Source organism: Varanus komodoensis, unplaced genomic scaffold, assembly GCF_004798865.1.
Source record: "Varanus komodoensis strain SLA01 unplaced genomic scaffold, ASM479886v1 scaffold11, whole genome shotgun sequence".
NCBI classification, from domain to species: Eukaryota; Metazoa; Chordata; class Lepidosauria; order Squamata; family Varanidae; genus Varanus; species Varanus komodoensis.
The window spans coordinates 33,140,849-33,369,091 of NW_025335317.1; the positions used below are offsets into that span (position 1 = coordinate 33,140,849).

The 228,243-nt window shown below is 44.1% G+C and overlaps 5 protein-coding genes and 1 long non-coding RNA gene across 19 annotated transcripts in view; 3 read left to right on the forward strand and 3 right to left on the reverse strand.

The window, feature by feature from the left end:
* The first annotated feature begins 30,535 nt into the window (after positions 1-30,535).
* On the forward strand, positions 30,536-35,751 carry LOC123018145 (ankyrin repeat domain-containing protein 40-like). Its single transcript, XM_044419978.1, has 3 exons — positions 30,536-30,596; positions 32,397-32,572; positions 35,511-35,751. Exons 1-3 carry the CDS (start codon positions 30,590-30,592, stop codon positions 35,655-35,657), a joined length of 330 nt encoding a protein of 109 aa, XP_044275913.1. The 5' UTR covers positions 30,536-30,589; the 3' UTR covers positions 35,658-35,751.
* A 1,822-nt stretch (positions 35,752-37,573) lies between these two features.
* Positions 37,574-60,922, reverse strand: LUC7L3 (LUC7 like 3 pre-mRNA splicing factor). Of its 4 annotated transcripts, none has more exons than XM_044419974.1 (11): positions 60,713-60,922; positions 51,776-51,842; positions 50,624-50,663; positions 50,284-50,428; positions 49,476-49,553; positions 49,287-49,391; positions 47,488-47,649; positions 45,944-46,221; positions 45,369-45,529; positions 39,769-39,909; positions 37,574-39,663 (listed from the first exon to the last, which is right to left on the reverse strand). In XM_044419974.1, the coding sequence occupies exons 1-11, from the start codon at positions 60,809-60,811 to the stop codon at positions 39,482-39,484; spliced, it is 1,458 nt and encodes a 485-aa protein (XP_044275909.1). In that variant the 5' UTR covers positions 60,812-60,922; the 3' UTR covers positions 37,574-39,481. The 4 variants fall into 4 exon arrangements, 3 of the variants coding, with proteins under 3 accessions (XP_044275909.1, XP_044275910.1, XP_044275911.1); XM_044419975.1 differs by having other exon boundaries at positions 37,574-38,058; positions 39,716-39,909; positions 60,713-60,920; XR_006413724.1 differs by lacking the exon at positions 37,574-39,663 and adding an exon at positions 42,257-42,382 and having other exon boundaries at positions 39,897-42,104; positions 60,713-60,920.
* A 4,377-nt stretch (positions 60,923-65,299) lies between these two features.
* On the forward strand, positions 65,300-81,771 carry ANKRD40 (ankyrin repeat domain 40). Its single transcript, XM_044419977.1, has 5 exons — positions 65,300-65,832; positions 68,985-69,133; positions 69,643-70,119; positions 72,692-72,873; positions 80,128-81,771. Exons 1-5 carry the CDS (start codon positions 65,699-65,701, stop codon positions 80,272-80,274), a joined length of 1,089 nt encoding a protein of 362 aa, XP_044275912.1. The 5' UTR covers positions 65,300-65,698; the 3' UTR covers positions 80,275-81,771.
* A 5,619-nt stretch (positions 81,772-87,390) lies between these two features.
* On the reverse strand, positions 87,391-161,219 carry ABCC3 (ATP binding cassette subfamily C member 3). Of its 10 annotated transcripts, none has more exons than XM_044419980.1 (31): positions 161,130-161,219; positions 145,637-145,813; positions 143,462-143,587; positions 141,829-141,966; positions 140,171-140,296; positions 137,742-137,803; positions 133,344-133,475; positions 128,462-128,680; positions 127,588-127,765; positions 124,140-124,301; positions 123,316-123,408; positions 119,540-119,743; positions 116,989-117,135; positions 111,727-111,814; positions 109,520-109,586; positions 106,505-106,631; positions 106,219-106,395; positions 104,445-104,612; positions 103,105-103,288; positions 102,200-102,302; positions 101,925-102,075; positions 100,623-100,830; positions 99,484-99,794; positions 98,245-98,444; positions 97,811-97,937; positions 96,233-96,334; positions 94,614-94,760; positions 92,763-92,921; positions 90,899-91,065; positions 89,739-89,933; positions 87,391-87,822 (listed from the first exon to the last, which is right to left on the reverse strand). In XM_044419980.1, exons 1-31 carry the CDS (start codon positions 161,157-161,159, stop codon positions 87,714-87,716), a joined length of 4,584 nt encoding a protein of 1,527 aa, XP_044275915.1. In that variant the 5' UTR covers positions 161,160-161,219; the 3' UTR covers positions 87,391-87,713. The 10 variants fall into 10 exon arrangements, 8 of the variants coding, with proteins under 8 accessions (XP_044275915.1, XP_044275914.1, XP_044275917.1 ...); XM_044419979.1 differs by having other exon boundaries at positions 102,200-102,305; XM_044419982.1 differs by lacking the exons at positions 106,505-106,631; positions 109,520-109,586; positions 111,727-111,814 and having other exon boundaries at positions 102,200-102,305.
* Positions 110,224-118,324, forward strand: LOC123018147. Of its 2 annotated transcripts, none has more exons than XR_006413727.1 (4): positions 110,224-111,614; positions 111,756-111,873; positions 115,535-115,673; positions 117,595-118,324. It is a non-coding gene; the product is annotated as an uncharacterized LOC123018147 (long non-coding RNA). The 2 variants fall into 2 exon arrangements; XR_006413728.1 differs by lacking the exon at positions 117,595-118,324 and adding an exon at positions 116,980-117,064.
* Positions 161,220-207,941: 46,722 nt separating the features above from the next.
* The window catches only part of CACNA1G (calcium voltage-gated channel subunit alpha1 G), a 385,442-nt gene continuing 365,140 nt past the window's right edge, over positions 207,942-228,243 (reverse strand). The window contains exons 33-35 of the mRNA XM_044420034.1: positions 220,970-221,159; positions 215,411-215,580; positions 207,942-208,839 (exon numbers count right to left, since the gene is read on the reverse strand). Coding sequence (XP_044275969.1) covers positions 207,979-208,839; positions 215,411-215,580; positions 220,970-221,159 — 1,221 coding nt within the window. The 3' untranslated portion in view covers positions 207,942-207,978. The remainder of the gene's footprint in view (positions 208,840-215,410; positions 215,581-220,969; positions 221,160-228,243) is intronic.

Sequence of the window (228,243 nt, forward strand, 5' to 3'; positions counted from 1 at the left end):
TCCTCTTCACTTTCTGCCATGAGAGTGAAGAGGAACTAAAGAGTCTCTTGATGCGGGTGAAGGAGGAGAGTGCAAAAGTTGGCTTGAAACTCAACATTAAGAAAACTAAGATCATGGCATCTGGTCCTCTCACTTCTTGGCAAATAGATGGGGAAGAAATGGAGGTAGTGACAGATTTTATTTTCCTGGGCTCCAAGATCACCACAGACGATGACTGCAGCCAAGAAATTAAAAGACGCTTGCTCCTGGGGAGGAAAGCTATAGCAAATCTAGACAGCATACTAAAAAGCAGAGACATCACCCTGCCAACAAAAGTGTGTACAGTCAAGGCTATGGTTTTCCCAATTGCAATGTATGGCTGTGAAAGTTGGACCATAAGGAAGGCTGAGTGCCGAAGAATTGAGGCCTTTGAATTGTGGTGCTGGAGGAGACTCCTGTGAGTCCCTTGGAGTGCAAGGCGATCAAACCAGTCAGTCTTAGAGGAGATCAACCCTGACTGCTCTTTAGAAGGCCAGATGCTGAAGATGAAACTCAAATACTTTGGCCACCTAATGAGAAAGAAGGACACCATGGAGAAGAGCCTAATGCTGGGAACAATAGATGACAAAAGAAGAAGGGACAGCAGAGAATGAGGTGGCTGGATGGAGTCACTGAAGCAGTTGGTGTGAGCTTGGGTGGACTCCGGGGGATGGTGGACAGGAAGGTCTGGAGGAATGTTGTCCATGGGGTTGCGATGGGTTGGACACGACTTCGTGACTAAGAACAGTATATGCCTTGGTGTGCAGATATCTTTGTTTTCCTCACACAATAGTCACCTCAGTGGCAGTGGGTGCCCATTGGGGCTGGTGGGGCAGGGAACAAGTTAGTTCAGATTTTATCACTCTCTCTTAGAAGCCAGCACACTCCCCCTGCCTCAGCATTACAGTGAGAAGAGACATCAGTCCAGCACAGCCCAGAAAGTGCCCTTTGTAAGCATCTGTGTCCCACCAATGAGAACCTAAGAAGAGCCATGAGGGATCGGAGCAAAGTCCTACCTAGTCTAGCACTGTGTTCAAACAGCTGCCAACCAGAAGCCTGCAGAAAGCATCGCTCCTTCTCATGTTCTCCAGGCTACCAATATTGAGAGACATATTGCCTGAGATACTAGTGGCAATACAGAGAGCCATCATGACTTGTGGAACAGCAGCTTAGCAGGAGAACCACAAAACAGCCACTTGCCTTTTCAACAAAACCTCTTTGGCCTTGAGAAATACAGAACAGCCCTATGCAACTCAAAAGCTTGCATGCCAATGAGAGCTATCCAAAAGATAGAATCTGTACACTTGCCTTTGTCTCTGTAGAACCCAGAACAGGGGTCCTCACACTTTTGCAACAGGGGGCCACTTGAAAGGTGCTGGCGATGGGTGCATGATGCAAAGGCGGTGCGGGCAGGGGGTGCTGGCCGGGCTGGGGCGGGGGGTGCACGGGCATGCACGCAGGGCAAGGCAGGGGTGGGTGCGTGCGGAGATTGTTTTCTCCAAGCGAGTCTAAAACGATCTCCTCGTGAGCACACTGCCGCTAGGCGTGTGCGCGGGTGTGACAAGTCCAAAACCTCTATGGCGGGCTGGATAAATGGGTATGGTGGGCCAGATCTGGCCCATGGGCTGTAGTTTGAGGACTCATGACCTAGACACTATAAAGCATAATCTTGGTTTAATTTCTTGCAAACCAGCTTGAGCCTATGGGAATGGAGCAGTGTATAAATATTAAGATAAATAAATAAGGTATTTTGATCATGGTAAATTGCTTGACTAGGATGAGCAAGCATTTTTTATTTGGAGATTGCACTGCAAGGTGAACTTGGTCAATGCAGTGTGCAGACAGAGGGCTTTTGGGCACAGGCAGTGTGCTTCTGTATGAGGCTTTCAAGATGCTATTGCCTTGCCTCATTCACATATGTTTATGAAAGCCCCAGACATTAATGTCCTCTATTCATGAACCTTTGCATTGGTTATGGTTTTTTAAAATCTTTTTTCTTGAATGCAGATAATTGGTTAACCGTGAAAAGATGGAAGAGAATCTTCTGGTTGAGAATGTGACAAGCCCTCCATCTAGAGGCACCCTCAGAGTTTTAAGGTTGAAACTCCTGCTAAGGCAAAAATGCTGGGTGAGTTTCAACATACACGCATAAGTGAAAAGTGCTTCGATGTCCATGGGAGAGGATATTTCTATCTGGCAGAAGCCCTCCTTGTGGGTAGCTGTACTGGAGGGCCTGACAACTGGCCTTCTGGGGAGCCTTTGAGGAACTCTGGGGATGCTCTTGGAGGGTGAGGCTGCATGTATCCTTTTGCCTGCATGGAGCACCATACACAGTGGTTGGGATGATCAGGGCAGGTAACTCATTTCAACCTCTGATTTTTCCCTTTGAATGTATACAGGTAATAGGTTGATGAGATAAGGGATTATTGTCTCTGGGTAGGTTAGGATATGAACAGACCCCAACATTTGTACCCTTATGTTTAAATAAAAGGTGAGGAAATTATTTCCCTTAATAAGATTAAAATCTCTGGGCATTGGTATCAGAATGTATTTAGAAATGTGCATTTGTGCATACCATGCACAAACACACATGCATGCATTCACACATATATATAATATATTAGCAAAAAGTGGACTAGACAGAAAAACTATGAGGTGGCTACTAAATTGGCTGCTAAATCAGACACAAGGAGTGCTCGTGAAAGGCACCTGCTCAAACTGGATGGAGGTAACTAGGGGGGTGCCACAGGGTTCAGTCCTGGGCCAAATCTTCTTTAACATCTTTATGAATGATTTAGATGAGCAAGTACAAAGAAAGATAATCAAATGTGTATATGATACAAAATGGGTGGAATAGTGAAGACCCTAGAAGAAAGACTGAAGATCCAAGGCAAACTTGGTAAACTTGAAAACTGGGCTGCAAGCCACAGAATGAGATTCAATAGGGTCAAGTCCTCCAGCTAGGAAAAAGAAACCAAATGCATCAATACAAGAGGAGGAATATGTGGCTCAACAGAACTGAAAAGAAAAAGACCTCAGAGTAATTTGGGCAACTAAATATGAGACAACAATGCAATTCAGATCCAAAAGGGCAAATGCTATTTTGGGATGCATCGATAGAAATATTACTTCTAAATCACAAGAAATAATAGTTCCTCTATACTTCTCACTAGTGAGACCTCATCTGGAATAATGTGTCCAGTTCTGAGTACCAAGTTTTAAGAAAGATGCAGAAAAATTAGAAAGGGTCCAGAGGAGGGCAACAAAAATGATCCAGGCTGTCCTATGTGGAGAGACTGAGAGTACTGGGCATGTTCAACCTTGAGAAGAGAGGACTGAGGGGAGACATGATATCCCTTTACCTCAAAGGTTGTCACAAAGAGGAAGGTCAGGATCTTGCTGATCTCTTCTTGCTGTAGGACATGGAATAATCAATTCAAGTTGCAACAACCTAGATTCAGGCTGGATATCAGGAAAAGTGCCCTCACTGTCAGAGCAATACAAAAGTGGAACCAGTTGCATAGAGAGGTGGTGGGCTCTCCTACACTAGAGACATTCAAAAAGAAACTGGACAGACATCTGAGTGGAATGGTGTAAATTGGTGTCCTGCAACAGCAGGGGGTTGGATCCCATGGCTTTCATGCCTCCTTCCAACTCCACTATTCTATGATTCTATGAATATATACAATGTCCATAATATTGGATGAATTTTCATTACACAACCAATACTGTTTTGAATTATCTTTAAAATAAATATCTTTGAATGTCACAGTCTGGAATCAAAGTCTGTGCAAGTGGAAAGTTTCCAACATGTCATGTGGAATGCTGGGCCATGTCACAGCTTCTTGTGATGTTTTGACCAAGGCACAATCCTTTATCCTAACTCTCAAGATAACTGTGAGAACAAAATGGTTAACACCGTGTAAGCTCTGCTGATTTCCTTGGAGGGATTCTGGAGAAAGAAATTTAATAAATACATGTTCTTGGAAAAAACGTATGAGCCTACGTGTGTGTTTTCACTCTGATGTTCATGCTCTAGAGACATCTTTTGCCAAAACTCTTCAGTGTTCAGAGTAGGGAGGTGAAATGTCAAAGAGTTTATTACACTGTTATGAACCTCCTCCACAAGCTCACTTTTTGCTTTGCTTTGTTGTTGCTGAGGTTTTTCATCTTTTTTTGATAAGAAGTTGTAATATTCTAGTAGGACTAAACAATTCTCAGCTGTATAATTTATGCCTTGGCAGATTGGTTTTGCTTGCACAGTTTTATCTTTTGCGAACAGGTCCTATAAGTAATTAGCATTTGTTTTCTCATTGTCTGCTAAAATAATGTGGCAGGGAAGTTGCTGCAGCCTGGATGGTGGTTTATTAATATTAGGGTTGTTCTTTATTAACTGTAAGAGACTACAGAATGGAACTTTGAGGTATGGGGAAGCTGAGGAGTGAGTTACTGCTTTGGCTAGCTGTATGGGATGGTCTCCTGTATTTACAGGTGAAGGAAGATGTTGTATTAAATGAACCTTGTGGGTGATTATCACAAGAGCATCTAAATTAATGCAACCCAGCTAAGGAGCAGTAAGGTAGCTGGGGCTAGCTTGGGGCTTTCTGGCTAAAAACATAGCTCTCCTCTCCCTCGGGTCTTCCGGTGCTGCTAAGTTGCAGAGTTACCACAGCAGAGGCCTGCAGCAGACATACATTTCAGAAGGGGCGGGGAGGGTATTAGGGCTTGCGGGTATTACCATACCCCTCAAGCAACATTCTTGTGTAAGGAACTAGGCACTTCCAAAGTTCTGTTTTCCTTTAATTAATTTTGTAACTTCTGTGATTGCAGAGGTAAGCTGGCCAGTATGTACTCTAAGCCCAGAAACTAAATCCTTCATTTTTCAATCTCATTATTTTAAGACTATTTTAAGGGGCTGACTCATATTTCATACTGGAAACTTTTGCAAGTGCAATATGATTATCAGCTATGCACACCATATGCAAAGCTGTATTCACTGACTGACTGATTTGATTTGTACCCTGCCTCTGCACCAAGAAAATGGTGCTCAAGTTGGCTAATGCTTGCAGGAGCCACATTTTTAAAATAAATGTTTGGTTCATAAAACAAATAAATTAAAAACGCAGTCTTAAAATCAGTAATAAACCTAAGGATAAAACAACACAACACACAATATGTCAGCTTTCATACCAAAGACCAGCTTGAATACCACCTTCTTTGCCTGCTAGTGGAAGGACAGCAGAGAAGGAGCCAACCCAACCGCTCAAAGCCTTGCGGCAGCCACCCGAACCTAAGCATAGAGCTGATATAATGGAAAGAAGTTTACAAGACCCAGGGAATCTGACAGAGTGAAAAATGTTGAGATTAGGACAAGAAGTTTCAAGAGTTGGCTGCAATGCTTTGATCTGACAAGCAGAGTTACAAGCTGAGCAAAAGCTACGCTTTGATATAAAAATCCTAGGAGTGGCCACTACCTTTCAGAAAGGGAGAACCTGCCACTCACCAAGAATTCAACTATAGGCTTAATCGAATTCATTGCAGAATTCAGGAGGATTTCTTGGCATGTTCCCTCTAGATTCGAAATGACTGTCCATCGCAGCACTTGGGTGGTCATTTAGGCAAAAGAGCACACACATTTGCATAATATGTACTATCATAATTAATTCACATAATTAATTTGTTATTTTGACAAACAAATAAATAAAATAGTTGCATATCTATCTATTGTGTCCACACAGAGCACAAAAGATGCAAATTATGAAACAATGAGTATGATTTAAATAGCAATACAATGCATCACACCATAGTGGGGAAGATTTGGATCAAGTGTGACCTGCACTCTGCTCACTCAGCTGTTGTCCACACGCTAACAGTGAATGGGCACCTTCCAGCCCCTGCACTCCTTCCCATTTGGTGGTTTTTTATCTTTCAACCAGTCTTGGACAGAACAAGTCGTCAAATGGAGGACTGTCCTCCATAAAGTAGAACACATACCCACTGCGTACACCAGAATTCACTGAGCCTTTGCAGGGCTATCCAGGACCTGATGCATGGTACTTACATCATGGGAGACAGAGCACAGGGACATCAATGCTTCTTGAAGCCTGGATTTGGCTGTCTCTGCCTCTCCATAGTCATTGGTGTGGTGCATGGAGAGTGTCTGTCTGTACTGTGTGAGCTGCAGCAGACTTAAAGACTCTCTGGGTCCTCTGTTCATGGGAACAGATAAGAATGTTTGAATTTCCTGGTGTTAAGTACTAGAGAGCCAGTGTGGTGTAGCGGTTAAGAGCATAGGACTGGGACTCAGGCGATCTGGGTTCTAGTCCCCACTCAGCCATGGAGCCAACTGGGGGACTTTGGGCCAGTCACAGACTCTCATCCCAACCTACCTCACAGGGTTGTTGTTGTGGGGATAAGATGGAGGAGAAGAATGATGTAAGCTGCCTTGAGCCCTTTGTAGGAAAAAGGCAGGATATAAATTGAAAAATAAATGATTACTGAAAAGCATGGTTTTTACCATTTCATAATTCTAGAAAGGTCAGCTGTGACGTAACTCAAAAGCACAATTCATGTATTTTCACTGTTTTTACCTTGGTTTCAGCTGTATCTCTTCAAAACATTATGTGCCACTCAGCTTAAGTCTCACTAGAAGAATTCAATACATATTGACCTTGAAAAAATGGAACATTAGCATTTAACTCCTGCTGAGTCACACCCATCATCATTATTATCATCATCTACTGAGACAGACATATTAAAAAGAAACATCTCCTTATTAGAAGCTTAATCTAATTTCAGGTTTGTTTGTTTGTTTGTTTATTTAAAACATTTCTATGCCGCCCCCATTGCAACAAAGCCTCGGGGCGGCTCACAAAGAAAGTACATAAATGAAGTACTCCTTTGAAAAACTGAATTCTAAATTCTTCAGGCCCAAAGAGGAAAGTTTTGTTAGATTCAACTCCTTTTTTCTTCTTCTGCATGAGTATAACCTGAATTCAAATTATTAGAATGCCTACCAATCACAGTAACAACATCATGAAAGTGATTTACCTCCATATCCAAATGGAGTGGTATGGATATCAAACACCATTGACTGGTGTTTGATTTCTTTGGAGTATCTTGGGTGCACCAAGTGCTGGATAAAAATACACCATCAACCTGGTCAACAAACAGTAGACGCTTTCATAGTATCTAATCCTGATGACAAAATTAGTCTAACAAACATGTCTTGTGCCCCCAGTATATATTATGTAAAACCTTGTGACTTTGATTATGTGTCTAAAATACAGATTAGTCTGTTTGGGTGTTTGGTGCTGACCTCCTGTAAGCTTCTAAGAAGTAATAAGGATTTGCAAGTGACAGGCGGGCAGAGGTGCTATTCTTTCTAATCCCAGCCTATGAACGCCAATCATGTATATTCGTAAACAGTTTATTTTCCTTTGCCCCTGGCACTAGCTTATTTATTTCTTCTTTTGCTTTTACTCACAACTGCTTTGATCTTATTAGTAAAAAGGTTTGCTGTTGTTACATGCCATCAAGTCATCTCTGACTTACGGCGACCCCGTGAATGAAAGCCCTCCGAAATGTCCTGCACACAACAGCTCCATCCAGCTCTACCCAGCTCAAGGCTGTGGCTTCCTTTGTGGAGTCAGTCCAACTCAGTTTTGGCCTTCCCTTTTGTCTTCTGCCTTTGAATTTCCTTAGCATGATTGTCTTCTCCAATGAGTCTTGCCTTCTCATGATGTGTCTGAAGTATGACAGCCTCCGTTTTGTCATTTTTGCTTCTAGGGAAGCTCTGGCTTGATGTGATCTAGGACCCCTTTGTTTGTTTTTCTGTCAGTCCACGTATTCACAAAGCTCTCAACCAGCACCATGTTTTGAACACATCCATTTTCTTCCTGTCAGCTTTCTTCACTGTCCAGCTTTCACACCCATATATTGTGACTGGGATTACAATCATTTGAATGGTCTTAGCCTTGGTCCTCAGTGAAACATCCTTACCCTAGATTATCTTTTCCAGTTCCTTCACTGCTGTCCTTCCAAGTCTCAGCCTTCTTTGACTTTCTTGGCTGCAGTCTCCCTTTGAACTGATGACTTAGCCGAGGTATGCAAAATCTTTCACAATTTCGATTTCTGCATTGTTAGCAGTAAAGTTCTGTAATTTTTCTGTGGTTATCTTTTTGTTTTCTTAATAAGCAGCTGCAGTCCTGCTTTTGCTCTTTCTTCTTTCTCTTTCATCAGGAGTCATTTCACGTCATTGCTTTCTCCCAGTAATATGGTGTCATTTGCATACCTTAAAGTAGTGATATGTCTTCTGCGAATTTTCACTCTTTCCTCTGATTCTAATCCAGCTTCCCTTATGATATGTTCTGTGTACAGATTAAATAGATAGGGAGATAAAATTCATCCTTGTCTGATACCTTTGCCTATAGGAAACCATTCTGTTTATCTTATATCCTAACAGTAGCTTCTTGTTCAGCATAACAGGTTATGCATGAGGACAATGAATTACTGAGGCACACTCATTTCTTTCAGGACCGTCCATAGCTTCTCATGATCCACAGTCAAAGGTTTTACTGCAGTCTATAAAGCACAGATTAATCTTTTTCTGAAACTCTTTGGTATGCTATGATAACCAATGTGTATTTGCAATATGATCTCTAGTGCCTCTTCCTTTCTTGATTCTGAAAAATCAGGGAGGGAAATCAGGAGTCTAAACAGAAAGAAGGCCCTCACACCACACCACTCATAAAATAAATGATTCACCAACCCTAGAAAACTCACTGGAGAACACTGTGGCCCTGCTGCAATCCATCCCCCACAAAGTAACTTCCTTAAAATCAGCCATGGCTATCCTAAAAAATGCTGCAGAACAGTTACAAAAGAGGGCTGATTCAGATGAACAGAGACTCTCCTCATTTGAACAGAGAATCTCTGCCCTGGATACCGAGAGCAAGACATGCAAAATGCTGTTTCTAATGAGCATCCTACCACTGGCCCAACATGACTCATCTTTCCTTTCTTTCAGGATCAGAGCCAAGATATATGGTGTAAAATGAATAGTTAAACCAGTTTCAGTGTAACTCCACACACTGGATACTTACTGGACCAATTCACATAACATAACTGGCTTATGATGTGTTATATGATGAGTGTAACCATTATTTTGAATATGAAATTGTGAATTATTCAAGGGTTAAACAACCTTCACATAACCCTACTATTACTCAAGGGCTGTTTAATATTTAAATAACCCATGACAGCCAAGTTTTTGTGACACAGTATACTTCTGATTACCCTGATCAGGAGTTGTGTATTTAAAACAATGACTAGACATTCTTGGCATGTTACAGCTCATTTGGGATTAAATAAGACACGATGAGTCCTGTCTGTTCTGTGAGTCAGGTCTTTGCCCCACTAGAAAACATAAACTTATCAAATAAGTTCTGGCTCCTGACTCCTAGCTGAGCAGATCAGAGGAAGGTGCCCCAGCTGGTCTAGAGCCTCTGGGATACAAGCAGCCAAGTTCCCAGGGAACAAGAGACCAGGCAGAGTAAACAGTTCTAAGAGCTAGTATAATCGATTGGTATAGAAATACCACAAACAAACAAACAAACAGGAGTTTGGTAGTGGAGTTCGGTGGGAGAGCTCAAGGGGAAGGTTCCTAATTTCATTTTTCAACCTTTTCAACTTTTTTTTCTTTTTACTCCCTTTCCCCCCTTAGTTCCTCCCCCTTGTTTCCTTCCTTGTAACACACTCCCATTTACTGGTAGGCCTCTGCTGTTAACCTTTGTGGAAGACAGGACAAAGCACTAGTTGTTACAACAGACCCAGCAAGCTAGAATCAAAAGGTAGTAGAAAGAATGGACTGAAAAGCCTCTGTAGTGGTGGTGATCTGCAACATCTGTGCAATGTTTGTTTTCCTACCTAAGGTCATGGCCTACAAGTGTAACAAGTGCAAGTAAGTAGCCCTGCTAGAGGAAAAGGTGAGAGCGCTAGAACAGCGAGTGTCTACCCTCAAGGAAATAAGAGAAGATTAAGTGTTTTTAGACAGAGCAGAGGAACTGCAACTGCTAAGAGCCATATAGGAGCAAGAAGTGCAACAGCAAGCTGAGGCAGGAGAAGAGAATCCTGAGAGAAGGGAAAATGAGGAGGAAATTCCCTGGAAAAGGGTGACAGGTGCAGAAGAGCTAGAAGACACTCTGCACCAGTGGAAGCAGGGAAACTCTTGAACTGCTTTCAGTTACTCAAGGATGAGACGGGAGAGCAGCCTTCTGTGGAAGAACTGCAAGCCATCCCATACAACAATGCTAAATGATACTGAGGCCTTCAAGAACAAGAAAAGAGTGTTAGTTGTGGGATGGAAACACATGTATATCAGGAGGACCCATGGACTCATCAGGTATGCTGTCTCCCTGGAACACAGATTAGAAACATCTGAAAGATTGCCAAGGCTCATACATCCCCCTGACATGTATCCCTTCCTTCTTGTACATGTGGAAATAAATAAAACTGCTAAGCAGAAGTTTGAAAAAAATAATGTCCAACTTTGAAGCTTTAGGAAGCAAAGTCAAGAACTCTGGGGCCCAGATAGTTTCCTCTTCAATCCTTCCAGTTCAAAGAAAAGGAATGGACAAGGAAAGAAAAATATTCTAAGTGAATGCCTGTCTATGAAAATTTGGGTTCTGGGACCATGGACTATACTTCCTGAAAGATGGACTGCTGGCAAGGCATGGGATGCACCTTACAAGGACCGGAAACAAGGTTTTTGGCCACAGCATGAAGAAATTTATCTGGATGACTTTAAACTGAATACTACAGGAAGGGAGAAGTACACCTGGGCATAACAACAGACAAAGGCTTATGCACCACAACAGAGAGAACGCTTTAACCGTGCCCAATAATGGTCTTACCAAAAAATGCAGAACTAAAGCTAGAGTATAAAGCATGTGGTCTTCAATGTCTATACACTAATACCATGAGTATGGGAAACAAACAGCATGAACTTGAACTCTTAATAAAGGAGGATGAATATGACCTGATAGGTATAACCAAAAGATTGGAATTCAACGACAGAAGGCTATAACCTGTTCAAGAAGAACAGAAGGAACAAAAAAGGAGTTAGAGTTGCACTATATGTTAAAGATACAGATCTCTGCACAGAAGTACAGGAGGATGTGCTAAGTAGCCCCATTGAGAGCATCTGGATTAATATAAATAAAAAGAGACAGTAATAAAAGAAACACAATGGTTGTCTATTACTGATCACCCAGTCAAGGAGAAGATGATTATGAGACTTTTTGAAAAAATTGCCATTGTTTCAAGGAGGCATGATGGTTGCTATGGGGGGGGGGGACTTCAATTTCCCCAGTATCTGTTGGGAGACAAATTCTGCCAGAAATGCACCCTCCAAGAGATTCCTAACATATGTTGCTGTTAACTTCCTACAATAGAAAGTAGAGGAAGGAACAAGAGGAACAGCTATCCTTGACTTAATATTAACCAACAGGGAAGACCAAGTGAACAAAGTGGCAGCTACAGGAACTCTGGGGGAAAGTGGTCATTCTTGATTCTAAAGGAAGCAAAAGCCAAATGCAACCAAACATGTACCTGGACTTCAAGAAAGCCAATTTTAAGATGCTCAGAACAATAATAAGTAAAGTCCTGTGCCTTTAATGAGAAAAGGAGTAGTAGAAGAGTGTTTTTTAAAAGGAAATTCTAAAGGCACAACTACAAACAATTCACAAAAGGCTTAAAGATGATCTGGAAACAAAAAGGGACATGTAAAGGAAATAGAAGGCCAGGCTACAAATGAAGAATACAAACTGGTGCCGTGGAATTGCAAGGAAGGCACCAGGAAGGCTAAACCTAGGAATGAACTGAGGCTACTTGGGGATGCTAAAAGCAACAAGAAGCCTTCTTCAGATATGTCCAAAGTGAAAGATAGAGGAAAGAAATGAGGATTCAGCTGCTCAGTGTGGATGACAAAATGATAACAGATGTCAGAGAAAAGGTAGAAGTACTCATTTCTGACTTCTTTTCCCAAAAGAAGATTCATGACCTTCCTGAAGAAGGGGAAGTACCAGCTGATGGAGCAGGCAAATGGTCAAGGATCATCTAATTGGGTTGAATGAATTGAAATCTCGGTGGCCTGAACTCCATCCAAGAAGAACTCCCAGAACCACTGTCTATCTTTGACAAATCATGGAGGATAGGGGAAGTGTAAGATGACTGGAGAAGGGCAAATGTTGTCCCTACCTTCAAGAAAGGGCGGGGGGGGGGGGGGAAGAACCTAGGAACTACAGACCAGTCATTCTGACATCAATCTCTGGGAAAATTCTGAAGCAGGTTGTGAAGCAGCCAGTCTGCAAACACCTTGAAAACAATGCAGTGATTACCTGAAGCCAACATTGGTTTTTCAAGAACAAATCCTTCCTGACTAATCTAATTTCATTTTTTTATTGGGTAACCTCTCTAATGGACTGTGGGAATGTTGAGGACATAATCTGTCTTGGGTTTAGCAAAGCTTTTGACAAAGTGCCCCATGATTATTAGCAAACTAACTAAAAGTGGGCTAGATGGAGCATTGATCAGGTGGATCCACAGTTGGCTACAGAAACAGACTCAGACAGTGCTCATCAATGGCACCTTCTCAAACTGGGGAGAAGTAACAAGTGGGGTCCCACAGGGTTCAGTCCTGGGCCCAGTGGTCTTCCACATTTTCCTTAATGACTTGGATGAGTAAGTGCAGGGAATGTCATCCGATTTGCAGATGACACAGAACTGGGTGGGACAGAGCACTGGCCTGAAAACAACAGAATGAAATTCAATGGAGACAAATGCCAAGTTCTGTACCTAGGAAAAAGAAACCAAATGCATTGTTAGAAGAGGGGGGAAACTTGACTCAGCAACACTGCAAGTGAGAAGGATCTTGAAATTTATTTATTTATTTATTTTTCGATTTATATCCTGCCTTTTTCCTACAAAGGGCTCAAGGCAGCTTACATCTCTTCCTCTATCTTATCCCCACAACAACCCTGTGAGGTAGGTTGGGCTGAGAGTCTGTGACTGGCCCAAAGTCCCCCAGTTGGCTGCATGGCTGAGCAGGAGGACTAGAACCCAGATTGCCTGAGTCCCAGTCCCATGCTCTTAACCACTACACCACACTGACTCTAATTGTTGTAGATGACAAGCTGAATATGAGTCAACAATGTGACGTGGTTGCAAAAAGGGCAAATGCTATTTTAGGCTGCATTGTTATCACTTTCAAATCCTACTGCTAGTACTAGTTCCCCTTTACCCAGCACTGGATAGGCCTCATCTGGAGTACCCTGTCCAGTTATGGGCATCACAGTTTAAGAAAGATGCAGACAAGCTGGAAAGCGTTCAGAGGAGGGCAACGAGGATGATCCAAGGACTGGAAACCAACCTCTATAAGGCAAGATTGAAAGAACTGGGCATGTTTAGCCTCAAGAGGAGAAGACTAAGGGGAGATATGATAGCACTCTACAAGTGCCTGAAAGAGTGCAAGACACGGAATTATGGGCTCAAGTTACAGGAAGGCAGAGTCCAGCTAGATTTCAGGGGGAAAAATTCTGACAGTTAGAGCAGTATGACAATGAAACCAATTACCTAGGCAGGTGGTGAGTTCTCCCACACTAGAGACATTCAAGATGCAACTGGACAGCCATTGGAGAGGAATGGTTTAGCAGGGTGGAGCTGATGGTTCTCTGGCCCTTTCCAACTCTACTATGATTCTATGATTTAGCCACTATCCAGTATTTGTTACAATAATAATACATAGCTCTCCACAGGCAACCAGGCAACCATTCAACACTCAGGAATATGACCTTTTCCTAGAATAGCACTATTTCACTATGTTTAAAAACGAAAGAAGAGAGAGAGAGAGAGAGAGAGAGATTGAAAATACATAATTAATAATATTGGAGCAATTCAGTGAGGCTATTTAAATAGCCTTGTTTGTTTTACATGCTCATGCCTCTCATACTGATGCATTTAATTTTGTTTTATTCATTAAGCTTATATATTGCCCAAAGCCAAAGTTCTTTGGGTAGTTTACAACCATCACAACAACCCATAGGCTTGTCCACAGGGTAGTCTTTGCCCTGGTGCTTTTCAGCTGTCTAGGGACAGCCTTCTTTTACAGAAACAGACACAAGTAACATCTCTTTTCCAATGAGCTTTTTTAAAAAAGTAAGATCTTTGCTTAATCACATTTTTATAGTTATTTTCTTTTCTTAGTTTGCTCTATTGTCAGCTCTTCCTCCTCTTTCTTTAGACTTGGGGTCAAACTGCATGGATTCTCAGTCACGTCAATGTTTTCCCTGAGGTTCTTGTTTTTGTTTTACCCAAAGCAGCTGCAATCTGGACAAGAAGATTGCATAGAGGGTGGGTGGGAGGAAAGAGTATGTGCTTAACTCTTTCTTAAGGCTTTTTTGTTCTTGCCTCAATTCCTGCTTTTTGCCCTACAGGACAAGCAGTATGGGTACCCAGCTTTTCGCTACTCAGGATAAAAAACCATGGGGCTAGGATTTTGATAGGCAAACAGCATAAAGGGGATGGTTAAAGCATCCCCCCACCCAGCACAATTAATCTGCCTGATTTTTATCCCACTCAGAGCAATGTATACGTCCTTCTTATCTTCACAGAATTCTTGAGAGGTATGTTAAGCTGAGAGATAGGGACTAGCTTCAGACAACATAATAACCCATATTCAACAGCCGAGTATATGTTGAATGTGGGTTTTTTTTGAACCATGGGTTATTGTTGAAATGTGTTCAGAAATGTTTGAATACAGCCAAAGTAAGAAACCATGATGAACAACCCATGGGTCACAATACATGGGTTCTTTTTATATGTTGTTCATGATTAACAAAATATGCCTTGTTAGTGCAACTGGGTCCACTTCAAATAACACAATAATGTGTGTTTAAACAACAGGCCACACTCAACCTTATTCAGCCCTGGAGTTCTCCTGCATTATCATGGTATCTGAGCCCAGTCAGTGACTGGCTGAAAGTCACCCACTGAGCTTTATGGATGCATAGGTAATTGAATCTGGGTCTCCTGATCTAAGTTAACTATGCAAATAATTTTTTCACCCTGACTATTTATAATCTGCTCAGATTGCAGCTGCTTTGGACAGAAAACCTTGGACAACAACAACACACATGGTGAAAAAACATTCACATGAATGGGTAGCATATTTTGATTAAGAAGGGATTTGTACAGCTTTTGTGATGACTAGTACTAGCGATAAAAATGTATTATTACCATTATAATCCATGTCTGAGGTCCAGGAATTTTTCTTTCAAATCAGTTCCAGTGAACCTTTAAAGTATACCTTTAAACAGTGGATGACTTCGACTTAAATTGAAAGATATTGGCAGATCAGATTCTGCAGCCAGGCCAATGCATCTTTGTTTACAATGCATTCAAGTAATCATGTCTAGAAAAAAGGGCTTTTTGCAAGATAAATACTTCAGAGAAGAGCATTCAGAGTTTAACTGAAAACTGACCAGGAAAAAAAGAGAGGTCGGAGGAGAACAGCACAAAAGGAGAAATAAACATGGTGTGATATGGCATGTTTATTTTTGAAATGAACTGAGAGTTCTGGTTTATAAGAATATTGGGTCATTCAGAGGATCACAGCACAGGAAAGTTGAGCAGCAGTGGCAGGCAGCAGCCTGAGGTCAAGTAAACACTCCACTCATCTTCCTCCATAGATCCATGTGAGTGGGAAAGTGTTGCTGCTGAAGAAAAGAATGCTGAATAATTAACCACTGTTGAAAGAAAGTGAGGCTCAGAAGGTTTCCTCTCCTTCCGTGTGCAGTGCGTATCTGTGCCCTGGACACCTGAGCAGTTCACGTGATGGTAAGGTGCAATGGTTAGGTCACCCAATAAGATGGGTTTTTATGAAGAGTATTTTCCATGCACAAAGGTCATTTGCCAAGGAAAGTAGGGTGGGGAGAATTTCAAAGAGGAGTGATTTGGCAAAGCAAAAATGCCACTCAATATTTATTTTTTTTACGAATATTTATATATTGCCTTTCTATAACCATCATCTAATAGATGTACAACAAATGAAATAAAATAACGCATAAGAAATAAAATAAGATTAAATAAAATCAACAGTGAAACACTAAAGATACCAGTCACAACTGAAAAGGCCAAATTACAGAAATGTGCCTTAACTTTTTCCAAAATACTGAGAGGGAGGCCCAATATTAGGTGTAAGGCAGGACTGCACAGCCTTTCAGCTCCATGATGCAGTCTGGGAACTGTACACACACACATCAGATATCAGTAGGATGATGAAGTTTCACCTATTATTTTTCAGTGCATCAGGCTGCTGTTAGAATTACAGCAGCATGTCTGGTAAAAAGATGGCAACCCTATTTCACATCATCTTGATGTAAGTTTTTTAAGTCTGGTTTATTTATACATGCAAACAGCCACGGAAAGAAGGAAGAGAGAAAGATGGCAGCGTTTTAAGGAGCTGTCCTAATAATTCATCATTAACCATGGAAGTTACCTAAGAGTACTATTTTCCTCAAATATTAAAATAGTATGAGGTTTGATCTCTTCACATAATTTAAATGGGTTTGAAATAATAAGATATTTTTATAATAAGTAATGCAATCTTTATTACATCCATAAACTCTTTGGAGATGTACCTCTGAAAAAATATTTTTGTAAAAACTGGAGGAAAACATTTCAGCCCTTTTCTGTGAAATAGCAAAATGGCTATTTGGTCTATCTGTAAAATACCAAATTATCTTAGGGTCTTCTGAAGCTCCTTTCATTGTTCTATTGTGACCTCTAGTGGCCTCAGAAGGTGACTTGCAATACCTGCTGGCATAGCCTGCTCCAAACATTTTTTCATACACGCCTCGCTCTAGGTTATTTTAATGGTATCTATAATAACAGAATTGCACATGACAAATCACACTGTGTAACATAAGCAACATAGACAGATATCTGTCTCAGAATATACTTTGCCCAGATATTATTAATGTGCTTTGGACTGGCCAAGTCTCAATCCGGAGGTGAATCAGACTTATTCAGCAGATGTCCAAAGCAAAATGGAGTTCCTTTAAACAGACAAAATACAAAGTTGATCCCCTCAAAGCTTTGCTAGCCATTCTGATTTAGAGAGAGACAGTATACAGACAGTGTATGTGCATAGACTGAGACATTTCTCCAGATTAGGGAAATGCCAGGTTGGCAGAGGAGGAGAGTGTTTATGATTGGAAGACCGAGCTTCTAGTCACAAAAGATGACAGTCTGCTCTCAATGCTTCAGCTCATGGGTGGCGAAGCAATGCATGACTGGACTGTTCCTGAGTTCAGGGCTCTTTGCTAGTGAAGACAGGCTGCTTGCTGGATGTTCGAGTTGTTCTGCCTTGCTGCACAATCATGATCCACTCTTATCCTGCTGCATTTTTGGCAACACATATGTCAGTTTGTTGTTATGATGTGCCATCAAGTCATCACCAACTTATGGTAACCCTGTGAATAAAAGCCCTCCAAAATGTCCTCTTCAAAACAGTCCTGCTCAGCTGTTCCAAATTAAAGTCTATAGCTTCTTTTGCATGAATCCATATCATGTTTGGCCTTCCTTTTCTTCTTTGATCTTCAGCTTTCCCTACCATGATTGTCCTGTTCAGGGAGTTTTGCCTTCTCATGATGTGGATGCTAATTTATCAGGGGAGAAAGCTTTAAACTCTTTTACATTTTAATCTTACACCTCTTCTGTAACTTCAGTTTTCCTTTCCAAGGACTCTTCTATGATGTGTGCTATTTTCATACAAATTATCAAAAAACAAAAAAACATAAACACGGTGGAGTGGGGAGAGAAACACATCATTCTCCCTCCCCTCAGTTATTTCAAGGCTTCCCTTCCAAGAAAACCACTGTGCCTCTCTTTCTGAAAATGTGCAGGGAAAACTCTTGCCATTTTCATGAAAATTTCCCGCAAAGAACCTAGGACAGTGCTGGCAAACTTTTTACAGACCAAGTGCCCAAACTGCAAGCCAAAACCCACTTATTTATTGCAAAGTGCCAACACTATAATAAAACCTGAAAACTGAGGTTTTAGTTTAGAAAAGACACCTCATAGCCAGTCCAAGCAAATATATATGTATATCCTAGGAAGCGCATGGACTGGCCATACGAAAGCTCAGACGAGTCACAGCAAAAGAGTCACAGCTTGTGATGTCATCGTTTGGCACCGCTACTCCTTTCTCTGCATGCGCATGGCCCCTATGTGCGCTGTTGTCCGATGCAAGGCTGCGGGGATGATGCTGGGACGACTTGGCTCGTGTGCTGACAGAAAGGGCTCTGCATGCCCGCTGCAGCACGTGTGCCATAGGTTCACCACCACTGCCCCAACCTTACCCTGGTGCACACCCCTAACCCTAAGATAGGGGTAACATACCATTGAAAGGGGGGGGGGGTTAAAAAACCTTCCTTGAGTAGTCTTTTCTGCATAGCTCAATATTTCTGCCCATTCTAGACCCATTTCAACCATCAAAATCATGCCAGGACGCCTCATTTTTCTAACCCTAATCCTACCCTGGTGCACAGCCCTAAACCTAATATATGTGTAAAGTTCCATTGAAAAGAGGGCGATTTTGAAAAGGCCTTCCTTGAGCAGCTTTTTCTGCACAGCTCAATATTTCTGCCAATTCTAAGCTCATTCCAACCAACACAATCATGGCAGGGCACCTTCTTTATCTAACCCTAACCCTACCCTGGTGCACACTGCTAACCCTTATATGTGGGTAAAGTTCCACTGAAAAGGGGGTGATTTGGAAAAGGCCTTCCTGGAGTAGCTTTTTCTGCAAGGTTCATCATTTCTGCCTATTCTGAACTCATTCAACCAACAAAATCATGCCAGGACACCTCATTTTTTTAACTCTAACCCGACCATGCTGCATGCCTGTAACCCTATATATGGGTGAAGTTCCATTAAAAAGAGGGCGATATTGAGAAAGCCTGCCCTGAGTAGCTTTTTCTACACAGCTCATCATTTCTGCCCATTCTAAACACATCCCAACCATAAAAATCATGTTATTTATTTATTTATTATTTATTTATTAAAACATTTTTATGCCACCCCATTCGCCGAAGCCTCGGGGCGGCTCACATCATCAAGTTAAAATAATTATAATATAAATTAAAAATATAAATATTAAATTAAAATACAACAATACAGTATAAAATAAGCCGCCCTGGCCAAATAAAACCAATAATGTTAACCGTTAAAATGCCGCTTGAATAAAAAGGTCTTCGCCTGGTGCCGAAAAACAAATAACGACGGCGCCAGGCGGACCTCTCTGGGGAGCGCGTTCCATAACTTAGGTGCCACCGCAGAGAAAGCCCTCCTCCGAGTACCCACCCTCCTAATTTCTTTCATGGAGGGTTCCTGGAGAAGGGCCTCCCCCGCCGATCTCAAGGGGCGGCTGGGCATATATGGATGCAAGCGCTCCTTCAGGTAACCAGGACCCAAGCCGTTTAGGGCTTTATAGGTCATCACCAACACCTTGAATTGGGCCCGGACTTCAATGGGAAGCCAGTGAAGCTGACGGAGAACTGGAGTCATGTGAATACAACGCCCAGTCCCCGTCAGCAGCCTGGCAGCTCTGTTTTGAACCAGTTGAAGTATCCGGACCGTCTTCAAGGGTAGCCCCACGTAGAGCGCGTTACAGAAGTCGAGACGGGAAGTCACCAATGCATGTGTCACTGTCGCGAGGCAGTCATACTCCAAATAGGGGCGCAGCTGGTGGATCAGCCGAAGCTGGAGGAAAGCGCTCCTCGCCACTGCTGTCACCTGAGCTTCTAGTGAAAGCTCCGGGTTGAGGAGCACTCCCAAGCTGCGAACCTTGTCCCTAAGAGGGAGTGCAACCCCATTCAGGACAAGGTTCAGTTCACCCTCTCCAAAGCCAGAACCACCAACCAACAGGACCTCCGTCTTGTCTGGATTGAGCTTCAGTTTATTGGCCCTCATCCAGCCCATTACCTCGGCCAGGCACTGTTTCAGTACAGCCACTGCCTCACCTGGATTGGTGGAAAACGAGAGGTAGAGCTGGGTATCATCAGCGTACTGATGGTTCTGCAGCCCACACCTCCTGATGACCTCTCCCAGCGGTTTCATGTAGATGTTAAACAGCAAGGGGGACAAAATGGACCCCTGCGGTACTCCATGGCATAGCTGCCATGGTGCAGAGCCATAGTCCCCCAGCACCACCTTCTGGAATCGGCCATTGAGATAGGAGCGGAACCACTGCAAAGCAGTGCCTCCGACCTCCAATCCCGCAAGCCTATCCAGAAGGATACCATGGTCGATGGTATCGAAAGCCGCTGAGAGGTCCAGCAGAACCAACAGGGACGCACTCCCCCTGTCCTTCTCCCTGCACAGGTCATTGTACAGGGCGACCAAGGCAGATTCAGTACCGTACCCGGGTCTGAAGCCGGACTGAAATGGGTCCAGATAATCAGTTTCATCCAAGAGTGCTTGGAGTTGTCCCGCCACCACTCGCTCTAACACCTTGCCCAGAAACGGGATGTTGGCCACTGGTCTATAATTAGTGGCCATCTCTGGATCCAGTGACGCCTTCTTCAGGACTGGTCGGACTACCGCCTCCTTTAAAGGGGCAGGCACCCGACCCTCCCTCAGAGAAGCGTTAACCACTTCCAAAATCCAGGTCCCAATCCCGTGCTTGGAATTATTTATTAACCAAGACAGGCAAGGGTCCAATAGGCAAGTGGTGGGACGTACTCGTCCAAGCACCTTGTCCAGATCATCGGGCCGCAATAACTGAAATTCATCCAATAATTCTGGACCAGACGGCGGCATTGGCGTCTCCCTTAAAACCTCTGTATCAATAGTGGAATCCAGCTCGTGACGAATCTGAGCGATTTTCTCCCTGAAATGCCTGGCAAAGTCATCACAGCGGGCCTTTGAGGGTGGAACCAGGTCTTCTTTCAGGCCTGGACAAACCAGGCCCTGCACCACTTGAAAAAGCTCCGCCGGACGGCATTGTGAGGAGTCAATGGAAGCGGAAAAAAATCTCTTTTTCGCCGCCCTCACCGCCACAGCATAGGCCCGATAGTGGGCTCTCAAGTGTGTTCGGTCAGATTCACCCCGTGATCTCCTCCACCTACGCTCTAGCCGTCTCCCAACATGCTTCATCGCCCTCAATTCAGGGGTATACCAAGGGGAAGAGCGGGCTCTGCCCGGTGGGAGAGGGCACTTAGGAGCGATCGTGTCTACAGCCCTGGTCATCTCCCCATTCCACAGTTCGACCAAAGCCTCGACAGGAGCACCCGTCTTGTCAGCCGGAAACTCCCCCAGAGCCTTCAGGAATCCTTCCGGATCCATCCGGCTCCGGGGGCGGACCCACACAATCGGGTCCGCACCCTTACAGAGGGAGAAGTTGCTCTCGAGCACAAACCTCACCAGGAAGTGATCTGACCATGACAGGGGAGTCAAACATAAATTCCTCACCCTCAGACCACCCTCTTCCTGTCCCATCGAGAAAACCAGGTCCAGAGTGTGTCCACGTTCATGGGTCGGGCCGATGACATGTTGAGACAGCCCCATGGCCGCCATGGAGACCATGAAGTCCTGAGCCGCCCCGGTCAGATCAGTCTCGGCATGGAGATTGAAGTCCCCCAGGACCACCATCCTGGGGGTCCTCAACACCAGGTCCGAGACGATCTCCGTCAGCTCAGGCAGGGAGACTGTTGGGCAGAAGGGTGCACGGTACACCAACAGAATCCCCAATCTGTCTCGGTCGCCCAACACCAAGTAGAGGCACTCCAGCCCTGGCCTCGAGGGGACCGGAAGTCCTGTGAGGGAGATGGAGGCTCGGTAAACCAAAGCGACCCCCCCTCCCCTCCCCTCTGGGCACGAACAGTGCTGAACCAGATACCCGGGCGGGCATAGTTGGGAGAGGGCCACATCCCCCCCCTCTCCCGCCCAGGTCTCCGTTATGCAAGCCAGGTCGGCCCCCTCATCCACAATCAAATCATGGATGAGGGAAGATTTGTTATTGACCGACCTGGCATTAAGCAACAGCACCGTCAGGCCCGAGGGGCGGCTGACAAAACTCCCTGGCACCCTCTGGCTGGGAGCAAAACCAGAAGTAGGGACAGGTGTCAACCATCTGTCCCTCCTTCTTCTATGCGGACATGTTAAGCTCCCACCACTATAATGTCCATTGCCCAAGACTACCCCAATGGCAGCGCCCGTGCGCTCCCCAGGAAGCGCAAGCGGCAACAAGGCCAGGGACAACTCCATAAAACAACTTAAAATTATAAAAACAATTAAAAACTTACAGTGACAAGCAGTGTAGCAGGAAGGCTAAAAATCACGCAGCCAAACAAAGCCCCCTGGCCAGCCCAGCCCCCCCCCACTCAGCGCCCAAACGGCGGCAACCCCGCCCTTTGGCCGATGTCCTTCGGCCACCGGCTCTGGCCGCCGCCGGCGCTTTTCAGGGCACAGGGCTTCCTCCGATGTTCACCGCGCCCGGCCACGCCTCTCACACGTGCCGGGCATGGCGGCAGTCAGGTCAGGTGGTGGAGTCCGGGGCGCGGGCGTTCGCTGCCTCTGCCGCTGCCGTGCGCGCAGGTGTCGTGCGCGCGGTCCTCTATGTTAGGACACCTCATTTTTCTAACCCTAACCCAATGATGAAACTTTCAGAGACCGGGTGCCCAAACTGCAACCCAAAACCCACTCGTTTCTCCCAAAGTGCCAACATTGCAATAAAACCTGAATGATGAGGTTTTAGTTTAGAAAAAACAACTCACAGTCAGTCCAAGCAAATATATATATATTTGCCATATATATCCTTGGCAGTTCACTGGCCGGCCATGTGAAAGCTGGGACGAGTTGCAGCTAGTGTGTTCTGGCTTGTGACGTCATTGCCTGGCAGCACTACTTCTTTCCATGCATGGGCAGTGCCCCTATGTGCGCTGTTATCTGATGCTCGGCTGCTGGGGTGACTTGGCTCACGTGTCAACAGAGACGGCTTTGCGTTCCCCTGCGGCACACGTGCCATAGGTTTGCCACCAATGACCTAGCAGAATTTTAGGACCAGGACAATGTATGAATTTCCTCACTGGTAGATCCTTTAGGGTTCCTCAAAAATGAATGCTGATGCGCTGCCCTCAATCAGGATTAACCTCTTGATACACCAGAGATTGTGCAGATGCTTGGGAAACTATCTGAGCCCTCTTTTTGAGGAACTTCCCTTTAGGCCAGCGCTGAGGGTAGGGTGGGAATAAAAGGAAATATGCTTTGGACTTTCTTGCCCAAAGCCCAGAATTTAGCAAAAGCTTGGAAATATCTGAAGAAAACAAGCTTTTCATAACTATGTGGTCCTTCATATGGAAAAGAGTTGTGAGAAATATATAAAATAAGATACCCAAATATTTTTAAAAAGAGCTTATTTGAGGGGAAAGGGGGGAATTGTTTGAAACAAGTTAAGGCATAATATACACAGAATTTAAAATTTATGGTCATGATAATGATGGCTTTTCCTGAAAGTAACACTCCCTCCAGAAAGCCTACTAACATCACAGTGTTCTTAATTGATCAGTTATATGACATCTATTACATATATCGCAGTATATTCCTACCTCCTAAGCTAGCCCAGAAAGAGCCTTAAAGTAAGTGGGTAGGTTCACATGATATGGAAAGTCACTGTGGCTTTCTACTATTGTCTGTTGTACTGTCTGAACCCTTTTGTGACATTTCAGTGTGGTATGTTTGTTCTTTAGAAACCACAAACAAAAACAACAATCTGTTCTATTGTTTATCCATACTTCAGTGGATGACTTTGCCATCAGAACCCAGAAAATACAGCCCAACATGGTACAAAGGCCAGAACTGGAGAGCTGCTTAGTATGAAAAGCCATTGCCACTCTTGCCAAGCAGCTGGCTGTTTTGCACAACTGTCTGAGGCATCCCTGTTGTTCCAGTCTCCTGCCCTAAATAACTTCTTTGGGTCAGGAATGGGCAATCAGCTGGGCACCAGAGTGGAAAGGTGCAGTGCTGCTCAGCTGATTCCCACTGGCTCCCTGCACATGTCCCTGGAAGAAGCCCATCATACATGTGAGCAGAAGGGTAGAATCAGCCAGACAGCAGTGCCCAGTTAGAGACAGCACCAATTGGTTGATTCCCCCACTTACTCCCATTCTCAGAAGTGAGAAGGAGAAAGCAGTGGGGGCAAGTGCTGCCTGCAGGTGAGGGTCTTTCTCAGGCACACATGCAGGGAGCAGTGGAGGAAACCAGCTGAGCAGCACTGCTCCTTTCCACTCTGCTGCCCAGCTGATTTTCTTCCCTTTTGCCTCAGCAAAATGCATTAAGATTTTGATCTCCATAAATGACCCAGAGAGCATTGGGTACTGGATGGTGTTACTGATAACAGTGCCCCCAAACATCCCCAAAGCAGTTAGCCTACGGAAGGCCACATAGTAGAAACACCACCGCAGCCTTGCAGTTCCTGTCCAGGAGGGAGCTGGGAATTGAGTGATAAACCCTGTGTGAACCTGTTGTCAGATCAGGGGAATCTCATAGGAGAGCAAATGGGGAGAATTGCTGGCGCCTGGAACTGGTTTAAATCTCAATAAAAGTACCAAAATGCGTTATGAATTACAGTAGGTGTAGAAACACAAGGCTGGTGTGAATGGTAGGAAGATTATCAGCAGGCATATGGGGAAGAGGTCCTTGGGAAAATAGAGGATTCCTTCAAGGAAATAACAAAATGTGGCAATTAACATATGTGAATGTATCTTGCATGTATCCAGAAATCATGCTTGTGACATAGAGTATATAACGCATATTTTCTGTACCTCTTACAAGACTCCGATTTGGGAAGTGTTTCCCCTTCATCTCCGTTTAGTCTAAAATACACTAGAATAAAGCTGTTTTTGCTCTAAGTCTAGTCTCAGACTCTTTCTGACCTGCGGGTCTGAGTCCACCTGGGCTCACCTATACTGTTTGCCTGGCCAAGTCCAGTAACAATGGTATAGAATTGAAATAAACAAATTAATATGAATCCAACCTGTAGCTCAAGGTTTTTCTCTCAAGTCTCAGCAACATGTGAATAAAGAGGCAGATCACTGTGGTAACATGTTTTCTGTGTGATAGGATCTCGGTGGTCTGCTGCTGCTGCTGCTGTTTTTCCCACCTTCACCAGAGGAGAGACTTCTGCATCCAAGCACTTGCCATCTAGGCCAGAATTTCTTTCATTCTCTTCTCATCATCAACCACACTTCACTGCTAACTATAGCAAGTACAGAGGGAGCTTCACTCTGGGATATTGGGGTGGGGGGTGGTGTTAAGCGAATTGTTGTTATAATATTGATATTATATACTTGCTATGAAATGGTTTTGACTCATTTAATATGGATAGTGTGGCCTTTTATCATGTTTTGTTGCAAACTTTAGAACATATTGTATGCAGAAATACATACTGCATATGCAGTGCAGAAATAAATCGTCGACACTGATGGACAATTTATTCCCTTGCTTTGGTAAGTGATAAACACGAATTTTCCTTTCCTATTGACTCCTGTGCTTTCCCATTCACGGGAAATGGGGAAGGGATCAGTTGAACACGACAAGCTTTTAAATTGGACTATCCTGTTGGTAGCATAGAATAATTATGTTAGCGCCCAAGCGTATGTCATATGGCCGTGCAAACTATCGGCAGTAATTCAGAAGACCACTTCAGGAGTGCGGAGAGGACGTCCCTCACGCCATGCTCGCACTCGCGGCCGCCAGGGCCTCTGGCTCGGGCCTTGGAGGGGCCTGCACTCTCCCTGAATCGCCCAGGCGGCTTCTTGGTTGCCAGGGAAACGGGGCTTAGCATCACTAATCCCCGTGCGTGCAGCCGGCGAGCGGCCTCTCGCTACTACGTCTCTTGTGGATGCGACGCGTGACCAGGCCTCCCGCGCTCCGCAGAGTCGGGCCGCCTCGGGGAAAGAGCGTCCCCGCAGGTCGCCTTTGGCAGCACCCATAGGAACGAGAGGGCTTCTGCGGCGTGTGTGCTGCGGCCGAGGAAGCCGAGGCAGGAGCCGCCACCGCCGCGCCGCATTCCCTCGCTCCCGCGCGGGGCCCTGGCGGGGCGGTCCGTGGGGAGGAGGGGCGCGTCTGGGCCCGGCCGCCGCGGCAGGGGGCGCTGCGAAGAGGGGGAGGATGGGCAGCCACCTGGAGGAGAGGCTGAGAGAGGCGGCTGCGCTCGGCGACCTCGCGGAGGTGCAGACGCTGCTCCGCCGGGGGGTGGAGGTGAATGCCCAGAATGAAATCAATGGCTGGTAAGAAGAGTCCCCCTCCTCTCCTCTCCTCTCCTCTCCTGTCCTCCGCAGTTGCTTCCTTGCCGCGTCCCTTCCCGCTGCAGCAACCATTCCACTCCTCAGGCCCTTGCACAAGATATTTATGGCGGAACAACAAAACACGTTCCACCTCAATGCAGCTCCAGTGTGTCTCCGCATAAGTTCATCTCCCCAGTGCTCCTCTTTCTGCCCCCTCCGCCGCCTAGATGCGCTTCATAAAAGGAGTTACGTTCCCACCAGTATCTGATGGGCCTAATACCGACCAGCTTCTGGTGATGGATTGCCTGGTTATAAAATTCCAAAGCTTTAGTTCTCGAAATACCTGGAAAATAACTCTCAGGCTGAGCAAACACACCTGTAACCCATCACAATCATTCCTAATGACAAGTAACATTTATCAAGTGTTTTCTGTTTTGGGGAAGAGTGCTTAAGCCACCCAAGGAGGATCAACCACATTATTTTTGCTAATAATTAAGGTATTTTATAACAGGTCACCTACAACTGAGTACTGTGCAGAAGGAGATAAATGTTGGTGTAGCTGAGCAGCAGTAGTGCTAGAAGATCCAGGGCTCAGACCCACAGGACAAAATAATGAATTAAATTAAAAATGCACGTATTTGCCTATTCTAATTTACATATGCTCTGAAGTCTGTTCTCCATGTCTCTTTAAAAAAAAAACCTAGTTCATAACAGTACCCCGGTTTGTATGGACAGGGGAAAGGAGGGGATTTGATTTTAGGAAAAATCACTTGGGCAGAAAGATTCAAAGGAGGGCGTGCAGCAGAAAGTGAAGCACATGTGAGCAACAAGCCCGCTAAACTGAGGGGATCAGATGCAACAGAGATCATCCTCATCAGAGATCAACATCATTATGAGCAGTCCGTTGCATATTCCAACTGGTGTCTGTAGGTACTGTGGCCCAATGTGAGCTTAGGAATCAACAACAAGCGGTAGTGTGTTGTCCAAACACAGTTTCTAGTTTAAGAAGTGAATCATCTTGTGGTTATGACTGGAGTACATGTACATAACCAGGAGATCAAAGGTTACTTGAAGAAAGGTGTGATAAACAAGAGGTGTGAAGGGCTGATCTGGATTCATCTAAGGACCTTTGAGCAAAAGAATTCAGTAACCAATCCCATCCTGTATCATGTTTGAATGTAAATCTAAGAAGTAGAAGATAATGCCCAAGGTCACCTCTGCTAGCAGAACACAGTAACAGCTGTTAATGTGCATTATTGTAAGCTTGTGTCTTCATTTTCCTGTTCTAAAAGTTCGTGAACTAGTACCATGATCCCTTAGTTTATCTAATATTGTCTAAATATATTTCAGTTTTGCTAACAAATGTTTTAAAATAGAATATAATCATATGAAACCTAATTATATAACTTCACTGTTTCTGTGAAATTCAACGTGAACCAATTGGGCAGGGTTTGAGGAAACACTGTAGCGGGGATACTATTACTTAACTCTAAAGAACCCAAGTACATCTGGGCCCACAGTGTGTCCATCCAGCACACCCTTTCCTCACACCCAGGCTCTTTAGCCTCTATCCCTCTCAACTATCAGCCAAGCAAACTCTGGGAATTACTGAAGAATGTACCTATGTGTACTCCTCAGCTTGTCTTAGTGAAAATTGACTTCGTACTTGTGGGTACAATTTAAACTGGAGGAATGGTGTGTGTGGATGACTCTCCCAGCTGCCTCCTTGTACACCATGCTTCTGCAGCCTGCTAAGCTGCTATTTCACAGTTTGGGGGAGTGCAGTTGTGATGGGGAAAGTGCTGTGCAGTGAGTCACTCCAGTGAATGGCCTTCCTTATCACAACAGCCCTTCCAGGTGTTTAGTGGGCTGGAGGGGCACAGTTACTGTGGAGAGAAGGGTATGTGGGGATGACCCTCCCTATGTGTTCTTTTCCTTATGTAAATTGTACTCTCATAGCCTGCCAAGCACTAATCAGCCAGCCTGGGGAGGGGTGAATACAATTTTATCAGTGGAAAAAGTATTTTGGCAACAGGAAGGTACCTGTAGAGCATGGTAGTGGTATTTGCAGGCTACCCACATGTGCTCCAGAGCTGCTAAATAACCTATATGTTTCTTTTACCTAGGACATGTTTGCATTGGGCTTGCAAACGAAACCATACTCAGGTGGTTGCTTACTTGCTGGATTCTGGAGTTGATAAAGAGATTTTAACCGTTAATGGAGAGCTAGCAGCAGATTTAACTTCAAAGAAAGAAATCAAAAGTATTTTGGGAGGTATACTTGACATTTTGTATTTTTTTTATATACTATGGATTTTACTATAATGCATTAGATGGGCAAAATCTTCCTTACATAGTAGAATCTATACTATCAGCACATCAGAAATTTCAAATGAAGAGTATAATAGAAGTGTAAGATACAGGTTAGGAATCTAAGCTTACTTGGGCTTTATGCTTTATATTAGTGGTGCTTATTACTTTTAACAACTTACGACTATGTCACTTGGATTCATTTGTTTTATAACGGTTTTTATACATTCTGTGCTCATTTCATTGCTTCAATGCAAGAAAATATCTCTCATGGCTCTTTTTGCCTAATACCATATGATTTAGGCAGAGTTTATATAGATCATAAGGGATTCCTTTTCTCCAAGGCAGGAGGTTATTTCTATTTCTGACTCCCTCTGAAAGGTTATTGCAGCTCTGTGTTTCCAGATTGCTTAACTTCTGGGAACCTGTTCCCAAAGGTGGATGTACTATTAGGCACGCAGAATAAGGCAGCTACATCAGACTGATTTTGGAAGCTGTAAACGGACAGCAAATTGTTTGTTTTGTGTATGTTTTCTGTCAGGGGGTGGGAGACATGCTTGCTTGCTTTTCTGCTTGAGTTGCTGCCTACTTTGGGTACTATGCACCTTGACTTGTTGGGGGGCATACCATTTACTGCTTTGCCCCAGTCTTGAACTAGCCCTTTCTTTTCCATTTCCATTAGTCTGCTGAAGCTTCTCATTAGATTTAGAAACCCAATATGATACAGATATATATTCTAGAGAGGACTCCAATTCTCCTGGGGGCCAGCAACAGTTACAGGGCTTGGTTATCACCATATCTAAAATGAGAATGACCTGGTTCACATATGACAGTGACAAATTGTGTGCTAATAAAAACATGATTTGCTACTGTGTGTGCCAATGCAACTTCAGATCAACCTGATAAGAGGTGGTCCCATGAGGTGTGAACCCTACCACAATAGTTTGTTGTTATTTATTTCATTTCTGTGCCACCCAATATCTGCCTCTTTCTGGGTAGTTTAATTGCTTTCAGTTTACTTCATAAAGAAAAGTGGCTCCCACCATGTCCCCAAACTGGCCAATAAGCTATACCAGTCCTGGCATAGAGTAATTCAAAGAGAAGGAGTCAGTTAATAGAAAGAAAAATCCAGCTAGGGAAAGGTGAAAAAAAGAATGAACTCATACTTCTCCCTCACTTCTGCCCTGCCAGTAGGAGTCCAGGAAAGCTTTAGGTTATTTGGGGGCTCTAAGTGCTATCTATGATTGTCCTGTACATTTTTCATTGGTTCTTTTTAAAGTGTTCTGCTTTTCTTTTTTAAACGATGTTCGTATATAATAGTTCGACAAATATGTTTGTCAGATATTAGTATTAGCTTATGGGTTCCAGAAGGCTATGAGAATTCTATGTGTTGTTATTTTAAGAAGGCAAAATGGTTACACTATTTTCCCCCTTCATCCTGTCCTGAAGTGCAATGTGACAACCAAGAACTGAATGATTCAAAGCTGCCATCTTCCAACTGTCTAACCAACCCACGATTCCCCTGCATCTACAATCAAGAAGGGGGCAGCATCTTTGATACCTCAGCCCCACCTAAGGACACTAACACGGTCATTTCATCCTTATGTGAGGGTGAGCCTAATCCTTGTCTAACAGCTGCTCGAGATGACAATGTCTGCACACCCACCTCCTTGCACAAAGAAACTGAATTTCATCATGAAGGGGAGCTCATTTCTCCCATCAGCACAGGAAGAGCAGAATGTGCAAGGCCTGGAGTCCAGAGCTGTCCTGTTCATCCCTCGCCTGCATATCCCAACAGAGCTCTCTTTACCTCAGCTGTCCCCGGGCAACAAGTACCTCAGCCAACAAATGGCTCCTGCATGGGCACTGGTCTGCCACTACAGCCGCTACTTCTCACAGGAGCTTTTCCATATAATATGCAAGGTATTGAAAAATGACATTTGCTATTAGAATGCTTTTATATTGCCTAGCTGGAAATTAAAGTGTGCATCACTACCTGCTGTTTCTAGTTGCTGCTTTATTTTTTTCCTCAAAGATTGTTGTTTTCAACTCGGGCCTATTTCTTTAATTGATTCTCAGTGCAGAGTCATTTTGTAAATACTTGAGGGTGAGCAGAAAGTTCTCCAAATGTTTTGGACTTAAGTTCGCAGCATTCCTGACCATTAATCATGCTGGCAGGAGTTTCTTGGAGTCCAAGTTCAAAGCATCTGGAGATCTGGTTTTTGTACACCCCAAAGTTGAGTACCACTCACTGGGGTCCAGTGTTTCTGGGGTCCACCCATCCATTTCTGCCCCCTCCAGAAGCTGGAATTCTGCACTATATAGCCCCTGTGAGACAAAGGGGAAATGGTGGTTTGTCATAGAGTAGTCAAGGAGGGAAAAAGCTTTTAAGATGGATGTTAAGCAAAAATAGTACCAGGCAAATAGCAAAAAGGCTGGCAGGTGCTCAGAGTAAACAAAGTTGGCATTCTCCTAGAGGAAATAGAATTTTCTAGTTGTGGTCCAGCCCTCACATCTACAGTGCAAACACACAGGTGTTGAAAATAGGGTATAACATTCTACCAATTGTGGCAGTGCAACATTTAAAAACATATTACTCTGCTTATGTGTTCTGTATGTGTCAAGATGTTCCACTTCTGGAAAGCTCAGAGTAGCTTCTGTATGACTCCTAAAGATGTCTTCCAGCTACTTAGCTTCAGTAGTAGAATGGCATTATGTGCTTACTGACTGTATGATATGCCACTGCAAATGGTTATCCATCTTGGAAAGCAGCCACCACAAAGTAAAGAGGTTTAGATGGGTGCTAGGACTAGCTGCTGCCCAACGAACTGAAAGCTCAGTTCGTTGGGCAGGCAGGATCTGTTGGGGTGCAAGGGGGAGATCACCTCACCAACAAGCAATGTAAGTTTTTTACAGCTGCTATGTGGATTGCCTACTGGGGAGGCACTGACTCCTCACCTCTACCACCCAAAGATCAGGGCCTGTTTCCATGGGCAGTAGCCATCTGTTTAATGCTCTGCTCTGCTTGCTTCTTCAGTCCACCCCATCCTAGATGCTTATTAATATTCTCAGGTAATTCTAATGAACTCAGGTAATTCTAATGAACTGAAGCCATTCCTCTGCTGTTTAATGTTGCTACTTTTCCTATAGTTGCATCTAGTCCAGTGCTTGTAAAATTAACTAGTGATACTTTTTTTTTTAAATGGTAGGATGTCTTGTGTTTTATTTGCTTTTAAACACATTTCTGCAAGTTATACAATTCACTTCGGTTTTATTTCATGCAGATTTGTAATTTAATAATGACTTTGCTATTGGTTCTTCAATTTTTTGTTCTTTTCCTATTTTAAAGGATTTTCCCCAACTAGTAGTATTTCATTCTTTGAGCTCTGCTAATACCACCTATACATTTGTCAGAGAATGTGTGATCATACAGGCCAACAAAGTTTATAACTACAATAGAAGAAACCAAATTGCATACTTTACTGCAGGGATCTCTGGGCAATTATCATTAAGAACTTACAATTGCAAGAAAATGACCCTAACAGTCCTAAAGTATATTTCTGAAATTATACTATCTTAGGGTAGCAAGGAATAGAGTTGTGCATGGAAGGACTGTGAACTATGTTCACGTTTGGGTTTGGGACTGCAGTGAAGAGATTGCCATTTCAGTTTCCCTAGGTTAACAATGATTTAAAACATATTTTCCTCCATATGATTTTATAGAATTGGTGCTTAAAGTAAGAGTTCAGAATCCCAGAGAGAATGACTTCATTGAAATTGAACTCGACAGACAGGAGCTGACTTATCAGGATCTGATCAGAGTGAGTTGCTGCGAACTGGGGGTTAATCCTGAACAAGTGGAGAAGGTTAGAAAGTTACCCAATACACTAGTAAGAAAGGTAAGAAGTAATTTTTTTCTATTGGTATTTGCTTATATTTTGACATTTCTGCCTTGGACTTGTTGGTGGAAGTAGATTTTCCATCCGTTTTAGAACACCAAAAAATAAATAAACCCCTGCCCCAGGCTGTTGCTTTGTATAGGCAATATGTTATCATATGTATTCAGTGTCTAGTCCATGCATACTGGAGTACACTATATTCAACTGATTTAGTCTCTAGAAAATGCCAAATTGGTTCATCTTAATTTGTTGGCCCAGCTCTAGCTCAAATTCAGAAAGCTGCACATATGTTCGTGTGTGCAAGGATAATCAATTTCATACAGACATTACTGATCAACTCCCTATTCCTGAACAGCAGCTGCTGTCACCCCTTTACTTCCGAGCAGGTAAACATTCCAAAGTTTAGACCATGTTTGTAGTTTTATTCTGATGCATGAGTGAAGTTTCACTTAAGCAACAGGGCTTCTGGCCCCCTCCTTCCCACTCCAGTACCTCACATCCACCAGAAACCATTTGGAGAGGAAAAACAGCTGGGGGTGAAACCTTGGTTGGAAATGGCAACACCCCTCTCTTAGGCAAGCAGAAGTGCCTGTCCTTGTGGTGGGGACTGTCCAGACCTTGCCTGTTCTGTACTTCATGCCGTTAACATTCTTGCCGTTTAATATTAAAAGAATTCATATTTCTAACCATACCAAACAGCTATCTCCTGAACCACTTTTTGTGAGCAAAATGAGAGAGCAAATTACCATCAGATTGAAATGCCATTTAATGCATAATTTAATTATGTATTTTAAACTCCATTGACCTTTGGGGTCATCTGAACTTGTTCTCCAATTTAAGCAAATACCTCTTTGCTCCTGCAGGAAGGGAAGCTTAAGCTGAAGAATGTATTTACTAGTTTCCTTCCAAAACTTTCAGATACCAGTTGGTGGCCAGTCTTGAACTGCATGCTGCTGGTCATGAATTAGTTAATCCATGATGAGCTGTGGTACCTGCAGGAAATAGGTTATATATTTATCTCCCTCTTGGGGTTTGTTGTATTGTGTGAACCTAGGAAATATGGTGTATGTGAGGGTTAAACAATCCTCACAGAACCCTAAAACAAACCATGGTTTATGTGAGGGCTCTTTAACCTTCAAAACCCCATGCTTATTGGATTCCCATATTCCTGGTTAGGTGGCATTGGCTAATCTAAAAGTGATCAATATGCTATGCCAAGCTTTCTTCTCTGACATGTTATTTATGTGAGTGTGTGCGCGCGCATGTGCACACATGTGCAGAAAGTTTCTGGATGGTGAAGCATTCAATAGTGGTAGGCCATGCGTTCTAGCACTGTCTACACCATAAGTAGCCCTTCAGTGTCTATGGCAAAATGTTTTTCTACTAGTCACACACAGTGATTTTAAGAGGAGATGCCAGATGTTGAATCTGGAACTTTTCAACTGTGGCATATGAAATAACAGGAAAAATTGAAAGTGCTGGCCCATGTAGTCCTATGTAAGAATATATTGGTCTCAAAATTCTACTCTGGAGAACTTGCTCATCAGTTCACAAATCAGTTTACAGAATACTGAGACATTTTCAGTAGGACATCTTTTTTAGAATGAAAAAGTGTTGACCGTAATGATTTAGCTGCCTCATAAGTTACACAATTTGAGATAAGCTTGTCTTGAGAATTCTTGTGTGCCATCCCACAGCAATGATGGCTATTAGTTAAACTTCAAATTAGCTGAATGGTAAATATGACTACTTTGTGAAAAGTAATTTAAACTAGGTAAACCATTTTTGGTGGTAGTTTGACAGGATAAATGTCCAGTAAGAGAATCCAGTAAGAGAATCACCATGCACTAGAAAAGATACATCCTAGTGCAATTTCCAGAAGAGGGGGTAACAACCCACCTCTCCATTCCTGTAGCTTGTTAGGTTGCTAATAGCAGCAACAGTATTTCTCAGGTGGCTGCCTGCATTCAGAGTAGCACTTTTGTACAGCCTGGCCCATAAAGAAAGCTGTTCTCAACAGTCAAGCCACCACTTTCTGCAGTAGCTGCAGCTTCAGTGCTGAACTCAAGGGCTGCCTGATGTAAATTCACTCAGCAGAAAGTGACGGCTGCATGCACTATGCTTACCCAAGAATGTTCATAGCTGGTAGGCCAGCTGAAGCTGGCTAAAAGCACACAAAAGGCTACTTAGGTTTCTAGTGACAATGAATTTAGGTGCACCCCAAGCTCCACCCCCACCCCCACCATCAGAACTGCATTACCATCTAGAACAGGCTGTTTACTCAGTTCCCAGAAATGGTAACTACCAATCCAGACAGCTTCCATCACAGTGGGATAGTTTTTATTTGCCCTTATTATGGCATCCTTTTTTGCCGTTAGCTCTATCCTATTTGCCTTTGGCCTCACCCACCATGTGGCAAAAATACCATCTCTCCAAAATTCTGAATTCTTCCCTAAGGCTGAAATCACTACCCAGCCTGCTCTAATAGTTAGCACATATTTGGTTGCATTAACTGAATTAGGTCATGATTTTAACTTTCTATGGCTGGCAGTGACTAAAGCTGTCTTTGAACAAATTTGTGTAGAATCTTTTGGTTCTGATCTTATGCTGTGCAAGAGAGCCTCCAGTGGGGATGCTGTGGAGGTACAGCTTACACATATGGTTGCTTTTTACGCACATTTACTGTGAGTGCCTGAAGAGGTGTAATGAGTGGCCATGAGGTATCTTACTGCCACTAAGTAGCCCACTATCTACTGTGATGATAAACCTATTCCTTGCTTAGGGACTGGCATTTCTAAACTGAGACACTTAAGGTAGTACTTTATTGTATTCCATCTAGTAATCTCAGTGCAATGTGTCACCAGATTTGTTTTCCTTCACAGATAAAACTGCTGTAAGCTACACTGATTGAATAAATAACTTTTCTTATTTGTTCAAGGATAAAGATGTTGCAAGGCTTCAGGATTTTCAAGAATTGGAACTAGTTTTAGTGAAAAGCATCAATTCTTCTTTCAGAAATGCTGCTGCAGCAATATTGATGGAAAGACCCTGCTACAACACTAAAGCAGCTAAACTGACATATTGAAGTTTAATATTTTACAGCAGTAGATTAAGTCATATAAATCCTTACATTCTTGTTAAGGTTAATAGCATATCTTTACTAGTGAATATTTTTATATATTGGTATGTTCAATTTAGATACAGCGTTTTTCTTTACATGTACACTGCAGGTAGTATTTGTTGAGGGGAGCTAGGAGACAGCTGCTGCACAGCTCAAGCACTCCCATAGTATATCAAATGAACAAGCAGGTAATAGTTCTGTGGGGGGAAATCACATCTATTTTCTCAATACATACTTGTTTCCTCAGTCATAGTCTGGCATCTAATGAATTGTTAAGCAGTGTGATCTTACTGAGACAGTGGTCCAGTTCACACACAAGAGTGGCATATTGTGGATTAATTTGCTGGGTCTGTTCTGCCATCATTTTGAATAAACAACTTCCGATCAGAGATTCCTCCATGATATGTCAATCCAGAGAGAAAGAATTGTAAGTTATCCTAACAATTAAATGCATGTTCCACAGTTATCTTTGAGCTATTTTAACTTACGGTGTCCTGCTTCAAATGTCATGGAACAATCTCCAGTTGGAGGCTTTATATTCAAAATGGGGAAATCATGGGTAATTAACCCACAGTTTGATGCCATTGCTAACAGTCTATATTCAGGATAATGTTAGTGTAGAAGTACTCGTGTTATGGTTGCTGCTTGCCTTTGTTTTTAATAGTTCTTCCAAAATAGAAGTTTGAAACATTCCCACTGTTGATTTGTTCCTCAGTAGCACTGTTTAAATGCAAATGAAAGATTATATAGCAGTGCTGTTAACTGAGTAAATCTATGCATTTAGAATACTATTTTTGCATTTTTGTACAAAAATTGTTTAAGATATATAATGCATACTTAAGAAATCGCTGTGCTTGTGTGATGCATTATTCTGTAAACTTAAGGTAACTTGTTTCCCAGAGGTTGCTTTATTTATGCATGACTAACTCATAACAGGATAGCTGCTAGTTGCTCCCTATATCCCTTTGAAGTTTTCTTTTAGGCCTGATTATTTCTTCCATATGAGTTGGAAAGGCACACTGTAATTCATGTATAGTGGAACTGTTGCTCTTTTGCTAAAGTGATTTGTCTCTAATAGCTACAGTGAGAGACTTCATACAATCTAATCTATTCCCAAACTAGATCGCATATGTAGTTTGGTTACTTTGGGCTGACTGGATTATCTGTAAAAATACTTTGACAAGGTTGTTGGTTTTCTTAATTCCTTTAGGTTCCCAGTTGGCAACAGTGCATCCTCTACAATCCATGCATCTTTCCACATAACATCTCTGGAATCTAGTATGTACATATAGCCCTGTTTCCATTGTTCTTTCACCAACACTTAGGGTGCGCTGCTTGCTTACTGCAACTGAATGTCTTTTACCACTAGCACAGAGATGCCACTGTTGCCCAAGCCTTGTGTAGTAACTTGAACATTCTAAATTTACAACACTGAAAATGCTCAAGTAACTGGAAGGGTTTTCAGAATTCAGCAGCAGATGAACTCAAAATCAGAGTCGGTACATTGCAAATCAACAGAATCCAAAACATTTAGAATGCTTTATTAGCTTTTCGGTTAAGTGTGATTTTTGAAAGGTACATTCCCACATTTTCCTTTAGCCTTTGGTACTATTCTCCCTCAGATTATCCAGTTCTGGACTGACTTTGCCAATAGATGTGGATTATATGCAACCCAGTATGAAGCTCATGGGAATGATTCTTTCTCTTAGAAACACCATCACAGAGGAATAGCTCTAATAGAACTGCTAAATTATCATTTACTACCAGGTCAAAATTTGTTATATGCATTAGTTATATATTTTACTCAAGAAAAAGTCTGAAATACCTCCTTTTGATGATGGTGGTGAGCAAAAGACAAGAATGAGCTTGAACACGTTAACTTGAAAAGAAATCTATTTAATATTAAACACTCAACGACAATCAAATGTATAACAGAAATTGATAGATACTTTATTTCCATTAGGGTATATCAAGAAGCTAGGTATAGCCTGGTTGTAAAAATGGGTTTTAGTCTTGAGTCACACAAATACTAAACATTTATTCTTTGTATTTTGAAGTTCAAGAATGAAAACTTGCAATTAAACACTGAGCAAGCCATGTGTTCAGGTTATGTTGTTTTATAATCTTAAAAGTCTTATAAGAAAAAATGGTAAAAGGACTTAAATTCTCAGTAGCTTGTTTGCTTATTAACTTCTCTGCATTCTGAGAGGTCACAACAGTCCTGAATTAAATTTTATTTTTTAAAAAAAATCTAACTGAACTTTAATTTTTTCTATGCCACTACAGCTTTCTTTCACCTCATTTTAAAGCAGATCTTCATATGAGCAGTCTTCAGGATTCTTCGCAGACTTGTCACATGGTTGTCCTATAACGTAAAATGTTGGGAAAAGAGAGTCAGATAGTAGGAACAGAGATGACTTTCATTTTCCACTCCTAAATACTGTTTGCTGCCCGCGTAACTCTTCAAAATTCTCTCAAATATTGCACCTAAAACCCCTATGTATTTGATAGTTAAGGACAAACATGATGTTACAATTCACCAACCACTGCTATTGGGAAGCTTTCACATATTCCAGCAGAACTTGCACAAGGGTCAAATGCGAGCACCACTGAAATGGAGGTTGTGCAACATCAGTACTCAAGAGGCTTGCACTCTAGGGTTGCAATCCTATGCATATTCACCACTGAAAAAGCCTCACTGAGCACAATGGAGCTTATTTCCAAATAAACATGCATAGGCCTGCACTATAACTGGTGAGCTGCTCAGGAAATATAAAATATATAAACTATTTCAAGGATATAAATGTATCAGTTGTTTTTATTAGGGTGTGTATTCCTTAAAGGAATGACCCCCCAAAATCATAGGTCAAGAATAAGTGATTTATATTTAAGATTTGGCTCCAGTTAACTAAGCAATGTGGTTCTTTCCATTTTTACATTCTTACACAAAAATGACATTTTTGCCATTTTTATAGAGATCTATTGGGTGTTTCTGACATTGGCCTTTATTTTCATTTGCCTCCCAAGTCTGGTAGCCAGTACATGTTGCTGAGTGCCATGGCTGCCTGGCAATTCTCCTACGCAGTAGGAAATTATAAACACATACCTCTTAAAGACTTGAAATGCATTGAATGTAACAAGGCGGTTATTATGTAGTATTTATTGCATTTAATACTCTTTAAAGATATCTAATTCTGGGCAGCACTGCATCCCTACACACAGTTGAAAGAAAATTCCAATCAAGTTAAAATCAGGTTAACAATTTTCACAATATGCACAAAGATTCCTTTTCACTTTTTGTAAAGAAAACACACAACAGTAAGCTTAAAGATTACAGGCAACAGCATTCAAACATGGATGTGGGTAGAGAAAGGAGTACCTGGCATGAGTACCTGCTTAGTTTGACTGAATCCTTGATTTTTAATTTGGCTTTTCATGGGCCGCTCACAACACCAACGCTGTGTGAGGTATGGTAGTCAGCTGCAATTATTCATAAACCCTACACTTCCATCAATCCAATGCTACTGGCTCTCGAGTTACAGAACAAACTGCATTAGAATGCAAGGCAAAGCAAAAAAACTAGAAACATCCTTGACAAAGAAATACTAGCAGTTTATATAAAAACAAAATAGTCCAACATGTGCCTCAAATATTAAGTATTAAAGCAAATGTTTCTGATGCACCAACACAATATGGACTTAATTACAAAATCAGTTCAAGTGTTAAAAAAGATAACAAATCCCCTAAAAATTAAAAAATAGGATAATTAACTGCTACGGTGACTATAATTACAAATATGTTCCCAAGAGGCACACTAATGGGGGTATGAATCTGCTACAAAATAGCCGATACAAAACAATGTACCTCAAAAGTTTTTGCAGGACTACACTGTGTTTTCCTTCAGAAGTTGCTTTAGTATCTCTTCTTAGTTGACTTAGCTCCATCTTCATCTGTACATACTTACGCTGCACTGTTAAACAGTAACAAAAAGCCCTAATCAAAGTTTGAAATAATGCACTTACCTCTGTCTGATCTGAGGTCATATCAGATCAGTTTTAATTGGACTGAGTGTCACCTTCAGATTTAATGTCTTCACTGGTCCCATTGACCTCATTCTTAGCATCGCCTTCCTTGCAGTCCATGCTTGTGTCTTCACTCTGTTTTTCTCGACTACTGGACTTCACACTACTTTTTTTATCATCAGATCCCCTCTTTTCTGCCATGAAAGAAGACATGGACCATGGACTTCACAGTAAACACAAATTATGGATCACATTTTTCAGGTTTGGGATACATGCCGAAACAAGCTACAGATCAAAATTGTAGCATTAATTTTCGAGTAAACTATTCCATCAGAAAGAACAAGAGCTGTAGAGCAGAACTTAGAGGGAAAGTAGATAGCATAGCACAGAGGAGAGACAGTACTGCTAAAATTACAATGGAAAAAATAGTCACTTGTTTGATAGCTTTGATCAAACCACAAGCTGCATAGATGCTAACTTCAAGCTATCTACTATAAAAAGATAAGCATAAAATATTTATAAAACCACAGATTTATCCTAGAGCATAATTTTCATAAAATTAGTTTAGCTCAAACACATATGAGAAAAGCTGGTATCCGTATCTAATTTGCTAAACAAAGCTCCTCCCACCCAATAATTTGAACAGTTAGATTGCTGGCTGAGTGGCTAACAGCTTGCATTTACTTACTTTCTACAGGTGAAGAAAAATTACTCAGTCCTTATAGTACATATCAATGTAATGTCACATACAGAACTGTCCTTCAATTTAGCTGTTCAATTCCTTACGTATTTACTGTTTGAAGTTTAAAGAAACATCAATTTTATACTGCAATCATCTGTAGTTTATATAGATTTGCATGCTTATCTTTTTGACAGTCAATAGCTCTGGTCAAAAGCTCTCCCATACTTAACTAGCTGTACAGAATCCCCCCAGTTGGTAGTAACTGCTTCTTCCTTGCTGTTTTTCCAAAGCCCAGCCCACCTGTTTTACCTTCAACTTTCCTGCTATGCCCCATCAACTCAACAGCAGTTGGGGTTGTCTCCCTATTTGCCACCACTGCCAGGAAGGGAGAAAGTCTGTGTAGGTGCACCATCAGGTTGATATTTAACAATCCATGACTGTGGGGAGCAAAGAAAGTAACCTTCAAAGCAGTAACAGGTTTGCTAATTTTTACTTACTTGCAAAACTACACCTGATTTTTTAAACAGAAAAGAAACACAAGATAATGACCTGGCTCACACATGACGACACCCCATACTTTATAGACAACCCATGGCTTGTCATACATAAGAAAGTGCAGCTGCACTGCTTCCCACATGCCTGCCACCTCCCTTTTAACCAACAATCTATGCCTGCCCTGCTTGTAGGCTGTTGACTGAAACATGCAATCCCAGAGTGCTGGGCTGTTTAGGGGTAAAACAACCCGGCAGTAAGCCCATGGTTTGTTCCTTGGTCAACTATTATGTTTAGCTACTAAACAACCAGCCCTCCAGCCTCACATGGCACACTTAACAACCTACAAATGGGCTGAACAGAAATAGAAGCAGATGTCCACTCTCCCAGCAATCCATCATTTGCTTAACCCATGAGTTACAAGTATCATTATATGTGAACTGGCCCAGATGTAAGAGACTTGTTTGCCCCAAGTTTGTAGCTTAATATAGAGTCTGGCAACTTGTGACTCTGAGTGCTTTGGCCTAGAAAACCACCATCCCTAACAAGCATAGCTAATGATGATGGATCATGGGAGCTGTCGCCCAAAACATCTGGAGGGCCACATTTCTGGCTTAATGGGACTCATTGCTATTAAACCTAAGAAAGCAGCTAGGTGTCCCACTAGCAGTGGTTGACAGAGTCTGACAACAAATAGTATTTAGGAACTGCCATCAGTAAAATGAATAAAGCCAGAAGCATGTGTTTACCCAGAGGAATTAGGGAAGAAATATCAGATTGCCTTGTGTCTTACTGTCAGTGTATTCCTCTTATACTCAGGGCATGGACCACAGTTGTGAGCAGTTTTCATATGAGAAATTGTTACCAGGTATTCATCACATTAAAGCAGCTATTTATATATTAAATGTGTATGGTATAAGTGGGGTACACTGTATTTAATCACCTAGGTGTTTCTCTAAGCAGTATGATGAACAAACAATATCGTCTTTAAACATCCAGACAGAGTATACCAGCTTTTATGGATGGATTCATTTAATGTAAAAACAAAGAAAAAAATAGGAAAAAACCTCTCGAAGCTTGGGTGAAGCTTTGGGGGAAGTCATAGGAATATTAGGCTTCTGGCCTCCCACTGGAGCAAAACATTTGAAGAAAGCTTCCATTCCTGCTGTCAAGAAAACTTAGACCATCTCTCTTAAACTGGTAACAGTCAAAACTCTGGAAAAAAAATGTAACAGAACCATTCTCTAAAGGAAAGTACCCAATACTTGAAACCAGGAGAAAAACAGCCACAGAACTCAAGTGGACATTGGAATTCTTAAGTTTTCTGTTCTGTGTGATAATTGCCTGGGTAGGTGGCACTAACTGACCTTTTTGAAAGTCTTCCATTTTTGCTTTATTAGGCATCGCCGATTCACATGTAGATCCACTGAGGAACAGCAGTCTTGTTGCCCCGCAGAGGACTAGCAGTCAATCCAATAAGTTTATCTTCTGTCCTATGTAGATATGATAGAACTCAACAGCCCTATAAATGGGCATAGTATGTAGATTCTCCTGGAGTTGTTTTAGGATTGCTTTGAGTTTGATCAAATGGAAGAGGGTTTTTTTTTGGCGGGGGGGGGGGGCTATAAAATTGTTATTGACCTGTGGGTTGAAACATGAACCTATACTATAACAACTGACTGCGTCTTCAAGTATTACCTATCAAATAAAAAATGCAGCTATTACAAAGTTCAGGAATAATTGCAATTATGTGATGGGTTTTTTTCCTCATAGAATACCTGCAAAGAATATTTTTCTTGCATGTTTTTTGAAAATTAGTTTTCCAATCATGGGCACGCATGTACTGCAATTACAGAGAGACCATCTGCTCAACTAAACATGTATTAGCTGTGATTAAATAAGATAAACCCCATTGTTTCACTGGATGTGGTGAAGCTTGAGGGGGGCAGGAAGAGAAGTTTTACTACCCAATCCACTGGAATTAAAAGGTTATTTTACTTGTAATCTTAACTAATTCCCACAAGTATTTATTCATTTTTCTTGATACTGTTTGTTCTGCTTATATTACTAGCCTCTCAGTTTCTCATGAAACTCCAATTTAATTAAGGCAATGAGCAGAATTTGCTTACAATACTTTTTCTTCCTTATTAAACTAGGGAAAGTTTCTGCATCCTTTTATCTTCACTGATGTTTTCATCAGAAAGGACTGTGCATAATAAACTGAATTTATTCAGTGCATGGTGTGATAGAGAAGAATAGAATAAGGGACCAGCATTAAGAACAGACATTCAAACAGCTATTTAGCAATGATTAACATGTGCCTGAGTAATGGTAAAGCAATACAGAAGGAAGTCAACTTGGAAGCGCAATCACAGTAACAAAGTTATAGGAGGTAAAGGGAAAAAATAACCAGACCAGTGAAAAGTCACCTGTGAGTGCAAAGTTGCTGAGCCATACTAACTGTATTACAGGAGGACCTTGCAGGGGGGAAATCTAAGAGTTAGCATGCCTGTTTCCTTACATGTAATTACAGCTGGAATGGTCTATATGTTATAGTAAACTGAAAGTGCACTTAAGCCTTCTTGAACCTTCCCCGTGCTGTGTTTCAATAAATATTTAACACTGCATGCCATTTAAGTTATGAAGTACTTTGTACTATGCTACAAATCTTTAGTAAACTCAGATATCTTACAGTGCCTGGAAAATCCAGATGAAAGCAGACACATGAAGGCATGAAGCAGAAAACAGAAACAATGCTCCCATTTTTGTAACAATAACTAGGTCTTCTATTGTTATTGCTCTTCTCTAGAGGTGATTATGCTGCAATAAACTTTGCAACCCTACATTAATAAAACTATTTATAACAGTACCCACACAGCTAGCTCCAACTGCTGGCTACTCTAGATGCAGCCAAATGAATGGAATTGCCTCACTGAATCACAACCGCATTTTTGAATCATTCTCATTAATTTATTCACAAATTTAGGAACCTGAGCACTAATTCCATCATCAAGAAGGCATATAATTTTTCATGAATGCACAAGACAGACAGAAAAAGAATGCAACACTCATACTAAAGCAAAAACAGTGACATATTAATTGTATCCATTTATGACAATGTTTCCAGGGACCAGTGACAGATTAACTGTATCAAATTATGGCAATGATTATAAAACTAGTGTGTGGATCACACCACCTTAAGGCAATACAAAACCCTCAAAGTCACTAACTAAAGAAACCATATAGGATTCTGTGAAATACTACCCCCAAACTGAAAAAGCTTCTAGTGATGGAAAAAGTGCCACAATACAAAAATGTGTTTTGTTTTGTGAAAGTGACAACACCCTTTGTAGAGCACTAAGCAATCCTACAGTTCACCAACAAGGCAGAAATTCTAAATCCCACTGCACTTCTAAGTTGATAAACATAGGATTGCACTAACAGTGACCCCATATTGAGAAGGAAGACCCCACAAGTCCAAACAGAATAGTTTAAGGTAGGAAAATATATGAGCAAGTGGAGTGAAACAGAGGCTGCTTCCTAGATTACTTAGAGAAAGAGCTTCAAAATAAGACAACAGGCACACTTACTCTCATGGAAAGACACACTAAATGTAGTTCTAGAGACAGGCATTACCCAAAACATCTTTTATAAGGTGAAACTATTCCTTCAAACCTTTCCAGACACAGGACATGAATATATGCATGTGTGTTATCTAAAAACAAGCACTGTACTGCATTTGAGAAAAAGCTTCTATGAACCCTTTAGTTTTGAAATCAGAATTTAATTTTTGGTTGGAAGAAATCTCAAATAATACTCCTCTATGAAATGAGTACATACCAGTGCAATTTAACCCATAAAGAAGACCACCACACTCACTAACACTGATTTTTATTAGAAGACATTTCAAGGAACATCTAAATGATATTATCATATCAAGAACCTACTTTAATTAGGCTACTTCAAATCTTCAAGTGCTTAGAGATATAAGCAAGAATGAAAAATAAGGACTGACGGAAAGTGTGCTCTGAGAGGAAGCAACTGAATATGTATGAGGATGTAAAAGAGTAACCCCAATCCTGCATGCTGACACAAAACCCCCTCTTTGTAAAAACACTGCCTATGTCACAGCAATTAATGTTGCCAAGTTGTGTAACCAATACCTAAAGAAAGCAACAAAAGATTCAAGTGGATATACACACAAATTTATTTACAGTTTATGGATGTGGTCAAATATATTTGGCAACCATCCAAGAGGCTAACTTATTTGACACTGCCCTTCCACTCATTTACCTGGAATCCAAAGACTGTGTATCTAATATGCTACAATACTGGGAAGAAGACTAAGTGCCTCAAAGGGCTTAAGAGTTTATGTATAGAATACATGAGGAGTCTGGGGAAACAGAATGTTTTTTCACATGTAATATGGACTATGTAACAGCTCTGTAGAGAAATGTTATATCAGTCACACAAACTAACCTTTTTCCTTAGATTTCCTGTCTTGTTCTCGCTCTCTGCTTTTGCTTCTGTGCTTGTAAGATTTCCGATCCCGGCTCTTTGACCGTCTTCTGTCCCTGCTGCGTGATCTGTGTTTTCTGTCTGATCTATCATGGCTTCTGCTCCTGCGTCGATCTCTACTCCTGAACATTTTTTTTTAAAAAGTAGTAATTAAAGCACTTCTGTATTTTGCATTTGTCATAATTACCATATTGTTTGCTCTATAAGACACACTTTTTCCCCCTCAAAAGTAAGGGGAAATGTCTGTGCGTCTTATAGAGCAAATATGTGTGTGCAGTAAGTCTGTCAGATGTGCAGCCCATGGGGAAGTAATGGGGAATGTGCCTGTGATGATGTGCCCATTTGATTCAGAATATTTTTTTCTTGTTTTCCTTCTCTAAAAACTAGGTGCATCTTATGGTCAGGTGCGTCTTATAGAGCGAAAAATATGGTATCTAAACTGTTGTGAGAAAATGCTGACTTCTATTTCTGAAGGTAGTTTTAGACAACAAACCTCTTATCAGTGTACTATCTTTAATCAATTTTCAGAAAGGTACCTGCTTCTTCTTCTGTCCTTGCTTCTTGATCTTTTATGGTCCCTTGACCGACTCCCTCTTCGATCAGATGTTCTGCTTGAATGTCTGCTTCGTGAGCGACTCCTCTTTCGTCTCTCTCTATCACGAGCTCTCTCTTTTTCCTTTTCTTCTTCCTCACGCCGCCTCTTTCTTTCCTTTTCTTCTTTTTCACGCTCCCTCTCTCGCTCTTCTCGTTCTAGTTTCTCTTTTTTTAACCGATCATCACGTTCAGGCTCTTCAGTCCTTTTTCTTAATTTTTCCTTTAAAAGGAAAGCATTCAATAAAGGTTACTGGGAGAAAAATTGTTGGTAAAACTTGATCTTTTCTCTTAAAGAGAGAAGGGCATAACTTAAGTTTAGTTAAAATATAGGCAAGATAGTAACTTGATACAGTATGGTTTAGAGAAACAATTTTATGATTCTAAATTTAAAACTGAAACCTCTCTAGCTTCCTAGGAGAACACTACTATCAGTTAAGGACAGTTTAAGATTGTTTTAGAATTATTTCAGCTTAGCTCTCAGGTAAATCTGTTACCAGATTTTAAATATTAATGACAATACAAACATGCAGTGCAGGAATAGGACCTTTTCTTGCTCACAGTATTTGTCTTTATTGTCTACTGCAAGAAAAATAAGTTTTCAACTTACATCTCATCTTCAAACATACCCTAATCTTACAAATGTCGATGTGCTTATCTACAGCAAGTATGGAAGCCTCAGGCCCAAAATAGGCCTCCCATAATCCCCAAATGGCCCCATTTCGTTTTCCTAGCTTCACTCGCTTTCCCACAAACACTTCTTTTGCTGTTTGACAGCTTTTGTGCAGTTTTTTCCCCATCCTAAAAGGCTGAAATGAAATTGCATTTGGCCCACAGGTTACAATAGGTCTCTCATCCTTTCTCTAGCAAGAAGGCTGTCAACCACATATGACCATTTCTGGACTGAGTTAAACAACCCACTGTATTTATGTTTTCCCCACAATAAAGGACACATTTCATGCATCAAAAGTTGTACCTAATCATGTACATTAGTGCCATGTTCACAGAACATTCTTTCCTACCACACAAGTCTAAAATGGAATTAATGCTTTTACTCAAATCTGTGGAATAATACTACCATTTGTTTTTCAGAGCTCCTGAACAGACAAAATATGAACAGCTTGGTCACTTATTTTAATCCAGCTTTTTCACCCTAAGAAAAGGTTTTGTATATTGGCTTACTTTTGGTTTTCAATTCCCTATATATAATCATGGATATTATACATTCTAGCCTTTGTGTAATGTGGATGAAAGTGGAAAGAAACCAACACTTTCACATGCAGGTACCAAACAATAATAGCTGTGAAATTTTCCGGTCATAATGACACATTCTACAACAATTTTTCTAGTGGCATCTTCATGTATATAAGAAGAACTATATGTTGACAATGCACATACACAATATTCTAGAATATACACAGGCACAGGTTGAATCACCCAGAACTATGGGGGTGGTTTATTAAATTTTAATAAATAAATCAATAAATACCTTTAATTCTTCTACTGTAGCTTTAATTTTAGCATAACCCATATGTTGCTTTCCCATCAAGTGATCATCTACCCTGGACTGTGCATCTCCCACAATTAAAAAGGCTCCACAGACTTCACAAACTTCCATTTGCTTTTCTTGCGCTGCAAAACTCTCAATTGTCTGGAAAGAAAAGATATTTCTTTAATCTAACTTTTAAACAGATTTTTATCCCACTTTTGAATCAGCAGGCGCCCCCAAGATGGCTAGGTGCTTGCTAACAAAATTCACATAATTAAGATCCAACAAAATAAATTGTAAGAACAGTCCAACTATATTAACATTTATGAATAAAATGACATCATTAAAACAGACCTTTTAAAAATTCCATTTGCAAAAAATGTGACCTGTGCATTATGTCAAGACCACAGAAGATGGCACCAGAGTACTGCCCTAAAAACAAAGGCAGCTACCTAAACAGATATTTTCTGTTAGGACAAATGAATGTCCATTTATAAATTGTGAGAAAAAGTTACTCTCTTTTATCATGCTAAATTCTATTAAAGCAGGCTGTGTACTAATTACAAAACCTTTTTAGAGTACAGTCCTTGAATATTTAGATATGAAAAAGTCCTGTAACTTCCAGCATGCACCCATCAGCCATGAAGGGTGGGGGATGGTACAAATTAGGACTTTTTTCCTGTCTAAACCTGTGTAAGGTTGCACCCTTGAAGATATTTTATCACTATAATCTTATGGAGGTGTGAAATAAAAGAATAAGGTTGGAAGCGGGTGCATGACAGGCCTCCTTTTCAAATATTTACTAACTCAGTGCACATTAATTGGCTACATGTTAATGTAGCAGGTACTACCCAGGCATTAATCTGGAAAGACACCTATTTCCCAAGTGGGGCCCTGGAAAAGCTTCTTTAGCAACCCATGCCACATGGGAAGACTACTTCTAAAATTCCTTTAAAATTCAAAAGTAGTTTATGAGAGAGTATAGGGTCTGCTATTCAAAAACAGTCAGCAGTCCCACTCTGCACATACAAACTCTTTTACCGTAACTAAAGTAATTACGTAGGTCTTGGATCAAAACACTTTTGTTGTCTGAACCCATGAAAAAGAAATTAAATATCCTATTCTGAAGCATGAGAACAAAACTTCTGCAAAGAGTCATGCTTGAACAGATCAACAATTGTATTACGAAAAGCTGGGCAAAGGAATACAGTGAAACCTTAAGAAGAATCTTTGCAAATTGACTGAAGCTGATTTTCCTTAAACCCAAATCAAAAACTGACCCAAGTTGGGAAAGAAGAAACTACCTTTCTGTAAAACATTCTGTCCTAAATAAATAAGATGCATGATTCAAGTTACAGTGTACAGGTACACTGAAACATACAAGCAATTTTGGGGAGGTGGAGGGTGTCTTGTGTTATTTCAGAGATGTAACCAGTGCAAAACATTTTTAATAGCTAAGATTTATGCAGTGCCCTACTACAAAACTTGCTCTGTAAGGGCAAACTGTTTGTGTCCCGGTCATTAGTGTGCTTTGTTGACTTGTAAGAGATTTAGTATACAATCCTATGTATATTTTAATGGGAAAAGTCCTACAACTCCCAGTATTTCCCAACCAGTCAAAACATGCATAGGATAGCACCCTTCAACTATTAACAACTGCTTATACTAATGGAAGAATATCACTGAATTTCAGTTCACTTTTCTCATGCAATATTCTTTTGTTAAGCTGGAAACAGTTGTTTCAAGAATTGTTTCATTTGCCATTTTCAATTTTTCAGCTTTAAGTAAAGCTTACGTACTGAAGTTGTAGACCTGAGCAACTCTCTCTCCTCTTTTAACTGTTCAACAAGTTTCATCATGCCTTGAGCCTCTTCTACCTTTCCTTCAGAACCTAGTTCTTCAATCTGTGGAACAGAAAAAAAAGCCATTACAATGTCTTGATTCAAGTTTCTAAACAACATTTCTGTAATATTCAAGACAAATATTACCTGTTGTAGAAGTACATCAATTTTGTCAGTTAAGACTTGAATCTTCTCTTCATTTTTACCAGTAGGTCCAGCTGCTTGCTAAATATTAAAACAGAAGTGTTAGTAATCTCCTTTTAAAAAAATAGAGAAATGAACAATGCTCTACTGTGTCAGTCTATGTCAGCATTTCTCAACCTGTTGTCCTCCAGCTATTTTGTACTTCAGTTCCCATCAGCCAAAACCAGGGATATAGCAGTTGTAGTCCATATGGAGGGCCATAGGCTGGAGGAGAGTAGACTGTATTATGTCTACTGCCATACTCTTATCAAAGACAAATCTGCCATAGTTAGAAGAGTAAACTCTGTAATAATGTTTACCATACAAGAATGTTACATTCCTAATCCATACAAAGGAGTTTGCAAATTAACACAACAGTCCTTTGAATGCCTACTCAGAGGAAAGTCCTACTGAATTCCATGGGCCTTACTCCCAGGTAGGTAAGCATTGGATTACAGCCCAAGGTATTTTAACTTGACACTCTGTTTAGTTTCTAATGAGTTCAGAACAGTTAGGCAAAATTCATGCGCTTGGCATATTAGCTTATGTGCCATTCTGATATTTTCTAGAATTTGTAAAGCTACAAGGAGCTAGGAAAGCAACAAAGAAAGTGGCATGAAAACGGAAAACAGTTAAATGGCTTTTTATTAAATGATTCAAGCACACTATAACCCTTGGGCAGGTCTGTTTGAGTTTTCTCTTTTAAAGAATGCTTAAGAGAAAAACTCAAAGGTTTATATATGTTTAATTTGCCATCTGCTTTTATACTTACACCTGAAGCCTGCTGAGTCTGAGATAATGCTAAACGAGCATGGCCCCTTCGAATTCGGCGTTCAACCTCTGCAAGCAAGCTCTGTAAATAGCGAAGGAACTCTCTTTCATAGCCTACTTTCATGAACCGAGAACTCTTTTCGTACCTGACAAAGGAGGGGGGGAATGTTAATTAAAATTTCATAAAATACCATTTCTTTACTGCCAAACCACAAGGCAAATACAAACTGTTTTAGTAAAGATTTTAATAAATAAGGATTTCTTACACTACCAAAATGCTTATGTTATTGTTCAGTTATGTTTACTGGCTACATATTAAACATAACTACAAATGTACTTACTGTTTTCTGAGGTTTTCATCATGAATTTTTTCACATGGACCTGGAAATAAAAGTGAGAATACATTCAAATGCTTTCCTGATAATATGGGAACACTTTTCAGAGGGAATATATTTCTAAACACTTCAGGCTGGCATAATGCCAGAACAAGTGCAACCTGATCAATGTATCTTCGCACAATAGAGTAGGGATGGGCAACTTGTGGCAATCAAGGTTTTTGGCCTACACCTCGCATTACTCCTCACCGTTGGCTTTGTCTGCTAGGGTTGATGGGAGGAATAGGCCAAAAGGGGGACAGAACTGGTCCAGCGAGATGAGGGTTTAAATAGACAACCTGAGCATACGCTTGTACAAATGGGAGGCGGGGGTCTCTCTCAGCTGAAGTTCATTTCTATGAACCCCTGTATATGTATGATTTCATGTTTATTTTCTGCAAATTTTTATGGAATGTGTTGACAGTTCAAGATCATGCATATCCCACTGTTGCAATATTTATTATGCTGGTAAGAGTAGCAATTAACTTTTAAAACTCACAATTCTCAGCTGAAGAGAAGAATTCCAGAAAAATAATTTACTGAAGAAATCTTACCTATCAGTCTAGATATCCAAAATCATAAGTCTGAATCTTTCTAATAGCAAAGTGTGGTATCCATGTCAGTCCTTAAACATACAACCATGAAAATGAATGGGACAAGTTAGTGACTCAGCTCTCATTCATTTCAATGGTTCTACTCTACTTAGATACTATCCACAGCCTTACAATACACCCAGCCTTAACAAAATGATTGCAACCAGTCTTCCAAGTGGGCTATAAGTAGGAGAGCATTTAATCTAGGAGAACACATATTACCTGCAGAAGGATATGAATAATGGAAAATTAGAAATTATTGTTAGATGGTATTTACAAGAACGATAAGAAATAAGCAAATAATTTCTGAATTGCAATTTTAGGTTTCCAATATATAGTTATGAACATGCATTTTAAGTGGTTTGACCATCTTATTTAGATAACTTGAGATAGTTTATTCTAAATGAATGTATGCATAAAGCAAAACAGAGAAATCTGGAAGTTCAAAGAAACAAATTAATTCTCTAAACCATCTAGAGCAGTGATATCTAACCCTGAACTTGACATTTGCAAAATATACACTTACCCAAGTCAGAGCGGGTATTTGTGAATAACTCAGCTGGACAAAAACCACAAAGGTAGTATTTACAAACCTGGTAGAAAAGAAAAAGACACTTAGCATGCTTTCCTTTTTATTTTAGAAAAATGAATAAAAGAATAAAATAAATTTCTTTGGTCTTGATTGCTAAGCTTTATAGTAATTTTAGCAGTGCTGATTTCTGCTGTATTTAAAATATTATTAATTACTCTGGCCACTAAATATCTAGTTAAGTCTTAAATTTTCTACTTCAGTGTCCTTCCATATTACTGATTTACACACTGTGTTTTTGCTCTCCAAATTCGGTGTATATCACCTCTAGAACTGAAAGAATATGGAACCCAGAGGAACCCATGGCCAAGTCTTGTGGCTTAAAGTAGTGAACCCATGAACAGAATTGCAGAACTGTATGTGTCACAAAGTAGTGAATTAAGCTCACCACTAAGCCAATGACACTTTATTTGGTGCAAAATAGAGCTGCCAGGTTGCTGAAAGGGACTGGGCGTTGTTCTCATATAACCTCAGTTCTCTGTCAGCTCCCCAATGAAGTCCGGGCCCAATTCAAGGTGTTGATTATCACTTATAAAGCCCTTAACGGCTTGGGACCTGGTCATCTAAAGGAGTGCTTGAGTCCATATATGCCCCCGCCCGCCCACCGAGATCGACGGAGGAGGCCCTTCTCCAGGAGCCCTCTGTGAGGGATATTAGGAGGGCGAGTACCCGGAGGAGGGCCTTCTCTGCGGTGGCGCCCCACTTATGGAATGCGCTCCCCAGAGAGGTCTGCCTGGCGCCGTCGTTGTTTTTTGGCACCAGGCCAAGTCCTTTTTATTTAAACGATATTTTAATTGTTAATCTGTGTTTTATTTAATGGTTTTATATTATCACCGAGAACTCCAAATTTTTAATATTGTTCTATGCTTTGTTTTCCTTGTGAGCCGCCCCGAGGCTTCGGCAATGGGTGCGGCATAGAAGTGTTATAAATAAATAAATAAATAAATAAACAAAACAAAACCTTCACAAGCTGTGATTCTAACTAATGGCACTCTGTAGTGCACCTTGTAAAAATAAGGCAGTATGGTAAGAGCTGAGTTTGCCTCTATTTCACAGGTCATCAGAATATGAAAGAAAAAGCTGAGTGTTTACTAAACTTCCTGAGTGTTCCTATCACCCATAAACAGTGACCCCTAAGATATTATGAATTCTCAGCACCAAGGACAGTGCTTTAACCTCAGAGCTGGGGAACTGCACTTAGATCCCCTGCTGGCTGTTCCTCTAGAAGGAGCAGAGGATATTCTGGGGAGTGGGAAGAGGAAAACACTAGGTCCATCAAGATATGGTGCATCCTGATGACAGTCCAGCCCCTTCCCCTTTCTGTCCAAAATGTCGCAGCTAGACAACCACTGATTTGCAGGACAAGCACAGAGATGAAGATGCCCCTGCACTCCTCTCATCCTGCATGGGATGCTCATAATCCTCCAAGTTATGCAATCCTCACTGGATTGCACTTGCAAGGGTTTGTGTGTGTACTTCAGGGAAAGAGGAGGAAGGGTGGCTTGAGTACGAGCAAAAGGGTCAGCAGAAATGAATCACTATGACTGATGAGGAAGAGACACAACAGACTATGTAAGTCTCATTTTGGGATTACCGTATTTTTTGCTCTATAAGACGCACTCCCCCCCCCCTCAAAAGTAAGGGGAAATGTCTGTGCGTCTTATAGAGTGAATGTGTGTGTGCCCGACGCCCGGGACGCTGCCGGCCCACCTGCACCACGTGGCACCGCCTGGCCAGCATGTGCTCGGTGCGCTGCTCCGCCCCTCCCCCGGCACAGGTGAGAGCTGTGCCGCTCAGGGGGAGCAGTGCGGAGGAGCTGCGGGCTTTAACCCGCTGGCCACACGGAGAGACGGACTGCTCACCCCCACCGCCCGGGAAGACCTGCCATGGAGGAGGAGCCGTGGGCTTTAACCCGCCGGCTGCACAGAGAAACGGACTGCTCACCCCCACCACCCGGGAAGACCTGCCGCGCTGCCCGGAAGACCACCGCCGGCATGCTGCTGGCCCGGCTGAACCACACCTGGCCGGCACACACTCAGCACACCCTGCTCCGCTCCCCTCCTCCGGTGATGGTGAGAGCTGTTAATCACAGGTCGGTGTGTGTTTTCAAATGGCAGCCCATCTTTTAATGAAGCCCATGGGGAAGTGATGGGGAATGTGCCTGTGAATATCAGGAAGTTTTCCATGGATCCCTCCTCTAAAAACTAGGTGCGTCTTATGGTCAGATGCAACTTATAGAGCGAAAAATACAGTATGTTAACTGCAGATATAATTGGTAACACACTGTAGTGGCTCTTTAAGTGTGCTACACTATTGCGCAATTTCACATAGGGTTTAGTCAACTCTATGCAAAGAGCACATAAGGAAATCAAAATCCTTTTTGGCCCAGTCCTAATAAATCTGATACATACCTGTTGCATGGCTTACAGAATAGCACTGAAGAGTTTTATTCTGTTCAAGCCCTTCTTTTGAAAGGCAAGATATGGTATACACTTTAGAGAACTGTTATTTATTTTAAAATAATTCTTCCAAAGTTCATGTTTTCCTGCAATACATTGTTCAGTATTTCAGCCCGTTTTTAATACATCATACCCACAGTAAAATGACCATTTCTAAAATAATTTGTGACTATGCCCCTAGACACCTTTCCTGGTGCCCACCAAGTGCTCTACCCATCCTAAAACAAACAAACAAACCAACCCCCAGACACTTTATGTGAAATCGGTTTCTGTTGGTGCTATAAACTCCGAGTTCAAAGATACTGTTCAGTGTGTTGGGACCCAGAATTCATGGGGAGGAGCAGATAAGTTCTCCTTTGCCATGCCTCACATGACAGCCTTTTGTAGTGGTGCCCAGGACAGCTTCTCAAATTTTCATATAAGCCCACAACATTCATAGAACAAATTCCATCTGCTGAAAGGGCCATTGTAGCTAATCTAGAGGTTCTGAGACAGGCCTCTGGGAAGGTACTTGTGGCAGCCCACTCTCAGGGCGTCACAGATTCTCTGCTGTCATGGACAATCTATGGTCCTGAAAAAGGAGGACAACAATCAGAAGAGAAAGATCCCTTAGAAAATATTCATTCCAAGGGAACAAAATATAACTTCTCACACCTAGGACACACCTTTGCAAAGGGAAGACTCTTTATGTGCAGTGCTATGTTTAGAAAAGTTGTAGACCATATGGTAATTTCCCAGACTGGTGCAAAGGTTTCTGATGTCATGCATTATCAAGAACATCAGACGGCAACCCAGTACCCTCCAGATGTTATGGACCAAGGTTCTCATATTCCTGATCACTGGTCAAACTGACTGGGTATACAGGAGTTCAAAATACCTGGTAATACCAAGTTGCTCCCCTCTAGTCTAGGCTGGCTGACAGTTAGTACTTCTAGAGGAAAGCTGACAGAAACTGGGAAATATCATTTCGAATGAGGGTGAAAATACTTGTTTACGCAAATGTAAATGAGCAGAATATGGTCATCAAAGGGCCACACAGGGAAAAATGCACAATACAATTGGAGCACAACACTGTGTATACAGAAGTTTCTAAGCTAATACTAAAAGCCTTTGATCTAAGATGAGGATGTTAGAGTAGTGTATTTTAAAGATCACAGATATAATAGGCATAACAGTAACTTGAGTGTGAGTAAAAAGAACCAGTGGGATACAATTATCCTGGAATGCAAACTCTAGAGGAAGCACAGGGAAAAGCATTCTGGAGGCAGTATTGCTTTATAGATCAAAGGAGGAGTATCAAATCCATTAGAAATCTCGACTGACTCCCCCAAAGAGGACAATAGAAGGTCCCAAAGTAATTTAGTGCAAATCACCCAAGTCAAGGTAGCATCTATCTGAGAGTGATCTAAGAACTCAAATATCAAATTGTTGGTCTATTAAAATTTGTAACTTCTAATCTTAGAGACAAAACAACCCTGGCCACTGTAATACCACTTTTTAAAAAAGAGATTCAGGAAAATACAGACCATGTAGTAAAATTAATAGAAAACATGATTAAATATACCATTTTCAAGCCAAGAGAATGAAAAGTCTTGGTGAGGAAGTATCAGCATAGGCTCTGTAAAGGTGTGTCTTGTCTCACTAACCCTTTAGGGTTCTCGATAGTGTCAGCATGCATAAGAACAGGGATGATCTGATAACTGTTTGTTGCCTGGAGTTTCAAATTACTCTGGACATTGCCCCTGACTAAAGACTCCTAAGCAATTTAACAGCCATGGTTTTAAAGGAGAGGTCTTCTTAAGGATCAATAACTGATTGAATTTTAAAAAAGCAAAGAGTAGTAACAAATGGACAATTTTTGCAAGAGAGCTAGAGATTAGAAGTTAGGTGGCCAAGTTTGCAGACATACACAAATTGTTCAGGGTGGTAAAAATAAAGAAGGTTTTATGAAGGATTCCAAAATAATCTCCCCCAAACTTCCAGAATGGGCACTGAAATAGCAAAAACAGTTCAATATAAGCATACTATATTGAAGTGATGCATACTAGAACAAAACAACAACCTAAGTATATTTATTTTATTGAGGACTGAATGTTGTAAGTCATCCAGAGACGACAGTGATGGACGGCCTACAAATTTTCCAAATAAATAAATGTATATACTGAGGACGTCTGAGCAGGTTAGGTGTGACCAGAAGAGAGAACTTGTGCCTGGGATGAGCAGTTGAACAAAGGCATTGACCCAGCATGAACTGTGTGAAAGAGGCAAATTCTATCTTGGGGATCATGAGGAAAGAAGCTGGAAATGAAACCATTAATATAACACCTTTATACCAATTTATGCTGCAATCACACTTCTGGTTACTTGAGATCAAAAAGGATACTGAAGAACTAGAAAGTGGTAACCAAAATAATTGAAGAGCTGCAGTAACACCCTCCCTCCAGTTATGGAAAAGGTTGAAGTTGAGACATTTTTCCTCCTATTTACAGTAACAGAAACGAGGGTCACCCAATTTAAGGTAAACTGGAGTTAAATATACAAGATTTAGTGATAGCTGTCAAATTATATAGCATTAAAGGGGGATCAGACAAATTAATAGAGAATATCACAATCAGGTGCTACTAGACATGATAGTTTTTCATACCTTCCATTATTGGAGGCAGTATGCCTCTGAGTTGTTGGGGAACACAGGCAGGAGGATGCTACTCCTGTCTTGTTTATGGGCTTCTCACAGACATCTGGTTGGCCACTGTGGTAACAGAACACTGGACTAGACAGGGCTTTGGTTTAATCTAAGAAGGCTCTTATATTCTAACCTGCTACTACTAAAAAGTAGTAGCTTGCTGAAAATTAACAACATTGATACTGAAAACTCTAAGACACTATTCCACTTTAAAATGCTGGCGGTAAATCTTGAATACTTGGCTTTGTAGTTTTGATTATTAGGTCTTTTATGAAGAAGAGGTATCTCCTCTCTTCCTTGCATCAGTATTTAATGGGCCTCCTACAATGATGTCTTTAAATGTTAAGAATAGATCTAATTTGAGAACATATTTGGAAGTGCAGCTGAAAGGAAAGCAGCTAGAGTGGTGAGCATTCAATCAATTCTGCAGCCATGCACACCCAGATATTTAACAGCTGAGATCAGGGTGGATGAATTAACATGCAGCCAAGAGCTTGCTAGTGAATACATGCAGCTTCTAAGTTTGCTTTGAGTTGCAAATAAAAGAATGGCAATTCTTTGCCAGGGAATGCCATGTTGAATGAAAGATGCTTTTGTCAGGTTATTTTATTTAATGAATGTTATAAAATGCAGGTACAGATGCAATACCAAACTATAGTCTGGTATAAACAAATTAGCTTGTAATTACTGCTGGAGTTGCATCTCCCTCCTGTTGCATGCCATAATTCCATTCCTAGTTTGAAGAACAGGGAAAAAATGTGCAAGGTCAAGGGTCTTTCACTTTCATTAAACTTTTTACTGTCTGCCTGTCTGAATACACAGAAACTCTTGCAAGATTAACATGAAAGCATTAAAATATAAGTAACAATCATAAGAAAAAACCCAGGGTTTAAGATAGCAGCAAATAAAACCTGACAAATCCAAAACAGATTTTAAAAATCCAAAAGAGCATACCTCAAGAAACCTGCAGAAACCAAAGCTTGTTGAGCAAAACAAATCTGTATTAACACCCAAGCATCAAATGAGCCAAGCCATGGTTTCGTATTATGTCTGAACCAATTACTCTTTTCCTATCAGAATGAAGCTACATTTGGAATGTTTTCACCCAGTTTTTGAACTGCTGATATACTGATGAGCCCATTTCTAGGATGAAAAATAGGCTTATATATAAAATAAAACATTTAATAAATATTTGGGGTTTTGAGAGCCAGTGTGGTATGAAGGTTAGGGTGCTAGACCTGGGACATCTGGGTTCTAGTCCCCACTTGACCATGAAGCTCATTGAGAGTGCATGACTGGCCTAGTCACCCAATCTAACATACTTCCCAGTGTTGATGTAAGAATAAAATGCAGCTCTGTAAGCCTCCTTGGATTCCTTGGGAGAGGAGAAAAGGTGGGATATAAATGCAATGCAATGATAATAAGGTTCAAACCAAGCAGCCAGCACAGCATACCACCTCACCTGATAGAACTGAATCTATTGCTCAGGTATTAAAGATGCTGTGACCTTCTTTCACACAAGAAGCATACTAAAACAATAAAAAGCAATTCAGTGACTTTTTCATCCAACTTCTTGGTTTAAAAAAAGTGCAAAGTATGCATTCTGAAAAAGAATGTCCTGCCTTCCTGATTACTAAGAGAGTTTTATCAAGGGGAAACAGTTTGAAATCTGGAATGGAAAGTTAACACCACATATATTTATTTAAAAATATTAGGATAAAGCGGTTAGCTTGGTCCAAATTAATCAACACCCTAAACCAGATTCATGCCATTATGTAGATGGTTAACCCAACTATATTTTCCATGACCAAATTTAAGATCCAATGTTTTGGGGCTCTACCACCATCATAAAAGGGCAATAAATTTCATCTACTGTGAGTGATTAGGCATCAATACTTGTAATACAAAACATCTGAGTCACTCAAAACTGTGATCCTACCTATGTACCTGGAAATAAGCCCCACTGATTTCAACAGGACTTTCACATTAATGGATTGTGCTGTAAATCCACATGCAAGCAGGAAACATTAATTGTTCAATATTTTAAAGAAACGTGCACACTAACTGCAGCATGCTGGAGCAAACAAGGAGAAAACTTTTATACTACTTTAAAAAGCTTCCAATGAACAAATGTAGGGGCCCATTCTGGAACACTTGCATGAACCTAGTTATTGAGGTGATACTAGGAAAAGATATGGGTATGGTTTCTCTGGCATATTCCTAAAACATAGATCCTGCAGAAGCCATCCAGCAGTCTTTACAAATGTTGGCTTTACGATTTGGGGGTGTTCCTGGATCTACATTTGCTCTTGGGCTCTCATCCATGGCTATGGTGTCTATTGCCCAGTTTTGGTTGATATGCTAACTGTACCATTTGTGGATAGGACAAAGTTGACCTCAGTCACACATGCCCTAGGACATCACGTCTGAACCACTATAAATGGGCAGCCCCTGAAAACAATCTGAACATTTCAATCTAAACAAAATGCAACAATCAGGGTTCTGAATGTATGCAACTCTTCTCTATCTTCAATGTTGTGCTTGTCAACTTTATTTTAATCGTTTTTATTACTGTTTAAACTAAGTTTTATTTTAATCTTCGCCCTTCTGTTAGCTGCCTTAAGTGACAATTTTGTTGTTGGAAAAGCAGGGTATAAACCAAATAAATAAATACTACTTGCTTCAAGTCCTTTTCAGATGCAAATAAGAATACTAATCACTTTTTAGAACCCTGAAGCAGCATGCAGCCAGGACACTTAAGAGATCTGTTTCCTCCCATGCAATCTTGCCCATCCGAGATTAGCTAATAATGTTGTCTTGTGTGTCTGGTCCCCAACTAAATCACAACTGATAGAAACACAAGAGAGGGCATTCCCAAATGCTGCACTTATCCATTGGAATTCTGAGCCTAAGGGATTCATGTTTTCTTCTTGATGGCATTATTCTAGAAATAACTGAGCTTTAGCAGACTTTTTCCTTGGATAACTGATTTCTTTTTATCTAGCCCCGTCTTGCTTAAACGTTCATCTGTAATACGTGCTCTGCATTTTAAATGTTTCTTTGCCCGATTTTTCTATGTTTCACGACAGATTTCCCTCCCACTGTAATCTACCTTGCCCAGTTATGCTGTAAACTAGAAGGATGGGGTCATATAATCTGATAAATAAATACAGCGTTATAAAATGAAGTACAGAAGTGGCGCTAATACTGCACGCATTTGAACAACGGACACAATTAGATCACTACATTTATGTTTTCAGTTCCTGCTCCACTCCTCCAAAGCCTCAGCCTCCCCGCATGTACACACCTCTGCCTCACGTTCCCAGAAGCAGGCGCCTCATCTCCAGACGTTATGCTATTCATTGTTCTCTTCGCTCACAGGTCCTACCAAACCACCATCATATACGCAGAAAGTTGTGCGCGCACGTACGAATATTTTCCATGTTTGCCCCTCATCCCGAAAACTAACCCCATCTTCCTACCGCACGCCTTGCTTTCCATCGCATCTTCTCTCCAGAGGCCTAAAATGTCTGTATCTCGAAGCCACTCTTAATAATTAAAAAGGAATTACTCCCTGTCCCTCCTCTTTTCTGCTCCTTGCCAGGTAGACCTAGTTCCTGTACTAGCCCACGGATTGCTCTCCGCCCGCCCGCTTCCTCACCCCACCCGAGGCGCGCGAAAAAGACCGCGTCCAAGACGGCAGCGCCAAGGCCTGGGCTTAGCGATACTCACGCTTTCGTGGTCCCACCGCACGTTACTGCGCTTTTCATCCGGGGCCAGATTCCTGTCCCGGCCCATAAGCTCGTCCAAAAGCTGGGCAGCCGAAATCATTATGCCTGCCCGTGCACCGGCCTCGCCGCCGCCGCCGCCGCCTCCACCACTTTCTTCCCCTAGTACTCCCGCTACCGCGCCGCTACGAAAGTGACAGAGACAAAATGGCGGCACCCTCGAGCCAAGGCGTTTCCCACAATGCACTCCGCAGATCTCGCGTAACCGCCCTTGGGTCTTGTTGTCAAGGCCTAGCGACGCCTACGTAGGCCTAGTCTCTACGCCTTTATGAAGATTTAGTGAGGGCTGCCATGTAACTTTGATTTTAGCGGTAAGGAATAAATCGGCGGCCACTTAACCTCCTGGACCGCTGACAAAGCAAATTAACTGTGGCGCGCTGAGTTTAAATTTTGCAGCGCATCAATGCAAGCCTCGTCTGCACAGAACTTCACTGCCCATCTTCAGAGAATATCAAATCAAGACAAGCCATGCTTCTCCAAACTTTCAAGAATCTCGGAAAGCACACAAAAAATAGACCTGTCCAGACAGCTTTAAATATTCATCGAAGCTCTCACAAAACCCCAAAACTGCCCCAGTTGTTAATATTCAAACTCAACAGCTTCAATAACCCAGAAGAAGTCTTTAAAAATTTATTGAAATTCACTATACTGAAATTCAAAGGCATTATGCAGTTAATCCATCTGATGCTGGTAGTGACCTAAGTACTGTGAAGCATGATAGCTCTTAGCTATTTAAAATTAGAAATCAGGTTGTATAACAGCACTTTAAAACTATTCTTTCGTACCATCTAGTTTTTAGTTCAATCCCTTCCCTGTAGTTACATATTTTTTAAATTCTCATAGTAACTATAAGTAATGGCAATAATGTTATTTTAAAAATTCCTTACCATCTTTGATTCATTATGGTCATGTGGCAGGGCAGTTAAATTATGATGGATATAATTTCCCCTGTTTATTTATTTAAAGTTTTTATACGTCGTCCCCTTGCTACATAGCCTCGGGACGGCTCACAGAAATAATCCTATTCTAGGATTGTCACCCTTGATCGCAAAAATGAAAAAGACCCCCCACCCCCCCGGCTCCCACTGTTAGAGAAGTAATCTAGAATATCCACTTTAATAAACTTGGATGATAGCAATATGCCCATACATAAAACTATGACAACTGGCCATGCTGGAGGAATAATAAGACTTATCAAGAACCAAGAGACTTGGTTCAACATTTTAAAAGGGTTACTTTGGCTCCGAATTATTTCATCTAGTTTAAAGTTACATTTCAACACTGCCTGCCCAACATCAATTTGGGACTAGTAAATTTAGCAATCTTAAGTTGAATTTTTGGTCTTAATTTGCTAGATATCAGCCTGATTGTCAACATTTCTGTGGTTCTTTAAAAACAACAACTGAGAATCCTGGTTTAGCATATGAATTAGAGGGCTCCTCAAATGGAGGGTGTTCTGATGAGTCTCTGAATGGTGCCAGATCCCATTGTGTATGTCTGACTGTGGTTGCTGGTATTAGCATTGCCTGTAGCTGTAACCATTTTGCTCATGCTGTCCTGATAAAAGGACAAAACCCCCAGTAGAATGTAATGCATGTTTCTCTTAAACTTTTAGATGTCAAGCTAGTGGGATTCTGACATAAGAGTTGGCAGCAATACCTACGTTGATGTGGGCCCTCCTCACTTTCATAGCTGGGGCCTGTGGCAATTTCCCCTCCTCTTGCCTCCTTTAAAAAGTACATATTTATTATGCCACTTTATTTATTGTAAAGTTATTGTAGGGTCTGCCCTCTTAAATACAGTTATATCAACTGCAAGTTGACATATATGTACAGAGTATTTTATTACATAACATGTTATGAAGTGCAGCTAGTTTCACACAATAACCCACATTCAGATTTGATTATGAATGGAAAGTACATTGTTGCTGCATTGAACTTTTGGTTAACCACAAACCACAGAATTATTTATTTATTTATTTTGAACATTTATATGCCGCCCCATTTGCAAAAAGCCTCAGGGCGGCTTCCAAAACAAATAAACAATCATACAATTACCTTAAAAATCTGGAAACATCTTGGCACAGATATAAAATCAATACATACAATCAACAATTAAAATAACATTTAAATAAAAAGGTCTTGGCCTGGCATCGAAAAACAAATAACAGTGGCGCCAGGCAGACTTCTCTGGGGAGCACATTCCATAGGTGGGGCGCCACAGCAGAGAAGGCCCTCCTCTGGGTACTCACTCTCCTAATATCTTTCACGGAGGGTTTCCAGAGAAGGGCCTCTGCCGCAGATCTCAAGGGGCAGGAGGGCATATATGGATGCAAGCACTTCTTTAGATGACCAGGTCCCAAGCCGTTAAGGGCTTTATAGGTGAGAACCAACACCTTGAATTGGGCCTGGACTTCAATGGGGAGCCAGTGAAGCTGACTGAGGACTGGGGTTATATGAAAACAATGCCCAGTCCCCATCAGCAACCTGGCAGCTCTGTTTTGCACCAATTGAAGTATCCAGACCATCTTCAAGGGCAGCCCCCGTAGAGCGCATTACAGAAGTCTAATCGGGAAGTTACCAATGCATGTGTCACTGTCGCCAGGCAGTTGTTCTCCAGGTACGGACGCAGCTGATGGATCAGCCAAAGGAAAGCACTCCTCGCCACCGCTGTCACCTGAGCTTCTAGCGACAGCTCAGGGTCGAGGAGCACTCCCAAGCTGTGAACCCTGTCCCTAAGAGGGAGTGCAACCCCATTCAGGACAAGGTCTAGGTCCCCTACCCCGAAGCCCAAACCACCTACCAACAGGGCCTCCGTCTTGTCTGGATTGAGTTTCAGTTTATTGGCCCTCATCCAGCCCATTACCTCAGCCAGGCACTGGTTCACTACAGCCACTGCCTCACCTGGATTGGTTGAAAACGAGAGGTAGAGCTGGGTATCATCAGTGTACTTATGACCTCTCCCAGCGGTTTCATGTAGATGTTGAATAGCAAGGGGGACAAAATGGACCCCTGCGGAACCCCGTGGCATAACTGCCATGGCGCAGAGCCATAGTCCCCCAGCACCACCTTCTGGAATTGGCCATTGAGATAGGAGCGGAACCACTGCAAAGCAGTGCCTCCGACCCCCAATCCTGCTAGCCTATCCAGAAGGATACCATGGTCGATGGTATCGAAAGCCACTGAGAGGTCCAGGAGGACCAACAGGGATGCACTCCCCATCTCTCTCCCTGCACAGGTCATCATACAGGGCAACCAAGGCAGATTCAGTACCATACCCGGGTCTGAAGCCGGACTGAAATGGGTCCAGATAATCAGTCTCACCCAAGAGTGCTTGGAGTTGTCCTGCCATCACCTGCTCTAACACCTTGCCCAAGGATAAAGAAAACCCATGAACAATCCAACAAAGTGTTGGTTGTTCAACATTAACAAGTTATGGTTTAACATAAACTGGGTACCTTTTATCATATGTGGTGGACTTGTGATAAGGCAACAAAAAATATTGGGCTAAAATACATAAATGGCTTGAGGAAATGTTACAAAAATCTTTAATATTTAAACCTGAAGTCTGCTTACTAGGCATTGTGCCTGATGATGTTGATAAACAAGCAATGTATTTGATTCTACATGTAATTACTGCAGCAAGGATTGTATTTGCCCAACATTGGAGGAGTGAAGGACCACCCACTGATGAACTGATTTTAAAAAAAATTCTGGACTGTGCTGAAATGGACAGGCTGACTGTCTCTGAAGGAGAAAGAGGATACATACTTCTATCAAACTTGGAACTCTGTTTATTATTAGCTAGAGAAACGGGACTATGCATAGAATTGAATATGTCTATGGATTGCTATAAAAAAAATAGGGGGCTGAGTCTGATGTCTCCGATTTTTTTTTTAGTTTCTTTTTTAGTTTGTAGAAAATAATAAAATTTACTTTTAAAAAAGCTATGGTTTAACAAGGCTTAGTTCACAGAACAACCTAAGGTTCAATTACAAGCCATCTTGTGTGGGTTGCTGAATTGTGTGAATAAGGTCATACTTTTTTCATTTACATATACGTTCTGCTGACCTTATTGTTTACACCTGCACCTCTGCACATGTATATAAGTCTGCCTGCTAGAGGTATTTAGGACGCCAACCGATGGCTTGCTACAACACAATAACATGACTACACCTGTGAAAAATTCTAACATTTCTCTCTTTTTAAGTCAAACTTCCACTTGGGAAGGGATCTTGATTTCTGCTCTTGGGGGTGCAATAACCAAATTTCAGATTTTCCAGCGACTTGCAGAGCAATCCGAGACATGTCTACTCAAAAGCAAGTCCCATTGAGTTCAACGTGGCGTGCTCCCAAGCGAACACATGATTGTAGCCACCGAAATCTACCTCTAGGGCGCGGCGGTGGGTCGCAGGAAGCTGCTGGTCGTCCGCCGCGGAACTGCGAGCAACAAACAGCACTCTTTGGCAGTATGAAGTATCGATCACACAAAGGTTGTTTATATGTTAAACAGTAACACATTTTATCAATTAGAAAAAGAAGCACTGGAAATATTCTTCGACTAACCGAAAGATGCTGCGCACTGAACGTTTGCGTGCCGGACTGCGGGTAGGAACTAAATATCTAGGTCATCGTTGTCTCACTTAATAGAGTCCCCCTGAGGAGAAGGAAGCGGAGCCCGTCTAGACATACCGTAACTATGGAATTGGGAAAAATGGCCTTCACAAATGTCAACTCTTTAATTTATGAGCAATAGATAGAAAACGGATATATGTGATTAGATTAAAAGGAATCAGGCGTGGGACGTTTCTTTCAGGACGAACTGGATTTTTTCCCCGTGGCTAATTGACTAACGTATTAAAATGATCCATCATCCCCATTAGGCAGCTGTTTGATAATAGCAAAGTTTACTGGAAATAAAATTTTGTAACATGACTTCTACAATCGAGGAAAAAGAGCTTCAGGAGAGACTGAGAGAAGCTGCTGCTCTGGGGGATATTGAAGAAGTTCAGCGATTAGTGGAATTTGGAGTGAGTGTGAACTCTCAAAATGAAATTAATGGCTGGTAAGCATTTAACAAGTGAATTACACTGACAATTTCTAGCAATACCGGACACACCTTTTAAAAAGAGTAACTTGTTTATTAAGTTTGGAGTGCGATTTTAAAAGTTTTTTAATTGCTAGGGTTTCCTTTTAATTACTAGCACTGAATTAATTAGTGATGCTAATAGTGTTCACTCTTAACAAATAAAGTAATTTACAGTTAATTTGACAACAGGTGATTATATAGCTTTCTGTTGGATTAGTCTAACAGCTTCTATTTATGCCTTCTTTTTAGCCTTGGTGTATACAGGATTGAAGTATATTCATGATTTGTAGCTGCAATCCAATGAATATTTATTTCTAAGTGTAAGCTCTACTATATATATACACTTTTGTGAAAATACATAGAAGATATAATTTCACACTGTTTATAAGTTTTCACAATTGTCAGAAATCAGTAGGGCTAACAATATATAAAAGAAAAACACTTTCCAGCTTTAAAAAGTTAATTTCAGTCCCATCACATCATCCACATCACACTTCAGAGGTAATAAAATTTGTTGATTTCATTATATAAGTTTAACCGTAACATTTAGCTATGTTGCCTACTTGTATGATCACAACTGGGATTTCTGTCAGGTTGGCTTTTATGAGGTATATCTAATATTTTAGTGATTTCCAAGTTTTATTATATTATTTTACTAATAAAATAAATAATTACCATTATTAATTATTAATTATTATTTCAATGTTAGTGTAATTAATAATTACTGTTATTAATTATGTAATTATAATATTTTATTATATGTAAACTTTTTCCCCTACTAAAAGCTTGCATAAAGTAATGGCATCGATCCTAACTTCTTGCAATACCTATTGCATATATGGTTACTGTGTTTTTTTAAAAGAAGTTATATAATTCAGATGTCAGTTTCTTTGGTCTTGTGACAAGTTTATAAAGTAACACAAAGATCTATGTGGGGACATGTAAGCAGTTATGATAAGGGACTAAATGAAATAAAGGAAGATTTCCATGTGCTACATTAATTATTTTGAGAAATTTTTGTTCAAGTTACATAGTTATTGTAGAACTTTGCACTTGAACAGTGGTAGATGAATTAACTATTGACAAATGCATGCTGGGGGTGAAAAAAATTGAGACCTCAACATTATAGTTCAGGAAACCTAACAACAATGTCAAAATCAGTATAGTCTAGTAAATTTAGTAAAAAATTAAGGGAAAACCTGGCATTGGTTAATTCTTCATAGGTTTGTTGGGATCTTTTAAGTAATGCTCTTAAATGTTCTTACTTAAAAAAAATGGACTTTTAAGTAAGTTAGACTAAGACTTCAGTTCTGATACAAATAGTTAAGAAACAGATTTGTTTTATAACTATTTTCCCCTAATATAATGGGGAGTGACTGATTTTTTTAGCAATTTTTAAAAGATACAAATATTGAGAACACTGTAGTGATATACTAGAAAGAATGTGCAATTAGACTAAGAAAACTTGTGTTCAGATTCCTGCTCATCCAGCAAACTCATTGTATGGTCTGATGTTCAGATTATGCAGACAATACTCAACATAATCTGCCATGCTGGATTGCTCCAAAGCAGGGGCAGGCGAAATGGGCCACTAGTGTGTTTCCAGGCACCTTTCTCTCTTGGCTTACAAGGTGCTCTACACCTTCCAGTAAAAAAAACCAAAACTTTTTAATTAATGCATTCATCCCAGGAAAGATGATCATGGCAGGGAAAGTCAAAGAAAAAGAAGAAAAGGAAGACCAAGCATGAGATAGACTTGATAAAGGAAGCCACAGAGTTTAATTTTCGAGAGCTGAGCAGGACTGTCATGGATAGGATATTTTGGAGGGCACTCCTTTATAGTGTTGCCATAAGTTGCAGATGACTTGACAGCACTTAACAACAGCAGCAACATTCATGGGATTTTGCTATGCCCCAGACTGAACCTCTGCCTTGTATTTAGCCTTTTGGGCATTTTAGTTGTCCTTTGCCATGTCTCCCATAGCAGCCATTTTGTGGTGGTACTCAGGACATTTTTTCAACTAGCCAGATACACTCATGGCTCCAAAAAAAGCAGCCTATCCTAAATGTGTGCTGCCCTAAGGAAAGGAGGGGGTACAAATGTGTTAAATGGCACTCCTATAGGATAAGAATGGGAGCATGCTGCAGAAGGACATTCTGCTATATCGTCAAGAACCGGAAGAGATGCACCCAAATTGCTTACCCACACTGGAGACTAATTGAAAGAAGGCAAGGCAGAGTGAATTGTATAAAGTTGTAGCAGGGGTTCTCCTCTCTCCTCCTTGGAGGACATCTACGGGGTTTGGTTTCATTAAAAAAAAAAAACTTGGCTTATGGCACCCTTCAGGGTAATGGTTTGAAGAAAGAGTATATTTCTAGGCAAGCTAACTTCAAACAATATGTTCAAAAGCTGGTTTGTTTAATCACAGTTTTAAATGAGATCTGGCTCAAAGGTAACATTAAGTCAGGAACCTTTGCAGGTGAAACTAAGTTCTGCAGAAGTCTTCCCACTGACTGGACGGTGGGTGGGGAGGTGGAATCATGTAACCATATTGCAGTTTTGATGCATAAAGGCTCATCTACATAGCAGTAAACCATGTGTTAGCATCACATGTGAATGCAGCCACTGTCTTCACCAATGAATTACCCTCTGTTTTGTCTGCTGTGTTCCCAACATCAAATGTGCCATTTGTGGTATGATGCTGGTTGGAAAAAGAGAGTTAAGTGATCTTCACATTCTTGACATTTATTACTCTTTATTATTCCTTACATTTACTTTTATAAATTTTAAACTAAAGCTGTTTGGGTTAAGTGTGCCTCTGAATCTTAATTCAGCAAAAAAAGTGTGCCTCTTTGAACAAGTTTAAAATATGAGTTTATACCCTAACTTTTTAAGAATTTCTGAGAATGTAGAAGCAAATAATCATCCTGATTTCTGTGTTCCCTGAAAGCACGGAAAGATTCTGCCAGTAGGTGTCACTATTGGAATATGCATAGGAAAAAGTATGTTAGACATTCAATTATTTTTAAAGTAGACCGTCCTCATTTGTCACTCAAGCAATTCAGAAGAACTTTTTCTTTTGTGCAGTGTGGATTTTTCAAGTAGCTCTTATGTTTGCCTTGTGCAGGACTTGCTTGCATTGGGCCTGCAAACGGAACCATGCTCAGGTGGTATCATACCTGCTAGATGCTGGCGCTGATAAGGAAATTCTCACAGTTAAAGAAGAAAGACCAGGCCAGTTAACATCAAAGAGGGAAATTAGGAAGATGCTGGGAGGTAAAATGATCAGATTATACTATTAAAATGAAAAATATTGGAATGGTAGTGCAACTGTTGGTATCCATAGTGAATCAAGATGAGGCAGAGTGATCTCATTGTCTTGTGGCTTCAGGCCTTTTTGATCTAGAATTCACATTAATGTGAAAATGTATTGTGCTGTGATATGCACACCATGAACAATCTATATGGATTTCTGAGATTTGGCCTATAAAAATTAGCCTATGGTGGAGGGCATACAGTTATGATTTTGTACTGCATAATTGAATATCTTTCTCAACGGTAGTATCAGGTAACTATTTTATTGCAGCTTTAGTAGTAAGACAATAAACTACTCGATGTATTTTTATATATCTATATTAATTTTAATATGTGCAGCTTAGCAGGGCCTTCAGCTTTTACTGCCTGCATGTTAGTTCAAATGAAAATGCTAGGTTGTAATCACCGTGCTGTTTGTCTATTTGGAAGTAGTATTTATTTGATTAGCTCTTTCTGTCTTTCTTCTGCAGTGGAAGATGCTGATGAGCTTCTGGATGTGAAGAAAGAGTCATCCTTACCCATTATCCCCAACTACTTGGCTAACCCACCTTTCCCTTACGTTTATACCTCCATGAGTAGCACTGCTAACAGCACCTCAGCTTCCTCTTTGAATGGAAGACTTTCCCCTTCTTTAGAACAGCACAATGAGGACTGTTCTACTTCTTTACCTCAAGTTCAGGCACCTGGCACTGCCATGTCACAACACGAAAAGGCTTCCTCTATAGGGTCCCATGGGGAGATGCGCAGAGAAAAGGCTGTTGAATGCCTCGAGCCTGTCCAGAATGGGCATGTTTGCCAGGTGCCTGTCTCTCCAGGTAGGACACTGTCTTCCCCAGCTGGAAATAAACCACCTGAAATTCAGCAAGCCAATGGCTCTTGTGCCGGACCTGTTCCAACGTTCCAGCCCTTTTTCTTCACTGGAGCATTTCCTTTTAGTAGTATGCAAGGTAATCTCAAACAATTTCAGCAATACGCTTTTGGCGTAATGTAGTGCCACCTTCCGGTGGGAATTATATGAACAAAATACAACAAGTTGTGCTTGAGCTTGTCAGAAAAGTGTTCATTAGGATACAACATTACTTAATATAGACTTTTTAATTGTATCTTCCTTTGTTTGGAATCATTCCTGTTTCTTTCAGTTGCTTTATATAATTCAAGCTTCAGGTAAGACCTGTCAAATGCATTGATCCATAACTGAAAATCACCAGAGTTTCTTTTTAAATGACTGGTTGTGGAAACATGCGCATAAGCATTGCCTAGACATTTGCCAGGACGTTTCTAGAAGCAGCAGCAGCAGCAGGATTGTGTCTGTTCATGGCCATTAACCATTTGCCAGAATGTCTGAAAGAGTCTCGGCACACAGGAACCCATTGGGTGTGGACTGTATCTGCCACAATCGTGGACCTCTTGAATAGGCAGGGCCCTTGAATACATGGGCAGAGCTTACATAGGTTGATACTTTCAGACTGGAGAGTGGAGTGCGTGGGTTCAGTGGCCTGCCTTACCCTCTACCCACATTCCTGTGATCATCTGGATAGTGCTACCTAGTAATTTTATATCTACAAAGGATGATAATCATCCTTGATTTATGGTGCATTGGCTATATAAGCAGTGGTGTAGGGCCATCTTTTGATATTCAACATTTGCGCCCCAGATCCTTATCTGGAATGATTCTGTACCCTCCAAATCAGGGAATTTTGCTACTAAGTGCTGTGTTTGGATATAGTTATTTTAGTATCCCTGTTTATAGTGTTGAATTGCATTTCATCTTTTATTATATACTACTCTTAAGCTTTGGCCTTTCGGTGTTAATCAGTTATTACCATTCGGTTGTTTGCTATGTTGGTGCTGCTCAGAGTAGACCCATTGAAATGAATATGACTTCAGCTAACTCTGACTGAATTAAGTTCAGTTCTCTTCAGTGGTCTACTCTAGGTAGGGCTAACATTGGATACAGCCCATTGCTATTACCTGCAGTGCTGCTTTTTAGTTGAAGGATTCTTCAAATGTTTGTATTATGTTTGCAATAGTAATTAAATGTATCTATTATTTAGACTGGCTTGAATTCCATTCCATGAACAGAATGGTGCTCTGTTCATTGAGCTGCTTTTCTCAACCCCTGTCCCATCCTAAAATCTGTGCCTGTAAATTGCAGTATGCTCTGAAAAAAAATTGCATTTCCCATGGAATTTCACAAATGAAAAAGGCAGTTGCTGAAAAAATGGGGATATCCTCTGTTCACACACAGTCTTTGGATCCAGCTCTACAGAATGTTATATCCTTTTTCTGCGTGATGCCAACTCAAGGCAGGTTAAAAAAATTAAAATAATAAATGCACAATATAATACTGACATCATTTAAAATTTAACAAAACTAGAGATAGCAAAACAGGAAAATGGAAGCCGAAAAAACAACAAATGTTAAAATCCAAAATTAAAAATGCTAGGTGAAATAAAACTGAAATAAAGCTACCCGATTAAACGGGAAAATGAGGCAGCTAGATTCACTGCTCAGGGAGGTCTGTCTATGAATTGGACATTGATTGGAAGACTTGCCTATATGGCATGTAGAGGGATTTCTCTTACCAAAGAAGCCCATGTACTACTGTTTCTATGACCAATTTGCATTAACTGCTGCAAATTCAATATTGTGATCATCCTCTGCAGAAATAAACAGTGTAGATCATTAAAAAGTTTGTATCTGTCTTCTTAAATCAAAAATCCCCAGTGGCAATAATTTATTAGCACTGCTGTGGCTTTCCACCACCCCAGCCCTCACTTTAATAATGCTGATGGGTCTTCATTGCTGTTGCTTAAATTGTTGCCCAGCGGGAGAGCAGAAAAAAACCCAAGGTGCCTGAAAAAAAGTTTATTTTGGTCAATGCATTTCAGAAAAATGTATTTTCCTTCCTCAGGGGTTTTACAGCCTTAACACACTCTGAGAAATCGGGAGGGTCTTAACTCATTACTTTTCTGCTGCTGCTAAACCATCCTTGCAAATGTCAGCTAGGAGTTGGGTTGTCTTATGTTTCCTTATGCAAGCCTTCATGCTTTTGCAGGCCCCATGTTAAGCCACACAAAGCTGAACTGTGAAATGGGCCTCCAGCCAAAGATACAGATGTGTGGTTACACCATTGGCCATGATTTCTGAAAGGTATTTTATGACTGCACTTTCAAGTATGACTTCACTTAGGAATTTGTTTTTCTTTCCTGTACCTAGGGTTTGTATGCTGGTAAGATTGGTCCGGATGCTTTGCTGCTGTACCATTGCAGTCACCACACTGAAGCTAGAAGGGGGATGTAGCAAGAACAAATAGGACACACTTTGGGCGTTTAATTTATGTTTATAAAACTCCCCAGTGCCAAATCCTATGCATGTTTATACAAGAAAAGATGCTACAACACAAGGATTTTCCAGCCAGCATATTTTTTTCCCATCTAAACATGTGTAGGATTGGGCTCTTAATGACTGTCTTAATAGTCCTCTTGATCCTATGTCTGTGTATGTGTTTTGAATTAGAACTGGTGCTGAAGGTCAGAGTTCAAAACCGTACTCTTAAAGAGAATGATTTCATTGAAATTGAATTGGACCGCCAAGAGCTGACTTACAAGGAACTGCTCCGAGTGAGCTGCTGTGAATTGGGGGTTAACCCAGAACATGTGGAGAAGATAAGGAAGCTTCCCAATACTGTATTAAGGAAGGTAAGATCCTCAATTTCTTTTAATTTTGTTCTAGTTCCTTAGTTTATTTGCTTATACTGGACCTGTAAAATTTGTGACACACAACACTGAATGTGGTTCATGCATTTTGGCCTGCTTCATGTTTAATATTTCTCATCTTTTTGGAAGTCCAAAGAAGTCAGCAAACTGGAATTTTTTAACCTGACCTGCCAAAATGCATAGCCACTGGTTTTGTTTAGCCTGGTGGATGGCAGGTTCTGCTGGTCTATATTGCTTAAGCTTAAAATTGCTTAAAAATGTTTTAATAAATAAATAAAATAAATAAATAAGCATGAGCGTAGCTTACAGAACTTCTTGCAGCCTGAAACTAAATTCTATTCAGATATGCTCTTTCTGAATATACTGTATATTTAATGTACCAAACCAAGTAATAGGTAACATATTCTAGATTCCTGTGTTACGTTTGACCAGAGGGAACTTCAACTAGTTGTTCCTGAAACATCTGTGGCATCCTAGAAACCAGAAGAAACTGCCCAGAGAGCTTTGGTTATTGGGCAGTTTAAAAATAGAATAAAGAAATATAAATAAAAGATGCAAAAAAGAACTAGAGGCAATGGAAAACTGGTGCACCGCATCTGTTCCTGTTTGTGAGGACGCTTAGGAAACCTCCTAAACCTGTTTCTCTTCAGTCTAGTGGCAGCAGGTAATGGGATTTTTGGCTGGCACAGCATTTCCTAGCAGTGAGGTATAATTGAGAACTTTATTAAAAACTGGCAGTGAGTTCCACAGAAAGCTATTTTTAAAAAAGAAAGATAGGTGGCTTAAGCCCAGTACTGTCTCATCACATCTGGTAACAGAGGAAGGATAACTACAGTGTTTCTTTCACATGTAGGTTTTAGATTAAATTGATATTCATTGACTGCTATATCAGAAACTGTCCAGAAAAGCAGGACTCTTTAAGAACATGTCAAACTGTCAGAAATGTGGTGTTTTCTTCCATATTATGATATCAATAATTTTAATACACAATGAAAGAGATGGCTATGCTTGGAATTTCTGGGAATAGCTTCCATATAGAATATATGGAATTTATGGAAGCTGGGAATAGCTTCCATATAGTCTGAAGTGTATGATGCTGCTTGAATCTAGGAAGCTAAGCAGGGTCAGCCCATCCAGTTTGAAATTTGGATGGGTGACTTACAATGGTGTGAACTGCCCAGACAGCTTTGGCTACAGGCGGTATAGAAATGTTATTAATAATAATAATGTTAAGAGGGTATTAAGGAAACATTTTCTTCCATGGCTTCATTATTTCCAGATATTTTATGACTCTACCTTTTCTATAAAAAACTTATTACGTGGTTTTTAGAAATCATTTGAGCAGAGGTAGTAAAGGTTGGGTATAAACATTTTAAATGCGAAAAAAAGCTATTTTATAATCTCAAATGCTTCAGTTTATTGAAGAGAAACAAGAGTAGTCTGGCAGGGGGGAATCTTTTCCTCATAATTTTCACTTTTTTCTGGGCCTTCACATCTCTGATTGTTAGTTATCAGCATTATTATCTGACATTTTTAGAGAAGAAATATTGTATTCCGCAATCGAAAGTATGGCTAGTGTTATATTTTATTAACTCTTTTAGAAAGCAAATTGATATATCTAAGTTCCCATAGTTACTGAGCTTTTTCCACACAGGAACTGTAGATAAGTAGATAAATAAGACAATAGGTTACTCAGTGGCCTTTTTTCTTTTCTAGTGATCCATTAATTTTTGGCATTCATATTTGACAATGACATTTTGATGCTAATGTCAAATATCAAATCTGAGTCACAATAAGACTTCGTTACATGCTAAATAGCAGTTTAAGTTACTGCCAATGTGTATGTGGTAATACAAATTGGAGTCTCTGTTAAAAATGGCTACAAGCCAAAAGCATTGGACCCAAAGAGTCAATGGAGATTGATTGATTTTACTCTACTGGATTTTTCTGATGCCATTGATATCCCTTTCATTAACAACAAAATCTGACAGCTATGTTGCCACATTCCCACTCTTTCTCACTGTGAGTCCACACAGTAGGGGATGCGCATATGCCAAACTGCAGCATGTCCTGTCCTGTGCTGACTTGTACTGGATGCTGCACACTGGGGGGAAAACAGATGTAAAGAACGGGTTGCTGTGCCTGTTATTTTGGGCAGAAACTTCTGCTTCAGAGTCACTGTTCAACATGTGCAGATAAAATAACTGGTTGGAATTGCTTTAAAAATGTGGTTATAATATTTCATATTTTAATTTAATGCTTTAAAGGTGATTTTAATCATTATGTGTTACCTGCTTAGGACTTTTAATACTTAGAGGCATAGTAATATTAGAACTATTATGATGATTATTAACATTTCTATACCACCCATAGCCAAAACTTGCTGAGCAGTTTGCAATAGTAATCATAGAATCATACACTCAAGTCACCCATCCAGTTTCTAACCAGGCCTGACCCAGCTTAGCTTCCAAGATTAGGAAGGATCTGGCACTTCAAGCTATATGGAACCTAAATAAACCAAAATAGATAGGCAGTAATGGTAGTCAGATGCTTCTATATATGTATAATCTATTTTTCCCTCTTGCCTATGTGCTGTGCAGTGGAAAATAGGTATATCCCAACCACTTTTAGTGTAATAAGGATGCTATGCTATGTTATCCAGGGTTACTTTCCATGACTTTTTTCTCCATTGCTCTTAGTAGATATATCCATGACTTTCAAGGATGATATTTGGCCCAGAGGCATTCCACATAACTATCACAACCTGGGAGAGATGATGTGTCCTACCTTTTAAAGCCCAAATCCTTTTTCAGAAGCTTCTTTGTGACTCTCATTGCATTTGCAACCTAATATAACCCACAGATTAGGAGAGAATGACATCTAGTCTGTAAACCATACAGATTTCATGAGATGCTTGTTGTAGCATCTGTGTTAACATCTTATTCAAATTATAACTTTTAACAAAGTCTTCTAGATAAACTGACATATTAGCTAGCACAAAATAAGTGTTGTCTTCTATTATTCTCCATGGAACAATTGAAAGTACAACATTTAGAACCTGCATCTCTAAATAGTTTAGGCATTCTTCATTCTGTTGCAGATGTTTGGGTGGATTTGCAGAACTGAAAACCAGTGTGGTGTAGTAGTTAATCCCATGGGACTGGGATTGAGGTGATCTGGGTTCTAGTTCCCATGGGAACATAAATAAGCCATGCTGGATCAAACCAAGCTCTTCATACACATGGTAGCAAACCAGCTGCTCACAAGAAGCCTCAGGGAGAATGCGTGCAAGACCTCCTCCTGCCCAGCTCCTCAGCAACTGGTATATGCAGACATGCCACCCATGGTAAAGGAGGTAGCACATAGCCAGCAAGGCTAGTAGCCACTGAGAGCCTCCTTCCTCATGAATCTGTCCAATCCTTTTTTTTAAACTATCCAGATTGGTGGCTATCACAACTTCCCATGGCAGCAAATTCCATAGTTTAGCTACACTGTGTGAAGAAGTACTTCCTTTTATCTGTTCTAAACCTCCCAGCAGTCATCTTCATGGGATAATGTCTCTGTCTCTCTGCACCATGCATTATTTTAAACACCTTTATCTTGTCTCCACTTACCTTTTTTTAAGCTGAACAGTCCCCATTGTCATAGTTTCTCCTCATGGGTAAGTTGCTCCAGCCCCCTGATCATTTGTATTTGCCCCCTTTATTTTTCCAGTACAAAGCCCCCTTCTTTGTACTTTTTCAAACTCAATAATGTCCTTTTTCAGGTAAGACAACCAGCACTGAATACAATATTCCAAGTGCAGTCACGCCACAGATTTGTATAAGGGAAGTAAGATTTTATCAGTTCTGTTTTTTGTTCTATTCCTAATCATGCCTAGCATGGACTTTACCTTCTTCCAAGTGGTTGAGCACTGCCGACAGTCACAGACTCTCATCCCAACCTACCTCTCAGGGTTGTGGTTATGGGGATAAGATTGAGAGCAGGAGGAGGAGCATGATGTAAGCCATTTTGAGCTCTTATAAAAAGGGAGGATATAAATCAAATAACTGAGACATTTAACACTGGCTAGCCACAGCGGCTCCATCTTTCTAGCTAGCAAATTTTGAGCAGCTGCAGTGATATATAGGGCTAACCTACATGACCAGCACAGGGTATTTGGTGCGTCGGTCTCATCTTCTTGCAGTCCTAAAGCCCTATCTGGCCACATTTTTCCAGATGTACATTTTGGGTCTCCTCATAAATATTTGAATAACTGTGTTACTTCTTTCCTCTGTTGTGTTTGTAGTTCTTCCCAATTTTGCCTAAGCACACCCATCATTCTTACATCCAGCTTTTTAAACAGTAATAGCGAATTGCAATGGCCCAGGACAGATCTCTGTGGAACATCATTTTGTTCCCTAATCCAAATGATAGCAATCCACTAATTGCTACTCTGGCTGAAATCCACAGCAACTGGCATATCCTGAAAATAGCTTTCCAGGCAACAGTATTCCTGCTTTACAGTAGCCTGTTCCAGTTCACCCCTCTTCAGTGTACTTGTCAGACAGCCACATGGAACATTATCAAAAGCCATGCTGGAGTTGAGATAGCCTAGCTTCACAGTTATTCTAGCTAATTGAAGCGACTTACCCTGCCAAAATAATAACTTTGTCTGGCTTTCATTGTTGTTCCTAATAATCCTCATCTCATTCTTTCGGAGAGGGGTGGTTCAACTTGGGTGTCCTGCACTTAGTAGGGGGTTGGACCGAATGGCCCTCTGGCCCCTTCCAACTCTACTAATCTGTGATTCCATGATGATTATTTATAGTAATTTGTGACTATGCAAGCCTTCTAGCTATGTTCAGAAAAGCATAAATTCTACCATCTTCTTTCAGCCCATATTTACAAATACTGTAGTTCTCATGCCACTATTGTCTTCCTGAAGACAATGTGGCTGCTCTGTAGTAAGCAGAGTTTATAAGCATCTAATATCTGGCTGGATGTTCCACATCTAAGCAGTATTTTATAAATAAGCCACATTGTCTGAGGAATCAATACTTCACATAAATGGCTTCAAATAATTGAAATCTCTGTCCATTCTGCATCCTATTGGAACAAATAGACGTTTACCATGCCACTAGAACAAGAGCAAGACATCCCTACACTATTCACCAGTCACACCTATCTCATCCTCACAAACCTATTTAACTTCAACTGGCAGAGCTAATCCAATTTACTGAGGATTTGCTTTGTTGTTTTTGAACCCTTTGTGAGAGAGAAAAATAAAGCCTTGTTTTCTTTGTTTTAACCACTTCGTAACATCTCATTTTATAACCCTCTCTTTGTGAACCTGTTTGAAATGCGTATCCATAAAATTAACTGCATTTGCAATTATTCTATTCATGCTGAACTAAATTATATCACAAAGTAATTCTTCTTCTTGAAGTTTCTGGCTCCACACATGCAGCTATGATTAGATAAACTGATCAGCTCTTTAGGTGAACAAGAACAAGGGCGACCAAATCTCTTTCTCCACTTCCTGAACCAGTAGTTTGCATTATTTTATTTTTATTATATCCTTCCTTTTCTTCTGTCAAGGAACTCAGTCCTCCTCTCAATCTGATCTGCACATCAACAACCCCGTGAGGTAGATTGGACCGAGAGTCTCTGTTGGTCTAAAGTCACCCCATTAGCAACATGGCTGATTGGGGACTGGAATTCAAATCTCCCGAGTCCCAGTCCTGCACTTTAAACCACTACACCACATTGGCATTATCACTGATTTTTTGGCTGGACAGTGTGTACAGAGTAACAGACATTCACTGTGCCCTTCTGCCACATGGACGTTTGTCCAGATGGATTGAGGTTCAGAACCCATGAATGTAAGTAATTTGCCAGCAAGTATCATTGTCGTATGAGACATATAAGCGTGGATGTTGTTGGAATCAAAATTAATCTGAAATCACTAGTGTGAGCTACTTGCTAGTCCTGGTGTGGTAATGAGACATGCAAGAATATATATTCGTTCACATATGCCAGGGATTCCATAATTGGATGGGGAGGCATACTGTTCTCTCTTCAATGTAAATTCAGGTCAAGGATGAAAAGATACAGGCAGTTCTTGTTCCCCTTTGGACCGTGTCTCTTTTCTTGTGCCATACTAAGGTGGTAATTCTGTGTACACGTACCTGTGAGTAAGCCTTATACATAGCAGAAATTTCTTTTGAACAAATATGCGTAAGGTTAGTCTCTTTGAGCATCTGTTTTTGTAGAGTTCAAAGCAGTATGGGGTATGCTTTGTCATGAATAAGAACCATCCATAGTTAGTTAAATAAGAAACTCAACTAATCTCCTAGCTGCAAAGATTATTATTTTCTGTGTAATAGCTTTAAGGCCCGGCCCAACAGGACCAAAAAACTGGGTCATGAACCCAATAACCACAGATCTTATTAGATCCAGACTAAGTTTAATTGCCACTGAAATCAATAGGATTTCACTTAGTCATGACTGTCATTTCACATTGATTTCAGTAAGTGCTAAGTGCAACTAAATTACTCTTTCATCAATGTCTTCTTACGCTGCCTTGGAGCTAAAGTGCTGAGGGCCAGTGGAATCTCCCATTATTCACCAGCCACGGGGCCAATACAGTGTTGTAACTCCTGCCTCCCAGGAAGACTCATCACGAAAAGGAAAAAACAAACCTGGCTTCATCCCTGAGCTAGTGAAGACACTGCTGCTTCAGTATGTGCTTTCCTTTCCTTTTTCCTTTTGTGTAATGTCTGTTAGGTCGTGAGCCTTCAGGCTGACACTATTTTATATTTCAGTATGTGTACAAAGCTTAGCAAAGTTTAATAATAACAGCTACACCTTCACCTAATGTTTACTAAGCATTGCACACAGACTGAAACAAAATAGTCACTATCCACAGGATAACAATTTAGAAGACATGGCACAAATGGAAAAAGACAGGAAAAGGAAAACAAACAAGCTCCTGCTCCTGCTGTAGTTTCATGGTTCTTATCAGGGCCAATTTGAATGAAAACAGTTGAGGAAGGGGAGGGCCCAAATGGCAACGGGTCTCTGCGCCCAGCTGCTGCTCTGTGTTTCCCTCTGCTGCAGTCAGGTGGAACCCCAGAACTAAATCTGCAAGGTGTAGTACAGAAAGGTCAGCAGAATTGCCACATTGTGGGAGCATGCATGCCTTGTATGGGCCTGTAAGAATTGTCTCTAATTTATTGTATTTACTTCTTTAAGGACAAAGATGTCTCAAGGCTTCAGGATTTCCAAGAATTGGAGCTGGTTCTATCAATGAGTGACAATGACTTTCTCTTTAGAAATGCTGCACCAACTTTGACTGAAAGGCCTTGTTATAATAAGAAAGCATCAAAGCTGACTTACTAATTGCTCAAATGAAATACCTATCACTAACATTTAAATGTTGAACCTAGGATTTTGCAAGGGCTATAACCTCAAATTCTTCTTTACCTTAGCAGACAAAGTTAAACTAATTTAGCATTCTTACTTGAGAGCAAGTTCAACCAAAAGCAGTTGGACTTTTTTCTAGTCAGGTGTGCTGAGGATAAGGTTGTCACACAGTAGTACCTGTAGCTAATCATTAAGTAAACTGGCAGTGAAATGATATACTAGGATTGGATCCTAAGCAGTGACAAAATACTGTCTCTCCATGCAGCAGTGTTTCTTGCAAGGGAATGATTTCTTCTCAGAATACTGCAGAGTTAGAAGCTCTCAGGGAAAGACCGAAATTAAATTGTTGTAGTAATTGCTACTTATTAAAAGGAGCAGGCACACTAAGGTTGAAGGACAGAACCTGGAACACATTTAATGCTTGTAATGGGATGCTTAACAGTCAAAGATTTCTGGTATGTCTAACTAGAGCCAAATGTGCTTTTTGAAAGGAGCATAAGCTGTTTTTACAGGGAGAACAAAAAGAGGAAGGACAAACCTGCACTTTCAAAAAATAACTATGCCAGTGTAGTGTATCTGGCCAATTTCCGTGTTATGCTAATACAACATCCTTTGGAAACAGTATATTGCAAATGTGTCAGATATTACCCATTGCGGTGCAGCTGATGTTAGAGGAAAGCCTCTCCCCACTAGCCTCACTGCTACTACTGGGACAAAGTGGCAATAAAGTCCCAGAAGGGTGGAGGACTATACAATCCTTTGCCTTCCCTTTTGATGGTGCATTGGATGCTGCTCAGACCAGTTCCAGATGCTTGGTCTTTTTAGGAACAAGGTTGGATTTTTGGCAGAAGCACAAGAGTTTTTTGGCTGGTGTAAAATTCTCTCCAGGCAATTAAACGGGCTGTGATTTTTTCAGCTTGGTGCTCAGATCAAATATTTGAACGTAGTTCCCCATACCACAAATATGGAGCAGATCAAAACTGCTAGGCTGCATGTGACTAACTTATGAATGATTATCAGTAAACAATGCAGATTGGTTGGTGATCTCTAATCCTGTTTCAGGTTTTTAACTTTGTTTTTGGTTAAGCTTTAAGGGGTTTTCTGAAGGATGATTAAGATGGCAGCTTTGCTCTACAGTCACATGTGAAATGAGCACAATACCCCTTAGCCGCTAGCCTTTATTTTCTTTTTTCCTTTAGTCTTGGAAGTTTTACTTGTTTAAAGGAAAGTCATCTTGTAGCATTTTAAGTGGCAGATTATTTTTTAATACCAAGATAGGTAAGATAAAATCTTGGGATTGCTAAGCCTTGTTTACTAGAGTTACTTGCATTTCATATAGGCATGTCCAGCTTTTCATCATCGTGCAGGTTCCTGTTCTGTATAACTACTCTGTAACAAACTAGAATAAACAAATCCAGAAAAGCATGGAATATAATAATGCTCTTGAATAATAAATAATCTACCTAGTTTTAAGATGTTGTGTACTAGTGCAGGGATAACAATCTAACTACAGCCTGATGAATGTAGGCTGCAAGTTAAATGGACTAGAGCTAGAGACTTAGGAATTCACAGAAGAAGTATTCACTTGCTGATTTCAACACCCTGAAGTCAGTGCTCCTAACATGTAGTTTGGGGTAAGTGTATAGGAGTACTGTGAGTGTGATCCTAGCTTTGAGCCATGGCTTTCTGAATAACCCTGCCCAGTATTACAAAATTAAAGGCAGCCAGAAGGGACATTTGTGTCCCCAGGCATGCTAGTGGAATGACATGCACAGAGCTGGTCATCCAACTTTTTCAGGAAAGATCTATGATGAGAATGCTAGTTTTTGGCCTGTTTCTTCTCATGGATCTGCAAAATCCACAAGGTGTAATCTGTTTATTTCATTCATTCACACACACATGGCTATCAGGTCCAATCCAAAAAGTGAGGGCTGCCATCTGCTTCTGCCCAGCTGCCGGAATAATTTTTCCAGTCACTGCCACCTATTGCTCAGATACTGACCTTAATCTGCAAGGAATAAAAGGAAGAAGTGCTTCTCTGTAAGAGGGGAGTTCCCCCCCTCTTGGCAACACCTCTCTTCTTACCTATGTGCACACTCCCCCTCCTCTCTGGCAGAGAGAAGGAAGTATCTAGCTCTGGATTTCTAGCCTTGATCAAGGGGTTTGTTGAGATGGCTTACAAGCCCCTCCAACTCTCGTGGTCCTGGCTACTTACCACTGCTGTCCCAGAGTGACCAACTGGCAAAGCGAGTTATTCACCAGGACTCTGTAGCATTAATTCCCGAAAATGTGTAGAGGCACACTTCATTGGGCCCTGCCCTTCTCTTCTGAGACTACATATGGGGCAGGCTGGCAAAGAGTGCCCTTCTGTGCAATTACAAATTTCAGAAACCAGGATCTTTTCTGGCTTTCTCCAGCAGCCCATTTATCCCAAAAGGGAATGGAATGAATGATGCTACTAAGAGGGTCTTTATTGTTTAGCATTAAGCTAGCTGCAGCATTCAAGAGGCTTACTGTACTGTACCTAGTAGTATATATCAGGGGCACAGATTAGAGTCACCCCTCTAGAAGTTGAGGCTCTCCTCAGGGCACTGGATGTTACAAAGGTGCCGGGCCCTGACAGGTTACACCCAAGAGTACTTCAAGAGTTGGCAGGGGTTCTCTCATGCCTGCTGGCCTCCATTTTTGAGACCTCATGGAGAATAGGTGAAGTTCCAGAGGCCTGAAGGGTGGCATCAGTGGTCCCAATTTTCAGAAAGGGTAGTAGAAGGGACATGGGGAATTACAGACCAGTTAGCCTTACTTCCATTGTAGGAAAAACAATGGAAAGGCTCATAAGAGAGAGAGATCTAGTGATGCTAGATAGGGAAGGGAGGTTGGTGGCCACAACATGGCTTCTGCAATAACAGGTCCTGTCAGACAAACCTTGTGGTTTCAAGGTGGCTAGATGGAGGGGATGCAGTGGATGTGGTTTACCTGGATTTCAGCAAGGCCTTTGACAAAAGTGCCCCATGATATCCTGGTTGATAAAGTGAGTTTTGGGATAGACCAATGCACTGTCTGATGGATTAGGGCATGGTTGACTGACCCGAAAGCAGAGGATAACCATTAGTGGGGAATCATCAGGATGGCAGCCAGTGACAAGCGGGATCCCCCAGGGGTCTGTCCTGGGGCCGACCCTGTTTGATCTTTTCATCAATGACATGGAAGTAGGGGTTGAACAGTCTGCTAATAAAATTTGCAGATGATACTAAAACTGGAGCAGTGGCCACAACTGAGCAGCAGCTATTCCAGAACTGAAAGGATTTGGACAGACTATGGAAGTGGGCAGGGGGCAACAGGATGGCATTCATTGTGGATAAGTGCAAGGTCTTGCACTTGGGGCATAGGAATGGGTGTCATAAGTACAGGTTAGGGGACAAGTGGCTGGAGAGCAGCACTTGTGAAAGGGACCTCGGGATGCTGGTTGACTGCAGGCTAAACATGAGTCAGCAGTGTGATGCGGTGGTCAAGAGGGCGAATGCCACCCTTGGTTGCATAGCCAGAAGTGTGGTTTCTAGATTGAGAGAGGTATTACTGCCACTCTATATGACTAGGGTGTGCCCGCAACTGGAGAATTGTGTTCAGTTTTGGGTCTCTCGTTACGGGAAGGATATAGCCAGGTTAGAGTCAGTGAAGCGTAGGGCCACAAGGTTGGTGGCCGGTTTTCAGGGGAAGCTGTATGAGGCAAGGCTGAGCGAACTGGGTCTTTTCAGCCTGGAGGAGACTCAGAGGGGATCTGTTGGCAACATACAGGTATGTGAGGGGGTGTCACATGGAGGTGGGTAGAGACCTGTTCTCCCCTGCAGAGAAGGGCAGAACGCGCTCCAAAGGAGCCAAGCTCAGGGAACCAAGGTTCAATTTGGATGCCAGGAGGTACTTCCTGACAGTTAGGACCCCGAGGGCATGGAATGGACTTCCATGGGAGGTGGTTGAAGCCCCATCGGTGAGGGTGTTCAAGGATAGGCTAGACATGCACATGGTGGGCATGTCGGGAGTGGAGCCGGGGATCAGACTAGATGTCTCTTCTGACTCGCTCTGTTTCTTTGTTTCTATATTAAGCCTCTTCCCTGTCCTGTACAGCAGGAGTGGATAGCATGACCCTTCCTGTCCCTTTTGTGCCAAACCCAATTGATTAATTGAGCAGTATGTTTCCATGTTCTCTCAGCTCTTCTGGCAGAGGGATTTAAACCATTCTGAGAGCTCTATGCTAATAAACGGAATATAAATGCCTAAATACGTAAATAAATATTGTCAGATGATATTTAGCTTTAATGATCCTTGTTGGTCACATGCCCAGGCTAGGGCTTAAACTATAATCACTGTGATTAATATAATTAATTAACCACAACATTGTAAAATGTGGCTTTAAAATCTGAGCTGCCCTTTCTGAAAGGGAGCTCGGAGTCAATGGTGTTATTGTAAACAATCAATCTATATGCATAGCTCTTGATTCAGGCAAGATTAGGATCTATACAATAGATGGTTTGCCTGGATTATGTCAAGAGAAACTATTGCCATCATTAAAATACCTTTGTTGATACCGTAGCAATTAGATGGATTTATAACTTACATGTAAATCAGATGACTAAAATTAACTATGTTAATAGATAAGCCATTTAAATTTCTGGGATGACAATATTGTGAACTCACTTGTATACATTCAAGATTAAAAAGAGTCAAATACAATGAAAGTGTTAGCAGACTGTGACATGAGCACATCCCGGACCTAATGTATTGGTATGTATAATACTACCTGGGTTTAAACTTTGAACCTCCATAGGCTTTACAAGCACAGGTCTTAGGAAAATGCTGAATGTCTGTGAACAGTCTGTGACATAGCCTAAGCTTTTGGAGACGTAAGCTCCCAATATAATAGCATGACTCCCTGTTAGGATGGATTCACTTCACCTTTCCCAGCTTTCCCACAACCTGGTGCACTCCAGATATGTTGGTCTACAACTGTTAACAGAGGAAGATGGGAGTTGTAGTTCAGCACATGTGGAGAGTAGCAGGTAAGGGACAGTTGCTCTATACCATAGATGTTTGGTTTGTGTGTATAGAAATAAATGGAAATATTGCAAGAGTCCACATCATCCATCTTCCCCAACAGGTGCCAGATTTGGATAACATATTTTAACTGGCATTTTTTTTCAAGGTTTAAAAGGCCCAGGACCTGTTTGAGGAAGGGGCACCTTAACTCTGATTTTGCAAAGCATTTCAGTGTGTGCCTAAAATCAGTGTATGTATATGCTCGGCTGCTCTGTATGTACTTGAAGGAAAATGTGCTTTTCTGCTATAAGATTTACCTTAGAAAGTTCAGCATCTTTCAGGAACAAACTCTTAAAAGAGGAAGACCCCAACTGAGCACAGATTTAGTGAGCTTAAGTGTACCCCACACAGTGCTGGATTGTAACTGCAAAGGTTTAGGCTTCTCATGCAGAAGCAGATATTTCCAGGAATCCAAATAAGTGGGTAAACAAACTGACATGCTCTATTGACTAGCCATAGTATTACTTAACATATTACAAGTCTTGATTATACAGCACAGTTGCTGGCATCTTTCTATGCACTCAGAGAACTATTTTTGTACTGTATAACTTATGCAATTTATAACAGAGGATTTTATTAGCTTTGCTAACCAAATTATTAACCTAATAACAACTATATACTTCTTTCTAACATCAGTGGATATAAATGATTCAGGACTTCCTGCATTGCTACATAAACAACATGGTTAAAATTAAGAATTAACCAAATGGTTTAGGTGTAAGATTGTTTCCTATGTGTTGTATCCTTTTTACACTTAATAAAATTTTGTTGCCTTTCACATGTGGGGTGTTTTTTTTTTTTTGCCTGATTTCATTTAAATAATGTTAATTGTGTGCTTTCCCTAGTTGTCCCTGCTGAGAGTAAAATTATGAATTTGTTCTTTTGCCCTGAAGATTTTCTCAGGAACTCTGCCACTGTTTCGCACACAGTCATTACGGGAGACAATTCAATAACTTGTATGCTTTATATGGAACAGCCCTTAAAGACTGAGAAACTTTAGCTGTCCAGAATATGGAAACACAAATATGGCAACATCATTGAGACATCTACAGTGAAGTGAGAAATAGCTCTAGTTTTTGCAGGCGAGGTTACCAAGCTAAAGTTAAGGTACTCGTGTTAACCTTTGAACTGCTTTACAGCTTGGGGTTAGAGTTAATGACCCCAGCAATGATGTGAGTCAAGGAATGAGGCTGTTTTTCTGGTACCAGCACCACTGAAGGTAAAATTGCTTCCCATTAGGAACAGGCACTTTGGCCTACTGTAGCATGTGCAAAACCTTTCTTTAAGTTAAAACCCCACCAGTAAGTCTCTCTCTAGAAAGAGTTGGTCATCACAATTTAGTTTTTAAAAAGGGATCTACAGGCACACAGCCTCAGTTGCTGGGTCAAAGGGGGGAACCACACAGACAGAGTTTTTCATTGGTTCAAATATATAAATGCAGGCGCTTCCTTCTATGGGTGTGTGGTTGCAGAACCTCTGGAGACCCCCACATCCAGCCCACTGAGGCTTCTGTGGGCCCCACCTCCAAGGCCCTGCAAGCCAAGCCCTGCCAATACTGGGTGTTGGCAGGGAGAGAATACCTACGATTATCTCCAAAAACAGATTAGAGTTGTATCGGGAATTACCCAGGGCCACAGGGAGATGAATTCTTGCTGTTATCTCAAAGCACAGAAGGATTCCACTTCAAGGCACACTGTCTTTCCAGGTCTGGTTGCATCTAGCTGGGTTGGGAAATTCAGATTAATTTTGGATAGTGTCCCCTTTTTGTGGAGTGTGCTCCTATTAGAAATATATTGGACTCGCTCTACCAGGGACTGCAAATGCCTCTTCTTTTTGCCAGGCCTTTAAAGTGTATGTGCTAAAGATATATTTTTGGAAAACAGCAAATTTTCTTTAAAAAATTAAATATTTCACTGCTTGTTCTTGGAAACATCCCCCAGCTACCCTTTTCTTTGTTGCTTTCCACATAACTGAAAACTGATCCAATGAAATACGACTGCATTTTTTGTATCACCAGGTGTAATTTACTAGAAATAAAACAGAATACAGTTAAGTGCTATGCATATGTATGTGCACATAGTACACATATATTCACATCCATTGTGTCACCAGGATGTTTGTCAATTAAAAAAATACTTCAGTATGTAGAAAATAAAAATACAAAATTAAATTTTCTGGTCCTCACAAGTTTGCTCCTGTATCATAATCTGGTAGAAATGCTGTTTTGAAAAGTACAGTACATTCGCATATTGCTTTGGAGTTTAAAAAAAACCAAACCCACACCCCAATAACAAGTCCTTTGATGATATGTAGGAACTATCCTGTTATGCCAATCCTGCATCTTTGGCCATACCATAGAAAATTCCTCTGGATGCTATAAGTCTGGAGGGTGTGTCAAATTCAGCAATTGTTCCTTTGTCAAGAACAAGGACTCTGCAAAACAAGAGGGAAAATGTTTATTATATTTCAGAAAAATACCTTTCTGAAGAGAGGTAACCCTGATCGAAACCTCCATTGTCACACTATCTGGCATTAATTGCAGAATCCAACAGCTTTTATAATTTTACAAGGACCTCTTTCTCACCTTAAAAAAGTTTATTTCTAATTGGTTTGGTGGGAAGTAAGTTTACAGTGCACAAGAACTGAATCTGGGATCACATTGCATCTCTCCCATAAAATTTGCTGCACTATCTTGGGCAAGTCAGACCCAACTTCACTTCTTACCTCCAGTACCAGTGCTTGTCTCATAAAACTGTTAAGAAGGTTAACAGAAAAAAATTGCAAAGCATTCTGCAAAGATTTGTACATGAATGGTAAATTTCTGTTGTTTACATTTAAGTTTCCTCTGTAGTATTTTGAAAGGACTGCTGTCCCTGGTCCCATTAGCTGAATAATGGCTTGGCTGCAGATGAAGAACACCATTCCTATTATTTTGAGTGTGTTTCCAATAGGAGCTCTACCATTCCTCCCAACTGGGTCTCCCCATGCGCCTCCCCTATTTCTTCCCTCCAGGCTGCTGAAGTCTACTTGATGACTTTGGTACTGCAGGGTGGGTGACCAAATGAACAGGCTCATCCTTGAGACAGATACAATGAAATGCATGATTAAATGCCTTCCAGGAAAAAGGGCAAGGGCAAGCTGCCTGCTTCTCCTCCCTGAACATTCTGCTGTTCTTTATTAGTGCATATTGCCCACTTGCAAAGAACCAGAAGGAAAAGGAGTTAAGAGCAGTCACCCCAGCCTGTCACATGAAGCAGCAGATGGAGCTGTTTACTCATAAGTAGATCCGCCGTCAGAATTCCAGCCTGCTGCTTGACAAAGAGTGGCTGCATCCCCGCCAGGCAGCAGACATGCTCCTAAGGCTTTCCTGAGGTTATCTATACAGTTGCTGCCAGGAACAGCAGAAGGATCATTTCCTCTACAATGAGGGGCATCTTGCAACAAAGCCAGGAAGTGCTGCACTAACCAGTGACCATCCAGGATATGGTACAAAGGCATCACGTATATTCTAGGAATAGAAGCTGGTGCAAATATATGCTGTTTTGTTTGCAGTAGCCTGCTTATTCCTGACTGGGTGATCATCTAGATCAGGGGTCCTCAAACTTTTTCACCAGGGGACCAGTGGAAAGGTGCTGGTGCTGGGCGCGGTCAGAAAGGTGGTGCCGGTGGTGTGTGCGGGCCGGCGAGGGGGCGGGGACAGCACGGGCGCGTGTGCGGCAAGGCGGGGGCAGGCACACACTGTGGGGCGGGCACACAAGGCTGCGGCTCGCTCGCTTGGAGAGCGTTTCCTCCGAGCGAGCAAACCGCTGCCTCCTGCATGCGCGGCGAGGGGAGGCGAGGTGCAGGTGGGCGGGCGCACACGGCAAAGGGAGGCGAGGTGACGTGAGGGCCGGCACGCGCTGCCAGGCGGGCACATGAGGCAGCAATGTTTTCTCTGAGTGAGCAGACCGCTGCCTCCCACATGTGGGGTGAGGTGGGCAGCAGCAGGTGTGCACATGGGCCCACGTGTGACGGGTCCAAATGGCATGGCGGGCCGGGTAAGTGGGCATGGCGGGCCGGATCTGGCCCCCGGCCCACAGTTTGAGGACCATGATCTAGATTATCTCTGCCAGTAAGTTGGCCAAGTATATTGCTCCAACAGACTTGAGTCAAATGGTCTTTAAAGATGTTTTCCCAAAACAGGACACAAGACTTAAGCCTTGCGACCACTCTGATTGTGGAATGAATTCCAGCCCTGCATGAGGGCTTCCTGAAGAAATAAGACAGGGAAGAAGTAAGCTAGCCAATAGGCCCTTAATACAATATTGTTTATGGAGAAATGTGAAGATCATTCTGCTGCATGTCCTTACCTGGTATAATCCATGATTGTGTTCAGTCTGTGAGCGATTGTTAGCACAGTGCAGTCCTCAAACTGTGTTCTTATGGTCATCTGAATGAGGTCATCCGTTTCAAGGTCGATTGCAGCCGTCGCTTCATCCAGAATAAGGATTCTTGTTTTGCGCAGGAGAGCACGTGCCAAGCAAACAAGTTGCCTTTGGCCAACACTGGGAAAGCAGGTGGAAATATTTTGTTTGTTTAGTGGCCAGGTCAGGCTGTGGCATGGAAAAACAAACTCCGACTGAGGTTCTGTGGGGACACATGGCTCTTGCAGAGCCATATCTCTCTTATGCATTCACCAGTAAAGTTCAGAAAAGCAGAATGAATACGTTGACTCGCTTTGCGCAATCACAAGGGAGAAATAAGCCAGGGCTTATTGCTGCCACTGCCGCCCTACACCCACCCTGGTCATGTGCCGGGGGTTTTGGATAACTACCCTAGACAGAACTGCTTGTTGTGGCAGTGAGCCCAGCCAAAGTGGCTTGTTGAACATGATGGGGACTACTTTTTCTGTAGCTGTGGGTCGGCGGCTGCTACATGTTCCCTGTAACATTTATAATTAAGTGCACAATACTACACGTGCTGAGAAATTAAAAAAAGCATGAAACATGGCAAGGACTTACAGGATTTTTTTGTCTAAACATGGATAGGATTCCACTGTAAATAAAATATTTTGATTCTGTCTTTCCTCAGAAGGCCAAGAATAATAATTTATGACAATGCCACTGAAAGATTAACTATCATATAAAACATTATGTATAAAAGTTCCAACATTTAAAATATTCAACCAAAAGCCCTCCTAAAAAAAGGGCAGACTTTGCAATAAAGTACCCTCAAGAGAGCTCCAAAGCTGGGGTGCAGCTATTCAAAAGCATATTTATTCCTGGTGCTGACCAAATGTGATCAAGTGGTTTGGGGGCGGGCATAAGAAAATGGGAGGAGAAATGGAATAAAATGGCTGGAGAAGGAAGGAAAGATAGATGGGTAAAAGGCGTAGGCAGAACCATCCCATAGCCTGGATAGGTCATTTCTAAGTTCAAATTAGTGCACTAGGGAAGCACCGGACAGGACAGGAGCTTGTGCTGCAGGGTTCCATTTATTATATGTATTCCTTGAATGGTATGTGAGTTACCTAAGGTTTTCTCCTCCTTCTGCGCATTCATAATCCAGCATAGTTGGCTGACTGCTAACAAACCTCTTCAAATGGGACAGTTCAAGAGCATTCCATATTTCTTCATCAGAATATTTATTAAATGGATCCAAATTCATTCGAAGTGTTCCAGAAAAAAGAACAGGATCCTTAACAAAACAATCACAATTCTGTTAGAACACAACTCTAAAGTCAAGTCATCCAGGACTATAAAGAATGCCTTTCAGTATTTCTTAGGCAAATTTTAATTCACTAATGTGATGAAGGCAAGTCTTTTCCCGTGGCCTGGAAGATCCTAGGATGTGATGTTATACCCAACACATGTCTGATTTCTTTTCATTTCCACAATCCAGTGAGCCACACCCTTTACTGCTTCAGGGACACAAGACAGTCATCTGAGCAACACTTGAGTCCCATGACCTTCAGGAATGGAAGCCAAAGGTCCTACCATTGTGCCATCAATTCAGCACAGTTTCAGCCTCACTAACCACATTCTTATCTACATTGAGGTGATAATTACCATCCACTATCAGGAACCATGTTTTGTACTAAGGCTTGTTCCAACCTATGGCAAAAAGCCCATCTCAATTGCAAAAGTACCACAATGACAGGATAACAAGAGGAAAGGGGTTTCCCCTGTGTAAGAATCTGTTGCTAGCTTGTCATCTCCTGAGTCCTTTGTAAAACAGTTGCACTGTCCAGGTTGGTTGTTCTTCTATAGGGGTGTCCTAAACTACAGGCTACAGGCGTCTCCAGACAAAAGATTTGTGTGGGAGTATATAATCATTACCAATTGAATGAACACAGACAAGACAATATTCACTGAGTTACACGTAGTACATTCATTCCTGCTAAAGCACATTTCCTGCTCCCAAATGCCTTTCCTGGCAAAGTAACTTCTTTCCCGCTGCAACCTCAACTATTGTAGTCATCCTTACCAGGTAACAAGAAACGAGCACTTCAGCAGCCCTGCACTGAGTTTCTACCTCTCTCTCTAACAGGTCATACAACACGAGTTGTGTCTTGACATTGGCTTAGACCCAATCCTTTCCATTACATGGTGATGAGAATATTACACCGTTTGTGCTGGATTTATTGATTCATTTAAAATATTTACATGCCATCTTTAAGGGTGAAAATCCCCCAAGGCAGCAAGTGATACTATCATTATAATTCTGCATTTATACCCTGCCTTTTTCCCCTCTTGTGACAAGTCTGACATGGCCTACACAGTTCCATTTTATCCTCACAACTACAGCTCTAGGAGGTAGGTGAGGCTGAGAGTGATTGACTGGCCCAAAGTCATCCACTGAGTTTTATCACCAAACGGGGACTAGAACCTGGGTCTCCCCAGTCCTATACTCTTAACCCTTTTGTAACACTGGCACTGTAACTTAACAACAAGAAATGCCTTCTGGGGTGGAGTGTGCAGAAGTAGATAACTATGTTATCCACTAAAAGCTCTCAGCACAAGGAATGGACAATTCAGAAGATAAATCTGGAGGGTTAAAGTGCACAGTGGAATGACAAAGTTGCTACCTCCTCCTCCTCTGAGTGTGCTTTTGAGACAAAAGGTGTAAGAACAATTTGCACCTGCTGGATTTAAAGTGCAGCTTAACAGGACTTGCCGAGAACAGTGCTGGTCTGTTCTCGGCACAACTCAATTGACTTATTTTCTTTGCTCCCCAGCTCATGGCTACCCCATTTCAAAGCAACGGTTCTAAAGCAAGGCCATGGAATTACTAGGCTTGAACTGATAGTCTGACCTAGCCTGTATGCGACTTGCTTTACAAAAAGAAGCAGTTTGCTGTGTGAACTGAAAGATAGCATCTCTCTCATGCCCCACCTGAGGAATGATAGTCAGCTTAGACCTTAAGTCATGAAGGCCAATATCTGCAATTCTCAGCCCATCGATCTTGATTTCACCCTCCACGGCCTCTAGGATCCTGAAGAGGCAGAGTGTCATTGAAGACTTGCCAGCTCCGGTTCTTCCAACAATCCCAACCTAATACATAGACATTTAAAGAATTGAGGACAATATTCAGTTAAAACTCAAGTAATGGGTCCACTAGAAGAGGAGGAAAATATTTTGTAAGCTCAGGTGCAGGGTTGCAATGTATCCCTAAAGCTTGATCAGTTTATGGACAATGTTCTTTCTCTTCATCTTATCCCTGAAAATGCAGATTTACAAAGACTATCACTTACCTTTTGATTTATTTATATTTCCATTCATTTCATTTATTATATTTCTTTATCACCCAACAGCCAAAATTCTCTGGACAGTTTACAAACATCAAACACCTTAAAATACAATACTGGAACATTATATAAACACCATTTCCATATGAACACATAACCACACACACATGTGCATACACATACATACTGTATATACCTATAAATGATTTTTACCATTAGCAATAAGAAATCTCAGGACCCTGCTGAATTTTACTAAAATGAAAAAGAATGGTTTTACCCAATGGTGTTCTTCTGTTCCTGGCAGGTTCCTGAGCCAGAGGAAGCTTCCAGAAAAAGCAGGAGGTCATTTTCAGAATCTCTCTTTCCCTTTTGCATTAGCATAATCACCTGGTTGCCGTTACCCAGAGCAACAAGGCGTTCTGGCTGGGTTCACCTGACCTGGCCAGCCACAGGTAATTATGCCAATTCCCACCCTGATAACCAACCAACACACAAGAAAGGGAAATAAGCTGTTGTGGCTTTTCCTCTCCATGGTTATGCAAACCTGGTCAGTTTGTGTGCTGTGTTATGATATACTGTCCCTCAATTTTGAAAATCACCACCACCCAGGTCTAGGTGGAACTTTTAAGTCCACGCCAACAGAAACACAAGAACATGCCCTGCTCTACTGCTAAATACGGCCTCAGATACACTGAGAGAATGCCAGTCGCCAGTCAGAAGCTTTGCAAAAATACAGGACGTTGTATGAAAGGTGCAGTGACCTTTCCATTGTGACAGTACGATACATAAAGATCACCACTTCTCTCACATATGAAATGTTTGCGCCTAAGTACCAAATTGCCTATAATAAAGCAGAAGATACGTTTAGCATTCTGAAGCGCTCTTCAGGAAAAAAAGTGTGGTAGGGAATGTTTTCCACCTGTAAAGGTATATTCTGTGCCTCACTGGCATTCTCAATAAAGTGTGTTCTAGTACTCCTTTCTACGCTTTATTGCATCTTATTTTGATTAGTGAATATATATTTGCTCCGCTTTTTGCTCATTTTTCTCCCACATCTTCATTACGGTATCGTTGACAACACCATTTCTTCTGCTTCTCTAAATTGTACAGCCCTTCTCCATTGTTCTTGCTATTTCTCCCTGTTTAACCATAACCAACTTTCCAAACGACTCTAAGCAAACCTAAGGATTTGTGGCTGCAGAACCTGTAGGCTCAACAAGAGCAGGAGGAGGGCTGCAGCTCGGGGCTGGGACGCCTGCTCCAGCCGCAGGAGGCCCAAGGTCCAAGTCCCCAGCACCATCAGGTAGGGCTGGGGGAGACCCCCACTGGGAACCCTGATGAACCGCAGGCAGGAGGGAACTAAAGGGACCGATAGGGCACCTCCTGCTGCTGCTGCGTGTGCACTGGGCGAAGCAGAAGAGCTGGCGTGCGTGCTCCGGTTACGGGCAGAAAATGTAATTCCATGGAGGGCAGCGAAGCAGCTTTATGGAAATCATACCTTCTCTCCGCCTTTCACATTCAGGCTGAGGTCTTTCAACACCAAGTCCAAGCCTTTTCTATACCTTACAGAATAGTTTGCAAATTGCACTTCCCCTTGGGTGGGCCAGTCATCCGGTGGCCTTTTGCCTTCAATTATCCAGGGAGCCTGGAGGGTGGGTAGAAGAGAGTTATATCATCCTGCGTTAGCCCTATGGTAATAATTCTCATATCAAAGGTAGTATAGTATAGAATAGTAATAGCTCATCAGCAGCAGGGACTGACATAGACCTCAAAGGCACATTGCTTGCTTGGGGAATCATGTAAAGGGTGACAAAGTGCTGCTCCATCGTATGCCGGCCACTGTGTGTGCACCACCACCAAGGATGAGTTGCACAGATGATGCGAGCATTTACTGGTCTGTACAGTAGGTACATCACAACTTGTGTGACTAGATGGTCACACGGTGGACACCACTATCTCTTCTTTCCACCAGTATTATTCCACTCTATGCAAAGTACATAATCTTTGAAAGGCTTAATCTTTGAGAGATGTGTGTGTGTTTGTATTAAATGATATCAGAGATAAAAATATAAGTAGCATTATGTCTTTAATCAGATCTGTTTCCTATTGATAAGCAATCATGAAAGCTTTCAAGTTTCATATCTCTCTTCACTGGGGCAGAATGGAATGTATCAACTATTCAAACACTCAGGGAGTGCATTGCTTGAAAGCATAGATATTTTTGAAATAACAGGCAGATGATAGTCTAATTAGTAGGGGTGCAACTCAGCCAAAGACACACACTTTTAAATTCCATTTGTATCAGGGTAGAGCTGAAAATACTTAACTGAAAATCAGGTGTCAAAGTACTCAGCTTTGACTGGGACAGATCACATCCCACATTCTCAACGCTCAATAGTGCAGTGTCCAGCAAAGCACACCTATTACCTGTGTGACGTGGTTAATGTTGATTGCATTTGTGGTGAAGTCTGCTGTTTCTGCAGCATTTGGATTCTACACGAGCAGTCATATAGTTTGAAAACTTGCATGGTATTTTACCAAGAAAGTATATTAGGACAATTTGCACAATCTACATTTAAAACAGAGCACGTGCCCAGGGCAGCTTGCCATGTTGTCTGAACCCAGGCAGCATGGCTGGTAGGAGAGGGAAACCCTCAATAACCCTACAAGAATCCATGGGTTACTGCAAGGTTATTTCCCCCACCAACAAGCTGCCTGGGTTTGAGCAGTACAACTAGCTGCACCTGGGTGGGTAATTAGGGAAATTGTGCCCTGCACATGTGTGGCACATGCTGTGATTTACACAAGTGAAGGTGACTTACTCTGATCATGAGAACCAGCATATCTGTCTCAGGAGTGCCAAAACACCTTGCTTACAGAACACAATCAAATTACACAAGTGGTCTATAAGCCAAATACCCTTCATTAACAAAGGTGGTAGTTCATGCTTATGTATTAGAATGGATTTAGAGTCAGCTACAGCACTAGGAATTATACATTGGTGTTACAACCCACGTAAAGGAAAAATGCATTTAAGCCTAGCTAGTGAGAATGAAACAACTTGTTTCTTAACAACTTGTGTTTCCAGAAGGAAAATCCAGACTCTTAGGAGCTCACCTCAGTTTCAGTTTCTGAGTATTCCTTCACTCTTTCTACAGCCACGATGTTGCTTTCCAGATCAGAGGTCATTCGTACCATCCAATTCAGAGACAGTGTTACCTGTGCAATGATAAAAATGGATCACCTGCTTGAGAAGAAGATTGTGGCTACAAAAAGTGATGGAGGAGAAGTTAAAGAGAAGGCAATGATGATGTCATAAAAGGGCAGAAACATGGGTGTCTTTCACCGCTGTCCTCTACCTCCATCAGCTCCTGCCTCCCCTCCTTCAGGAAGGCCAAGCCGGAGGGGAGAACTCGGCCTCTAAACCAGCAGTGCTCAACTTTTTTTGGCTTCAAGGGCTGCACACAATGCTAGCATCACACATGCACAAGTGTGGGCACACACAAATAATATCTCGGGGACAGAAAGTGGTGAATACGGATATGCGGCTACAGGTTGGGGGGGTTCAGTGCTGGCCTCAGGTAACTATGGTGACCACAATAAAGCTGTGTATCCCTGCTCTAGACCCTGTAGCGATCCATGCTTACAGCTGCAGCATTTGGATAGGCCTGATATTCCAGTATCCAAACTTATTGCAAATTTCTATACGAAATGAGGATGCAAACATTCAGTAAATTACACCACCTTCAGTACTATACTTTCAGTGTTCCTGAAACTTTCTAAGGGAATATTATACACTATGAAGAAAATCACTATTTCTTACATTCCATTTAATGTAATTGCATCATGTCTGACCTTATAGCTTTGCCAATTTAAATGTGTGATCCCATTCTAACTTGGGATACAGATTCAATCAGTGTGCCTCTCCTTTCCACCAAATCAACATTCATAGTTTTTGAAGCTGGGAGGTACAGCTCAAATCCTTTGATCTGATGAGATGCCTCAGAACAGGGCTGAGAATTTCACAAAGCAATTTCCTTATCCAAGATTGCAATGCACTTTTTAGCACCAAACCCAGTCTTTCTCTTCGAGATTTCTAAGCCACAATAATCCATCACGATCTTACTAAAGTTGATGGCCTTGCTCCTTATTGAAAGGGTGCTTAAGTCCTTGGCAGATTGCCCATGCTGGTGGCTACCCTAATATGCCATCCTTAACTAAATGCCCTTCAGGGGATAGGATACTGGAGACAGTGTTAAAACTTTAGTTAGCTTCTCGTCAAATACCAAGAGGCCTTGGCAGGCCTACCTGGAGATGTACGACAGTGAAGAGGAAATTAATGGTTTGATTATCTTCGCTGCCTTAACCAAAGCAAACATTCAAAGGCACTGCTTGTGCTGTTTGTCACGTTGCACAGAGTAGAACGAATTACACATGAGGACTTTAATATGAAAAGAATTGATCAGACAAGTGATGCTTCAGTGCCTTCACAAAAAGTTCCCTTTTGTTCCTCGTGTTGTCCTTCCCATTTTCTTGCATTTCTTACCCCATCTGATCCATCTTTCCCCGGTTCTAATTTTCCCTCACAACAACAGAAGTTGCAAAATGGAAGTTGCATAAATGGAAAAAAATCCCATTATAATAGGACTCTGTTCCTCTGCTTATGAGTTGTCTTTCAAAACATGTTCTACGCACCTGTAAGGCATAAGATACAGAAAGTCCAACCAGGCCAGGACTCAGGTTGTTTTTACTCAATACAGCAAAAAGGGCTGCAAAAAATACGACACAGTTTCCTACAAATTCAACTCTAACACCCAGCCACCTATTAAATGAGAAAATACAGATGTGTTAGTGTGGAGTGCAAAAGAAGAAAATACTTGTTAGCCAACTCAAAAATTAGAAATAAGATTTATTTACTTATTACATTTCTGATCTATCCAAAAGCCAAAGCTCTCTGGGTGGTTTACGACAATTAAAACCATGCAATACAATATGTTTGTTTAAAGGCAAAATTCTATGTACATTTAAACAGGAAACAGTATGACCATTCCCATAGCTAGTTGGGGTGTGCTGGGCATAAGACCTTAAGCTACAGTAGAACATTAAAATAAATCTAAGCTTGTTTTTACCTGTTGGATACAATCCCAGGATAGTAACTTCTCTGATTGTCATTCACCTTTGTGTCACTGATGTAAACGAAAGACTTCTCTCTTTTGTAAGCTCGGATGACGCTCGCTCCCGTGACAGTTTCCGAAAAATGTGAGTATATAGGGGATCTGCTAATGGATTCCAGCCGCTTTAACTGGCGAGAGGTAGCTACATAGAACCGCTGGTATTATTCAGTTCAAAGGCATAAAGATTAAACAAAGCAAAACCTTACTTGACTTGAAGCATTAGTACATCATGCCACAGATGTACAGCACACCCTTGGTGTGAGAAAGTGGAGCTGTACATAATCCCAGGATCTTTTCTCTGAACTCTCCCTCTCTCTTTCTCCCTCCCATTCTCCTTTTGAAACCTCTCGACAATTTGGGATGGATCAAACTTCAATGGCAGAGCTTTTCCAGGGCTGTACAATTTTAGATCTCAACAGACCTTTGCATGTTTAAATGCTCCAGCATACAAGCATCCTGCCCATGGTGAACCAGCATGTCAGGAAGAAGACTAGCCTTCTGTGAAATGGCAGGAGCGTCTTTATGGGGATGCGATCGATTTTATGGAGGAACATTCAAATGCATGACCCCCACCAGCAGCCTGAGGTGGTGTCATTTAGAAATTATGAACTCCCTCCTTAGGAAGGTAAGATTAGCCCCTTCCTTGTTTTGTCACTGGTGGGCAATAAGATTCTGTTCAGACTGTCTTGGTTTTTAAGGAATGGCAGTTGCTTTTATTCTGGTGGAGGTTTTGGGGCTCAGTTTGCTTTATTTTAAATTGCCTTGATGTTTGTTTTGTATACTACTTTGAGGATCTTATGGTCAAAACGCCATATATCTATGGCCTATATCATCTGTCTGTCTGTCTGTCTGTCTGTCTGTCTGTCTGTCTGTCTGTCTGTCTATGAAGTGATCTGGACAGACAGACAGACATAAAACTATGGGTTATATGTGGGAAGCTCCAGATATCCTCTCAATAAGCAAATGAGCATGGATAGGAATACACTGAACATGGGTTGCTTTTGCTGCAGAAAAGAATGTCAACTTCTACATTCAGAAGCAATTACAGCCAATGTCTAGGTACTTATTGTGGCTGCCATTTTGGAAACTGGGCAATATCAATAGAAAGTTTATCTATCCACCTTTCAGTAAAAAAATAAAATCAGTCAATCAGTGGAGTGGCCCAAACCAGAAACGGACTTATTCTCCTCTTACCTGGGCAAAAAAGTACAGGATTGCCAGCGGCACGATCACCACAGCAAAGAGCGGGGTGCTAACTATGATCACAAGCATCGTTGACACCGAGGTAAAGAAGGTTCCCAGGAACATCAGAATAGTTGGCGGGATGACTTCGTCGATCACATAGATGTCCTTAGAGAAGCGGTTGATAATGCGGCCAGTTGGCGTCGTGTCATAGAAAGACTGTGGGGTGTGGAGCTTGTTCTCCAGCAGGGCTGCATGGAGAGTGCGAGCCGCTCTGATGCCACCCAGGGCCAAGGTGAAAGAGGAGATCAGCACCAGGAGCCCTAAGGAAAATGGGCAAAAGAGACAGGAGGCGCTGGCTTCAGTCCACTGTTGTGCCAGCAGACTTTGGCTCATGCGGCTGGACCTTCCCTGGATCTCCTCACCCCTGCATGTCCCAAATCTACTGCAAAGGGCCTCAGACCTTCGAGAGGCGGCACAGTGGCTGAAGGGCTGAGGGGAAATGGTCCTACCAGTGGTTTCCATTCCCCAGGGTTGGCTACAACCCTCCGAATTGCACGTGCTTCTGCTCCCAAAGCAACCTGACAATTTCTCTTTCATAAGAAACAATTCAGACTTCACCATTTATTATGCAGGTTTCTAATAATTAATTGCAGGGGAAACCTCATCTTTACAACTTCACAGTTAGTTACGCAAAAGTTTGTATGCAACTGATGTTGCAGGATTGAGGACGACTGTTCTAACTTGTTTATCTTTTGCGGACCACAACATTTTCTTAACTTTGTGATTATCATCACCAGAGTTGAGGGACTCTTAAAAGGCCTCCAGTTAAACCTCAATCTTGTGTTTGGTCACAGTCCAATAAACATTGTGTTCATGGTTCTCTCCCATGCATGCAGATTGAATCTATTGAACCAAGCTTCAATGCATGCATGGGAGAGAACCATGAACACAGCCCAGGGCTTTGGATGCATCCGTCGGGACTGCCCTGAAACTCCTGCGGCATCAGTGTTTTCTCCTTAAGGAGAAAGCATCAGATACTGACGAGTCACCATTTCTGTACCACTAGGAAACCCTCCACCAACACCCTCATCAAGGCCACATGAACCCACCATCTTCCATGGAGAAGCGGTAAAAAAGGACAAGCTTACCTTGCAAGAGACCCAGGGCAGCATAGACGCCGACTCGCATGCTCACATTGTGCTGAGTGTGATTTATCACGGGGTCATTGGTCCAGTCGCTGAGCCATACATTGGCCCCAATGGAGGCACCGTTTTGACAGGCATACAGGAAACATATAAATAAGGAAATGAAGGGGCCAACTGCCTTCATATATTGCCAGAAAACTGTCAGCTTGACCTGCAGTTTGGAATAAAGCGGGTTCCTTTAGATTACAAAGCTGATGCCTGATTCTCACAGAAATCCTAGCAGCTTGCCAGAAGCAGATTTTTTCCAGACAACCAACTACGAACTGAGAAACCATATAATCATATAATCACCATATGCAAGCATTTCCAAAAAATACCCCAAGGAGGCTATGGCAGCAATAGAAAGGGGTACAAAACAGATGCCTCATATTAAATAAATTCTGAACTATTACAGAAACTATGTCCACACAGGATTCCTTTTTCATGAGGCTACACAAAGCAGATTCCACCATGTCCCACCATGATGCTTCTTGTGTTCATTTGTGTTCCTTGTCAAGAGCAGTGATAAAACACCAGGGAACACTTCTGTATATCTACTTATGACCGATCTTTCTTTACCCCAATGAGACTACAACAGTAGCTTGTTAGGAATTATTCTTCCACCTGGGCACACGTTCTATCGCAAGGTTCCATAATGCAATACCGTGATGCTGTGACCCCAAGTGTCTACTTTTCAGCTGGTGCCTACCCTAAACCTAAATAAGTATTGTGAGCATAGGTAAATGCCAGCTGATTGGTGCTAGTCCACCAGGTATACAAAGCCCCGCATCCCAGGAGGACGGACCATCAGCTGATGCCGGCGTGACACACACTCATATACTCCAACACACTGCGCTTTTGTTTGTAAGGGTTCCTTATCTGCCTATGGTCTTAGAAAGGTCCACATGGTCTAGCTCCTTGTTCCCATGCAGTTCTTCTGGTTTGTTTATTTGGAGGTGTGGAATGAGAAGAAGCAGAATAACCTGAGTTGCCAGCAGTCCTAATTAACATAGAGGGGCATCTATTTTAGGAGGCAGAGTGATTGTTCAAGACAATTCAGTTTAAACCTTGCTTCCTTTCACCCCACTGAGAACTTTGGGAAGGATTACACTGTTTCTCTTCCTTTCCTGGAAGAGCACTGAGAAAACGCCTTTCTGAACTATCCAATGTCTCGCACTGTTGTGCTGCTGTTTCAGGCAGCCGCTGTTCCGCTATTCCACATGCCTCATAACAAACCATCATGTAGGAGACGCGAGGCTTCCTCACCGTGCCTGTTTCAATGATTTCTGCTTGGATTAGTTTCTCAGAAGGACCTTTCTTCGGGACAGGAGGCTCGGGTGGCTTTTTCTCACACACCTTCCTTTTTGTTGACATTTTGTTAGGGCACTCCCCATCGGAAGAGATGACGCTGAGTTGCCTAATTTTCAAAAAAGGAGGAGAAGGAGACCCACCGTGAGCTAAGCGACTGTTCCGAAGGATGAGTAGGTGTGTTATCATTTGCGCGGTCAGGGTAGTGCCTTTAAAACAGGCTCTGGGTTTACCTGAGGAACTGTTTGCGGACTTCATTTGCCACTGGTTCACTATCTGCCAGATCTGTGTGGTTGCTGAGTGTATCTTCAGCAAGCAGGACTTCCTCATCCTCCACTACTGCAAAGCAACAGCAAATCTTTAGCTGCTTTGGGCTTTCTGCTGACTAGTCTTCTAGCAAGTCTGTGTAGAGCACAACGTCTCCTAAGCTGCAAAGAGGAAGAATCGCAAAGGAAGTGCAACTCTGTGGGGAGAATCAGAGGCTTCGGCATACTTGGGCCTCTAAGCAACCCTGAGAGTTGCATCTGACGAGCAGGTGCAAGGTTGCCAGCTCCCCTCCACTGAATGGGTGTAACTAGGGTCCCATTGTGTCCCCTCATGTGACAGCAAGGAGCCAAAGGGACATGGTGAAGCGTGGTTGCCGTACAGATCATCCTTTCAGGCAAGCAATGGGAGAGACGGATGTTGCTGTGGCACTTGTCCTAACCCAGTACCTGAGCATGATAGTTGGATAAACACAGCGCGTAGCGGGAGGCAGGAGAGCCTAGTTATAGGGAACAGACAAACAGGGCGCCTCACTTCGCTTCCTGGCTGCGGCCCTTTTCCCTGGATGTCAACCGAGCAGAAAACCTGACAAGGCCAGACTGCAAACAGTCTCTGGCCCATTTAATTTCCTTTCTGTGGCAAACTTGAGAAAGAAAACAGTGTCTTCAGTGCTAGGTAGCCTTGCTCCCTCCTCTATCTGTTTTTTAAAGAGCTTCATTTGTACATATATGGATTGCCCTTTGATGTTCTTTAAACAAAAACACAAGCATATTTTAAATACAGTTGCAAACTGCCTCTGGCCATTTAATCTGGCAAGATGCGATTAGCAGAATGATGGTTTTGGAAGACCAATGAGGAAGATGGGACTCCTCACTTGTTGGCTCATCTTCTTCTATGTCTTCATCGGGGGCATAATTGTGGAGAAACTCTGCAAAAGACTGATTTTGCTTCAAAAGCTCCTGGTAGGACCCCATTTCGGAGATTTTACCATCCACAAGAACCAGAATGTGGTCCACCTGAGGCAAAAACTGGATGCTGTGGGTGACCAGAATTCGAGTCTGAAAATGGAAACAACACAGCAATCAGGAGATACCTTGCTAAATAAGGCAGGCTAGCACTAAGACGGGTTAGGCTGCTTGTCATCAACTGGATAGCTACCGTGAACTGTCCCTGGCAACATCTGGGCATTTGTGACTTGGAGTAAAATTAAAACGCATCACAGGGTATGTGAAAAGGCAGCCAAGTGGAAACAGCAAGCACAGACACAGTGGTAATGGGAATGAAAGGTGATACAGCAGGTGCAGTGGAGGACAGCAGAGGAGAGGATGCTGGAACCAAGGCGGGATTGAGGGAAACATCCCCCCACACCCAAGGACCCGTCCCAGAAGGAGGTACTGGTGCAAAGAAGATGGAATGAACAGCAGCAGGAAATAAATGCTCCCTCCAGAGACCTGGAAAGCAGACCTCAGACACCAATGGGGGAAGGAGAAACGGACATTCAGTTCAAGAGCAAGAGGATGTGGGGGTGTTCCAGGATGGTGGGGGTGAGAGGAACAGCCTACATATCCCACCCTTAGTGCATAGCCTATAGCAGCCTTCCCCGACCTGGTGCTTTTGAGACAGGGGACCACAACCCCCAACATCCCCAGCCAGCAGGGGGCCATGGAGCTCATTTCTAACCCTCTGAGAGCATCAGTTTGGGAAGGCTGATGTACAGGGCTAGGTAATGCAGCTCTCTCCACCCGCTGCAGATGCTGTTTGTCCTCTGAAGAAGGAAATACTTGGTGCGTGTTTAGCGAACGCAGGATGCGCTCCTTTGCACCAGTGAGAAGGAAACTGGAGCTCAAGGGACAGGAGTGCCACCTTTTCCCTTCTCATGATGGATACATTCACTACCATTTTAAAGGGCTACAAGGGGGCTTGACTGGGTCCCCAACTCCCATGCTCCTTGGGGGGGTTGCGTGCCTCCAGCTCTCCAGTGCCTTCTATACGCAGGTGGTCCGCCCACATTCACTGGGGGTGGGTGGAAGGATCTTGGCACCCTTCACTTTTGTGACAAGACACTTAGCTCTCATTTTACAAACAGCTCTGGGGCCTGTAGATTTCATGAAGAAGTCCCCTATCCCCCCTCCCCGCCACCTGAATTGGAGCACTGAAGCACTGAATTGGAGCACAGCTGCAAGAATGCACAATTTGAGATCTTTCTGGGCTCACTTTTCCTTTAAGTGTTCCTTCTGGTCCAATAACGTTGTCAAAGATGTGTTTGGCTACATGTGAATCCACAGCTGAAAGAGGGTCATCTAGCAAATAAATATCGGCATCACTGAACACGGCACGGGCCAGGCTCACTCGCTGCCGCTGGCCACCTGAAAGATTGATGCCCTGTGGAAAAGGAAAGCACGTCACCACCCCACGTTTCTCAGCTCCAGCAAGAGCAAACTCAGCAACGGCCGCGTGGCCCATTTGGGTAACCCCCCAACCATTCTGCCACGGCAGAGGGAGACACCATGGTGCCCTTTGGGTGTTTGGACTACACCTCTCATCATCCCTGCCCACTGACTGTGCCCCCTGGGGATTATGGGAGTCGACATCCAAATATACAGAGGGAACCAGGCTGCTTACCCTTCTAGTATAGATTTTGGAGGAAAACTGCCTCTTTAGATCAAAGAGGGGCGGCTGTGGAGGGTCTTGGGGACATTATCACTCCCTGGACCCATCCATGGGTATGTTCCTGCTGCTGTGCTGCTGACTTTGGTGGCTGCACTAGAAAAACCTGGAGATTTGCTACCAGTTTTGAAAGCTATGTGTCATGCCACTATTCGGTGTGGTTGCAGTGACAGCCAACAAAGGAGATTCCTACATAGAGACTAACACCCCGGGCGTCTGGTTGCATCAGTCCAAAGCAGCCATGTCAAACCTCCACTGGACTGAGCACAGAATCACAGAACAGTAGAAATGGAAGGGGCCAGAAGGCCATCAGGTCCAACCCCCTGCTGTTGCAGGACTCCCAGGTACACCGCCCCTCTCAGGTGGCTGTCCAGCTGCATCCTGAATGCCTCCAGCGTGGGAGAGCCTACAACCTCTCTAGGGCACTGGTTCCACTGTTGTAATGCTCTAACAGTGGCCGGAATCTGGCATGCAGTAACTTGAGCCCGTTATTCTGTGCCCTGTACCATGGGATAGCCTAGAACAGATCCTATCCGATCATTAGTCACACTATAAAAAGAACTCTCTAAGCATAATACACCAGTCCAGCCCCCTAAGATCTTCATCGGAGGTCCTTCTTTGGGAGCACTCTTTGAAGGAGACCAGAAGCGTGGCTACCCTGAGAAGGGCCTTTTATGTGGCAGCACCCCGGCTTTAGCGCCTGTTCCTCAGAAAGGTGTGCCTGGTCCCAGTGCTTTATTCATTTCGGTGCCAGGCCAAAACCATTTAAGGTTTAATGCTGTTTTAATGATTGTTTTTACTGTATATTTATATTCTATTTATGTGTGCTGTGTATTGTTTCACCCTCCTGAGACCCTTGGTATTGGACAGGCTATAACTACTTTAAATAAAGAAACAAACAAACGAGCATCTGCAGCAAGACACGTTTGACTCATTTTTCAAAAGTGAGAGACTGGTAAATGGGGAGGCTGAAAGCAGTCAAAGGAGTCAAATCTTTCCAGGTAATTTGGAACCATAAACCATAAGAACAGAAGCCTGGCTAGAACCATGGACCAAGACAGGTACAATCAAGAGAATGCCGACTTGTTTAATAACAAGCTTCAAGAAACAAGAGGCTCTCTTGTTGTGCAAGTCCAATCCCTTCAAATTGGCTCGCAGAAAACCTCCCAGGAACCCAAGCTTTGTACCCCCAGTATAGCACACATTTTGCTCCTTCCTTCCTTTATGATCTAGACCACCCTTTTATTTCTTTGGAGATAAGAAAGGCAACCATCAGGCAACCATCAAAGTCTACATGCAAAGGTAAGCATAAAGGCCGTACCTTCTCACCTATCTCCGTCTGGTCCCCTCCAGGAAGCATCTCAAGATCTTGCTTCAAGGCACATGCCTCTATGACAGTTTGGTACTTCTTTTCAGTATAAGGCTGGCCAAACAAGATGTTATCCTTCAGTGTGGCGTTCTGGATCCAGGCTATCTGGGGCACATAAGCAACTGAACCCTACAGGGAGTTACCCAAACACACATAGGAGGGGATCAGTTTATATGCCACACAGAACACAAAATTCTCTAAATGGATGCAATGTTCTCTCGTGCTACTGTAAACCAACCTTCACAGCTACCTCCCCATGGAGTTTTTCCATTTCACCAAGAAGAGCAGACACCAAGGAGGACTTTCCACAGCCGACATGGCCAACAACGGCCACCAAAGAACCACTGGGGACCAACCAATTTATGCTGTAGGGACGGAAAAGGGTAAAACCAGGACGGGCACATTTGCCAACAAGCAGAACTTGTTAATGCAAAGTTAATAAAGCAAAACTAACTTTAAGGGTTCTGTGGCATCTTAGCTATTATACTTTTGGGTATCTTCTGTGCCACAGCCTGCTTTTTCAGACTTTTCAGATGCAACTGAATCATTGTTGCTTTTGTTGCAACAGATGATAGCTAAGTGTCTGCAATTACTCATAATAAAAGTTCCAAACATGCCTTTCTTCCTTTATGTGCTGTGTTTTTGCTTAGCAAGAGTTCAGTGCAACTTCCCCCCAAAGACCCCGTTTAATCAGCTTTTCCCAGTAATGCATATATGGGCTAAGAGACAGCAAACAGTGACTGGGGAGTGAACAGCTTCAAGAAAGGTAAATGGAGAAGAGGTCACAATGTCCGTGAGTCTAACAGGCTACTGAGGGTGCAATCCCCATAGCAGACACTGGCAAGCCCCTACATTTGCCCTACACTTGCCAGCATCCACCCTGCTTTTTATCCATCGAGATTTAGTGCCAGGGAGTGGGAGGGAAGGAGGCTGGGGCTCTGATTTGAACAGGTGCATTTCTGTGGCACCTCTCCTCTTTGTCCCCGGACAAGCCCCTTTTCTCTCTTCACAGCCGAGATTTGACCCTGAGGCACACACAGGGCAGCCAGCGCGGTTCTTTCCACTCAGGATGCAAAGGGTCAAGGCAGGTGCTCAGCCTTCAGACCCTGAAGAGTTCTGTGGTCTCCCCGATGTCTTCTGGAGGCCTTGTGATGGCACTCTTACAAAGTAAGTTGAGAGTGCTAGGAGATTCCATGGGACTGGCTATCTTGTAGCAGTCCCTTGAGATATATGCCTAAAAGTTTAGGATTGTGTTCCTGCTGCAACTCATCACCTTCTATATTATGATAAACCTTGGCTTGGACAACTACCAAAGCTTCTTACAGAACAATTTCAACACCCACAGAAGTTTAGCTATGCTGACTTGGACCTCTGCAAGATGACCACGTGCCTCCTCCACCCTTATGTTCCCAGGAGGATTAAGCACACAGGTTGCCAGCAAGGTTTGTTCAGGTTTACAACTGCACAACAGCAGAGAAGGTGTGCTAGAAGCCCTTCCCCACAAACATAGCAAATCTTGCAGTTAGTGGGATGAAGCCTTAATGGCTGCTTATTACATTTTGTGAATTTGGTTTTAATGTCTGTCCCTTTTGGTGCTTTTAAAATAATAAACAAATAAAATTTATTACTTAATTAATTATTAGATTTATATTCCACTTTTCCCTATGAACTCAGAGTGGCTTACAACATTTTCCTCCTCCCACTCTCAATCTTCTCCCCACAACAACCCTGTGAGGCAGGTTTGGCTGAGAGTCTGTGACTGGCCCAAAGCCACCCAGCTGGCTCCACGGCTGAGCAGGGACTCAAACCCAGACTGAGTCCCAGTCCTGTGCTCTCAGCTACTACACTATACTGGCTCTCTAAATGTAGCTGTGACAGCATCTGAACAAGCCATAATATGTGGGGTGGCAAATCTTCCTGGTGCGTTGCTGTCTGAACTGGAATGGGAAGAAAGAACAAGATGCGAAGGACTTGTGTAATTGGACCCAAGTTGAATGCAGTAACATGAACGACTGCGTTCAGTAAGCAATGGGGTAAAACCCACCAAAATGGCTCCTTCACCACTGTAATGCCATACAAAGCAGCCCTCAGAAGCTCCAGAATTTGGATCAGGCTATGGCAGTCAACTAATGGTTTGCATAATTTCTATGTTGAGCACATAGGATGCAATCGCTTACTAAAAGTGCTGCCCATCTGTTTGCCACCTGCATGACTCTAACCCAATGCCTTAGGGAAAGTTTTGAACAACTGCCCCCGTTGCTACTTCTATAGTGCATAAAAGGATCGTGACATGAATGGATAGCTCCCCACCTTCATTCTTAAAAACATCTAGCCAGTCTCAAGCATTGACCAACAATTAAGGCTTTAAAAGCCGGTCAAAGTGATGCTTAAGTTAAGCAAGAAGAATATTCTGGCTGAGGCTCACCTTCCTCTTGCCAGCCCAGCCTCTCCGACACCACTGTCTCTTGCCACTACCTTTAAAAAGCAGGGCATCCTTCTTTGTGCTTGTGTCAAGCCGGGCTCACCCAGGCAGCTCTCTTTGGTCACCTGCACCAGCACAGCGCCAGCTCCAAGCCTAGAGAGGCTGCAACTCTCAAAGGTGGTCGCTGGCTGGGGGGGTTTCGCTCTTCAAGGTTCCAGCTGCGTGCAGTGCATGCTGTGCATCCTGGATAACCACTGCTCTTCCTAAATCATGGTCCTTTGTGACTGATGGATAAGCAAAATCACTATTGTTTCAGGAGGGGATGGAAACTACAGGGAAGTCTGAAATTGCCCCTTGGCCTGGGGTAAGCAACTCAAATGGCAGAGCCAGTCTTGGACAGAATGGAAACAATTACATCTTTGATACAAAACAAGTGGGGGAACACCACACAACCACAGTTTAATGGTCCAGGAATGGCACACCTTTTAAAATATTGTTTGTTTCCCCCGTCTATGACAGCAGGGGCAAACCTAACTCTTTTCAAGGGAAAAATGAAGCCTGACACACCAAAGGGGGAGAAACACTTGAACATGCTGGCTGGAGGCTTGTGTTTCGTTCAGTGCCATTTAAGGATCAGAAATGGAAGGCATCAGAAGCAGAGGTAACCTGCCACTTATGCAAGTTGCTAGGCAGCAGTGAGTTTCAAACAGGTCAATAAATAACACGCACTCCCTCCTCTCAGGGCCCTGACAATTTGCTGAAACTTTTTACAAGTTTTAAAGATCAAAGCAGCAGGAAAACATTGCTTTAACTGGAGTAAAGACTGCTTACTCTTTCAAAGCTGGCTCAAGGTGCTTTGCCCAGCTGAATGTTCCATTGCTTACAGTGACGGCATACCCTGTTCAAAAAGGAACGAGAGAATCTAAGCCAACAGTCTTATACATGCATTCCTGGGAAGTCCCACTGAATTCAGTGGGGCTTATTTTTTTTAGCATCCATTCATTCGATTGTTTTTTTTTTCGCCTGCTCCATTAGCCATAAGGCTCCTTGGGTGGGGGTAGGCATGCCTTAGACTGCACCACAAAAAGCAGGAACTGGAGAAAGATGCAAAGAGCTCACATCAGCCCTCCTTAATGCCAAACATGTCGTGGGGTGAAGTGAGGGTAGATAAGCGAGGAAGAACCACTGTGAAAGCTTCCCTCCTTCTTGCCTTTTAAGCAACATCCTGTCACATGCTGGGCACAAGTCATGCTGCTGAGGTCAGCTTCAGATCAACATTTTAAACCTAAAAAAAGCACTTGGGCGAGCTGGTGGGTGCTTTTTAGAGTGCAAGAGAATTGTGAGCTTCTGCGGTTTTTCTGCAGCAGTTGTGTTTATGGAGTAAGGGGAAATACTTTAAAATAAGGGACATCTAGCAATGCTAGCTTAAATATTTATCCAATAGCAATTACTGAGAAGCATGCTTGTTTATCTCCCCTGGCCAGGCAGAGCTGTTCTCTAGAGATTATACTTCAGGGCTTCATGCGGTCTAATTTGCAGCTTCTTGGGGGCAGTTCAGTGCTTCTTTCCCCCTTTCCCTGCAAATGGAAAGGCTGTCAAAGACCAAGGAGATGCTGCTACAGAGAGGGAAGCGCAAAAACAGGCATGAAGTTAGATGGTTGCAAACACGGGGGCTCTGCTTCTGGAATTGTATTCATCATCCCAGGGGTTCCTTTCCTTTCCCTTCCTTTCTGAGACCGATGCAAAGAAAGCGTCATTTGAGAAAAGGGGAACCGCTCATGGTAAGGCTTGAATGAGCAACTCATCCTCAGCCTGCTACACCTAATGTGCTCGAGGGCTTTCCCAGATGAACATCTGAAACAACTGCGATCTTCCCTGTGCCACTGCACCATTTCTCCAGTTCCCGCTTTTAAAAATACATCCGTCTGTGGAATTTGGCATATTCGAAGCAAAGAAGGCGCACGGTGACGTTCATCACATCTCAGTCGTGTTGGCCATGTCTGGACATTACCATAAGCTGCATTCTGGAGGGGGAAACCAGGCATGCCTTCCCTGCGTTCCCCCACCCCCTCACCTCCTTTCCGCAAGACCGCAAAGAAGAGACTGGGCACCTTTGCTTCATCCTTTGATTAACTGTGGCTTGCTGTGCGAAGCTTGAGTCCGGCAAGCTTCAGTTAACCTTAACTATGCTGTGCTTGAATCAAGCAGATCGCAAGCCACCGGTTGTGTTTTCTAACAAGCTTCAGACAGTTGCATTAGGGTTTCAATCAACTCATTGCTTCATCTCCTTCTCACGCCAGCCGCAGGCTGGGCTGATTCCCATCGTGAGCAATTACTGTTGCCATGATGACCCTGCACGGCCATGAGCGACACTCCTAAGGAGTATTGTGACTTGCTCTTACGTAAACGCTGGAGGTAGCTATGAATACACAAAGGGTGCGCTTAGGTATTGCACCCTTCCATGAATTATACTATAAAGGGCTACGCACTGGATTATCAGCAAGTCTATGAGGAATAAGTTGTGGCAATTTACTCACCCTTTACTAATGGTATGTGTGAATAGCTGAAAACTGCCAGGTGTGGGCTGACTGTATGGAAGTGCTTGGCAAAGTAAGTAAAATTTGGGAGACCAGCAAAAATGTCTCCTCAGAGTTTTTTTTAAGAACATTCACCATGCTCCTTAGGACAACATGTGAACAAGAGCTTCAGTGGCAATACATTTTAACGGGGAGCAACCAGAAACATCTGTAGCAACAGTCACAAGTGCTGGTTCACCTCCAGATGTGCAATCGGACTCCACAGCAAAGCACCGTGCAAGAGGAGACATGCAGGGTTCCTATCAGATGCCTGATCTGTGAGGGCTTAAGCTCATTTGAGCTATGACTGCAATCTTTCCATACACGGCCTGAAGAGCACCTGTGCTCAGGTAAGCATTCCACTGTGAAATTTTTAGATGTTGCAATCTCCCTCCACCACACAAATGACGGCTCTCCCACCTCACCTTCCATGCTACTACGCCTGTTCAAGCAGGGCTTTACCTGGAGTAATTAGCTTGGTTTCCACACAGTTTGGATCAAGCTCATCATGGGACAAGAAGTGCTGGATCCTCTTCAGAGAAACACTTGCCTGGGGAACACAATGCCAGTTGGTGTGTGAATGAGAAAGGACCTTTTGTGAACGGTGTGGTGAGTGGGGCAGCATCCTCTGCGTTCACTGCGTGTGGCCTGGGGAAGTTATTAGCCCGACCCTCAAGCAGCTAATTTGTGTCAGTTAAAGTGGAAGTTCAGCCAGAGCGTAACAAGCTTTGAGCCAAACTGAAAGCCAAACGATGCACACAAAGGGCAGGCTCATTTGGGGGCAGTCCCAGGTTAAAGCCATCCTGAATAAAGCAGGTTCTAGTATGTGTGATTAATTTTATTTATTTATTTATTTATTTATTTAAAACATTTTTATGCCGCCCCCATCGCAACAAAGCCTAGGGGCGGCTCACAACAAAAACAAAGTTATACAATAAAAATATTAAAACCCGGTGCATCTTGGCTTAAAATTTTTTTAAATCCTACAAATAGCCAATAAATTAACACTTAAAAGAAGTTTTAAATAAAAAGGTGTTCGCCTGGCGCCAAAAAACAAATAACGACGGCGCCAGGCGGACCTCTCTGGGGAGCGCATTCCATAGGTGGGGCACCACCGCAGAGAAAGCCCTCCTCTGGGTACTCACCCTCCTAATATCATTCACAGAGGGTTCCCAGAGAAGGGCATCCGTTGCTGATCTCAAGGGGTGGGAGGGCATATATGGGCGCAAGCGTTCCTTTAGATATCCAGGTCCCAAGCCGTTTAGGGCTTTATAGGTCATAACCAACACCTTGAATTGGGCCCGGACTTCAATCAGGAGCCAGTGGAGCTGAAGGAGAACTGGGGTTATATGAGAAAAACGCCCAGTCCCCGTCAGCAGCCTGGCAGCTCTATTCTGCACCAATTGAAGTATCCGGACTGTCTTCAAGGGTAGCCCCACGTAGAGCGCGTTGCAGAAATCTAATCGGGACGTTACCAACGCGTGTGTCACTGTCGCCAGGCAGTCATTCTCCAGGAAGGGACGCAGCTGATGGATCAGCTGAAGCTGAAGGAAAGCACTCCTTGCCACCGCCGTCACCTGAGCTTCTAAAGACAGCTCAGGGTCGAAGAGCACTCCTAAGCTGCGAACCCTGTCCCTCAGAGGGAGTGCAACCCCATTTAGGACAAGGCCCAAGTCCCCCATCCCGAGACCTGAACCTCCCACCAACAGGACCTCCGTCTTGTCTGGATTGAGCTTCAGTTTATTGGCCCTCATCCAGCCCATTAGCTTGGCCAGGCACCGGTTCAGCACAGCCACTGCCTCACCTGGATTAGTTGAAAACGAGAGGTAGAGCTGGGTATCATCAGCGTACTGATGATTCCGCAGCCCACACCTCCTGATGACCTCTTCCAGTGGTTTCATGTAGATGTTGAATAGCAAGGGGGACAAAATGGACCCCTGCGGAACTCCATGGCATAGCTGCCATGGCACAGAGCCATAGTCCCCCAGCACCACCTTCTGAAATCGGCCGTTGAGATAGGAGTGGAACCACCACCACGCGGTGCCTCCGACCCCCAATCCCACTAGCCTATCCAGAAGGATACCATGGTCGATGGTATTGAAAGCCGCTGAGAGGTCCAGGAGAACCAACAGGGATGCACTCCCCCTGTCCTTCTCCCTGCACAGGTCATCGTACAGGGCGACCAAGGCAGATTCAGTGCCGTACCCGGGTCTGAAGTCAGACTGAAATGGGTCCAGATAATCAGTTTCATCCAAGAATGCTTGGAGTTGTCCCGCCACCACCCGCTCTAGCACCTTGCCCAGGAACGGGATGTTGGCCACCGGTCTATAATTGGCGGCCACCTCTGGATCCAGGAATGCCTTCTTTAGGACAGGTCAGACTACCGCCTCTTTTAAAGAGGAAGGTACACGACCGTCTCTTAAAGAGGCGTTGACCACCTCCAGGATCCAGGTGCCAATCCCATCCTTGGCTTTCTTAAGTAGCCAGGATGGGCATGGGTCTAGTAAGCAGGTGGTAGGGCATACTTGTCCAAGCACCTTGTCCACATCATCAGGCTGCAACAACTGAAATTCATCCATTAATTGTGGACTCGACAGTGTCATTGGCATCTCCTCAGTAGAATCTGGTTCAATAGTAGAGTCAAGTTTGTGACAAATCTGAGCGATTTTCTCCCTGAAATGCCTGGCAAAGTCGTCACAGCGGGCCTTTGAGGGTGGTATGAGATCTTTCTTTGGGCCTGGATGTATCAGCCCTTGCACCACCCGAAAGAGCTCTGCCGGACGACATTGTGAGGAGGCAATGGAAGCGGACAAGAATTTCTTCTTTGCCGTCCTCACCACCACAGCATAGGCCCGATAATGGGCTCTTAAGTGTGTTCGCTCAGATTCACCCCGTGATCTCCTCCACCTATGCTCTAGATGTCTCCCAACCTGCTTCATTGCCCGTAATTCAGGTGTATACCAAGGAGATGAATGGACTCTGCCAGGTGGGAGAGGACGCTTGGGAGCGATCATGTCAATAGCCCTGGTCATCTCCCCATTCCACAATTCAACCAGGGCATCGACAGGATCACCAGCCTTGTCAACCAGAAAATCCCCCAGAGCTTCCAGGAATCCATCAGGATCCATCCGGCTCCGGGGGCGGACCAATACAATCTGGTCCGCACCCTTACAGAAGGAAAGACCGCTCTTGAGCTCAAACCTTATGAGGAAGTGATCTGACCCTGACAAGGGCATCAAACTTAAATTCCTCACCCTCAGATCACCCTCTTCCTGCCCCGTCGAGAAAACCAGGTCCAGTGTGTCCACGTTCATGGGTTGGGCCACTGAAGTGTTGAGACAGCCCCATGGCCGCCATGGAGGCCATGAAGTCCTGAGCCGCCCTGGTTAGAACCGTCTCGGCATGGAGACTGAAGTCCCCCAGGACCAACATCTTGGGAGTCTTCAACACCAGGTCCAAGACAATCTCCGTCAGCTCAGGCAGGGAGTCTGTTGGGCAGAAGGGTGCATGGTACACCAACAGAATCCCCAATCTGTCTCAGTCACCCAACACCAAGTGGAGGCACTCCAGCCCCGGCCTCGAGAGGACAGGAAGCCCCACAAGGGAAATAGAAGCTCGATAAACCAGAGCGACCCCCCCTCCCCTCCCCTCCAGGCGTGGTCGGTGCTGGACCAAGTACCCGGGCAGGCACAGTTGTGAGAGGGCGACATCTCCCCCCCTCACCCGCCCAGATCTCTGTGATACAAGCCAGGTCGGCCCTCTCATCCATGATCAAATCATGGATGCTTGTTACTTTATTTTGGACCGACCTGGCATTAAGCAACAGCACCGACAGGCCTGGGGGGCAGCTGACAAGTCTACCCGGAACCCGCTGGCTGGGGGAATAACCAGAAAGAGGAACAGGTGTTAACCATCTGTCCTTCCTTCTTCTATGCAGACCCGTTACACCCCCAACGCCATAACGTCCATTGCTCATCACCACCCCGATGGCGGCGCCCACGCACTCCCCAGGCAACATCATAGTAAAGCACAAGATGCACCAATTAAAAGCAACCTAAAACCGACAATTAAAATTACTAAAAACATCCTACTTAAACCACTGCTAGCCCACAAACGAAACCAAGGCCAACCACCAAAGCCCGCGACTTATTTTAGAGCATAAGTCACATACAAGTGGCAGTGCTGCACGCTCTCTCTCTCTCTCTCTCTCTGCATGCTGCCTGCTCCTCCAGGTATTATCTGCACTCCTTCTTGGTCCTTTTCTCATCAGACCAGTTCTTGCTCCCAAGACTACAAGCAAGCCTGGCTGAGCAAAAAACTCAAAGAGGGACAGGAAAGCAGGTGGTGGCTGTGAAAGCAGTTTGGTTCCCCTCCCTGTGGGCCTCTGCTCCTGTAGAAATTGGATTCCTGTATCCTTGATTTAGCTACTAACATTAATATTCCATCTTCACATGTAAAACCTGCTAAGTGGTTAGCAAATAATTTGGATCTAATCCAAAATATACAGACCGCAGCAGAATTACTTGGGGTTCTTGCTTTGATTAACAGCACCAAATAATGCACACTACATTTCCAAAAGCCCTTCTGAATTTCATTAACTAGCCATGCAGAGCAGAACTGGGAGGAGTGAGGCACACGTCCTCAGGAGAGAGTTCTACAGTGTTGGGACGACAGCTGAAAAGGCCCCACTCCTGTACTTCAGAGGGAGCAGGTGTACAAGTGTTTCCATGTTGCAAAAGGTTGTAAAAGTTGGTGTAATGGATGAAGGCCCTAATTCGCCTAGGAGAGTATCCCCAATCAGATGCCCTCGAGATATTTTCGACTTCAACTCCTATCAAGCCCAGCCGACGTGGCCAATGGCCAGGAAACTTGGGGGCTGTAGTAAAACCTCTGGAGGGTGCAAGGTTGGTGAAGGCTGCCTTAGGGCTTTGAGGCTGAAGATGACACATTGTGGGTCGTTACCAAGGATGGGGTGCTGGGCCATCTGAACCCAGTCTGATTCCTGCAAGGTGGCTTATTTTAGGGCAACAGGCCACCCTGACAACCCATGGCTTGCAGTTGGGTTGCTGAGCCCATGATAGCTTGTTGCATCATCTGAACGTGGGTGACTGAACCCATCTCAGGTGCCAGGAGCCAGTCAGCAACTTGCTTGCCAACAGCCGCGAGACCCCTTGCCACTTCTACCAAGCTTGCTTAGGCATTTGCCAAGGCCAGCCAGCCCAGAAGCATTCAAGGGGCCCTTAGAGGAGACTGGCGCTGGCTGGAAGTTCTCCAGAATGATCACAGGCTATTTCAGCTGACCGCAGCCTTTTCGTCAGTTCTGTTTCTTTCCCTGGGAGGCTGCTGCCTTGACAGCTGGCCTCTATGATCTCAGTTTTGACAGCTGCTGACAGTCCCATCAAAGTGCCTAAGCAGCACCTGGACAGGTTGTCACTGGCTGGGAAAGCTTTTAAGTTTCCCCTTTAAAAATGGCTATTACAATGACCACACTTGAACAAATGTGGAACTGTGCAGTTCCATAAATGTGTAAATTGGAGGTATCGGCTGGGTCGGTATCCTGGGTGTGTATCTGCTGTCTTAGCATGCAAGTTGGCCCTGCTCTGTGCAAGGAGCTTAGGGAGCAATTAATCCATTGTGGTTTATTACCAGGTGGATTGTGCAAACAGGCCCAGCTTAGGCTCTTGTTGCATTTTTCTTTCCTTTATGTACTGGCAGCATTCTTACCTGTGCCACGTTGCTGATAACCTGAGGAAGCATGTTGAGTGGGAATCTCAGGAGATTAAACAAGGAGAGAGACACAAAGGCTTTCTCTGCATCTAGGATATTGTTTTCATCCACACTGACAAAAACAGCAAAAGTGGTCAGGGCAACCTGGAAGCAAGGAACATACGTCGAATAACCAATGGTTCTTGGCTTGATCATGGAGTGCAGGCGCAGTGGAGGCTGGAGGCTTCGTTGTCCAGGGGAGACGATTCCACTTTGGGGCACAGCCCAGACTTTACAAGGAGCTATCCATGGTGCTGAACACCAAAGCCACCCCCTCCCCCCCCAGGTTTGGCTCCAGGGATGCGAACTTCAGGCTGAAACACTGCTTAGATATCCCACCCCACAGACATCGGAGGCACCAGCTGCTGCTGTAGCTTAACTGGAAATATAAGAACTAAACATAACAGCGTTTAATGGATAACTAAACAATTGCTTCAACTCTTTGTTATTCCAATGTGGTATAAAAGAAGGAAGCATGGCACCATTCCAGAGGAATGGAACTGTAATACCTAAGAATACAAGTAATTTGATTTTCAAATAGTATAGTTCTTAACTGTGACGCAGTATTCTAGAATAATAGGAAGCGAGACCTGGACTGGCACTTTGTCCAGGATGGAGAGCAGCAGGGACCAGATTCTGCCCCTGTTTATTTTCCCAGGAGGAAAAAGATGGGCAATGAATTCGCACAGCACTGAACCTCAAGGAGGACAGCAAGCAAGGATCAGCCCTTCCTCACATTTTCTCCTGTACAGCCTGACTCAGCACTGCAGGCCGCTCCCCGAGAGAAATCTGGCTGATAGTGCAAACAAGGTGAAGCAAGGGAGCTGCGGTCTGCCTGGGGCTGCTGTGCCATCATGCAGAGCAGGCACAGTCCGGGTGGCTTGTTTCAAAAACGGTATCAGTGAGATTGGAAAAAATACAGAGAAAACGATTAACATTGTCAGATGATTTTCCCTTAAGAAAAGATAAAGGTCTTGGAGACTTGTGATGCAGAAGACATAATAAGCTGGAGGACGGACCTGAGCCTTACCCAAGGAGAAGTAAGGCTGGCAAGCAAGTGCTGCAGTTCAGGGTTCCAACCAGCCTGGCAGGATCTTTTCCCCAGCACTCCGTTCCATTTCAACCCTCCTCAATTTTCTATTTTTTCTTCCACCACAGTCAGACAGTGTTCCATGCTCAGTTATTTATTATTTTTATATCCTGCCTTTTTCCTTCCCAGGAACTCAAGGCCCCTTTCCTAATTCTTGTCCTCCTCTCAGTCTTATTCTCACAGAAGAACCCAGTGAGGCTGGCTGGGCTGAGAGGCTGTGCCTGGCCCAAAGTCCCCCAGTTGGCTCCACGGCTGAGTGGGACTAGAGGCCAGATTGCCTGAGTCCCAGTCCCGCACTCTTAACCACTGCACCACACTGGCTCTCACTGAGCCTGTTCCATTCCCATTTGGCTGGTGTGTGTGTGTGTGAGTGTGAGTGTGAGAGGGAGACGGAGAGGGATTTCACTACAGGTTTTTCTGTACTTGTGCAAACCTTTTTGCATGTATGCTGCCATTTTGGCAACAAAAGAATCAGCCCTCTGAGAATGAATTCACTGTTGCTATGTATTATGAATAATGTGGGGACAGTGGACAGAGAGAAACCTGTTGGCCACCTCTAATAAACCCCAGAATGCAGGGTCATGCCTCCAATCCAACAGGCAGGATTCCAGGACAGACATGCATGTTGTCACATTATGGAATTTACTGCCATCAGATGCTGAACGGGCTGTTAGCTTAGATGACTTCTAAAAATTAAGGGCTTGTCCACAGGGCTTTGTGAAGGGCCCAACTGCAGGGCTTGGCCATTACAGCAACACCTCAAGCTTTCATGTTCAGAGGCCACAGACCTCTGTTCAGAGGTTCAGATCACCAGGTGCTGGAGATAATCAGCAGGGGATCACCTTCTCTTGACTGTGAACTTCCAAAGGGTATCAGGCTAGTCACAGCTGAGGACAGACTACTAGGACAGATGGATCTCTGGCCTTTCAGTAGTACTCTTCTGTTTGTTTGTTTTATCATAAAGTAATTCCAGAATTTGGTAATGTGGATAGTCAGTTCCTGTTGTTCTTCCCTCATGGAAAACTCTGTTTGTCTACTTAGGAGTAGCAGCATGCACTACCTGCTTGCAGAAAGCTCGAGCTTAGCCATCCACCTGCTCCTGCTGACATGCTGCCCCAAAGAACCTGCCCACAGGGGCCACTTTCTGAGAGGAAGTTCATGCATGCCCACTTCCTGCTTTGCTTGCAAAAGTCGTTGTATGGGTAGTTTTGCTTTTCCGTGGCAAGTTACAAGGACAGTCCTGCTAGGTTACAGCTACTCTGACATAAGCAGCCTTCACTGCCATGGTGACCTCCAGATCTTGTGAACTACAGCTCCCATTCGTTCTAACCATTGGCTATGTTGGCTGGGGCTGATGGGAGCTGCAGTCCAAAACATGTGGCTGAGAAAGCTGATAGAAGGTATACCTATAAAGCTTACCAGAAATGGTGCACTGATCCATGCAAAGGTTGACAAAGAATTGAGGTACGCAGATTTCCTCAAAACACGGAGTTCGTTCTTTCGTATCTCCAGCACCTTTTCTGCAAAGGACGGTTCCCATGCATACAGCTTGAGTACTTTTATGCCGCTTAGAATTTCATTCATTAGCTTAATGCGTGCATCTTTGTAGCGCATCTGTTCCACCTACATCATTTAAAAGAACATCCTTAGTCAATGGTTATTTTCCCTAAACTGACTGTGGTTTCATGTTTCCCATATCTAGATAGATCTCCTAATACATCAGAAACAGAGACCAAGAATACATGAAGAGATTATAAAACTACTACATCCAGTTTTGTGTATGGATGTAAATAAAGTTGTGGTTGGAGACAGGGAATAGTAAACAGAGATGCTACAAGGAGGGACCACAGGTCAGATAAGACTGAGAGAAAGAAGCGAATTATGTAAGCCATTTTGAGTTCTTTGAAAGGGAAAAAGATAGGAAATAAATATGAGGGGGGGGGATATTAATTCTTTTTGGGACCAGTGCTCCTTGCTGTACCTGGCTAGAAGAGATCCTGCAATTGCTTTTCACTGACACTGTAAATGGAACAGCTCAGAGCACCAGCTCTGCATGCAGAAGGGACCGGGTTCACTTCCAGGCAGGACAGAGTAATTTAAATCAAGGAGATTTAAATCATGATTTAAATCAGCAAGCAAAAGAAGCTGAATTAAATTAAGCTTCTCACTGATACTACTTCATGTATCACCTAAATAACAGTGCAAATTTTAAATCTGCACGTCAGGCACAGTGTCAAATACGCATATTTGAGAATTGCTCAAACGAACTGCATTTATACAGAAAGCCCTGGGTTCGCACAATGTGACACGCCATCATGGCTTGCAGGGTGGCTACAAGCTTGTGCTGCCTGAGCCCTGCAGCATGGTTTGTTAACCACTCTGGCTGGATTCAAGCAACACAAAAAGTTCCCCTTCACCTGTATGCCACCATGGCTTTCATTTTGTGTGAACCCAGTCATTTATTCTCTTTTGGTATTCACTGTAGCAGTAACATGCTCATATCCAGAATGCATATATGAACTACATCCTTATTTAAGAGAAACTTGTTAAAAATCAGATCTATTTGTTTAAAGGCCATGAAAATGTTTGAAACAGAGGCTGCAGCCAACTGGGTCCACCAGACCTAGCGCTGGGGCAGGCAGCGGCTGAAGGCACAGTGGCTCCAAGAGCCCGTCCGGGCCTCTGTCCCTGCCCCATAAAGCACAGCAGATACTCGCTTGGCTTTGCAGCGTGACATTCAAAGCTGCAAGGAAAACTGGCCTTGTACAGAGCAGTTTTCAAACAGGCTCAGCACAACTCAGACACAGGAATACATAGTGTGTTTGGCTCTTGCAGCATGAGAACAAAGCTGAGATCAGCCTGACCCTTGGCATTGCTCTGCCCTTGCGGGCAGTCCTATCATCGCAGGGGAACTGGAAAAGCCGTGCATCACTCACGGGGCCTTTCCTCCAGGCTCCTTCATCATGCCTTGGTCCTCATGTGTCTCGCACGGAGCACAGTCAAGCAGAGGAATGTGGCTTGTATTTATTGTTTAGCTTTGCATTTAAAAATGGGGCACAACAGTCTATAGCATCAATCCTTTTCTTAAAAAAATACCTTCCACTGAATTTTTTTCAGTATGTGCTCTGGTTCCATAGCAATCTTGTCATCTTTTTGAGGCCAGCTTATGGTGGCTCTTTGTGCTGAGGTCTTTAAAGATATACACAGGCAGTGGAGGACTTAAGGGATTTTCCATCCCAGGTGTTTTACAGGTCTGCTCTTCATTATACGTTGCTTTAATTTTTTTTAATGTGTATTTTGGAGCATTTTGTGGTATTTCATTGTATGGCTTTTCTGACAGACAGCTTTGGCTTTTGGGGGAATAGAAATAAATGAATAAAACAGACAGACAAACACCCCACAAAACCAAGAGCACTTGTGAAGCTGAGAGAGCTCGGGAAAGAAGAGAAGAGCAGGAGCCATAGCAATACTCCAGTGAGGGCACGTGATGCAGAAAATGAGCAGCAGCAATGTAAGATGCGAATATTACCTGACACTCAGGCTTTTTTCTCAGTTCCAGGCTAGGACTTTTTTTCCCTCCCAGGCTTCTGAATGCATTTTAAAGTATTCCAAAGTCTGTTGGCATTTTTGGTGTTTTAAGATTTAATATTTTAGTATTTTAAGGAACAATCCTGTGCACATTTAGACCAAAACAAGGCCTAGGACTCACAGCACACTCCAGCTTGGACTTACGATAGGACTTATTTCTAAGAGTGCAGAGCACCCTAAGTCATTGTGGCAATGATTTAAATGTCTATATCTGATGGCCATTTTAGCTGTGTTGGCATGTTTATTAGTCTGATAGTGCTATTATGTTTTATACAATGCCTCAAGAAATTTGGGAAGTAAACAAATGGGGCAGCAAAGCACAGATGACCTTTGAAGTATGAGCATGTCTCCTGACTGTAATTTACTTAAGGCAGGACTAAACCATGTTCCAGCAAACCAGAGGGGCCTAAACTCTCATTTACGGAGCTGCCATGACAATGGGTCAGCAACAATCTTTGCTAGCATGATTGGGTGGATGGGGCTTCTTAACCCCTTTCTTTCTCATGGATTCTGGATCCTGAAATAGGCTCCCAAGAGGTTTGTCTGGTCCCTTCTCTACTTTCTTTCAGGTGTGCATTAAAACCTTCTATTTCAGTGGACATATGTGTAAAAGTTCAAGCTTCTATAAAAAGTGTTTAATTGTTGCTGCTGGTGTTATGCTTTTATGATTGCAGTTTGGATTGTTATGTGCCTTCAAGTCATCTCCAACTTATGGCTGCCCTACGAATGAAAGCCCTCCAAAATGTCTTGGACAGCCCTGCTCGGCCCTTATGAACTCCAGGCTTTGGCTTCCTTTGCAGGGGTCTCCAACTCGCGGCCCGCGGGCCAATTGCCGGGACGGGCAGGGCACGGGGGAGGGGCCCTGCGGCCTTCAAAGCGCCAGCGGCACCCAGGCCGGCCTCCGGATGAGCGGCCCACCACCACCGCGGGGGTGGAATACTCAATGCGGCCCAGCCTCACCCACACTCTGCTTCCAGCGGCCCCCAGGGAAGCTGGGTTTGAGACCCCTGCTATGGAATCAATCCACCCCACACTGGGTCTTCCTTCACTTCTCTGACTTTCGCTAGCATGATTGTCTTCCTTAGTGAGCTGGGCCTTCTCGTGATGGGCCTGAAGTACAATAGTCTCTGCTCCATCATTAAGCCTGTATTTCAGGTTGTATTTGTTACTGTGTTTTCACCGTGAGTGCCAGGTTGAGGCAGGTGGAAAAGCAAGATGATGTTGAGGAACACCAGACAAAGTCAGGGACTGGATTCAGGGAGCAAGCTCAGGAAAAGCTTCCAAGGAGCACAAAGATCTAGGGCAGGAGAGCAGATGCATATGAAGCTTCCTTGCACAGAGCAGGACTATGAGCCCCTCGAGCCCAGAACTGCATTTGACTGGCAACAAACGCTCTCTGGGAAGGAGTCACTGCAGCCTTCCCGGAGTTGCCAGGAATTGAACCCAAGACCTTTTGCCTACAAAGCAGGTGTGCTGCTGCTGAGCCACGGCCCCCTCCCAGAAACAGTTTTCCATGGAGCACTCAGCTGCTCCGGGACTGGCCTGCCATAAACTTCCACTGTGTCCTTTTGTGGAGCAACTCGGCCAGGCCATCAAGGACAACCTACCTGGAATGCTCTGGTTTTCATAGCGATGACAGCATTAAACGGGATGAGTAAGACCATCACAGCAACTCCGGCCAGCACCGAGGGACCTAGAGCCTTCAAAGGATGCAAAGGGTGCCAGTTGTCATTCTGCTCTCCCGCATTCCCGGAAGCTGGTGGGGGGCAATTCTCACTCTCCAGTGAGACCAATCTAAGCAAGATGCCTGCACAGATTTAGCAAGGGGGCGCGAGACCCTAGGGCAGCTCTGCGCTTCACAAGCACTTCCCTTTCCACCATGAAGAGGCACACACATACTTTGAGGTCAAGAAAGGCATGGGGGACATTGGGATGTGGAATCTCTGGGGATTTTTGTTTGGCTTCCTTTTATTTGTTTTAACTAACACAGCACTTGCTTGCTCTTTCACTGGCACTGCAAACAGAAGCATGCTGAGGAAATAAACACATAAAGTCATGTGACAATGATCTGCCTGGCAAATATACTTCATCTTATCTGGTGAAGTGCTGTGCAGAGATAAGGGCAGACCACAGTGAGCCTGCTCAGTTCCTGTTTCTCAGGATTCTCCTTTGTTAAGCTAAGCGAAGTGGAGGACAGGGCTGCTCTACAACAGCACTGAAACTAAGGGGGTTAGCCTGTGTGCAAGAGCCTTCCTCCTGTCATGGTGCTTTGCATCGAAGCACATTGAGACCCACCTGTGGGCCACCAGTTCTGTCCATGCAGAGCATCGACAAAGAAGTGCTTGGGACTCTGCTGGGAGTTCCCTACAGCTGGGTCAGCCTCAAGGGTTAGCTCAGTGGCTGCGCACAGCAGAAGGAAAAGGTCCTTTACCTGCCAGAGAAAGTACAGGGCAAGGCATATCTGCAGCGGGGCAGACCACAACATATTTAGGAAGGTCGTCAGATCCATGAACCGCTGGGCATCCACCGACATCAGATTGACAATTTCTCCAACAGTAGAGGAGCGTTTTGCTGTATTGGTGATGACCAAGGACTGCAGAGATAGAGAAACACTTTTATTTGGATGCATTTCCTCATTTTGTAACCATTTTATTTTGTCCTTTCTCTGAGTTGCTCAGGCCACTGCACATGGTCCCTGCATTTTGCGGTTTCAGTTTCACAACCCCCCTGTAAAGTAGGTGAGGCAGGGAGAGAATGACTGGCTTGAAGCATCACAGCAGAGCATGGATTCTTAAGCGTTCTCACCTGATGTGTACCTGGATACCTTTTTGAGCAACACGGGTATTTCACAGACATCAAAGCATGGCTGGCTTTTAATGTTTTTATATCTATATCTGTAGTGTTTTATGGTTTTGATGTCTTTTAGTTCCATTTAATGATTTTTAGTTCTGTCAACCACACTGGGAGCAGTAACACTGAAAGATGCCTTATTCATTCTTTTTGTTGCTGAAGTTATATTCTTCTGTTATTGAGTTGGGAAAAAAACTACTTTATTAGGAATTAAGGTTGCTATACCATTTTTGTGTTCAAGAGTCAAAGGATGGATAATGTAAGGTAGTTCTGCAAATATTATCTTTATGAACGTTCTTGTCTCTTTCAGATGTCACCTTGACTCAAACATGGGGCAATTTAATCTGCTAAGTCCAAAACTATGATGTTAGATCCGCTTGTTGCATATGTGGATTGGTTAACTTCACACAGCCCTGTCCACCTGGTTGTTCAAGAAGGACTGATTCAAGATTTATTTTCAGCTGCTATACATTCATTTAGCTTTTATGCAGTTTTAAACAAAACTGATTACCGTAAAAAAGATATGAGGGCAATTATCAGTCATCTTATACTGCGGAAAACATCATACAGCACACGCTTATCCTTGAGCACCAGCCTGCCTTTGGACCAAGTCTGCCTCTTGCAAATTCACTAATTACTCAGCAAGATGGTGATGACGTTCTACGTTGGGAAACTGCACGGCAAAAAAGTAGAACCCAGGGCAATTTGGACGGCACGCAAAGATAAATTACAACTCTGTAAAAATATGGACCGTCCTACTTGCATGACTGCAGCTACCAAAAGAACATGGAAGCTTGATACTCCCCCAGCTGCTAATGTCATACAAGGGGCCTCTTCACAAGCACAAGAAAATGAGATGAGATGCGCTGCACATGAATGTATAATGCAACCATGTGGCTGTTCCCTGCCCAAATGGCACTGCTGGAAGGAAGGGCAGACTCACAGATCTGGCCTAGCCTGTGTGGCTGTGGAATTCTCCCACGGAATAGGGGCAGCCACAGTGGATATTGCTCAAAGTGCATGGCTCAACATGTGTGTGAAGCAAGCCTTGTTCTTCAGAAGAGACGAACACAGAGAGGCCGAATAGTTGTAGGATTGCCCTTGGACCGTCCTCCTTCCAAGTAGTGGATAATTAGATCCAGCTGGGAAAAGGGCAGGGCTGTGCAGCCATGCCTGGCTTAACTGAGGGAACGCAGATGGAGGACAGTGCTGGACCCGGCTGCCTGGCGTGGGCAACCAGAGACGGAACTGAGAGCTAGAGCAAGGATCCTGAAGCATTAAAGGATTAATGCGGCAAGTGGGGAGCAGTTCATGTATGCATGGAATGTGGATTACTTGGAAGCATTTATGAACAAACTGTAAATGCCAGAACTCAGAGAAGCAGAGAATCTGCATGTGCAGGGTTTGAGATGGTTGAGAATGAAAGCCCTTTTGCTGAGCTCTACTGCCCACAGCATGTGAGACTTCCCTGCATCCCTCACTCCCCATATTCAGTCTGCTGCCAAGTCACGTTGCTTTTCATTTACAGTGTTGTGAAAACATAGCCATCTCTTCCTAATCCATCAGCAAAATCATTGGTTCATGCTCTGGTTACCTACCACTTTGGCCGTTTCAAGCTTCTCTCTCCACAGGTGACCCTGAGATGGCTCAGCTCTGTCCAGATCCAGGTCTTAAGAGCTCCCTTGGGTTCCAGGCCAAACTGGGGGCCCTCTGCCTACCCTAGATTTTTTTTAATGAATGTAACCGCAAGACAGACTCTCTTTGTGTAACAGACCTGCATGCACCCTGGTCCCATTGCCCTTCCCTTGTTGCCTGGCCTTGCCTGTCCATAAACAAGGCTGTGGCTGCCTTGTTGCTGCTCCCAAGTAAAGCACCACACATACTGATGACACAGGAATATCGGATAATGACAGTCATCTAAATAAAAGATCCACAATTCTCTAAAGGAGATTATTTCATGTTCAGTTTGCTTCAAAAGAGCTTTGTTAGAATGCCAACTGCTGTCATAATATTGCTTACATTAAAAGGGATAGGAAAAGTAAACAGGCAACATGAAATGCACATTTCCAAATGTGTTTGGAAGCTGTCTGTTGCCTTTATTCAACTTCTCTGTTTCATCATTATAGCTGGATCTCCTTCTGCCCAATCCCATCCATCCTATTACTATTTAAACTGGTGCACTGCAGAGAGGCCTGCTAGAGAGGCCTAGCACTTTCTTGTGCGGACGTTCTGGGTTTAAAGTGTTTGGGATTATTATAGGGTTAAAGTAGGCATTATGTTAATTGCGGTACCACCATTTTAATCATGTGACTGCACACCTTTTTTCCTTTACTGAAAAGCACCCCTGGAAAGATGGACGGTACTTTAGCCAAATCAGGGCTGCAGGAGAGAGGGAGAAGCTTTTAACAGTTTGCTCTGGTAATAGTCCTGATTGAGATTGCCTTCCTCCTTTTTTAAAGGGCGGGGGGGAGATTAGCATGCGAGGGCCAGTCATGGGGATACCGTCACCATTTGCTTTGGTCCTACATTAACTAAGAAAGGATAAAATTTTGGCACATTGAGATATCCTACATCTGTACACATCTGGCACAAGAGCAGTCTAGATCCGGGGCGGATTTGTTCATTTACCAACAAAACAACAGATATGCATCTGGACAGTTACTGTCTGGTCAACACTCCATTGCCGTTTTGTTCTGTGTTCAGGCACCATGAAGGTCAAGTAAAGATTAGACTCGTTCAGACTTTGCAGTATGGTTTGGCCAGTTGCATCTTACAGACACATGCACATCATAATCCTTACGCAGATGTTGTTATTTTGAGAAATAAAATCATCCAACCCTTGACTATTTCCCTCCAGGAGGGAACGGGGCTTCATTCTGGATACTTCGGCCACCCACATGCCCAGGTACACTTGGACATGCTTGAGTGGCAGATGGAAAGTATCTTCATGTCCTCTTTGCCTAGACAACCACAATCAGAGACAATCCCTGGCTCTACCCAGCTATGCAAGAACAGCCACCTGTCCTTACCTTTCTGTAGATCATCCCTACGATGCCAGTTCTCAGTCTCATTCCAGTAACAAAGCAGTACTGGAAATGCTGGTGAAGGATAATTGTCTGCAGCACGGCACAGAAAAACATCAAAGTCGCAATCAGATATCCCCACCATAGGGGAGCACTCTTATTCTTAATGAAGCCAATTAGCATGCTGTTTAAAAGGAAGATTGAAATACATGGACAACAAAGAGGGGGGAAATACTGAGATTAGTGGGGCAGAGCACAATACACCACTTCCTTCTACCCACAGCAAAATAGCGGGACTTCTTAGGACCGATTCAAAACATTATCTGGGTGCATGCCAGGCTTTATTTCCACTGCAAAGTCTAAGGGTCACCTCAAACATTTATTTTCTCATTTTTGTTCCGCTTCTATGTAAACAGAAACAAAAACCTCTTCCGTGTGGCAAATGTCTCTGTGTGTGTGTCAACCTGTATATAGATCAATGATGTCTGTGCAGAACAGTATGTATGACAAGAGCACATGTGCATTTCATAGTGCCAGTCCAGAAGGCGCTGATGCTGAGGAGCTAAACTAGATCCATATGGGAGCTTCAAATATTTACTACTCAGAGTTTCCAGGCAAAAACTAGACGTATATGAACTACTGGTGTCATTCTCCAACAGAGACCACGGTTCTCCCCTGCACCCCGCACATCGCCTATCAGATAGGCAAGAAATTAGTACAGGCTGTGCATGTGTGTTATGGTGTTGGGGTACCATAAATGGGCAGACCCAAGACCTGTGCCTTAAACAATACCTCCCCTATGCCCGTCCACTAATGGATCCTTTGAAATAAACACGGACACTACCTTATGCATGAAAGCCAATGGTAAAATGGAACTCACCTTAACAACTGGGGATTGACAAAGGACAACAGATCCTGGATCAATTTGAAGAAGGAACCAATTAAGAAATAAGGACCAAAGGACCTGATTAAGGCTTTGAGAAAGGACGGCTCTTTCTGCTTTGTGTTATCACTTAATAGGACTTCTGTTTCCTCTGGGTCATCACCAGTATGGTTGGTCACATGGCTAGAGCTTTTTGTATAGGATACCTCTTTGTTCCTAAGAAAATGAAACATCCCTATTACACTTGGTTGAAAAGAGGAGATGCGTTGGAAATGTTCATTACATATTTCAAGTAATAAGCTGGAGTGGTACAGCGGTCTTTGGGACTCAAACTTAGTCTTGCTGGATTGGATTTCTAAGCTACTAAGCTACCTTATTAGTATATATCCAGCATTTTATCACCCAGAAGCAGAGGGCTGTTTGCACCTAGAAAATAAAAAGAAATTAACCAACCACACAAGCTTTATTTGAAACACTCTGTTAAAAACAATCATTCTTTTATTACATTTCTATAATTTCCAATAGACAAAGCTCTCTGGGCAACTCACAGCCTGATAAAATATAAACCTTCAATCCAAATTGAGAACAGTTCAAAAACAAGTTTTCTAAAAACAGCAACAAAACTACCAGGACCTGATTTTCAAAAACCTAGGCCTTTAAATGCCTGGAGGCAGAAGCTGTCCTTAGCCTGGCACTGAAAGGATGGCCATGCTCATGCCAGGTGGACGGCACTCGAGAGAGAATATGCTACGTTCTGCAGCCACCATTAAGAAGCCCCTCCCTGGAACCTCTCCTGGAGGAGGCATTTGGAGATTGCCTCAGACAGTGACCGTGGTCTCTGGGTAGCTTCACACAGAGAAGCATCTTTTTCAAGCATAGCAGTCCCAAGTTACCCGATGCTTTATAGGTCAAACACAACTCTTGTAATTGGGTTTCAAACCCTACAAACAGCTATTGCAGTCAGATCAGAATCAGTGTTGCATGCTCAGACCTTCTGGTTCAGACTACCGCATTTTGCACAAGCTGCAGCTTCCCAATGATCTTCAAGGACAGCCCTACACGCAGCTCGTCAGTCATCTAACTTGGAGGGGACCAGAGCACAGATTACCAAGGCCTGTGCTCCCTATCCAAATAGGGTGTAGCTGAACCTCCAGCTGAAGCTGGCAGAAGGCACACTGTGCCACTGAGTCACTGGACCCTTGAGTGACAATGAGATTTCCGGGAGCACCCCGCAACCTGCTCCTGAAGAGGGAGGGCAAGGCCACGCAGAACAGGATAAGTTAGAAGAACCACCTACAAACAGCACCTCAGTCTCATCCAAACAGTTTATTAGCCCTTCCCTAGCCCATTGTTGGGCCAGGCCCCAATCTAGCAGTGGGTTTAAATACATTACAGCTGTATATTTAAGGCAGTACATTCAGAACCTATTCCCCACTTCACAGATGTTTCAGAACAGTCACGTGGCGCATTATGACTTCAGTTATGCTGCTGGGTGTATTCAGCTGCAGAAATGCCCATGCCAACCTATCAGATGAACGGATTGATCGCAGGACTGGACAGTTCATGCAGGGAAAAGGTGAAGGTTTCTATTGTACATAAAACCTTCAGTATGAAGCTGCGATCTCAAGCCTTGACTAAGGCAAACAAAAAAACTTCTCAACTTTATCTTCTTACTTAGCAATTAAAAATATGGCATACTGGTTCAAGAAAGCATTCCTAGAGATAATTACTTTGACTTTATCGTCTATGCAGTAATAAAGCTTTAAGCTAAAACTATTTTACTTCACGTCTGGTTGAACAGAAAAGATTGCATTACCCGTTCAGCTACTTTCATACTGCCATGCATCTTCCCATATGTTTTGCCTTAAACATTTTATGTTTCAGTACTTATTTTAGTTTATAGTTTAACTGTTCTTCCTGTTGAACTTGTCTCCAGTAACATCGCTAGCCCTACTACATTTCAAAAAGGGAACACGTAGATATAAGTTAACTACCTATAACTTCCTTCCTAATGATTCTTCACCAGTCCTCAGTTCCACAAATTGCAGCCCTTTAATAATGCAAACATCATCAGCTATTCATGTGAAATCTTGTTAAAATCACCTGGGAAACTTGGACTATTATGTGGCTTAGTAGTTATTATGACAATTTCTACCATTAGAGTAAGAACACGAGCCAGCTCCTCCCACTCGCAGCTTTCTAGCCCTGATTTGAATCCTCATCAACCAAATGCTTTCCATGGAGCGGACGTGCTGAGCCTCCTTCTGCCCAAGGCCAAAGTCCATTTCAGAGAAGCCGCATTCTGCTGGAGCATGAGACCAGAAGCAAAAGGGATGGAGCCAGAACAGGGTGTGCATGGTTCTTTGCAACTGGAAATGCACATTTCTGAATTGGGGCAGGCCTGTCCTGTTCCAGGCATGAGCATTTCCACTCATTTCTGGAGTTGCCTTAGGAGGAGCTGACTCCTCATTGCACTAGCAGTGGGTCCATGGATGTGACAGATTCAGTAGAGGTGCAGCACCCGTACTAGATACTGCCCCCACTTGCTGGAGCACTACAGCCACAGTCTGTGGTGGCTGGTGAAGGGAGAATGCAGCATGCATTTTGGTGTCTCAGCTAAGCAGACACAACATAGTTGTGCCCTTGAAGCACATGTTACCCAATCCAAAACTAGTTACCCAAACCTAGATGGTTTAGTTGAATCCAGGATTCCGTCTTCAAGAAGGAACAGTATTCTTGACTTCAAGGGTAATAACTTTATCCTTGAGTTACTCTCAGAGAATACCGCCACACATTCCAGAACAGCAAAGACAATAAAATTCCTAGGAGAATTGACTATTATCCTGAAGATTATATTTTTTCCACATTTCCTACTTGACTGGTGCTCTTCTTTGCACAATCTACATTGTTGGAAGCACATCAGCAGATTTGCTGGAAACATTTGTGAAAATTCAAAATAGAAGCTGGGGCCTGTTTAACATCACATCTGCTGTGTCTGCCTTCTTTTTGGCTTTCCCTTGTAAAAGGCACTAAATTGCAACAATAAAGACCAAAGCTCTTTTTTAAAAAAGGAAGCCTATAAATCTTTGCCCTTTTGTTGTATTCTGCATGGACAGTGAATTATGCATTTGCACAATAATACTGAAAATCTACATTATATATTAGGTACTAATGAAAAAGATGAAACAATAAAAAGAGCCATTGTTGAGCAAAATGGAGTAGTTTGAGCCTTCCCTGCCAGTAGGAACACATACAAAATGCTTCACTAAAAATACTAGATTTGGAAAGCAAATACCATCTAATGAAAACTTGATCCTAGGAGTGACTGTAAGAAGCAAAGTTCCTGTTTTGCGAAGTAAAAGCTCCACAATGCAGTAGAAAATAAGTTGCCTGCTACATATCTAACTTTAAACATGAAAGAGTCTTGTAGTACCTTAAAAACTAACAAATGTATTACAACATCACAGGCCTCTGTGGCAAACAAACAAAACCAAAAAAAGCTTGCCACTACTTGCTCCATCTACAAATAAATGCAAAAGACTATTTTATTCTCTTGCTGGATTGGTCAGAGCCAGGATGCTGTCAAACAATGGTAAGCCTGAATACCAAGACACAACCATCCTGCAGGCTGCTGCCCAAGGCTTCCTTTGTCCAACGGCACCTCCTGAAGAGTGCAGAAGTCATTCCGTGTTGGCCCTGTGCCATTCTCCAGCAATGACTGAATCACTAGGGAGGAAAACAGGCAGATGCATAGCACAGGTTTTGGGTTTCCAAAGCAATAATCATGTGGAGAAGCACTAAGATAGTAACTTTCTGCAGACTTCTCTCAGGCATAAGCAAAATTTGCCACGTGGGTGGCCTTCTGACCTGGAGTGTGCCTGTGCATCGCCGAGGAAGATAGCTCTTAGCAGTGGGGGCTCATGGTGGGGCTGAGAAGGGCCTGGGCCTTCCTGAAGCTCTGCGGGCTGTGAAGACCCCTCAGCAGTACAGCCACGCAATCCCAGAGCTGGACTTAATGCCTTTACAGGGGCCCCCGCCTGACAAACATGTATAAAACACACAACTAACATTCCTCTTCTCCCTCGCTATCATTCCATGCTGTACAACCACTTCTATGATATAAGAGAGGGAAAAAACTGCCAGCCCTGATTTAAAGAAAAACAAGGCTCCGGACACGTGGTGTGCCTGCTGGTCAGAACAGCATGTGGTCCCTCGCTGCCTCCTTGGCATCTGCACCATCCATTCCTTCCTAACTCATTAGCCAATGGCCACATCACCAAGTGCCAATACTAAAGTATCTTTTTTGTCTCCCAGAATCAGGCAAAGCCGTGTGACTTTCCAAAGGAAGAACATCTGTACTCATAACTTTAACTGGCAATGCTCCCTCTTTTATGCTATTCTTTATTTTTATGTATGTCCCATCCAGGATGTGGATCAGGTCCTTGCCCATTTAGTTTCAGCAACAGGATGGCATCTTGTGCTCCCAGACTATGCTCTAACCCCTCATATAGGAGTCTCTTTTCATTGCATTAGGCAGAGAAAAATCCAGCTCCCTTTCTGCAACTATTCCACTCAAGTGTAGAATTTGTTATTTGAGTAGAGAATCCTCCCTGTTGAGAAGGATTTAGGGCTATCGTGAGGAAGGTATTCATCACTACTATATGGTTGCTTCCTGCTCGCAAACGTAGAGTAAATTTTGCAAAATAAGCAAATCTATGTTACATTAATTTTCCTAATATATGCTGGGCACAAAAATCAAACTTTCAGCACAGAATATGGATTCCTACAAGACATAATTCAGACAGTTGTTTAAAGCACAACATTTCATTCATAATAGTAACTGTATAAGAGCTACTTAATCAGGCAAATGTTAGCTTACTGTTGCATTGCATGTGTTTGTTTATCCCATTCCTTCTGGAGCCTTTGTACAACTACTTCAGATTTATCATCTGCATTCAGAGACCATAAATCCTTATCTTCAAGAGGCTTCTTATATCCTTGGATTGCCATACTGTGAAACAGAAAAGGCGTCACATTATCAACTTTGAATCAGTCTGGACTGTTCAACCTTTCCGAGGCCAGTGACTCGTGCTGCATTAAAGGCACGAAGACCTTCACAAACAACAGACAACCATTAAATTCCCCGGCCCCTTTGACTCTGCAGCAACTTGGACAATTTGTCCGCTTCCAGATGTCATGCTCTTGTACATTTCTTGGCCCACAGCACAAGCTGCCATTAGTGGAGCGGGCTGCAAGGCAAGGTGTAATGCTGTGGATACAACTACTTTGTCCTGGCAGTTATCAGGTGTGTGCGGGAAGGGGATTAAGCACATACTGTTTCTAGAAGTAGCCAGGCATTTATTCTAAGATGTAGGTCTGGTCCAACTGCAATGGAAAAGGAGGGTGAAAAGCAGTAGAGTTGAGGAGGGCAACCTCAGGTCTGGGGGCCAAACCCAGTTCTCTGGCCATGCCCTCTTCTGCGTCCCATTTCCCCTGACCACCAATCATCTGCGGGACTCCTGGGATTTGTAATGTTTTCCCACTGTTCCAAAAGGGTGAAATGCTTCTCCTAAGGCCAGGTTACTGGCAGCGAGAGCTTCAAGCTCAAATAGGCTGGTAGTTTTGGTGGACCCTTCTGCCTTCAGTCCCACCCTCCACCTGAATGCAGCCCGGAGAGCTACTCTGCAATGAAATGCAGCCCTTGGGTTGAAAGCCCCCTGCCCCCTTTTGTGGCATGTAGAGGGATGTTCAGAGGAGCAGCTCCAGGGTGCATTCTGCTTCCTTCCCCACACTTTCATCCAAATAATGCCACACGTACTTCTTCCAATGTGCCCCACACCCTTCTGTCCACTCCCGTTTTGGTGTGGTTTTGACCCCCGAGAGCCTTGCAAACATTCATTTTGAGATAGCCATGCACAAGTTAAAAAGTACTCTGAGAAGTAGTTGAGTGGCAGAAACCATGGGACAACTGATTGGCCTATTCAGTTCTGGGATGACTACAGTGCGGTTAAAAAAAATGGATTCCCACCTCAGGTTTTCACTTTATTTTACATGTGAAATGGGGATTCTAATCTGATTACTTGTTTTGTGAGTACACAGCCAGCATGCAGTATTTAAGTTCCCCACTGATTACATATGTAGGACCCAGATGTACACTGACATACACAAAACTAGCTGTTTCATGGGGCCTTTACCCGCCCAAACATTTGCCTTTCTTACAGGGCTAGTACAGACCATGGCTGGTTATCTTGGGAGGAAGTGACAGAAACCCTTCTCCCTTCTCGCCCAGCACTGCTGCAAGCGTGAGATAGGAATTGTGGGCTACTCTTTTGGAATAACTACAGTATAACCCTAAACAGCAGTTAATCATAAGTATGGTTTGCTGAACCATGCTAGTTTCATAAATTATGGTTTGAAGCTGACTTGTTTTAAGCAAACAATATTTTATAACAATTTGCTGTATTTGGAGTGAACAAGCAAGCTGTGGGTAATCTAAAGACCACAAGATCTCCTTCTCAAAGCCTTGCTGGAGGAGGAAAGGGAAGTGCACAAGTCCCAAACTCTCTGCAATTCATTCCTACCATGATAAACCATGGCTGAGTGTGATGTCTGAACCAGAACATAATCTAAACTTCAGTGATGTACGGACATGCTGTACATTTTGACAACTCTCCATTCTGCACATTAGAACCAATCAAACGATGATGTTTTGTAGAAAAAGTATTCCTTACTGAAATCTTTCTCTCTCTCATTTGCAGTACAACAATCTGCCATTAGGGCTGCCCCACTGCAGCAAATACAGAGGATGCACCTGAAGTAGTTCCAGGTATTTCGGCGCTCTGACACATTGCGCACTATGTATGCATCCACTATTGACCCAGCGTGAAAGGTCTCCTGTGTTCTGCCATCATCTCAAACCACCATATAATTCTCCTTAATCTTTGGTATGTACTACTAATTCATTGGCAAACAACAGGTTCTGTGACAGCTCCTTTTGTGTACTTCCATTTATTGCGCCTATGATATTCACACACAGAAGCGGGCTTAGCAGCTCATCCCTGACGGTGGCCATCCTTGCAGCAAATTCACCTGGATTTCTTGCCGGCCCACCAAACGAGGCTGCCACTGCCGCCATGCTGGGGGCTGGGTTGTTCCATGCTGCTCTCCTGCCCTCCAGCAGCAACTCGACTGCAAAGCCTGCCAACAAACCTAGCCAAAATGATTTAAATCCTGGTCGGAAAGCCTTTGTCGTACTTTCAAAGAAGTGACCAAGTTCTAAGCATCAACTGCTCTCTTTGTGCAAGCCACTGAATAGGGCCTGCAGCAAAGCGCCGTGTTTTCAGCTGGAGAGCCCTCGGGGGCTTGCCTCAACGGGAGCCAAGGCCATTCAGTGGGTAACAGCCAAACTGGCAAAGCATGTAGTGCCAATGCATCATCTCTTTTCCTCAGAGAGCACGTGGTGGTGCACGCGAGGCTTACCCCCTCTGACCTGTTCAGATAGGGGCGGCGAAGAGAACGTGATTGGCTTGGGGTCACCTGGCGAGCGTCACGGCTGAGTTTGCGCTCAGCTGCTGCTGCCCATGTCCAACACTCTGGGCCAGGCCTCCCTAACCCGATGCCCTTCACGTGCCCTGGACTCCAATTCACGCCATCCGCAGCAAACATGGTCAATGGAAGACACCAGCACAGAGAAGGGTGCGCTACAGACATTGCACCTGTTTTTATTGCAGCTAAGCCTATTGCACACGACTTCCGCACATGTAAGTAAGATTGGGATTGCATGGCGCCCTGTAGACAAAAGCTGTGCTATTGAAACAGTAACGTTTATTTAGCTGACTTTGTTTTAAATTATTTTAGGACACCTTGAAGGGTAAAATCTCAAGGTTACAAACAAGATTTTAAAACATAGTACAATTTAGAATAGATATCAAATATTATTATATTATACAATAAAATAAAAACAAAAACCACTTTAGACCAATAGAACCTGCAGCATCCAGATGCTAGGTAAATTGGAGGAAACAAAAGCTCCTTCACAGCCTTTCTGGAGTTCTGCAAAGAAAGCACCTTGCAAATCCCTGCCGAAAGCTGATTTCAGAGGTGTGGGGACACCACTGGAAAGGCCCTCTCCCTTGCATTCACCAGCCTACGCTATTGTGGGGGAGAGCAGGCAACACGAGCTTCTACTGATGGCGTCAGAGAGTGGGCAGGCTTGGGCAGGCTGCCCACACGCTCATAATGAAAAACGAGTAACTGCTTTTTAACAAGGATGGTGCCAGTAGGGGAGGCGAAGAGGCATGTGGCAGCTGCCACACCCACGATCCAGTTGATGCCCAAGACACTGGCACAACCTGCCACCTTCGCACTGTTAGGTTGCTGGGTGAAAAGGAGGCACTTCCTGAACATTTCGGCCCTGCCGTTGATTTCCAGAGGAATCAAGGACAAAAGGCCATGTTTTAAGAAAGGCCCATGAGATACACTAATAAAAAAAGAAAATGACACCAGAACTACCCTTGACTTTCACTTTTCAAAAGCTTCACTTATAACTGCAAAACCCCCTCAACAATGTGAGTTTCGTTTAACCTGAGTATTTTTTTTTAATGGCAAAATAAACTTCTCACCACTTGTATAAAGATTATTAAGCCAATCTCCCTTTTCTTTGGGGAGGTACAAGTTGCACATAAGACTCAAGTTTCTTTCCCTACGGTTCAGTAAGAATGAGAAAAACACCCTATAAAATACGCCTCTAACAGGAAATGAAACCTGAACCTTAATTGCCAATTCAAACATCACTGTGCAAGTTTTTTTTTAACCTTGTTAGCCAGTATTTTCAATTGCATTTATAGATACAGTACTGGGTCTCTGTGTGCTTGGGTTTTGCTGCACTCTCACATTTTCTGCACTACAGTTTTGAAAGGGGATTTTTTTTTTTTTTACACTTCTGTAAGATTTAATCATATAAGCACAGCCTGGCCCTCTCCATGTTGACTTAGCAGCAGCTCACGTGACGTTCCCTTAACTTGGGAACTTCCTCTCAAGTTAAGTGTGCCTACAATGGCAGCCTTATTTTCTCCCTCCTACCTCCACCCTAACAGGCACACAACATCTGGCCTGGGGGTGGGAAAGTGAGAATGAACCGCTGCCACGCAGAATTGCTTTATTGTACAGGAATGCAGCCAGGCAACCAGGAGCACACGGGGAATTTTCTGGACTGCTGCCACCCCAGCATTGCTATCACCCAACGGAGCCACAATAAAACTTGCAAGGGCCTGCTTACCTTGTGAACCACCAAAATGTTATCCTCGAAAGAAAACTCGAAGTTAATTCTGGGCAGGGATTCTAGGATGCAAGCAGAAGACATTAAACAGTAAAATTTGGAATCAAAGAAGGGTTTTTTTGTGGGGGGGGGTTGGCCAACATTTTTCTCCAATACCACACAAAGAATTTAAAACCGTTTGGGGTATGTTCTGAGATATAAATATTCAGTGAAGGATGCCCTGAATGTCTCTCCAAGTTTTGCTTCCTCCACCCCAATCTCTGAGCAGCATGTCAAGAAAAAGGATGGATCCCACTAGTTGGTCACAGCAAAATTCTGCTTGTCCTAAGCGAAGAGCAGGGAGTGAAAGCCACTGGTTGCTGCTACTAGGTAGGAAACACAGGGGGATCTTTGCACTGGAGGAGGCAGTAGGAAACCTGTCCTGCTGCTGGAAGAAGTATTCAGCCCAGGTGAAGACAGCATGGCAAGCACAGTTTTCCTTCCTGGTGTCTTCCAGAAACTATGAAAATATAGTAGGATGGAACCCATATTTTTTGCATGGCCAGTTACCAATGGTCACACAAAGGGCAAATTCACACCACATGAGAGCTGATTGTGGGTTAATTCATCCTCAAAGAGCTGTGGCATGTACCAGTCACTCTTCTGAATATGCAGCCCCCTGACGTGGAGTTGGCATGTCGTGCAAACCCAGTCAATGGAGGTTATCTGAGGGCTAGACAAAGCTTGCATAACCCATGGCCTGTTGCACCACAGCTCCTTGAATTTAAGTTAACCCATCATGGGCTGCCATGTCATCTCAATCAGGCCAGGGAGCTGCAGCACGACCTGTCGTGAGCTGGGGTTCCTCCCTTCGCACATTCAAAGCCACAGGCCTTTCTGGCAAAACATTCTTTATTGACCAAAGTGTTTTCCAGAAGCACAAACACCAGTCTCTGAGCATGCACAGAGCAGTTTGTCGTACCCAGTCTTGTTTACTTCTAGGAACTCTCTTTATGAGTATGTTTGGGGCCCATCCTTTTGGGAAAGGCCTTCTGAAAATGAGCATGCCTCCTTGCTACACGCTGACCCTCGAATTGGGCTGCCCTTCTCTGCCAACATCACATCCTGGGGTGGGAAGCCATACCTGCCTCGTCTATCTCTGAGAAACTCCCCTGTTCCAAGTTGCCTCCCAACAGTTATACAATAGCTGTGTGTTATTCTCAGAGGCTGCCTGTGCACCTGGGGAGTCTCAGTGCCTGGAAGTGCCCTCATTCTGCTCCACCTCCTCTGAGACCCAGTCAGAAGGCCTTGGGACTGTGAGTCAAAAGCAGCTATCTTTCTCAGTCCCAGCAATACCAAATCTTATGGATTTCTGCTTTTTATTCCCCAGTTTAATGCCTCACTTCTGGGATTTTGCATGGGAGACACATCTGATTGAATCTTATCTTTACTCCTCTTCTTGCTGTGTCTTTTTTGATTTTAAGCCTGTGGGCAGGACCTGTCCCATTGATCAGGTTGTATGTGGACTGCTCTGGTAGTTCCTTTGGCTGAAAAGCAGCGAGCAGATACTTTTAACTGCCTGATTAAATAGGGAGAAGCGTTCCCGTTGAACAGTCTGGACAGATGTGTTCTGCCATGCTGCTTTCCAATCCTAAGGAAGCGGATCTGTCCCATTCTGCTAAGATCCTGAGGACAGGATCTCAGTGACTTACCATTCATCTCAAAGTCTAACTCCTTCTTTGGATGGGCATGAGGTTAGGGAAATTCAAATAAGTGCCTCTTCTGCACCCACTGGCTTAGGCCCAGTTTAGTCCTGTTCACTGACATCTCCTTCAGCTGAGGCTTGGTCTGTCCATCCCCAAACCCCCAAACTCAATCACTGCATGCTCCTGGCTCAGTTCTCCCACTGTTCCTTTCCGGCAAGCAGCACTGCAGTCGCTGGTTTTAGAGGAGGACCCCCTTGAGGATGTGGGGCAGGCCAGCCCCACAACTTCTCTCCCACGACTTCGGGGCAGAGTGCCGCCAAGTCCCAGCCCTTTGCTTGACAACTGGGGGTGGAGGAGAGCAGCCGTTCTTCATGGGCCAGATTTGGTGCCAGTGCCTCCAGTTACTGCCTCTAGGAAATGGACTTATCCGTAATGTACCTGGAAACAGAACCCTGCTCAAGGTCTCAGGAGCAGGGGTTAGGGTGGTGCAGGGTTAGGCTCACTCTGGGCCAGTCACTGACTCTCGGCCCAGCCTACCTCACAGGGTTGTTCTGAGGAAAGAAGACTGGGGATATGTGTAATACTAAAGGATAACTGAGGTCGGGTCTGCCCCAGATGTGCCTCATATGCTCTGAGGCACACAAGAAAGAGTATCGATATCCCGCACATTCTTGCACTTAGCTGTGCTTTTCCCCCCAGCTAATGAGACTCTACAGGGAGTCAGTGTAACATGGACCTACTTACAGGATCTAGGTTTACTGGAGAGAAAAATGGAGGCTTTTCCTGAAGACAGTGAAGAATCAGTTCAATGAGGATCAGTGCAAAATAGATGTAAAATGTGGTATTCCTAAATCTGTCTTCCATTTGGTTCTGGAAAGAGAGAGAGAACCAATAAACAATGAAAATTTACTTCACTCAAGGGACAGGCAAAAGTCAACAAGAGCACGAAAGAAGAGGGATAAAAGAACACATTGGTAATATTGTCCATAAAATGAGAACCTTTCTGGCTGATGGAGCAGGATATAAATCCAATAAGTAAATAAATGAGAAACAAATTGTCTTTAATTAACTCTTAGAGTGAAATATTGATATTATTTCCTCGGGCACAGATGAATAATGGATAAGGTTTCCAATAAATACTAATGTTCAGGTGGCTATTAAAGCAAAGCTGAATAAAGACATGAAGAGTGCCATGTGGTAACCTTTGATTTGGTGTCCTGCTGGAATCCCACTATGGTGTTCGCCCTCCTTTTACAAAGGAGTATGGAAGATCCTGCCTTTGTGATTAGATTACTTTCAGGTCTCTTCCAGCTCTTACACTTTGATCACAGGATGGCAGCAATGCCGGAAAAGAAAGAGCAAGGGAAGACGGGGCTCTGGTTGCATACTCAACTGCTGTGGTATCATTACTCGGGGCTGAAAGCACACAAAAACATCAGTGGGTGCAAAATGTTGCTGTAATTCAATAATGGCATTCCTATTTTTGTTGCATAGCTTGTGCTTCATTCCCAGGCTCGGTTCAAGGTGCTGGTTTCGGACTCTTAATGTCTGAAATGGCTTAGCACCTAAGGACCACCTTCTTCCCTATGTCCCCCACTGAATGCTCCATTCTGCATCAGAGGCCTTGCTCCCAGAGCCACTGCTGAGTGAGCCAGAGTGGGCAGGCACTAACAGCAGGTCCTTTCTGGTAGTGGCATCCACTGTGTGTGGACTGCCCTCCCTAATGAAGCCTACCTTGGCACTTTCTTTCAGAAATTTGACCACCAAACTATAGCTTTTTCAGAGGGCTGCTAGTGTTTTTCAGTGTCATAATCCACAGGACTGATGCATTATTCTTGGCATTTGGCTCTTTGTAATTGTGTATTTCATTTGTTTTTTATGTACTGCATTATTATTTTTATTATGTATTGTTTTGAATCCACTTTGTTGAGAGAGAGAGAGAGAGAGAGAGAGAGAGAGAGAGAGAGAGAGAGAGAGACACAACAGGAGGAGAGGGGGGAGGAGGAGGAGAAATCCAAGCCTCGTTATACTGATTTTTATTCTCATGCCTCCTCCAGGGAAGCAGAGAATATGCCACATCACTCTGGTCCTGCCTTAACAGAGCAACTCACAAACATGTTCAGGTATTCATGCACTGTATGGCCTTCTCCCCTCCAAAGTGCACTGCCCTGCATCTCCAGCCACGGACAAAGTCGAAAAGCTTGCCTTATCTTTGTTTAGCATCACCGGATACCCCACCTATGCAGTGTTGGAGTTCCAGGCCACCACCCGACATGTATACGCCCACGCTTTACAAACACCAATTTCCTCCCAGACCAAACTCTGCCCATCAAGTATCCACACACTCACTACCTCTGGGGAAATGTTAATGCATGCAGGCACACAGGTCACACACCCCTTACCTGAGCAAAAGTCCCAATGATTTTGGACCGCAGAGGACCCACGGCACACAGCACACACAAGAACCAGAAGATGAGGAGAACCCCCGAGGACTGGACCCCGTGAAGCCTCTCGTACTGGATGAGCAACATTGCCAGCGCCTGCCAAGAAAACGATTGCGGAGCATGCTGAGCCGAGCCGGGAATGGCTGCCCTCGGTCCCCTCGCTGGTGTTCGAAGCGTGAACCTGAAATGCTTTCTTTGCCGTAGTTGTGCTTTATTTCCCACCCCCTGCTTTCCCGACTTATCAAAAAGCTGTGCCTCAGGATGAGGCAAGAGCATATTTATAAATGCACATAAGAAGACAATCTCTTCTTCTTTTTCCTCCTAGAAGGCCTGGCAATTACAGTTCACCTTGGGTATCTCATACACACTTTCAAGTCAGACCTCATTTTACAAAGCTAGACTTTTAGGAGCTCACTAAAAATGGTATCTGTTTTCTTGCCCCTGCACTCAGAAGAAAAATTCCCAATAGTGCAGGGCAGGGAAAAGCATCCCCAGCACCCTATTCATATTCTCCAACACTGAGTTTTGAATTCTGCACAGGAATGCACACAAATAACTAGAAGGAAAAAATATTATTTAGGGATTTGATCACTTCCTGTCCCAGTCCCAAAAGAGAAATCGTTATGAATACTTTAATGTTAGCTTCTTTTTTAAAATGTCACAAATTTCTATTATTTCCTGCAGGATTGGGCCATTATTTCAGAATGGCAAAAGCAGAGCAAACATGTTTTCCATCCTAGCAGAGCAGCACCTGTGGGCTCAACAGGTGCCAACAGAGACAGATGAGGAAGAGAAAGGATGTGTGTGAGTCACATGCTTCTTCTACCTTCTGTCAAAGCCATGTCTGTCTCCTCTACACCAGGGTGGAGGGAAAATGCCTGGAACAGTTCTTGGACGCCACCTCATCCTTCCCACGAGACAATTGCCAGCGTGACAGGAGCAGGCAGACCAGGCCAAAGAAGGGTGAGGAGGGAGAGTCCATAGCGGTGGGCAAGCCCACCAAGTCCATCTGGGCTTGTGCTAGCCATGTGAGAGGGGAGTGGTAAAAGGGAAAATAAGCATGCTGTTTCCAGGATTAATTACCCATCAGCTCTCCTCTTAATTCCTGGGGTGTTGCAAGGAATGGGTGGCTTTGGGTCCAGCTGATCCAAAGCCTTTTCCACTCGCTCTCTAGAATTGGTCCAATTCTTGCCAATAGCCCCTTTGGAACAATGGTGGCAAAGGAATGGTCAATTCAGTACAGGTGAGGAGGACGTCTGTGGGGACACATCTTGCTCTGCCCAGTGCACCAATTTCCCTTTCCACAAGGGGAAATCGGGACCTGCACCACCCCTGGGGACTCCAAGCTCCATTACCTTTATTTGCTGTGCAAAACCTGCTCAGCACCTAGCGATTAACAGATCAGCAGCGGTCCCTGAACTTCCACAGAACTGCAATGCTTGTGCTAAGTGAAGGACAGCACATCATCCTGCTTAGCATCAACATTGTCCATGGAAGTCATCACATCGCTCATTCATTCATTCATTCATTCATTCATTCATTCATTCATTCTATTTTTACTCAATGTCCCAGAATAAAAAGGCATACCAACCATTGTGATGCCAACAATTAAGGGTGTTACAAAATACACGGTTGGTGGTGTTCTGCCTTGAGCAATTCCATGGAAAGCATAAAAGAGATTGGACCAGCAAACACACCAAAGCAGGAAAGCAAATACCTTTAAAAGGAAAAAAAGAAGAAGAAATGCATCACAACTGTTAAAATGCACTCGGATGGGATTGCTTAATTACTAGCAGTGAGGCTGTTCGGCTGCAACATGATGGGGGGTGTTATTTTGCTACCCCCACTTTGCTGTTGCCCCCACCCATGCCTCGTTCAAAATATTTTCTTTGGAGGACTCAGGAAATCCCAAGGGCAGCTTCAGAAGAAGAGGCATAAACTGCGAGGAGGAGCACGTGGTGCTGGTGGGGGGGGGACTCTGGGCACAGGGACCGTCACATAGAAAGTCCCTTCGTGGTGCAGCGAAGGCTGGGGCCCGGTCGGTCGGTCGATGCAGGCCAGATCAGGCTTGGCTTGTTACCCACCTCTTGTTATGCACACAGAAGCAGCACTGCCAGCAGCCGACAGCACGCACTGTGCAACCCAATGGGCCCTTGGCTCAGCAAACCTCCCCAGCTCAGGGACTTTCGGGGCCACCAAAGTCACACTGTTATGTGCACATATTTTGAAATGACTTTTTTTTGCGGGGGGGGGGTACACTTTTTGAAAAACTGTGCACAGCTTTGGAGCACCCCCACAAAATGCAACACAAACTCCAGAATGTGCAGGTTTTGATGGTAAACTTTGTTCCGACCTGTTGGGATCAGGAAGTACACATTTCTCACCCATTCCTATTTTAAGCTACTCAAAAGGGGCAGGCAATCTTTTGAGCCCGGGGCACATTTGGAAATGTGGAAAACTGTCCTGGGCACCAGCACAAAATGGCTGCCACATACCATGGTGTGGCACAGCTAGTCATAGCAGAGCAGGAGTATGCCCAGAGGGACTCATCCGGCAGTAAGACAGTGGCAGCTAGTGGCTTCCACCTCCTTTTGAAAATAACAGCATTTAACAGAAATTGGGAGGGGCAGGGTGTCCTGGTGGGCATTAAAGAAGCTGCCGGGTGCCCGTGGACACCATGCTGGCCATCTCTGTACTATTTATGGCAAATGAAAGCAAAAAGGGTGAGACTGAAGGACCCTGAGCAAAAGCTGCAGCTGGACTCGAGGGTGGCTGCACCAAGTCACGCAAGGCAGCGTGACCCCGAGTGCCCTACCATCCCTTGACTTTGTAATCTTGGCATAAAGCTTATACAAACAACCTGCAATCTCATTCACCCACATTGCCATGATTGAGGAAGTTGCACAAGGCTAGATGGGCTTCCTGTGAATTGTTAAAAGAGGTCATGATCTTTTAAAAATTGAACTGTGACCCAGTAGCTACAAAAGCACATTGTCTCAGTACAGCGTTTTTACAACTAAGCAGAGATTTAGCTACTGACTTCACTCAAAGGTGGACTGCATCCACGGTTTATTAAATTGGGTAATTATTACAGTAACACAGTAGAGCAGTGAAGTGCTCGTCGATTTGCAGCCCATTTCGCTGATGAAATCGCCAAGTAACTGACTGAATGCAGCATCTCAATGTAAGAGATATCTCAAAGATGCTTCCTGAAGATTTCCTCTACCCCCCTTAGCTAAGAAACCCAAGCAAGTCACATGAAGCTTTCTGTCTCAATCAAGAGACACTTTCTAGAAGCCACAGGATGGCTCTGCCGGTAGCCAAAGCTGACAGCCCTGCAAGGTGGCAAAATGCAGAGTGTGCCACGTCAGAAGAAGGCCTAGATCCAGCTAATGTGCAGGGCATGGAAGTGTCCTGGTTTCTCCCAGCCCACCAATAACCAGCTCACTTCCTGAGCCTTCCTAGCAGGGGCAATGCATGCATTTTCAAAGCTGCTCCCTGCATTCATGAGAGCTAGGATCATGCTTTTAGAAACAGGTAAGCAAAGCAGCTTATATACTCTCTGGTACAGCTAAATTCTATGCTTCCAGGAGAGGTTTAGCTGCACAGGATGAACTAGCAGATGATCACAGTCAACCCGGTGCATGACTTTTCCTCTAGTTATTTGTTTGCCTTTGGCACAGGATGCTGCTCCCATCTGTAGTTTGCAGTTATAATGATGCAGCTGCTTGGGAAGGCTGCTGTGGGAAGTTCGACATGGACTTACCGTTTTAAACCTGCACAGCACAGACAGTACAATGTAGCCTCGATTGTTGCGTTTTAGATAAAAGTAGTACAACAGCAAGAGGCACCAAAGATAGAAGCACGGGATCCATGCCAGGACCGTATTCTGGAAACACAGTGTTAGGTCTGGTGTGTCAGTATGCAGTGTGACGTTGGGATCCTGCAGGGGAAAAAAGCACACCGGGAAAATACAAGTGAATGCAGACCCTGGACGAGGTTCTGGTGCTTCCAAAGCTGCACCATGAATCAGCAAAGAGCTGCATGTCTTGGCAAGTTTTTCCAGGAAGATGAGATGTCAACCAGCACAGCCCTTTGAACCATACCATACTCCTGGAATGCACGACAACAAGCCACTTTGTCTAGCGCAACCCAGTACATGTGTGCCTTGCATTCTTACCTTCCATTTGCCTCTGTGTCCTTCAGAGGATAGCTCCCAAGGTGGCATCCTCCAACTGTGCTGGACCACAACTTCCAGCATGGCTGGCTGGGGGATGTTGGGAGTTGTAGTCCAATGCAGCTGGGAGGCTACAGGTTGGGGAAGAGCACCTCTGAGTGGCACTAACAACAAAAATAAAACTGAAAGCATCGATGTGAAGGCACTAGAGCAGTGTGTCCCCACTTCCGTCATCATGGGGATTCCCATCCATGGTGCTAGTGGGCCCCCAGACAGGTTCATCCCAGCCTACTTTGGAAGATTCCCGGAAGGCACAGATTTAAGCAAACCAGGCTTCTTAAAATTCCCAGAATTAGCAGCTCCTCTCCTTGTTTGATCCAGAGCATTGTTGTTGTTGTTGTTGTTGTTGTTGTTGTTGTTATTATTATTATTATTATTATAACATTTCTATGCCGCCCCTTGCCGAAACCTCGGGGCGGCTTACAACAAAGCATAATCCTCTCTTTGTTTGATCCAGTGTTTCCTAATGCTGCATAGAGATAAGAACAGTGCACTTCATTCTGAAATACCCTTCTGCTGTGTCATCTTGCTCCTAGAGCAACATCATCTGAAATACCATAATGGGAGTGTCAAGAGAGAAAATGTCAAATATTGACTGGGCCAGAGTTCAGCTTCCTGAGAGTCTCAACTTTCTTTTCCTCCCAGTTTTAAAAGCAAGTTTGCAACCCATATACTCATGTCTGGGGGAACACGTGTGGGAAATCCCCGATTAAATCTTGAAAGCCAGGGAAGCAGCTGAATAAGATATCTGTGTCCTACATAGCTCACTGCCTTTCCCTAACACTAGCAAGACTAGAAAAATACGCAGAAATCAGACATATTTATTTTATTTGGGCTAAGATGCCTACTCCACTTTTCTCCTCCAACAGAGGTGCTCAAGATCCAACGATAAGGATAGAAGTAGAAAGAAAGAGACAGACAGACAGACGGACAGAAAATCAACATCATGGGATAACTTGATAACTAGGCTAAAAGCAAAAAGAAAAAGTATTCAAGGAAGCAACTTACAAATACAACAGAGAGCCCTGAGGCACCTTGAAGACTAACAAATTTATTCTGGCATCAGCTTCCAGGGGCTATACAAGCTCAAACAGCAGCAAAGTTAGTGTGCTACCTTACGAACGTTTAGCTAGCAAGGAGTCATGTAGTTCTCAGCATTCCCCCATCAGCTGGCATTTATAGGATTTGCTTCCTGCCTAAACATGCATAGGATTGCACCCAAAACAAAGCTTGTTGCAAGAGAAGCGCTCCTAAGGCAGTGATGGACTGACACGAATGAGGGGGCACAGGGAGTTCCACTTGTGCAGCACGGACCCAAAAGGCCCCTTGTGCGTAGGCAGCAGGCACGCTGCCAGGGCTGTACTCGCTGATCATGAAAGATGAACAGGTTCATATGGGACAAGACTATATTTCAGGGAGCTGGTACGCAAACTGGTTGTGCCTGCTCAGTTTTCACAGCTCACTGAGCAGGTGTTTCTTGGCACAGTATTTGGCTAGCTGAGCAAAGGATATGAATTACTACGACTACTAGCACTTTTAACAGAGCACAGGCAGACCTGTTCCAGCTGCCTCTAATGTTAGAGCGCTTCTTCACTCCCTTTCCATCTTTAAAATGCCCTGCTTTCGGTGCCTGCACCAGGAAGCAAGAGAAGAAGTGGTAAAATTTGCTATGCCCATAAAAGTCATCACAAGGTAACATGAAGTGAAATAGGCAAATTGGGAGCAGGAGGATCCTTTCTGTAGGAATCCACTGCTGTGTAAGCACACAAAGCGCTCTGGCTGCTGCGAAGATCAAGGAGGCAAGGACTTCAAAGGGTTGTCACTGAAACAGAAATGAAGCTCCCTCTTGGCCGGACCTGCAGCCCTAGTCTCTCCCAAAAGCATTTCAAAACCAATTTCCTCTAAAGAGGAATTCACCGCAACAGAGAATGAGGAAATCACGACCCCGGTCAGTTAAGGCAAGGACAAGCATGGCAGGAGAAAACACATCAGGGGCCCCTCCGCATCACCCGTTCCAGGCAGCAGCCCAGCAGGACAAGCAACAAGACGTGATCACAAGGGAGCCCCTTGGGCAGGTAGACAGCGTCTATGCGGAAGCAACAGCACGTGAATGGTACCCTGTGCGCACTGTCGCTGATGCGGGGTGAGATTTCTGCCGTGGCCATCATCCGACATTGCATCACACTGGACCTTTGCCACAGACCTATAGACCCCAGAGGAGAGCAGGAGGATCTCAGGCATTGCTTTGTTGTCTGTAGCCAGCAAAGCTGGGGGATGACAAAGGGCAGCAATCTTCTTTGGTGGCTCAGCTCAGGTGGTTCAGTTCCAAGCAACTACATTCATTAAGTATCATTGCTAATTCAAAAGAGGATGGCGCAAGTTTCATTCAATGCCTACAGCTGAGTCACTGCAATGGCAAACCCAAAGATGATTTTTCTCATTAAACGAGTAAAAAGCAGTCTGAGAGAGAGAGAGAGAGAGAGAGAGATGGCAATCTAGAGGCCCGTCCAACAATTTCCTCCCAATCCTATGTCCTGATGGATAGCATATTTACCTTGGGAATAAGTTAACATACATTCACACAGCAGAGAGGGTTAATATACTCCATGCTACTGCCATTCTGCTGCAACTGCTGAAAGATTACAGTCACAAAAATAGAAGAGAGAATGAAGGGATGAGACAAAGAAGACAGAAAGGGAGACAAGAGCTCACACAAAGAACTGTGTTCCAGAGGGTTAGCTGCATTGGTTTGTTGCAGCAAAAGCAACCAAGAGTTTCCCTGATGCTGTATAGATCAGAAAATATAGACCTATACCACCTTTTGTGGACTGGAGTCTATTCCATCAGATGCACAAGGTGTTTGGGTACACATGCACACACTTCCACAGTGAGTGGGGATGGGAAATTATAAACCGTGGGAGGGAAGGGGCATGACATGCAAGATGTGTGCACAATTGCTCCAGCGGCCATTCACAAAGCAGTGCAAATTACAGCATCCTGGCACTGGCATGGTGATTTACAATTACGATAGGATAGCCATCCACTCTAATTTCAGGTCTCCAGTGACAGAATCTGAACTGGCGAAGCTGAGAAGTTGCCAGCCATGCTTCCGATTTTCTTTATTCCAGAATGGCCACCAGTTCTCTCTCTCTGATTTCCAAGGAAATACATATACACAAAATGCGCTCAGTGAATGATTTGGAAGAATTTAAGCAATTAAGCTCACAAACCTACATATGCTTAAAAAGAAAGAAGTACTATAACTCCAGGAGAATCCTAAAAGTTGTAGGACCTGTTTCTTTTGGAGCATGTGGAGGGCTGGACCCAAAGTCAATTCAAACCAGGGGTACACAGATGGGTAATGAGGGTTGGAAGGGGAGAAGTGGGGAAGAGGCTAGCAGGTCAAGAGCTTCCTCACGTGTTATGGTGGGACAACACAAATATTTTCTCTACACACCACATCCAACCACCAACTGGAGCCAGCTGGAAGAAACATATACATATATCCATGGTACACATGCTTTAATCATTGCTTGGAAGAAAATAACATTAGATTCCCCCTACCTCCATGCACTAAATGGGAAAAGGGCACAAACACAATGTGTGACGTAACCCTGATTTTCTTCATTATGGTGCCACCATGGCTGAGGATTTATATTCCACTGCGCACATGTTGCTAGTCATGCTTAATGCACAGTTGTCAATGTTACAAATGCTAATATTCCCTGAAGATAATTGAGGAGCAACCTAATGATTTCTGGAAGGTCTCACTCATTTTGGAGCAAGACCTTTTGTGCCTGAAGGCGTTTCTTCTTCACACATGCTCCAGTGACTTCTAAATACCAAACCACCTAACTCATCTTGTTCAGCTAATGGTTCCCACAAAGATATAGTTCTAGGTCACTATCAGTAAAGATATGTTATGTTAATGCCTCAAAACAGTATTGGATTAGCCTTGCTTATGAAAAGAGGTAAGAACAGTTTGTTTATTACAAAAACAAACTCAAGCATACCATTTCTATAGCATCACTTTGTGTTTACATACGTATCAACATATGTAAGACTGTTAAGGAGTTGGTAATGCTTTCTGATGCCTAGAAACCAGAAGGTTTTGCTCCCTCCTCTGCCCCTGGAACTCAGCAGTCTATGTTGAAGCAGCCTGTGAGCATGGATTTAGCTTGTTTTATTTGGACAGTAATATTTATTGAGAAATAGAGGCTGATGGGCTGAGGTTAAAGAAACCACATATGGTAGAGTTAGTCTACTTGCTTCCCCCAGCCCGGCACTCCACAAATCCTATTTTCCCTGAAACACTGTTGTTTCCCTGCACTCTGTTTACCTCAGGGCACAACCTTATGGCCTTTGGATACAGTCTAGATGGCCACAGGAAGATTCTAACCTTGAGAAAGTGCTAGGAGGTCACAGCCAGGGTTCCAAACTTGGGAGTGCCTTCCCTGCACCCTTGCAACCAGAACAGTTCTTTCCACTCCAGTTGTGCCTATGAAGTCATAAGTTGTAAGTGAAACTTAAGAGCCAGTGTGAGGGGAGGGCATTCGGGGGGGGGGGGGGGTGGGGGGGGGGGGGGGCGAGCAGTGAAGGGAGAGGAAGGAAGGTCCTCTTCCATGCAAGCAAGGGTTGCTGGTTGAAATCAGCCACGTGTTATGAGAGGCAAAGGATGTGCTGAGACAATCCTTGTATCCTTCTGCTGGATGCCCATAATCTTCCAAATTCTCAGGATCACGGGCAGCCACACTGGATGACGCCCCCACTGATTTGAATAACAAACTATATTGAATTTGCAGAGGTAAAGAAAGCTTCTTTTGTTTGTGGCTCAGACACCAGCACAAAATAGACACTGTTTCCATAAGGTATCATCATTATACAGAGATATTCATTAGCAATAAGGCTGCTTTGCCACACTCCAAGCCCAGTTATGGCAGACAGTCTGATTGGTTTTATCTTGCCAATGCTGCAGTTAATGGGGGTTGTGCATTTGTCCACACAGTATCCAAAAACCACATAGCCGGTTCCAACAGTAGGTTGTCCAACCCTTAGACAACCTGTGCTGCCTGAGTCTGTATGACATAACAAGCCAGAGCAAGCTGGGTGCCTGGCATAGAGACATCATGTGAACCAGGACAATTACTCAAGTGGCTAGATTAGCCTTTGAAATTCAGTCCCGTACGCCCATGTTAATAAAATTGCACACTAAATTTTAAGGCGACACTTTGAAAGGAGCAAAATCAACCAGTACCTTAGAAGTTGGAAGTAATTAAGTAATTTGATGACAAACTGCTACAAGGATTAAGTGGTGCTGTGGGTGCACTCTGTGCAAAACAATCTACAACAATGTAACTCACATTTCTTGCCAGGAAAAGGTAGATTTTGCCTCCTGTGTAATCTATGCAAACAAAGCCACATTTCATATTGTCCATTAGTTTGCTTCCATTACCCAAATCGTGAAATGCATCAATTCTCCACTAGCAATTCTACTGAGTATTCCCATACTTCAGAAATCACCAAAAACATATTGCTCAAAACTTCTCTGACGTGTATGTGCGCGTGTGTGGGCATATATACGTCAAAGCTCTCAGGACACTGAATATCTGCAATTGAAACCAAATAGCAGCAGTTTTGTACATCCATGGAACACCTGCCATTATGTGGGTGAGCCACAATTAAGCCATACATGATTTGATTCATATGGAACACTTAAGCCTTTCCACAAAAGAGTTCCTGTACAGTTATGGCAAATTAATCAGAATATGAAATCAGAAGCTTATTTCAGATTTTAGAACATCAAAACCTTTAAACATCTCAGAGTATGAAATCCAGAAAAGTTATAGTCACAGAATATTTTCTTGAAGCTTCCTCATTATACTCCCACACACATATATGAAGAACGGGGTGGGATATTGGTCTCCCAGAGAGCATCAGCATGCCTCATTTCTTTTGCTTTATAGCTCACTTCATAATGCTTAAGTCTTTACTGTCACACAAGTTATTGATTATTTGTTTTTATATATTGCTTCCTTTGTTCAATGCTATGTTTTGCAAACCTTTCTCATTGTAAAATGCTTGACTTCATGTAGCACGGAAATTGACATGCTACAAGGATTGTTTACTGAAACTGTAGGATCAGGATTTAGGATCTAAACCTTGGATCTAGATGGACTAATAGTTTCAGCTACTGGGCTTTTAAAAGAGACCAGTTAATTAAGTCCAGGTAATTGATGTCAAGCTGTGTTAAGACACAGTATCAGAACTTTGAAACATAACAGCAAGGCTTGCTCTGCAATAACTGTCATAAAGAAATCCACTGTATTTCACACTGGGTGGTTCTGTGCCTTAATGACCAATAAACAGATGCCTCAGAATGCTGATTAGAGAGTAACTCTGTTTTTAATCCTGAAGATTGATGAAAAGGCCTGTGTTACCATTTGATTCATCACAAGCAGAGATAAAAGAAAAATGCCTCCCCCACCATCTCCTCCTAGATTTCAAAACTAAAAAAGACCCCACAGGGAAGGTCCTTTAAAGGAGCACTGTCTTGTAACTTTTCCAGCAGTAATGCTTCATAGCAGATCATCTCAGTTATCAGTCCAAGCATTTTTATGGTGAACAATCCACTGCGGCTTATTTGTGATGTGTGCTGGCCGCCCTTTTAACTAGCCAAACTGTGCTGGGTGGTTGTCAGGGCTTATTGTGTTACGTGAACCTGGCCAAGACGGCTTATGTAAGGGGTTAAACAATGTCTGCATAACCCTAGAACAGCCCCTGCAAGGGTTGTTTAACCCTCACATAAGCCACTGGGTTCAGCGTACAATCAGCCATGGCAACCATCCCCTACAGCATCAATATTCAAAATAGCCAAGAGTGTGCATCACAATCCATTGTGGCTTCTTTAATAACTCACTTAGGCTGCAGTGATCATGCAAGCCAGTCATGTGTATATGTGTGTATGTACTTTAGTTGGCACTCCAGTACACACTTTCCTGGGAGCAAGCCTAACTGAATTCAATTGGACTATTAAGTAGACCTAGGACTGCACAGCGGTATTTTACCTCGACAAAGTTTTTCAGGAACTACTCAGTTACTTTCTTAGACCAGCCAAAAAAAATCACCAAAAGCTGCCAGCTTTCAGGATCACAAGGTGGGAGAGTGCAAAAAGTGCAGAGTGGCAGAGAGAAAATACCAGACATGACACTGAAATCAAGTTGTCTGCATGATCCCAGTCCTGAGCATACGATGTAATGATTTTCATTTCATCCACAGCTGCCCTAGAGCTGCTGGGATGAAGAATGGCAGGTAGTTTTGCTCCCACCATTTCTGCAACATAAAAAAATCTAGTTGTTCAACGTAAACAGGGAATGCTTCAAGATATTCCCCCAAAATGGTTCCCCCCAACTACTTTGCCACTTAGCAAAGAAGAAGCTGTACCATCTCACTCTAGTCAGCTGTTCACCAATTTTCCGTACTGCTTTCTTGAACAGGCGAGAATGTCAATGTGAAGCTATTGCACACTGCCTCCCCCATGCCCTCCAAGGATGGAAATCTAACGTTATTCGCAGGATTTAGCTTCTGTTGGACAGCCACACAAAAGGACTCTTCCTCAGCTTACCTGAGCAGCTACTCTCAAGGCACTGTACAATGAAATGCACACAGCATCCCAACGCTTAGAACAGAAGCTCAGTTCATTTCTGCACTCTGAGCCACACACAGTTCCCCAAACAACTTGGGGGAGGTCAATCAAGCATGGAAAAACGGAAAGCAGAAACAGAACAAAACACATAAAACAAAAACGGCCCTGCTGGATCAGGCCAAGGGTCAATCTCCCCGGGCATCCTCTTCCTCATAAGGCGTGGCAAAATGCTTCTGGGAGGCCCACCAGAGCGGGGTTAAACACTGCCTGTGGCTCCACTCAACTTGGCCACCTCTAAAGCTGCCTTTCATGGAACAAAATGGCCCTGGGGCCCTGTGGCACATGTGCATGGTAGGCAGTTTGCCCCACAGAAATCAAGATATCAGGGATTCTAAGGCTTGACCTTGAACGGAATTGAAAAACCCTCCACAGTCTGGGGTGAAGAGGTCTAAAGGACTACAGTCCCACTGGGTCCTTAAGGTTGTCCTCTGAGACCCTGCTCTCTGTTCTGCCAGCCAAAGCTGTCAAGCTGGTGAATCCCAGGGACGGTAACAGCATCCTGTGGATGTCACCCTGGGATGCTCTGCTCGGGGTGACACGCGTGCATTCAGCTTTGCTGGATTTCAGGAGATTCTTAAAGACTGTCTCGTGCTGGTCAACAGGTGGCTAGTTCTATGGCACAGATTTATCTGGCGGCATTATTTTTTTATATTTTGAATGAACTTCTTTTATGCTATTTTAATGTTCTTTACTAGTTTGGCCATATTGCTGATATTTTCATTGTGTAAGTTGCTGCATATATCAGTATCATAGACACACCCTGAAAGGCAGGGTTCAAATCTATTAAGCACAATATTTCTTTCTTACATGTATTCACCACCCCATAGCCCAGAGGCTTCTCTGGGTGGTTTACAATAAAATTAACTGTATATCAGTAAAACAAGTAATAATACAATAAGAGACTTAAGAATACTAAAAACAGTACAAAAATCTAGCAGTTCATGCAAAAGGAGATAAAAGCAAGGCATGGAGCAAACCAGAAATAAAAGCGATGTTAAAAACCGAGTTAGCTACAATGACAACTGGAAAGTAAAGAGGTCATTGGCTGGCACCAAAAAGAGAGCAGCAATGGTGCCAGGTGAACTTTCCTGGGCAGCATATTCCACAGGTGGGGTGCAACCAAAGAGAAGGTCCTCCTCCTCACCCCCTAAGTGGTAATTTAGTCAGGAACCCCCAATTCCAGGGCTCAGAATGAGAAACTGCTCTGGACTGTGTGCGCTCAGCCTTAAGGCAGAGTCCAGTGGGTGCATTTTGCCCCTCCTGGTTGGTTTGTGCCCATGGAAAGGACTGTTCAGACCTTGGCATGTTCACACTTTTCAAAGGAGCTCTCAGACAGCAGCTCCACTGGCCAGTCCTAATCCAGAGATGCTCATCTGGTTTACTCCAGAAAATAATGTTTCCAGTAGTTTGGGTTATTTTTAGGAGTGTGCAAACCCCACTGGGCAAGCAGCTGCTCAAACAAGCACATGGGCACAGCAGGATAAAAGTCCAAAAGCCCCGCACAAGCACCAGAAGGAATAATGGCTTAAACAAGGACCCATGCAGTCAGCAAAGAAAATGCAGCCACTGCTTTGGCTGGGCCTGGTGCAGATATTATGATCCTGGCCTTGTAACCTAGCACAGTACCTTCTACTGCTGCATTTCAGCCACTGATCTGAGAACCCTGACCTGGACCACAAAATTTCCAGGTCTAGAGCCAAGCATGTCCACCTTTAACTACAGCCTGGACCTGGTAAGCTGTTTTACACGTGACTAATAGGAAGGCTGGAGATGTTCATAACAGGCCTGCTTACCTGTCCCATTACATGGAGATCTAGGGATGTGGGTTTCCTGGAAAACTTTTCTATCCAAAAGAGAGTTGTTTGCATAAGGTAATTTGCATCAGAACATTTTATGATGTCTTAGAATATAGTCTAATTTAGCATGCTTATTTTGTTTGCATTTAGTAAACAGAGCTTAGAAAAGGAGCCCCTTTCTGTCCTAGTACATGTTCAAGTATTTGACCTGAATCTTCTTTTTTTTGAGGAGGGGGGCGGGAAGGAAATTAAAGCACACTTAATGTGATATAAATATTGTAGTATTTATTGAAACTGCTTTTAGCGGTTTCAAAATGTTTCAAAATATTGTATGTAACCATTTTTATATGTTTTTGTTATGTTACATTTTTGTATTGTGGCTTCTGTGAAACACATAAAGCTTTCATGTGGAAATTAATAGTATGTAGATACTGTATTGAAACTTGCTCCCTAAAGGAGTTGGAAAACTATATTATATTGCAGTGAAAGAGATGCCACATTAAGAAGACTCATTTTTATATGTTTGATTCAACGGGGACTCAAACCTGTTGCCTCTTCTGTTACACTTTCTAATGCAATTCCCCTTACAATATTTCAAGGCGCAACTGTATATAAGCTTAGACACAAAAGAAATCCTACAACGCCCAGCATGCCCCAGAGGGGCCAGGAGGCAAAGCTGCACCACAATTTACGGTTGTCATGAGTGCACATAACATACACTGCTCCAGTACACCTATATACGTTCCTTGCGTGTGCTCTTCGTTGCTTTGCATCACACCCCATGACATTTATAAGCTAAGAAAGAATCGTGGCAGATCCTTGGAACTGGACATCCCTAACACAGATGGGTGGTATATCTGAGGAGCATCCTAAATTCCAACAAACCTTTATTTGGAATGAGGTTTGAAAACATTCCCAAGAACAAAAGGTTTTTTTGGGGGGGAGGGGGCCCTTAATGCACAGGCATATTATAGCTCACTTAAGGGTCATATATGCTACGGTATGCCCTGATTGTAATATTGGCAACTTCACATGACTCATCTAGAATTATTGCCTTTATCTTTGAAATATTGGTGAATTCTCTCTGGCACCATCTTCCCCAACCTGGTGCCCTCCAGATGTTTGGGACTGCAACTCCAGTAGTCCTGACCACAGGCCACATTGACAAGGGCTGATTGGGGCTGAAATCCAAAACATTTGAAGAGTACCAGGTTGTGTGCTACCAACTCTATTTCCCTTCCAAGTTTAGAATACAAACTCTGGGGAAAAGTTTAAATCTTGTGCATAAAAAGTGTTCATCCAAATTCAAAAGACTGTATCACTTTTATGACTCTGCTTGACCTGAAAAATACTCTTGCCACAGTGCAGTTATATGTGCATTAAACCAATTATAATACAGCTATCAATGTCATCTTAAACACATAAGGAGAGTACCTGAGTCAGTGGCTCAGGATCCAGCTTAAGAACCTGGATGGTTTAGCAGGTAAGAGTGCTGGACTTGGATCAAAGCAAATCGGGTTCAAATCTCCACTCAGCCATGAAGCTGACCGGATGACCTTGAATTTGCTACCACCTCTCAGCCTTCCATACCTCACAGGGTTGTTGTGAGAATAAAGGGGCAGGAAAACCTTGTATACTACCCTGAAATTAACTGGATGGAGTATGGAAAGAAAATCTAATTATTAAATCTAATTATTAAATTAAAACTTGGAGGCTCAGATCAGTTCCTTGTTAAGTAGATGAATTCTGGCATCCTTCCAAATAAGCATGACATGAAACTGGTGTGCATATTCCCCCTCATCCAATGTTTTGATGAAAGTATCAAAGTCTTTGAAGTTCTCACCTTCTGTTGGAAGGCTTCAGCAGGCAGTACATACCCAAGAAGTGTGTATGCTACACATCCCTCAAAGAATGGGTAGTAAATTGCAGGAGTTACACCTGCTGAATGGCAGAGGATGGCTGCAAAATCCCATTGAGCCATCACAGCAAAGAGGAGCACTGGCATAATGGATCTACTGGTTCTACTGGCAAGCGCCTACAAGGAGCAAGGAGGAAAACAGGAAGAATGGGGAACATTGTGGGAGAGGCATGGCAGTCTTCCTTCCATCCCATCCATGAAAGCCAAGACTGGGACCATCTCCTGCACTGATTACAGTTCCATATAGAGTTTCGTAGATACACACACTCCCACTCAAAAGCCTTACATTCGTGCACAGCATACCGGAGCACAGGATTCCAGTTAACCCAGGAGCCAGGTCGAGGGCCAGACTACACACTATGCACATGGTCGACTAACTGATCTCCAAACCTGTGTTTATCTGTACATCAAAAGCAGCCATAGAGGTGTCCAATTTTAATTAAAGTAACAATGCTGCAGGGATGGGAGTTCATATTGCATCCTACCTGGATTTACAAAAGTATCTAAAGCACTGCTGAAGGATGCTGATATGGCTGCAGTAGACAAACAAGAGGCTTGAGCATCACATAAGTGCCCTAATTATTCTGCTGCTCGTCTCCTTGAGAATCCCAAGAAATGCAGAACATGCAACCTACATGCCCAATTTGATGTTCCAGATGTAGTGTGTGTGGAGTGGAGCTTCCCATGAGAAGTCTCATGCCTATACAGTCTGGAAAAAGGTACGCCTCCTCACCTGGCTCTGTGTGACAGCTAAACCCAGGCACTACAGCAACTGCATTATGTCTATTTGACATACTTATTTTAATAGCAGATTCTTTGTGGCCCCCCACCGGACATCTTCTAAGATAAATACTTTGGTTTTAAGGAGGAATCCCCCATGCCGTTTGAAGAAACAACTATGAGAGCACCGAGGAAACTACCTGAAAATATAGGTAAGCCATGCTAGCACTACTTTATCAATTGCTTTATTTTAAAAAAATCATTCTGGGATTGTAGAATCTTCCTGTGACAACATATAGTGAATTTACTTCTACAGACCGGTGGCCCATACTTGCTCATTGAACACAAGAAAATTGGCTTCTGTGCACAATATTCAGCCTTAACACACCCTTGTATTAAGCCTGAGTTGTCAGCAGCTGGGAAGTGCATGCAAGTGAGTGAGGGGGATGGCCTCCTCTACATCCAGGGAAGAAACCAAACTGGCTTCTAGAAGGAGCTCTCTTCCACCTCACCCAGGCCAGAAATGCAGCCACGTGTTCCTCCTGGGCCAGTCTCCAGCAGGCTAGCAACAAAGGTGCAGAGCAGTAACTTTTGCGGACCTATTTAGAGCGAAGAGTCAACCTTCTGGGATCTGTTTCAATGCCGCCTTCACTTCACTGGGGCACAAGGTAGCTGCCAGTGCAACCCTCCAAATGTCTATGCAGCTCACTGGAACATCTGGGAACATCTCCCCCCCCACACACAAAAAACTGCTCAAGGTCATCTTCAGAAGCCTAAGGAAGCTTGACAGGTGAGAAGGCCTTCACAGTGGTACCACCCCTCAAAGAGGTTCACCTGGCACCCATGCTCTTATCTTTTTATCTTTTGGCACCAGACAAAGGACTGTCTTCCCCCCAGGCATTTTTAAGACTCACTTCTTGATATGTAAGACCTTTTTTTATTCATATCCTGCTTGTCCTATTACATTGTTTCCTTTTAAATATTATATTGTATTTTGTATTTAAACCAGTTCTTTAACTGTTCATAATCTACCCAGAGAATGTTAGTTGTTGGGTTGTGTAGATGTGCAATAAGTAAATGCATAAATGAATGGATAAATAATATTAAAATACTCAGAAATGAGTGCTGCTGGGTTTAATCAGGTTTACTCTCGGGTACTGAGGGGAGCACCTTTACTAAAGATCCTTTTATTCCTGTGGCTGAATGATGAGGCCACCTATGCAATGGCCCACTGTCGGCTTTCCCCAGGAAACTGGCCAGAGAGCAGCATCTCCGAATCGAACAGAGGCATCCATCCAGTGCGCAACTGAGTGAAATTCCACCCACCACAAAACAGTCACATGGCCAAAGCGCCTCCAGCAAATACCATGTTCAAACCTGAACTGGTTTTATTGAGCATGATAGTTTAATGGCAAGAGTTCGGAAAATACCTGTCTAGTCAGTTTGCAACAGTTAATCTGTACTCCCAGGGAGTAGCCTCCTCCACCCTGATGAAGACAATCATCCCGGAAGTCAGCACATCTGTATTTGTAGCAAGGAGTGACGGAGGACAGAAGAACCACATGCTGTATCACACCAAGGGCTATCTAGTCACATGGTCTCCAAACAGCTCCTTGTGGGAAGCCCGCAAGGAAGGCATCTATTCAAAAGTACCCACTTGCTCATGCTCCCTAGCAACTGGCAGACGAGAGAAGTCTACTGCCGCCAACAATGGAGAAGGCAACAATGTTATCATCACGACTGGAAGCCATGGGCAGCCTTCTCCAATGAATTCGTCTAATCCCCTTCTAAAGCCATCTATGCTGAACACATCTTTGGGGAAGTGAATTCCATAGTTTGACAATGCACTCTGAGATGATACTATGTTTGCAGTTATACAGCCGCACACCTGAAAAATGAACATGTTTCCAAATACTTTGCTTCACTGATTCCAGTTATTAATTCCATTGATCAGTACTGGAAAGTTTTAAATAAGCAAACTGTTTAAATAAGTGTGTTCTGTCAGACAAGAGTTTGAGCCTGTCCTCAGAAGGTTTTTTTTAATCCCTTAATTCCACCACTATAGCAGAAATGCTGCCATTTCATTTATGTGTTGCTGTTGCTTTAATGATAAGTGGAAAACGAAGTGGGCTTCTTATATTCTTAACAGATGATGCGCCACCTTTGGCCTCGGGATGACAAACACTGGCGTGTTTCCAGACGGGAGTTCCAGAGCTCACAGCACCAGATACTACATCTTCCCTCTGTGTATTAACACATTTCTTACGGTAAGAAAAAGATGGAAGAAGTGCTGAGGAAACTCAAGCGGTCATTGTCTGAACGGGGCAGAGCAGTGGCCTGGCGAAAGCGGCGCGTGGGAGCACTCCAGGTCCCATGAAACGCATCCTCCGATCTTGCAGCGGCACGCCCGAGCTGCCTGGCCGATGGTCCCCGTGTCAAACCGGCCGCGGGTGGCCCAAGGCTGTGCCTGCCTGACGGGCACGGCCGAGCCCTCCGCGCCACGCGCGCTCGCCTCCACGGCCCCCGCTGCTCCGCGCGACAGGGCACGTGTCCTCGCGGCTCTGCCGCCCCCTGGCCGCCCCCGGTCCGCAGACGCCCGCACTCCCGAGCCTGCGCTGGGGATGCCGCCCGGGCGCCGAAAGCAGAACTTCCCCGCAAGCCTGGCAGAGGGCGCGTCCCCATCCCGTCAAAGTTGGCTCGGCTGCTCCGCCCGTCCCCGCCGCGGCCCGGCTTTGTCTGCCGGGGGCGCCGGCAGAGCCGCGCGGTCCCCGCACCTCCCGGGCGGGCGGGCGGGCGGGCGGGCTGGCGCCCCCCTGCCGCGGGATGCTGCGGGCGCCGCGGGGCGGGAAGCGCGGCTCGGGGCTCCCGGGGCGCGCGGGGGCTTACCCAGAAGCGGGAGCCGCAGAAGGCGTCCATGGCGCCGGCGAGGGCGGCGCGGGCAGCCTCTAGGCGAGCAGCCGGCGCTCTCCGCTCCCGCTGCAGCCCGGCCGGCTCCGGCTCCGGCTCCGGCTCCTTCGCCGCTCTTCCGCCACGCAAGGGCGGATGGGTGGCTCACGCGGGGGAGGTGGGCGGGGAAGGGCTCGCCCGGGCGGCGCCGACCGGGGGCTTTCGTGCTGGCGGCAGCGGACGTCCCCGCGGGCGAGCCGCAGCCGCAGCCGGGAGGGCCCAGCGTCGCCCGAGCCCGCAGGGGCGGGCGCTCCTGGGCGGGAAACCTGAGCGTGTCTCCGTTCGAAGTTTTAGAAAAACGGGGCACCTCTCTACTCCAGATGCAGCGAATCGTACAAACGTTTAGGGACGGTACCCTAGGCTAGATGATAGGTATCTGCCCCCCGGTACTGTAATGCTAAATGTCCACCAGAAATGGCGTGCCCCTACTTTGAAGACGAGCATCACCTCTTGGCTTAAATTGGCTAATCACAGTGGATTCACTAACATGGTGGAGAATTTAGAATTTTAGCCTTGGATTCTTTTTAAAACACCATTTTACATTGCAATGGCTAATGACACATTTTTAGGTTTTAGATATTTAGGCTTTTAGTAAAATCTCCTGTTTTATGTTGCTGGCCAGAGATATTGTCATCCTTCTGTTTTGACTGCAAATATGAAGACCGTTTTTTGTGACCACCTCGTATGGCAATTCATTAATGCTGCCTCCAGTGTTGGGAATGGGAGTCAGGTGGCTCGCTCCCAAGTCCGACTCGAGACACATGAGTGACTCGACTTGGACTTGAGTCCGGAGCAATTCGAGATTTCTATTGTTCTTACAACTGAGTAGCTTTTTGGCAGGAAGGAGGCAGTGGGAGGGAGGGACAAGAGGTGGGGGCAGGGGGCTGCAATACAGGCAGTTCTCCACTTGCATGCTCAAGAAATACAGACTGCCCTAAACCTTATATGAATATCTCTAGGAAACTATGTGATGCACTTAGCATCAGTGGGTGCATAGTTCCCTAGAGATATTCATGGTTTTGTAGAGATAGACATTCTCTAGAGATATTCATAGCTTTTCGTTCCATGACTTTGGTTAGAGCATGGGTCCTCAAACTACGGCCCACGGGCCAGATCCGGCCCCCCATGCCCATTTATCCGGCCCGCCACAGAGGTTTTGGACTCTCCGTGCGGAAATCGTTTTGGACTCGCTCCGAGAAAAGGATCTCTGCGCGAGCAAGCCACCGCCTCGCCATGCATGCACCCAGGGGCGGCTGTCTCGTGCAGAGATCGTTTTGGACTCGCTCAGAGAAAAGGATCTCTGCACGCGTGCGCGCCCCTGCCTCACCCTGTGCGCCCGCCTGCTCCCTACCCCACACCGCCTTGGCAGCCCACGCCCAACTGGCCCCCTGTTGAAAAAGTCTGAGGACCCCTGGGTTAGAGCTTACGCAAGCCAGTGTGCTTCGGGGCACATGCAGGGCTTCAAGAACGAAGCAGAACCATGGCAAAACAGTTTCTGGCAAGGGCAGAAGCAGAGGTTCCTAGGTAACATCTCCCTACTTCTCTTTTATTGTTCTTTTAAAGCTTGAAATCCTGTTTTTATTCATAACTTCCTAATCTATCAGACAACATTAAGCCAAGCACTGACTGATGATGATGGAGATGGAGAGTCAGGATTTCATTGTGCAGCTGGAGCAAGGGAGGGAGTTACTACTGGAGTCGCTTCCTTGAAGTCGGCCTCAAGGATCGTTTGTACAGCTATTTTCCTTTTCTCATCATAAATGGCCTTGTAGCAGATGACGGCCTGGTTACAAGGGCAATTGCTAAAGGGGGAATTAGATCAGTATTAGGATGCCCATATTACAAATGGGAAAATGATGCTGAATTGACAGCAGAGAGAGGGAGAATCAGAACCTGAGTGGAATTTGGCAGGCTTGATCCTCTCCGAAGTGGCCAATAGGCCTGCAAATATTTCCTGATTCTATAAAAAGAAAGGAAGTTCTGATTATTTTCTCCTTTATTTTAGGTTTGGATGTGTTTGGAATGGTGGCATTTTATTATTCTTGCGGTTTATTAGCACAGTAACTCAGAAATATGTTCGGAAAATGAACAAACAAAAAGAACTAAGCACTTCAAAGTGCTCAAAATGCTTCATACTCATGATCTTGTTATAATCTATGCAAGAATGATAGTGACCTAGCTTAACTCTATAAGGCACTGATTTGAAAGACTGTTCTAAACTGTTTTAAGAACTATTTCTTTTGTTTTTTTACAATACTGTATACTTACACATATACAGATTCTCTCTGTCTTCAGTATCTGTAGTTACTTTATTATTACAATGCTGTATTGTGTTTAAGATGTCTTAGTGAATATGGAAGTGCTTCTTAAGTGTTTTATATGCATTAGAAAGGTAAAATATATGCATATACTAAGACAAACGTGGCTTACTCATGTGATTTGACTTACATACAAATTTGATATAAGAACATTCTCAGGAACAGAACTCGTCTATAACCTGGGGACAACCTGTATAGGGGGAAGGCTTCTGCTCTTTTTAGTGCCCTTTGCTCCCCTGTCTGCTCCCTCTGCTCTGTTCTCCGTGTTTCCAGGGACAATAATAGTGCCAGTTGTGCTGAGAAAATTATTTTTCTAAATTGCAATCTCGATAAATTCAAATAACAGCACAGCTTTGTTTCAATAAATCGTAGTTGAAGTAAAGGACTTCAATGTATCACTGAGAGAAGTGCTGATAGGAATACTGAAGGGGGAGGTTACAATCCCCCCCAGTCCCCCCCACCTCCTTTCATTTTTGTTAAAGTTGACAAAGACCTGAGACCTTCTTAAGACCTGAGAAGAGAATTGAGACTTGACTCAAAAGTGTCTTACAAGGACTTGGCTTTCAAGACCAAGTCGAATCTCAAGACTTGAGACTTGGAGTAAAGGACTTAAACACATCTAAGAAAATGCAAAGATTCAAAGATTAACGTCGCATGTCAAAGTCCTGGATGGCAAGATTCTAGAAGGCTGCTTCATGTATGTGTCTGCAGCAAGGAGTTTCGGGTGTTGAGCAGTTACAAGAAATTTCTGTTTTGCTGATTTTACTATACTTTTAAACCAGACAGCAATAACTCTGATTTTTGCCTTTAAGATAGTAGAGAGGACCCCATTTTATGTAATAGGGTGCACTTCTGAAGATACACATGTCACATGGGGCTGTTTGCCTTGCTGTGACAACCTGCTGTGGGTTATGTAACCTGTGCAGAGCCTGGGGTGCCTGCAGGTTGCGGATGGCCACTGTTTGGAATATGCAGCCTGTGCTTAGAGTTGCTGAGTTGCACAAAGCTGTCAAGTGTGGGTTATAGGAGCATTAAACAACACTCACCTAACTCATGGCAGATTCGGGGGTTGTGCAACTGTGGCTTAACCCTTGCATAACCCATGGTTACTGGTATGTAGGAAAAGATAGCACTCAGCAGGGGTTGCACATGCAACCTGACACTGAATATCATTGTGGCTTGCATAACCCATGCTGTGGTGTGTGTGAGGGCTGGGCTGTGGGTGGCAGCAGGAAAGGGCAGAAAACCAGGCCCAGGGCACGAGCGCAAGCTGAGTCTGGAGGTTGCTGTGGGCCAGAGGCAAGTTGGCAAGTCTGGCTCAAAGGCATGGAGAAGAGCAGTCTGATTTTGCAGGCACAGAGAGAGTCAGGGCACAGTTCCAGGGTCAGTTCACCAGAGAGAGGTTGCTGCGAGGGTTGTAGCAGGCTGGAGCGAGGGAGGGGAGCGACTCAGAGGAAAGGCAGGAAGAGCAGAAGAGGGTGCAGGCGGGAGCAAGGCAGGGCAGGTACAAACGAGCGAGTGGGGCTTGAATAAGGCAGGAACGATCTGGAGCGACGCATAACAATGCCAGGTCCGGAGCACAAGGAGAACCAGAACAACCTGCATTACTGTGGCAAAGAGCAGCAGTGCAGGGAAGCCTTTTATGCTGGTCTTCAGGGTTACGGGTTGCACTGTGCAATCGCTCCACAGGTGTTTCCTGCAAGTGCCAACAAAGGCGTTCCTGGTTCTGTGAGCAATTGCAGGGGCGCCGATCCTGACAGTGTGGCTTCTTAATGCAGTCACTATCTTATCCTCTGTTGAAATGGCTGGTAGACATATTTCCAGACATTTCAACAGCAAGTGCTCAAGCAGTCTCAGAGAAGCAAGGAGATACATTTAGAGTTTTAGGGTCCCTAAATATTTATGCATTATTTATTGTTACATTTATATCTCACCTTCCTTTTAACTTTTGCAATTTAGCTTACATGGGCTTCCTTCTCTCCAGTTTATCTTTATAACTGCCCTGTGAGGTCAGCAAGGCTGAGAGTCAATGCCTGCCCCAAAGTAACCCAGTAAGCTTCATAGCCAAGTGGTGACTGGAACCTGGACCTCCTGGGTCTCAGTCCAGCACTCTAACCATTACTCCACATTGCCTCTGAGAGAAATTCTGTAATGCTATCTTGTGTGGATGAAAATACAAGCTATTACAACCAGCTAAACAAGAGTCCAAACAGCTGGATGACATCACTGAACTTCATGGAATAGCTCAGGGCTGAGATAAGTTCTGAACAAACTCAGGGTGCAGCTTTGCTTGCTGTTACCTACCCCCGCCCCTTGAAGCCATTGGCCAAAGCCATAGATAACAGGGCACAAATCTGCAGACTTAGAATGTCCTCAAATTCCGGATTTAAATAATCTATGCTAGCTTCGGAACATAAAATCCAGGTGAAATGCAAAACAGCAGTGGCAGCAACAACCACTTGCCGTTTGTCCAGACGACCACAGAACAGAAAAGCTGGATCTGTCCCTCTTCCATAGGTTCATGCTGAAACATTGTTGGGGCATCCCAGGGCAGGTCACCCGACTCATCTCTCTGGAAGGTTCCTCCTTCCTCTGGTAGCCCGGGGCTTCCAGAGACAGCAGCAGCCCACTGCTCAATGAACAACAAGTAAAGCTAGAGAACCTTGGCTAGGATGGAGTAGCTGCTGAAGGGGGGTGGGCAGAGAGTGGCACTTGAGGTGAGAGGGAGCCTCCAGGGGCCCTCTGGCCTTCCAGCGAGGAATTGGCTGTGATGCAGTTGCTAGAAAGAGAGGCGTCTGTGTGGAAGATAATCTGGAAGTCTGCCTCTGAGTCCCAGCTAAGGAGGAATTAGAGTTACTCAGTAGTTGGGGGAAAATATATGCATTCAACTGAGCTCAGTCATCAATTCAGAGGGAGAGTGCAGCCAAGAAATTCAAAGAAGCCCGAGACTTGGAAAGGCAGCAGTGAAGGAACTAGAAAAGGTCAGCGAGTGTAAGGATGTTTCACTGGAGACCAAGAGCATCCATAGCATTCCCAATCACAGTGGATGGGTGTGAAAACTGGACAGTGAAGAAAGCTGACAGGAAGAAAATGGATCTTTTCAAAACATGGTGCTGTGGGAGAGCTTTGGACCAACAGACAGACAGACAAGAGGGTTCTAGAGCACATCAAGCCAGAGCTCTCCCTACGTGTAGAAACAAAAATGACAGAATTGAGACTATCATCCCTTGGACACATAGAAACAAAGCAAGTCAGAAGGGGCCTCCCCAGTCATCTGGTATGACCCCCAGCTCCAGCTGGCCCCGCTCACGTAATCCCCAACATGTGGTTGTACATCTTGAGAAGGCAAGACTGCCTGGAGAAGATAATCATGCTAGAGAAAGTAGGTCACAATAGAAGAAAAGGAAGAGCAAATCTGAGATGGATTGCCTCCATAAAGGAGCGTGCCAGAACTTGGAAGAGCTGGATGGAGCTGTCACGGACAAGACGTTTTGGAGGGCTTGCATTCACAGGGTCACCATAAGTAAAGATGACTTGACAGCGCAGAACAGTAACAACTGAGATTTGAGATGGGGTGAGGGCTTGAATGAACTCTCACTCCCTCACTCCCACCCTACACTATTGTGAACCTGGGTCGGACTGGTTGGGCAAATTTAGCCTGGCAGATTCCCTACTGTTACGGAGCTGAGCTGTGGTTGTCCTCCGGAAAGGCCACGGGTAGCTCATAGGGGAAGCACGCCTCTATCTTACAGCACAGAAATAACATTTCTCCAGTGTGACCACCTTCTAAGGAAACTGAACCCCAAGCAGGAGTGGACGACTTTGCATCCCCTGTCTGCAATCTTGCCATTGTGCTGTTGGTCCCTCAAAACAGTGGTTTGTTGCTGAATATCAGTGGCAAACTGCAACAGAGACCCAAAAGGGGCAAATTTAGCAGACGTAGTACAGGGCCTGAACCAGAAGTCTGTGAACTGCATGCATAAAAGGAATGGACCAGGTGCTCTTCATCCCAATTTAGAAGCTATTTATTTATTTAATCATCAAGGACAAATACTTTGAAAGGGAGAACATCAATTCATGAAGGAAGGGATGTTTCTTTGTGTAGAGAAAAGGACATACATGCCATCCCCTTCTCTTTCTGACAGCACGATAGAAACATGCAATCAGTTACATGTCTTCTTTTATCATATCATCCACTGGTCTTAAAACACATGTCATCTTTTAGTTAGTTTAATTCTGCTCCTGGCCAGAAGAGTGCTTGTGGCATACAAGGAAGTTCCTGCACAACTAAGTTTCAGTTCAAGCAGAGAAGAGGAATGACAGCTTTGCAACAGGTTGGTGAATCTTGATAGCTGCAGGGTTGCAGAACTGAAAGTAAATGGGAGCTCTAGATAAAGCAATTTTTTTATTACAATAATCGTATTCCAACTTCCCAGAAGAACTGTCAAGGAAGCCAGCAATGATATTATTTAAAACTAGATAAAAGCAAAGCTCAGCGCTACGTCTGCAGGTGATACGATATGAGTGTGAAGGAGGCAGCCCTTGTGCTACTCGGTCCCTAGACTGTTTCGGGCCTTAAAGGTTAAGACCAGCACTTGATTTTAACATAGAAATTCATTGCAGTGAGTGTAGTTGAAAGAAACATTGGAGTAGTATGACTGCTCCACTTCCCTTAACTTCCGAAGGCAACCCCATGCGCAGCATGTCACAGATGCAATTTAACCAATTAATGGGGCAAGGGCTTCTCTGGGTGACACCACCCACAATGGTGCAACAGAGCCTTTCCCATCGTGGCCCCCTGTCTGTGTCTGCCCCTGCCAGGAAAACCCTCCTGGCATCTTCCCCATATACATTTAGATGCCAGCTCAAGTTCGTCCTCTTTAAGCAAGCATTTGCTCTTTAGTTTGTTGCTTGATTACCAATTTTACTGCTGATCCCTGAGGTTTACATACTTTAAAATGCTTACTGTTACACTATTATGATACTTTCTATGGTCGTGGGGTTTAAAAAATATATATTATTGTTGCTTCATTTTTATGATTGTAACCCACCTCTAGGGCATTACAAGTCTGATAAATAAAACCCTGCCCAGATCCAATTTTTCCGGGAAGGGATATGCACCTGGCACACCAGCTGAAGCTGCTGCAGTGCTTCCAGGGGTCAGAATCCCGGAATCTCAACTTGACAAGAGGGAATAAAACTCAGGTTCGTGGGAAAGACCAAGCGTCCAGACCATCCGAGCTTTATTGTATTAACCCAAGGTTTCCCGCGGTAGACTCTCACGAGAATGTATGCATTACCGGGCAGGCAGAGGTGAACTCTGCTGCAAAGCTTCAATACCATTACAGGGCATTTAGAGGTACACAGGTACAGGGCAATTGATGACAGAATGCAGAGATTACAATAAGATTCTGAGGTCATCACATACAGAACAGATAAAGAAATGTCAGACAATAAGATTACAATATTTCAAATTGCAGTGTATTGACACTTTAGTTCAGTAGCTTGAACCCATCTCCAGGTCTGCTTAGACATGTAAATTCAAGCTACTGAGAAACTATGCATGAAATCAAGATTCTTATCTAGACTCTAAACATTCTGAATTGACCAGGGCACATGGAGCGTCTGGGCTGGGAAGATACTTCCTTGAATTCCAACAATGATGATTTAATCATTGTGAAGGTATACAATGTATATTTGGACTGAATGGCCTGTCTACTGTAGCCCACAGCTAAAGGTGAGAGAAAGGAGCGGGGTGTGGGGGGAATGCCATTTTAAACAGTGACAGCTTGGTTTTGAGAAGGAGTACAGGATTTTGATCCCACAATTCAAATGCACACAGAAGTAATGCTTTTCAGACAGGATTTTCCCAAATTTTCCCAACATAGGCAGGGCTGCAAAGACGGTTTGTGGGGTGGAAGGGGGCGTGATTTGGGGGACAGTGCTGCTGTGCTGGTGCATGGCTCTGGCCAGGTGTGTGGCTGGCAAGTCGCTTCATCTGCCCCACTCGCCTCACACACGAGAGCCACACTGGACCCCGAAGCACCTCATGCTGCTGCATTCGCATCCCGCTCGGGGGACTCCCACAGGTGGCTGCTTTGCTCTGTGTGAGCAGGTTGCTGCACGGGATGGACCTTGGGTCTGACCCCGCGAGGTTCTTCTTTTCTCAAGCATTCCTTAGGACACAATTCTGTGGGTACGGTGCAATGCTGTGCTTGAACACCCACCCCTAACCAGCAAAACTCCCAAAACTGTACTCCAAATGTACTGTATTTTGGGGGTTAGATTTCTGGTTTCACAGCCACATGATCCAGTCCATCACTGACGTCTGTCCACAGAACCTTTACCATGCTTCTCTCATTTCCTCAAGAGACGAGCATTTCCAGGGACACTACACTGAATGTGGGTTTGGTTTCCTCTGGAAAGAGGTCACTGGATGCTTACGCTTTTTTTTGGAACCTTCCAATTTATTTACAAGTATCCTGATGAACAGCGTAAAGTCCCAACAGGAAATCCCACTGTTCTGCTTCTGATCTCCCGAGAGACAGCCAGCACCCTAAAGGGCTTCCAGCTCAGCCATCTGTCACTCTGCGTGCTCATTCCACAAGCGTAAGCCCACTTCCCAAAGCCTTTCTGTTGTTTTCCGTCTGTGCCTAGCTTGCCCCGCTCTCTGGCTGGCAGGTGGTGAACAATACGGTGAGACATCTCTATCTCCTAGCCTAGGATGTTCAGTGACTGCATACCTTCCCCCCATTCTGTAGCCTTCCACTATAGAAACTAGTGGGGAAAATTCCCACAAAGTCAATATATCACAATATTAATGTGCAATAGCTAAACAAGTTCTTAAAGCTACTGTGTTAATAATTTCCACTATTTCTCCCTTCAGATTAGATACATGGATGTGTATGAAAGCCAGTGTGGTGTAGCACTTGAGAGCACAAGTTGGGGACTCAGGCGATCTGGGTTCTAGTCCCCGCTCAGCCATGGAGCCAACTGGGTGACCTTTGGCCTGGCACAGACTCTCAGACCAGCCTACCTCACAGGGTTGTTGTTGTGGGGGTAAGATTGAGAGCAGGAGGAGAAGAGTGAGGAAGCCACTTTAAGTTCATTATAAGATAAGAGTGGGATATAACTCTAATAGTAAATAAATAAAAATATGTCACAGGTGCATTGCTTCAAGGAATTCATCAACATAGCAATGTTTACATCCCATCTTGTGCACAAGGTGCTGTGTATGTCAGTGGCAACAGGGAGCAGGGGCAGACTGGCCCCCACTGGCTTCCAGGGCCGCTGTGCTGCTGCCTGGGCCTCTCAGTGCAGCATCTCTTGGGAAGGACCCTGCAGAACCCCTCTCTCGAGGGAACGTTTCTACTTTTCCAAACTGGACAGAGCAAACAAGCCATATGGGAGCAGATCTGGGTTCTCATCTCTCCTCAGCCATGAAACTTGCTGGGTGACTTTGGTCCAGCCACAGGCTTTCTGCCCAACCTACCTCACAAGGTTGCTGTGAACATAACATGATGGGGAGGAGGACTGGGTACACCATCCTGGGCTCTGTGGAAGAAAAAAAAACTCGGGCCGTGAATCTAGCAAATAAATATTTGCAGGAAACTAAGGAAGAATAATCATTAAAAAGAAAAGAAAAAAACAAAGTCTGGATCACAAGAGAACTCATTATGAAATCCAGGAAGCTGTCTTAGATAGAGAGCAATAGATATCAAGTTTAATTATGAAAGAATAAAGCACAGCTATCATACATTTGAGACACAATGGGGAGAATTGGATATGGTAAAAGGACCTCCAAAACAATGGTTAAGAATTATCATAATGATGTATAAAGTATTTAATATGCATTTGTGGGTTTCAAATTAGCTTTCCTGGATGAAGTGTCGGCAGCCCAACCAATGCCCTTGTTGCTATAATGCACTGGTTATTCTTTTCCTCCCAGTCTGAGGAGCACAAGGGGCCATGAATGAAAGGCAGAGTTGGCTGTAGTGACTTTGTCTTTCACATCTGCCTCCTGGTGAGCCAGACAAAGGACCTGCAGTGAGCACCCTCCAATGTCGATGCCCCGGGGTTATTTCAGCCATTTCAGCAACTGCTGGCAGGTGTTCAGGGCAAGAGACACCTGCCAGTGCACCTTTGTCTGTGAGGCAGAAGTGGACTGCAGCTGGCTCGATGAAAACCAAACTACTGATTAGACAGCTCTGGGTAATTGTGTTGTTACTAATCCGAAGCAGAAGGAGCCAGGCTACAAAGGCGGGTCTATGAAACAAGTTGGGCACCTCACTCTTGGCCTGGAGGTTGGGGGGCGGGGTGTTAGTAGGGAAATAATTAGCCAGTTGCCCAACCTTTCTTCAGACCAACAATACTGGTTGCTATTGAAAAGAGCCGTTCAGGGCTGTCGGAGACCAAACAGCAAAGAGCACCTCCACCCACCAAAGTCCAGGGGCACAGCACCCAAACCCAGCCAAGTTTTTCCGGCATGTGAGGCAGAAAAGCCCCTTTCCTGGCAGCAAATGCGCAGTGGTAGCAAACTAAATAATTGACTCTTTGCTGCCTTTTCAAGACCACCCCGAACCTGCCCCCTGCAGCAGCCGCCTCACTCTGCCCAGCGGTAGGGCTGGTTCTGCTCCAGGTGCATCTGGCAGTTTCTCTCAGGGCTCCCTTCAGTCGTCCTACGAAGGCTTGCCCCAGTCCGAGGAGAAACTGTCTGAGGCAACCCTGTGACTTCGTGGCTGAAGAAGAAATGCCACTCTCGTCACGCTGGCTGAGCTGCTGAGTCATCTGCTAGGACCAGCCATCCCACAAGGGCCAGAGTGGCATTTGGGGGTGGCTGGCACTAGCCCCATGCCTCCTGCCAGGTTTGTAAGCCAACTGCAGCTCCCCCACCACCCTGTTTTATCCTGTCACCCCTAGAAAAGGTGGCTTGGCAGCCAGTGTTCATGATCTCTCTTTTGACAGCGACTGACAGACGGTTCAAGGGGCCTGAGTTGTGCCTTAGAGGGACTGTTAGTGGCTGGCAGATTTTTATTTTCTTTTTAAAGGAAATGTGTACTCAAACTGTGTGCTGTTAGGTTAACTATTATTATTAGCCAAACTGGCACAACTGTGAATTTGGAGCCTCTGTGGGGTCAATGCCCTGGGAGTACTGTTGGGGAAATTTGGGGAAATCCTGTCTGAAAAGCATTACTTCTGTGTGCTTTTGAATTGTGGGAACAAATCCTGTCTTCCTTCTCAAAACCAAGCTGTCACTGTTTAAAATGGCATTTCCCCCTGCCCCCCCCCCCGCTCCTTTCTCTCACCTTTAGCTGTGGGCTACAGTAGACAGGCCATTCAGTCCAAATATACATTGTAAATAGTCATTGCTGGAATTCAGTTTACAAGGAAGTATCTTTGATAGCCCAGAGGCTCTATGTGCCTGGCCAATTCAGAATGTCTAGAGTAGATAAGAGTCTTGAGTTCATGCATAGTTTCAGTAGCTTGAATTTACATGTCTAAGCAGACCTGGAGATGGGTTCAAGCTACTGAACTAAAGTGTCAATACAGGCAATTAGAAATATTGTAATCTCATTGTTACTGTGTGATTGACTGACATTTCTTTATCTGTTCTGTATGTGATTACCTCATAATCTTATTGTATCAATTGCCCTGTACCTGTATGTGACTGGGAGTGTATAAAAACTCTCTAGTTGTGTTGAAGTTTTGCAGTAGAGTTCACTCTGCCTGCCCGGTAATGCATTATCTTGAGTACGGACCTGCGAGGAACCTGGGAAATACAATAAAGCCTCAGATGGTCTGGACGCTTGGTCTTTCCCACAAACCCGAGTTTTATCCCCTCTTCTCAAATTGAGATTCCGGGATTCTGACAGTACCACCTGCCAAATGCAGTCGATAACCCTGAGCGCTGCCCTAAGGAGGCTCCAAATAGGGCCTTCCTCCATTCATTTTTTCTTGATAGCCCTCACAAGGCAAGCCTTCAAGAGAAAGCAAAGGCATGACTGACCTCTGCTCTGGGGATGATGCAATTCACAATGGCTTGTTATGGACTGGGACATGTAGTTATCTATATCCCTTTAAAAATTGCTTTGCCCGAATCCTTTAAAAAAGGGGACCCAGAGTTTTCCCAAGAAAATAGGGAGGATGCAGTTTTGTAAAAAGTACACCAGCCTGAGGACTCTCAAGGGAAAACAGGGAAAGGATCCTGCTACAAAGGGAGTGTAAATCACAGCATCCCCTTTTCATGACCAAAGATCATGTGGGCTTTTTGACAGCTGTCGAGAGAAAGCAAAAGGGGAAAGAACCTATCAGGAGCCTCTTTGAGGCTGTGCCCAGGATTAGAACCTGCTGCCCCTGACAGCCTGTGCCCCCAGGACATTGCCGCAGCAGAGACTTCGAATTGTTGCAATTGCACAGGTGTGCTTAATACGGCAGTGAAAATGCTCAGCTACCTGTGGCTTCCTGCAGGGGGCGGGGCGTCAGTACCAGACAGATCATCAAAAAGGTCCTGAGAGCCACTTTGAAAGGTCCGCATCGGTGACTGTCGGATCCGGGATCCCAAAAGTCAGTTGATCTTTAGCCAAAAAGGGTGGCATGCAAAAAGTTAGTGAGAGCTGAAAATATCTTGCAATTACATCATGAAGGGGCCCAGGGACAAGCCAGTGCTGTGATGGTGTCCTCTGAGGAGACTCACAAGGGGACTGATGGGAATGGAGGGGCCCAAGAATCCACAGTGGGCCTGAGTGGCTGCTGGGTATTCTGTGAAATTTTTGGGCCAACAACCAGCCCACTGCCAGAGTGGGTTAGCATGATAGGCCCCTATGTCCAGGTTGGGATGACAGCTTCAGATAAGTCTAGTGCTCTCTAGTGGCCAAATGATACCAGGAGACAGAGACACCCCCCCCCCCCGCCCCGATACTACTCGGCTTTATTGCATGCTTGGGAAAGCACCCTGGCCTGGGTGGTGGGTGCGGGAGTTGTGGATGAGAGCCCTAATCCAACACTGCTAGAGGGCCCAGGTTGGGGAAGGTTGCCTTAAATACAGTTGCAGCCCAGTCTGGGTACACATGGTGGGCATGTCATGAGTGGAGCCAACTGGAGCTGGGGGTCAGACTAGATGGCCCGGGAGACCCCTTCTGTCTTGGTCAGTTTCTATGTTTCTATGGGTGGCTACAGTTCCCCCGGTGGGAGAAGTGCCTCTGGCTACAGAGCTGTACTAATTCATCCTGTCAGAGGGGTGGAGTGGGGCGGATGGGGAGTTCGGCCAAAGCTTCTGGGCCCAAGTCCTCTGCATTGGAGAGCAGTGGTGGGACCACCTCCGGCTGGAGATGGGGCGGCAGGGTGGCCTCATCTTCTGGGGCAGTGGAGACCAGGGTGGCCAGCTCCGAGGGGTGTCCTCCACACTTCCTTTGCTCCTCACAGCACTCCTCACATTCACCACCGCTGGGGCAAACCGGCCCCCCTTTCCCCTGCCTGCCTCGCCCCACCCGAGTCTGTTGCCCTTCCTCTTTCAAAGTACAAGGAGCTTGTTCTGGAGGACATTTTGCTTGCCGTGTGTGGCATGAACTTACGATCTGAGGGACTCAATGCGGGTCGCTACCGATGACGAGCCAGCTACGCCTGGGGCTCAGAAGGGGTTCTGGTTCTGGTCCCTCCTAGGCAAGAAATGCCGCACCTCAGCCCTCATTCCAACCAGCTGGCCATGTGCCACCATGCAGTTCATCAGGGGAATCTGGTTTATTTATTTGAAAGGTCACGGGATGAGCTGAAGAAATATGCCAAAGTGGCTCCATGCACTGAGGAATGAGATGGAAAATTTTCCTGGAGACAGAGGGGTGTAGAAATGAGTGGCTCAGGGTCTGAGCCTATGCATGTTTAAGCAGCAAAGAGTCCTGCAACTCCCGGCGTTCCTGAGCCGATGTGGCAAATGCTGGGCATTGTCAGGCGTTTTCTGTCTAAGCACGCGTAGGTGTGCCACTGAGTAACTTTCAAAGTTCAGCCTGAAAGTGCAAGGCCCAAAGCAGAAGTGCTCCTCAGTCCATTTAAACACTGCAATAAAAGAAGCAGTGGTAAAGCTGTGGCAAAACGTAGCTGGGAGAGGGCAGTGTTGCCTGTTCTCCGGTCCCTCAGGAACAGAAAACCGAGTTGACAGAGGATGCAAAAGGGCATGCAAATCCGTTGGAAAAATTCAGTGCACAGTCCTGGGAAATGAAAGCACAAGAAAAGGCATTGATCCTTTTGACTGCACCTTCCCGCACCGACGTGGGTGACGCACAGAACCATTTCACTGTGACATCGTGAAACTGCAAAAGGCCAGTGAGCCGAATGCAGCAACCAGTCTGAGAAGTCATGGAAGTGATGCAAACCTTCCAGCACTTAGAAGAGCACAGCCTTCCACAACACGGTGCCTTTCAGATATTCAGTACTGCAAATCCCATGATTCCCAACCAGCGGAAAGCTGGAAGAGCATCTTTGTTGGAAAGTATCTATCGCTCAGAGCAGGAATTACCTTCATGTCAGATTAATAGATGAAAGCTGCAGCTTCAGTACAAGCACACAAGCCTCTCGCATGAAGTGTACAGCTTCATTTGAATAATGTATTTTCTAGTCATTTTCTCATTTATGGCTTGTATAAAATGCAGGGTTTGTCAACAAGTCTGCTAATTCCTAATGGGCAATTAGTGGCAGGAAATCAGGCTTTGTTCTCCTCGATGGAATTCAGTCTATCACAAGATGCACAGTGTCATCTCATTGTTCCAATTTATGTCAAGGCTTAATGTGTATTGTTTTCCTAATTGCACTCTTTACATTTGCTTGATGTTATTCCATTCTATCTTCTGCACTTTTGACTATTGTGCTGAAAATAGTAAGTTGTCATGTCAGGTTTCTATTTCATGGTTTGGCTGCAAAGGGACCTTAATTAAGCTCCCAACTTGTAATGCTCCATAATCCCCAACAGCCTCCTAATGGCACAAGACAGGCACCGCTTGGACTGAAGAGCTGCCTGGGAAAAGCCTCTGTAGCTGGCTTGACCCGCTGGCCATTTTTGGATCACTAGAACAGAGGAAATCTCTCACCCAAAAAGCGGGCTCAGAGCTGCAGGAAATTTGCTTATGCCAATTTGTAAGTAGGGATGCAAATTTAGAAGTCGCCCTCCCAAGTGATCTTTTGCATAGATATGCAAAGCGGCTGACCTTGATGGGGAAGGCTGGGGTGCAAGTGAGCCATGTGCCTCCTCAGCCAGCCACTTCAGATGCTGATGGCTGCAGTTGGGTAAATTCCATGCCGGATGCTTCTGCCTTTCTTATGCTTATTAATCTTTCAGCAGACTTTGGCCTGCAGAGCCATTCAAAAAGAGGACACCTTCAAATAGAGGATTGTCCTCTGACAGCCCTCCAAATCAAGGACCGTTCTCTCTAACATAGGAGGCATGGCCACATACCCCTCCCCTGCCTATTGAAAGAGCTTGACTGCTTTCCCTTCCTTGCATTGCTTCCAGCCACAGCAGGGAATCTTAACCTGAGGTTGGGGCAGGGGTTGCCATGGCTCCTTGCTGAAAGAGTCAAGATAGGAGGAAACCTCCCATATGTGGGAGGTTTCCAAAAGCCAGTGGGAGCTTTTGTTGTTCTTATGTGCTGTCAAGCTGTGTCTGACTCATGGTGACCCTGTGAATGGAAGCATCCCAAAATGCCTTGTCTGTGACAGCTCCATCAGCTCTTCCAAGTTCAAGGCTGTGCCTCCATTGGTGGACTGAACCCATCTCAGATTTGCGCTACGCTTTCATCTTCTGCCTTTGACTTCCCCTAATATGATTGTCCTCTCCACTGACTCTTGTCTTCTCATGATGTGTCCAAAGTGATGTGATAGTTTCAGTTTTGCCATGTTTGCTTCTAGGGAAAACTCTGGCTGGATTTGATCCAGAACCACTTGTTTGTCTTTCTGTGGGAGACTGTACACTCCTCTAACTTTCTGTTACTAGGTTAATATAACAGAAAGTTAGGGACTCAAGTTGCTTCCTGCCCAGGAGAAATGACCCCTTCAGCATGGCAAGTCTTGTGTCCGAAAAATAACACTTTGAGGGTGTTTGTCAGCAATTACAACCTGGTAGGTTTGCAACTTAAGTTCCTAGTCAGACTTCTAAAGCTGAGCAATTCCTGCAGCCAGAATGTTAAGGATATTCACAGTTTGAATCGACCACCCTTGTATGTAATCACTATCACTTTATAGAGTGTTTTAGGAAGATTTATTGATGGTACTAAGGGTACAATGAATAGGCACCCATCTAACTCAGCTTTCTAAGTGATGGATAAAGATGGATGAAGTTGACGATGAAGGCAAGCGATGGTCACAAACAGGATTCAGTTTGAGGTTCCTGGTGAGTTTATAAAACATTCAGATTATATTATTACATTTTAATTTACATCAGTATAAATACAAATATAAAATATATGATACGATATTTATCTAGTACATGTTTATATATTTTATACTACTGTTGAATGTTGTTTTTACGTTTTGTAAACTTCCCAGAGAATTTCACTGATTGGGCAATATAGAAGGGTAATACAATAAAGAAATAAAATGACCAGTTTTCCTCTGAATGCCATGATGAGTTCTTGTCAGTAGTCCAGACTATCCCTGGCATTTCTTCATTTGTATATATTTGTTCTTCTGCTTGTCATTTTGAATTAATGCAACTCTGCCTTTGGAGGTTTTGAATATTTCTGAATAATTCATTCTTTCTGCTTTCCCTGGGATGTTGCTCAGACTGCTATTAATCATTCTGCATTATTTAGCTGGAAGAGACTAGGTGCTCTTTCCATCTTTCTTTTACTTCTATATCATCAACAGTAAGAGTTTAAAACATTTTCACTGGTTTTATTGTCATTTAGGGCTGCCATCTTACGCACACCTCACCTGATCTACACCCCATTTTATTGAATAAGACATATTTGTAAGTAGACATATGTGTTCTCATCCAGTCGGTGCTGTTGTGAACATTTTGTGACAATATGAAAGTAGTGTAAGGGCCGAAACAGCCATTACTTGGGAGAAGTAGCTAGAAGCCTTATCTTGTTTCACTTCACTCTAGTCATAGTGGGGTTGGATCCAGATCTAGCATGGTGAACTGGGAGCTTAAATGAAGAAAAGATGACGCTGCGAGCGATGTCTCTCTCAGAGTGCCTGATTTGGCCCTAAAAGTCCATGGCTTGACCTGGTTTGACCGTTCTGTGCAAAGAAGGAGCCAGTGGCGACTTGCTGCGGGATGAAGGGGCGCAGCTCCTGGCTGATTCCCCTTCTCTCTGCAGTCCCCTGAGCTGCCTCTTGTGTGGCTCCGGAGGGTCTCCCAGGCATTTCCATGGGAAAGGGGAGCTACCAGTATTGCCTGCCTGCTGCCCATGTGAGTGGAACTCCACCCAGTGCTGATCCGGATCCAACCCACTGGTTTGAGGGTGCTGAGACTCTGGCGGGCCCCCTGGGTGAACGGAGTGCTGGCCAGGAGTGTGGGGACCCCTGGCATGAATACGGCAGCACTTCCAGCCTGGGCCATCATCCTGGGCATCCCCTCCAACAGAACCCTGGTGAGCCCTGGAGGGATGGGTGAACTGGGTGAACCTCACCTCCCAGATGGGTGAACTGGGATTGTGAAATGCAGCTTGGCCAGTGGCTTTTGCAATCTCTTAAAAAAAAATAAAAAAAAATCCTAAAAAACAAAAAGAAAACTACAAACAACATCCTCGAGCCCGCTGGGTCAGCCCCCACACCCTTCTTTTTCCATTTATGATAACTTAAATACATATTTAAATCTGTGCCAAGCCCCGTTTCTCTAGCCAATAATAACATGACAGAAGTGGCTTTTGCAATCTCAAACAATAAGAGAGCGAGAGAAGGAAAAGAGAAGAGAAACAAAAAGTGCATGATCAGGTTGTAGCAAGCCAAAAATGCTTGTGACTGTGGCAGGAAGGAACATATTTAATCTCCCTCGAGGTGCCCGGGGGTCCCCACAGGGGGGCTGAGGGGGAGGTGGGGCAGGAGGTGTGCGTGGGCTTTGATTGCCTTCCAGGAGTAGTGTGGGCCTGGGGTGATCAACCCACAAGGTGTGACCTGTGCCCCCGCTTGGGCTGCTGTGGTGTGGGAGCCCTCCTGCTGCAGGGAAGGCAAGGCCCATGGGTCAAGCGTCATAGCACAGACTGTGCGAGAAGCTTGGTCTTTGCTCAGGGCTAAGATATCAGATGCCAGGCCTCCAGTGCCTGCCCGAGCCTTCGGTGGAAGACTGGAAGCAGTGCTTTCCTCCCCATTGAAGCAAACACGGGAGTCTCCTGGATGTGCCTGTCACTCTCAAGGGGCTGTGCTTTTCGCCTGACTCCGCACATCTCTACTAAGACTGCACAGTGCCCATTCTCAGTTATGCCAACCAACACACACAGCTTGCAAAGCAATACGTGCAGCGATTACCAACAGACTTTCCGCAGCCACTGTGCACCAAAGAGTCGTTTGATGCAGCCCCGAACAAGGGCGCAGTCCTTCCCAACAAGCTGGTGCTCTCTACATGTGTGGAGTGCAACTCATCCGTCTCTGGGAATGGCAGGAGCTGCAGCCCAGCCTGTCCGAAGGGCCCAGCTCGAGGACTCCTGGCTTACAGTGCAGGGGTTGTAGAGAGCCCTGCACCCCGAATGCCAGCCGCAAGTCCTTCCGGTGGTGTGGACCCAGGACTCGTGCCGGGGGGTTCCAGAAAGAGCATGAGGGGACGATGCAGCCTCTGCCTTGCATCCGGAGGCCCCTGGCATAGCTAAGGAGGCCACGCTGCATCGCTGCGACTTGGATGCACAGCTGCTCCAGCTCCAGCGGCAGGGCAACTTTGCCCCCGCTTTGTGTCTCCGTTGCATGAGAGGAATGGTCCAAGCAGCTCTGTGCTTTCGTCTCGCGAGGCCAAGAGAAGCCTCCGATGGGACTGCCCGAACAAACCTCTGGATGTACTTCCCGGGTGTGTCTGCCACTTGCTGGATTAATAGCTCGCTTGCTGAAGCTATCTAAAGAGGTTAATTAAACCCGCAGCAGGTGTAATATAATTTCTGGCCATAGGAGGCCTTGTGGCTGTGAAGTGAGATTAACTGGATGAATGAACAATGGCAAATCAGTTACTCCTGCTCAGGGAGGAGCTCCCCTCATTCCAAGGGTGGATGCAATCCAAGCTGCCTTTCCTCAGCTCACACAGGCCAAGTCGGAGAGATGGGTGCTCTGCCACCCCCAGCAGTCACTGACTCCTTGGGCAGCTCAGTGCGAAGGCAGTTCCCAGCACTGCCCGAGCACGCAGCCTCTGCGACCAAAGCCTGGTTCCGCAGCACTTAAAAAGCAGCCAGGGGCGTTTCTCGCCTGTCCCGTAGCCAAGCACCGCAGTTGGCACAATGAAATGGCACCAACACTCCGAGCCCCGGTTCAGGCTTGCCCATCCCCACGTTGGGCAAAGTGTTCGGTTTTGTGTTTTGTTTTGTCTTTTACTGGCACATGTAAAGGCATCTTTCACCTTGCTCAAATGAAAGATGAAAAAACCCATCCTGCAAGAGTGCTTCAGGGACTGGACTCGGAGCCCACTCCCCCCCCCCCCCCGGATCCTTTGCTGCTGGCCCACCCTGCTCCAAGCGAAACACACTGCCGCCAACGTGCAAAACTGGCTTTTTCTGGACTCGCCTCTGGAGAGGAAAAGTATGTTTGCACTGAACATTCTTCCTCACCGGCTTCTCTCCTTCAAAAAAAAATTGCATCTGTTTTTGTCCTTTGCTTAAAATGACTGATGGGAAAATTCGAAGCTGTAATTGTAGCAGCACTGAAGAAAGGCTGTGACCACTGGACCTTTGCTCTGTGCCACCAACCATCTCTGCGTCCTGCTGGCGCACTCAGAGTAGCCCTGAGACTAGGAATTGCCGCAGCCAGTCTGGCATGTCAGGGCCGTCCATCCATCCCTGAAGAAAGCCAAGGGGCTACAGAAATGCTCACGGGCTTACCTGGCTACAGCCAGGCGCCAGCAGTCGCAAACCCTGCAGGAGTAGCCATGGGAATGTGTTACAACAGATACAGAGACAGAGGGAGACTTGTGGCATCTTAAAATCTTGCAGGGTTGTTGTTGAACCGAATTCGGGGGGCCACGAGTCGTCGGCTGCATGGTGGGGGCAGACTGCACGCACAAGCGTCTGGAGCTCTGGAAGGGCTGTGGGCGCCCTCTGGCCTCCGCTCAAAGTCAGCCTGACTGGCAGCAGAGTCCCCGGCCAAGGAGCTGACCACTCGGCAGGGCTGCTTGGTGAACCAGCGATCTGCTTCGCACGAGTCAGCCCCAGAAGCTGGGCAAGCAACCTCCAGAGAGAGGGACAGCAACGGGGCAGGGCTGCTCCGGTGCCGCGACCTCTTTGCTAAGCCCGTGCAGAGCGTGTGGGCCCTGCAGCGGCTCTGGGGATGTTCCAGGCAGGCAGGCAGCCAGCCAGCCCTGGGCTGCAGCCCTGCTCCCCAGGGGGCTCCCTTGCTCGCTGCTCAGGGCCCGCCTCACGGGCAGGCAACAGTGGCCCCACGGAGAGCCACTCCTGGCCCAGAGCTGCTACCCAGACCACCGGAGCTGCTCCTTGTGAGAAACAGAGAGACCCTGGGGGAGTGAGAGTGGAGCGCCGCTGAGCTCCGTTGCTTAAGGGGAATGCGATGCGCAGGGGACAAAAGTGACACAGATGGAGGTTTTCGCGACCCCATTGCGGGCCAAGGAACAGTGTTGCTTATTTATTTACTTATTACATGTATATCCCACCTTTTCCCTTTTTAAACAACTCAGAGTGGCTTACACAATTCTCTTCCTGATGCTTTTCAACCCTCTCCTCATAACAACCACCCAGTGAGGCAGGCTGGGCTGAGAGCCTGGGCCTGGCCCAAAGTCACCCAGTTGGCTCCATGGCCGAGCAGGGACTTGAACCCGGGTCTCCTGAGCCCCAGTCCCGCACTCCTAACCACTGCACCCCACTGGCTTTCTTTCCTGTTACATTCAGTGATGTCAGTTTCCTGGGGGTGGGGGGAAATGAATCAGATAAAATTGTTTTCTGAAAATTATTGAGAACACCTGATCAAACATTTTCCAAGAGCCAAAAGTAGCTGAACCGAAACAATTAATTGGGAGGAATCAATAGTGCGCTTAGAGTGGTTTACACGCTTCATTGAAATAATTCAAAGCTTTACTTGGAACTTATTTTTATTGGAATGTTTTAAAACATGACAACTTCCCTTCCATTGTTTAAATGTTGCAAGAGGGGAGGGGAATGATGGTGCAGGCAAATTAACATACTAATTTTAGCACACCCAAACTGCAGTGTGGCTCTGTGTCAGCGCTCATCCTCAGGATAGCCTCCTAAACATATTTAATGCTGCTTTTCAACTGCTAAGTTTGATGGGTATTGTTTCAAATTATTATATTGCCAGAAGAGAAGGCTGGGGAAGTGGGGGCATGATCTCTCTCTCTCTCTATAAGTACCTCAAAGGCTGTCACAAAGAGGAAGGTCAAGGTCTCTTCTTGCTCATCCCAGAGTGTAGGACACGGAACAATCAATCCCAGATTCAGGCTGGATGTCAGGAAAAGCTTCCTCACTGTCAGAGCAATACGACAGTGGAACCAGCTGCACAGAGAGCCAGTGGCCTCTCCCACACTAGAGACATTCAGAAAGAAACTGGACAGCCGTCTTAGTGGGATGATGTATACTGGTGTCCTGCACCAGCAGGGGGTTGGGCCCAATGGCCTTCATGGCCCCTTCCTGCTCTGCCGTTCTGTGATTCCATGATTCTAAGTCCTGGCTGAGTATGAAGCGGGTTCCATGGCTCAAAGAGCTGTGGCCGTTTCCCATCCTGGAAGCATCTCATTCGAACTGTGCGTGTGTTCTGGCCTTGGCCACGAAGGCGCAGTGCTGCTGGAAATGGTCACATCAATGCTTTGCGGCTGAGCGCAGCTGCAAAGTGGCTGCTTGAGAGAGGAGCATGGGTGGAGGCTTCTTTCCTGGCCGTCCTAACTTGTGTCAAGGGAAGTTTTGCGGCACGGCGTCTCTCTTGCTTTTAGATAAGCGTGTGCTTCATTTCACAGGCAAAGCAGACCTGTCAATGTGATTCATGCATAAACCCATCATAAAATAGATTGAGACCGCAATCCTGTGCACTCCAGCCAGGACATAAGATCCAGTAAACTCGGGGAGGGGGGATTTCTCCTGAGTAGATATGGGGGGATCACAGTATAAAATCCAGTATACAGTTTACACCACATTAAAATAATTATTTAAAGAACAGCCACAAAACGACAGCAGGGGACAAAGTTGTAGCCTCCACATCATTATCACTTTAAAGTGGATATAAACAAGCAGGTCCTTGGAGCCCATTTAAAGCATGTCAACGAACGGTTCTAGCTAACCTCCTATGGGAGGCAGTTTCAGGACAATGGGGCCACCACTTAGGAGACCCCACTACTCATGCTTGCCAGCTGGATGGCCTTAACTGGAGACCTGAGAGTGTGGACCTTTTGGCTGATCTTTAGAGCTGGGACTGCAAGAACCATATAATTTCAGGCAAATGATCTCACCTTAAGTCATGTAGGGCCTTAAATATAACCACCAGAATCTGAAATTGGATCTGGATGTGCCCCGGCAACCAGGGCAACTGGTACAAAGCCGGTTTGCCCCCAGAAGCGAAGAACTGGCTGGAGCTTCTCAACCACCCTGGAGGCATCCCCACGGGGAGCACGGTGTGTTCCAGGAGTCTCCTCTGTGGTTACTCCCTTGTTCATGCATGTTTGATTGGTGAGTGCTCTCGTACCAGCCTGGTACTCTATGGCTGGTTTGGACCCCAACTCCCGCCAGCGCCAGCCCATGGCTGAAATGCTGAAGCTGGAGTCCGCAGCAGCTGGAGGACCCCAGCCTGGGGAAGGCTGCATTTGAGTCTTCTGCCGCAGCCCCCGCTGGCTTCCCCGCCTCCCAACAGGCTCACTGTTGCTTCTGGTCCCCTGAAGCGCTCTGCAGCCCCCCTCCAGTGCACCAGGTGGCTGTGCCAGGTGCCTCCCCCTCCCCCCCCGGCTTTGTTCATGTCTGGGGATGCTGCAACACGCCTGCCTGCCTGCCTCCCACCGGAGCTTCCAAGGCTCCCTCTGAGCCCCAGGGGAGGCCCAGCCCCACAGCAGCAGTGGCTTCTGGTCCTCACTTTGCCCCGCAGCAGTCCTAGCTACTGGTAAGAAAATGTGTTCATTAAAACAGTGGCCAGGGTAGGGCTCTTGCAGGGTGCCAGGAAAGGTGGCCTAGAGGCCTCCGGGCAACTGGGGGAAAACGAGGGGCAGGGCAGCCCTCCCATGAGGTGGGGGGGTGGTCCCAGCTCAGGCAGCAGAGTGGAGGAATGGCAGACTGTACCACCCCTGCTCAAGGGGCTGCCGCCGTTGCCTCTGGCTGCTTTGCCAAGGGGCCTTGCCAGCACGGGGCCACTGGAGCTCTCCAGGGCAGGCGCCCACCCGGTGAAACTAGCCAGGGCTGTGGGGAGCCCTGCCAGTCCCCTGCTCCCCTTCTGCCCAAGGCTGCAGGAACAAGGGGGCCGGCGGGACTCTGCAGCAGCCCCTGCTGCCCGTTGCTCGCAAGCACTCTCTTGCCACAAGCTGGAAACGGAAGGGCAGACAAAAGCTGGGTGCTCCCCTCTTCCAGCTGGGGGTGGGGGGGGGGGGGGGGAGGAGATCAATGGCTGGAGAGCAGGGAGCGTCCCCTGCCAAGGCCAGGGGAGAGTGCAGAGTGTCTGACCAGGAAGGGGAGCCCTGTGTGAGGCTGGAACAGGAAGCGGGGGGTCCCTCCTGCCCCAGGAGGTGAGAGAGCATGTGCTGGGCTGGCAATGGCGATAGTGCCCAAGCAGGAGCGGCTTGGTGCTCCGGTTGCCCTTTGCCCATCTGACCTGCAAATTGGGGCTTGCCAAGGGCAAAGCTCTCCCACGGGCATGGCTAGTCTGAATGCCCCCCCCCATTCTTGGGGAGAGGACAGTGGGGAGCAATGCCTAATCTGATAATTTAATCTGATTGAACTGGTGTCCTGCAACAGCAGGGGGTTGGACCTGATGGCCTTCATAGCCCCTCCCAACTCTGCTATTCTATGATTCGATGATTCGGAGCTTCTATGATAAATGCTATGCTATGCTAGTTGCGAAGTCACATCCGACCCATCGCGACCCCATGGACTTCACTCCTCCATGCTCTCCTGTCCTCCATCGTCCCCTGGAGTCCACTTAAGTTCACACTGAGTGCTTCAGTGACTCCATCCAGCCACCTCATCCTCTGCCGTCCCCTTCTTCTTTTGCCATCTATTGTTCCCAGCATCAGGGTCTTCTCCAGTGAGTCCTTCCTTCTCATTAGGTGGCCAAAGTATTTGAGTTTCATCTTCAGCATCTGGCCTTCTAAAGAGCAGTCAGGGTTGATCTCTAGGACTGACCAGTTTGATCGCCTTGCGGTCCAAGGGACTCGCGGGCATCTCCTCCAGCACCAAAATTCAAAGGGCTCACTCCTTTGGCGCTCAGCCTTCCTTATGGTCCAGCTTTCACAAACATAAGAAATGCTACTTGCTGTTTATGAATCCAGCCCTGGATTGGCCCAGTGTTTACAATCTATAGTTATTTTTTAATTGTATGGGAGACCCATTCTTTTAATCTTTTGCTCATGCTCACCACAACATTACCCTGCTACTCCAGATAACTGATTTATGAAGAGTTAACTCTTTCCAAACTAGCCTCTGAAAACTTAGAAAACCTTATCTACATTATGGCAACACAAAGCAACTGGAAACACAATAAGTAATTAAACAGCTTTTGCAAAACAGCAAAGAAAAAACCCTTTCATTTTCTTGCTGTAGCTCCGGGGGGACATTTGTTATATTATGCAGTGTAAGAAGTTAGTTAGCAAAAGATAATCCACTCAGGCCCCTTTGAACGACTGCCAATTATGGCACACATTGACTTCAGCAATAATACAAGAAAGGAGCAGAAGAGCTGCAGGATTACATATTTAATTTACTTTAAACACATCCAAAAGGAATGAATTTTAAACATTTTATCGCGTTCTAAAGGAAGTGAAATTCCCATGGATCTCAAATGTCAGAGCACGAGAAGGTCAGAGTCTTTCAATAACAGAAGGAAGAAAGGGAGCGGGAGCGCGTGTCACGCCACACGCCGCAAAGGCGCCACGGGGCGGGCGGCGGGCGGCGCGGGGCTTCCGAGGAGCCCGTGGAGGCGGCGCAGGGGCCACGGCCGTCCGCCGACGTCCGACGCAGCGCTGCCCTCCAGTGGCCGGCAAGTCCTCCCGCCCATCGCTCCGCTCCCCTTTGCTTCACCGCTTCTGAGCAGAGACGTGCAAGAGGTGCCAGTGCGGTCCATCCAGCAGACAGCAGAGCGGGAGAGATGGGCCGAGTCCAGATTTAAGCGGGACAGCTCTGCTTCCTCCTTGCTGTGACAAACGCTCTATCCCTCAGCAAATGGGAGAACTGGGAGACCCTGCTCTCTCTCTCTCTCTCTCTCTCTCTCTCTCTCTCTCTCTCTCTCTCTCTCACACACACACACACACACACACACACACACACACCCCACGCAGCCTCAAAAATTGGGTGTGGGATATTCTGTCTCTTATAGGAGGCAGAACCTGGATCAGTGTTTCACTCACAAATATGCCGCACACACACAGACACCAGAACATTCCAAGTGTAAGAGAAGTATACTGATGGTTCTCAAGTATACTAGCTACCGGAGTCCAGAAGCGAACCTGTGGTGGAGGCAGGGAGAAGTCAGAGGCCGCGTAGGACAAGGATGAACTCCAAGGACGTCCCTGGCTGTCCTTCTGCTGCATTAATAGCTGCGTGTGGCCACCTGCAGAGGGTTGGCCAATGCCCATGTGGCTCGAGGAGCAGAGCACATAGTAGATTTGATTGCCAGAGTCCTTGGGCTCAGATCCCCAGCAATGGGAGTGAGGTTGGGGGGACTTAGTTGCAGCAGGATCCAGTCAAAATCGGAAGGGTGAGCCTGCCAGTCACTCAAGCCAGGAAGATTTGCTTTTCTTCATTATTGGCCTAATTCCTGCAGCAAACCTCCAATGCTGCAGCCCCTGAAGTACCTGGTTGGTAGTAGAACGAAAGGCATTCGTGGGTGGCCTGCTCTTGCACAATTCTCTTATCTTGCACAACTCTCTCTCTTATCTCACTTGTGGGGCCTGTGCCAGATCAGTTCCAGGTGAATCAGGAAATCCATGTTTGGATTTAGATAAGAGCTTTGGATTATTTCCCAAAGAGAAATCTTCACTCATCAATGTTAAAACACAGGCATCCAGAATAGAAAGATCTTGTTCATTGTACCAAATGAACATCCTAGAGAGTGAACCAGCTGATGTATTGCACAACATTTGACAACAGTGGCAATGTTGCTTGTGATGCAGCATGTTGAGCTGATTTTCTGAGCATTGAAAAATGTTGTATTGTTATTAATTCACTAACAAAACACCAACTTTTTGACCCATGTACCTAGTCCAGCTTCCCCGGCCTCGTGTCGTTCAAATATTCTGGACTGCCACTCCCAGGATTCCTGACCACTGGGCATGCTGGCTGGTGCTGCTGGGAGTTGAAGTACAAAATTCCTGGAAGATGCCAGGGAAAGCTGACTTAATCCATTAGCAAGTTTTGACCTTTCCCATTGTGATGTGGATTCCAGTTAAGAGTTTCACTTCAACCTTGTGGTCCCCATAAAGGTGCATTTTGCTCCTCTGAGGCTTGCTTTTTACTAACATGGGATGAAAGAAGACAAAACTTTAACATGAATACATGTGGGCACTGAGTGAAGAGCATGATGTTCTATAGCTTTTGACTGAGCCAATTGCTAAAGAAGCTTCTTCAAAGGAGCCAAATGGCTGAAGGGGAGCTATGCACAGGCAGAACAAGTCACCAGGGGATGTTGCACCCACCGTTAGTGCTCCTTGGAGCAGATGCACTAAAAGGAACGTAACCTAAGGCAGACTAAGACTGGGTGCAGCCTTGGGGGTATGTCTCTGCCTGATTGTGGGACTGTGCACACCAGTATGTGCTACCCACATGGTTCCTCTCTCTAAACCATGGGTCCTCGAACTACAGCCCTTGGGCCAGATACGGCCCGCCATGCTCATTTATCCGACCCACCTCAGAGCTTTTGGACTCGCTTGGAGAAAACGATCTCTGAGCGACTACAAAAGCTCTGAGCCGGTGCAGGCATCAGAGAACTGGTGCATGCACCAAATTGTAAGAGCTCAACTGTGCATGCGCCGGCTCTTCCCCCACCATTGCATGTATATACAGAGCGGGAAACAGAAGAGAGGAGGGTGGAAGAGAGAGAGAGAGATGAAGACACTGAAAAAGGATTGAAGGTAAGAAAAATATAACTTCTAAAATTCATTTTTAAGTATGTGAGCCACATCCCCAGACGGCGAGCCAAGCCACAGCCACCTCACCAAGCCTGGGGGCAGCTGCTTGACAGCCATGGCCTGTCCTGAGAAGGCTGCAGTGGAGGCGCGAGAGCCACAGCCTTGTATGGGCAAGCTGCCACCGTCGAGCGGCTGCCATACTTCTTCCCCCTGCCACTGGAAGAGGTGGGAGGCACCCCGCTCTGCCAGCCATGGCCCCGTCCCTCATCTCGGAAAGAAGCCCTTACCTCGGAGCCTGCCCCACACTCGCCTCTCCAGCCTCCCACTCCCACTCCTGCTCCCTCGGAAGCGGGGCGGCAGCAAGGACTATCGTTTCCATCATGCCCAACTAGCATGGCCAATGGAAGTTGTAGTCCAGCTCATCAGGACAGTACCAGTTTTGGCAAGGTTGCACTTAAAATATGGTAGTCATTCGCTCTGCATCCAAACACAGCCATGGTGTATTGTGGGAATTGTTCTGGGCTGACTTGCTTCAAATACTAAGAGTGGCATTAACAGCATTTATCCTTAGTATTTTTGCTTCATTCTTTGTAATTGCCGGTTGCAGTCATCAGCTGCATTATGCAAAACACTATATTTAGTGCCTTGGTTGTGTTGTAGCTGTGTCCCTTGAATATGGACATGCTCTTCTCCACCTCATCTTGGGCTTCTGCTGCAGCTTGAGGGAGCAGAGCAAACATTTTTAATTGTTTTTTTAATTCTGATAAATTTTTTAATTAATTTTAATTTTAATTAATGTTAATGTGCAGTGTGCATAGGAATTCGTTCATATTTTTTCAAACTATAATCCGGCCCCCCAACAGTCTGAGGGACAGTGAACTGGCCCCCTGTTTAAAAAGTCTGAGGACCCCACTCTAAACCCAAGCGCATGTACAGGGCCCTCTTTTTAAAGAGAGCTGCAGGTATGCGGCACCCTGTTGCTGGATTGCGGCCTTGTGGCTTACGGTGGAGGCAATAACGAGCATAGCAGTCTTTGCTGAGGCAGGAATCCTTTTCAGCGTACTTTGCTTGCTTTGGGGAGAACAGAAGTTGCCCGAAGGACCAGCACTGTCTGTCGCAACACTTTACTTGTACAAGTGAAGGTAGTACAAAGCATTGACTCCAGGACCTAACCCGTGCTAGGAAATTCAGTCAATGGTGGTGACTACCTGCGGGATTTTTGCCACCTGTCAAAACCTTGGACAAGAAACCAGAAGATAAACCAAAGCCAAGAACTGTTTTCTTCTGGGCCACATTCCAAAGAATGCAAAACAAAAGATCTTCGGATGCGCATGGTACTAATGGCACAAACGGGGGCTCGGGGGCCTCGGCTTGCACATGTTTCTGGTGTTCTGCTGAGTCTGGTAAGGTTAAGCATTTGCAAAGCTCAAAAAGCATTCCTGTGCCTGTTAACACATGAGCAGAGCAAAGGAACCATCCCTGCGAATTTCTTCTTCCATAAAGCTCTGTCTGTGCAATGACCAGCTATGACGTTCTCTTTGATTCTGCAGGTCCCCTGAGCATAGGGGATTTCTTGAGCGTCGAGCAATGAATAATCCAGTGCTTGCATGACCTAGATTAAATGAACAAATGGCTTGCTTAACTTCAAGCATCTTCATAATGTCCCAGTTCTGACATTCCAGGTTTTAGAAGGGTGTCACTGCATCTTCATGTCGGAAAACATTTCATCTGATGAGACCTCCCTGCCATGCAGCTCTTAAAGGTACAGTCTGTCTAGTCCAAATCCAGTATAAAGATGGGACCCCCAAGTAAGGAGAGCAGTCCTAGAGCTAGTTGCCCAACCCCTGGGGAGCAGGCTGGATGAATGCACAGCTTGGCTGCCATCTTCCCAGCTATGATCACACGTGTGGTTCCCTCCACTCAAATAAAAATAATTACTGCATTTGCACCTCTTCATATAAATCTGCTTGTGCAAATGCTACACCAGTGTGGATCCCTCTTTGCTTGCCCTTTTGGGGATGCCTTTCCTCTTCTTCCTCTCTGCCAGGAAAATCCTATTGCACCTTCTTCCTCCCTAACCTGCTCTCCTAGGCTTCTGCCCTTTTCTCCCTCTTCCTCCCAACAACACAAATTCTTTCTAGCATTAGGTCTATAGGGTCACTTCCTCTGTTCCAGACGTTCTCCGCCAGTGCGCCCTCTTCTCCTAAGCTGCTCTGCCTCTCCCTCCCATTGTGTCATGCACCCTCGTTCGCATGTGCGGGCACCTCGTCTGCATGTGTAACGCGGCACATGGGGCTACAGGAGGGGTGTGGCGTGGTGTGTAGCAGCAGGAGGCACTGCACTGCAACCAGGTGGGGGAAATGCTCCCTCTTCTGAGGCAGACAACTCTCTCTGAGCAGCCTGTACTGAGTGAGGGACGGGCCCGCGCTCTAGAAAAACGCACCGCTCTACCTCCGGCAAGGCTCCAAACAAGGAACGGTGGAGCTCACAGGCTACACTGCATCCAAGATGGGCCCCATCGGCCCTTTGCCAGCAGGTGAAGTTTTCCCGCGGGGGGCACCATATAAATAAAGCTGTCAGGGCGAATGAGGAAAACAGGACCGGGCTGAGGGCTCTGGCCAATGTCAAGGCACCCCGGTGGATTAGCTGGCTACAGGTAGGTGTCTGTGTATTTGCATTGTATTATGGGAAGAACTCTCATTACCGGTGGGAACACATGTGCAGCCGCCTGGGGTACTCTTATCAGCCAGCTTTCCTTCCCTGTGGCCCAGCGAATGTTTCCAACCAGAATGGATTCTTCCTTGAGCCAAGATGTCAGGCCAATATCAACAAAAATCCAAAGTGGAACTCGAGTGCCGGCGTGCCTGCTGCAACGGGCAATTCTCCAAGATCCCTTTTCCTTAGCCACATCTGTCCTGCAACAGGTCTTCAAGCATTCCACCCTTTAGTTTCTGAATCCCAGTGTGGGAGGAATTTTTTCCATTGCTATATTTTTGGAAGATTTTTCTTGCCATTTCTAGAAATAGATGGCTTTTCTTTTTTCAAAATCATTTGATTTATTTCATCACCATCTAGGTACACGGTGCTGTGGAAGAAAATTAGCTTAAAGGTTAACCAAAGCTATGCAGCTTATGTTTACCATGTATAACTAAGGCCAAGGAACTCTAATGATTGAGTTTTGGTGTAGGAATACTATTTCATTGTTACAGTATTTTGAAATTCCCAGACATAAGATGCAGTAAAAGTTGCCACGTAACTCCTTTTTCCCTGTTTTGTTTGCATTCTAGAAAGATACCAGATTAAACAACCTATAAAAATATAAAACGTATTAAAAAAGTTGTGTTTGTAACCAAGCTCCTTGTTAACTGTGTTGGCACTCTGGGATGCTGATGGACCTCACCCTGCAGTACTGGAGCATTAACTAAAGTCTGTTTGGATTGCAACTGTCTCTTAATTGAACTGGCGTTTCTTTAGATTTAAAGTTTCTCCGTTCATGGTACTTTATGAAGGACACTCCTCTGCCTCCCGGCAAATTTCACTTTACAGATTAACATAAAGGAGAAAGAGGATGGGCTGGGAAATGGGAACCCAAGAAGGTGATGCAGTTATTCCAGTAGGGTATAAAATCCGGGAAGTTCTTTCAAATGGCATACAGGTTCAGACATGCAGGGCATATGAAATGGATAGCGTGTCAGGCAAATGCACTAGCAAAGTTGCAGCTCACTTTTTCCAGGCGTCCACCCCTGCAGGAAGCTCATGGATTCATACTCAGTGCATTTTAGGCGTGCCAGCAGTATCTTTGGGTTACCATAACTTGGAGATGGCTTGATGACATATAGCAGCAACGGCAGCATGTTACTGGTTTTCAGTGCCTTCACATCTGAATTAGCATGGTGCCAAAATTTTTGTACTCCTCATTTTCGACTCTGTCCTGCAGAGAGGGGTGGAAAGAATTGACATCCCAGAACTGTGGTAAGGGTGCAGATTTGGAGAAATTTCGCCTGAGTCCCAGCCCAGCACTCTGGCTAGTGTGCCGCACTGGTGCTCAGTGAGTTACATTGCATTCTGCAGCAGAGAGGGATGCCTGCCCAGCCTTTCCTGGTGCCACGGGCCTGGAAGAGTCCACCATGCCACATCGGTTCATCCAGAAGGTCCAGAGGCCTCCTGAAAGCCACAACTTCCTGTGCCCCTCACCCAAAACCACAGCTTCTCTTAGCACCTTCCTCGGCCAAAGGTCTGAATGGGCCAAGGGCTCTGTTCCCTCATTCTTGGGCTTCCCTCCATGGGAATAAATGGCAAAGGGCATCTCAATGACTACATGGCCAGCTGGGTCATCATTTCCGCCCCACACATAAGCAGAACTGCATCGCTTTGGATGACCCCCACCGTGCAGCACATGAGGGTTATCCGGGAATGAAGAAGCTTTGTGGGCATTATCTGTGCAAGAAAGGCTTGGGCCTTTAGGGATCTGGAGAATCAGGAGAGCAACAAGCCATTAAACGAGGGGACGGAAGAGCCGCAGATGCAAGCCAGTGAATGCGACACGCAGGAGGCTCCAACCCAGACGAGGGCCTTGTGCGCTGGGGGTCTTGCAACCCAAGATGGGGAGGAGGAGCAGCGACTGGAGGGGTTCAGTTCTGACTGCGCGCCACCAGCAGACACGTCACGCTCACTGGCGTTTGAAGTGTTTGTGCTCTTGCGGAGCACTCAACATTTCTCAAAGAGATGGACTTAGACAGCAGATGGCGCAAGAGAGTCTCCGAAAAGGCCAATGGCACAGAGAGCGCGGCGGCGGCGGCGGCGGGGTGGCAGCCGCACAAGATGTAGGGTAGAGTCGGAAACTGCCACTAACAGCTTGGCTCTGGTCAGGTGGAAGGAAGAGGATTTGGCCTGCTGAGCATGTGCAAGCCCAGGAGAAAGAATCTGTATGCAGCGCTGCAGAGCTCAGGCCCCCGGTTGATCCTGCAGGATGGAGGCTGGGCCAGAGCAGCCGCAGCCGGGGCGTGTGTGTGCCACCCCTTCTCCAAATACAAGGCGCATGAGACCCGAGGTGGCAATGTGCTCAGGGCACCTGGGGCAGAAAGCCCCACAAGTGCTTCTCCTCCACCGTGGTGTGTGGCTCCCCCTCTCTGAAACCAGCCCCTTCCCACACCTGTAAAAGTGTGGGGAACAAGAGGACTGGAGCTGTGTCCAGCCGGGGCGCTCAGCCACACAAGCGTGTGCAGAAACCCTGGACTGGAACGGCTGAGGACTGGCCTCTCCGCAGAGGACGGGCAGAGCTGGGCTGGACGAGATGCCCTGACCGCCGGCAGGCACAGCCCGGCTCCCCCCACCCCAGGCTGCTTAGGTGGCCACCTGCAAGGGGCTACTGGTTTCCAGGGCTGGGCTGCCACCCCTTGTTCAGCCTGAGGGACGTCTGGGATGCTGCATTGCTGTTGGGGAGCAGGGAGGGCAAAGGCAAAAGAGCCAACATACCATCATTTAGCTTAGAGTTCTCCTGTAAGTAACCTTTACAGGAGTTGTTTCAATCGTTTAGCATAGGAGACGCACAGACACAAACAGGCCAGGAAATTGGGGTTGTGGGTGGACCAGATTTGGACCACCACCTGAGGTTCAACACCCTTGTCCCAGAACATGACAAAGACCTTCAGTCCTGAGAACTGTCTGGATGAGACCCAGGCTTAAGGGCACCCCTTAGCTAAGCATGATGGCAGCCAAACCCTCACCCCATGCCAGGCCCACAGGAATATTTCTGTACTGAGAAGCACTCCAGTCTTATCCCCTTTCCTGTCATGACATTAAGAAAAAGATATTTCACATAACCGTGCCCTCTAGATGGCAGCAACGTTACCTGCATCCTTGCAGGAGAAACACTTTTTTGAATAGACTGTGATGTGGTGACCCCCCCCCCCCCCCGAAATGGAAGGCGACTCTGCACCGTTATAGGGCTTGCACAGGTATCTGTCTGCCCAGTGTATGGCGGAAGGCGCCCTTGGGCCACAGCCGAGCGACACCGGGCTCTCTCCCGCTGCTGCTCCCTTCCTCTCTCACGGCAGAACGCTCTGCTCTGGTGCCACCCAACGTTCAGGTGGTCCCATCCTGACCCTGTGAAGGGGACCCCTCTCAGTCTACATGTGTTCAGCTGGCTGTGCAGACACATCCCATGTTCCTGTCAACTGCTTGCTTGCAGGCTCCGTGTGCACAGTCGAGACACATGTGAGGGCTGTTCACACGTTCAGGGAACACACGCCAGAGAGCAGGACTGCAGCATCAGTCCCTGTTTCCAGAACCACATCGACTCACTATAAGCTGGTGGCTGTATACTAGATCCTCAGCAGGGAATAAACAGGAAGGAGTGGTTCCTTTTGGCAATCAGTCAAAATCTCGATGTGTCTCCCAACATGGTAGTAGTAGCCATCATGGATGGAGTAGGGAATGTCTTGGATGCACTTGGAAAACAAGCCAGAAAGATGAGGTGAGAGAAGATTGCGGTTCTGGGGAGATCAGTTTGCCAGAGCAGCTAGAGGAGTTGTTGGATATCCTGAATCTCACCTGTCTTTTTGGAGGTAAGCCCCACTGAGATCAACGGCAGGTACACCCAGGTGAGGTCAGGCTTACAGTTTAAGTAACATGGAAAGATGAACACCAGTCTCAGAGGGTCACTCTCATCCGTACTACGAATTCCAAGGAGAAGACGAAGAAGAAATGACATTTAGTCTTGAATCTAGAATACAAGTGTGTGCTTGGCTCTCCTTAGAGAGTTGGCAGTTGCAGCTCCACTGCAGTATTCCTTGAGAAAGAAAATCAAGTCTATTAGGAATTTAGTGAATATCTGTGATTTTTCTCCTCCCAGTGCAAAGACAAACCCCAGGCTCATGATCCCTTGCAGAAAGATGCAGGCAGCTGGTTTGAGAATGCAATTAAGGAGAAGATGAGGATGAAACTTTTGGTACGGAATTGCCAATATTTTGCAGGAGTGTGATGTGGAAATAATGGGGGACTTCAATTGCCTTAGCCTGTGTTGGGAGACAAATTCTGCCAGTAGTTGCACCTCCAAGAAATTCTCAACATGCTTGGCTGATACAGAAGGTGGAGGAGGGAACCAGAGGATCGGCTTAATACTGACTAATAGTGGATGAAGTGGATGTTGCAGGACTTTGGGGGAAAGGGACCACAACATACTCGAGTTCTTGATTTCACAGGAAGCAAACACTGATGTAGCCATGCATGTACTGTGGATTTTGGAAAAGATGATTTAAAAATCAAGGACAGTGGTAAGTAAGGCCCTGTGGCATGTGACCTTAAGGAGAAAAGGGGTTCCAAGATCTGGGGGGAGGGGTGTTAAAAAGAAAATGTTAAAGGCACAATTACCAAGAATTCCAACAAAAACAGAAGACAAAATATAACAGAAGAAATCCATGTGGCTCCACAAAAGCTTCCAGTTGATCTAAAAAGAAAAAAGGACACGTATAGGAAATGGAAGGAAGGGCGGGCTACGAAAAAAGACTTTGGACAGGTTGGCACAAAAGTGCAAGAATAGCATTATTAGGAAGGCTAAAGCTGAGGATGGGCTGAGGCTAGCAAGAAAAACCAAAAAAGCTTCTTTCAGGTGCACGCACAGTAAAAGAAAGGGAAAAGAGATGGTGGTTCTGCTTCTCAATGAGCAAGGCAAACTGACCAGGAATGATAAAGAGGCAGAAGTGCTCAATTCCCACTTTTTTCCAGTCTTCTCCTCAAAGCAGATCTATGAGCCCCTGGCAAAAATGAAGTGCAGATGGAAGTGGCAGGACTGAAACTTGAGTTTAATAAGCGAATGGCCAAGGGACACCTAATTTCTTTGAATGAGTGCACTTCTCCAGGGCCCGATGAACTGCAACCCAGAGTAATAAAGGAATTGGCTGAAGAACTCTCAGAACCACTGACTATTACCTGAGAGAAATCATGGAGGATGGAAGAAGTGCGAATGACTGGAGGAGGACTAGTGTTGTGCCCGTCTTCAAAAAGGAGGATCCTGCGAAATACAGACCAATTCGTCTGACATAAATTCCTGGGGAAATTCTGAAATGGGTAATAAAGAAATCAGTCTGTCAGCCCCTTGAAGAGAATGCTGTAATTACTGGAAGCAAGCACAGACTTACCAAGAATGAATCTTGCCACACTAAACTGATCTCCTTTTTTTGATCGGATAACCTCCCTTTTGGACAGTGGGAATATTGTGGACATAATAGATCTTGACCTCAGAAAAGCTTCTGACAAAGTGCCTCAAGACATTTCAGTTCGCAAACTAGCTAAAGGTGGGCTGGATAGAGCAGCTATTAGGTGGACCCACATCTCACTGCAAAATGGGAGGCAAGGAGTGTTTATCAATGGCAACTGCTCAGACTGGGGAGACATACTGAGTGGGGACTGCAGTGCTCAGGCCGGGGATCAACATTTGTATGAATGGCTTGGATGAGGAGTTGCAGGGAATGCTTATCAAATTTGCAGGTGAGAGGCAGTGTGGTGCAGTGGTTAAGAGCCTGGGACTGGGACTCAGGCGATCTGGGTTCTAGTCCCTGCTCGGCCATGGAGCCAACTGGGGGACTTTGGGCCAGTCACAGACTCTCAGCCCAACCTACCTCACAGGGTTGTTGTTGTGGGGTTAAGATGGAAGAGGAGAATGATGTAAGCTGCCTTGAGCCCTTTGAGGAAAAAGGCAGGATAGAAATCCGAAAATAAATAAATAAATAAAATGGGGTGAGAAAGTGCTATCATCCTGGAAGATCAAAACAAAATTCAGCGTGATCTAGGCAGGCTGGAGCACTGAGCTGAAAGCAACAGAATGAAGTTTTATAGGGAGAAATGCCAATTCCTACACCTAGAAAGAGGAAACCAAGGTGGGAGATACTTAGCTTAACCATAGTCAGAATTATTGTAGATCACAAACTGAATTATAAGCTGACAATCTGAGGCAGCAGCTGCTTAAAAAGGCCACATGCTATTTTTGGCTTAATTGATAGAAGTATAGCTTCCAGATCACATGAGGTGCTGGTTCCACTCCCTTCAGTACCAGTAAAGCCTCGTCTTGAATATTATATCCAGTTCTGGGGCACCACACTTCAAGAAGGATGCAGACAAGCTGGAGGGGGTTCAGAGGAGAGTGACAAGCACGATCAGGGCTCTGGAAAGAAAGCCCCATGAGGAGAGATTGAAAGAACTGGGCATGTCCAGCCTGGAGAAGAGAAGATTGAGGGGAGATATGATAGCACTTTCCAAATACCTGAAGGGCTGTCACACAGAGGAGAACCAAGATGTCTTCTCAGTCATCCAGAGTGCAGGACATGGAATAATGGACTCAAATGAAAAGGAAGCCAAATTCCGGCTGGACTTGAGGAAGAACTTCCTGACTGTTACAGCAGTAGAGTAATGGAGCCAATAAGCTGGGGAGGTCATGGGATCTTGGACACTGGAGGCATTCAGGAGGCAGCTGGGCAGCCATCTGTCCCCGCATTGCTTTAACCGGAGCATTTAACGTCCTGCACTGAGCAGGAGGTTGGACTCAGAGGCCTTCCAACACTGTGATGCTATGGCGAAACTTATGGGGATGTGTGGACTGTCTGTGTTGAGCGTGCCAATGATTCTGCTCCTGTCTGAATGCTCACAGACGGGATCGAGGTGAGCATGGCCTTGCCCTCAGCCTGCATTGCGCAAGGGGAGTGCTGTTCTCCTCAAGGAAGGTGGCAGCAGAAACGGACGAGGAGAAGGCCTGGGATCAAGGCTAAGCCCTGCAGGTTCTTCCCCTGGCTGAAAGGACCTTTCCCAGCAGGGATGATGGAACTGGTAGTTCCAGCCCTAATGTTTGTGGGGAAAGGTGCTCCATCAAGGCGTCCAGAACACCTGCACCTGTCTGCACTGCTGTTGCCACCTTTCTGTGCCCCAAAATCCATGGTGGGCGGCAATGGAAGTTGTAGGTATTTGCAAGGCTTTTTCTGGCCTTCAGGAAGGGCGTGTGTATGACAAATGATGGTGTGTATGCAGAAGTTTTTCAGATCTGTTTGCAAAAAATGTGTGCAATCCTTCAGCTCTTGGGATTAAGTGCTCCTGAAATTTAGCATACAGAAAGGGCAAAAGTAGTCACCGAAATTTTGAGCTGTTCTACAGAAGGGATTGAGTGCGTGCTTACCATTTTGTATCCGTGCTTATTTCTTTACATGCGAGAGTAAGCCTCCAGTCTTGTTCCTGTTTTTAGAGAGCACTTTTGAAGGGTTTTAAGGTAGGCAAAATGGAGCATTGCTTGTAAAAGGGAAAGAAACGTTTTTTCCTAAATCTGTAGTAGCTTTATTCCGCTGTAGCATTGTGCCACCTAGAGATCATGTAGCAGAAAAGCAGGCAAGGAAAAGTTTTATATGTCGAGCTAAGCCCTCAATTCTGCAACAAAATGTGAAGTTGAAACAGCAGAGGAGCTGGCCTCATGTGGGAAAGCTTTCAGCGAGGCCTTTATTGTGCAAGCGCTTCATTTGTATATGCAGAAGTTCAAAGGACTGTTCTTCCATTGGAAACCCTCCAGTCTCCCCCATTGCATTTTTTCTTCCCACAATCAATCAATCAATCTGTTGAGGAGGAAAAGATGGCATAGCAGCACAACTGTTACTGTTCCATGGCATTTCTATCCTGCCTTTTCCCCCTCATGTGAGGAACCAAGGCTTAAATAGCTTCATTTTATCCTCACAACTACAGCCCTGGGAAGTAGGTTAGGCTGAGTGTGAATGCCTGGCCCAAAGTCACCCAGTGAGCTTAATGGCCAAGTGGGGACCAGAAGCTGGATCTTCTGGGCTCCCAGTCCGGCAATTGGAGCCCTCCAGTTGGAAGGATCCACAGGCACTGGGCTTGCACAACTCTTCACTCCGTAAGGAACATTGAAAAATAAGTTGACTTATTATCTGCCACTGCCCATTAACTGGACACCTGGCAGGGACTCCATGTGAGTTGCTGTGTTCTTTTGGATGGGGAGCATTCCATCTTTGAATAAATGAAGCTGGTGACTCAGCTGTTGAAGCTGACCAGGTTAGTTTCACCAGATCGCTCCAAGGCATTTGCGAATGGACACAATGCCATCTATATATGGCAGCAGACTAATTGGTGCTGCTGAATACATAGATCAGGCCACTAATAAGAAAAGGATCCAGGGGCATGTCTTTTCTTTTCAAAAGCTTTTAATAGTACACGTTTGTTTTTGTCATTTGTAAAGATTTACACTCATTTAAAAAACATTTTAATCCAAGATTCCCCATGAATTCCACCTTTTGTTGCCCTGACCAAACACCCAGTTTGCAGTCTCTGTACCTGATACAGTATAACAATATATTAGCTATTAAATACAAAGAGTTACTAGGTTGTTAATGGACATTGGTACTGTGGCTACTCTAGTAATTCTTGTGAAAGATTCTACGTGGGTTATTATAGTCAATGGGGCACAGAAGGGGAAACTGAGGCGTACTTTACAACTGTAAACCCCTTTTGCTTGTCCAAAACCAAACATCTTGTTGAGTGCAATCTACAGAATCCAAAAACATTGTTTCTCTTCTTCCCTCTTTCAAATATCTACAGTTTAAATAACCTGTAACCTATCTAAAATTTATAGAAATACTATGTGCAATGTTTGCAAGTATGGAATTTACATGGTCTTTTTTCTCAGACATGGTAGCAAATCTTTACCCTCATAATATACACTGGCAAAAGCAGAATATTCCCTTCCTACCAGTATACAGTAAATTCACAATATTAAAGTGCTGGTGTGCTTTAAAACAAACTGGATAGTACTTTTCATTCAGGTTTACCAGGGAAAATAAGCTTTCAATTAATACATTAAAAAATTAACTTAGAACTGCAGCATCATAGAACAAGAGAGATCCAGTTCTAAACACACTCAGATGCACCAAAGTCCCTCTGATGTCTAGGAATCTAATACACGTAAATGCTGAATGCACGCAACTGCCCCTCCCAGCCACACCTTGGCCCCATAAGGACTGTGACTATCGCTGTGACAACACGGCCCTTGGGAGCATTCTTCACTTATCCATCAGCCTGTCAAGCAATTCAGAATTTCTACCCATTAATCACTGGCTTTCACACTGATTAATCAATAATCGAGAGAGTAAACGCTGTTAAAATTATGGCATTACCAAAACCTTGCGGTAGTGCTCCCCCTCCCCCTCAAAAGTCATATACGAAATGAAATGACGAGCTGTGAGTTGCTCATGAGTTGACTTCTTTCTCTTTCTACTCGTTCATTCAGTGGGTGTTCTGTAGCTGCCCAATGCACTCATCTGTAACATTTGTGGACTGTGGCCCAGCTTGAATCAGTCCAACCGTAGGGTCTACATGGCCGGTCCAGATCAGGGTGTTTATCTACCCCATGGTTAATCCAGTCTGTGTGAGCTAAATTAAAGGTGAGCAGAAGGCAAATATCCAGATTTCATCATCCGAAGACCTTGCCAACATGGCCAGCTGTCAGGAACCTTGGGAACGGAAGTCCCAAACATCTGGAAATCTACTTTCTGCCACCACTGCGATCACTATGCGATTCAAGCTGAGATCTGTGTAGGAGGCTCATTCAAATCGGGTCCTGCTGGGGACAATCCAGGGGCCTTGCCTGAGGGGCCGTTGGGCAGTTTGGATTCCAAGGTCCAAGGCAGTGCTCTGACCCTGGAACTGGGGATTGGAGTGCCAATACTGCTGCCCGCATGGGGGAAAAAACATACTGGCTGTTTTCTGAAACTGGGAGAGGGGTAAAAGGGGGCATTTCAGGGGTGGGGAGGGTAGGAAACAGGAGCAGTCAGGGCACCGGTTATCCTGAAGCCTCTCCATTTCCTTCCCTTCCCTCCTCTTGCAAGATGCTGTCGTCAGGCAACTGGCAATGGCCAACTGGCAAAAATACGGAGGAGGTGGAGCAGGGAGACAAAGATCACCTCTACCTCTCCGGGTGAGCAGGAGCTTCCATCGTTCTGAGGCTGACACTCCTCTCCACAGAACGGCATCCTTAGTTCATTAAGCACATGGATTATATTACTGAAGCTTATAACCCAACTGGTCAGCTATCACAGGTAGCTTGACTGGACTAGGAATTATGCCAATCGGTGGGGAAGAGGTTTGTATAGATCTATATTAATTTGACTGCATAAAAAGCAAAATTAAATTCAGAGTTACATTCATTCCGTGGGTGCAAAACTGCAGACCGATCTGAACCACACTCCATGGGGAAAATGTCTTGAGAAACCTCATTGCAATAAGTGAACTTGTACAAGAGTGTGGCCCCTGTGGAGAGCAGATTGTGTCTCTGATGAACTGGCCACATGCCTCGCACTTAGCCTCTTTGAAATGTGTTTAGAACTGGGCACTATATTAAGTTCTCAGTTCATTCAGATTGCCCTTAATGTTGGAAAAAACAGCTCCCCCCCCCCCCCCGCCCCAAACTTAAAATGGACCAGAGCTGGCCTCAAAATGCTCATATTAAAATATGAGACCTCAGCTGTCTTCTATTTCCAGGATGCTTGGCAGACCTCATAACTGCTCTAGAGATTTCTACAAAAATATAAAAAAATATCAACATAACCATTCTACAGAATTTGTGTATATCTCTTTAGAACCTTTTTGTTTTTTTAAAAAAAGTCAATTTTTTTTTTACAAAAGCCCATCCCAAAGGTATTCAAAATTCTGTGAAGATTATTGCACACACTGTAGTACTGTAATTAGATTTTCAAAAGGGCAGCTAGAAAATATTTGTATCACAAAGTAGTTTACATGCATTTTTTCCTGAATGCATTAGCTTACAGTAAGTTTTGTATTGATTGCGCTTTACTGAATATGATTCTATGAAGCAAACCTTTTGCTTTATTGATATTCACATACTGCTTCTGAGTAGGAAAATCCCCAAGCACTGAAAGCAGAACATCTATAAATGCTTTTTAGGCTACTGGTTACAGTTTTTGCGATTTTACTGTAGACCACAGCTTGCACTGCCATTTCCCCTAAAATATTGCACACAATGTTATTCAAAAGTTATACTCTGTGCAGATTTTGTAGCTCTGATGCAGCTGGATCAAAAATGCACAATTTAATGAACTTGGATACTATGGTTTAGTCTCACCTCATGGTTAGCAGAAGGCCTGTGCAGAGGCTTGAGGCTATGCATGGTGTTCAAACTTTCACTCACTTTCCCACTTCGAAACTGAGGTCAGGACATTGGTCTATCACACTGTGGTCCTTGCACATAAAGCCCAGCGTTTTTAATATTAATCTGCACACAGTTTTTTGTCTTTTTTGGGAATACAGACTGAAAGCTTGCAATCTATGCGTTGGGTGCAGCATCTTGGAAGAACACCACTGGTAGGAATGGGCTTGCTTAGTATGCTGCATCTTAAACCTTTAAGGGGCTTCTGCCGTTCCAGTGAAGCTCACACACAAAATGTCAGTCTTCTTCTGCCTGGTTTTAGCTTTCCATGTACCCCCAAATCTGCTCCAGAGGGCTGGGAGCCTTGTGGAACAGACTGGGGGGTCACATGGGGAGCTGCAGGTGGAAGGGGGACCGGGATACTCCATTCTGTAGGCGTTTCCCCAGCAGTGCTCAGTCCAAACTCCATACTGTGTAGGTCCCTATGCACCCATGGCTGATCCAAGTGCTGTCACCAAGAGTGAGGAACACGACCCCCACATCTTCACCATGCAGAGTCTCGGGTAGCTGCAGACGGCTTTACTGTATTGGGGCAGTGGGAGCAGGGGAGAACCTAAACCCACTTGGAGTTCAGAGCCAGAAGCAACATTTCAACCAAAAGTAAGAACATTAGTCTTACTGTGCTGCATCTCTCTCCTCCCCCCCCCCGCCCCCCCTTACATATAACTAGAAAGAATTACAACAAAACCCGGTTGGTAAGACTTTTGCTAACTGGATTTCTTGTAACATGCTTTGTAGGTCTAAAAGTGATTATGTCCCATTGATGAATTGTCTGGATTAAAAATTTCATAGTTCATCTCAAAGTGAAAGGGGTAGAATAACAGAAGCATTAGGATATTCAGAATATTGCACATGCAGGCACGACACTGTAGTAAGATTCCCGTGGCACAGAAGGTTGCCATAGGAGGCAAGGTGTTCAGATTTATACAATCACTTCCCCCAGCTCACGGTGATTTATACAATCACCTGTTGGCAAGATCCACATGGAATGTGTTTTTAGGAAAGGGTCCAATATGAACTTTTAAAACTGATCGTCTTCATGTAGGTGGCAATTCTAAACCTTTAAGGCTGCATTCTTGGCATCTCAGAATTTTGAGTTTCAAACTATGAATGGGCTTTTCTCTAGTCAGTCTTTAAATTCCATTCCAGTGTGGACTATATTAGTACATGACCTAGAATTTCATGGAGCCTTAATTAGGTTAACAGCAGATAATCACACTTACAGTCCTAAACACATTTACATAGATGTGGGTTAAGCTGAAACTGATGGAATGATTCTTGTACAGATTTGGACTGTGTTCTAGGTCAGCCTGCTAGGGCAGGAAGTAATTTTCTAGAGGGCAACAACCTAATCTTTAGGGAATGAGCAATACAAGTGAAACACCCAGACCCAGTATGGGGCTCCCACTCACCGTGTCTATACGGGGCTTTGGATTTATATCTGTGCCTGCACGAGACACAGGCACCTTCTTTTACAGGAAGTGGTGCTCTCTTCACTACTGGAAGCGATTTGAGGGGTGTGCCACATGAATAGCGAAGTGCCAACCCTACGCTGCATCTCATTAGCACTTGGTCTAGTTCCATAGAGGAAGGCGCTGCTGCTGTTGGTGGTAGGAAGCTATTGGAAGAATCCTAAGCCGTAGGAGGAGAGTCTTCCCTATTTCTCAAACTTCGGGCACTGTTTTAAAAAGGCAAAGCAGTTTGGAACGTGAGCCAGTGTGGTGTAGTGACTGGGGCCATGCAAAGCTCGGGTTCACTTGGGAAGCTCCCTGGGTGACCTTAGACAATTGCATTTGCTGCGTGGACAGAATGACAGCCTGACTTCCTCAAAGGAAGGGCAGGTTGCACATGCAAAACGTAAGGATTCAGCATATGGTGCCATCTCCTGCACTGGGATGGGGGATAAGCAGGGGTGCTAAAGCTGTCAAAGCACAATCCACAGAGCATGGTGGCTTTCTTGTGCAAACTCCATGGGCTTCACTGAAGCATCTGTGCAGGCCAGAGGTTGACTTCCAGCGCTTACTTTCCTGGAAAAGAGATGCTGTGGCTCAGGTCCATCTAGATAAACCAACTTTTGTTGATCTGGAAGTCCTTCCCCTGATGTGGCATTTTGTCTGCTTACTTGATGGTTAAAACATAATAAAAAAAATGTGCCGAGAGCCATTTAATCTGGCCTTTCTGCACATATTTCAGGGCTAAGCCCTGGCACTAAAAACAGATGGCAGAGCTAACTCTGGCACAACCTAAGCTCTGTTCATGTCACTGAAATGTAAAGAGAATAGTAATTTGGCTTGGTGGCTTGTACTCTTGGGTGGAAGCTGTTTCCACCAAAGGCAACCACAGGAAATACAAGTTTACAAGAGAACATGGCAATGGAATCCATCTCAGTATGTATAAATGCCGTAAGCTTTCTACAGTGCACATGACTGCAATTTGATAAATAAAATGTTTCACTTCACTGGGAAGAACATATTCATTTCTAGAATGGTTGACTATATGTGGTTTTTTCCTTAAAGACTAAGTCTATTGTAAATTTGGACACCATACACAAAAACCATCCCTCTCTTAAGGCAGGCAAGAATGGCAAGGGATTCTGCAAATCAGCACCTGAAGTAGAATGACGCTTGTTGCCAACATAGTCAATGCCAGTCCCAGTTTCCGCTGGTGTTATATCCTAGACATTGAAAAAGGATTTGGCTTCAGGCATGAAGAGAATGACTTGATGCAGCTAGACTAGCCCCGTGTATCTTTCAGACGTTTGATCATTCTGCTGAATGCACTGCACTTTATTTGAAAACAGTCCAGGACTGATCCTTTGTTCAACTACTCAGGGACTGATCTAAATTAAAGACACCCCAACCAATCCTCTAATTCAGCCTTCCCCAACCTTGGGCCTTCCAGACATGTTAGGACTGCCGCACCCAGAATTCTCAGTCAACGGCCCTATGGCCCTGCTGGATGGGAATTCTGGGAGCTGCAGTCCAAATGCCTCTGAAGGCCCCCATGTTGGGGAAGGCCGCTCTAATTATTTCGGGATCTGTTGCTTCTTCCTGAACAACATAAATGGGCCATCGTCCAGGGAGATGGTGCTTTCAGTCACTGCACTTGAAATGGAACAAGTGACATTTATGATTCTTAGTAGCACAGATCCTGCCATTGGTCCTGCTCTTGTGCCTTCACAAGCAACCTGACAGGAATAGGAAGCTGCCTTATTTGTCCCCCTAGGCCAGCAGTGTCAACATGGACCAGCAGCAGCAGTGATGGATTTAGGCAGGATTCTTTCCTAGCTCTGCCTGGAGATGCCAGAAGTCAAAGTTGGGACCTTCTGCCTGCAAAGCAGGTGCTCTATTGCTGAGCGATGGTAGGCAGGAAAATGGCAGGAAAAGAGCCAACAGCCAAATTTTTAGCAATCTTGATTTGAGGCCACATGAACCAGTAATTTCCTATTGATAGCTGTGATCCTCAGCCCCTTTCGTGGAAGTACATTCCACTGATTAAATGGGACGCACTTCTTAATAAAAGTGTTTAGGATGGCAGTGTGAGAGTGCAGGAATTTGGTCGTGTTCCTAACTAGTGAGTGGCCACCACCAGATGAGTGATTCTCAGGGAGGTTAAAGGGTTTCAGACCATGTTCTGCTCTGCCACGAGTGTATGGAACAAGGGCAAATGCAAACAATACGCAGGGCCTTCATTTGCTGTCTGTGCATGTTTGCGATAAACACAGCTGAAATAATTTTGCAAAATGTCTAGCTCTACAGGAATCAGTGAAAAGCTGCCGCTAGGCCATGGCAGTTGATGGCACTGGCAGGCCGTCGCTCTCCTGCGACACTTGGGAGAGGGGTAGGCAAAGAGAGAGTGGTTTTGCAAGCAGTTGCTGCCACTGCTGGGTTCTCCTCCCACTAGAAGAGGAAGGCCGAGGGGAGTAAGCAAAGCACACACGCTTGATCTTTTGGGGTTCCAGATAGCAAGAGAACTTGCAGTGTCCCAACTTTTTGTCCTCCCCCAGGTCAGGGAGGAAGGGCAGTGGAAGGGAATAGAGGCCCTCATCCAAGGCATTCCTTCTTAGCATGATTTTTAGGGATTGCTACAGAAAGCAACAGCATGGCCCTCATGCAAAGGCATGTTTTGTATATTGCCAAGAGACTGCTAGGCAGCTGGATTCTCTATATGAGAGAGATCTTTGCAAGTCTATCTCCTTATGTCATACGCTCTCTTGTTTGTGCATTTGCTTTTGCTCTACATCATAATAAAATTCATTTTGGACATTATTTTATTATTAAAATGCCATTACAATTGTAAAAAATATCCAAATGACTATTTTCTACAGAAAATAGTTGATGGGGTGAGTGAAATATGTTATAATTGCAAATATTCTCATTTCTGGTTGACTGTGGGACACATTTTCTCAGTAATGCACTAATGGCTACATCTTGTGCTTTGCAAAAAAAGAGAACAAGAGAGAAAAGGAAAGAAAAGGGGAGGATTAAATATGTAATTTTAAAGGTTAAAATGTTGATTAAAAAACCCCCAACATAATCTCAGGAATATTCTGAGATACATAAAACAGAAGAAAATAGACCAGGTCTTTAAGCCACAAAATGTACTACATCCTGCAATACTAGGTTCAATTAATTTAATAAAATAGAATATACATATAGACTCTGAACAATGTATTGCTTTTACCCAAGCAGAACTTATGCTTAAGTAAGCGTGATATAGCTTAACCACTCTTAAACCAGCTAGCTCTTTAAACGTTCTTTGGATTTTTTAAAAATCAGTGCCTTTTTAGAATAGAGAGTTTTCATTTGTTACATGAGGGAGAAAAGAAACATTTGGCACCACCAACGAAAACAAACAAACTCAAGGGTCCACCTCTGTTTGATCAAAAGAAAAACTAGGGAGTGTTAACAAGTCTTTCTTTGGGGTAGGAGTGACTGACATACTGTCTGGCAGCGCCGAGTCCCCTGCATCCACCGAATCCTTGGAATCCCAAGACGGTGCACGTCTTCGCAAGCAGACATCTGCCCTGCGAGGTGATGCAGTGCACGATCTTCTCAGCAACAATCTCTGTTCGTCAGGTGGGTCTATTGATATACACGGGGGGCTCAGTTTTTTCTTCGGCCGTGTCCCTTGCAAGCCTTCCATTTCACTGAAGACCTGACTTATGAAGCCAGAAGAACTAGATGTGGAATGGTGCTGAGGACTGTTTTCTATGGAGCAAATTTCTATGGAATGTCTCCTTTGGTCATCTAACCAGGAGGATGGTTTTTTAAGAAGACCCTGTGTATCTACACTGTAGCATTTCTTCAGGTCCTTCAAGGTAACGTTGCCGCTGTTGCCTATGTTTCTCTTAGGGGTCTCCGGCTGAACCACTGAGGAGGCACTCATGGCTGAACAAGTCCCTGAAGTAAAAGAGCTGTTTATTTCTGATACTTCTTGGTCCATCGGGTCTACAGGTAGTTCTTGAAGGGAGTCTGTACAGGCACACAGATCTGGAACATGCTTGGAAATGTTATACTGATTGCGGGAATGCTGCTGAGTATGAACACTCGATCGCCCCCAGCTGGTTGACTCTTTTGTTTCTGAGGGCGTCAAAGTGATAGACAGGTCCTCAGTAGATGGAGCTGACAAATTTGGATCAGAGAGTTCACTCGCCTCAGCATGGATGTTCTCTCTGCTTTCTGAGCTATGGGTGTCTGAGGAGTCATTCCGTATTGCCATCTGTATGGATGCGTCAAGGAATTGGAGGGGAAAAGGGCAACAGACACATAGGAACATGGTTAGTACAGGAAAGGTGCAAGTAATAAGAGGCACACTGGAGGTGATAATGAAACTTTAGCTCTGAATGCTGCAGAACCTCAGTCATATAAACACCAGAGATACAAATGGTGACGAGTCAACTAAGCTCCTTCTTGATGTTCTTCCTCACTTTCACTCACAACATCACTGATATCACATGGTCTACTGTCTGTGCTAAGTCCAGGCTATACTTTTACCTCTCCACTTATGTGCTACTACAGTCCTTTTGTTCACAAGCAAGAAGATGTGGGGGAGCTAGAATGTGTGGAACAACTATGGCTTTCAATAGCTAGAAGGTAGGCACTAGTCTGGTTATCTAAAGGAGCACTTGCGTCCATATATGCCCTCCCGACCCTTGAGATCGGCAGCAGAGGCCCTTCTCCAGGAGCCCCCTGTGAAAGATATTAGGAGGGTGAGTACCCGGAGGAGGGCCTTCTCTGCGGTGGTGCCCCACCTATGCAATGCGCTCCCCAGAGAGGTCCGCCTGGTGCCGTCGTTATTTGCTTTTCAGCGCCAGGCCAAGACCTTTTTATTTAAACTGTATTTTAATTGTTGATTGTATTTATTGATTGTATATCTGTGCAGAGATGTTTCCAGATTGTTAAGGTAATTGTATGATTGTTTATTTGTTTTAGAAGCCGCCCCAAGGCTTTTTGTGAATGAGGCGGCATATAAATGTTCCTAACCCTAACCCTAAATAAATAAACAGTCAAATAAGGGACTGACACAATGGGCATTTTGTAAACTTATTTCTGGTCTGAAATCGTGCTCAGGTGAATGCCCTGTCCCTGTTCTCTTGCACCCACATGACTTACAGTTTGTGCTAGAACTGACTTCAGAGTAATCTACAGGGGCCCTTTGGATTGCAGCCAATATGCCTATCCTGGAGAAAGCATTATGAGGACAATTGATTTCAGAGAGAAACTGAGTACCAATTTTACCCTTGGAAGTGTTTTAGGCAGCTTTGACATTCAATAAAACATGCAGTCCAGTGCTTGCTATACTCTGCTTTCATAAGCCTTGCTTACTGTACCACATCTATTCCTGTTCTATACTTATTGCTTCTTCAATTTGCAAAATCAGTTCTAAGAACGCTCTTATATGGCAGGCTGCTCTCCAGGCTCATATTGTGACATGTGAGATTAGGAGAGTTTTCTCTCCCCCAAAACAGTTTTAAAAAAGAAGTTTTAATTTATAATAGACTAAAAAGAGAAAGGCCAGTGCTCAGACATTCAGACAGATTGGTACAAATCAAGTGTGCTGCATAGCTACGCTTGATTGTCACCATGTCCCTTTTATATGTCAACCAGATCTGCCATTATGGGGGTTTTTCTAATGTATTATATCTTTATGGAAGTCACGCTTTGATACAAAAATGTAGAGGGATTGCATAGAAGCAAATGTTTGAGTTGGTTCCAGATGTTATCAAAGGTAAAGTAGACCTGCTGAAAAAATGAGACTTAAACCTATGGAATGCGCTCCCCAGAGAGGTCCACCTGGCGCCGTCGTTATTTGTTTTTCGGCGCCAGGCCAAGACCTTTTTATTTGACTGATATTTTAATTGTTAATTTGCTGTTTTTATTCATTGGTTTTAAATTATGGCTGAGATACTCCAAATTTTTAAAGTTATCCTAGTCTATGTTTATTTATCTTCCTTGTAAGCCACCCCGAGGCTTTCTGCGATGGGGACGGCATAAAAATGTTATAAATAAATAAATAAAGAATAACGTAATGTTCATTCCTTTCAATGGGTCTGTTCTAAGTATAACTGTATCCAGAACCAACTCAATTATTTAAAATTACCAATTTGTCTGTAGGTAAGAATGGCAAATGCAGAGCGGTCTTTCAGGGCTGGGGAAGCTCCCATGTGGCATTGGTTTATCAGTCATCGGCCAGGTTTGTAACTGAGCTTCTAATGAAGGGGCAGAGAACCTGTGGCCCTTCAGATTTCTTAGAATACAGCTCCCATCATTCCCTACTAGGGCTCTTGCATGTGGAAATTGGAGTTCAAATTTCCACCTGCAAGAAATCAGCCAGTGCAAATTGGAGTTCAACAAGCCACAGACTCCTTGGGCTTTTGTTTTAACGTGTTCCAGTGAAAGAAAGAGAGAGATACGTTACAATAAGCAACCTTGTGCAATTTCTACTTTTTTGGCCTGGATGTGCTCAATAGACAATCAAGTGGTTTCCACTCTCCTTGCTCGGTCATCCTGCTGTTGGCACATCCCCCATCAGCCACCATGCCTGAAATTCAATCCTATGCTAGACGGCTGGAGCAGCTCCTGCAGCTGCCGCTCTTTCCAGGAGACTTCATGGCTACTGCATACCAGGACCATGGGAAACCATGATGCTGTTTGGCTGACCAGAAAACAGATAGCTGTGCTTATAGCAGTTTCTAAAAATTGAACATACCATACTGAAATACTGCAATAGTGTTTGGCTAACAAAAGAGACCATCACACTCAAGAAACCACCATGGCTTGTCCATTTCATCTGAATTCATTCAGTCAAGAGGTCAAAAAAATAAAAAAATAAAAAAATAAAAAAAAACCAAATGCAAAAAAATGAAAATACAATTCCTCAAAAAACAAATCTGGAGATTTTGCTTCTTTTTCTCTTTTTGGGTTGGTTTCGATGTTCTCAGTTTTGTCTCACCTTATAATTTTGTTCTAATGGGTGCCCAGATATTTTCTTACAGACAGACAGACAAAGTTATCTCTTCACATGCTGTATTAATTTAGGGGTACCCCTCTCCAACATAAATGATGGTTTGCCATTGAAATGTGGCAGTCCAACCACTCTGTAGCACCCAGGAAAGATGACAAAGGTTAAATTTAGTTTGCAAACAAGCTACCTTTGTTTAGTGAGACAAAATACTAACCCCACCTTTTTTCCATTGCTGCTAGCTATGGTAGCATGGGAGGGGAAGTAAGGCCATGTCTTACTCACTCTTGGCATAAATAAGTCAAAGAAAAATAAATTTCAAGGTTCCTGAGAGATTTGGGGAAAGAAAATCACATTATTACAGAATCTGATTTGATGTTTGTATGTAGAAAATATCTGTGATGATGATGATGAAGTTGGAGAGGCAAGCAATCACACGTAGAGTTCTGGATTTCAATACGCATAATATTACACAAATTATTTATGCTTTGCTGTACCATAAGGTATCTTTGGTACTTGCTGATATCAATTTAATTTTAAAAACTGATTGAACTGATTTTTTTTTGAAGTCTGACTTCACATCTAACTTGTTGTGTTGATCCCTATTGAATATTTTAATAGCTGTAGGATGAAGTATTTTACACCTTTGTTTTTAGTCATGAACCAAAGAACCAAAATTGTATTCTTTTGAAGAAAGCACTCTGACAACGCACTGGCAAGGAGTATGTTCCGCACCAGAGAAAAGGGCTTTATTGTTCCTTAAATGCATTCGGTGGACCAATCTTCACCAGGAAATGAGTCATTAGCTGCTGGGCCTTCCAGTCTAAGGCTTTACATACAGCAGGGAACTCTTGGGCCATTCTATAGCACTGAGGAAAGAAAGGAAGGCTGAAGGAAAGGAGTGTCAGTGACTAAGGAACGTGTGTGGGCCAGGGATGTGGTGAACAAGATTTATCTGCACACAATGAGGAGAAGACACGTGAAGAAGGAGAAGAGGGAAAAAAGAAAAGAAAGCAATGAAATAAAAAGATACACAGTCTAAGGAACAGTAAAGCACATTCACAGTTGCATGCACAGATATTCTGCCTGGAAAGTAAGCATATTCAAAGATTTCAGAAATAACTATCCAAATTACCAGAAAATTACAGTACCAATGGCTATTAAATGGTCAGGAGCCTTGCCCTGGGGAGCCATTTACGGGCCACAACCAGTCATAAAGGTCCAGGGTTGGATATATTCACAGTCAGAGTACAAATCATAAGAGCATTTGTGAGTTAGTACATTTGGCAGAGAGGCCATTAAACCATTTATTTTAATAGTGTACAAAAGTAGTGAGACATTCAGAAATAGACATGCTCCAGAGGAATAATCCCATGCAGCAGGCAGCTGTGTGGTCCAAAAGGGCAGTTGAACAGTGTTTTGCTGTTGCTGTATGAGGTTGATACAAGTGATAGAAAAGAGCCACCAACATGGCACAGCCTTGGGAAAAGGGGATCTTTATCATGATGGGCAAGCTCCTCATTGTTCCTATTATTTTTATTCTTTCTTGACTGGCAATAGTTGCCACTGCTGAAAGGAGACCAAGAAAGGCATCCAAGCAACAGCCTCTTTTGAACTAGTCAGAAATGGTGTTGCTTACAAGCTGTGCTATGGCACTCTTCAATCAGTAACAGAAGGCTCAAACCTGGTCCTTCCTTCTCCTCTTCTGTGGGCTTGTAGTGACATAATCTCATTCTCTTATTTAGCAAGTGAGGAGCTGGAAATTGCGTACAGACTAAATCAATTGATACAAGAAACTCACAGGGTCACTCACATGCTAAATGTGGAAAAAGTTTCCAGGGGCGTAAACATTTTAAAAGATCACCCAATACAAGGGCATCCTAGCAGAATAGATCATCCAATCTATTGCTTGGGGCAGAAGTGTTTCAAACTTCACATGAAGGAAGGCTTTAAGAACATTTTGGGACACATGCTCACTGAATGCCATTTGCAAAGTCAAGTCAGTAGAACTGGCTGATAGCAGCGAAAGAAGCATTCCTGGTCTATATGGGACAAGCGGCATGCATTTTTATTAGCGGGATATTATTACACACATCATTCCCTGCACAGTTTCAAGAGTATCCACTCACTGTTGCAAAATGGGGTATCTCTCTGCAAGAACTCATTTACTGGACTAAGGCCATGCCAGTGCCTCAAAAGCACTATGGCCTAGGCGAAACGGGATGGAACCAACAGCTTAACCAGCCCTTCTGCAAGTCTTGCTTCAGCCTGGAATACTGACTGCCTCATTAAACATTTCCAGTGGAGGTACTTAACATTGGACAAGTTGCACGTTGCTGCCACAAGGCAAACGTTTCCAGAAGAGTACGAAGGCACATTTTCAAAACACAAAAATGAATGCCAACTCATTTACAATAATCTTCCATTTGAGGACTCTGGAATAAATAACTGTTTAGACCATTTCCACTTGGAAGGCTGCTCAGACTCCCAATCTCCGTAGAGCACAGAGGAGCCTAGATAAGGCAAGAGTCTGGGGAAAAGAAAGCATGGTGTGGGACTAAGTTTCTGCCCCAGTACTTGCAGCTTTCCCTGGGAGAATGGTTGTACTTGTGCACATGCTGAATTTTCCTTATGTACCTTGTAACTGTGCAAGGAGGGAATCAGAATGGACTTTACATGGATGATCAACTGCATTTAGCTTTCAAGTGCAGACCAAGATCCAAAAGAAAGTATATTCAGATGTTCACCAAAGCGAAATGAGAGCTGCTGCACCTGCAGCATTTGAGGTGCTGCCAAGAAAGGCCTCCCAAAAATGCTAACCTAAATCCTTTGATCTAATCACAGCCTGATGCTTAAAAATGTCCACTCCTCTGCAACTAGTTTTAATGGTCAAGAAAGAAAAGAAGGCAGATAACATGATCTCATATCTTTATAGTACTGATTGAAAGGGATTGGGCTGCTTTCCTTTTGATGTCAAGGAGCATATTCATGGGCTGCAACCATGAAATCAATTAGATTTCTTGTTAGTGTACACCAGCTTGGCAGGCTAGCTCAGCATTGACTTAATATGCTTTAAGAATTTAGCCTGTCAGTTTAATACGGCAGATTAATGTAAAATGCTCACCTTAGAGCTTCATATTCACTTGGAAGGGCCCAAAAATTAGCTGTGTTATTTGTCATTGTGGAAGAGGAAGGTAATAGCCTGAATAAACGGGGTTATTAAGTAATCACTTGCATGATATGCTATTTTGGGAAAATGAAAAATGATCTTTTGCACTTTGTGTTTCATACTTTACATTTAAGGTTGAACTGGTAAAATTATGGACAAAAAAGTCTGGTTTCATGGTTGTGCCCAAGGAATGGATAACCCTGGTGGAATGAAGTATCCATGTCCCTTCCTCCTCCTAGCAGCCCCTCACGTGCCTGTCAAATCTGCTCCAGTGGGTAAGGGGACCTACTGGGGATTTGGAAGGTGTGAGGGGATTGCAGAGAAAAGGAGAGGATGTGGAAACCTAGTTCTGTCAGCAGTATCCATTCTGTGAGCACAACAACAAAGGTGGATCCAGTCCAACATCTTTACTGAACAATCCATGGATTTTCTAGAGACTCAGCACAAGCTGAAATGCCCTGGCCCATAAAGGACAGTGGAGATCAGAAGTGCTCCCAAGTCCAGCTGGTCCTTTAAACTGGAGCCGCCTTGATATGCTTGCAGGATCTGTCAATACGTACCTGCCCACAAGCTTTTCCTTTTCCAAAGGATTTCCCAGGCCCAGCAGTGTAAGTCGCAAGGCATAAAACCAAACTGAATAATAGCAATTGTCCAGCTTACCTGCCTACGAAGTAACCGTTCTGCTGAAGGAGAATGCACAGGTGGAGCGACTTTAGATTTGCTTTCCCAGTCAAGGTTGTATTGGGGCTTAAGGTGGTGGAAAAGATCTCTTGGAATTTGTAGGAGAGCATCAATGTTTGCAGGCTGAGACTGCACTGATGTTGTTGAGCCTGAGAAGGATAGGAGTTTGAATATTACACTGTTAATGTCCTAATTAAGCTTCCAATGAAATAATCTTCTAAATACTTAACATCCTCATCTGCATGTATCAACCCCTGCTGTTGTGCCTTACATGGTTAAGACTCAAGCTGGGATCCATGTGCAGAAGACCTGTATGTGTGTGTGTGTGTGTGGGGGGGTTGTCATCAGCTCCTCAATCTGCCTCATTCTATGTCTCCCCACATATAATTTCAGCAGGCGTTGAGGGACTTTCCAGAGCAACTCTTTGGGGGATGCATATTGCGACTTGACACTCACCTTGTGGGCAGAAATGCATTCTATTCTGAGCCAACAAAACACACAACTACAAACTCTCTCTCACTGGATCTTGTCTTTGACAGGCAGCTATAATTCATTTATTTATCCCCATAACATTTATTATTTAGTCAGCAATTTAATTGCCCTTTAAACCTGATCTTGTTTCTTCTTACAAATTATGACAATGAGAAAACTGGTAAGTGTATATTTCCAGGATCCATTTATAAATATAAAATGTATGACTGTATAATTTAAATGCTTGAGACTAGAGCTGTATCTCAAGACCGCAATAGGGGGAAATTGAACAGAGAATTTTAGGGGTTAGCCATTCATACATCCATTTTGGGCAGATATTTAAGCAGAGCTTACTGGAGACCTCCAGACTCAGATACTAACACAGTGATATGCCAGGTCTTGAAGTCTAGGAACTGGCTGTGGCCTTCAGCAGCTCTCAGCACAGTCATCCTCAGCTTGCAGAAGAGGAGAAAATTCAGTTTGTGCTCCCAAAGCAGCAGCAGTATATAGGCCCTGGATACTGCTCCATGTGCCTGGGAAAATCCTGGGAGAGTGGAGTTCCTTGGCTCCCAGCTTTCCTGAGGCATAGTGAGTGCACAGAAGTAACCAGTATCAGATCCTGCTGATCTTCAGGTTGCACATAAAAAGCTCCCTGTCACCTCAATGAGTGTGGGGAGATATAGGGCCATTCCCAGATATCTTGCTCCAGTCCTAAACAACAATAGCAAGGACTGGTGTCCTACTGCTACTTTCATATAGGTCAAAATTAGTTCTGGATCAGCCAGCATCTGTGTACTGCATACCATGCCTAATTTTTCCAAGCTACATTCTTTCCCCTTGATCATGGATAATAATATATCTAATGAGCCTGAAACCTGTAAATCCTTTTCTGACAAAGCCCAATGTATTTATGTTATTTTTAAAAACACTAGCAATTCATTTAATTGGGACCATCTCCCACTGAAAGAAATTCATTTGTCCTGGAATATTTCCCAGAATATCAATTCTCTTATGCAGAATTGTTCAACCAAAGGCCAAGTTTACTGACAACACCACATTCTTTTCCAACTTGAAATATTGTTTTCCTCCTATTACTTATTGGTGATGTATGGCCTTTGCAAACTTCACAGCACTTTAAAGAATTGGGTACAATACACAGAAGCAACTTTGCTCAGTTTTGAAAGCAGTGGTTTCTTAGGGTCAAAACAAGGCAAGCAGCAAGAGAGAACTGCACAATGCCCCAAAAGTGAAGAGCAGTTATATGTGCAAAGTGGCAACTTATTGTCCCTACCTTAACTCTTCCATATCACAAATTGTATGGTGAAATGGAAACACCATTTTGGGGTGGGTCATCCAAATTCATGGATCCACCCCAAAATGACACTTCCATTTTGTGTTCTCATTGAGCTTCTGCATAGATGGCTCCTTGTGCTACATCTCAAACAAAAACAAAAGCAAAAGCAAAAACAACCCTGTCCCCACTGTGCACCTTGTGAAAAAAATAAAGATGGCAGAAGTGGTGGAAGAGCTATGAGTAGAAAATGATACTGAGTTCTTACACGCCGTCAGGTCACCTCTGACTTGGCAACCCCATGAATGAATTATCTCCAAAATACCCTGTCCTTCACTGTCCTGCTCAGCTCTTGTAAACTTGTGGCTTCCTTTATGGAGCCAATCCATCTCATACTTGGCTGACATCTAGATCCCCTGCAAAATTCTCTGAATGAGCCAGTATGAAGGGCACAATAAAAAAACCTCTCTGGAAGTACTGCCAGTGGTTCACTGGGAGGTTTGTGCATGCCATCTTGTACACAAGAGGTGTTGCTTGGAAAAATAAACAGTTGGTTCATATATGCCCACTGGGCTTGGCTCTCAGTTCAGATTAAACAAAAACTAGTGATGGCATTCTCAAAACCCATCTAATTCATGAAGCTGATGGTTTAGCTTCTTTGTTTGCATTTACTTAAATGCATACTTAAATGCATGTGCCTACCTGTGCTCAGATTCATACCTGGTCAGTCCTGTGTTTCCCTTTGTTCTCATTTGCCTCCACTCTCATAATTTAGATTCAGCACAGAGACCTTGCTTGTTTATTTTGCACTGTAAATGAGCATTTGCAATCATGCCACTATATAAGCAGCAGCAGCAGCAGCAAAAGGCACTGATTATTATTTCTAACCTGGAATTCAGAAAAACTAGGCACCTTGGAAAACTGGATTTAACACTTGGGAAGCCATGGAGGAACCAACTGAGTGTGTTTTGTTCCTCTTGGGACTATCCGAGTGTGTAATCAGTTTTGTTCCTCCCATGCCTTTCCTGGCTGGGGAAGGAGAGGGAAGAGCACAGTTACTCCAAGCAACTCTCTCTTCCCAGCAAGGGGTCTCCCACCTGATGCCATGCAAAGCAGTGGTTGTTCTCCATCCTTGTTGCAATGGGTAAAAATTCAAGGCACCTCAGGTTCTTTTTGTAGCCCCTTTGTTTGTGGATCAGTTGTTCACACCTAGGTGGTAAACTTGTGGGAACTTCCATGGTTCAGAGATCTACTTCCTCTACCACAAAATTTAATTTACACAAAAAGCTAGGCCTTATTCACATCTTCTTGTTCGGTCTTTAATGAAAGAGTGAGGATGAGCTTGCTAGATCCATCTTTGTCCCTCATGAGTGCTGACCTCATCACTGTCCTCATGCTGAATTATAACTTGTGTGAGAATTTACCTCAGAGGCTACATGTGATCCTAAATTCTTTCATATTATGCCAAAGTGCCAAAGTTCAGTTACTTTTGCCAAATAATTATAGTCCTCTTTTTTATTCCTGAGGTTAAAGTGTAAGCGTTCACATTACCATGCACATTTCAATATCCTTTTAGTTATCTCTTCATTATTTTGTTTTACTCTGAACTTTGAGATTGTATCTGGGAGATGGCCTTTGGGGAAAAACTCTTTCTCAAAACTGAAGGATGTCTTCTGTGAGAAACTTGTATACAGAAAATTTCTAAAGACCAAGAAATAAGCCCCATATTCAATGGAATTTCTATAAAATGACATTTCATTAAAGGTAAGGAGAGATGATAGCACACTTGCAACTCTTTGGAAGTAAGATCACTTTCTTCCATTGTGGGGAATCCTGCATTTAGGCTGGAAACAATTATAATGGTAAGTATCATGCAGCCCCAGGAAACAGGTCCCAGGCTTGCATCAATTTTTCCCCCCGATGTATATCCTGCCTTTTTCCTACAAAGGGCTCAAGGCAGCTTACATCATTCTCCTCCTCCATCTTATCCCCACAACAACCCTGTGAGGTAGGTTGGGCTGAGAGTCTTTGATTGGCCCAAAGTCACCCAGTTGGCTCCATGGCCAAGCGGGGACTAGAATCCAGATCGCCTGAGTCCCAGTCCCATGCTCTTAACCACTACACCACACTGGCTTCTCTCTGTCATCTTTTGTGGGATGCAATGTCACTACCATGATGCAAATTTCTCTCCTCCCTGCCATTTCACTTTGTTAGCTGGTATTCACTGTGTAATGTCAACATTCACAGCTTTCAGGGCACTATGAAAGTTGGGAAGAAGGAGAGAATGGAATGTGAGGATCCTGTTTTGGGAGGTGGGAGCATCCCTGCATTAATCATAGGTCAATTTTCTAAGGTCTAGTTTTTGCCTGATATTGCAACTCAGGATCCCCAGTGAAATGCAATTCTCTTCCCTTCCCTCCTGCTCCATTGCTACCACCATCTCTAGCCATTGTGCTCTCCTAGGACTTGCCTGATGACATTAGTAGCTGTGATGCTATTGCTAGATTGAATACAGTTTTGTGCTATGAGGAGAACTGCTTCCAACTTCTATAAAAGCCCCTACTTCACAGAATGCATAAAGATCATAGTCCAAGTTCCATTAGCAAGAGCATAAGAAGAACCTGGCTAGATTGGACAAAAGCCCAATGGCTCATCCTGCCATGCAGGAATGTAGCAAGGGAAGGGAGAATAGATGGAGGGTTGTATTCAACATTAGACCTTTCAGTGTAGAGCCACTGAAATGTTACAGCCATCAGGACCAGTACAAACAGCAATGGCAGTACAGTACAGATGAACAAGGCATGGCAGAATAAATAAGAATGGCAAGAAATGAGAATAAATAAGGGTCAATTTTCACATACAGTTTTTTAAAAAGGTATATCTAATTTAATTTAATTTAATTGTGCACTTGAAAATTCAAAGTGCAAAAAACAAATGGAAATGGAGATTAGCTGCACATCGACAATGAATGTACTTTCAAATGGCAAGCCCATTTTTGCCCTTTTGTAACATATGAAAAGGTCCTGAGTTGTAATTCCTAAAAATGCAAGATTCTTTGAAAATAAGCAGAGGCCTTAGTACACATCACATGTGTGTGAATAACTGCCACCCATTCCTAGGAAAAGCTGCTCCAGGATGAGGCAATTTGGATCAGAAAAGCACTGCAGAGAAGGGGGTAGGTTTTCCCCCCTTTCTCCAAACCATTCCCAAACCATTCTTCCCATTGCTGCTCCAAATCTTGTTTTCTCTTCCTAAGACAGTGTTCAACCTCTGCACCCAGGATCTCCCCTTATTTTTATTCTAGGTAGGTGGACTAGCACTGATTTGGATCCTTCTCTCCTCCCCCTCAAACTAAGTTCCAGATTTGGATCAAGCCCATGTGCCAACTATAGAGTAAAAGCACATTTATTTTAAAGCAGCTGCTACACAGAGATTTAAAGTACTACGTCTTTGGGGCCTAATGCGCATTGAGAACTCCATGGTGAAAGCAGCAGGCGAAGGGATTTGTCACAGAGAAGTGGCAGGCAGAGAAATGCAGCACCATTATCCTGGTGTTTGTCCACTTGACATCACCCGCTCCCTGAAATCATAAACACACAAATCCATTCGGGCCTGTTAAGCCCTCAGCGACACATCGCAAGGAGCAGATCTGGCCACACAGTCAGAGGCCCACATGCCTCACAATGTGGCAAATCCTGTAATGTCTGCCTGAAATTCCCACACAGGTAAACACAAAGCAGTTGCCCACAGCAGCTCCAGAGCCGAGGCCAAGGTACCTGACTGAGATTTTTGATAGGACGTGCCCTTTTCTCCAGAGGCATCTCCGTAAGGGCTGGTACCCGGGGCCTGGAACATGTAGCTGTCGTTGGGCAAGGAATGGGTGCGGCCTACAGAGGGCTTCCTCACGCTCAGCAGGTCCTTGCTCGGTGACAGAGCCAGGGGGTCATTCCTTGGGGGAAAATCGGTCTGAAAAGGAAGGAAAGAGAGGCCATCACAGAGCTGGAAAATATGTGGCCCGCTGGAGCTGGTAGTGACAACCACCGCAATGGACATGGGATACACACACGGTGAGCATGCATGTCATTACAATGTGCACATTCTACTGAAATCACATGAAATTTGCACAGATGGGTTGACCAGGAAGTAACAGCCCAGATTATATACTGTTAATAAATCAAACACAGAATGAACCACATTTAAAATGAACAAAATATACAGAGAAACAACACTCCAATGATAAACCATGACTATTTCAGGATTAATTGAACAAGCATCATGCCTCAAGGCCTGGGAACAGTTGCATGCTTTGCAAAACTTTGGTCATTTAAAATGAGGAAGAACAGCCCCCTCCCCAACCAAAGCAAGTCAGACTTTTGCAGGGGTATGTACACAATCTTAGTTAATTTCCTTAACAAGTGAGGCTGTATATTCATTTTATGAAAGAGGTATCCTATTCTGATCTTCATTGACTTTGTATGGCTAAAAAAGTCTGCAAAGAAAAGCAGAATTACAAAGGGACTTTCATGATGTATTTTCAACAACAAAGAAAATACTTTTTGTTTTTGAAATAAAAGATTAAGTTCTAATTGGTAAAAATGAACTGTGACAATATTATTCAGTGAAAGGAATCTTCAACACCATTCTGCCTTCATAGTATTTAAAAAATTATCTAGCAAGACATCTTTTGCATTACTGTACAAATCTCCTATGGATTTTCTAATATAATTCTCTAATGGTAAAACAAAATATAATTAGCATGCATGGTAGAACATGATAAAACTAAACAGAATCTGTTTTTAAAGAGAGAGAAAAAAGAAGAGATAGTTGTACTGCATGTTTAGCCAGTCATATATTACTTCCCTTCCATGTGGAATGGATTTCATTCTTCTTTAAATAGATGGTTTAGATATCAGATTTATCTGTATCTAATAATTCAGATGAGTTCTATTCCAGATAGGTTTTTCTTCTGAATCTTGATACAGATGATATCCTAATTCAATTGAAGCCAGTTGAGTGAATTGCACACTTGATTCAGTAAAGTTTTCTCTCTGGTGCAATGATGTCTTGTTTTGTTGCAGAAACTAACCCACACTGATAGTTTTAACAAAGGTATTTGAAACTGGGAAATTCTTTTGACAAAATGAGATTGACCTACATTGTCATCCATAGGATATGTTTGCACCAGCATCTCTTCTGACAGTTCTTAATATTTCTCTGTCTGCATGCAGTGCTTTGTTTACTTATACATGCACACTTATTTATTTATTTATTTATTTATTTATTTATTTATTTATTTAAAGTTTTTGTATGCCATCCCCTTGCTATATAGTCTCGGGACGGCCCACACTTCCTCCTCTTACAAATTTTTGGGTTGGATTCAGATTTAGCCATTCTTAGGTAAGTCACTAACTGTGCAGAGTTGTACCAAAAACATGAAAATGTAAGAGGACAGAGACCTATTGGATGTCTCTGTGGTACTGTGGCAGAACTTACGTAGGGCTGTGCAAGGTCAGGGAATAAAATAGCAAAGCAAAGTGTTTGAGTAGAGATTAGGGACATACTAATGGCTGGGATAAAGAGCACTGAAAAATGATTGCTGAAGCAGCAACTCACAGGGTTATGTCCAGAAACGTCCTTCTGCGCGTAGAAGGCTGCCAGAACAGATTGGGAAAGCACCTGGGTTATGTCTGGGGCCTGCCAGGTACAGAGGAAGATATGGGGGGGAGGGTCTTTTTCTCCAAGTGGGAGTGTTCAGGCAGAAGGACATTTCTAGATCCAAGTACTGAAAGACACCAGTGTGCATTTAATTAGTACCTGCTCTATGAGGCACCAGCTTTAGTAGTGGAAAACGAATCAGGGCAAGGCATGGGATTCAATATGAACTGCACAAGTCACTCACAATATTTGCTACTACAATTCAAGTGAAAATCTGTTCGCGCAGCCACATGCCTAGTTTCCTACAGTGTCCTAACCCATTTTAGTTTCCAACTGTGGTATATTTGAAACACATGCTGAAACAAAACAGACAATTTATATTTTGATCAGTCTCTCAGTACACTGAAAAATTCCCTTATGATGTCACCAAAAATAGTGCTTCGATGTCAATGTTAACAAATATCGGTGCTTCAAATTGTACTATGGTGTTTAAGCTTGGAGGCTGTCATTTTACTTGTTTATTTTATTATGAAAATGGTTAACTATTCAAGGCATGCTTTTTATTCAAGGAACTGTGTTTTTCAAATTTATTTACACTCTTCTGTATTTGAAAGCAAAAGAGCAGGTATCTTTTGGTCAAATGATCAGTCCTGAACCTCTCACATAATAAGCTGACTGACAATAACTTGGAGAAAGTTTTAAGTCTTTAGACTCTGCCAGCCTCAGAAACCTACTTGAAAGTTTCCTGACAGAGGTCAACATGCTCTCTTCATGACTTAATATCTCATTTTGAAAGAAAATAGCCCATTCAAAACACATTCACTGTAGAATTCTGAGTCTTGTTTTGAATATGATGCCATGAAGCATGATGGGAAATACTGTCACGGTTTAAAGAAGTTATGTCCCAAATCAGTAATAACTATGATGGCAATCTACTAGAATGGCAGAAAATTCATCAACACAACACACAGCTAAAGGTAGGTATGTGAACAAGAGAAAACAAGGATGAATCCACTAAATGTTGGAAAGAAGTTATGTCTGTTGTACAGCAGAAATAAAGCACTTCATCGCTACACATCAGCTATAAATGTCTAATGTTTCAGGAGGAGATGGTTAAAGCAGGGCTCAAAATACTGATTGCATACTTCACAAATGAAAAGAAAGTAGCCATTCTTTATTCTAAAATGTGTAATCAAAATGTTCACAAGAATATCTTCAACACAAGCAGCATTGTCAAAGATTCAAGTTCAAAAATGGTAACTAGGATTTGCAGCCAAACCATCTGTTTTTAGGCAAGTTCCATTCCTTTGAACCAAAACTAAAGTGGGATCTTTATGTCATGGCATTTTCCACATGTCCATAAACAATGTGTTGCTTCTGCTGCTGCTTGATTAACTTTTCATAGTAATTAGTATGTGGAATGGATAGGGGGAAAAAATCACCTCAGGAAAAATACTGAGGGTAACCTCAAAGAGAATGGTATTAAAGGTGTTTATTTTTCCAAATAAAAGGTTGTTGCTAGAATGGTTGCTTTTTCATGCAAATGTTATTGCTGTTTACCCACTGGAAAACAGTATTTAGAACCCTGTAAACATCGGAATATACAGTGACCAGTGTATGTACATTGCTCTCCAGGGCATTAAGTAAGAGTGTGTTATTATCATCAGGAAAAGAGTCATCCGTCAGAGCTAAGGACCAGGAATTTTCAGAGAGAATATCTGACGTCAGAGACAGAGCCTCCATCTCAGCTAGAGGGATCTAAACAAGGGAGAGATGATCAAACATAAGAAACCAGGACACATGTAAATGTTTTTGAGAAAAAAGAAAGAAAGAAAGCTATCATCACCACCACCACCACCACCACCACCTAAATACTAAGGTATTTCATAGCGCATTTGTGTCATGCACATTATCATGTGAATAAAGCCATAAGGAAATCAAGCTTTTTGAAAAATCTAAACAGTCTTATAAATAATGCAAGATGGAAATCACCAACTGCCATTAAAGATGCACTGATTAATTCCATCATTTGAGGAACCAGCTTAGTGGCTCTAGAACTATTTTTAAAAAAATCTAGCCTAATTACATTCAAATGTTACATGCTTTCATAAACCACATTATCCTCTATCTTCCCATTTCCAATGGCTATGGCTATATCTGCTTGTGTCTGGCCAGTGAATCACCTGCTGTTTCCTTAAGAAACTATTTTGAAGGCTGGAGTCTTAAGTCCACTTTACTTGGAGGGACTCCTTGAACAGCAGAATCCCCATGCCTTCTGAAAATCACAAGAAGCGTCTTTGGCACATGGCAGAGGAGGCTGCAGTTCAAGATAAACACGACCAAAACCTTTCTGGGCAAGTGGAACTAGTTTTCATAGCTCTTTGAATTCTATCCCCCCACCCCCTGCCATATTTTACCATTGGGTTCAATGTGCCTTTCTTCTCATTTGAAATGTCACAGTAATGTTGTAGATCTGTTTTGCTATGGTGAGATCATTGCCACATGCTCTAAAATGGAGTTCTTCACTGTGGCACCTGTGGACATCACAGGCTCTCATTCTCTCCTGATTTCTACTTTATTACTTAATGCATTGTTTTAGTTATTTTTAAACTGGCATGCTAGAAAGTGAAGTGCTGTCCTTGAGCACCAAGAGGTAGCTTTGTGTTTTCTAGTCCAGACTTCCACTTCTGTCTTGTACTTAGGTTCTTGAACAAATTTCTTTTAGCCTCATCAGTTTGCCTCTTGGGGAAAAAGGGGTTCTGTGAATGGCCATGCCCACCATGTTAGGAATGGGCAAGCCCCTCTCCCTCCCAGCAGCCATTTGTGAGAACACCTGCAACACTCCTTCAAAATTGCAAATATTCCCATTGACTCAAAATGTTTGGGGACTGCTGCCCTATAGGTTAGAAGACTGATGGATAGCTAAACTAAATTAGGATTTACTAGCTTCAAGGCCCCTTTAGCTTTACTTGCAATAGCTGGATGAAACACCCAACGCCTGTGACCATGCACTGAACACCTTATGAATATAATCATAGTTTGACATCCCATTTTGATCTGAGCATTCATTATATTAAATAAATAAATGAGCACTGTTTCAAGCATAGCTGTGTTATAGTCCATCACAGGCAGCAAAATTCAGAGCAAAGTGTCAAATAACCAACAGCACTAATCTTTACTCCCTTCTAAGTGTGTAGGATTGCAGACAGAATGTAGATTAATAACCCCCTTTAATCACATGGTCAGCTGATTAATTGCATGGAAGGGTATCTTCTTGCCACCCAGTGCATCTTTAATAGATGGAGGTTCTAATCTGTGTTAGATACAAACTTGCTCTTTGAGATGGATTAATCCAAAGGAAATAGGTGCAACTTCTTGTACATGGCTTCAGAAGATTTAAAAGTATGAAAAGCTCAAGGATTTTAAGTCCAGGCCCTGCTATTATTTCTAATGGATTCTGGGTCTAACTGTTATTAACACTTCACCTAATCATTCATGTTAACCGTCTCACCAATCTCTCTTATGACCTGAAAGGAACTCTGTAAACAAATGAATGATTTTCTTGTTTGTTTGTTTTGTGTTTTATGGACTATTTTAGACTCTGCTGTAAAGACCATGTCATGGTGTTTAATAATAAGGAAGCCCTCTGTTATCATCAGCCTCAAACAATGTTTATTGTGGTCTGCCAAATTTCCGGGTAATCCTCCCAAAGCTTAGCATCTTATTTGTTGACTTTAAAGTGCTTTCCCTCAAGAAAAGCACACTGTGTTTTTCCTCTTTTGCAGGAAACATTTACAGTGCCATAAAATGGACTCAAACAAATAGCTGTTATTACTGCTAGGTAGATATTTATTCTCTGCCCTTCAATTTCTGCTTTGTCTCAGCAGTAGAATTTTTATGTCAAAGAATTAGTGCCTTTACTTTAAGTGCTCAAGCAGTCTGTGCCCAATGCTAATGCATTTTCAGGACACAGCATGGAGAGTAGGCCTTGTTGTATTTAGCCCAACATTGAGTGGGTCTCATAGAAAATCGCAAACAGGGCAAAGGAAAGCTAATAATTGCTGAATAACCCACATTTGGGTCAGGAAACTGGATACTGAGATAATCATCTGTGAATTTAGCTGTTTTCCGAATTCAAGCACTACTAAACATTTTGATTTGGAGTATATGATTAATAAATTTTGTAACAAAATCTCCAGTGACTTCCTAGTATTCCTACCACAATTATATTTCTAGTAATACTGATAATACTGGCTCAGCGATTCCACTGTTGATTGTGAATGGATCTAAGGCTGGGAACTAAATGCTATGTCCACAGCGTTGAACTAACACACTCAGAAAAAATCTGCTTGCCTGCCATAAACAAGCATGAATATCACGAATCCCATCATACTACATCCTAGTAAAAATGAGGTGATGCTTAGAAATCACTACTTGAAATAGCTTAAGGATGTTTCTTTAATGACACAGTCATAATGTGAGAACCAAAATGGATGCCTCTGTCTCAGAAGATCCATGTATCTTGCTATATATGGATCTTACACAGAAAGAGCAGAATATTCTGGTTTTCAGTACATTTCTACCTCTTTAGACATGGGGGTAACTGACAAGAGCAGAGGCTGACTTTCTGAAAGTTAAATGAGACCATACAGCATGATCATAAACATTTTGACTTGGGAAAAAGTCTTATGGAGTTCAGTAAGACTTATTTCCTAATGAGTGCACTCAGCCTGAGTGTTGCTTCACAGAAGACAGACGAAGAGGTTCCCATGGTGAAAACCGCAGTAATAGCTTACAAGTCAGGCAAGCAGTGTGGCTTTTAGTATGCACTATCTGCTGTGTTTTAAAATGTACCCATGATCCTTCTTGCCAGAGGCAGCTGTAAGTCTGGTTGTCAGTGCCTGGGGTTGTGTGGTGACTAATTCAGGTGAGACCAGCATAGGAAATTGGGCTGGAAATGGACAATGTGACAGGCTACATTGGTGGCTCCCTGCTGCCCCCACATTTTAAAATTCACCTCCTCTCTCGTTCTTGGAAGAAGGTAGCCATCATAATCTCAAATCATTCTTGAAAGCGAGACTTCCAGCCTGATATTAACATCTGCTATATTGCAAAAAAGTAATCATCCTGGTAATATACGTATGTTACACATATACTGTAGCCAATTCTAGTAGCACGGATATGTAGAAGTGGGGTCATTTAGACACCTTCCTTGCTTTTAACCACTGCTTCATTAGGTACATTACACATATAACTCTATCCACAGCTATAGATATGCTGTATCCCCAGTTTATGGCACTCAGTGGACTGATAACTAAAAGCTTATCTTAAACAACATTTAACCAGAAGTCTTTAAGATGTTAACTAAGAAATAAAGCTGCAATGTTTTATCCAG

What these genes read in the sequence shown, in the direction of transcription:
- ABCC3 (XM_044419979.1), bottom strand. Translation starts at nt 161,159, where the DNA reads ATGGACGCCTTCTGCGGCTCCCGCTTCTGG. An exon ending in AACCAAGCTAATTACTCCAG is followed by an intron (nt 109,587 to 111,726) that starts GTAAAGCCCTGC and finishes CTTTTTGAACAG; the next exon opens with GGTATGCCGTCACTGTAAGC. An exon ending in TGCCCTGGGTCTCTTGCAAG is followed by an intron (nt 99,795 to 100,622) that starts GTAAGCTTGTCC and finishes CATTTTCCTTAG; the next exon opens with GGCTCCTGGTGCTGATCTCC.
- LUC7L3 (XM_044419974.1), bottom strand. Translation starts at nt 60,811, where the DNA reads ATGATTTCGGCTGCCCAGCTTTTGGACGAGCTTATGGGCCGGGACAGG. An exon ending in CTACAGTAGAAGAATTAAAG is followed by an intron (nt 46,222 to 47,487) that starts GTATTTATTGAT and finishes TTCCTTTTAAAG; the next exon opens with GAAAAATTAAGAAAAAGGAC. An exon ending in CAGGAAATCTAAGGAAAAAG is followed by an intron (nt 39,910 to 45,368) that starts GTTAGTTTGTGT and finishes CTTTCATGGCAG; the next exon opens with AAAAGAGGGGATCTGATGAT.
- ANKRD40 (XM_044419977.1), top strand. Translation starts at nt 65,699, where the DNA reads ATGACTTCTACAATCGAGGAAAAAGAGCTTCAGGAGAGACTGAGAGAA. An exon ending in CAAAATGAAATTAATGGCTG is followed by an intron (nt 65,833 to 68,984) that starts GTAAGCATTTAA and finishes TGCCTTGTGCAG; the next exon opens with GACTTGCTTGCATTGGGCCT. An exon ending in AATTAGGAAGATGCTGGGAG is followed by an intron (nt 69,134 to 69,642) that starts GTAAAATGATCA and finishes TTTCTTCTGCAG; the next exon opens with TGGAAGATGCTGATGAGCTT.
- LOC123018145 (XM_044419978.1), top strand. An exon ending in CCAATACACTAGTAAGAAAG is followed by an intron (nt 32,573 to 35,510) that starts GTAAGAAGTAAT and finishes TATTTGTTCAAG; the next exon opens with GATAAAGATGTTGCAAGGCT.